The sequence below is a fragment of the Apus apus genome, chromosome 4 (genome assembly GCF_020740795.1).
Source record: "Apus apus isolate bApuApu2 chromosome 4, bApuApu2.pri.cur, whole genome shotgun sequence".
Taxonomy (NCBI): domain Eukaryota; kingdom Metazoa; phylum Chordata; class Aves; order Apodiformes; family Apodidae; genus Apus; species Apus apus.
Window position 1 is genome coordinate 20,356,980 of NC_067285.1, and position 244,804 is coordinate 20,601,783.

A 244,804-nucleotide genomic window follows, 5' to 3' on the forward strand; every position below is an offset into this window, starting at 1 on the left:
AGTTGTCAAATGATCCTGGCATCTTTGAATTAAATAAACTCTGCAAGTGTTACTTTTGATTATGCATTCATTAAAGAAGTTTTTTCCCTTGCTGTCCGCAAGGATTTTAAGACATACTCATCTGTGTTTGTGGGAATTTCTAATTCTCTGCCCTTGGCATCAAAAAATGTACTATATTTTGTGATGAGTTACACCAATTTTCACTTGCTGTAACCTGGTATGGCCAAATGTTTGCAGGCAAGGCCACTCCCCAGATTTTGTTCCATCATTGTTGAATTTAGAACAACAAAGCCTTCAGCTCTTTACTGCAGTAACTGCCAGAAATAGCTGTCCTCATAAAAACAGTGGGCTTTTTCCCCATGAAAGCTTAAGGATTACCCACAGAACACTTATCAGTAGCATGAAATCAAATTTATAATAAGAGGGAAACAAAGACAGTAGTACTATGAAAGGAGACAGAAAGGAGAGAGCACTACAATACTACATTTTGTTTATCCCTCTGATACAGAAGGATATGAATATCACAATGCACCAAGTACTACACATCTGCAGTAAAAGATAAGCTGAAGATGTTTGAATATGGGTGGGTTTCCAGCCTCTGGATCTAAACCCCGAAGCCCATGCAGGCTGCACAAAAAGCCTAATTAAGACAAGAGCAGCTCAGCAACCCAGGCCATGACTCACCAACTAGAAAAAGACACTGTGCTAGGAAAGTCTAAGTTAGACAAAACAGAAAAGAGAAAAAAATTGTTGTCTTCCTCACTTTTCATTTGGATAATGCAAAGACAGAGTATGTTTTCTCATTATCAAAATGCACATTGGTAACAGAACCAGAAACAAAAGCTACATTGCTCAACTATCACCCCACAAACTTAATTAAAAAAAAAAGTTAAAAATCTTGTCATAAAGAAAGCAGGACAAGGTAAAAAAAGCCTGCTTTTTAGACGTAATGGATATATTGACACTATTTCAACCCACAAATGTTATCTATTCCATCTCTTTAGAGCATCACGACTGCAACAAAATACTTTTCCACTGAAAAACCACATCTTCCACCTCTTCTGGAACATTTTGCCTGGAAAAATGGAAGCTGGGCAGAATCCACAAAGCAGTATGGTGGCTCCTATGAGGCTAGCAGCTAGAAAAGACTGAGCAAAAGATGGGTCAGAGCACACCAACCAGTGGGCAGCAGAAGTTGTGTATAGCAGTAGCATTCAAATAGGAATTGTCTGAAAACACACACCACTGACATTTTAAACTTCTTTCCCAGCATGAAGACTGCAACATGACATGATCCAAATGTAACCTCGATAGGCTCTATGCTGCCCCAGCTGGGATGCTCCCACTACCCAAGGCAGCTAATGTAGGCTTTGCTGAATTGATTTATTTCTTGGCACCAGTCAGAAGCCCAAAGAACCTTTTTCTTCTCAGTCTAATGCACAATTCCTGTCATATGGGGGCATAGGTTGTTATATTACTGTAGTATTGAGATACTTAAGTCAAGATGAGGACCTTGTCCCTTGCTGGAAGCACACATGGGAAGAAACACTTCTTACTCAAGAAGGTTGTGATATGAGTGGACTAACCAGGAAAAGTCTAGACAAACAAAGAGATTAAATGAGTTCACAGTCACTGGACAGGACAATATTAGATCTTAAGTAGGACTTAGTTGTCTGGTGCTTCTTCTTTATTAAGGTGCCCCCTGGGATGGAGAAGCTTGGTGCACCACAAACTATGCACTCCCTCAAAGATCTTTTTCCTAGTAATGGATCTACTGCAGGATAGCACAGCACAGTCATTCCCCCCATGCACATGGCACAGACTCCAGGATTAGCACATAATAACCACTGCAGCATCACAGTATATTATTGCTATACTATGCCAGGTAAGAAATTCACTTAGGCACTGGCAGCTTCCTTAAGGCATGTTCAGTAAAAAGACACTAAAAATCTCCTACTGCCATCTCCCAGGTCACTACTCTTCACCATGAGCACTTTTTTTTCCCCTCAAGTGCTTTTCCACTTTACATCCCCAGTCACAGAATATGAAGAAGGGAAGGCAAGCTTAACAGCTGAACCAAAATGAGTGTTCTTTCTATGAGCTGTCAGCTACCCTGACACTTGCTAAGTCTACAGGTATCTGATTTTTGTGCTCTGCTTTCACCAGGGCTCTGAATGTGTCCCAGCAGGTATTAGTCTTAGGTTTAGAGATACTGTCCCAATCATGTAAGAATTTTGGGGCACTGTGTATCCCAACTTCCCTTTTTCTTTTATACAAAGATGGAATACACTCTCTTCCTTTTTTTTCCCCCCTCCCCTCTCATTCAGCAATGCCCAAAAAACAAGTGTAGGACCAATCAGCATGAATCCTTCTATATTAGACTGTTCAATGCATTCATCTTCCCTGAAGATTAAAAATTATGTCTCATCCCAAAACTGGCTGAAGTGAGAAGATGCTCAGTTCAGTGGAGCATCTCCTGGCTGGTGGGAAGTGACGTGCATTCTCTGTACCCAGAACTACATGAGGATGAACTTTTGACTTCAACCCCTGCCAGGACTGAAGAACTTGAAACGTCTTTGTCTTCTCTCCTGGTAAAACAATCCCTTTTTACTGTGATGTCTGTGTGAAGGTGGCAACTAAAGCTCAGCCTTCTGTCATGGCCCATATCATTCCCGATTTAGCCTGACATCATCAAAGCTCATGCTGAACTGCCAACTTCTCTCCTTGTTTTCATCAATTTGATGCTTTTTTTCTAAACATATCCATATGTCACAACTCTGATGGCATGCCTTTCCTAGCTGTCTTTTCCTTCTCCACTGTCACTATTTCATTTACGTATACAAAGATTCCTAGATCAAATACAGATCACTCAACATCCTGACATTCTCAAGAGCTGGCTATGAACTCCGATTATCATGGAAAATTTCTCTGAAAACAAGCATCACAGAGTCTATTTTCTCTTTTCAGTGAGACCTCAGCCAGCATAATCCTGACATGCAGAACTTCTACATGCTCAGCCACTGGACAACACTATAGCATAAGGAGACAGTGAGTCATCGCTCAGAGCTGCAAGTTTCTGCAGGTGTTCTGCAATGGCAGAGAAAGTTGAAATCATAGCTGAGAGAATGGTAAGCTACCAAAAGCATACCGGGTATGATAGAAGGCATTGATGAAGCATTACAAAACCCAGCACACTAGTAAAATGCAAAGTAATGGTATATCCTCACTCCCCAAAAGCAATTTAGGGGAGGCTCAGAATTCATCAGAGGACAGGACATCCCAACAGCACAGCCCTTCAGGTACAGAACTGGTGGCAACTGCACAACCAATAAACAACAGTGGTTGGATAATGAAACACTTGCCTTTATTCAATCAGCTAATATCAAGGTAGAGGGGGATGCTTTGAATTTTAGCCCAATTCAGACAGGTTCTCACAACATTTGGTTAGTTATTAAATTCTACTGGACAAGAGGAAAAAATACCACTAACAATATCTGTCACCAGTGATAGTGTAAGAAGAAATAAGGCTGCCATGAGGTGGCACTGAAAGAAGGCATCAGCACTGCAACTAGGAAAGGGTAGGGAGAGGATTCTTGCAGAAATATCATTATGAGGGATCAGGAAGAAAAGGCCATCTACTTGATGCTTGTTCTGAATGTTGCAATGTTGTCAAGGAAGAAAGCAGAGAAGGAAACAAAGAAATAAATCAATATGAAGTTCTTTCAGGAATGCAATGAACACAGGGGGTGCCTCTGTTTGGCAGCCCCAGGACACTTGCAGCCCTGGCTCAGATTGTGTGGATATGTTTTTGACTTGTCCCGGTCAGCAGATTAATGGCATTAACGAAGTTTCCATTAGCATCGGAGATTGGGGAGGAGGGTGAAGAGACAGAGGCGTCCAAGCGGAAAGCCACATGACTGCAGAATTGATAAGGCTAAAGATGAAACGGAGCTTCATTGGCAGAAGAGAGGCCAGGAAATGCCACTACAAATTAGCCCCAGGCCTCATTTCTTTTCCCTTCATTATCCAAACCCCTTCAGGAGAAGAATGGAGGAGGTTATGACCCTCTCCCAACACACACACACACACGCAGATATTGAGTGAGGCTCTCTCAATGAACATAGACATGGGTGTATCTGTGTGTGTCTAAGGGTCTGTGTGTGTGGTATATTTGTGTCTAGGCAAATTTGGATTAATACATTAAGTAAAAAAACATGTATTTGCATCAATACATACATACACATCTGTAAATGTCAGGTCACGTTTTCTCATATCTAGAATCTTTGCAGCTAAACCATGTGATGTTTTTTCATATTAGTGAGCTTTTACTCAAAGCAGTGCCACTGAATGCAAAGACCTTGCACAATTCAGTGAAAGTTCCAGCACCAAAACATGCTGTATGTGCATAGTGTGTATATGCTCAACTTCTATATGACTTAGAGTTACTGGGTATATGGAAGCTTCTACATACATGTTTTTTTCTATATACATGTTTTACTAAAGACTTATCCTTGTAGATGCTTCTGGAGGTCTACATACAGGGACTTCTCCACGGGCACCTACACTCTTCCACATGTATTTTTCTTCTGTGTAACGTTCATGTTTGCTTCTGTATTCCAACAGTTATGTGGTTGTTTGTCTCTGTGTCCCAGCTGTGTCTCTTCTGTGCATGAGTGTTTTTTCTAAAAGTCTGCATACCCCAAAGAAGTTATAGTCTGTCTATGTGCTCCTGTGTGTCTTTCTGTTTGTATTGCCGTACACATATATGCAAAGATACACAAGCATCTGTATTTGTGAATATTTTTCTGTAAGTTACATCCAAACTATTCTGTGTAAAGCTGTGGACAAGTTTTGCTGCCTGCCCCTGTGCTTATCATTCTTGAGTATAATAAAATCTTTTGTTCCTCATGACTACTTATTGCACCTGAAAATTAAAGAGTACAGGTAAACAACAGAATACTGAGAAGTACTTGTAAGAAACACAAAAATTCCATTATACAAGTTATGTGAACTAGCTAAGGAGAACAGAGCAGAAGGTGAGGTCCATTTTAACTAGTCATTCATAACCAGCAAATTTAGGGAGAGGAAGATGATTTCCTGTGTAGATTAAAGAATAACATTTCTCAGAGTCTAGTGGCATCTATGTGTTGTTAGTAAGAAAGGTTGGTTCTCTTCAAAGAGACGGTTAGCCATAGGCTACTAACATGAGAGACAACTTTGCCTAGGGGTAAACAAGAAAACAACCTCCTTCTGCGTTTGGAAAACAAAAAGAAGAGAAGAAAAAAGCCAGGGAAGGATGTGTAAATGGAGCTTTGTGCAATGGTGCTCTGTTATGTGAGCTGTATGTGACAATAGCCCTGAAACCCTATGCGAGCAAACTCATAAAAGAGGTCACTGTCTCTTTAATTAAAGCTCCCTGGTTTGAGGTTAAAAACAAACCCAGTGTTTTATGACCAGGTGTGCGTGTGAAAGAGATGGGAACCCGATCTCCAGCCCAGTGACACAGCAGCAGAGAGGAGATAAGAGAGGAAAGCTTTTTATTAAGGTGTCGCTTGAATGCTGCACCAGGCTAGGCAAACGCTGGAGGGGTAGCACACACAAGCCCTCAGGGACCAAAGCTGCAACAGGGCAGCACCAGGCCAGGGGTATGCTGGCAAGGCAGGAAAAGCCTCCAGGACCAAGCTTTCAAAACCATCAAGATCGGGACAGGAGGATGTAGGATTATCGGCTGAGGAGGGAACACAAAGCAACAGGAAGCTGCAGGGAAAACAGCAACAGTTCTCAATCTGTAAGACCTACAGAGGCAAAGACGACAGTGAATGTGTGTGTGGTGTCTCTTGGTTGGCAAATAACAGGAGAAAGAGCAACTACAGAGCCCTTGTTGGTAGCCTTTTACTAAGGGCTAACCCTTAGTAAAGCAATCTGCAGGCAAGAGCCTCGTATTGCTTGTGGAAACAATAGGAACTAAATTGATCCTTGTATCTAATAAAACACCAAACCAAGACAAGAAGCAGAGACATTGCTCCCTCTTTCTGAGGCTTTCCTGTCAGTGATGTATATATTGTTCAAGACATTCATGCCCAAGACACCATTACTGACAGCAAATAACAAAAAAAAAAAAAGCCTGGGCTTCCATTTGCCATATAATCTAATCTTTGTATCTCATTTCTAAGGTACCTGTCACTATAATATTGAACTCTAATGAAGTGTCTATATCCCATGGGTCCATTTGGTTACGGGTCCTTTCTTTACTGAGCCTCCAGCTGTCAGTCCCTATCCCTAAAACTTATCAACAAGGAAAACATCAGTCAGTTCTCTTTTATACTGGCACCGAGAGCGACAAGTGCCCAACCGGAAACAGAAGACAATCCAGAATCAAATCCCTGGGTTGCAGGCCACAGGCTGTCCCAGGTAGAAGCATAACACAAGTCCTACATACCACTCTGCGCACTTGAAACCATGTGAAACACAAAATCTGAAATCCAACTTCAGCAATGCCATGATTATCCAAAAAGTTGAAGTGACACAGCTATGCAATCCTCAGCAGACAGATTTGCTACAGTAATTACTAAAATAAAGCTGAAATATAACATGGAACAAAAAAAACCTTGTGAACCTGCCATCTCATTACACAGCTACATAAACAACAGCAACAAAACGTTCTTGAAGTGCTGTATTACAAACAAATGAAAGGCTAACTTGGTATTTTCTCTATTAGCATGTGTTTTTTTCTAAACTTGTTTTAATTTGTATTTTTCTTTAAGAAAAAGTGGATAGAATTTTAGGAGATACAATCAGAAGCCTGTAGAAGGTCAGCACATCATCTACGGTCTTCAATGAAAATATCAGAGACCTATGGGCAGGAAAAGCAAAGGGAGACACAGAGGAGGAAAAAAAAGGATACAGCAGAAAGCTGACTACAATCACAGAGTCGTGTTTTCTTGACATTTATCAGTCTTCTGCTGTGGATTTGAAGTTTACTTCCAGGTGAGATTATGTATCATATCTCCAAGTTGTAAGGAGGAAAATTAAGGCACAGAGAGGAGTTTCAACTGCCACAGAATTAGAAACAGAACCAAAGTGTCAGCCTTGTTAAAGATTGATCACTGGAGCAAGCTTCCAACACTTCCTCCATTTCTTGAGACTTCAGTACAGAAAGATGCCATTTTTTCCAAAACATACCAGTTACTAGATTTTATTCTTAATAACTGGGTGAAATTCTACAGCCTGTGGTGTGCAGCAGGCCAGAGTATACAAGCTAATAGTTCATCTGAGCTTGAAAACTATGAAAAATGAAGAAAAATTTGGGTCTGGTATAAATTCATTGGAATCAATTGAATTTTACTAGGAATGGGTTTAAACTAGTTAACCTGTTTTCTAACAGAAAACAGACAAGACCCTGAACTACAGTTCTATGATTTTTGTTCCCTTGTAATGCACACAGTTCTCCCATACAAAGCTCACACAGTCATGACTGCCCCACTTCTTTTTACACCCGCTATTAAATCTGATTTCTAATTTTCAGAGCAGCAAGGCAAATTCTTTGGTGGTATAACTCTTTTACTACCAGTTCCAGGTTCACAATCCATCTTTATTCAACAGTCTGAACATAATTGCCCAAGGCGACATCTATTTTGTATACAAAACAGTTCAGAAATAAAACACAGGAGATGTAGAACAAAGAATTTTTTGTCTAAAATGGAATTATCAAGCAAGCACTTAAAATACCAATTTACATTGACTGCAAAATTCTTTCAAAAATATTTCAACCTAGAATAATTTTCTGAAAAAAATTATTCCATTTGATATTCTGAATATGAAAAGTATACCCCTTTAAAACTAAAAGCTGTAATGCTTTATTAAAATTTAGCTTAATTTTACTTTTTGTTTAAATGACGCTAAAGTATAAGCCCTTCAGGCCAAAGGAAAAAAAAAAATAGAGTGCTTGTTCTAAACTAAAAGAATTCTCCTCCCACTTACTCCATATAGTCCACTTTGGTGCTGCAAGCAAACCAACAGATCAGTTATCAGAAATATCCTATCTTGATATCCAATAATCCATCTGCTTTTCCTTGGGCTAAGTTTTCTAAGCTTTACTCACTCCTGCCCTTCTGCCCCTGACACAAAAGCAAAGCAAGTGGAACCCATGTACCGATGAGTGCAAGTTAACTGGGATAACCACTTCCATTTACTCTGTGCTTGTGTAAATAGTCACATCAAGTGTGGGACTCTGGACATCTGTTTATAGTCTCCTGCTGAGCAGGAGCACAGACAGCATCTGCTTTGTGACTGATGTCAGGTCTCCTAAACCAATATTTCAGTGGCAAGAGCAAGTTACTTCTTTTTTTGGATTTGGGGTGGGTTTGGTGGGGATTTTTTGGGCACATGTTCCAGCTTTGCTTCTTGCCTCTTCCACCTTAATTTCCAGGTTTAAAGAAAATACTGTCTCCTGTCAGCACATGATTTACTGTGTTATTCATGTTTTAGGGGGAAAAAAAAAAAAAAGCACAAGCAGCTTGGTGCCACAGTTACGAGGAGCTGATTGTCAGCCAGACCTCACTGACCTCAGTGTGGTGATGCTGATTTACACCAACAGATTATTAAACTCTGAAAAGCTAGATAAAAGTCATCTTTTTTCCCCCCTACATTATTAAAGTGATTAAAGCAGTAACACAGGCTACAAAAGACCTAGCTGCAAAAGCTGTGGCTTCCTCAGACCTTCCTTTTTCAGGAACTATAGCTCCTTAGATTTTTTACATTTTCCAGGCTGAAAATGTAAATTCAGCGCAACAACAATTTTTTTAGATCACACCAACTTTTACAAACTACACTCATTTAAAAATTTGTATGAAGTAATATTTTAAAATTTGTATGAAAAATTCCAGTTTTCACATTCAAAATTATTCCCAATGCTAAGGTATTTTTTTTCTAAACTTTTGACAATTCAAGATCATAAACAAGTTCTCTTCACAGCCCCAATGTCTTAAGTTTTCTCTCACTGTAGTTCATTAAAGGTGTTCACAATTTTAATTTCTCATCCTTGCTCAAGGAATGATTTATGAGAACTTCAAGTTTTACATAGAATAAGAAAAGCATTTCGCATCCAGATTTACCATAATTTTGTTGTATCACACCACAAATACCATTGTAGATGCTACCATAAAGCAAGTAAGAGTAGTAATAGCATTTAGAAAAGTGTACATACACATCTTCCTAACCCAGAAGGAGCTATAAACTGGTACAGTTGGGATGGGAGGGGAAACATAAAAACAGAAAGAGAGCAGAAACAGTGATAAAACATAACATGAAAAAAAAAAAACCAAACAGGAAGAGGATGGGCTGAATGCACCACATAAGAGCAAAAAAGCTTAGACCTCCTAGAAAATACTCTTAGTCAAGCAGAGCTTAAGTAAAGCTCTGCTGGTTGAGATGACACACCAAGGGAGATTCAGTGGAAGAATACCTCTAGGGAACTCCACATAGTCTATAGAGGAGAGCTAGAACAGAAGACTGACTGCATTTACTCTAAGCAAGAGGTCCTTGCTGCAATGCTGCCAGGCTCCCCATCCTCCTGTCAGCCAGCTCAGGGACCAAACTAGTGTATCCCACCGCTCCCTCCCTGCCAGTGTGCCTCCCTGCCTCCGCAGAGAAAGCAGGGGGAACTGGTGTGTAAACTGGGGCCACACCCCTTCCTTCACATATGGGACTAAGACACATTTGGACTCTGAAGCATTTCTAGGTTCTCCAGCTTGCACATATCCATAGCAACCACAACTGAGATGCAACAGAGAGTGGCTCAAATACAGTTGTTGGAGAGACCGTGAAAGAAACCAACTTATTCTTAAAATCTCATGGGAAAGACCAAAACATCAGCATCACTTTGCTCCTAGAAAAGACACTGTGGGTTAACTTCAGCCACTATCAGTTCCATGTTCACCAAGTTCCCTCTTTGCAGCTTTTTGTGACAAAAGAAAATAAAATCCCCTGCACTCTTCTTGTAAAAGCCTGACACACCATCCCTTTCTCCCACAAACCTTTTGCCTTATAAATGGGATTACAAAAGTTCCCTTCTACATTTTATCCAAATAAGTGAAATAAGCTTAAAGTAAAAGCAGGACAGTGCTATGAAAAGATAGGCACTCACCTACTCCGTGCTACAGCTAGTGCACAACACTAATACCCTGAAACTCTCCAGAGCTGAAGACGGCACTGTAGAGATAACCCTACACTGCTTCCCTCAAGGGAAAGAATGGCTGATCTAATACCTGTTTTAAATCTCACATTCTCCAATCCTAACCTCATCCTATTTTTGCTCTGTTCTTTAAATTATTTGATTTCATAAACTGTATGAGACAGAGTGAAGCCATCACAAATAGAATTTAAAGATAATGTTGCCAGAGATTTCAAGAGAGACAGGCTTTCACTCCCAGTGCCTTCCACTGGCTTTTTTGATAGTACTTGGAAAAACCGAGTAGAGGCCAACAGTTTTTAGCCACGCTAGTACATCCCCTAACAAGCCAGTCCTCTTCATAACCCAGTTCCCCTTCCTCTATTCCCACCTCTTTTTTTTCCACTGCTGTTCTCCACCCTGGCTTTTGCCCATTTCTTCCCCTGTCTTTCCTTCACTTCTGTTTCCCCTCTCCCCCATTTCCGTTCCAAAAGTTCTCAGTTAAAAGCATTGCCTGAAGCAAGATCACATCTCCAATAAGAGAGGCAACTTCATTACAGTTTAACATAAAAAGATCAGCTGATATTGATCCATAATTTGGACAAGTGCCATGATATTGACAGGAAGACAAAATAAGTTAGAATGGCCATGTTTCAAAAATTCTGTATGTACACTCAATCACTAGAACAGAAATTGCAGCTGGGTATATAATAATACAGCCATGTTCTCTATTTCCCCTGTAGATCAATGCTAATATGAGGAGGGCCACAGAAGATGGATGTTGCCGACAGAAAACCTTGAAGTTCCAGGTTAGGACTTGGGTGGCTTTACGGATAAAAGAGTGTGCTGTGCAGTGGTAGTGTAATTTAAATGGGAAAGATCAAATTCCTTCCGTAATAGCTAAGAATGCTCTACTTCAAAGTAGTCACTTCTGCCTTTAGATTTGTTAGGGAAAACAGAAACTGACCCTATATCCTGCCTTAGACAAGCACCCAGGCTTTAGTTCACACACCTAGAAGATGCCAGTACTTAGTGGGCTAGACAGCCATAGGACAGTAAACCCTCACATACTCATAGATGCATAGACAAATACGTATGAGCTTTCTGTACGTTACTGAACAACCACTCTGCTAGAAGGTAATTTTTCCAGAGGGTAGGCAGTGGCAGGAGAGACAGAATATTTCTTTCTGTTACTTCTTACTAAAAACGATTTTGCCAGACTACTGAAGTGCCACAAAAATTCTATCCCATGCTGGCTATGTTTCACTAGGAAGGCTTATAACCCCCACATAACAGATAGTTTAAATTGGCAGGCAAGAAGCAAGCACTGGAATTTTTGCACCAAAAATACAATCCTCTACCATTTGAGTTAATTCAAACAGATATTTACTGTAACAGATATTTGGTCTTTGTACAGACCATAAAACAGCCAGACAAGGTATTATATGTGCACTTTGCCAAGAGCAATTATTTTTTCAGTACTTAACTCTGTTAAGGTCAAATTTCCCACACACACCTCTACCATAACAAGGCTGGATCCAGTCATGGTTCACATGGGAGGACTGCACAAGACTACAGGCCACCAAAATAATACTTAGTGTTCCCAGCAAGCTAGCACCCAAAAAATGTCAGCTGTGAGACATAGACCCCTACCATTCCTGCCTGAAAAATGCCTGTAGCCAATAGCAGCAAAGATCTTATTTTCACTGTAAGCCAGCTATTTGAGACCAACATAACTCACTCAGCAATGCATTGCACACTATTCCTGATTATGCAGGAATACCAAGTAATTGAAGAGAAATAATACACATCAAGGACTAGGATTTTGACTAGGACTTATCCCTTCCTGTTTCCTCAAGACCGACATGTATTCATCTTCAAGGCTGAGGACTAAAAGCCACACAGTTAACTCAAAACTCTGATGTTGCATTGCTAAGTCCTTAAATATAAAAGGAGGTGTATATATATATATATATATATATATAAAACCACCTGTATCTTCCTCTGCTTTCACTACCCCTATTCAGGAAGCTTCCCTCTCAAAACTTCAGTGCACATTTCAGCCTTGATCTGAATCCAAACTCCACAACTAGCCTTTATCCTGACAACAAGCCAAACCTTTATTCAGATACTCCTGCATTTTCTGAGCTGCACAAAACTCATGCTGAGGTTTGTGACTAATGCCCATGATTAGTTTGGTTAGATTACAGACAGTTTTGATGTCTGGGTTCTCAGTACCATGCTGCAATGCTCAGGACATGTATAGGAATGGTGAAGGAGGGGACTGTTAACCGCATTTCTATTGATTACAGATTATTATAGACCTACCTGCAGAGGGACTGTACCAGAAGAAATGGTCTAAGAGCCACAGGTCTTCAGAGCACCCTTAAACCTCTCATGAAATCCCATCCAGCAAGCTCTAACTGCCCTTTCACCTTGCTCTTCCTCCTTCCTTTTGAGCCCATCTGGCTAATGGTCAGAAGTGAGGACACCTGTGCACAAAGCCACTGAAGCTGGGAGATTATTTACTAACTTTGGAGGTTTAATTCCCATCCGAAGCACCTGCTGTTGGCCCTGACACACGTGAATCCACTACCGGTGGCCCCTGGTTCACCTTTTTCGCTGTTTGTTCTGTTAGCCCCACTGGCCGCGGCACTAAGGCTCCTAAGCCTTCCCTGGGATGCTGCAAAGCTCCTACTGCGGCCTCAGAGTGGCACCTAGTGCTGAGCTGCTGCTCTGCTCCTCACCAGAACCTCTCGGCAGCTCCTCACACTGATTAGTCCACCTGCTACCCAAAAATCAGGATGAAGAACTTGGTCTGGGACAACAAGCAAAAGAACTGGGCTACCTCAAGGAAATTAGTGAATTTCTCATAACCTGAAGGACTAATTAATTCCACAGAAGGCAATCAGCAGTATAGTAAAATTAAAAAGGGAGTAAATTTGCCCTCCTGATTAACCACTGTGCTGTATGAAGAGGATAATTTCTAGGCAGCCCAAAGCAGATGGCAAGTTCTATTTATCAGCTTTCACCCTCCACTGTACACTTGTTACACTGGTTTTACCAAGCATTTCCTTGATACCCATGAATGTTCTCAGACAACTGTAACTTTTGTTCACTGCTGCTCAAAATGAATTTGTCTCCTAACCCTAATTTTTCAAACTCATTTTCCCTCTTCTTCTGTGTGCCAGCCAAATCTAAAAAGCAGAACCCTCCAAGAGCAGGGCATCAAAAGAAGAAAAGAAACTGAATGCACATCCAGGGAATGTTATCCAGACATCAGAAATAACAGCCATCAGAATCCAAAAGACACAAATTGCCTGGAGCTCTTGAGGGAACTCCTGAAGACAGCATCCTTGTTTATTTATTTATTATTACAGGTTTTACTCAAGCATAATTTTATGGTATATAATTTAATCAGGATGCTCTGCAGGCAGGTATCTTATCCCAGCTGAGTATGTTTCCCTTTTTCAGTCTGCCTGAGATGAAGTGGTTGGATATGTTAATGAAAAGCTACATAATTTCATAAGGGTGCAGTTTTTTAATACAGTTTTTAATAGCAGATCTCAAAGTTTTAAGAAAAGAAAGGTCAAATGTTGCTTGCCTTACTTTGTCCATCTGCAAAATGAGGATACTATCTAAAGACAGAGGGAGGCGAGGATTAGAACCCAAGTGTCCTGAGCTCTTTCCAGTATAGAAATAGTTAGATTTTTTCCATTGCATCCAAACAAAAGAAATACATCTGACCAAAAGAAATCAGAGATAGCAGTAAGACAGAGTGCTTAAACCATGTTCTGATCCTCTCCGTTTTATAGTTCTGCCAACTACAGAAGTCACGTATTTATTATGTAAATACAGAGGCATGTCCAAGTATAGCTAGATATGTAGCATAATTTTACACTTCTCAAAATTCCTCAAAATTAGGGAAAGCCTTCACTCAAGAATTCTGGCTGAGTTAGCTGCTACAAAAAATAGAAGATAAAAAATTACTTTCACATATGAATGCAACAGAACAGATCCTGTCAGATTTTATTGATAATATACATGACAAACTAACAAGCTCCTAATAAATTAAATTCAAAACAATTTGGCCTTGGCCTGGCAAACTGTCCAAGCTCTACATGGGCACATGGCTGAGAAATATTCAAGAGTCAGGAAGTTTTTCTTGGTAGGAGAGCCTGCATTCACAGACAAAATGCAAAAAAATCACAACAATATTAATGCTGCAAATGTCTATTGCTTCAGAACAACACAACATCATTTGTAGCAGACTGTTGTCCAAGGCTGGCCCTGTATCACACTTGCCAAAAAAAGTGTGTTGTGACAGTCACACACAATGACTAAGAGCCAGTCTGTTACTGAACTCTCCCTAGCTACACCTACCAGAAGCTCAGAAAAGCTGTCCAATATCGAGCACACAACACTTACAAGATCTGCACCCAGGACACCATGTCCACATACGAAGCAGTCTAAAAGCTCCTCCTAGCTGTGAGATCATCTGACATTGGCAGCTGGGAAGTTATTTTGCTATGGCAATCACCAGGTTTAGAACTCCTTTTTCCACTGGCTTAAGTACATCACCATCCTATTTAACTGCCTCAAGGGCCTTCTGCAGAACAAAAGCCTCTTCGGGGCTCTGCAGTATCATCTTCTTACTGCACCTCTGCAGTTGAACAAGTCAAAGTAGCAGCTCCAGATAGATTTATAGACTATATGTAGACTACCTTTTCTTAACATGTTGTCAAAAGAGACTGAAAAAACCCCTTTGTTCCCCGATAATTTTGCTTTTTAACATCCTGAAAAATGCTCCTAAGTAACCCACTTCCAACTGTAGGATGAGTCAAGGAACACAAATTCCTGACTTCTTTTTCTGGCTCTGCCAAACTCATCTGAGACTTTTGGAAATACATGTCAACTTTCTGGGGTCCAGCCTACTGTATATAAAATTATAAGACACAAATGTAAAACACAGTTAATTCCCTGACAGAAAGGTGACAAATTATTCACTTACTTATTATTCAAACAACTCACTATTTATTTTCAGATAAATTGCTCATTTCTCTGTCACCAAAAAAAAATAATCAAAAATCAAAAGGCTTTATACCTGTGGACACTAGAAAGCTACGAAAGTCACATGTGGTACAGGAATTAAACAGGTTAATTTGTCCCAGACAACCTCAGAATTTTCTGTTATTTGAATACAAGACCTTTGTAATGGTGATAAGATGTACATGTAACAGTAAATAAGAGGAGGCAAAGAATGAAAAAGAGAACCAAGGAAATATTCACACAGCTTTCCTGTTACCAAGGAAGAGTTAAAGACAAAAAGGTTCAAACAAACCTCATTGTCATTTCGAGATGCAGATTAATTTACCCATAAGACTCTGAAATTGAGTCTGAGATTTCCTAGGAGCAACAGAAAGAAACATCTTTTGAATTTCAAATTGAGCACATTTGTAATCAACTGCGCAAGAAATACAAGGGTACGCAACAGCATTTTCAGAGTTCAATGACGTGTCCCGTTGTCTGCCTTCTGTAACACACCCAGCAGAGGGCTCTAGGACTCCAGGCTTGCTTGTTTTTTTCCGGAAAAGTAGAACTTCGACGTTCCTACAAAACTGGAACCGAGAGAGCTGGAACTGAGCAGAAAATCTGCTAGAGGTGAGAACTTTCGAAGGGGTTACAGAAGTTCTTTACATTTCTGTTAGGCTTTGGGATTGAGTACTCATCGCTGTTGCAAACAAACAAACAAACAAACAAACAAACATTTTTTTTTTAAAGGGTCTCTGTAGAGGACTGGAGGCAAATCACATTAAAATGCAGTTTGGTTTAGGAAGAATAAAAGCAGTAGACAAAAATTACAGCTACGCCCTGATATTCTAGGCTTTGCAACAAGGAAGAGAAAATATTTTGAACAATCTCAAGGACACATATGAACATGTGATAGGAGAAACTAAAAAAAATTTGGAAATAAAGCCAGAATATATATATATATAAAAATCTCAGTAATGAGCTCCTTTCTGCAGATGAAGCCCCATCACTGCAGCCTTCCAAAGCTAGAGTAGAAAAAAATTGCAGAATACTCATTGTAGAGAACATGCCTGCATTAACCAGGGGGCAAAAGCAGGAGGAAAAGACAGTTTTTTCTTTTTCTAATTTAAAGTAAAATATAAAAAAGAAGCATATGTAACAGTTAAAATTACTTACATACAAATATAATTGAACCCCCATATTAAAATACCACAGAACAAACGTATTTCAAGTACATTATACAACAAGGAGTTAAGAATAATAAGCTGGAGAAGGAACGATTTTCCTCTGGCTTGATTCAACACACTTGCATTATTAATCACGTTTGTGAAAGAATATGAAACCCATCAAATAATTAGATGTCGTGCTAACCTCCCTGGTTTGCAGCAGCCTGTAACTGACAGGTAGAAGGGTTCTGCAAAAACAATTTCCTGCCCTGTTGCTCCCTCACGCCTGGACCCTCAGCAAAGGGTGTGTTTTGTATGTTTGTACAGGGAATCCCTGTGGAGCTTTTGTTGAGCTTCAGGTCAAAACCCTCTGAACTTAAACTGGGAAGCTATTATTAGATGCCATATTTCTCCCCATATCTATTACCAGTACTACAATAGTGGCCATCTTCCATTTGTGTAAATGAAAAATAAAATTAAAAAAAAGAGGAACAACCCTCTTAGATAATTTTGGATTAGAGTGAGGGAGGAAGGTGAAATATCAAATTGCAGCAAAGTATACTAGAAGAGAGAAGTCTAAGTAGTTATAGGAGAATTTCAGTGGCATTTTAACTTCCTTAGATTTTCTCAGACCTCTGCTTTGAACCGTGATGTGGTTTTTTCCTCCCTTCATTGCCCTCAGGACAGACTGCCCTAAACATCAGTCAGGGTGAGGTTCAACTGCAAAGTATTCGTAGTAGGAAAAATAAACAGAGGTCCTGTCTGTTGTTCTGAAACCTACGATTTACCAGTCATAGGATTTGTAAGGATTTACAGTTTTTCTGAACTGATGGCATCCAGGTTTCCAAGCAAGTCAGGGAAACTACATAGCAGACTGAGGCAAAACAAGTAAGTCCTTAAACTCTGCTGATGAATAGGGTGCTATGAACCACCTATGGAAAAAGCTGGTAAGAGTCAGTTCAGTCAAAAATTGACCAGGGAAGTTAGGTCAGACAAGGTAACTGCAATTGTTTCTCTTAGCTTTAAAGGTTGTTAATTTCTGGGGGCTTCACATGTGCTGCTTCATTTTCTTACAAAATTCCCCTTTCACTTCACTGTGATGGAATCCAATATCCACAGTGTACCTGCCCCAGAAGCTGCTGCATTGTCAGCATGTCCTTTATGCAGTGGGGTCACACAAGTTGAAACTTATCTTAGACATCAGAGGCTTAGTGGGGGATTTTCAAAATATTTCCTATAAGTAAAGCCACAGATCAGAGGACAGATAATGCAGCATAGCTGATTTGTTTCAGTTAATGTATTGGTAAGTGCAGCAAAATAGTCACAAGCAGAATTCAAAGACAGCGATCACTCCTACAATTAAGTATGTTCATGTGTCAAGGGAGGAATGTATATACATTTAAATGGAAATAAAAAAGGGAAAAAGGCTCCACTCCTAATGACACCAGCGTGAGTGGGGGGTGATGCTGCTTACCCAGCCGGTGTTACTCTGGATTTTTCCTGGTACTGCCAAAGGCAGCATCAGGGTCATTTGTCTGGAATGTAGCAACACACTACTGAAGCGCGTGAGTCAGTGACGCTGCCTCGCTGCTTTGGGACTTTATGAAGAAGCACCTGGCGTGCCAGAAATACTTCTCCAAAGCTGCTCCAGGAAGTAAAGTAGTTCAGAAACTAGTAAATCCACGAGCTGCTCACCTGGCCGGGGAAGGGGGCAGCAGCAAGCGGGCCAAAAGCCGCAGCACTGTCCCGCAGCACTGTCCCGCAGCACTGTCCCGCAGCACTGCAACCGCGCCCGGGGCCCGAGGGACACCCCGCGGCGCAGCAGCCCCGCCAACCGCCAGAGTGAAGGAACAGACGGCGGCTTAAGCGCGGGGCGGAGCAGGGAGACGTGCCACAGGAGGGAGCTGAGGCAGGAGGCCCCGCAGCTCCCGCAGCTCCCGCAGCGCGGGGCACAGCCCCGGCACGCGCTTCCCGCGCAACAGCTTCGGCTGCGGGAGGCGCCGCAACCAGCAGGGCCGGCTTCCCCGAGCGCGGGGAAGATGCGATGTTTTCCGTCAGGGAGCACGTCGGGTACGCTTGGCGGGGAGGACGATTCGCTCAAGGTGGCCAGGCAGGCGCCGCCGCCTCCCGGGCCTCACACGGACACTCCTGCCCCGGCAGGGCCGGGTGCGCCGGCGGCTGCGCCCCCCGCCATGTTTCCCTTCCGCTGCCCTCCCTCCCTCCCTCCCGCTCGCTGCGGGGCCCGGCCCGGCCCGGCCCGGCGCGGCCTCCCGCACCTCCCGCCACCGCCAAGATGGCGGCACCGGCGCCGGGCCCGCCCGCGCGCGCCGCTCCGCCCTCCCGCGCGCCCCTCGGTGCCCGGCGGCGCGCGCGGCCACGTGACGCTTTCAACCGCGCCGCGCGGGACCTGCGCCGCGAGGGAGCGGGGCCGCCGCCCGGGCGCGCGGGCGATCAGGTGACCCCTGGCCCGCGGCGGCGCGTGCCCGGCGCCTCCCTCGGCCCGGCGGGGGGGGGGGGGCAGCGGGACCCCGGGACCCCGGCCCGGCCCGGCCCGGCCCGGCCCTGGCGCGGCGTGTGTGGCTGAGCCCCGGGGCCCGCGCCGCGGGGAGAGGGGCCGGGAGGCGAGGAGGGGCTGCCCGCCTGCGGGCCGGGCCGGGCGGCAGCGCCGCCGGGGGGCAGGGCGGGGGCCGGGCTGCCCCGCGGCGCCGCCGGGGCTGCTTCGGGCCGGGCTGTCTCGGGCGCTCGGCGGCGCGGCCCGTGCTGCGGGGCGGGTCTCGTCCTGCCGTGGGGGCACAGCTGCAGGGGGAATAAATCGCGTCCCCACCTTGCTCCGCCCGTAGCTCGGTGCCACCCGCGCTGCACTGCAGCCCGCGGGCTGGGGCTGCTCCGGCCCCGGCAGCAGCAGGAGCAGCAGGGACACCCGCTGCTCACCCTCCCGTCTGCCCTCTCGAAGCCGCAAGAGGCCTGTTCTGTTCAGGGGCGCTGCTGGGGCACCCCGGTGGTGTTCAGAGAGCACGGGAGGCCCTGCTACAGAAATTGTTAATGTTGAAAAACAGCCCAGTGTGGCAGTGGATTTGAAGGCTGACAAGCACACTGCTCTCACGTCCCAGTTAGGCTTAGACACCTGACATTTTATTCCAAAGGATGCAGCTGTACCCTTGGCAACAGGGGAGGCACCACCAGGACATAAAGCATAAAGACACCAGTATGCAGAACGACTCTTGTGATCCCTGTCCACCTAATGCGGCTTTCCCTCCCCATAAAGGGCTTCCTCATTCTTGGCTTGGGCCAAGCAGCCACAGCATGGACTGCCGGCTCTCCTGCAGGCACTGAAGTGGCTCGGAAGCACCGCCCATGAGCCGAGGCACCAGCTCAGGTAAGGGCCCCAGCCCACACGGCACCAGCAAGTGCTGCTGTCCAGCACAGCTCTTCAGGGGGAGGAAAAAGTCTGGCCACTGAGGTTACTATCTTGTATTACCGTCATTTAGCGGGACAAAGTTACTAACAAAAGCCTAGAGATGACCTCCAGAATTAGCTGCTCCATCGTTTTTCTAGGGATGGAGGTGTCGTTGCCTGGATCATCCTTCTTGCCCCTTTTGAAGACGAGGTCCTTTCAGGGACTTCTTCAACAACCAAGCAAAAAAAATGGAAGCACTGACATTACATCTGTAAGGTATTACTCAGCCTGGAAAGTTTATTTTAAGCTAGAAAAGTTTCAGGAGGTAAAGTAGTTCAGTGGAATACAGCCCCAGCTCACTCTGTCCTGCAGGTCTGGCTTTTAAGAGAGCACTGAGGCTGTATGTCACAGGCTGCACCGAGAGCTCCTTATATCCCAGGGACACACACATAGAGCTGCATGAGATGTGCCCAGAGCTTTCTCATAACAAGCTTTCAGAGCACTGTGAACCATTCCTGTCCCATTACTTACTTAAAAACAATTACTGAAACTTAGTTCAAGGAACCTCAAGGTGTTTTAGTCAATCCATCAGTCAGATCATATTTACCTAAACTGTATGTAGCCTGTCCTGAGGAATGTCTGAGGTGTACAACACCCACCTCCCTCCACTTGCAGAAACCTCAACTCACTGGTAGTCAAATTTATGATCTTATGAGTTTCCAAGGGTTGAAGGTCTCTTGTTCTGACACTGCAAAACTGTGAAGCCGTAGCTGAGGACAGAGCAGTAAGAATACCATTTATTGACCATATGTTTAAAAAAACTAGATTCTGTGCAACATGTTAAGCAGAGCTCACATTATAATGACAAGAAATGGCAGAAGAACTTGCATAGATAAAGTTTGAATCGGCTGACAACTGCCAAAGTGATCTTAAAGTCCACACTGCGATTATGGCTGGAAGTTTAAAACGATGGTAACACCTTTTCAGTAAAAGTGAGCTCTCAGGAGAGTGATTTCTTCTGTCTTGGGTTTTAGATTGTTCCATGCATTATAAATCACTCCTCCACAAGACTGTGCACATAGGATTAAGCCCTTTGAGTAAATCTCCCTCTTAACTACTGCAGGTAAGCATTAGAAAAAATGTGGCATTTGCAGGTAAAATGTAGAAGGTGTTTTGGTGTCTACAGTTGGATGGGTGGGGAGGAATATGCAGCAAGATAAATTTATTCCTTGACTAATCAATTTATAAATGTTTGTATGTAGGTTTTTAATCAGCTCCCTCTACTTCAAGAAAATACCCACCGAATCTGACAGGCCGGAGGACCTTCAGGACTTGCCCTTCACAAACCTCATTAAGTCAGGACTGTTGTGCACTACAGATCCCCCAGATGTTAAGTTTTGTAAGGACTGTTTACCTGGGAATAAAAATCTCTCTCCCATGGCAATAAATAATCAAATGCAAGTGCATTTGTCTCTCTTGGTGCTTCTGGTTTTATAGTAACAAAGATGGGTTCTTCAGGCAAAAGGGCGATGGCTGACTCTTTGAAGAAATGCTTGATCACCTAGCTGCTTTCTCTCCCTCAGTGTAAGACTGTGATTTTGTCATGTAAAAGGTTTCCTTTCTCAAAGTCAGGCTAAAGGTGGCAGCTTGCCTTCTCTGGTTGTAAACCTTAAATCCGAGTGTGCTGGTGGATGGATTTGTCTGAGATGCCAGAGAGAATTTATACCCAGTGGTTAAAACCTGCTGCCTTCTTTCCTCTCAGAGACAAGAAAATAGCTTTTGTTCAGGTACAGCATGGTAACTCTACAGCAAAATACCTGAATATTTTCAGACACTTCATACCAGCATTTCTTGTGTTGTCAGAGGTCAAGACCAGTTAGTGGCTGGCCGTAGCTATGGTACTTCTGTCGCTGAATTTTTTTTGCTGTGTTTTTCTTGTCTCAGCCTGACACTTGCCTGCAAATGCCTTTGATTAAGGAGATGAGTGATTTTGCCTGTTCTATTGATCAGAATAAATTACCAGCAGCTAATTTATGGGCCTCACAAAGGTGCCTTTTACATGGTGAATTGTGCTGTGTTGTTCAGGTAATTGGGTTGGCAGGAAATGTTATTGGTTTTTATACAGTTATCTCTTATAGAATATTGGCCTTTTTCATGAAAATGGACAAAATCTTTTACACTTCCAGTTCCCAGGATGTCATGAAGACTCTGAGTAAGAAGGAAATAAGCATTCCTCTTGATAGCAGTGACTGTAGTAAGAGCATACTGACTACTCTATGTTCATCTCCCATCCCTGATTTCTGTAAAAAAGATAATTACTTTGCTCGCAATCGCGAGTTCAGGGTTCTTGGTGGTTGCCAGCATTTGCAGATTCTGCTTAAAATGGAGGGAAAACGTGCTGCTTAGGACATTATTCATGCCAACAGTGAGATTCAGAATCTTGTAATTGCCATTTTGATGTCTGAGAAGGTAAAAAGGCTGCCTACCAAAAGGGTGAATTGAAAAAATCTAGGTATGTTTTAAAGGTGACAAAGATAAACTTGGTTCTCTTACACCCCTAGAGAACACACAAAACACACAGAAACAACAAATGGGCAGCAGGAAGGTGTTTTTACATGAGGTTGTTTTTGCAGCCAGCTTCCATGTTTGCAGGCCATGACATCTGCAAAAGTGAGAACAATGCAAATCGAGGATCCTTGTGAGGCTGGAAAATAAAAGCAGCTCAGGAGCTCACTTTGGTGTTTGCGTGAAGAGCTCCTTCCTGAAAAAGCTTGGACTCCTGTTCTCCTCTAATGCTGTGAAATGGGAATTTTCTAATTGGAATTACAAGAGGCAAGGAGGTTTTTTAGCTTAAAGATCAAGCAGAAAGATCAAACAAATAGTCCTTTATGATGGTGCCTTCCTCTGGCTGTTTCTGCACGTGCTGTGTTTGAGTATGTGTGTTGGTCATACCGTGGTACGGCATTTTTAACTTGTTCATTTCCCCCAGTGAGAGGCACGTGTAAAGAAGAGGTCAGTGGAAGGGTTGTTACTAATAGTAGCTTCAGGAAAGTTCAGGTGGTCAGATGGCTTTTATGTGTAGGTTTGAACACAGTGAAAATAGGGGCAGTTCTTCTATAAGAGTATGTCTCACTGTTCATGTCCTGCTGCTGTGAGGTTCTTTCCATATTTGTCTCCCTACTGCCCCAAGGGAATGTCACGGACACAGGGATTCAATAAGAGGTGGTCCTTCAGATTGAAAAACCTGTGTTTGTTCAAAGCCCTGAAAAGCAGAAGATCAAAGATTAGGAATATTTGATGAGGAATCACCAGAGGGGGATGCCATATACCCAGCAGAAACTTTTGCATAAGCCTATGTCACAGCTTTCTCCCTTGATATTGAGTCAAATCCCTAGAGCCTCAACATAATCACAATCAGAGGCAGGTCTGGCTGGCTTGAGTGTGCTTCTTTGGCCAGCCACAAGCAGATGAAGGAGTCTATGTGTGCTCTTGGCACCTGCAATGGCGGCCAAGTGCTTTGCAGAGCTTAATGGGTCCCAATACTGCAGATGGACCTGCCAACAGACTGCTGGGCTTTGGTTCTCACTCAGGGCTGAATGCTGTGAGGTGATTTTGTTTATAGCCTGCTAGCTTTGGAAGTCTCATCTTGGGAAATGCCAAGCTTTTTGGATTCCCATGGGAAGATGAGAATTGTCTCTTTGCAATGCACATGACTGCTCCATGAGTTCTGTGTTAAACAGACCTGGTCAGGTCCTGGTGTGGTTGGAATGAGGGAGCTGCACTGGTGGGATGATAACGACCACATCAGTTTCTCTGTATGTAAGGCTGGTCTCCCTCCTCAGAAGAACTCGGTGCTTACACCAGGAGTTTGTCCACCCAGCAGCTTTGTAGACCCCAGAGAGATGGAATGGTTAAGGAACAGCTTTTCTCTTCCTCATTCAGTCCAGGCCCAGTACTGATGGCTGATGGAGGACTGTGGGCCGTCTCCCTGTCCCATTGCTTCTGTAGGAGCTCTGTGATTTTTAGAACTCCCCTGAGTTTTGGGTTATCAAGCACCCCTTGTTGCAGCTGCATAAACTGCAGAATGGCCCATTTACCAAGCACAACAACAGGCTCCTGTTTGGGCAGGATTCCACTGGCAGTCCATGACTGACCTGGAGACCTTTGATATTTTGGCTGGCGGACTAGTTGTCTGTGCCCTGCTTGGTATTTCTCTGTAAAATATGCTCTAGGTTGTCCTTTCTTTAGGAGACATTACCCTTCCTCCCACTCATTCCTGAATCCCTGCCAATGCTCTTAGCTGTGAGGTCCACCCCTTTCTGCACCAAGTGTGCAGACCCACTACTGCTGTTTCCACCGGACAGCACAGTATTCCAGCCCAGGAGGAGTCTCCGAGGTCCTGCAGCTGGACACGTCTACATTTCCAGATTTGCTTCTTGAAGTGAACACTTTAAAAGTACAGTACAGCTGCATAGTGCCAGCATCAACATGAGCAGGAGAGGCCCCGGGCTGCTTTGGGCTGTTATTTGCAGTGGACCCTTATACTGCTGCTTTTTGTGGATATCTTTGCCTGCTGTTACCCAGGGATGGCAAGACACATTGGAGGAGTTTTAATTGTTCTGGTGGGAAGAGGACACTTGGCTATACCGTGCCTGCCTCCTGATCTTGTTGATATTTTGATCTACTTCTTGCCTTTGAAATTACATGGAGGTTTTTTTTTTCCTCCTCTTTTTTAGAGAAAAAGGTTTAGAGATATGGAGCTTGAAAGAATAATTCAAGACACACTGACGCACTTCATCCAGTCCCACATCCCTGCAGCAGACCTCAGGTATGTTGAGATAGGAAGATCCAATATCCTTGTTTTATCTTGAACTCTGCGTTAATTGTCCCTCTACACACTATACTGAACTCTGTAGCTTTCCTGTTATTTGTGTTGCTTTTCCTCAAGGCAGATGCAGGATGCAGGTAATTTGCACAGGCTCTGATGTGGCTGCTTGAACAACCACCATTTAGCATTACAATCTAGCAACATCATTTATTTGACGAACAAGATGATTAATTTCCTGTCCAGTAATACACATTAGAATTTGGGATTCCCTTCATTCACAGTGCTCCCAAAGAGCTTTCTGAGCAGCATAATATTAAGTCAGGGCTCTCCCTGTTTTGAACTCTGCTTGCATGCAGAGATACAGCCACCTTGAGGCTGAAACACAGCAGCTGGTTTTGCAACCAGCAGCAGCAGTGACACAATGTGGAGAGCAGCAGAGTACACTGCATCTCACAGAAATTGCAACTTGACAGAAAATTACTACCTCTCCTCAAACAACAGTCAACATAGAAAAGTCAGGGTTTGAGCTCATAGAATATTTTTGTTTGCTCAGCTGAAGTTCTTACAGAAGCACAGCCTGTGGGCACACGCTGGCGCTTTCATGCAGTGCTGCCCAGGAAAGAGGATGGCATATAGTATTTTATCTGTAAATGCTTCCCACTCCACCATTGACCACCTGCTACCTGGCTTTACTGATGAGATCTGCCCATAAGATAAGATACAGTCCATATAGGTCCTTCTGCTGCTCTATTAGAAAGACAGAAGGTTACAGGGAATGGGGATAGAGAGAAAGGAAAAAAATAAATGGGCCTGTTGACCCTGCTTCCATGTCCTCTGTCTCCAGTGGGATGGATGATGTTTTCTTCTCTTATATCACGGGTGTCCTGGAAGAGCTAGGCTCACCAGAGCCTTCTGAGGAGACCCTTGACATGGACACCTTTGTAGAAATGATGGAGGCATATATTCCTGGTTTTGCAGAAATCCCCAGGTATGTGAACTTTACTGCTTTGTATCTACATGCCTTGCACTGGGAGCCCAGACACAAGCCCCTCAGTACCATAAATTCTTTTGTTATACCTAATTGAGGATGTATCAGTATCACACCTGTGCTATTATGATTAAGTCAGGCTTTGCCTGAAGACACAAATGCTAATCCCAGTATAGTTTGCAGGTAGGTCCTTGGTGATCTGAAATACCAGTTTATTTTATTGGGCATCCCTTCAAGCCTCATCTTTCTGTAAAGAGGTAGCCAAGTAGGATAGGCATATGCTTTTAATAATACAGCTTCTGTCTCTTGCAGCGGGGATGTTTGTGAAATGATGTTCTCCCTCTCAGAAAGGCTTGGTGAAGCTCGCAACAAAGGTGAGTTGCACAGACAGTTTCAGCACAAGAGGGTGTATTCTGCTCATACTTTCAGTCTTCGTGTTTGAGTTGAGCAATGGCACAGGATAAAATACGATCTTGTTTGCCACAGTTAGGAGTTCACAGGATAGCCTGAACTGGTTGACAGTTTTGGTTTGTTGTTTTGGTTTGTTTTTTTTATGTTAGTCAGGTTTTTGATATCAACACATGGGAGGCTTGAGTCATAAGGAATACTTTCCAAGACATCCTGGGTGAAAAACACTTGGTCAGATCTACTAACACCTCTGTTGAAATCAAGTCCAGAGTAATAAGGAGGAAGTAGCAGGTACAGGGCTGCTTGTTGAAATTCTGCTGTAGGTTATTTCTGAAAGTGGGAACTTCTGCCTGCTTCTCATAGCCATCTGCCTAAGGGACAGTATCTCTAGGTAATCTGTGTCAGATGCAGTGTCAGAGAATCCAACTGACTAGGTGTATCACTTCTAGACACCAAGCATTCTCAGTGCTCACTTCCCATTCACCTATGAACTCTACCACAAGTGCAAAATCAGCAATTATGTGCTCTGGCCTGCACTGTGCAGGACTGCAGAAGACTACACTATCCCAATAGGCCTTTCTCACCTCAGCATTCCCAGATCAGCTGTGTTGCTTTATTAATCAGCCCCAAAAATATTTTCCACTGAAGAACAGATGGGTGAAGGGCCTGAATATTAAATCTTTCAAGACACACCAATCTGGGCTTTGCTTCTCTACCAATGTCACTGCTGTCTTGCCAGAAGGCTACACAGACAGTCCTTTCTTGTATTTTACCTGCTGCTTTCTTGAACTTGACTGCTCTCCTCTGGTCCTCTGCATCCTACTCTTTGAGGATCCTGATGTAGCCAGAGCATCAAAGGACATCACCGTCCTAGTTTGAGAGAGGACAGAAGAGAGGTGAAATGGTTCTTCTTATAGTGACACAGAAGGAGCCTGTAAATGAGAGATGTGTCAAAGTAACCTGGTCACAGGATGTGCTGGCTCACACACAGCCTGGGAACTACCAGTGTGTATCCCCAAATTTAAAACCACACCTTAGTTCAAACTTAGAGCAAACACCAGGGAGTTCTTAGAAACGTAACCAAAATACTGTAAATATCCACAGCCTAAGTGCTAGAGGACTGAGAACTACAATTATAATTGAATTTGCAAGCAGCCCACACCCAGTAAGGCAGCATTTGGGCACTGCAGCACGTGCTAGCATGGCCTTCCTGCAGGTCAGTGTGAACAGAGCTGCAGCTGTCCCTGCTGAGAGCAGGAGGAACAGTAGGACTTCCCATTGTCACTGAAGGGATTTGCTTTGGTACATGATGCACTAGCAATCTAATGCCAGCATAAAGCACAGAGCTCTAGTTTTTGTGGGGCTGTTCCTCAGGAGATATCCCTGTGTCTTTAAGAAAAATGTGGCCAAAAGGCTGTGGAAAGCGGGAGTGAAGCACCTTCTGAAGACCTGCTCAAGGGCCAGGAGACTGGAGCCGGAGCCTGCAATGGGGAGAGGCTGTGCTCTCCAACAGACGGAGCCAGGGCCCAGGTATGAGCACCCTGCAGAGAAGCAGGAGCACTGGGGACAGTCATGCAGCTACCAGCACCACCTGAGGTTACTTTCTGTCTCTAGAGGCAACCACAGCGTAGACTGTGACACAGCATCACTGGTGTCTGTGATCTCCATTGTATGCCCTGAGCAAGACTGTGTCAGTAAGTGGAAAAAGAACTATGTGCTGACAGAAGAGTGTGAGCCATCGCTCTGGCTCATCCTTTCCAGAGCTGTGGCTGAGAGTGCCTGTCCCAGTGCCCTTGGAGATCCCACAGCATCACCATAGGGATGCCTCTGCAGCACTCACCAGGTTCCACCCCGCTTCATGCTGTTCCCCTAGTCTCACGCCACAGTTTGAACTGGATCACCATTTATCTCCCCAGGTCTCACTCAGTATCTGCACAGGTAGCAGTCACACCTGGGTGTCAGTACCAAAGACACTGGTCCCACCCTCAATGACCCATGCTGTGCATCTAGTGAGCGATGCAGCACTGAGTCATTGGCCCAGCGATCCTGATCCTGCATCATCATCCAGCATGACCCATGCTACAGGCATCGCAGCACCTGCCAGATCCCACCCTCCTTCCTTTCCCCACTCACTGCTAGCTGTTTCTCCAGTACCGATCTCTTCCTGCTCTGGATCTCAATCATTCTGTGACCACGGCCTTCTTGGAAATGCTGCTGCTGTTCTTCCTTCTGATGTAGGCACAGGTCACTGTTTAGCAGTGCCTTCCCTATCTGATCAAAGCACACATAACTTCACAAGGTGACCAGGAGTTCAAGCATTTGCACCACAACATCCAGAAAGCTTGCTCCTAAGGAGACACATCACATGGCCACAAAGATGAGCCAGCTCACAGCAGCCCTACCAAAAAGAAAGTTGAAATACAGGGGGGAAGAGATTAAAGGAGAGTGGTGCTTTGTCCTCACAAAGATACAATCCTGTTAGCTTCAGGAATGGGATTTGATCATGCTTGCAAGGAGAGTGAGCCTCCAGCTAAGGGCAAGCTGAATTTCCTGACTTAATGCAAAACCAGAGAGGTTTTTCAAAACCCTTTTCAGTAGCCCCCTCCTTACTACATCCCCAATTTAACCTCTTTCTCTTGCTCCAACTAGGAGAATGATGACTTGAAGGATGGGGTAGAGCTGCTACTGGAGATGTTCCCAGCCTGTACTGTGAGCCAGGCAGAGAAGGCACTTGGCATGGCATTGGGGAACTTGGAGGAGGCAGTGCAGTTAATTGTGGAGGAGAAAGTGGAAATTGGTCCAGCAGGTGTGAGTGTGAAGGTACTGTACTCTGAGCTGGGTGGCAGTGGGCTGAGAAACAGAGCTCAGGGACACACAGGTGTCCTGGCTATCTGCTGCAAGCAGAAGCTTTGAGCACAGGAACTTTCTGTGCATGAGCCAGGGGGATCACCCAGAGCAACACCCCTCTCTCTCCCTTGGCTGAGCACAGGCTGTGTCCACAGCCAGGTCAGCACCCCTGCAAGGGTGTTGCTGGCACCCTGCTTCCCACAGGGGCTGGAACATTGCACCAGCAGCTGGGCTCACCGAGCTAGCAGGGGGGGAAGCTGTACCCACCATGTCTTGTGCTACTCACCTGTCTGCCTTGTTTCCTTCCAGGAACTGGCACGGCCCCGCAGAGCACCCAACCACGAGGAACTAAAACAGGTTATCCTACAAAAGTAAGTACCCAGCAGCAAAGAGCCCCTTATTCTGCTCCCAGTAAAGGTGGAGGTGGCAGTTTGGGGAAGATCTGCATGACAGTGTGGTCTATAAAGAACCTGGGATGTACAATGCTTAGAAAGAATGCCAGGAATCTGAATGGGGAATAGCAGAGGACATCTAAGCACAAAGACAGTCATTGGGAGGGAAAAAACAGGTCTGGGTTTCTTTCAGAGCTCTGGCACTGCTCTAGGAACAGGCTACCTGCACCAGCTGGGTCACAGCACTGGCTGTGTGAGGTTTCAGCCTCCTACTGGTATAGGTAAGTCACAATAGTGTCAGCTGAGGTCTCAGTTAAAGGTTCAAGGCACAGACATAATGCTTCAGCTCAGGTAACATACAGTGACCTGTAGAACTACAGCAACTCATTCATACCTCCATCCTTGGAGACAATCCAAACAAGACTAAAAATACCTTTAAGAGATTGCCTGTACAGCAGCACTGGGAAGATTAAATCTCAGCTGCTGAAGGTGTGAACTCACTATTTAAAGAAACCTCTCTGAAGTCCCCCTATTAACTTCTTGTGAATGAAAATGGCTTTAGATTGGCTTACCTTTATTCATTTCCAAAAGCATTTAATTCTCAATAGTACCCACACTGTGGTTTCATTGATCCGCTTTAAGATCTCAGCTTTCATGAGTGTCCTCCTGCAGGCATGCAGATTCCATGTGTTTATCCAGCCACATCTTTTCCACCACTTTATATCCTCCCCAGTGACAAAATAAACAGCCAGTGGGCTAGGGAAAATGAAGCCAGGCAGAATGGCATCCAGGCAGAATTAGCAACCCATGTCTTTGCCCATCGCCTGTGCAGGCCGGTTTCAGAGTAACATGTAAAGGAACAAAAAAGTGCCAGCTGCTAGTTATGTTTCTGGGAACTTCACTTTAATGACATTTTGGCAACATCCTGTACTTTTAACATCACTCAAATACAGGTATGGAGAGCAGATCACCATAGCTGAAGATACACGGAAGCAACTAGACTAACTACAGAGGGAGAAGTCATGGTCAGCTGTGATGTCCACCTACCAAACCAGCACCAAAGTCTCAAGAGTAGTAACTCAGCAGTATAGCAAGCAAATGCTTGGGTCCTGATGTTTTGGTCACACAGGGAATGAGGTGATGCTATTATGAAGTTGTTTCCAGCACAGACCTGTTTCATAGTCAGGTAGCAAGTGGAATGTGAAAGGAACACCATCTCTTCAGGGCACAAGCAGACAGGTTGGTCCTGTAATCTCACCTCTTTCTCCTTTGGCTGCCACCACTCAGGCTGAGAAGGAGCAAAGCTCGTCAATGGCAGAGCACACCAGACCTTGGCATCTCTCTCAGCTCTGCTTGGGCTATTAGCATTCTCAACAGCCTGAGTTTTCAATACTTTTCAGATACGGCCAAGGATACTAGTCCAGGAGAATCCTGCTGGATTTTCACCAGAAGGATGACACACTTACTGCCCTTTTCATCCAAAGGGGAATGTTAAGTACTCCTAGCTGCAGTCTAGGCAAGTAGGACACATTGCACAGCCATAAACCAGCCAGGAAGAAAGGGCATAGGCTGTGAATAGCCCCAGGCAATGCATGTTAAGGGTTCTCTGAATGCTTTTTGTGTTCCAGATACATGATGGTGGATAGTGCAGACGACCAGAAAACACATCGGCCAGCTCCACCCAAAGAGGTAAGAAAAGCAGTCCCAGCTCACCAGCAGCTTGAATGTCCTTTGGCTACAAGGTTTAACCTTGTAGTTAAAACTACAAGGTTTTACAAGTCCTAAAAGCAAAGGGCAGGCCAGAGGCAGGACCATTCACAAGACTCACTAGTCAGCAAGGAGGAAAGGTTAGCTTAGCTAAGGTGCTGCAGGATCTCTCAGTTCCTACCATTCTTGACTAGCATGGCTCCTGCTCCCCTCCATCAGACAGCTTCCTCCACAGTTTCTGCCAAGATTACCAACACAAAGAATAGGTAAAGCAGCCCACCCCAGTCTTTCTGCACCTGCCCCCCAGAGCTTGTCCCTTCCCTTTTCCTATCAGTGTGGCTGCCTGTTCACTTGGTGTTTATGCCTCTCCTCTCCAGGCTCCCAAGAAGTTGATACGCTATATTGATAACCAGGTGGTGAGTACAAAGGGAGAGAGGTACAAAGACATCAAGAAGCCTGAGAGTGAGGAGATGAAAAGAACCTACATCAGCCTCAAACCAGCCAGAAAATACAAGTTCCACTGACAGCCAGGTCATCCTGCTCTTCAGCCTTCATCTCACCATCCAGGCATAGCTGGACAAACACCTGGCACTAGGGATGAGGGGACTCCTCCACCTGCCACTAACTGGAACTAACATGGGAGCCAGCATACTGCTTCAGCTTCCTCGGCTAACCTGGTTGACAAGGAGGAGCCTGCTCTCCTTGTGTAGCTGTCCCTCTGCCCCCAGGGGCACACCACAGTGGCTCTCTGGGGCCTGGGCATTCTCCGCTATTTCTTGCATGGGACATTTTTAGATCTAAGATGTAGCTTGTGCTTTTACAGCAAGCTTTTTACAAGTCTGTGTGTACTGTTGCTCTAAATTGAGTGCAAGTGTTAATAAAGATGATGTGAGTTGGTGTGTAGTTCAGCCAGAGCATGCACATGCTTTTAGGACATTGCCTCCAATCCCTCCTGGAGCCAAAGATAGGAGCAGGGTCATCCTCTCTTCCCACAATTATTCCTTTCATCGTGTTCGCCACAAGATGTGGCTGCTATTAGCTTAATCACCTAGTAGATATAAGGACTGAAACTGAACTCCAGACTAGAGCTAGGCTCCCCATGCCAACATGACTGGCAGCACACCGTAAACTCCAGCTGACAGCATGGCCAGGGCTCCTGCCATTTCTCACCACTGTTGAGTGCCAAAGCTCCAGCCTAACGACACAGAGCAGGATACAGCAGCAGCCCTGGGAGCTACTGAAATGATATAAGCTGGAAGAAACAAATGGCAACAACCAACTGCTTTCAGTGACAGCACAGCTAAGTTTGGCCTGTTTCTGTCACTGAAACTTTAGTTAGGAGCCTGGTCCCCCTGAAAACAACTCCCACCTTGTGTCAGGCTAAACCAGTGCCCTAGGCCTGGACAGACACAGTGCCTGCAGTGGGGCCCTGCCAGCCCTCTGGTGCCAGGCTGACCAGCGGCTGCAGGCTGGAGCTGGGCTCACTGTCCTCCTCCTGGAGCCAGAGGGGCCTGCCCTCTCCCAGAAGGAGGGCTGGTGGCTTTCCTCCTTTATGCACCAGCTGGCCTGCTTCATTCCACAGCTCTGCTAGCATGCCCTGCACACCCATCCCAGGAGACAGTCCCCATCAAACACCCTCCTGCTCTCTGGACAGCTGCCGCTTAGAGATTTAAAATACAACAAATAATAAATCCTATCTATTAGCTGGCCTGGCCAAGGCCTGTTCAGCACCACGGTGTTCCTGCAAGTCACTTGCTCTCTCCACGCCACTGCAGAGGGAGTTACTTTCCCTGAAGGCACCAACGAAGCCCACTCATGAACACCCTGGGGCTGTTTAGCAGCCACTGAGGAAAGAGTGAGCCCCACTCAGGCCAACCTCAGCAAGGGGATAGGCCTCTCCCTCTGCACCTCTCCACAGCAGCCGGTTCCGGCATCCACCCGGGATCCCAGCATTGCATCAGTCCCCCCCCCCCCAGCAGCACCAGTTCTAGATCTGGAGGTTGATGAAAGGGGCGAAGCCAACCACGTCCTGCAGGAGAACAAGAGCCCTCTGCAGTGGAGGCTCCACATCCAGCTCCACCCCACGGCTTCGGAGGATGCTCAGGCTGGACTCAGCCACGTTGTGACAATGCTTCACCTTCAGTGAGCGCAGTTTGGGACAGTACTCAGCCAGGACCCTGTCAAGAAAGAGCATATGTAGGTTGCAAGCCAGGACTTCTGAGTGCACCACTCACCCTCTTCTCTACTCCCAGCAGCCCAGTGCAGCGACTGTGCCACACATGTTCCATCCTTTAAGAGCAGGACTCCAGGGTCTGAGAGAAACTCAAGGGATATGGTCAGATCCCAGACCTACCGTACATGGCATAATGCAAAATTTGCTGTTAGTAGCACATGGTGCCTTTCCTGAAGGGCCTGCTAGTGGCTGCTCCTAAAGAATGAGCTCTCTTTCAGCATGAAAAAAAATCAGACTTTTCTGTCTCGTTCTGTTCCTCTCCCCAGCACAGTTCCCCACATTGTTCAGTACCTGATGGAGTCATTCTTGACTCGCAGACATCCCGTGAGGTCCAGGTGCTCCAGCTCAGGACAGCACTTGGCAATCTCCTCAACCGCCGCGTCACCCACGTTAGCATTGACAGCCAGTGACAGAGACTTGAGCTTGCTGCACTTCTGCACCAGGTAGCAGATCGCCTCATCCTTCAGCTGGCGACAGGCTGTCAGGTCCACAGCCTCCAGCGCCTTGCAGTGGTCAGCCAGGCTGCGCAGGGACAGGCTGTCCACCCACTCGCAGTGGGCCAGGGAGAGCCGGCGCAAGTTGGGGCAGCTCAGCGAGATGGCCACCAGCGCGTGGCGGCTGAGTTGGGCACAGCCCTTCAGCTGGATCTGGTGCAGGTGGTGATTCTGCCCGATGACCGGGAGCAGCTCCCTGTCTGTCAGCCAGTCAGAGCAGTTCTGGAGTGCCAGCTGCTGCAGTACTTCATTGTCCTTCAGCAGGTTAACAAAAGCAGCTCGAGGGATGGCAGGTCCAATCTGCATGAGGAACCCAAGAAGAATGAGGAATCCCCCAGGCTTTCAGATCAGCCTGATCCTCACCAGACACTCTCCCCTCCTCTCCTCCACTGTGACAGAGGTGACCAAAACTACCCTCTCTCCTCATCCCAGGACAAACCCCACTGTGTCAGGTTCTCCACCCCTCATGCCAAGGCTACTGCCACAAGCTAAAAGATGCCCTGGTTTCTCTATGCCCCATTATCACCCCTGTATCTATATACTTGTGATGAGCTCCACACCTCTGCTCTCCAAAAACTCTGTTAGACCACTCAGTTTTCCCTATGTCCCAGGCATTGTATCCCAGGGTGGACACAAGCTTTCTCTGAAGACCGGGTACGGAGTTATCTCCTATCAGACTCACTCTACTGTACAAACTCTGTGAGGACTGACAGGCTGTGCCACTCAGGAGCTGGCTTTCGTTTCTACCAGCCAGTGCCCCATAATGGTCTGGGTGGAGCTTCAAGGCTCACTCCTGCCGAGGCCTGTTGCTAAAGACACAGGCATTGCTGGGCCCTGAATCACTGCCTCTCCTCTCTTAGCCCATCTGTCCAGTCTGACACCAGAGCCATTAACCTGAGCAGAAATTATTCTCCTTGCCAGGGAAGTCTTCTCCCTACATGGTCAGAAGTTCCCATGCTAGCTCTGAAGCAATAAGGAACCTGTCTCCCCCAGCCTCAGAACCATCCAATACCTGGCTTGAGTCAAAGCAGCGCATGTTGGCCAGGTACAGCTGGATGAGAGACTGGAATGACTTGCTGACCCTCTGCAGACTCAGGAGCTGCTGCAGTGGCAGATGACAGAGAATATGTGGAACCAAGATGTCTTCCCAGGGCAGGTCCAGGAGGCATCCCCTGGAGGGGGTCAAACTCATCATCAGATGCCAGGGAGCCAGGCTACAGTGAAAGCCAGGCTGTATCACCTCACACTTACTGCTGGGTGCCTCTAGGAGGAACAGCCAGAAAGAGAGACTCAGCAATGTCTCCCACTGACAGCCCACAGGCTAAAAACCCCCTGGCTACCCATCAGCAGGGCACGCACCTGCGTCACCTCCTCCCCAGCCTGGCACGTTCACTGCTCAGGCATCCGAGTCCACCTGCCCGCACTGCTCTCCAGGAGAGCTCGGGTGGGGCTTCCCACGAGCTGCTCAAGGAGCCGCCGTCCCTCAGCGAAGCAGCAAGCGCTGCAGCACTGCCACACCACCCGCACGGGAGCCGGGACCAGCTTTCACGTCTGAGCGCTGCTCTGCCCGGCAGCTGGGCCCCCGCGTCCAGTGCCGAGCCCCTCGGGACCTTGCGAGGGGGAGAGGGCAGGCACCTGCCCCTTCCCGAGGGGAGCAGCGAGGCTGCGGGCTCTCCCCGAGAGCTCTGCCCCCGAGCAGCGGGGCTAGGGCCTCGCTGCGGAAGGGACAGCGAGGGGAAAGGCAGGAGCCGAGGAAGGAGAAGAGGGCTCCCGGCAGCCCGCAGCCCCCCGCACTGCGGCTAGAGACCGCGGTCACCCTCGGCCACAGAACTGTCAGGTTACGGGGCAGGAGGGACCCGCCCGCGGCCATCGCCCCCCGCCGCCCCACGGGGCCCCGCTCAGCGCCAGAGCCCGCGGGCCCAGCCCCAAGGCAGCCCCGGGCCCCAGGCTCTCCTGCCGCCGCAGCCCCGCCCGGGGCCTGCGCGCTGACACCGCCTCCCGCCGGGTCCCGCGGCGAGGCAGCCGAGCGGCCCGGCCCGGCCCCCAGCTCCCCAGTGCCCGCCGCCCCCGGCCCGGTACCTGCCGCCCCACCGGGGCGTCCCGGGCCGCTCCATTCCGCCGCGCCTCGCCCCGCCCAGACGCCGCCGGTCAGCCGGGACGTCACGCCGCCGAACGGAAGTGCGCGCGCCCCACCGGCCCGGCCCCGCCCCCTCGGCGCGCCCCGGGGGCGGTGCGCGGGTTCCGGGCCGGCCGGCGGGCACCGGGAGCCCCGGGAGAACGGCAGCCCTCGGGGCACCGGGCAGAGGAGAACGGCTGCAGCGCTGTGTGCGGGCCAGCGATGCCCGGCGGTCACAGACCCCAGAGGCTCCCGCAGGCTGCTCCCGCCGGTGCAACGCTCACCCTGGCCCCGGTACCCAGCTCCCCGTACGCACCATCTCCCCCGTGCACGCCGTCTGTCCCAGTTCCCCAGTTATCCCAGTTCCCCAGCGGACTCCCGATCCCCAGTTCCCCCGGCTCCCCAGCGGACTCCCGGTCCCGGTTCCCCGGCTCCCCAGCGCACAGCGGTTGCTGCAGCCCCGCGGCTGCCCCGTTCCCCGGTGCGCACCGGCTGCCCCGTCCCGCGGGGCCGCGCACGCCCCTGCCCGGCGGGGCTCGCGCATGCGCGGCGGCGGCGGCGCTGTCCTTTCAGCACCACGCGGAGCCGGGACCCGCCGCACCCGCCGCACCCGCCGCAGCCGGTGAGCGACGGCACCAGCCCCGGCCCCGCCAGACGCCCCCGCCCGGCCCCCCAGACCTCCTGCCTGGTCTCGCCGCTCTCTCGGCGGGCTCTGCCTCCGCACCCCCTGTCCGCGTCAGCGGAGGGACCCCGGGAAAGGCCCATCCCCGGAGCTCACTGTTCTCACAGCACCCGCGACCGGCAGCCGCCGGGCTCCGCTCCTCCGCCGGTACCAGGCTGGCCCTCCCAGCGCCTGGCACGGGACGGCCCTGCCCGCCCGCGACCCCCAACCCCTATCCCCTGCCAAGCGGCTCCCCGCGCTTTGCCTCCCCGCCCGTGCCCCGCCTGCCCCGGTAGCCCCGAGCACCGAGTGGCGTCCGTCCCGTTGCCGGCAGCGCGAGTGGAAAAGAGGCCGGAGTACTGCTAGCACAGTTGCCATAACGCCTTCAGGTAGGGCTCCCGCAGAAAGAGAAGCTGCTTTTTCCCTGCTGCCGGTTTGGGGGGTAGCCCCCATGTCGGTACGGCACTCCTACTGACCCGCACCACACATCAGAGCTGGCCCTGGCAGAGCACCCCATCCCTGCCCCCGATCCGAGCCCTGCCGCCTTGTGCAGCATCAAACTCCCGAGCTCTGCTTGCAACAGGCCATCTTTTGCCACCTGGCAAAAGAGTAGGGCCCACATACAGTGGTAAGTCCCAGATCCCTAGTCCCAAATACTCTGGAAAGCAATCACCTGCCCGTGCACCTGGTCTGCTTATTCTCTGTCAATGTGGAGGCTGATCTGTCTTCTCACACAGTGCCTGTCTGCTGGGGGTAGCTACCCATATTACCCTTCTGCCCCTGGACATGTAGCAAGTGCCCCTTGAGGGTTCCAGCGGCTTCCTGAGTTAGCACAGTGTTTTTCTTGCTCACGGAAGGACAAGCAAGGCAGGGACTTTCAGTTTTCTGAAGGAGCTGAGAATGACCCCAGCCATGGCCTGGGACAGCTCCTCCTTCCCCTGCAGTGGGGGCACTGGCAGAGCTGATCCTGCTTCTGGACTGGGAGGGTTCATTTTGCCCTTATGAGATTTCAGCCCTGTGCTTACACTGCTCTTGGTTCCCTCTGTGAAATGAAGGTGTGACACCTGGCAGGGAGTCCCTTAATACTGCCACTGTAAGTGAATGACTGTGACTGAAGTTGGCTATGAGGAGGCTTTTTGAAATAGTGGTCTTGGTCTGGATTGGAGGTGAGGGAGCACCAGCAAGCAAGCAAGCCCAATGCTCAATTACATCTGGCCTTCAATGAAGGCTTTCTATGCCAAAACAGACCTGGCTGGGAGCCCCCAGCTTGCATTGAGTCCCTGCTTGAAGGAGCTGTGTTGTGGATTACTTGTTATCTGTCCTGAGCAACGTTTGTGCTGGGCTGGCTAATGGGACCTGCTCTGCTCCCACACCAACCTCTTGTTGTTTATGTTTTTCATTTCACCTCATGCATCTGGGCTGGCTGAGTCATTTCTCCAGAAGCTTGCTGGCAACGGGGTTTGGAGAAGTGCTGAGAGTCAGTCCAGGCAGATTCTGGATACCACAAGGAGGTTGGGAGGCACTGTTACAGTAGAGGCAGAAGTGAGACCCTGTTGTGTTTGTCTGGCCTCTGTTACATATCAGCCTTTTCCTAGCTTGCATCTGCACAATCTTGGTCCTGCCCATGGAGAAGGTAAAGGTTCTTCTACCTTCAATATCCAGTCTCAAGGCAGAGCATCAACAGATGTGTAGTACACATCTGGGCTGTTCCTGGGACCATTCAGGAATCATGTCTAATCCCACTCACTTCAGCCTGCTTCCAGAGTAGCAGTTGCTGTGCCAGGGCTGGAGCACTGCAGCCTCTCAGATGGTGCTTTCTCAGATGGCTCTTTTCCAGCCAAAGCTCACAGGATCAGCCTTGCTTTTTGAAACAACAAATATTTTGGATCCTGCAGCCTGAAAACAGGTTCCCTAACATCACATCACAGAAGGTGTGGTGCTTGCTCAGACAAGCCTCTTTAGCCTCTGAGCACAGTGCAGCTCTGAGTTTGCTGCCTGATCATTTAGGGGAATGCAAGCAAGGTGGGAAGGAGCAGAGTGAACGTGCCGGCCATATCAGGGCATAGCAAGGGTGACTGTTCCTCAAAGGGCAGGGGTCTCATCAGCTAGTACCCAGTGAGAGCAACCAGGGTCAGACACAGCCTTAAGACTGACAGGCAAGGCCATGGTGATGGGACAAGGCTCAGACCCAAATCTGACATCAGCCTGCAGGGGAGGGTCCAGACCAACAGAGCCCACAGACCAGCATGAAGATAGCCAAGCTAAGCTGGAGACCAGCAATCCTACAATATTGCTTCACAGAAACTAAGAGCCCCAGTCTGAGCTTAAATAGACCCCCTGGGCCTAGGCTGCAAGTGAGGCTGGTTAGGGCCACTGAGGTTTATTAATGCCTCCAGGGCCCTGTTGGTTTGTGATAGACTTAGTAGGTAGTTAGGTTTGAGGCTATGGTTATAGATACTGAGATATATGTGCTAGGTACTAAGGATCATAGACAGTTCCCAGCTGTAAAATGCTCAGACTGTTCCTTTTTTTCTCCACAGGTTTCTTGAAGATGCAGAAAGAGCACTAGGGGCTGTTACTGCATTGTAGGGGTCTATGCTGAGCCCCAGCTTTACACTGCCAGAATGCCCAGTGAAGTTAGCAACCTAGGACTGCACCAATGGTAAAAGTCCCAAACCAGTAACCTTTCTGTGCTCATGTCTGCAACGTTTTCCTGTATGCAGAGTGGCTGTGGCATGGCAGTAGCAGGGAGCTGGCATGGTGTAACCCATGGCAGCTTAGCAATGAAGGGACACCTCAAAGCAGACAAGCTTGGAAGACCAGAGCTTTGTTCTGCTCAGCTGTCTCAGTCAAGAGTTGCAGCAAGTTTCTGCCTTTCTGTTGGCATACGCTTTGCCTAAGGGGGGTCTGCATTTTTCTCAAGAGGTGTCTGTAAGTCTCCTTTTTGAGCTTCAACTAGATACACATTTCTATTTGGGCCCTAATACTGCAAACTGGTGTGCCAGAACAGCTTCCTGAGTTGGCTCTGGTGTCAGAGGGGTCCCTTCAGGCCAGGGGAATTCACCTTGCTAGTCAAACTGTAGAATTGTCTTTTAGCTTGGGCTAAAAACTTCCTGCTATAAACTTGGTTAACAGCCAGCTTCTACATTTTAAAGAGAATGTGGGAGGGATTATCATAACGGCTCCTGTAAGACAAATAAATTCTCTTAATTTATCATATAAAAGGAAATAAAAAGGGCTGTGGTCTTGTTCATATGCAAGTCTACTAGTGTCTGTAAGTGTTACGAGTTGAGTGGTAAGTCTGGTGTAGACAGGACATGAGAGATGTGGAAATGGAGCTGACAGGCACTGAAGTGAACCCAGCTGGCCTGGCTTCAACGTATGTCCTGTTAGCTCCATGGCACAGTCATTCAAACAGCCCCAGCTCCTGGCTTGAAGAGGGTATCCCTTGCAAGATCAATGAGCTTGGGGGTGCTTCCCTTTTAAGGTGGAACTGCATCTGCCATGACTCAGCAGGTATGTGCCCACCACATTGCTTTGTCCTCTCATAAGACTTTGTTTTGGACAAAGTGTCTGAAGCCGCATGTTCCTAGAAGCAGTGCTGGGCTGTGACACCTGCAGTGCTTGCCCGGCAGCTGGGTAAGTGTATTGCACAGTTACCTTCCATGAGCAGAGAGTATTGGTCAGTCCCGTGGCTCTCCTGACCTGTGAAGGAAAACAAGGGTCCTGCGTCAGGCCTTGAGCTGATCTGTAGTGGTAAGACCAAGCTGAGCGCTGGGGGAAGGAAGCAGATTAGCTCACAACTGCTGCAGCAGCTTTCTTATATCTTCCTCAGAAACATATGGTGCAGGCTGCCCTCAGAGCCAGGGCATGGCCTCAGGTCTGATCCTGCTGGGATCTCCATCCTCATCCCCCCCTTGAAATGAGCAGAGACTTCAGCCATCTCCACTGCTGCAAGGCAGTGCTGGTGCCTATCTGTACTTTTGAAAGCTCTAGACAGGAGCAGTTTGTTCTTGACCTCATCCTTTGAGAAGCAAGGGGAGGTTTAGGAACTGGGGCCTGAAGAGAAGGAACCTTGTGGTTAGAAGAGCTGACCTTGAGTCAGGAATCCAGGCTTTAGTTCCCAGAGATGTTCCTGATTTGCTGGCTCGTCTTGGGCAAGTCTTCCCCACCCATGCTCCTTGACTTTTCCCTTGCATTAAAAAAGCAGTTATTTCCATGTCAAAGGTTTATTAAGAGTTTGGCTGTGTTCCCTCAAGCCTGCTGGAGTCCCCAGAGGCTGGTGCTGTGGGAGAATACAATTTGTTTGTAGGGCATTGGTATGGTGCCAGGCCAAAACTAACCTGCTGTCCTAAGATGTATCACCTTGTGTGATGGCTTGACACCTTGCTGGATAAACACTTTTAGCCTTGCAAAGAGTTTGGGGGCATTTCCCTCCCAGTTTTCTGCTAGTCCCAAGTGGGGCCGGAGGCAAAGTCATTTCAAGGACATGAGTAGTTCTGCAATCTTCACTCCTGAAGATGAGAGATGGGAGCATGCAACATCCCAAAAATTGGATAAAGTCTCTCAGCACTGTTTTTCCTTTGGGTCCCACCAGGGTCTTTCAAAGGATCTGATTCCATATTCTCTCTGGCTTCAGGATAGGTCTCTGTTGCTCTCAGGGTTGGAGTGGATCACAGCTGGACTTCTTGGTTGCATAGGACAAGGTGTTGAGCTCACAGGACAAGTTCTGCTCTCAGCAGCTGCTGAGAGGTACAGTGCCACCAGGAGCCAGCCACTCGTAAGCTGGTGAAACAGGAACCTATGATGCTCTCAGTTCAGCTCTTCTCTGTACATGTCAGGTTCCCATTTCTCTTTTTGAAAAGATACAGTCAGGACTAAAAAATAAATAGAAGTAAAGCAAGACCAGGCTGTGCAAGTCAGGATTGGAAAAGAAACATCGATGAGGAGCTCCTAGCTACACACCAATTCAGAGCCACTCTGCAGCAGCCTCCTCATGAATCCACTGCTTACAAGCTTTCCACATCTTTTGCATTTGTGTCCACACATGTCTATGTTGCTGGGTGTTGCTTAGTTTCCTTGCTATGCTTGTAATTACTCTTCCTTAACTGACCGTATAGGGGTTTCTATACCTTTTACACAATTCTGTGTCACCACTTAATCCCTGTGCTGGGTCAGGCCATGTGCCTGAGGCTTGCTGTTTCTCTTCCACATAAGGTACTCCCTGCATTCATTGCTCTTACTCTTCCTTTCACCTTTTGCCATGTGAATTTTGAGGCTGAAGATGGTGGTAGGGATCACATTTTACCTTTGGAGAGATTAGCTAAGAGCAGCTCCAAAAGTCTGTGCTGCAGCACAAGCCATGCCCATGGAGGCTACATCAGTGATTTGGGTTGTTTAAGACCAAATTAATCTCTTCAATGTAGAGATACACCACAGCAAGGAGGGTCTGAGTGACCTGCTGGCACCCAGGAAAGCTGTCCTCAGTGGAGAGCATACCTCACCATCCAGAAATCTCCTGTTTTCTTTCAAGACTGTCCTTCTCCCTGAGCATCTTTTTACCAAGAGGTACTCCCACATAATTGTTCCTCTAACGGCTGTGTAGGGAGATTATTTATGGCTCAAGCTGTGCTGGGGCCACACCTCCTACGTTCCCAGGACAAGTTTTACCACACTGCTGTTTTTGCCTTCATCCTAACTGAGCAGTGCTGGTGCAGGGGGAAGCCTGGGCTGTGCTGGTGCTGCCCAGGGGTGGGACAGCCTCAGGGGATTTTTGTAACAGCAGGTGTTCCCAGGGCATTACAGAAATATTTTGTAAGGGCTCACTCTGAGGCCCAGCATCTAGCTTGCGCTACCTCCTCTCTGCTTACCTCTGCTCTTGCAAGCCTGTGTCCCTCCTGTGGGAGGGGGCAATGCCAGGTAGGAACTGGGATGCTGGGAAGAACACTGGCAGTTGGGCAGGCAGCTGCAACCCCCGGCATGCACTGTAGCCTACTGTGACTCTTCTCTCTGGTAAGACATTCTGCAATCTGTGTCAGAGTGCCTTTCACCCTCAGCAATCCTGCTGTGGTCCCTCTTGCCTGCCCTGCACAGGGGAGCTGCAAGAGGCACAGGACAGTGTGGGCATGCTCTCCTTTGATCCAGATCTGGGCAGGAGACTGAGGTTTGGCTGGGGGTCAGGCAGGATCTTCAGCATTGCCTTTTTGTCCTGAGTAAGCTGTAAAGCATCATTTGTGTAAGTCAGTCAAAGAAGGATATTTTCACCATTTATCCTTAACCACTGGCCTGGTGGGATAACAGATAAGTGCATCAGCCCATTAAAGACTTGGCTTATACTGCAGTGGCTTTTTAAACACACATCTTGGATGTGGTTTGGTTATGGTGCCCGAGGCAGAAGGCATTAATTAGAGGCATGTAGCTAAGCACAGGTCCTGGAGGGCCTCAACCTCATCGGCTGCGCTATAACTCTCAATGAGGCAAGGAGGGGAGTTCAGCTTCCCTTGCCCTCACTGAGACTCAGCTCCTGCGGGGCTGGGCTTGCTATTTCAATGGTGACTCCAGTGAGCTGATTGAGGAGCACCCACCTGCTGACAGAGTGACTGTCCAGACTCACAGGGCTATGCTGTACCCTGAGGCCAAAGCACAGCCCCACTGATTTGGGCAGCAGTAACTCAGAACATGGCCCTTATGCACTTGGTAGTGCCTTAGGCACAGGCTGTGCCAAAGGAAATGGCTCTGACAGCCCCTCTGCTCCCAGGGGAGCAGCCCAGAGATGCACCAGCGTGTTCACTCCACGTGGAGCCACAGCTGCAGGTGAAGTTGTCAGGCCATGAGTGGTTGGGCCAAGAGAAGGAAAGCAGTGTCTGTGTGTCTGCAAAAGCCAATAGCCAAAGGGGCTTGGGAACTGCTCAGGTGGGAAGAGCTGGCACAGCGAAAGTGGGGATGCCACTGCCCTTGTCCTGCATCCACTTCCTGCCACAAGAGCAAACACACTGCAAGGGCCAAGAAGTCATGCAGTTACCCACCTCAGAGCCACGCTTGGGAAACCTTGGTGCTTGCCACCAGACACTGCCCCTGCATGTCCAGCTGTGCCACATGTCTTTCTAGAGATCACCAGGAACAGTCTGTGTGCCTCAGGGCAGGCTGAGGATCAGCAGTTCGTGAGTCTCTCCTGGAGCCCTTGTCTACCACCTCCCCACCCAAATGTCATCTGCATCTGTACAGCTGCCAGGACAATATAATATCGCAGGTCGGTCTCTTCCAAGCAAGAAGTTCATCATTGTGCTGCCCTGGTAACACCCACACCTTTCTGGGCTTGGGAGGGAGAAAAGTGCTGCAGGTTTGTGAAGATGGGTGAGGGCAAGCCTGGCAATAGTTCAAAAACTGGAAAATGTCTGTGGCTGGGCTTGAGAAACTGACAAAGACCATGAAGCAGGAAGACATGACACAGAGCTGGGTGGATTCTTGTGCAAGTAGGATATGGTACCTGCCCACAAGGACTGGAGGTGCTGAAGTGTCCAAGTGACAATAAAGAGGGTTCCCAGTGCAGTGCACTCCTGGCATTTTAGCTAAGTGCATGGGGTTGGGGCTGTGAAGTAGAGCAGGGGGGATTCTCCCTGTCCCTTTGGTCATCTGCCAGAGGGATCCCCTGCTCACTCCTGCCCTGCATCATCTGGGGAGGGATTCACAGCAGGAGGGCTGGGGAAGCCAGGGCTAAATCCTGATCTAGCCAGGCTTATGTTAGTGCTCTCCCAACCCACATATGTGGGCACACATCCTTCAGGAGTTGTAGGGTTGTAGGAAGGTGAGTGGGCTATAGAGCAGAGCACTGTAGGAAGAGCAGCAGCCTCCGTGGGGAAAACATGTAGTTTGAAAAGCAATGTGTTTTCCATGGATAGCCTCAATCTCCAGCCCTCTCCCTTACCCCTTGCAGTTCTCAATAAGGCTGCCTGCAGGCTCTGGGAAGGTGCAGGCATGCCTTCTCCTGGTACGAACACATGGGGAAAGCTCTGAGCTCTTCCACTTGGATAAATTTGTCTCGCTGACTGCGGCTTAGAGAAAAGCCTTCCCCCTCCCCGCCTCCTGCCATCAAGAAGCTGCTGAAGGAATCAGGTCGTTGATCCCACAGTAGCAAGGCCCCTAATTAGCCCAGCTTCTCAGAGTCTGATGGGAAAGCTGGCTGTGCATGAGGCAGCTTGGGGACCCGCTGTCCCCAGCGTGGGGGAAAGGGGCCCCATGCAGGCAGAAGCCTTGAGAAGGAGGGAGAAAATGGCAGTGCTTCAATGAATTAAATATAAGGAGGGCCTGCCAAGCCTGCTGATTTCTCCCCACATCACCGTGCCTGGGAGGAAGAAGGGGGGACACTTTCTGAGGGATGGCAAGGGCAGGCAGCTGAGCTCACTGCAGGCAGGCAAAGCAGCAGGGAGGGGCAGCTGTCCCCAGATTCCTCTGGCAGGCACAATATTCACATGAGGCCCTTGGCTCCCCTGGGCCTCTACTCTCGCACACATTTAATAACGATTGCTGGGCTGGGTAATAAAGTGCCGTTTAATAGCGAATTGATCTGGCAGCCTGGGCAGGCAGGGACTGCTGGCTGCCAGCCCTGGCAGTGGTGGTGTGTGGACCTAGCGTGGTGGCAGCACAGTGGCCCTGCCAGGGCACCCTTTGCCTTGGCACCTGGCTGCCCCACACTGGCTCTGCTCACACCTGCATTTGGTGCCAGCAGAGCCCCAGGTCACCATGGAAGGTTTTTTTCCCTTTGTAGCATGAAGTGGTTTCCTGAGACTGGGATAGCATTTCCCATCTTTGGAGTGGCTGGTGACACAGTGGTGTCAGGTCCCTGGTGGCCTGGGACATCTTGGTACCTGTGGCTGTGGTGTGCTTGGGGTGAGACCAGCCCCTGGAGCGATGAGTCCCCAGCACGGGATTTGCTTCCCAGGGCAAGAGCGACCAGCTTGCTGGGGATAGCTGGGGGGTTCCAGGACATGGCAGCTTTTGTCTTTTTGTCCTCGAGGTCCCTGAGCAGAGGAGGGACATGGGCACAGCCTGTGGCCCAACACACAGGTCCATGTACACTCATGCATCAGGGCACATGCCCATCGTTACACAGGAACACGCATGCTGCTGAGCAGGGACATGCCGCTCATGGTGATGTGCACACTGAAGACAGAGGACGTGCACATCGGGACACGGGGACGTGTGCGTTGTTACACTGGGACACACACGGCAGCATACGGGGTTGTGCCCGCCACTGCGTGACGCCAGGTTCGCACTGGCCCATGGGGACGTGCACACCGGGACACCTGGACACGCAGACCTGCACGGTGCTCCACCGGCACAGGGCCAGCACAGCCAGCGTCAGTGCGACCGAGCTCCGAGCCCCGCGTGTTGCCGGTGCCACCGGGCGGGGCGCGGCGCCCGGCGGGGCTTTCCCATTGGCTGCCGGGACTGTCAGCGGGGCGGAGTGACAGGCCCGGGCCGGGATTAGCGCGGCGGGGAGCGGCGAGCTGGGGCCAGTGGCACCGCACCGAGCCGTACCCTGGGTTACCGCGCCCGACGGGGCGGGCTGGGCCGGCGGCAGCGCGGGGCAGCGGCGCGCAGGATGCGGCGGCGGCGGCACTGCCGGTAAGGCGCGGGGAGCGGAGCGGGGCGCGGCGGGGGCCGGAGATCGGAGCGGGGAAAGTTGCAGCAGTTGTTGCGGGGGCCGGGGCGGCTCTGCGCGCTCCCGGTAGCGGTGAGCGGCGGGCGGCGGCAGCACCTGGCTGCGGCGGCACCGGTGGATGCCCGGCGGGGCCGAGGCCAGCCCGCGCTACGGCGGAGAGGCCCCGGTGTGCCGGTGCGGGGGGACGGACGCGGAGCCCCTGCATGGGCAGGGGGATGCCGGCCGGGGCCCGGCGGGCGGCTCCGCGGCGGGAGCGGACGAGCGGGCAGCTTCGCCGGCCCTCCTGGCCGGGGGGGGCTCCCTGCTCATCCGGATGGATGTCACATCCACTCAGGGCTGATCCCGCCGAGACGGGAGGCCAGGCTGGGTGGGCCAGGGAGAGAAGGGCAGGCAAGCCCCATCTTGGAGTGTGGCACGTCTCCGCCCGCACACTCCGTCAGGAGGGGGTCCCTTCTTCGCCCCACAGCCTGGGGGCCGCCAGGGACCCCTACTCGGTCACCCATGAACCCCCGAAACTGTTCTGTGTCCCTCCAGAGCGCAGATGCACCTCCTGGGTGCCATCCTGCCCCAGCTCTGTCAGATGGCCGGGCACAGTCCGGTTTCCCCCATCCCCTGCTGCCACTGCTGACAGTGGTACCATGTCCGGCACACAGGTACAGCCCGTCCTCTGAATTCAGCCCCCAGCCCTATACCTCTTGTTTCCCTCCCATCCCTGTTGCGTTCTTTGCCCATTCCCCTTGCAACCTCCCCCAGAGCTGTCCCCACACATCCTTGGTGTGGGTGTGCTCTTCCCCCGCAGTGTAAGCAGTTCCTGCTGTCTGCTGCCTTCACCCCACGTCGCCCTGCTCAGCAAGGCAAGCATCTGCACGAGGAATAACCATCCCCTGTTGCATCAGGTACAGCTCACTGCAAGAGCTGGGAAAAATCCTTGGGCATCCCTTTTGCCGCTAAGAAGGGACAGCCAGGAGGAGCAAGTTTCTTGTATGTGTGAGATGTTTTATTGAGCAAATTAAATCCCCCATTGTCATGCAGCCCCTGGCTATCACACTGCAGCTCTCGAGTTTTTCTCTTTGAACACATGCCCTGGGCTGCCCGGTCAGCTTCCCTGTAGCTTTCCTTTTGCAGGATTTCTCCTGCCTTCAGGCAATGAGGCCAGCAAGGCTTTCTCCAGTCCACCAGTGCCTTACAGCCCAACCTATTCATCACAGTGATTTAAAGAGCATCAATTTGATTAAAAATTACAATCAGCAAGCAGGAAGTTTTAGTTCTGTCATTGATTTTTCACCTCTGTTGCATTTACGCCTTTTTACCTTTCATGATTAAAGAACAGCTCACTGTGCTGAATGTTGTAGTCGTCTGGCTTTGGTGGCTCGCAGGCGGGCATGGCCTTTGCTCTGAATTTGGTAATTCTCCTTTGATAACCAGGAGGACATGCTGTGCTTATCCCCTTTATTTTAGCAGTAACTCACAAGAATTGAGATAGGCTGAGGGTTTTTTAAATAGATTTGTTATGTTACAGTGAATGCCAACTATTTCTAGTGATAACTTTTTTCCTTGGCATGTGTGTCAGTCTGCGTTGAGATAAAAAGAGGAATTTCATTTCAAATATATAAACCCCACATCTTTATTATTTATCAGTTAACTTCAGCAACCTTGAATGTGAACACAGCCGTAACAGGGGAAAAAGCTTGTAAAACCACTAACTAACATATTAAACAGGACTATGTTTTTTTTGCAGTGGCTGAATTTCAGATTGCTGCTGCTCAGCAGGAGCCAGATTTTTCAGCAGTGTGATAGTGCAGATAGATTGGCACTTGCCCCACAGGGGTGATTTGGGCTGTTTTGTTAAGAGTTATGTCTCTACATCCCTGGATCCTAAACACTGTAAAAAATTCAGACCCACATCCTCAGGAATGTATTCCTATTTGGTTGGTACTTGGAAAAAGGGAGAAGAAATCATGCTTTCCTCCATTTGCAACTGGCATTTGGTTTCTCACTTTCAAATGATGCCATCTAAGTGAGTGACTTAGTATCTAAGCATCTGTCAGAAAGCAAAAGCAGCCAAAGCAGTCTTCTCTGCATTCCAGGAATTCGAAGAAACTCAGGGAAGGATAATAATGAATTTTAGGTCCACTTGCAGAAAGAAAGCTGTTGGCAGTCCTGCCAGTGGTACCAATGGGGGCTTGGGGTCCTGCCTTCCCCTGTAGCCGCCCACCTGCCGCTTTGGGGTGGCTAGTGTCACCTCCAGATAAACATCTCTGTGCAGAGGCAGGCAGACGAGCTGTGGAACGGCCAGGTGTGCTCTGTTCCCCCAGGGCAGGATTGTCGTGACCACTGATTTTTGGCTCTACGAGTGTTGACAGCTCTGTCTATGCCACCGATAGTGGCTGCTGCATGTGCTGGTGTGACACACTTTAAACCCAGGCTGACCTCCAAAGAGAGAGGCTTCTTGCCCAGGCTGGTTGTGTTAAACTCCTTGAGAAAGTGTAATTGGAGAATGTCCTGGTGATCCAGTATATAATTTCCTTCCCCCCTTATTGAAGTTATTTTAGTAGTCTATGGGTAGTAAATATGTTAAACCCATTTTAAGAGTACACAGTGTGCTCTTCCACGGTGTCTGGGGTGCTGGTCTGGGGGAAGTGCCTGAGCATCCTGGCACCCTAGGAAGAGAGCAAACACCCCAAGGGGCCTTGAGGCCAAGCAAAGGGCTGCCAGTTTCTCCCCAGTGCTGCTGGTGCGATACCCACCACAAACCTTGCCTTCTTCTTGCAGCAGAAGAGGCTTTGAAGGGGGCTGTCTTACCTGGAGCATCTCTTTCTCCTGCCATGAGGACAGGGCATCTTTTTGCTGTTCTCATGACCCTGGGACTCCTTGTGTCCTCCCTTCCCTAACTAGCTCTCCTCGCCCTTGTTTCAGGGCTGCCTGAGGATGTGTCACCCCTTGACCCGGCTATCATCTCAGGGGTGCCAGAAACCTGCCTCACCATCCCTGTGTCTCCTTGCTGGGCTCCGAACCTGACACCTCTGTGTCCTCCTCTGGCAGGATGGCCCAGGCGGGGGGACCTGTCCACTTCCACCCGGAGGAAGGTTGTGCTGCCTCGCCCCCGCTGTTTGCCCGTGGGGGGGACAGGAGGCCATGGCTGGTGGGAGGGAGCCCTGAGATTGGGAAACGCAGCCCCCCACGCTGCCTCACCCCCAACCTCAATGCTGGCCGCCTCCACCTCCTGCGCAAGGGTCTGGCCCCTGACATCTGCCGCTGCCCCCTCGGTCTCTACAACAGCACTGGCTCCTTGGCCCGCAAGCCGGTAGAAGCAGTTGCTTTTGGCAACGGAAGCCGCCTGGGTGCAGGTCGCCTGACGGCGCCCAGCACCCCGCAGCGGGGCAGGCCCAGCCCTGCCCTCTCCCCCGGCAGCCGCAGCCCGCTGGTGGCGGCGGCCCCGGAGGGACACAGCTCCGTTGTCACCTTCCGCTTCATTGAGAAGGCCAGTGTGCGGACCGTGGGCGGCCTGACGTCCCCCCAGCCCCACTGGGACAGCGGCCCCCGCAGCCTGAGCCGCAGCCTGGAGCTCGGTGGTGGTGTGGGGTCCCCCCAGCCCCTGCCCCAGGAGCAGCTCCTGCGCACGCTGAAGCTGGAGGCCTCCGCGTCTGACCCGCTCCTGGCTGGGGGCAGGACCCCGGAAGGGCCGTGGCCCTGCAGGAAGGAGCCCTGCGCCCTCCATGCCAACTGCCTCTGCCACTCCCTCACCAATGGGCTGCCAGAGGATTTCCCTACCTTCACCAGGAGCCCTCCAAAGCTGGAGCCCCAGTCCCAGGTAGGTGCTAGAGTGCCCTGCACCGGGCGTGGGCTCTGCCCCGAGGTCCTCTGTCCACTCACTGCTCTCTCCTCTGAAGGGCAGCGCCTGGCTGTACCCTCGCCATACCTCAGCCCATGCCCAGCGCATTGCCAGGGCCAAGTGGGAATTCTTCTATGGCTCCTCAGATGCCCCAAAGACAGGTAAGAAGTTGATGGAGTGGAAGCCCTTGGCCAGACTGACCTCTCTTTTGCAAGTCTGAAACTCTGCCAGGACTCCCTCTAGGGCTGTGTGTCTCTCAGGACTTGTCAGTGCCCACTGGACAGCTGAGGTCCCCCCAGGATCAGCCAGTCCATGTCCTCCTGGGGTCAGATCCTACACGCACCAACCTCCCCTGCAGCCACGCAATGCATTGTGCAAAGGGGGTGATGCAGAGCCCTGACCCTGGCTGCCTCTGCAGAAGGGCATTTGGGTTCAAACTGGGGCTAAGGGCTCACTAGCACTGACAGCACCCAACTCCTTCCCCTTCCTGCCTCTCCCCACTCTTTTTCCTTCCTTCTCCTCCTCTCCATTTGCTGGTTCCCATCACACACATGACCTCTCTCTTGGTGTGCGTGAAGCTGCAGAAGCAGCTCCCTTGCATTCCCCAGCTCCCTGCTGCTCTGAGTGCTTGGGGCTCCATTGCAGGCTCCTCTGTCCCTGACTCTACTCCCCTGACCAAGCCTCCCCAGAAGCCCGTCTGCCTGCTGCCTGCTGAGCCACCAAGGTCGATGCCCAACCACAGCCTGAGCCATGTGGAAGTAGAAATAGAGATGTCTCCTCCGGGCAGCCAGAAGTCCAGCTCCTGTGAGACTGGTATTATAAGGAGGACGGTGAAGTACTCTGAGACAGACCTGGACACCGTGCCCCTGAGGTGCTATCGTGAAACCAATATTGACGATATCCTGGCTGAGAAGGAGGAAGTGGATTCAGCAATTGAGAGCCAGAAAGACAGCGAGAGCAACCCAAGCTTTGGGGGTACCCCTGGTAGGAGGAACAGCACGCCAGAGGAGCCCCCTGCCCTGGGCTCCAGCTTCCCGAAGGATGGGCTGCAGGATGGAGATGCCGAAGAAGACAATGAAGTGTTTGAGGCAACAATGAAGGAGAAGAGGGAAAGGTGAGACTCCATGCATGAGGGTAAAAAGCTTCTCTTGCCCTCCTGTTGTCCTCTGCATGGCAAAAGAGGCTCTGTGAAAGAATGAGCCAAAAATCCCAGTAGCCCCATGTGAGCTATGCATGGGGGTTGGATGGGGTCCTGGATTGCCCCACTGGGGCTGGGAGGGGGCCCTCACTGCCCTATGGGAAAAGCAGGGCAGTGCAGGTGATCCAGCCCTGAGTGCTGTGCTGTGGGAATCACTCCCCTGGAGTGAGCCCTGCAGCTCAGGTCGCCCAGCTGAGCTGAGGCTTCATGGTGCGGGTTCCTCCAGGTTAATTACAGCCACCCCTAGTGCTGTGGAGTGTTGACTGCCAGTTATTGATATGATGTTGTCACAGCACCTGAGCCCAGGCCATGTCGGAAGCTGCTGTGTGCTGGCAGGCACTGCTGAGCTGTCCTCTCCTCTGGAGACAGCTGAGCTTCTGCAGCAGGAGCGATCACTTTTGCTTGGCCTCAGTAGGTATTTGCTGTGTTTGGGAAAGAGTGGGGGATGCACTGGGCTGGAAAAGCCTTTTGTTGTCTTTTGCGTTGTTTTTAATTTGTGTGGCAAAACGCCCTGTTCTGGGAGGCTGATGGAGCGGGTGACACCAAGGTTATGATTCAGTTGCCCACCCGTTGGCAGCTGATGCCATCCGAGCTCCTGTCTGCCCTGTGCCAGGCACTAGCAGATAGTGGGGCATCATCCACCTGTCCCAGGAGGAATCAGGAGGGGAAGGATCTCCAGAGCACTTTGTGGGACAGCCACCTAAAGGGGAAAGGCTCTGGCAGGGAGTAGGAAGTGCCTGTGCAGGCAGGAGCAGCCAAGGTCACCTCCTGATGTGTATTGGCGGAGTCTTGGGTGAGATGAGGTGGCGTAGCATCAGCAGCAGGTGCTTTGCAGCAGTGCAGAGAGGTCTAGCCTGGGAAGCACAAAGCCAGGGCGATGCCTGGGATGCCACGTGGCAGCACACACTCACCTAGCTGTGCAACAGGCAGGCAGGGAGCATTTATGTAGAAGAAAAGGAAAAGGGAGATTTTGATGTTGGCAGTGGGAGAAGAGAATGAAAATATAAGCCCCAGTGGTGCCTCTGTGCTGGGAAGGAGGAGCACAAATGTGCTGGGCTGATGGTAGGGATAGTGTGCTTCCCAAGGGGAGCTGGGCTCCTGCCAGCTTGTCCAGCACTTGTGTTTCTGGTGGAAGCAACAAATATATCCTTCCATGCTACATACCTTGTCTCAAAAACTTAGGGTTCTACAAAAAAGCTGAAAATAAGCCTTTTTCTTTTTTTCCCAAATGAATAGTGTGGGAAGTTTTGAGCAAGGTGTAAAAGTTATATCACTGCAAACAAATTGTTCAAGTCACTGTAACACTTATCTTGTATAGTGGTATTTTATTTTCAAATATGTAGTAAGCCACTACAAGTCCTATGAGCTGTAAGCCTAGACCTGCTTTTTTGCCCTCTGAAACACCTTACTGTAGTTCTCCAGACAGCACTGAGAAGCTTGGATGTGTCCTTAAATGCATTGTTGGTCCTAAAGATTGTGCTCCTGGTATAATTACCGATGTGTAAACAGGGAGGTCCTATTCATTTTACATGGCTCCTTTTGTATAGACCAGTGGCTCTTTTGATTTGCAGCTCCATTATTATTCCCTGGGTAGGTGCAGACCCTTCAGGCAGTGTCTTGAAAACCACAAGCCTCAATCCATGAGCTTGTTTAGTCCCTGCACCACAGCCCTGGGTTTTTGCTTACGCACAGTTTCTTGAGCTCTGCAGCTGCAGTCCTCCTGCCTGTTTACCAGTCACCAGTATTGATGTTTTCTACTTCAAGCTTTCTGCTTTGCCTGCTCACAGGAGGGGTGATGCCAAGGTGATTAAGAAGCCCCCTGGGCTCCTCAGAGCCAGCATCATTCTGCTGCTGCAGGAGCTGCTGTACCCCAGACCTGACCCTACAAAATTACTGAAGTACCTTTGGATGCTGATTTGTGGCACTTAGACATGTAAATCCCTTTGAAAATCTAGCCTTAAAGGTTTAGTACCCTCTGCAAAGGGGCATTTTGGCTTGGCACTATCTTTTTGTCCTTCATACTCTGGCCAAAAGGCACCTTCTTTGGTGATTTATCCTCCCAAAATAAGAGAGTGTGCTGACAGATGGCTGGACATTGGGCTAAAAACACCCAATGCCAAATCAAATCAGACATGGAAAGCAATGGAAGAAATGGTGTTTTCTTCCAGCAAATCCGCTCTCTGAATATATTTAGAGTCAGATCTACTGACTCTAATGACTAGTCTAAGCCTTTACTGTCTTTATTCTCATTAGTTTCAGAGAGCTGAGATGTGTCAGTGAGAGTGGGCCCAATTCCCTTCCTCCCTGAGCACTGGCAGCCGTGCTGGCTGAGCTGGAGGCAGGACCTGGCTGGGCCTGCAACACCAGTGCCTTGGGCTGATGTGAGAGAAGAGGCTTTCCTGGGGGGCGTCCTGCTTCCCTGAGAGCATGGGAGGCTGGTGGAAGGCAGAGATGACTTTTCTCCCTGTAAGCAGAGCAGGTTCACCTGGGAAAGCCCTTGTATCTGCCTACCTGAGGAGCCTTTCCAGAGTTTTTGTGCTCACTGGGAGAAAATAGGTGGCAGGACAGGCCTTGTTGGGGGTTGAAAAATGGTTATAGCCCTGGTTTGATGAAACATATAGGCTTAGCCTGCCTCAGGAGCCACAAGCCTCTGATGTGCTGTGCTGAGGCTATGCCTCTGTGCCAGAGCCCAAGGTGGCCACAGAGTTGCAGCTTGGGGTGATGCTCCTGCATTCCACAGACTCCTACTGGCAGCACTGGAGAGGGGACACTTGTGGTGATGCCAGCATGCACCTGCCAACGAGTGGGAGAAGGTGCCTGCACCTTGTGGGGGATGACTGGGAGCAGTGTGACCCCAGTGTGACAGCATGGACGTGGCAGAGGAGTGTGGGCAGCTGGTGGGGGATTGCAATGCCTGTGGTTGAACATGGGTTGGAGTTGGACACTGAGCCCTTAGAGTGGGCAGCTGTCTAGCTGGAGAAGATGTGTGAAGGAGCCTGGGGGAAGTGCAAGGAGCTGCTGGGGCTGGTCTGTACAAGAGCTTTGTTTAGAGAGAAATAAAACGAGGGGCTGCTGGGTGGTGCTGTACAGTCTCACCTTCTTTGGGTTGAGCTGGGATCTCCACACAGTGCCTGCTGTGCCTGTACGGGTAGGAGGAGCAGGGAATGGTAAGATGCAGTCAGAGGCCTGGAGCAACACAGGAGCATTTGGCAGAGAGAGAAAAATCAGAGGGCCTCTTCTCCCCCCTGCTGTGCTGGGGATGGTGCAGCTCTGCAGCACCAGGTGAGGAGAACAGGGCTCATCTTCCCTTCCATCAACCATCTGATGCAGCTGCTGAAGCCCAGTAGCTCAAACCCCCGTGATCCCCATGGGCAGACCTTCACCTCAAGTGCTGCTTGCTTTGGCACTGATGTGCAATGCAGTGTGGCTGTCAGCTCCCAAGATCTGCTTCCTCTTTTGTACACACCTGGCCCTCTCTGAAAGAAGGCTCACTGCTTTTTCCACCCCAACTCAAGGCTGGAAACTTGTTTGCTTTTCTGCTGCCCATCACAGATGCTCAATTACAGCCTCTGCGTCTCCTCCCCTCCTCTGCTCCTCCCAGCTGCATTTGTCTGGCTTGGTGGCAGTGTGGCTGGAGTGGAGTGCAGGAGGGTGGCAAGTGGAGGGCTGGACAGTGCAGGAGGGGCTGATGAAGGGACTAGGTCTGAGCAGGAGCAGTGTGTGCTGGCAGCATCGCACCCATGCTGCTGCCCCTAGATCCTTCTGGAGTTGGACAGCTTTGTGCTTGGTATTTCGGGGTGGAGAGATTGCTTCCAGAGTTCGGACAGTGTGGACAAAACCAGCTATGTTTTTTTCTGTGGCTTGGTGGCAGTATACTTGATCACATGAATGAGCCTAGCTCTGTCTCCTGGGAACAAGGTCCCTTCCGTCTGCTGGCTTTGTCCTCCCTGGCACAGCCCATTGCCCTCCTTCTGGATTCGACGTGCAAAATGAAGTCAGTGGTGTTAGCTTGGTTTAGTAGCACACAGCTGGCTGGTGAGGACAGGGAATACACATCTGCATCTGTAAAGCTCATCTGCAGATGTTAAAGAGGTCTCTTCTGCCTCAGCCTCACCAGAAAGCCACCCCAGAGGTGGCTGCTCCTGGGGCTCCTGCAGGAATGGTAAGAGTGTTAAGCAGTGCTGCACAGCCAGGGAAACACTGATGGCTGGGAGAGAGTAGCCTCCATCCTGCCTTGCTTACCTGTGTCTAGCTTCACTGCGCTCCCCTTGAAGCCAGTCAGCCCTCTGGGGGAGTCAAGCTGCCAGCTCTTGGCTTGCTGAAGTAATCAGGGTGGATTTTTGAGTGGCATGGGGAGGCTAATGAATGAATATAATTCCATGCTTATAACAGCAACACGTCTTCTGAGCCCTCTGTACAAAGCTGTTTATTCATAACAAATGTTATGACAAGCTAGAGCAGTTCCTCTCCTTTTATCAGAGGAAAGAGTGGCATGACAAGTGCTTTTCTGCAGCTTTAATAAAATGATAGCAGCTTATGAGTAAAGTAGGCTTTTAGGGCTGTGTTTATGCTTGTATGGCTGAAGCATTGATGTTCCCTGGGTTGGAAATGTCCCTTCTGTTCTCAGACGGATGAGCAGGCTGTACTTCACCTCATTTACAGAGCAAAACACTCAGGGCTTCAGGGTTTAGAAACTATTGTGTCAGGCTGGATCTAGACCTGTGTTGAAGACAGAGTTGATCCCTGATAAGAAGATCAACCAGTACCAAGCCTGGCCCCTAGGACATGGGCCAGCTCAGGTCCCTGATCCCAGAGCTGTGTGTGAGGCTCCCTCCATATTGCCTGGGGAAACCTAGGGCTCAGCATCGCCTTGTGATGGGTCCCAAATATGTCCTGAGACCAACCAACAGACTTTGCAGGTGGGGATTGGTCATGCTTTGAGGGTGGTGCTCAGCAGCCAGAGTGCTGTGTTTGTAGAGGAAAGTCACTTGTTGTCCTGAGCAGCCTCAGGAGCCTCCTGGGTGCTGGGAGCTCTGAAGGCTCATGGAAAATTCAGGCAATTCCAGATTTGGTTGAAAATTGAGCTGAACCACATCCTGCTTCTGATGCTTGAGCCCTTTATTGGATCTAAGCTCAAGTCCGGTGACTGGGAGCCGTAGCCATTTCATAAGCTTCTTATGAGGATGAGCCACTAAAGGAACAAAATTCTGTGGTGCATTAAAGGAGAAGCATATGTCTGGAGGGAGGCCAGCCCAGTCCCTCTTCCCATGATGTCTCGGGTAAGCAAGATGCTTCCCTGGAGGTCTACAGATGTTCAGAGGAGATTTCTGCCCTCCCCAGTTCCTTCTGGAGCAGTGCATGGGCTTTGTTTCCAGGCTTTGATCCCTTCCTCCTCAGTGACCAGTTCTTCTCACTTTCTTTCTCTCTAGGATCATGGACCGAGACACACAGGGTATGCTCAAGTCTCCAGTGCCCTTCCTTCTAGGGCACAGCCTCTCCAAGGATGGCATGGACTCTTTCAGCAAGCATTTTGAGAGCATCATGGAGTCCCATCGAGCCAAAGGCACATCTTACACCAGCCTGGACTCCATTGACATCCTCTCCTCCCCAGCTCGCACCCATGGGACCTTTTTCACTTTTGACCTCCCAACCCTCACCCCAGAAATACAAGGGCAGATCCGAGACAGCGCCAAGCTGATTGAGGAGAACTTTGCTCCTCTGGCTCACTTGGAGCCAGACTCTGGGACCAGTTCAGCCACAGATACCCCCTGGACAGAGAGGGAGGAGAAGCGAGGGAGACAAAAGAAGGGTGCTCGGCACAGCCCTTGCTGCTCAGAGGGCAGCTGTGGTACTCCCTTGGCCTCCAACATGAGGTGAGTGACCAAAGCTGCTTGCTGTCCAGCTGGGCTAACAAGGTTTGGTGTGGAGTCTAACCCTGTGGGGCATGTTTTGCAGCCAGAGTCTAACCTGTGTTGCTGGGGAAGAGAGGATGGGTCAGAACCAGGTGTGTTGGCTTTTCTGTGAAGTGGCTGATCAGGTCAGTGATCACCATGGTATTATGGTAGGCATGTCAGTGGGAACACATCTCCTTTTTCATCTTTGCCAACTTTGTTGGTGCTGGAGGGCTATGAGGTTTCCTCCAGCGTAGCAAGCAGGGAGTCCCAAGACTTCAATACTGTGGTAGTCCCTGTTGCACTAGAAATTCAACAGCCTTTCCCTCCTGGAGACCAAGCCTTCCTGATACTGCTGTGTCCCTCACCATCCAAGTAGCAGCCAACTGTTTCTTGAGGACAAGAGTCCTATGGTCTTTTACCTGTTGTCCTGGACTCTTCATCCTTGTGTGTTTGGAGATGGAGAGCGGAGATGAACACAGTCCACCAGAGGCTCCCTATACATTGCTCTGTGCCTGCCTGCACCCAGGCTCAGGATGGCTGCCCCATGCCTAGGGAGATCTCTGGTGGAGCAGGCTGGGAGAGCTCAGCACCATCACTTCCAACCTGTCCCTATCTGAGACCATGTCCAGGCTGAGACACTACCTTTCTGCACTTGACAACCTTCCAGCAAGGTCTTGGGCACTTCAGATGTGGCAGGTTGACAGGCTGCATCTTTTCCCTTTCCCAGGGTATGTTTGTCTGGCGTCTTGTCAGGGCTGGTCTGGATGTCAGGCCTGGATATCAGGGCTGGTCCAGTGGTTCAGCTGCAGAGTTGGCGGCTCTCAGAGAATTTGGTGTCTCAGTCATACTCATGTTGTTTGCATTGCCTCCCTGCAAGGCCTCTCTGCCCAGTGACCTTCTGTGCAATGCCAGGGCCTCCTGAATCCCTCACCCATTTTGTAAGCTTTTGTCTTTCCACAAGAAACTTTTTTTGGTTCAGTCTTTTCCAGAACAAACCTATGTCACTTATGGTTGCAACCTGTGCTACCCTTGTAGGCTCAGCTTGGGGTGGCCAAGAGGGGTTCTGAGCCCTGTGTCCTCTCTGATCCTCAGTCAAGAGAGGAGAGTGGGCTACTGTGTCTGCTCTGTTGTCCCTGCATCACTCCAAGGATATTTTGGAACAGAGGCACCAGGTTAGGCCTTCCTTTTCTCTGGGACACTGCAGGAAGGGACATGGTGGCACAGAGGCCAGGCAAGGTTTGTGCAGTAAAAGTGGTGATGTCCAAGAGGCACAAGGCAGCAAAGGGTGGCAGTATCCAGCCGTGATCACTGCTCTTTGCAGGAAGAATGGGCTTCCTATTCCTCTGCCAAGGCAAGGGGACTGAAACAGAGCACCCTGGAGAAACTGAGAGGACAGTTTCTGACTTACCATCCACAGGGTGTCATTGTACCACAGCAACACTACTGCAGGCACAGGTGTGAGGGTGCAGAGACACAGCTAGCAGCAGGAACTGCAATAACGTGGCTTAACAGAAGTTGTTCCTCACTGGTTTATGTCAGTGTATGGTCAGTGAAGAGCAGAGTGTGCCAGCAGTGCTGAGGATGCTGCAGCACTGTGCTCCCCTCCTAGCTCAGGTTTCAGACCAGCACTGGGCTATGGTACAGGCAATAGAGCAGGCAATGGGGAGGTGTTGTTTCCCTCCCCTCCAACCCCCAAACTGCCCTGGATCTTCACTGAACCCACCTTTGCTGAGCCTCTTCTCATCATCTCTTTCAGCCCTTACAAACAGGAGTACCTGTGCTGTGGTGGCAAGAGAGCATGGGGGAAAGCCAGTTGCAGCCCTCACTGCACTTCCTGGCCTGACAACCTGGGGGCTTGAGCTTTGCCCAGCACCATTAGCACTAACCTCATCCTCTGCTACACATACACAGAGTCCTGAGCAACTACTTTCCCCATTAAGAAACAATTCCCTTGGTAACTGGTAGGTCCTAGCACAGCTCTTCTCTTAGTCACATTCAGGCCCTGTTTCTTGCCCATCTCCCAGGCTGCAGGTGATATTCAGACCTGCCATGCTGCCCTGCTGCGGGCCCCTAGCAGGCAGCAGCCCAGCTCTCTACTCCCGGGCATGGAGTGAACCTCCCTTCCCAGCTCCTGTGGGTGATGGTGGACAGGGAGGCAGGTGTGGTTGGGATCCGATGTGTTGTGTGGTAAAGAGGACTGGGGATTGGCAGCACTAACTAGGCTGGGAAGAAGGGAAGGCATGAGGTACCAGGGGCTGAGATAACCTGTCATCTGCAGGGTCAGTTTTCAGGCAGCAGGGCTTTCTGGAAAGTGAGAGATGCAAGAAGTTTCCTCTTTCCCCATCACTGGTACTACCAACTTTCTAGACTTTGAATTGAGTCAACCATGAAGCTGAGGCTTTCCAAGTAGTTTGAAGTAGTGTCTGGGCTGGTTGCTCAAAGGTACCCATGAGGTGGAATCAGTGGCTTTTGGTGCCAGGAGGGCTGGCAGGCATGATCAGAACTGATCTGTTTGAGTGGGGAATATCCTGGTGACAATCACATTAAGGAGTCTTTAATGGAAGTTGCTGGGGAAAGGAGTTCAGGAACCTCTGCAGCTATTGTAATGCAACATCACCTGTGCCAGCAGAGCCAGACCAGGGGATTTGTCTACGGTCACAAGGCATACAGACTGACTGCCACCAGCTTGGGTGAGCTGGGGACCACAGGCTCTGCAGTGGAGGCTGTGCTTTATGCTGGCTGCTAGCTTCAGGGTTGGTAGAGGTGGCCTTGGGCTGCAGGCATGAGGGGTGACTGGTGACAAGTGTCAGCTGGTCTAGACCTGTGTGTGCTGCCCTGCAGTCATCCCTCTTGTACCCCAAAACCTTTGACTTTTTTTTTTTTTTTTTTTTTTGCAATGGTTGATGTCTGGATATCCCTGAAGCCTGTGACTTTCCACCTCTCTGGGTGGCAGGAGCAACCAAGCTGGTGATGCCCCCTGCATTGCCCAGGAGATGCAGTGTCCCCTACCACTGTTGGTGGCCGTGGTTCACACAGCCTTGCTGCTGGTACTAAGGCTCTGGTGTCCCTCAGTACACGATAGTCTGAAACCACCCTTTTCTCTTCACCTTGCATGGGGGGCAGTGCACATTAGTGCGGAGTTGGTGAGCCCCCCCTGGGAACTGGGATGCCTCCACGTCCTCTGCTGGCCTTGGCTAAAAGGGAGGGAGCAGGGGCTAAACAGCAAGGATCCCAGTGTGGGACTCCTCACCCCTCCACAGCAGGACAGCCCATGGTGGCACCCCGTGCGTGAATGGGTTGTCGCCCCGTTTGGGCAGGAGGTGGTATGCAGGTCTCGCTGGGCAGGGGACTGCAGCTAGCAGTCTGTCCCGGGGGCCATGAGGTGACCTGCAGGGCGGGGGGGGAGGGCGCAGAGGGTCTGGCAGGGTCCCTCTGGGGCTGGTGGGGCTGGCCAGGGACAGATGCGGTGCCGGTGGGGCGGCGGGGCGGGAGCCGGGGCAGCCCTGGGGACTGCAGGGAGGTGGCTCCTGGTGGCAGCCAGACTTCCGCAGCTGCGGAGCCGGATCCCCGGCTTGGCCGCTGCTGCTGGGGGCGAGCGGGCGCCCGGAGCGCAGCCTCGACTTGTCGCAGCCCCGTACACGGGCAGCCCGGGCTGCCTCCCCACAGGCACAACGGCATGTAAATGAGTAAACTGCATCTCCCCGGGGACGCAAGCCCCCTGAAAGACAACCCTCCGGCTTCCCTTGCCCGCCCTGCTCCTCCGGAGCCAGCCTTGGCCCCCGGCACAGCCGTGCCGGTCCCTGAGGAGTGCCAGCGGAGGGAGGGGACGTGACTTGCCCGCCCCCGTGCCACCCCCATGAGAGGTGAGCGAGGCGGGCTTTGCCGGGACGATAATCGGGGACATCGCCTGAGGCGGGACTGAAAGAAGGGCAGGCGGGAGAAGCAGCAGCAAAGGGGGGGGCGGGGGGGTACTGCAAACCGCCTAGTGAAATGGGTCCGATACCACAGCGAGGGGCAGCCGCCAAGCCTCGCTAGAGGGAGAGCTCAGCCCTGGAGCTGCGGCTGCGTGGGGGGATCTGGCAGCCGCCCCGGGCGGAGGATGCGCCGGGAGTCAAACCTTCCTCCTGGCCAGACCGCGGCGGCTGGCGGGTGCTGAGCGCCGGGCCCTGCCTGTGAGCTCCGCTGTGTTTCTTTATAAGGTCCCTTTTGTTACTGCAGCAGTCGGTGAGCGCGTGTCCCCTCCCCTTTCCGAGGCCAGCGCAGGTCTATCAGCTGGCCTGAGCTCCCAGTTGGCACTGGACAAACTGGTGAGATGATGCCCTGAGGGATGTGCCCAGTTTCGGGCCCCGTGGGCTGGAATTCGGGGTGTGATGCAGAAGGATGTGGGGAGAGGGCTGAGCAGAGGAAGGAGGGCAGTGAGGAAAGGATGGAGATAGGGGAAAGGATGGATGGGATGGGAGCACAGGAGGGTGACAAGGTTGGGGTGCAGGATGAAGAGGTCTCCCCACAAGCACTGGCACGGCAAGAAATGGGGCAGAAGCCTTGGGGAGGATTTTCCTGCAAGCATTCCCACGTCAAACCATGAAGGACAGCAAGAGCTGGGGCACAGGGTGGTGTGGCAATGCTGGAGGCTGGGGCAGGTGCTCCACAGCATGGAGGATAAGGGCAGCAGGCAGGGTTCCAGGGCTGGCAGGGCTGCCCACAGAGGCACAGACAGTGGCACATCCCTGTGGGATGCAGCCCCTCATGTCAGGCATTAATTCCAGCCCCTGAGTCTGACCCAGAGTCCCTAGGCTGGGCTTTGCCCAAGAGTCTGAGACCAGGTTTTCCTGTGCTGACCCCATGGCATCTGTGTCTCTGAAGGAGAAGACAACCCTCCACCCAGCAGGTGAGTAACTGGATTTTAAGGCTCTCACTTGGCTCCAGAAATTGTTTGGTGGGATTGCAGAGTCACCCCCTATCCTCTGCAGGAGTGGCTGTGCCCCCCATGAGAGGGGCTGGTGGGATGCAGCAATGAAGAAAAGGCAGGCATCTCCAGAGAGGGCTAGTGCTGCAGGGGAGGCTCTGAAAGTCTGCAGAAAAACAGGGCTGAGGAGGGTTACAGCTGCCCAAGGTCTGGTCTTACCTGTATCTGGCAGTAGTAATGCTGGCGGGTGCAGCTGTCACTGGGTGATATGAGGACCATGTTGGACTCCAGAGCTGCCAGAAAGCAGGACCAGCCCTGCCTGTGGTTGGAGGCCAGCCTGGCTGACCTTCAAGTGTCCTCCCAGCCCTAACTTCAATTCTGCGAGGAATGAACCAGCCTACATCTTGGCTGTCATAAATCAAAGTCGTTCCACTGAGACCGATGGAGGGAGCTGCATTTATTTAGCTCAGCCAAAGATCCGGTCTGGTACATTCTTAGTAGCAATATTAGGCAGGCTGGGCTCACTTGGCAGAGGCATCAGGCATCTAGCCATGCATGCAGGGCATCAGGAATCGAGGGCAGTGTTGCTCTGGCCTGTGCACGTGTCCCTCACAGACTTGGACCAGGCTCCTTGCTGAGTACCTTCATGGTGCAGGATGTAAACTAGTCCCCTGTGAGGATCTAGTGGCAGTTGGATTGTGGTTGGAGGTTTTGAGTTTCCTACAGCATGTGCTTCACCTGGAAGTGTGTAAGGCAGGACCTAGCTAACGCAGGAGCTCAGCTAAGCATCCCAGCTGAAACCAGTGGCCATCCAGCCCAGACTGTCCCCAGTGATATCTCTCCTTCACTGCTCCTGGGGAGCAGGACATTGGTGTAGGAAGCATCCCACCATGCAGATACCGTGCAAGGGGTTCACACCATGCAGACAGCAGGGAGCTGGAGGTCAGCCCCCTGGGACAGACTTTGCTGAGCCATCATGTTATTGCTGCTTCACATCCAGGCAAGATTTGCTTCTGGTTACTGACAGCCATGGAGAGAACATGGTACCGAGTGAGCCCAGTTTGTGGTGACAAGGTGGAGAGAACATCAAGGCTCCTGCAGTGACATGCTGCATTGCAGCCAGGGAAGGTGCTGCAGTCTCTCCTGCTGAGCTCTGAGCAGTCGGCCAGAGGAGGAGTATTGGGGTGAGATGAGGATCTGGCTCCAGAAAAGGAGCATTTGGCCCTGAGAAGGAACATTTGGGTCCTGGAGAAGCATCTGTCCCTGGAGAAGGAGTGTCTGTAGTGTGGTGGCCCTGAACATGTTCTGCAGCATCTCCCCAGGGCTGGGAGCACAACACAGTCCTTGTACTAAACTAGGGTGGTCAGTGGTCAGTGGAGAACCTCTGTTCCAGGGCGAGCCCTGAACTGGATCACATGCCATCTTTGCAGAGACCCCCAGAAGTGCCTTTCTGCTGCTGGGGACCTAGGCTCTCTAGAAAACACCTCTAAGGTGACAGGGCGACCTGTGCTCCCAGTGACATGGGGGCAACTGTAGCTATTCTAGGTGGGCAGCAGGGAGAGGGATGAGCTAGTGCTGGGTCCAGTCAGGGATGACTCATTTCAGGCACACTGAGGATATTCGCACAAAACCAAATTTGATTTTTCTTCCTTAATTGTGGGCCAGTTCTCGGGTTGAAAATGTACCTGGTGTAAAAACTACTATCTCAGTGTTTCTTCAAGCTAAACTGAAATGTCACTTCAGAAAGCACACTAAGCAAAAAAAACAACTCTGAGACATTAGCTCATTGGCAAGAAAATTAGCATCACCTCAGTTACCTCTGCCACGGATACATCTCTTTGCTCTGTTCTCTATTTGCTTGAGGATTGGGCTCTTGGTTTTCTCTCTTTAAGCTGCATGGTCTCCGAGCTGGGATGGGGCTTTGAGTGGTGACAGACAGGTGCCATGAATGGGGCACATCCAGCCTATCAAGGCTGATGGTCCATATTCAACAGAATGAGAGTGACTTGATTGTTGGAACACCCCCGAGCCTGTCAGTGCTGTGCAGGGCTCCCAAGGAACGGCAGCGCTGAGGAGCAGGGAGGCTTGTCCTTCATGGAAGAAGCAGAGCCTCAAGGAGATTGGCCTGGGTAATTGGCTCAGGAGAGCAGGCCTCTTAAAAGTCAATTAGAGACTTTTAAAAATAAATTCAGACTGGAACATTGTGAGGGCTGCCAGAAAATTTGGGCGGGGACAGAGTTGCTTAACGTTCTTTGTTGATTAGATTCAACCAACTTTTAGTTTGGGATAACTTCTGCACGGCTGAGTCAGACTGCTTCGGGGACTAAGCCAAGAGCGTCTCCTAACGTGGCCATGTAAGGCATGGTGGGCTGAGAGCTAATGGGCAGCCTGAAGAAGACAGTACACCCTGCTGTGAGCTGGGAGGCAGGGGGGAGGTGTTCCTTCATTGCCCTCTCTGCCTCAGTTTTCCTTTCTGTAAAGTGCTTTGAAGAGGTGAATGAAGGAATTATAGTAACCTTGTCTTGGGTAGAAACGGCGCTCAAAAGCAGCATGAGGAGTTTGTCCAGGTTAAAAAATGAATGTGGATCTGCAGGACAGCATGTGACACACACATGTTTCTGCTCCAAGGTTCTGCTAAGGTTGAGCTTGGCAGAGCCTGAGCCCACACATGCAGCTTCACAGGCTGAGGGTGTGGGACTTTGGAGCAGTTGTCCTGTCTCTCCACATCTAGTTTGGATGTGAGTTTGAGTGCCTTGATCCTGTCGTCAGTCACTGGAGCTATCCTGTCACCCCACTTCTCTTCCAGCATTGAGCAGCTGATCCCCAGAGCAGGGTTAGGACCCTGCATTTCCTGAGAAGCTGGATGATGAAAGAATCTGTAGGCAGGCTAACATGGAGTGTCCCTTCCCATTGCAGTGACCACCCCCTGAGCCAGCTGGTTTCAGACTCAGACTCAGAGATGGACAGTGTGGAGCAGCTGGCCCTGGGCAGCACGGACACCCTCTCCAATGGGCACAAGGCTGACCTGGAGGCTGCGAAACGCCTGGCCAAGAGGCTCTACAATCTGGATGGCTTTAAAAAAGCAGATGTGGCCCGTCACTTAGGGAAGAAGTACGTGTGGGTATTTGCAAGGAATAGCATGTTCTGCAATTGATCCACCTGCACCCGTGGTGTATCCACAGCTGCTGCCCTTGCAGGGCACAAGGCTGGCAGGGAATAGGACTGTCAGGACCCCAGAGCCCATTCCCCATGACTGCACAGGTGTACCAGGTGTTCCCTCTAATGGTCTTAAAACAGAAGAGACACCCAGATTTTGGTACTTTCCTACCATGACTGCATCTTGGATTATTCAGTAAGGTGTCAGGCAGGGGGACAGCTAGCTGACCTCTTGTGGGTCCAATTCTAGCTTCTCCAATTTCTTTTGCATGCCCAGTATTCCCATTTGTTCTGCAAGTGATTCCTCTGAGTTTTGTGGGAGTGTGGAGTGTCTTTGTTCCCTGCATGCTTCCCACAGCCCTAGGGAGCTCCCACCCTTCTGGCTTCCATGCCACCCCATGTACCTTTTGCTGTCCCCACAGTCGGGTCGATCCCACTCTCACTCCCTCCTTTTCTATTTCAGCAATGAGTTCAGCAAGATGGTGGCAGGAGAGTATCTGAAGTTCTTTGTGTTCACGGGGATGAGCCTGGACCAAGCTCTCAGGTCAGAGTTAAATGTGTGTACGTGTGGATGTGTAGTGGCCATCCAAGTGGGGTCCTGGAAGACTGTGCCCTCCACAGCTCTGCACCTGCACAGGGATCTGCAGAAGCTAGCAGATGCCCCTAGCTCCCACCTGGAGATCTCCTTACCTCTTATATGATGGGAGTTGAGTCCCAAAGTGGTCTCTCAAGCACACAACTGCAAAAGAGCATTCCTGGTCTTAACTCACCAGTCAGCACAGTTGATGACAGTCAGGTTAACCTAGGACTGGTTTTCCAGGCCTTGAGCCTCTTGGTGTCACTCTCACTTCCTTCCCAGGTGTAGTGCCCAGGGCTGGCTGTAGGTCTGTTTAATGTGACAGCAGTTTATGATGCTGTGGGCTTGGAGGAGAGCCCTGAAGTGGGTTAGGAGGGATGTGTGATGCCAGGGCTTCATCCAGCACAGCACCATTTCCAAACCAGAAAGTACAGCTCCACTCCTGTGCAAGATGGGTTGGAGAAGCTGCTGGTAGGCTTCAAATGTGATCAGTGCTGTTCCTGCTTCTTCAGGTCCTTTCTAAAGGAGCTGGCCTTGATGGGAGAGACACAAGAGCGAGAGCGAGTGCTGGCTCATTTTTCCCAGCGCTATTATGAGTGTAATCCCAATGCCATCTCTTCAGAGGGTAAGAAACTGTGCATGGCTGTGTGTGTGTGTTTCAAGCAAGTCGTTTGTCAACTTGGTGAAGGTGCTAAAACTGAAACCAGAGAGCAGGCTGAGAGCCTGTACTGATGCCTTAGGAGACAGCCTCTGTTATGGAGATGTCATTTCCCTCAAATTACAGATGCTTTAGATTATTTGAAAAAAAACCACAAACCTGCTTCAGTTGTATCATGCGTAATTAGGGCTCAATCCATCCTTAATTCTGACCTTGAGCAGATTAGCACAAGAGGCAAGAGAAGGCTCTCCTCACCAAATAGACCCCAGGTCTCACACCCTGCGGCTCAGGGAATAGCCAGGTGAGAAAACTCGGGTGCCCAGCACTCAGGGCAGCACAGCTACCCACTTTGTACTGTTTCATGTCTTTGCCCCTCTCCTGTGTGCATTTATGTGCTGGATCTGCTCTGGGCTGGCTCTGGGGCAGGTGAGGTTTGGGCTGCTGGGCTGGCAGGGGGCTGTGCCAGTCCCACCTTGCTGTGCTCAGAGCTCTGCAGGATTAGCTACAGCATCACTGCCTGGCTGAAGGAGCTGCAAGCTTGGAAGGAAGTTTGTAAGCTCAGGTTGGGAACCAGCTTTAATTCAGTGGCATCCTACCTACTCGCCGCGTGCTGCCAGCACTGCGCTGACTGCTGTGTGCCCTGCATGCTCAGGGCTGTCCTGGGGGCTCAGAGCCCCCATGCCCTGCCTGAGATGCTGAGGGGCTGGAGCACCAGCTGTGAGGCTGAGCCAGGTGCTCTAATTCCTGTCCTGTGCTTGTCTGCAGATGGAGCCCACACCCTCACCTGTGCTCTGATGCTGCTAAACACAGATCTGCATGGACATGTAAGTTCCCACTGCCATTGGCCCTGTCTGTCCCTGCACTGTCTGTCCCCACTGCAGGTACAGGACCCTGGGCCTGCCAGGGCCGGTCCCCCCTAATGTGTCTAGGGAAGAGAGAGGAGAAAGGCTGAGTGAGAGGGAGCCAGCAAAGTAGAGAGTGGGGGTTTGGAGATGTGCTGAGCTGGAAGATGTGAAGGTCAGATGAGGACAGAAGTGGAAAGTGGACAGGAACAGAGGGCGGGAGTGAGACTCCAAAACTAGCTGCCATGGGCGCAGGTAGCAGCCAACTTATGAAAAGGAGACTAAGACTCCCAGAGTCTAGGTAAAGCCAGCAACTTCCCCACACCTTCAAGCAACCTCTCTGAGACTTGGCTGGTTCCTCACCCCACTGCAGAGGCAGGTGGTCTGTTCCTGGGCTGTGGGATCTGTTCCAGCCAACATCAGGCCCCTGGCATGAAGGTAACCTTCCATTGTTTCTCTCTCCCTGGCTCCTCCAGAACATTGGAAAGAGAATGTCCTGCTCTGACTTCATTGGCAACTTGGAGGGGCTCAATGGAGGCACTGACTTTCCCAAGGAGCTGCTCAAGGTAAATTTGGTTGCTCTTCCTGGTCAGCCAAGCAGCAAGAGCAAAAGCAAGACCTTTAGGCAGGATCATATGGATGACTATGTGGGATGCAATGAATGTGTCCATCCTCTTGCAGGAATGGTGGTGGTCCCTTGGCCCACAGCTTTCCTTGTTCCTTGCTGAGGGGAACATGGATTATGGGTTACCCCATTCCCCTACGAGGTCACTGGAGCTCTGGCTAGGGCCTTGGTGCTCTGCTGGGATTGAAGGCAAGAGGGCACATGTGAGGCCATTTTAGTAGGGTTGGTTTACCCAGCTGCAGCTAGAGGCTTCATGATGTTGACTCCATGGTACTTAGCCCTTCCTGGCTCCCTGGAACACTGGAGCCCAAAGTCATGGCTAGGCCTTGGGACTGGATCCGTCTCTGATGGCAGAGAGAATGTTTCTGGTGACATAGACAAGGCATGGTGATGGGGAGGGTGGGCTGGTGGTTGACGTCCTGGAGCTGGGAACTCACTGCACTGTTATGATGGGGGGACTCCTAACTTCTCCCTGCATGTCCCAGTCTCCAGAAGGGCTTGGCTGGGGAGTGCAGTGTTCAGTGAGCACTTCTGGCCTCAGACTACTGCACTTATTTGGCATTGCCTGTTCTTTGGAGGGTCTTCTGGGCTGCCATATCCCCACCTCAAACCCTGGGAATAGGATTAGCTCCCATGGGACTTGCTGGGCAGTAACCATTGCTGTTGGTGAAATGCTACAGTTGGCAAATGCTCATGATGTGCAAGGTGGGTTGCCACAGGGTGCTGGAGCCATGACAGGAGATGGCTGATGAAAAAAAGCAATGAAGGGTGAAAATCTGAGCTCCCTTTTCAGCCTCAGTGGGTCTATTCCTGGTTGCATCACTCACCCCATCATTAAGGGGTTACCAGCAGCTCTCAATAGGGCTGTCCTCCCTCTCAGCCCACGCTTCGACAGTCAAAGGAGTTACTCAGGAAAAATTATCCTCTAATTTTAAACCCAGCTCCAGAAAAGGCTTTAAGCACCCAAAATGGAATACAAACATCCAAAATGAGGATCCTGAGCCCCTTCCCTTCGGTGCTGCTGTGCTCTGGAGCATCCAAGCACTGCAGGCCCCTTGGCACGCCCCTTTTGCATCCCCCAGTGCCCTGCGGGTGGGTACCCCCACTTCAGGCACTGCCACTTCCCTGTTAAATTTCACCCCCAGAAGTACTGGCAGTTTAAACACATGAGATCAAATTATCCCATCAGATCCTAGCCAGTGGAAAATAGGGCAGTGGGCAAGTGCCACGAAGCTACAGGCTTTCTGTCATGGGTAGAGGCCAAGTCCTTCAGCAGGTGTAAGGCAGCAGGGGGAGGCTGCAGTGCTGCAGCACAGCCCTGCACAGCTCTGCCTGCAGCCCAGCAGCAGGGAGGCTGCTCTGCTAAAAATGGCCTGTTCCCTCTGCAGCTGTGGTGCTTCCCACCACTGCCTTTCAGCCGCCTCTGTATGGGAGCCATGCTGGGAAGGGGGAGTGAAAGGTAGTGTGAGGAACCACATGTGGGGCAGACTGCAGCTCCTCACCTGAAGCACTGCTCTGCTTCAGGGAGCCCTTGCCTGTGCAAGAGAGAGTGGTGTTCCGAGTGGCTGAGACAGGGAAAGCACTGTCAGCCTGTGCTGGAGAGGGTTCTGGTAAGGAAAGGCACCTAAAGGGATTGTGCCTCTCCTGGGCAGCCTTTGGCAGGATCAGCCAGAGAAGATACCCTCTCCCTTCTGCTCGCTGCTTTTGACTGGTTGGTGGTTGGTCCCTGTGCAGGGTCAGGAGGCAGAGAAATGGGGAAAGGCTCTCCCACTGCCATCCCTGCAGCAGGCTGTGCTAGTCCCATTACCCCAGGTAGGATGCTGCCTCCTTGGCAGACCTGCCTGGCGGGCTGTGCCTGGGGACTGAGACTCCTGTGCAAGCATGCCACACAGCTGGCTGGCTAATTTTAGCCCTCCAGGAGCACATGCATTTCCTAAGGGCAGCAGGGGAGGGGAAGGGCTTGCAGGCTTCAGAGGAGTTTCCCAAAGCTCAGGGCTGGGTCTTGGGCAGCTCCAACAGCACAGAAGGATACTGGGGACTCTTCCAAACCTGCCTAGGGAGACGGCACAGGCTGCTGCCCCACAGGCTTCAGAGCTGCAGGGTTTGAGATGTCTCTCACCCACAGCACTCGCTGCCAGGGAAATGGGGACAGCACAGCAGGACCTAGGTTGCTGCAGGAGACACACAGGAAGGAATGTGGGGAGCCTGGGTGCTTCCCTTGTCTCTGGCTGCAGGGAATCCCAAACCAAACACAGAACAATGCCTGAGAGGGGGTTGAGTCAGACAATAACTTTATCTGCAACTAGATAATACATGTAAACAATCTCAGTTTTATGCAGAAGAAATGAAAACACTTTAAAGCTTGTGCTTTCACAGCTGAGCTCCACGTCCCCCTCACTGGCAGTCCTTTGCCTGCCCGGTATGGCACTGCTGCTGAGGGTCAGGCAACAATGCTTCGCCAACACTTAGCATCTACTGCTGCTGGAAACCCTTTTCTCTGGTTCTGAAAGACCCACTGGAGAATTGTACTCTGCAGGCAGGGCTAGGCAGGGCTGCCTAGCTCCCCCAGCTTTGGTGTCCTCTCTACCAGGGCAGGGAGGCATGCTGGGGATACAAGAACCTGTATAATGCTGTGCCTGAGGATGCCCACATCTGCAGGCTTGGACCCAAAGTCCTGTGGCCAAATTAAGGCAGCTTTCCATTCCACAAAGGAGGCAAAGTGGGATGTCCTAGAGCTGGTGGTATTTTGGTTAGCACTTGAGATATTGCCTTTCCCTTGTCAGTGTGATTTTAGCCCAGCTCCCCTGGGATTTCACACACTGTTGCAGTCTGTCCGTTATATTTCAGATGTGGATTTGACCTTTATACGATTGATTGCTTTGCAGAGCCTTAGGTCTTTCCTATCTTTCTTACTCTTCTAGCTTAATCTTGTGCTTTGCTGGCTGGTAGCAACACAGTAGGGTCAGATTCAGGCCCCATTTCTCCCTGTTGCTGCTTAGTGATTGCAGGAGTGAGGCAAATCTGTGCTGCCTTCCAGCCTAGGAGCTGAAACACTTCACAGATGTTAATGAATTAAAGCCTGACAACGCAGTTGGGTCCCCCGGGGAGAAAGGTAGGATGGGCCCCCACCTTCCAGCTTGGAGGCACAAAGGCAGGGCTCAGATGCTCAGAGTGCTGGATAAGTGACTAGCAACGTGGGAAGAAAGCCTGGGCTCCCACCTCTGAGCTATAATCTCAGGAACGCTTGCTCAGTCTAACCCCCCGGCTATTATTTTTTGCCTGTTTCCCCTGGGACTGACGTGCTTCCCTGCCCCTGTCTCCTGTGACAACCCCCCTCACCTCCCTCCTGTGACAACCTCCCCTGCCTCAGGGGCAGCATAGCAGGGCTGGTGTGCCAGGCACCCGTGGCCCCTTCTTCACAAGTTTTGCCCAGTGATGAATCTGCCAAGCAGTTAGGACAGAGTGGAAAATTTCCCCTTCTCCACTGGCCGTATCTCCTACTCAGTCAAGCCTAACTAAATTACTCATCAATCCTCATGCCTTCTGCAAGGATGCCCAGCCCTTTGCTTCTTCACTGGAACAGCTGCCTGGAGCATCTGTCCTGCACTTAACCAGCCCGATGGCACCAGCTCCTGATTTCTTCTGGCCTGATCTCGAATGAATGGACAGGAAGGTTAAGTGTAGGGTGAGCACTGAAGATGGAAGGTCTGAGATCTCCTACCAGCTCAGCCCTTTGTTGGTCCCTGGTACCGGCTGGGCTACAGCAGCTCTGATGTCTATGCAGCTGGTAGAGTGGAGGAGCCGCCTGCCCGATGGAGCCCAGGAAGTCCCTGAGATACCACCACAACTGCCCCCCAGCCCCATGAGGGTCCAATCACCGGCTCTCCCTGCTGGGGCGGAAAGGAGGCAGGGAGGGCCAGCTGGGAGGCAAGCTCCGGCAGCTGATGTGGCGCCAGCGCCAGGGATGATGTCCCGCCGGGCATGATGTCCCGCCGGGCAGGGTGCTCGCCGCCGTCCCAGCGGGCCCCGCTCGCCGCTCGGCCCGGCCCCGCTCGGCCCGGCCCCGCTCGGCCCGGCCGCCCGCGGGTCGCCATTGGCTGCGGCGGGCGGGGCGGGGCGGGTCCCGCCTCTGTCGGGCAGCAGCCGCCGAGCCCTGCCCGGCCCGGCCCGGCTTCAACAGGCAGCGGCGGCGGCTCGGGCCGCGGCAGGCAGGGCAGGTAGGGCCGCCGGGCATCCCGGCGCCCCCCTCCCGCCGCCGCGGGCAGGATGATCGGCGTCAACAGCATCAACAGCAGCGCTGGGCGCATGCGGTCCCGTTCCATGTGCTCGGTCCGCTACGGGCGCAACTACCGCGGCGTAGAGACCTTCTGCTACGGCTGGCCCCAGCGCTCCCGCACCCTCAAGCCGGTGCTCTACACCGACCTGGTGGTCAGCCGCATCCAGAGCCGCCGCAAGAAGAAGCCGGTAAGCGGCGGGCCGGGGAAGCGGGAGGTGCCGCGGGGCTATGCGCAGCGCCCGGCGGCGCCGCGGGCGAGCGGGAGGGCGGACGCCGACCCACCCTCCGCGAGAGCCTCAGCCCTGGCATGAAGGTGGCGAGCAGCCAGCCCCATCTCCGTCCCCGGTCTAAATTCAGCAGAGACGGGTCCCCCCATCAGCCCCTTTCCGCCCGAGGGTCCCCGTCTCCAGCCCTGCCATCCTCCCTCCATCCCACCCTGAGCACGGGGATAGCGAGAGGCACGGCAAGACCTGGGGTGACATTGTGCCGCTTGCAAGCGTTTGACAGCAACGTTTGCTCGAAAACATCACTACAAGAAGAATCCAGGACAGAGCGGTACCGCTGGGACCAACCCCTCCAGATTAGCAGAAGTGACAAGCGCTGCGGGCTCCCCGCCAAGGGCTGCGCTGAGCCGTGCCAGCCCGGCCAGGGCAGACTGGCACCCGCTGGGGAGGTGGGGAAGGTGGCGAGGCAGAGCAAAGGGGCAGCGCTGCAGCCCCAGCTCCCAGCCGAGTGGAGCTGGAGAAGGAGTGGCTGGACAAAAAGGGCTTTTTGCTGTCAAGAGCTTGCTTGCTCTGAGCTGGCATCTGTTTTGGAGGTGTTACGCTGGTGTGCATCGGTTCTAGGTGGGGAGAAGACAGGCTGTTTCTGGATGCGTCCTACCTCGGTCGGGTGCCTGCCTCCAGTGTAGCAGCAAGGGAAGAGTCCTCGCTGGCCCCCATGTTGTGGGCAGGCTGGGACACAGCAGGCAGGGGTACCCCAGCTGCCCGGTGGGGACATGAGGGCCATGCCAAGCTGCTATGCTGTCATAGCGCAGCATGGTCTGGGGGCAGCATTAAGTTGTGACGCACTCGGATGGAAACATGCAGTTGGAAGGGAGATGCTCCGTTGCTGCTTCCCGCGCTGTGAAGCTGTGCTGGGAGAGATAGAAGGGTCTGCTGTTCTGGGGCTGTGTAGTCGGCTGGGCAAGAAATGTTTTAACAGATGTTGATGCAGCTTTTCATGTTGTTGAATCAAAAGCACGGGGCAGGGACGGGTAGCCATCCCCCGCTGCCAGCTACTGCTGCCTGCAGCAGGGTGGAGGGTGACGCACAGGGCACTGTCCCCATGGCAGCCCACCAAATGGGAAAAAAGATCTGTCCCCAAGCCACTCTGTGTGCATGCTGGAGCCCTTCTGTGGTGGAGGGGAGGAGGGGACATGGGGTGTGCACAGCAGGGTTGGTGTGTGCCAGGTGATGAGTTGTTCTTGAGCATGGGTTGTGTGTGCTGGGCAGGCAGCAGGGGTGAAGGTGGGGCTGTGAAGGTGAATAAGGGACCTGACTTAGGTACAGTTCCCACTGGTATATGTCCCTGATCTGATGGTGCCATTCATTTCCACACAGCTGGAGGCTTGTGTGCCTACAGGACCTAACAGAGCTTTGTGGCTGCATGTAGAGAAAGATATTTGCTAAGGAAAAGTTGGGGAAATCCAGCAATGGAGCTTTTGCATTGAAATGTTATCAGGCAAAGAGAGAGGGAGAATGACTGCAGGGAGGGCACTTGGTGTCTATGAAGTCTGTCCTGCAGAATGTCACGCAGCCGTGGCTGGTCACTGGACTGGCAGGAGGAAGAGAAGCCTTGACCTGCACACTTGGAGTGCTCAGAGCTGAGCATTGTGTTGCTTAGTGCAGGAGCCAGCACACTGGAAAGGGGATATGTCCTTAAGAGGTATGATTCATAAAAAAGGCACCACAGAAAGGGTTAAAACCACCTGTGGGATGCCTAAATTCCTGCCTTAACCCTGCTGTTACTCAAGTGCTGGGCTACAGCCCTCAGTGTAGTCCAGTGTGCGCCAACTTGCTGCCTGGCTCCTCAAATCAGCACTGGATCTCCCCTCTGGTCTGCTCTGAGCTGGGGAGCTGAAGGAGGATGTCTTCTCCCTGCCCTGCTGTCCCCTCTGGGGGCTGGCACTAGGACTGGGCTGGAGCATCCAAACCACCTGCTTCTTGCCCAGTGCAGCCCCTCTCCCCTCCTAGAGACATTTGCTAGAGCAAGACTGTGGTAGGTTCAGCTTGCTGCTTTTGGGAGGGGAGGCACCAAAGAAACATGTTGTTGATTCAGTTAGAAATCCCGCTGGGACAGTATATTCCTGGGTCTCTTCTGTGTTGCGCATGTCTAGGGCAGAGCTGGCTGGCTGGCCCAGCATGCTGCAGCAGTGAGCTCATAACCTGGCGATGACAAAAAAAAACCCAATCACGCTTGGGGTCGGGTGGTGGTGGCATGGGGCCACTGACCTGTTTTCTCTTGGGTAGAACTTGCAAGTTCGGAGCTGCCTAGTGGTGCCGACCTTTCAGCCCAGGGAGAATGAATCCATGGAACAAAGACAGCCTGAAGAGAGGGACTTGATGAAAACTGGTGTCTCTGGTCTCAGCTGACATGGTTGTGAGTTAGGCTTCAGGAGCCCACCTGTGCTTCCCCAGCAGAAGTGGTCCGTGCACCAAAAAGCCTGGAATTCAAACAGTGGTACTGCCATGGGAGCAGAAAAGCAGGATGAGTTTTGTGGCTGAGTGCATCTTCTCCGCTAGGACTTGGGCTGAGTCCACCAGCTTTGTTTCTGAGACAGGTATTGGCTGGGGGTGGTGTTTAGCCAAACAGAGTCTTGGCAGGATTTAAGTGTAGACGGTAAGCTTTGCACTGGCCTCTCAACCCCTCAGCTCCTTCATTCATCTCTCACTGTCCCCACACACAAGAATGCTGAACAGCCCCTGCTCCCCATCTCTGAGATGGGGGTCCCTGGCAGCTCCTGCCTGCAGCAGACTTGTGGGATGCTGTCGGAGCTTGTAGTAGGGCAGCTGGAGCCTCTGGAAGCCACAAGGCAGTTCAGCCTGTGAGATGTTTGCCAACAGTCCCAGAGCCCAGGTATTTGTAGCACAGTGCTCTGCTGGGCTGTTCTCTGGCACTGTACCATCCAGAATTACTCCCTGAGCATCTTCTGACATAAGCTCCTTCACTCGGTGTTGCGCAGCAATCCTCCTGCAAGCCATGCACAGGGCTGGGGGACTGGGGACCGCAGTCCTCTCCTGTGGCATCTCACCTTGTTATCTAAAATCCCCACTCAACCAGCTCATGTCTCCCTTCCTTGAGGCACAGAGCCCACCCCTCTCTGTATCACCACTGAGCTGGGTGGAAGCCAAGTGATGCGTCCCATTCTGCCTGTTCTCTTCGTGGAGCTTTTCTGCCCTTTCCAGTCCCCACCTCTCTCTGCCACTTTTCCAGTCTCATTTTTGTTGGTTCTCAGCATCTCTCAGCTGCGTCCCCAGCAGTGAGTAAGATCCCTTTCCTTCTGTTTCCTGTGGCGATTCCTTATAATCCACATAGCTCTGAGACACCTGCTTCTCTCCCTGCTCTGCCCCAGGTTATATTCTGTGGGAGTTTGTGTTGTTTTTTTTCCCCCATGGTCTTCTCTAGATCTCCTTTCACCTTGTTCTCTTCTCACTGCGAGCAGGCAGCTGCTGCTCTCACCCCAGCATCCTGCTCCTCTGGCTCTGGGGTCTAATCTCTTGGGCACCAAGGCTGTACCCCCTCCATGAGCCTCCTGGCTTCCCAGGAGACAAGTGAGCCTGCTTTCTGCCTGCTAGTTCAGGGCAATCCCTTTCTTCCTCTGAGGAAAGAGCTGGTGCTGCGCCAGTGTTTCCCTGACAGGGAAGTGCGGGAGGAGCTGGGTCCCTACTCCATGCTGGCTGCTGTGCCTCTCGGGGGCGTGATGGATGTCCCTTCCCCACACACCGCTGGGGCCTGTCTGCTGGCTGGCTTTCCTGGGCCCCTGTACGCCTCCAGTTGTATTTTCTGAGCCACCAGCAAGATCTCTCAGCAGCAATCTCTGGCCCCGTGATGGATGTTGACAGCTGCCTGAACAGCCTGTGCAAGACTTGAGTATTTTCCTCCAAGGATGACGCCTTCCAGATACTGCTCCAAAGCTCTCTGAGCCCTGTGTTGAAACCCTTTCCAGAGCCTCCCTGGCTGCAGAGCCATACTGAGTGCCTCTGGCTTGCACCCAGACCAGACCAGACAAACACTTGGGAGCAGGGTCCTGGAGCATCCTGCTGTAGGCAGGCTTGGCTTGTTCCTGAGCTGGGGTGCAAGGCAGTGTGTCCTGCCTTGCTCAACTTGGTAGTGTTTGGGCTGGCAGGGAGGGCAGGGTGCTGGGGACTTCCATTAAGGGGGTAGAGACAGGCCACAGCCACCCCAAGCAGCAGCAGCCCAGCAGCAGGCAAACATTCATCATTCTTCAACCAGCCACAAGGTCCTCTGAGGACCTCATGCATGATAGTATGCTGATATCTTTGCAAATCCAGAGCTCGTACCCTGCTGAAGTCTCTCCTGAATCCTAAGCATGCTCTTGGGCAGCCTCCCACAGGAGCATCACGTTGCTGTGGAGTGCTGGGTGCTGCCATGAGCCTACCTCTATCAGCCCAGGACAAGCAGTGACAGCGGGGAGGTCTCTGGCTGTGCTATCTTGTGACACGGAGATGCTGTAGGTGCTGGGGCAGGCTGAAGTCCTGCTGAGCAGGATGCAGGTATGCACCATCAAAATGCAGCCTGAAAGCTTGCTCTTCTGGGGCCCAAGCCTCCTAAAGGTCATCCCTTTGGCCGGCCTGGGACACACTGGAGTGAGGGAGAAGCAGCTCTCTTAAGGACTAGGAAATGTTTGGAGTGCCTCGCCATCATGCTGCTAATGCCATGCCCCTTTCATGGGCAGATAGAGAGGAGTGAGAGGAGAGGTGAGACTGCCTGAACCATCCCCAGCACCATGCCCCAGATGTGTGGGAGGTTGCACGTCTGGTGGTGCCCAGGAGAAAGTGTCTGTAACCCTGAAACAAGGTCAGGTGGCTTGCTCAGCCAGGACCTGGGGATGCTTTACCTTCAGTACTCCCTAAGCCAGTCTGGTATGCCCCCTCTGGTCCTCAGAGCAGCTCCTCAGTCCTGGTGCCACTCTCCTGCTGACCCGTTGCTCTTCTCTTTGCAGGCACTGTATGGCTCCATCAAGAATGAGAAGCTGCAGTGGGCTATGTGAGTATTTAACCCTCTTGGGGATGCTTCTGCCTGGGGCAGGGCAGGCAATGGGGCCCACCCTGCCCCAGAGGCCCCATCAGCCATGGTGCTGCAGGGCTGTGAGGATGTGGGGTGGGATGAGGATGCCTGGAGAACATACCTCTAGCTGCCCTCAGCACCTCAATGTGGGTGGATCGGGTGGGGGCAGGCAGGCCCTGGGGGGAGCTGTGGCTGCGCTGTGGCTGCGCCGGGGCCCCGCAGGGTGCCCGCACCCTCGCCCACAGCTGCCATCTCCAGCAGCAGGAGCGGCAGCGCCCGCGCTGCGGGGATTAATCAGCCCGGCGGTACCGCCAGCGCTGAGCCATTGCGCTCGGGCTGCTGCCATGGAGACGCCGGCAGATGCTGAGGGGTTTAATTAGCAGCAAGTGGGGCCAAGGGAGGGGGGAGGCAGCAGCTCTGGGTTCCCACACCTTCCTGCCATGTGGGGGGAGCAGCACCAATGCAGCCTGCCTGCAGCAGCCATCCTGCAGCATGGGGCCATGACCTGCAGGGAGAACATGAGTGGGGGCTTGCCCCCTCCTGCTCTCTTGGCTCCCTACCTTCTCCCTACCCACATGTGCTGCTGCCCCAGGCTGGTGCTGCCCGAGGCCTCCCCGTCACAAGCTCCTCACACCCCTTTACTGGTGGCTCTGAGCCCCACAGTCTGGCTGCTGCCCTGAAGGCATGGAGACCACAGCCTGTTGTCTCTTTGGGGGGGGGGGGTTAACTTCTAGATCCTCTCTCCTGCCAGCTGGGGACCTGTGAGACCACAGGCTGGGGGACTGTGATAGTGCCAAGTCCCTGGGTGCTACTCCTCCATGGCCTCTGTCATCAGTCCTGCCCTGTCCAAAAATGCTCTTCCCTCCCTGAGGCAGGGCCCCCACCCTGAACTGGCAGCAGACACCCCCATGCCTTTTCTTTTGAGGGGCCAGGAAGCACCACAGCTGCCTAGAGGGGCAGGGGCACAGAGGCATGCCTAGATTTATGCTGCTCTCCAGTGGCTCTGGGAGACTGCTCAGCCTCTGCTGCTGCTCCTGGCTTCCCAGAAGCCAGGCCTAAAAGTAGCCCTGGCAAGCGGGCAGCTTGGTGTTTGCTGTCCCCAGCAAGGTAACAAACCCTTTTCCCACCCAAATCTGTGCCTGGCAGAGATGAGGAGGAGCTGAGAAAGTCCCTCTCAGAGCTGGCAGACCCCAACCCGAAGTCCATCAAGCGCATCAGCAGCTGCAGCAACCCCTTTCTGGACTTCTCCCAAGACGCCAGCATCGCCACTTACAAGCATGGACTGTTAGTGCGCAAGATCCATGCTGATCCTGACTGCAAGAAAAGTAGGTGCCTGGGGAATCCATGGGAGGGACTTGGGGCGAGAAGGCATCAGGGAGCTGCAGAAACCTAATAGAGAACAGAGCAGGAGTTACTATGTGATGTCTGACTGTCGCATCCTGCCAGATGCTAGCATCAGCCCCCTGTTCTCTGTTGATCCAGCTGTGCCAGGCATAATTCAGCCCCCAGCCTGGGGAGCCTGAAAACCCTCTCCCTGCCTGTCTTTCCCCACCACCAGGGCTGGGCGGAGGCTGAGATGGCAGCAGGCCAGCGCAGCCCCTGCACATGGGAAGAGAGTAAGCAGGGAGGTGGGGTGAGCTCCCCGGGGGATAACCATTGCCACAGGGTGGCAGGGACAAAGGAACGTCGTGTCCTGTGGTGTGGCAAACAAGCTGCACAGGGGGCTGCCTCTGGTTGGGCGCTGCCAGGCACGTTCACCATTTCCACCGTTAAATCCCCACTAAGCCCTGGCCATCTAATGCTGCCTTGATCTGATTAGTTGCAGCCGCGCTCCAAAGCCAGCATTACCTGGCAGGCAGCGCTGCCTTGTCCTCGTCCCTGTCCCTGAGCAGGGAGGCAACTGAACACCGACGGCAAGGCGGGCAGTGAGGTGGGGAGGGCAGCGGTGCTGGCCCTGGGAGGCAGCGTGCGGTCCCCCTGTCAGCAGCACCATCTGCCAGCCACGCGGCCGGCGTGGGCTCAGGTGCGCAGGGACAGTCCTGGCATTCTGCCCATCCCCAGGGTGGGGTGACGTGTGCAGTGGCAGGGCTGGCTGGCTGGAGGAGGATGGGGGGGATGCCTTTCACCCACTCGGTGCTGGGGCTGATGTCTGGGCTGCTCTCTTCTCCCTGGCAGCGCCTCGAGGGAAGCGCGGCTGGAAACCCTTCCACGCCATCCTGAAGGGGATGATTCTCTACCTGCAGAAGGTAGGTGGCACTGGGGCCATTCACATCTGTGGCAGGGAGAAGAATTGTCCCCACCCCAGGGAGGGAGGTCGCATCAGTGCCCACGGCAGCAAGAGAGGGGTGCCAGGGCATGGCATCCCAAAGCCTGTCCTAACAAGACTTGGCACCATACCTGCTTGAAACACTGCTTGGGGACCTGATGATATCTCTGTTCCCAGCATACTTGGGCTTGGACTGGCTGTTGAAAGTGCCAGCCAGCTGAGGGCTCTGGTGACTTGGCTGAGAGAGAGGAGGCACCAGGGCCTCTGCCCTGGGGATGGTTTGGGCTACAAATCCAGTCTCCTGCAGGCACACATGCTGCCTAGCTGTGGGGCAGCAAGGAACAGCCACTGTGCTGTTGCCAAGCCCATGCACCCACGTTGTGCAACCTCTCCCCATGGGTATAGCATGAGCTGGAGGCAGAGCCTGCAGCAGCCAGATGTAAGGAGAGATCCAAGTGCCACCACTGCAAGCACTCACCTGCAGGCTCCATGACTTCATAGAGCTGACTCGTGGGGTGCATCCCTAAGCTGGGTCTGAAATGCCCCATGATTTGCAGGAGGAGTATAAGCCAGGGAAGGCACTGGCAGAAGAGGAGCTGAAGAATGCTATTAGCATCCACCATTCTCTTGCCACGCGGGCGTCTGACTACAGCAAGCGACCTAATGTCTTCTACCTCAGGACAGCTGACTGGAGGGTCTTCCTCTTCCAAGCACAGTGAGTTTCACAGAATCACTGGTTGATCACTGCCCACACTGGGCTCAGGGGCTCATCTGACTGGGGTGGAGGGTGAAATGGGGCTTACAGCCACATTGCTCTTCCCTGTCACGGCCCTCTCTGGAAGGAAAGGGACCCAGTGTCAGCAGTGTGCTTTCCCAGCTCCTCTTCTTCCCCTCCCAATGGGCTCTTGATGGCCCAAGTCACTTGGGGCAGAGCCCTAGGGGCTGTAGCTGGCCAGAGCCAGGCCTGGGGGACCTAGATCTCATCTGCAGGGGAGATCACTCTGCCTGTGACATAGATAGTGCCACTTTGAGTCCATCTGTGTTTTGGCTTTTCTCCCCAGGAACCCTGAACAGATGCACTCGTGGATCACGCGCATCAATGTGGTGGCAGCCATGTTCTCCGCGCCACCCTTCCCTGCGGCCATCGGCTCCCAGAAGAAGTTCAGCCGCCCGCTACTGCCCAGCTCCTGCACCAGGCTGTCCCAGGTGGGCCAGGGTGTTGGGGTAACCTGGACCATAGCACAGAGCCAGTGGGTCTGCTGGTGTCACTGTCCCCTGTGGAGAGACTCCTGTAGCGCCATGTGCCCAGCTGCCTCCCAGTGGGGTACAGGGCCAAGGGAGCATGGCTGGGGAGACACAGAGCAAGGGAGTGCTGACGCTGGGAGCAGACAGTGAGATCTTGCTCCTGGCAGTGGGAACAGGAGACAGGTGATTGTAGTCAGACAGTGGAGGAGAACATAGACCCACACCATGGCTTGCACAGTCCTGCCAGGGCCAGGACCTTGAAAGGCAAGTGGTCAGGGGGATTAGCTGGCACTTGCATGTGCCAGGGCAGTTATTCGTAGAGTGAAAGGATTAAAAAAAAACCCACCAGCCTAGTTTTAGAGGGGATTAATTTCTTCTGCTTTAAGACTGAAGCCAGCCCCTCATGAGGCTAGAGCAGATTGCCCCCAAGAGCCTGTGCTTTTGCCTGCTGTTTGAAAAAAAAACAACAAACCAGAAGCAGAAGCTGACATCCTGTCTCAGCCTAGGAGGAGAAAAAGCTATTCTGGCCCTGGTCCTGGCCAGCTCATAGTGCTGGGGAGGGGGACAGAGCAGAGTGCAGAGCAGGGGACTGACATGGTGCCACCTTTCCCCAGGAGGAGCAGGTGAAGAGTCACGAGACCAAGTTCAAGACGATGTCAGCAGAGCTGTTGGAGCATCGTTCCTCACTGCCTGAGAAGAAGGTGAAGGGCAAGGAGTATGAGGAGCTGAAGCAGAAAGAGGAGTACCTGGAGTTCGAGGTGAGCTGGGAGAATACCCCACCCCTGCCCCAACCCTGCCCACTTGGCCATCCTGAGTGATATGATCCCCCACTGTCCCCCATCATCCGAATTGCACAATGCCATTGCCATGCTCTGGGACGATGGGCATCCCCCCTTGTCCTAAGGTCTGCTGGCTGAGGGGCAGTGCCCAGCTTGCTGACCCCTATCTCTGCTGCACTGTGCCCCCCAGAAATCCCGCTATGGCACCTACGCCATGCTGCTGCGGGCCAAGCTGAAGGCCGGCTCTGAGGATCTGGCAGCATTCGAGTCCACCCTCTTTGACTCATCGGGCGGGGAGGATGATGGCCTGAAAAAATCACACTCCAGCCCCTCGCTCAATGCAGAGCCCTCCAGCACAGCCACTAAGGTGAAGCGCAACGTCTCAGAGCGTGCTGGCCGCCAGTCCCCTGGCCACCCCCAGAAGTCGTAAGCAAGGGGCATCAGCCACCTGCACTGCAGCTCCTTTCCTGCCCCCCCAGTGCCCGGATGGAGGCCACATGCCTGCTGAGACCCTGCATGAGTCCGTTTGTGGCACGAGCTGGGGGGTGACAGCCCTTCCCCAGCTGCCAGCACCAGCCAGGCAGGGCCATGGCCCCTCCATCGGAGACAGGGGGAGGGCAGCACGGTCCCTGGTCCTTGCTCACAGGAGCTGCCTGCACTGTTGGCCCCAGCAGACTTGTTCCAGCCCCTCTTTGTCCTGTGCTTGGCTGCAGGATGCTGTGCTCCTGCCCTGGGGAGCGGGAACAACTTCAACCCACCCACGGGGCTCCATTCTTCAGTGGTTAAAAAAAAAAAAAAAAAAAGACAAAACTGAAGCAAAACAAAGCCAGCGGCTGCTTCTCCTCCAGCTCTGCTGTGCCATGGGGAGGCACGTGAGAGAGGGAAGGGGCCAGTTCTGGCCTGTCCCCTCTCCTGGGACTACTGGCCGGGGGAGTCAGGGCCATGGCACCTGGTCCTGTCCCTGCCACCCTAGCCATCTCTGCACCCTCCCCGCTTTCTTACAACTTTTGAACAGTTTTTGTGATACAGTTTTGCACTTTTTAGTACCAGATCGAGCTGACCACCAGGAAGGGTGTTTTGTTTCTTTTTTTTTTTTTTGGGGGTGGGGGGGCTAATTTTGAGGGGTTTTTTGGGAACTGTTTAAAAAACAAAACCACAAACCCAGCCATGTCCTGTAGGCGCTGCACTCGGGGGGGGGTGGAAGTTCTTAAGTGGACTCAGGGGGAAACCCAGCTCCCTGCCTTCCCCCCACACCCTGCAGCAAGCTGAACATGGGCTCCTGTGTGTGCTCCTGCCTGCACCTCAGCTCTACTCTGGTAGCAGCAACCTTCTGGTGAGAAAGCCCTGCAGCCACTGGCACCAGGGAGGCACCCTTGGGATGGTTGCATGGGGGGGGTGGGCTGATGTGTTGGTGCTTCATGACACCCACCCCCCACTGGCAGTCTGGACTAGCCCCATTTGCACCTCCTGGGTGTGAGGGTTGTACCCAGGGCACACTGGGCCAGTGGGGAGGTGACCCCTGAAGCCAGAGCTAACCTGGGGTTCTTCACTGCCCTATGGGGCTGGCACAGGCCAGAGGCAGCTTTCTTTCCCATGCTGCTTCTCCAGTGTATGGCTGGGGTCTGGGAGGCTGCCAGCAAAGCCCAGTCCACAGCCCTGCAAGGTCCTCATGATTCAGCAGCAGTGGTGCAGTCCCTTCCTCTGCCATGGGCACCCTTCTTGCCAATGTGAGGGGCAGCCCCCACCACTCCAGGGTGAGCTGGAGGATGCTCTTCTGGAGCTAGGTGCCAGTGGTGAAGCATGGCTGCAGGAGTGCCCAGGGTGTGCAGGGAGGGATCTGGGGACAGCAGAAGGGCTGCAGGTGGGGGGTGTTGTACATGCTGTTCTCAGCTGCCTGGGACTCATCTAGTTTCAGCACTGACTTTGCGAATGTGTCAAACTTTTTATTCTGCTCTTTTGAGACTACTGCAAAAAAAACAAAAAAAAAAACAGGAAAAAAAAGAGAAAAATAAAAGAAAAAAAAAAAACAAAAAACACAACAACCCACCTTTGCCCCAGGCGGCTTGTGGGGGGAGAAAAACATTTGTACAGCTTCGTCTCGGTTACTGAAGTAAAACTCGCTCTTCATTTCCACGTGCACTGTGTTTTCTCCCCCACAGTTGGGGTCAGCCTCAGCATAGAGGGATGCTGAGGGGCTGGAACTGCCTCCTTGCTGCTGGACTCCCAGCCCCAGGCAGGGCTCCAGGAGGTTAGTGCCTGCTGGCTCAGGGCTGGGGTTGGAGACAGGAGGGCAAAGGCTAAGGGAAACTCTCCCTTTATTCAGAAGGGGAACCATTAAATAAGAGCAGAGAGCCGGCTGCATTCTGTCCCCCCAAGTCCAGGCAGCCAGGCCCTAAGTCTGGAAGGCACTTGTGTGGGCAGGGCAGGGTGGGGGGCAATGTGCTCCACACCCCAGGGTAGGTGCAAGGGCTACCAGCCCCTCAGTGCACCTGTGGCTGCTGGCTGTGGGGCAGCTCGCTTCCTGGCCCTGGCTTCAGGGCCAACGTGGGTCCCTGCTCCTCTTCCACAGACTCGCTGCCATAGGCACTGTCTTCCTTCAGCTCTGCAAAGCAAACCCCGGGTGCTGTCAGCAATGGGGGCATCAGGGAGCAGCAGGGACGTGACCCTCCCCATCCCCTTGCTCTCTGTACCTGTACTTTGCAGCTTCTCCAGTGCCTCGGTTTTGTGGAGCATCCTGACAGCCTTGCGGAGCCCCATGGAGTCCAGTGCCTCCAGCAGCCCCCCCAGGCTGCCCCCTGCCAGCTGTGGAGAGAGGGCACTGAGCGGGGCCAGCAGCCAGCCAGGCATGGGGGAGGAGGATGCCCCAGCTGGCCACTGACCTCATAACTGCGCAGGAGGCTGACACTGGGTGAGGGGGTGTCCTTGTAGGTCTCCACTAGGCTGCAGAGCCCCAGGCGCTTGGCCAACTCCATCCAGTCTGACCCACTGCAGTCCTGGTTCAGCAGCTGCTCCAGCCCCTGCAGTGCCTCACTGTCCAGCGACAAGACCTTCCCTGTACGGGAGAGATGCCTTCATCATGTGCTGCCCATCCCCATTGCTGGGAGGGTCCTGCCGTGCCTGGGCATGGTGCTTTTTTTGGGGGGAAGAGGGAGTGCTCACCTGGCTGTGAGGCAGTGGGCAGTTCTGCCTCAGGGTCCTGCTGAGAGGCCTGCAGCAGGATCTCCCGCACCTGTGGACAGATGCAGAGATAATCCACCCTGCCTCCCCACACCACAGCTCTCCCCGGCACATGGAGGGGCACAGGCATCCTCACAGGAGCATATCCTGGACCTCTGTCCTATCCTTGCCCCTGCAGAAAGGTTCCCAGGGATCTGATTCCCGCACACACCTTCTGGCTCTGAGTCAGGTCCAGAGGCGTGTGGCAGCGGCGCTGTCTGTGCCCCGCCTGCCCATGCCCCTGTGCAGGGGGCTGGGGGTCGCTGCCTTGCTCCAAGGCTGGGGCCAGCTCCCCCAACTCCATAGCCAGCTCCTGCTCCTCGGGGTCGGCATCTGTATCGCTGCTGGCTTCTGACGAGGATGGGCTGACAGGCTCGTCGTTCTCACACAGCATGTCTGCCCCTGTCAGGGAAGGGTGGACTGAGACCCCCAGAAGGGCAGGTCGGCCTGGGAAGCCAGAGTCTGCTCTGGGTGGGCAGTTGGGGCTTCATGGAGGGGAGGGAGGGCAGCACCTTACCAGCTTTGAGAAGCAGTTTGGTGAGGGTAGGGGAGCCCAGGCCAGCAGCCAGGTGCAGGGGGGTGTTCCCAGCAAAGGTCCGGCTGTTGACATCTGCTCCCAGCTATCGAGAAAAGCACAAGGCTGTGAGGATGGGCTTTCTGGGTGCTGCTCCCCTCCCTGTTCCCCGTCATCACAGGGGACTCCCACCTGGCCCAGGGGGAGACTGCACCCCATCCCACAGCCACCAACCCACCTCCCCCCTGTACCTTCTTCACCAGATGGGTGACCATGTTGAGGTTCTCCATCTCCACAGCCAGGTGCAGCGGGGTCCTCCCACCCTGCCTCTCCACTGCGTTCACATCCGCTCCTTTCCTAACCAGCAGGTCCAGGCATGACAAACTCTTTGCCTTCACGGCCAAGTGTACAGGCAGGAGGCCTGCAACAGGGGGAGAGGCTCAGCAGCTCTCCAGCCAAGCCCACAACTGCACCACTGGGTTCCTGCCCATCATCTCCCAGCCCCACTCACCGTGGAAACTGGGCAGGCGGAGCAGGTAAGGGGCAGATGAGCCCAGGTGGGCCAGCAGTGTCTTCAGCATCTCATCGTCGCCAGCCTGGAGTGCCAGGTGCAGCAGGGAATTGCCGTAGCGGTCCAACAAGGTGGGGTCGGCACGGGCTTGCAGCAGGAGCTGGACTACTTGGGGCTGCTTGGTGATGACTGCCAGATGCAGTGGTGTCTGTGGGACAGAAGAACTCCCTCAGCCTAATCCACAGAAGGAGCTGAGTCCTGCGCCACTCTCCTTGCCAGCATGGCTGCATCATGCTCTGCCTCCCTGCAGCAGGAGCAGCAATGGGAGGTCCTGGGATTGGGAAACTGGAGCAAGCCCCAGGCAGAGGAGAACCGGCTGTCCCAGGAAACTGTGTACCTGCTGCAGGTTGTTGGAGATGTTGATGATCTGCTGGTTGGGGATGCTAACGATGACCTCGATCAGCTGCTTGATCACAGCCGTCTGCTCATGGATAATAGCAAGGTGCAAAGGCCTGTAGAGAAAGCGGGGATGGCCCTTGGCTCAGCTCCACACCTCTCTGCATCCTGTCACCTTCCACTCCCCAGTGCTCCATAACGGGGGAGCAAGATGGCCAGCAAGACTTCCGCACTGTCCCACCCCCAAACCACTTGTGCACTCACGTGTCTCCGTTCTCATCCTGTGATGCAGCCAGGTGCCTCTGGACTGCCAGCAGCATGCGGGGGTCAGCAGTGACTGAGTAGTCCAGCAGGGCATGGGCATTGCGACGGGCCAGCGCCAGCATCCACAGCTGACAGAGATGGGCTGGGGGGCAAAGCAGGACATCACCTCTGGGAGCGGCAGGTGCATCCACCCTCCTGCCTCCCCCTAGGTGCAGAGGAGAGTGGCACCTGGCCCCCAAAGGTCCCAGACCCATGCCCCCTCTCCGGAGTTATGTCCCTCAGCACCCACTCCAGCCCAGCTTACCATGCTGCTGCAGCTCCTTGCAGTATGTGCTCTCCACAGGTGCCTGCCTGTCACTCCTATCCCCCTCTGCCTCGAGGCCCTTCATCTGTACACCCCCTTGGTAACCCCCCACAGGGTGGGGGCCAGTTGAGTAGATGCTGTTGTAGGCCAGCCCAGGAGAGTAGGGGAAGCTGAGGTTCCCGCCTGGGGAGCAAGGGGGACAGGTTAGGCTGGAGGGCAGCAGGGAGCCCCCAGGGCTGCAGCCACCCAAGCAGGGAGGGTTAAGAGGTTTCTCCACTCACCTCCTCCAGAGCCAAAGCCTCCAGCTCCCCCACCAGCACCTCCCATGTGCGAACCCCCACCAAAGTGCTGGGGAAACTGAGGCAGGACTTTCTTGCGCTTCCTCTCCACTTCTTCCTTATCTGTGGGGGGAGAGTGGCAGCGGGGTGAGAGGCAGCCCTAGCGGCAGAGGGCATGCCAGCCTGCCTGGGGGTGCTCACCTTCCACCACGGGGTAGTAGGTGAACTGCTTGGAGTCGCTCACATCACCCCCCCGCTTCCGCTTCAGCTGCAGGAAAACGGTGACGGGACGGTCGATCTTGGGCTTGTGGTAGGGGGGCGTGCGGAAGACGATGGCATACTGTGGGCAGGACATACAGATGTGGGGTTCTGCTCCTCCCCAGAGCTGGGGACAGGTGACCTCACTCCATAGGACACCCAACTGCTTCAGGGCATAGCAGAACACCCTCCCACCTTCCCTGTACCTGCTTGTGTACATCAGTGGGAGAGAAGTCCCCAAAGGCCTGCCAGCCATTCTCATCGTCCTCATAGAAACGCACCTCGATGTCATCTGGGGAGAGAGGGGGCACCTGGCACTGCCTGTATCTCAACCCTGGCCAGGCTCACAAGACAAAGACCTCTGGCCAACCAGGGGCCCTGGATCTCTCCTGCCACAGCCCCTCTGGAAGGAATTGGTTACAGGAAAAGGCTTTTACCTTTCTGAACTTTATCACACAGTAAGTAGACCTCATCCCCTCCTCGCACAGAGCCTGCCGTCTTATCCATCCGTGAAATCTTCAGATTGGAAGCTCCTGGGGATTCTGTAGAGAGAGGAGGAATTCAGAACTGCTGTGGCAGACAGAGCATCCCTCATCTCCTTACCCTGCCCCGCCCCATCCCCTCCCTGGCCTCGCCCCATGCTCACTGCTGTCATGGATAGGGTCTGAGATGACAGGCTGGAGGGCCAGCGTGAAGTTCCCGCTGCTGTCACGGAGGTAGGCGGTGAAGCGCAACCGCACAATGCTCAGGTCCATCACCTTCTTCAGCTCCTTCGCCTCCAGCTCAATCTCACGCAGCTCCGCTTCTGCCAGGGCAGGGGAAGACAACATCAGGCTAGGCAAAGGGTTGGAGTTGCAGGTCCCCCCGCCCATTCCTCTCAGTCTCATGCTAAGACCAGCCCCCCATTGTCACCCCACAGCAGGTCCCTGCTCCCTCTGGAGTGCTCAGTGCCAGCAAGCTGCCCGGCAGTCCTCACCTGTCAGCAGATGGCTCCTGTTGCGCATCTTCTGCTGCTTCAGCTTTTCCTTCATTATCTCCATCATGTTCTTCTTGGTGACATGGAGCACACCCAGGTTGCTGAACCTGGAGAAGAGGGATCCAGCTGGGATCTGGGAGGACTGGGGCTGGGAGCAGCTGTCCCAGGAGGCACATGGACTGCTGTGGCCAAGAAGAAGCTGTGCAAAGCATAGAGTGGTGTTGCTCAGGCAGCAAGGGGGTCCACATATGTGGGGCATAAGAGAAGCACCCGCAGAGGAGCAGAACAGAACCCAGAAAAGTGGTGGCTGGGACAGTCCAGGCTCCCACAGGTGAAAAATCCAAAGGGGAAGACCAGGAGGGCTGGAAGCCAGAGGGATGTAAATGGGACCAGGCTGAGTCAGCAGCCAGGGCTAGATTTGTAAGAGCAACTGCAGCAGTAAAGTGCATGCAGCTCCAGCCCCTCCTGTCCCACTCCAGCAGAAGACCTAGGGAAAACAACCTCTTCTCCAAATGGAGCTTCTGGGCCAGTAGTGTCAGTGCACATGGGTACCCAAGCAGCCAGAAGCCTGCCTGCTCCTGCCTCAGCAGCTGCATGTGCAGGGAGCTGCCCGCCAGCGCTTACCAAATAACCTGGCAACTCAGCCTGGCTACAGAAGTCACCTGTGAAGCTGGAGAGCTGCAACCCCAAGGACAGAAGCACAAAACAAGCTGCACATGCCAGATACAGAGCTAAGCAAAATGTTCAGGGGACAGATGTACTGATGACTTTGTCTAAACCCACTCCTGGCCCCACCCAGAAAACCCAGCTCCTGCCCAGACTGTAAGCTGCAGCCAGCCCCCCAGCCATCCCACATAGGCAAAAGGCCACCCCAGGTCTCGCCTGCACATACTGAGCCGTCATGTCCTTGGGTCCCACAATCGCAATGCAGTTGCCAGCCTCATTGCACTGCTTCCCCACCAGGCTGTGGGCATGCACACGGGGAGGATCACTGTGCGTCACCAGGTCTACCTCGATCCGGGCCATCCCATTGTAGTTGCAGATCTGCAGGGAGAAATGAGGTGGGAGTCAGGTACAATACCTTGGGAGCCTGCAGGACTCCTCACAGCCCCTGCTATTCCTCCCCCAAACCCCTGCAATTCCTCTCCACAGTCACCACCCCTCCTGCTGCAGCCTTCCCAACCCTCCAGTGTGGGAGATGTGCAAAGCTTAATATACACGTCATGTTCTTCCTTCGATGTACCCTCCTGGTGCCGTCCACACGGGCTGAAAATGCTGTCCTATCCCCTCCCCAGGTTAGTGCTCACCTTGACAGTGGGATAGGTCTTGCGCCCCTTCTCGCTGGATGCTCCTGGCAGCCCCCCATGTGAAGGGCCCTCGCAGCCATACCGAAACCGGAACCCCCGCTGTGAAGGCAAAGAGAAGGTCGGCCAAGGGTAGCCCAAAACTGATGCCACGAGAGCAGAGGGTGACAGCTACACCTGCCCTTACCTGGGTGACATCCTTACCTGCTTAGGCTGCTCAATAATGACAAGGTAGGGACCTTCCACTGGAGAAAAGAGAGGAGAGAAATGCAGGATAACCAAAGTAGCATGAGAAACACAGGATAACCAAAGTGGTTGTTCCTAGTAAGGATGCTGGAGGTACTGGGAGGGTGCTGAAGGCGAGGTGACCCCTGTCTGTCCCATGGGGGTGCTCAGGACCCCCAGCCTCTGTGCTGCCAATCCCAGCCAGGAGCAGCAGAGTTGGCAAGGAGAGGAGGGAAGGACCAGAGGATACTCTGGCACCTGGGGAGCAGGGAACCCCTGGGTAACCATCACAGCCCAGCCTCTGGTCCCTGACAGACAGAGCAGCAGTTCCAGACTGAGCAGCTCCCATCCTGGTGGCATGAGGCAGGGATTCCCAGTCAGCCCACAATGGGGCCAGCAAGGACACAGCCCATAGTGCTGCTGGGAACTATAAGGCGTGAGTCAGCCTGATGGGAAACCCTGCTGCAGCCAGGGACCCCTGGAAGGGCACAGCCAGAGGGGCCCTTACCTGTCTCCATCACAGGCTCCTTCTGCTCCATCATGTGAGGGCCAAAACTGAAGTCATCATAGTCAAGCCCATCCAGGCACTGGATGATATGAGGGAATATGAGCGTGGTAAGTGTGTTGGGGCTGGAACCCAAAATTGCCCTGGGTGGCAGACACAGTCCCCATCTCCCACCCTGGGACAGGGGGCAGTTTGGCACAGAGCTCCATTGCCCACCTTGGTGCGGGGAGGGGGCAGAGGGCAGGCACAGATCCCTCACCCCTTCCAGGAAAGAGGGGCAGGCAGGTGCGGACCCCTCATTGCCCACCCCTGGGGCACCAGCATGTCCCTTTTCCCACCCTAGGGGCAGACACAGACCTCCCATGTCCTATCCTGGAGGGAGGCAGAGACCCCCCATTTCCCATACTTGGGGCAGACACAGATGCCCCATTTCCCACACCAGTGCCACCTGCAGACCTCTAATTGCTCACCACGGGGGTGGACACAGGCCACCACCAACCACCCCAGTGACACCCGCAGACCCCCACCTCCCACCCCGCCATGGGTCAGGAGCCGCCGAACGCCCAGCCGCGGGGCCGGGGCCAGGCGGAGCCTCCCCACGCCCCCCGGGCCGATCCGATACGACCCCTGCCGCACTCACGGGCTGGAACTGCTCGTCCATGTCTGTGCGGGGCCGGCCGCCGGCCTGCGGGGAGAGCGCGGGGATGAGCGGGGACCGGCGGCGGCAGGAAGGCACCGCAGCTCCGGAAAGTCCCTAGAAACCCCGCCGAGCCGGGAAATGACGGGACCGCGCGTCACCGCCCCGCCCCGCCCGGGGCACGGCTCGGCCCGGCTCGGAGCTCGGCCCGGCCCGGCCCGGGGCACGGCAGGGCACGGCTCGGCTCGGCGCTGGGCACGGCTCGGCTCGGCGCTCGGCACGGCCCGGCCCGGGGCACGGCTGCCTGTGCGCCCGCCGGCGGGTCCCCCGGCGCGGCCGGGGGCGGTGGGATGGGCCATCTCCTCACCGCCTGGGAGTTTTGGGCTTCGAGCGGCGGGCGGGCTGGAAATCCCGGCGGCTGCCTGCCCGCCTCCCCCGGCTGCTCTCGCTTGGCCCCTGCTTGGCACCCCGGCAGCGCCTGAAGGTCCCGAGTTTCCCTCCAGGAGCACAGAGGGGTTTGCCCCCGCGTGCCCCGCTGTCCCCAGCCACCTGCCCTGCTTCTGGCACTGGTCCCCGTTGACCCGCCATCATGTCCTTTCCGGACAAGGCTTGCAGAGCAGCAGAGCTGAAACCACCCGGATCGTGCCAAAAACCCCCAGCGACAGCCTCTGGGGCCCTCCCACGTCCCCACCCTGCATCATCTCACCTTAATGATGCAACTCCACAGCGGGATGTCTCCTCCAAGCCCCCGTGGACCCAAACAGAAGCAGCTGACCCAAAGCCCAGTGTCTCCCCATTGGTCAGGGGAAGCTCTGCAGCACACCGCAGACCAAGGCAGGCACGTGGCACCCCTGCACTACTCCCCCACTGCCCCAATTTCCACTTATGTGGCAACCCCTGCATACTTCCTGCATAGGTGGCCTGAGAGAGACATTCGCTATCCATGTTCCATTCCCTCTTTCCCACTAGGAAGTATCTGCTTTCAAAGTGGGAGCAGCAGCTCCCCGTGGGAGCATCTCTGGAAGCCCTGGTTACCAGTGCCGCCCTCACAAGGTACCACCAGCAGCAGGGTCCCTTCCCCACCACCCACAGTGCTCACACCCTCCTACTCACCAGGGAGGAAGAGGTTGGTCTCAGCAACCCATCCAACCCCAGCATCGCCGCAGGAACTGTCGGTTACCGCAGCCGTGGGTACCGCTTGGGGTGAAGGTTTGCCTGATCACAGGAAACCACTGGAGAGTTCTAGCAAAGGGTCAGGATCAGAGCAGAGCCTCTGGGCACACTGTCTTGCTCCACATTTCTTCTCCTCACTATGGAAAGATAAAAAAAACCAACAACCACCACACCACAGTATCTGAGTCCACAGAGCTCTCATACCATGAATTTCTGAATCAGTGATTGTTGCAGGTCCCTGCACAGGGGATTTTGGGTGTGTGGGAGAAGAGGGGAAGGAAGGGGATTGTTCAACCTGTGTGTGACTCATATTCTTCAGAAGATGAAAAGAGCCTTTTCAGGGAGATTTTCCAGCCACTCATGTCCTCCAGAGGGGCTGCCCTGGGGCCCCAGGCCTGAGGTTTTCCCCAGCTGGCTTGCCCCTGAGCCCAGCTGAGCTCTGGCAGCCCCAGCCCAGCCTGCCTGTGGGATTTTAGCCTAGGATGTGAGGTCCAAGGGACCTGCAGGTGCAGCAGGGTGGCAAGGATGGTGAAAGTGGAGATCCAGCACTGTGAAGTGGGACCTTCCTCCTGCCATTCTGCATGGGCTTCCAAAAGTCTGGAAGCATGGACACAAGCCCCCACTGGCCTTTGGGAAGCAGCACACGCCGTCTGCCGTCAGGATCTTGGCAGACATCACACCTGGGTAGCCTCAGCCTGCCACAACCAGCCAAGCACCTCATCTGCTGGCACAGGCTTCCCAGAGAGGTGAAGGAGGGGATAAACATCCTTTCTCACTGTGCTGGGAATAACCCTCTCAAGCCCTACCCGCTAAGCCTGGCTAGGGGGGCCCAGGCCCAAAGACACAGGAGGACAGACTGTGTCCCTTATGTCCCTTGAACAGAACAGCTCCCCTTCCCCAGTGCCATCAGCCCCTTCCCTTCTACAGAGGTTTTCACAGCTCACTCAATACTGCCCAGAACACTTCCACTTGTTGCAGCAAACAGCATGACTAAGGAACATCATGGGGTTGTGCCTGTGTCTCCCCAGCCTGCGCAGCTCTGGCTCCCTCGGGAGGTTGCTGGCCAAATGCCTGCACACTCGTGCAGTGCACGTTGGAGGAAGCCCACCCTGCTCACTGAGCAGAGCTGGGGTGACACTGCCTGCTTCTTGTTCTTTTAAGAGCAACCTCAGGCAACCTCAGACCTGCTTTTGAGGTAAATTCTGCCCTCCTGTTCAGAGCAGCTGTGCCCTTCAGGCCCCCAGGACCTCGGGTTTCCCCTAGGAATACAGCACACTTGGCTTTTATCCCCCGCACATCCCATCCTCCCCTTCTGCCACTAGTAGCATCCTCTGCTCTGTGGTACACAGTGCATCTGGCCTGGACTTGGGGCTTGTGTGGCCCCACTATGTTGAGCTAATTCTTCCCTATCTTCAGAACTTCTAGGGCTCAAAAAGATTCTCCAGGCATTGACTGGAATGTAGCAACCAGACTGCAATGCACTGCCCAGAGCAGCACCAGCTCCCTGCTCTGGAGTGCAGCACTGCCACAGCACCCCTGCTGGGTGGGCCAGCTTCCCTCTGCAAGCCAGACTGCTTTAATTAAGGGCCAGGCGCTGGCAAGCAGTGCCAGTTAAAGCCATTCTTCCCTGCCTGCAGCTCCTTGAACGTGACCTAGTAATGCAGGTGCTATTTTCTTTCCACCCATGACAGCCAGCTGACTTGCAGAGCTAATGCCCTGGGGGTGAGAGGGAAACTTAAGTCTGTCTGTCTGTGGTGGGAGTGTTTAACAGCCATAGGAAAGGGTGCTCCAGAAATGCAACTGGAGGCATGAGCACAACTCTGCTCCAAACTGCCCTGGTGTACAGCTGACATGTTCCAGCCACCCAGTTGGCTGCTTATTCCCTGCGTGTTTTGATTCCCCTGGGGTCTGATAATGCCTGGAAAAGAGGGCCCTAAATACCTGACCTTGCTTTCTGCACAAATCTTGTGCTCTGCTCCATCCCAGGAGTCCCAAGAGCTACTGACAAGGATCTGGCAAGAGGCTGCTGAGTCCCCCTTACCCAGTGTTCACATGGTCTTAATTCTAAGGCCCTGGAAACAGAGTCCTTGACCTGCAAAAGTGGCAGAGAGAAATCCCCTCTCCCTAAAAGCTGTCCAAGCCTTTCCCTTCCTGACAGCCTGCCCTCTCGCACCAAAGTAACTCGTATCTCTCCGCATAAAATGCCTTTACTCCTATTGAGGCTATCTAGCTGGTTTTGGCAAACCTCAACCATCCACTAATCTTCTGGTTTTCTCCTCTAGGGCCTATTAATCAGCTGCTTTGCTGTTGTGTTATGAACCGTTGGCTCCAAATACCTATCTGTGCACCCTCAGAAAAACCCTCTCAATGCCAACCGGGAGTTTGCTGTCTCCCACTCTCCCTGGCTTCCACTCTGCCTGCCTTATCACTACGATGTTGGCTTTCATAGCTCCTTTTGGGATAAAGCAAGCTGAGCCTAAGGGCCAGCCCTAATCACTGCCGAGGCAGGGATCAGCACATGGAGGGAGAGCTGCAGGATGGGGCAGTATTCACCAGCAACACGGAAACAGGAAAATAAGCAGCTTCCCTGCTGGCAGTGAAATGGGTGTCAGCACCAGTGCTAGGGCATGCTTTCTTCTCCCCATGCCAAGACAGAAAATCTCTCTCCAGCCTGCATGTCCCAAACATTTTCCTCAGCCAGCTGAGAGGCAGCCAGGGACCGCTGGCCACGGTGAGCAGGAGGCCAGGAGCTGCCGAGGCCTGGCCACTGCAGACCCTTCAGAGGGATGGCCAGCTCTGGCACTGAAATCTCTCGACCAGCTAGCTCAGCTCCCTTTTAACTGGGAATCCGGATTCACCTGCACCCATCACCCCGGTGTGCACAGGGTGAGCCGAGGAGCTGAGCCCAGGCAGAGCGCAGGAGGCTGCTCTGCACGATGGACTGCCAGGCTCTGCACCGGGGCTCAGCAACCCAGGGCTCAGCAACCCAGGGCCCATCCCCTGGGGCTGGGCACACACAGGTGCTTTCGGCTGAGACGCTCTCCCCACTGATGCAGGCAGCCCAGCCCGCTGCCCAGCAGGCTCGGACGTGCTCACTCCGCGCTCGGGGGACCGGCACCCCCGGGCAGCGCCCCACCCCCGGGATGCCCCCCTGCCCCGCCGCCTGCCCCGGCCGGCCCGGACCCGCAGAGCCAGAGACCATCCCAGACCGCACCGTCCCGGCCACTTACCTTCAGCTCCAGCGCAGTCGCCTCGTCCCGGCCGCGGCCCCAGGAAAGTCCCGTCCGGGCTCCGCCTCCCGGGGCTTCCCGGGCCCGGCTCCGCCCCGACGGGGACAGCGGCGGGACTGGGGGCCGGGGACACCCTCTCCAGGCTGCTGCAACCCGGGTGAAATCGCTCGTCTTCCGTCAGCCTAACACTGGGACAGGGAATCGAGCCTCGGGCTCACCGCTATCCCCTGAGACCAGCAGGACCCTTCGACCCCCATCTCTTTGGACCCGGTCACCACCCCAGTCCAGCACCGTGGGAAGGACGGTTTGCCTCACCCTTGGCTGATTTGCACATTTATTATTGTAAATTCACTGTTCTCTCCTTATATATTTTTTAAACATATATTAGATATAAAAGTCAGAAATGCTCCTTTTTTAACTACATATAATGGTGGATTTATAGGCTGATTTTGAAAAGGTGGGCAAATCAGGGAGCCCAACCTGATCAACATGTACAGCAGCAGCAGCAAATGCCCCTCTCCAGGGACAAGGGAAAATTTATATATATACATATATATATATATGTAAACCTATATATACATATACACACACTCACCACCCTCTACACTCCCCCTCAGACACCCCGGCCCCTGCCCAGGCCATCCAAGGCTGGGCTCAGCCTGAGGAGGCTGGAATTGAGTGGGACAGGCTTTTGGCAGGCACTGGCTGGGCTGAGTGCTGTGATTCTGCGAAGGCACCAGAGGACGGATTTGGGAGTCCCAGCAAAACGGGGAGACAGAGGCTGGGGCATGGAGGCCCTGTAGCAGGACAGCTGAGGTTGGCAGTGCTATGGCAGGGAAATCTGCTGCTCTGAAGGCACTGTGCTTGCAGGACATCCCCAGCATGAAAGTAAATGCAGAGAACCATTTCCTAACCCAGCTGGCTGCCAGGGAATGCTGTGGCCCAGAGGCCAAAATCTGCCTAAGCAATTCTCCCCAGACTCAGAGGCATGGAAGGCCGTGAGCAGTGAGAGCCCTGGCTGGGAGGGCCAGAGTGGTCCCACTGAGGCTGCTGTGGTCATCCTGCAGCAGAGCAAGGCACACGGGCAGGGAAAGACCCGGCTGCCATCCTCACTGGGGATGCAGACTGGCACTGCCATTACCTGCCAAGGAAGGGAAAAGCACTCTGGGTTTTTGGCTCTTCGGGCATAGTCTCAGTGGCTGGCTGGAAGGCCTGCCCTGCCTAATTCTGCCCCATGGCCATGGAAGAGGAACATCCCCAGCACACAAAGTCTGCGTGGTGAGGGGAAGGTGAGACCCCTGGTCCCCACATCCCTTACAGATGGGGCGTCTCTACTGCCCCAGACTCAGACAGGGCAACCCTGGAGGCTTGGGGGCAGATCCTGGCTCTGCCAATAGCAGCACTGGGCTGGCATCCCTGCTCCTCAGCAGTGACCCCAAACACAGCAGGTAGGGAACGGGCAGCTCCTGCAGGGGACACTGGCTGCTGAAGAAGCCCCAGACACAGGTCCCACCAGGAGGAGAGAGAGGGCACTGCACACCCACACATGCACACATACGTACACATGCACCCAGAGGCAGCCAGGATCTCAGAGTCATTCAGAATGGGGGAAGTCACTGGCAAAACCTGATCTGGGGGTCCCAGATCTTTGAGTCTTTGAGGCTGTCCCCTAGAGGATCAGGCCATGGCCAGGCCCTCAGCAAGGCTGTGGATGTGGGCTGTGCTGGACACACTGCTCTCGCCTTTGTAACTTTTGGGAGCCCGACTGGCTTTCAGCAGGACCAGAAAGGTGTCTGTGGAGATGGCCCCAAACTCAAAGGTGAAGGTGCCATAGAAGACCAGGACATCAATGATGAACATCCACTCACATAAGGCGGCCACATGCTGCAGCACAAAGCTCTCCTGGATGAAGAACACACCACCTGAGGGCATCACTGTCAAGGAAAGAACAGCTGGACCCCAACCACCCCATGAAGGACCATGTCCCACTGTCACTGCACACTGCGGTGGCCATGAGCAGCCCCTGTCCACAGGAAACACACCACCACCCCTAAAACCAAGAAACCCTGCATGCTTCCCCGAGCACCAGGAGGGCTTTGGCACAGAGGAGGCAGTGGCACATGTTCCCAAACCAGCCAGTAAATCATGGGACTGATGTCAGGTGGGGATTTACTGAAGAGGCCGGGGCAGGGGGAACTCAGGCTGCAGCCCTCAGGGCAAGTCAGGTGCCCAGCTGCCTCACCGTCCCCACACCCCTTGCTTCTTCCTCAAACCAAGCTGGTGCTCCTCATCCTCCTGTGGGATGCAGTTGAAGTTGCTAAAACTCATCATCCCTCCATCCCGTCGGTGGAAGAGCTTGGGCTGCTCCATCCCATCCCTGCAGCACGCCCTGTTCCTCTGTGCAGCCAGCTGGCTCAGCCCGGAGAGGGGTGCTGCTCCCTCTCCTCCTGGTCCTATTGCTGACAGAGCTTCTTTATGCTTCCCTCATCACCACTGGGGATGTCTAGGGAAACTTACTGCCAGAGCCATCACAGGTGAGGGGAGAAGGCAGGTACATCACCCAGTCCTCCAGGTGAAGCCTCCAGCAGTATCCTGTTTTTTGTCAGTGAGATCAAGCTCTAGGAGAGCTGGAGAGACAGGGACCTGACCTGTGCAGGGCAGAGCCCGCTGCTCACTCCCTCCATCCCACTAGGAGAGGTCCCAGCCCTTTTCCCACACCATCCCCACCACAGCTCACTGCTTTCCCACTTCCAGTCCCCAGTGCTTCCAAAGGTGCATGGACATGGCAGGCAGCCACCAGTCCTGTCTCCCTTGTCCTTGCATGCCCTGCCTGTCCCTCCCAGCTGGCATAGCCCTGCAGCACTCCTGCCCTTCCCAGCTCCCTGCCTGCTTCCTGGCGTGTCTGCCTGCTGTGGAACCCTCTGGCACACCCCAGGCTCACCAGCACTCCCAGACTCCTCCTGCACTGCTCAACCTGGTCAGACTCTAGCAAGTGCCTCTGGGATCTGTGGACACAACATGCTTTCTTCCCTTCCTGCCCATGTTGTTTCACAAGTTATCCCTAACCTCCCAATTGAGCCGCTGGCTCCCTGGCCACACACTCTGGACCATTATTCCAGCCCCACTCTGCCTGCTGCCATGCCCTCCTTCCCTGGTGTGGTGTTTGCAGAGCCCAGTGCCTGCTCACTGAGCCCTCCTTTGTTCCACGGGCAGGTGGGCACTGGTGAGCTCCAGCTGGTAGAGGTGCTGCCAGGCACCCACCTGGCACCCACACAGAGTGCATTGGCCACATAGGTAACTTGGAACCTGCATTGCCAAGGGCTCAACACACCTTTGTCTCATTAAAAAACCCCAACAATTAACTGGCTCTTCCACTCTACAAGGTATAGGGCTGGAGCCCACACTGCGGCTGGGCTGGGCTGCGGCAGACAGGGCAGGGCTGGTTTGGGGCACCCCAGTGCCCAGAAAGATGCCCACCAGTATCCCTGCCCCAGCTCAGCCCCCACACCTCTGGCTGTCCAGCATGGTTGTGGTATGGCTGCTCCCCCAGCCCACTCCTGCAGTGAGCTGCCTGGCCTCAGCCCCCTGCCCAGCCCCTCTCCCAGCCCAGTGCCATGCTGCCAGACCAAAGGATGGAAGATGTGGGCAGCATACTCCCTGTGATGACCATCTTTTGCCAGCCCATTCCAGATCTCCTCCCCACACCCTTCCGAAGGATACTGAAGACAAGGGTGACGAAGGCCACAGTGGTGAGGATGCTACGTAAGTGGCCAGTCCAGTACTGCCCACGTGTTTTGGCCATGCGGTAGGTGAGGATGGACTGCAGGAGCAGGAACAGCATGCTGGTGGGAAAGGCCACCCCCGCCCCAATGTAGTGCAGCACCTTGGCATGATCCACCTGCAGAGGAGAGACCATCAGCACCTTGGAAGGCTCCCCCAGCAGGGCTCTGCTCCAGCAGGTCAGGCTTGAGCCGAGGCAGAGGGGCAGGCAGTGCCAGGCGTGAGTCCAGGCAGCTCACCCCATGCCCAAGTCCTGGCTGAAGAGCAGATTTTGACCCACTGGCTGCTGCCAGGATCTCAAAGTGCTTCTGTTTCCCTGATCTATGGGGTGGTAGCTCCCAAGCCCTGCTGTGCTCGAGGACACGGGTTGGTGACTGCCCTCTACCCCCAGGCATCACTGGGGCTACTCACACCCCCTCCTGGGGATCACAGCCCTGCCCTCAGCAGAGTTGCTGGAGCACAGGCAGGATCGGGGCCAGCAAAGCTCTTCTTTGGGGGGATGGAGCCAGCAGCAGCCTCCTGCCAAGCAGAAGGGACCGGCCGCTGTGGCAGGCAGAGGGCAGGTGGCTGCTGGTGGCTTGTGCCTGCTGCCAAGCCCTGGGCTGCTGGGGACCCTGCGAGCACAGGCTCTGCCCAGCCACGTTTCCTCGCATCACTCCCCAAGAAGCAGACACCCACGGTGGGACCCCGGCAGCCCTGCCCCCGGGGGATCCCCTGAGGAGATTGCCTTACCTGGAAGTTGCCCACCATGGTGAGGCCGGCGGCGCAGACCCAGCCGGTGGCCAGTCCCAGAGTGTTGAGGAGGGACGGACCAAGGCGTTCCAGGAGGTGGGCGTAGCGCAGCAGCCCCACCAGGATGACTGTGGGAGAGTGACACAGCCCTGTCACACGCTGCCACCTGCAGACCCCCCACCCGACCCTGCCATTCCCCAGCTGGGGGTTGAGCTCCACAGGGCACCCCACAGTGGACACTTACCCATGAAGGAGCCCAGGCTGCAGATGAGGCTGAAGAAGCAGCTCTCAGGAGGCAGGGTGCCACACTTGCTGTGGGGACAAGGCAAGACCCGGGGAGCCATCAGCCGGGGGGCGCTGGGGTGCGGTGCTTGCCCCCTGCCCAGGACGCACTCCTGGGTTGCCCCGGGGGAGGGCTCAGAGCGGCTCAGATCCCCCGTTGGCCCCGCGCTCCCAGCCTGTGGCTGCTCACCTGACAAGGGGGATGTGGTCCAGCGTGCAGCAGGAGCCGGGGCCATCGCCACCACACGACTGGTTGTAATTCCTGCGGGAAGCAAAGAGATGGGCTGGGAGAGCCGCACTCCTGTCCTCTGTCCACAGACTTTGCAAGGGCAGCAGACCTGCTCCCCAGTGAATGCAGCTTAATCCTGGGAATGTGCCCATGTCCTGGGGCCAAGTGCATCCAGGGAGTGAGCCAAGGCCCTCCAGGATCCCCCAAGAGCATCATGCCCTGGGCTTCCACAGCTTGTCCCCTGCCTGCTGGTTCTGCTGCCCACCCTGAGTCCCTGCCTATCAGGGAGAGGGTACACCAGGGTTGAGGACTGCAGGCACCCACTGGATGTGTGGGCTGGGGTGCTGGGCTCAGGGTCCCTTGCAGCCCCATGGCCCAGGCAGGAGCACCCACATGCCAGCCCTGGCACACACACCCTGGGGTGGGAGAGCGCGGGTGGAACTGGGCATAAAGCCACTGACAGCTCTGGGCTTGCACAGGACTGGCAGGAATCAGGTGGGAATGCCAAACTGAGCGGGAAACAGCCCCCACAGCCACAAACACCCCAGGGCAGTGCCACCCCACCTGGAGGGGAAGGCAGGCACACAACAAGAGTGAGCCCACAGGCTGCCCTGAGAAGCTTGGCATACCCTGGCATGCCAGCAGCTCACCCCCCCCGGACCCTGTTAGCAGCCCCCAGCGCTGCTGGGCTGGGGCAGGGTGCTGCTGCCCTCAGCCACCGCAGAGCCCTGGAAGTGCCTCCTGTGGCCACAGGCTCAGTGAGCCTGCAGACCCAGAGGTCTTATCAGCCTCAGACACCTTCCTGTACCACAGCTGCTGCCTGCAACCGTCACCGAATGCCACCCCGCGAGGTTATGTGTCCCCTCACCCTCCCAGCAGCTGGCACACGCTTGCAGTGGGTTTTTGGTCACCCCTTTGCTGCAGCATCAACCAGGCACCCAGCATCTCCATCTAGAATGGCTCAGGATGGCCCTTACCCACGCCCCTCAGGCAGGGATCCCAAAGCACTGTGCCCCAAAGACCTTCTCAGACACCCCAGCCCCATGGTAGGAACAGGAGCGGTGGCGTCAGCAGCACCCTGCCCCTGGCTGAGGCGGAGCATTGGCCGCCTCCAGCCACTCAGCAACCACATGGTTAAAAAGCCTTTTTGGAAAGGGCTGGGCTGGGCTCTGGTGTTTTTTCTGTCTCCTCATTTACTAGTGGCTTTGTTTTCCAACCACGAAACCCCAGTGAGGCGTGGAGCCCCACGGCCTCCTCAAGGGCTGCTCTTGGGGCTGTGTTTGGTTTGGGAGGGGTTTTTTATTATTATTTTGTTTAAAGCAAGCAGCTTGAGGCTGGGAAGCATTATTCATCATTAAGGGCTGGCTGTGTGGCAGAGACAACCGACACACACATTCTTCTCAGAGCAGAATCAGCCATCAGGCAGGAAATGGCAGCTGGGATTTTTTTCCCCCTTCTTCTTCAAACACTCCAGCAAGAATTAAACTAACATGGATTTTTCTGGGCAGATTTTTAAGGAGACACAACAAGCCAAAAACCCTGCAGAAGATAATGCCAAGAGAGCAAACAGGGTTGTTTTTTTTTCCCAGCCTTCGCCTCTCCTGTGCCTCGTCCCTCATCCCAGGGTGCTGCAGGCAGCTCTGCCTGTGAGGTGGCCGGGTGCCATGGGGCCATCCCATCCTCCTGGCACTGCCAGATTTAGCCTCAAGCAAGCAAGCTTTAACCTTTTCCATGGAGACACAAGGTCCTCTGTAATTGCCTGACCACTTATTTTCATACTTTCACCATGCTGTGTTTTTTCAATGGCCTCCTTCTCCCCCCCCTGGGGTTTGCAGCAGGGCTGGATCATTCACTGCAGCAGTAACCACAGGCAGGCCTGGGCAGGGGAGGAAGGGGGGCTTTCAATACCCTGCTCAGCCCCGGCCTCTAATCCCCAAGCAGCTCTACTCCCAAAAGCCATAAGAGACATGCCCTGGGATGACTGCACCCCATTACTGTCACTACCATTTCTCCTGGGAAAGAAAGTGACTCTGTGACCCATTCCCACCTCTCCCACCATCTCAGCCCCCTTCCCCTGGCCAGCCTGGCCCTCACTCCCTTTTCAGCAGGGTGATGGTGCAGGGGGTCCTTAGCTTCCCAGTGTTCTGGCAAAGCACTGCATGGTTGAAGTGCAGCAGGTCTGGAGGGGCACCCAGCATTACCAGGGTCTTTAACTAAGAAAGGGTCCCTGTTGCCTCCCTTCAGGCCTTACCAGTTGTGGACGGGGCAGATGTGGTTGTTGGATAGTGCCATGGCGTACCTGGGGGAGAGACGACAACAGGGATTACCACAGCTGCCCATCTCCCTGCATCCCTGCTCCTCGCTGCCACCCAGGGCTAGCCCCAGAGACCAGTCACAGGAGCAGAGGGTACAAGCCCTCACTGCCCGCCAGGGGCCAGCGCTCACCCTGGTGCATCTCTCAGCTTTGCAAAGCACGAAACAGAAAAGCAAGTGCATAAGCACACGCTGTGGAAAACTCCTGCTGCCAGAACCCCGTCCCCCTGCCCAGCTCTCTCATCCCTGCTGCTCCAGTTCAGCAGGTCTGCTCCTGTAGGGCATCATCCCCATTATGCTCCTGTGCTCCTCCGGCCCTGGGGGAAGTGCTCTGCCGCAGAGCCCCACCCCTGGCATCAGGACTGTCCACCAGCCTACAGCAGGGCAGGGTGGCACCCAGTGCCCGCTGGGCTCTGCCCTGCTCCCCCCGGGCCCTGGCTGGTGGCACACGGAGCTAAGAGAAGTCTGGGAAAGCAGCCGGTGAGTTGGCAAGGCATTTTGGGCAGATCAGCTCCATTGAGCATTTTACTGTAGAGTCACACCTGCACCTGGGTCAGTGTAACAAGGGGTTAATGACATGCATCCCACTCCGCTTCAGGGGGTCTCGGCCCCACGGCCCCCCCAGCCGGCGAGCAGCGCTCCCACCCAGCAGCAGGCGGCCCCGTGCTGTTCAAATTGCTGCCGCCAGTGGCCGTAAACAGGTCAGGTTAAAAATAGGACCCAACACCGGTAAGAAAACACCTCTCCCGCCCAACATGGTCACGTAACAGCAGGGCTGCGAAAAAGGATGATCCCAGCAGAAAGGCGCCAGAGTAGAGAATGGGACAGCTAGGGAGAACCAAGGGGCAGTGCTGCCCACCACAAGGGCTGCCCACCAAGAGCATCATCCCCTGCCGACCCCTGGCCCAGCCACTTCCCAGAACAGGTCTCCCTCAAGCAACCAGTCCCCATCCCAACCCTTTCATTTCCTCCTGGGAGGGGAAACAATCCAAGAGAGGCACAAATGGTACTGCTTTCCCACAATGGGATCTGCTTCCACTCACCTGGCTCCCCCTCATGACTCTGCATCCCAGGCAGGGGCAGCAGGGCCCCACATGGAACACACACTCTGTATCGATGAGCAACATATTGTCCCCCAAGCAGCTGCAGGACATGTTTGGGGCCAGAAAAAGGCCCCAGCTGCCCCTCACAGAGCAGCTCAGGCTGTGAGGACCACGAGCAGCACCTCCCACCTGTGCTGCTTTGGGCTGGAGAAGAACCTGCTCCCCAGGAGATGGCCAGGGCTTTGTGGGCTGTTTAGGGGAAAAACTTGGGCCATGAGTTTCCTGTGCAAGGGTCAGCATTCAGCTTTGTTGTGAAGGAGGATGGGATGCTCCATCCCACACCCCAGAAAGTCCAACATTATCTACGTTTGGGCTACCTATGCCTTTAGGAAAAAACCCTCATCCAGTGCCTGGCCATCCCTGCTGTAGCAGCAAAATGGGGCTGATGGACTAGGGTAGGACAACCTTACGTGACCAGCCAAGGCCCGGGGAAGTCACTGACAGGGTGGGTTGGTGCTGCTCACCCAGGTGACACAGCCTCTGCTTCCAGCACAAGGGACAAACGTTCCCTGGCACTCTGATCCATCCCATTGGAGTCCGAATGGGTCCTCATGTGCTGCACTTCTGGCAGCGACCACGCAGGGTGGCTGAGAGGGAAAAGGAGGATGTGGGAGCAACCGAATGTGCAGAATCGCCCCAACACAACACGGGCTCAGCCATGCCCCACAACCCCCCGCCCCACAGCATCCTCCAGCCCCCGGCCCCGCAGCATCGCACCCCGCAACCCCCCTCCCCCCGCAGCGCGGGGCAGAGGGGCTGGCAGCCGTTCCGGGCTGTCTCGCGGTACTCACACGATCCACATGCCGGTGATGGTGAAGGCGGGCAAGGTGACGGGCAGGATCCCCCAGGCCGGCATCCTGGGTCCGGGCATGCCCTGCCGGGCTACGGGCGAGCGGGGCCGCCGGGAGAGCCTCCCCGCTCCCTCCTGCTGCCGGGCGGCCGCCGGGCCGCGCTCCCCATGGACGGCCGGGCCGGGGCCGGGGCCGGGCGGAGCTGAACCGAGCTGAGCCGGGACGGGACAGCCCAGCCCAGGCCGGCCCCGCCCCGCGGGCAGCGCAGGTCCCGCTCGGCGGGGCAGGGCCCACCCCGTCCGGCGGCGAGCGGGGGCGGCCGGCGGGGCCCCGGGCGCCACGTGGCGGCCGCGCTGCCTGCCCGGGGGGAGCGCCCTTACCCGGGAGCGTGAGGCTGGGGACGGGCAGGCCGGGAGCGGGGATCGCACGGAGCCGCTGACGCCGGCGTCCGCAGGGCAGGCAGAAGCAGCCCCGAGAGGGCGGTCGGCCTTGTCCTTTGCGGGACACAGCCGGAGCACAGAGACTGGCTCCTGCTCGGCAGGGCACTGTCCAGCAGCAAGCAGCCCTTCCCTGGAGCTGCAGCAGTCTTTGCCGAGGCTGAATGGGATAGCAGCAGCTGCCTGCAGGGCGTGGGGGCCTCGCCCCCAGCCCCAGGTGATGCTCTATCTGCCCCTACACCGTCTCTATGCTTCTAAGTGTGGCCCAGAGGGCGCTATCTCAGTGCAGGGGTGTAGCAGGAGGTACAAAAGACCTTTATCAGTCCCCTCTTCTTCCTCGTGAGAAAAGGGTTAACGCGGGCTCAGCCCTCCCTCCTGAGGGCAAGGCTCAGTTTGCACCCGTGTTGACTAATATTCGATCTCACTAAACTCCTCAAACAGCTAATGACACTTCAAACAGCTAGTGACATCTCGGCTGCTTCACATCCACTTCACACCCTCCCCACACCCATCCCAACTTGCTTAGCCTGACCACACCTTTCCCAGATAGATACTTGGTACAAATGGCTCACCTAGAGGTAAGTTTAGCAGCCACCCACCAACTCTGCTGCCCAGAGAAATTTCCATTTTTCTTTTGTGGAAAACTTTAACTACTTTCTCTGGCAGAGCAGCCAGCCTGTGGCAAGCCCACCACAGCCCTATTTCCCTATCAGTAACTGGGCAATAACCCACACCCTCCCACTGCATGGCTGCTTTGAAGGCCTTTGTTTTCAAGTCCCAAATATGCAGCATATCCAAAGGGTGGGTGCACCCCTGGGGTCCCAGAGCGGCCGGTGCTCATAAAGCTTGCAGCTTCCTCGTGCCTTCTGCAGCAAGGAGCTGCCTGGGAACAGCAGCTGCCCTGGCCTGCACCAGAGCCAGGCTCCAGCCAACTCACCAGGGCATAGGTTATGCAACTGGAGCAGCAGTATTGCACACTGGGACTTGTAGTCTCAGGGATCTCATCTTCCTCAGCCTTGACTAGCACTCCAGGCAGCCTCCTCACAGGCCCAGGGGTCTCTCCTTGCTGCTCAGCCTGTCAGTTCCCTGACATCTCACTGCAGGAGTTGCACTCCAGAGCTTTGCTTCCAAGCCTGTCATGCTCCCAAAGCTGCCCTCTCAATTTCTGTCCACTGTCAGACAGCAGGCCTGGCCCTCCCTCTCCCGGCAGCCCCCACGGCCGCACGGACAGAGGGTGGTGGGAACAATGTTGGCCAGGGCAGCGGGCGCTGGGCCAGGGTGCAGCTGCTGCCCCTTCCAGCAGCTGTGGCAGGGCTCAGAGTGCTCCTGGGCCATGGGGAGAGCAGCAAATGCCACCAGGCTGCCTGCCATCTGGGGGGACAAGAAGGAGCAGGGCACAGGACATTTGAGGCTGCCTAACAGGCACAGGCTTTTCCAGAAAACATAGCTGGCATTTCAAGGAGAGATGGTAACTTCTAAAAAAGCCAGCTCACTGTTGGAAGAAGCTTCATGGAAATATTTCCTACAGACCAGGTCTCCTAAGTATGCTCAGATTCAATTTAAAAATTGAATCCAAAAGCAGCTTTGCTTTGGTTTCACAAGTTTCAGTGCCAACATTATGTTTTGCAGCCAGGGCTTATCTTTCAGTAGGGCTTTCTCCCACAAGGAAGCTTCACACCAATGAGCAAAACACCAAGTCCACTTTTCCTACTGACACACACTAAATCCCACTACTTACTTCTATTTGGTCTCAGTGGTGAAAGTTCTTAATGTAAATGGGAAGAGAAGAGGTACATAAGCCAAACTATGGGGATGTCTGTCCAGCCTCCTCTGGAAAACAGTGAGTCAGACCTATAAACATGAGAAAGAAGCCCAAGACTAGAAAAACTACATGCAGGGATAAACATGAAGGCTAGTGTTGTGAACTGTCATTTATGTAATTTAAGTTACAAATAGAGTTAAGGGATTTCTTGATAAAAATAGGTATCACAGCACATGCTACCTGTCAGTTGATTCTGATCTCCTTTCCCTGTTATTTTTTCTCTTTAACACATGAAACCTTGTTATTGCAAAATCCAAACAATGTTCAAAGACATTCTTTCTGGTTTTCCAGCCCATTCCTATTTACAGTCTAGTGAAAACTGTTTAAATTGCAATTCTGTCTCTCCAGTCAACATTCTTTCCATTCCAGTCCAGCTTCCTGCGGTTTTCCTTGGTGGCTTTTGCTTTGCACCACAATTGTCTGAATTAAAATGCAATGCTCTCAGTAGAAACTGGGTTTGCAAACACAGTTTAAAACACAGAACCCCCCAACAACTACTGAAGGCAGCAGGAAATCTAGGCTTTGCCATTAGCTGACACCACTCCAGGAAGTGAAAGGACTGTCTGGGGATCAGAGGGCAGTAGTGCTGACATCAGGGCACTTGACAATTGAGCAATCATTCACAAAGAGTTAACAATCTAAAGGTTTCAGCAAGCATTTTGGAGACAGCTCAGAAAAACAGAGCTGTAAATAGAAGTGAAGGCTTGGAAATACAAGACAGAGATACAGAAGAGCCATGGGCAGCAACATGGATTCAAACACATGAATGAACACATCTAAGGGCTGGAAGGACACAATCTGGAAGCAGAAGAAGGTGAGGAATAGAAGGCTGCAGCAGTGAAAACATTCCAGGAATGGTGGAAGGGATAAGGGAAACAGGATTTACTAACAAGACATTCCTAATATGTGCATTACTTCTCCATTACGCAATATTTAGACCTTCGGCCATGCAATTCAAACTAAGTTTTTAAACCCCTTACCAATCCTGTAGGAGCCTCTTGGAGTCCTTGTGATAGGGGAGGCACTGGTGCCCCACGCAGCTCTAAGGACACTGTGGCACCACATGGATCTTGCCACAAGACAAAGCAGAAAATACCAGGAAGGAATTATGTGTGGTTGTCCATATCCATGGCAGGCATTAGCCCTGCAGGAGCCCAGGATCTCTCATGCCCCCTCCAAGTCTGAATCCTGTCAGTGGAAACAAGGATTTCTTCTTCATCAGACAGAAAATGTTCCTTTCTCCAAAGTCAGGGAGCCTGCCACTGATGTCTGTGTCCTGGCTGTGTGCCAAGTTGCTGCAGGGCACCTGCTCCTCAGCCCTAGTCTCTGCCCTCAGTCCTGGCGGTGCCTGAGCACACACCAACATCACACTAGAAATTTTACAGCCAACACTAAGCTGTTGTCAGAAGCAAGAGCAATCTAGCTGTTACAGCTCTGCTTTGCCCATGACGGGAAAAATTTCAGCTTAGCCTCTTGGCAGCTGACCTCCACTGAGCCTCCCCACAAGCTGACCATTTCTCAGGGCAAGTCCCTCTGTGCTCCCTGCAGACAGAACCAACTGTTGGAGGATCCTGGTATATGGAGCCAGGGGGCTGGCAGATGGGCACAGCACCTTGACAAGTAAACTCCATTCTTCCCAAAGCTCTGAGCCACAGAACCACGACAGAAAAGGAGTGCAACACTGAAGCATTCATTTACAGGATGTATTTATTACACTGTAAAAAGTCCATTGGATTTTTAGCCATTTACTCTATATGTACACTGGTTGTGCTCCCACCACAGCCATAGGTTCCTCTCAGTACCAGTATACACTGGGTTGGAGTCATGCCCACGTCCCTCCCAGTCACCACTGGGATTTCCAAGATCGATATTATTAAGAATGTAGCCAACTAACCGAGAGGAAGAACAGAGATGCAGTGCTTGCCAGGCAGCCAGCTCTGCTCCAGGCATGAGGGGGTGGAAGCACAGGACATCCTTGCTGCAAGGCAGAAGCACAAGAATGACTACCAGGTCCTCAGCTGTAGGTGCATTTTAGGTGGAAGAGGTGGGCTTCCAACAATTAAAAGATGCAGAAGGGTGCAATTTCTGCAGTTGCCAAAAGAAAGCCCAGCAGACTTGCTGGGCATTTGTCAGCAGATGCCACAGATCCCCACATCTCTAGCTGAAGAGGATGTTTTTATAAGGAATGGGGCTCGACACTAAGAGGCCAATGTAGGGAGTGGTGGACAACACAGCACTGTTGTGCATGCCAGGGGAGTGGGTCCCCAAGCCCTGTTTGAGACATGGCCATAGGGCTCTGCTCTCAGCTCACAGGACTCTGAATTTCCTTCTCATCTGCTCATCTAGGCAGAGCCTTCTGAATTTGATCCATCCAACCAGAAAGCCTTATTTCATTTACAGGAAGGAGGAAAGCAGTGCTGGCCCCTACCAGGCTTCCCTGCTCCCAACTCCTGATCTGGCACGGGAATTGCTGTGACCCATGTTGAAGAAGGAAAGCATGTAGCTACAGCAGACAAGAAGCCCTACATAGCAAGCTGGGAGCTGCATGGTAAGCAATCCATATTTCTACAGAAAATTCTCAATCTGCTGAACCCAAACAAAACTGTGCAACCAGAAGCATGGGCAGGAAAGCTAGGGAATGGCTGGGGAATCATCCAGGGACTGAACTGAATAATCTGAGAGGCAGTCCTGTACTACAGCCCCTCTCTAGTGTGACATCCAAGAGTTTTCCCCCTTCACCAGATGAACTGGTGGCAGCTTGGTCCCAGGCTGCTGGGTGTGGGCATTGCCTGGCCCCTGAGATTGTGAAGGCAGGAAGGAGACTGGTCAGTGGAACCAGGCACCCCTCCAAGAAGACAGGGATTTCTAGGCAGATTTCTAGGTGGTTGCCCCAGGCAGGGAGCAGAATGTGATATGCTCCAGGGGAATTGTGGCAGCAGCCTTTCTGCTCAGGTTAGCATCATCTTTTAAAAAAAACATGCCCACTACCAGAGAACATTTGGCCAGCATCCTCCACCCACAGAGCTTCCTCAGCAGACATTCTCAGACACCCCCAAACTAATTGACTTCAGACGTTGTCATGGGGTCAGTGGGCCGTGGAGTAGCTAAGAGGGGAACAGGAGAGGTGGCTTCAATTAGGGCTGGGTTGAGAATGATTGGCAGAGTCATAGGTGGCACCCCAACCTGCAGGGGAGAGGCAAGTGGCTGCAGGATGAGTGGCGGCTGCGCTGTTGTAGGAGGCATGTCTGTAACGGGGCTTGTCTTTGTTGGAGCTGATGCTGGGAAAGAAGGAGAGGCAGAGGTGCTGATGGTGGGTGAGGCAGGTACAGTGGCTCTCTCCAACTCTGGAAGAAGGAAGAAACAAAATACATCCTTACACAGGCCCTGACAAAGTCACCTTTCTGATCAAAGTTAGGTAGGGCTGAAGGTCAACTCAGGGGCCTTTTCAGGCTTGCCCCTTCCACATACCTTCATATGAGGCCCTGAGGAGCAGGTGCTATCACAAGCATTCTACCCCACCCTCTGCCAACCCCAATAACCTCAGCAAAAAGGTCAGAACCTATCCATTTGGAAGTACAACAGTTCCACAACACCAGAGGCCTGGCCACTGGAGTTGATACTAAACCCAAGAAAAGCAGATCCACACCACCATGCCAGGAAGCCGATTCCAGAAAGCAGAAAATGGGACTCACCACTGGCAGCTAGTTCACAGGGCTTCTCCAAAGGAGCCAGGTGGGTGGCTGGTCTCACATCCCCTGCAGGAGAAGGGGGCAAGGCAGACACTATTGATTTCTGATGCTGCTGCTCCATTGGTATGCTGGGGACAGGATCTAGGAAAACAAAACCATCAGTGAGCCCACACACCAGTTTGCTCAGTCCTTTCACCCATCCTCAGTTTGCTCTCCTTGCACCAAGCTCCACAGCATCCTGCATCTATCATGTCATCAACATCCAGGCACTATGGCAGCTGGGTACTGGACAAAGCGCAAGCACTGGGTCCAAGACCTGTTTCTTTGAGGTTTCTCAGCCCCCTGTACCTTGGATGACTGTCTGTTTGAAGAGCTCATCCCGCAGCCTAGGTAAGAAACAGTCAATCCGCTCCCAGGTGATCTCCCAGAGATCTGAGTATCCCGTCCGTGAGTCAGCACTGTGGAATATCCCAGCTGTATCCATTACAAGCAGCATATTCTTCAGAGACTCTGGGATGGCCTCCAGCTGTAATCAGAGACACTCCTCAGGATACAGAGAATGGACATACGGCAATGAACAAAAGCTCAAAACAGCTGATGGGCTACCTTGGAAACAGACATCAAGGGGAGAGACCATGGGACGAAGTGGTTTTGGAAGGATTAAAAGGTTAAAACAACAAAACAAAGCACCTTTCAAGTTTAGAAGGTGAAAACTGATGAATGCTTGTTAAAAGCATTGTGGCAGCACTCTCACCACCCTACCAGTAAGTCGCTGGAGCCAGCATGCATGTATTTGTCCATAAAGTCCAGGATTGTGAGCCACAGGGCAGCAAAGGTGGTCAGTGAGAGCAGTGGGGAGAGATGCTGTAGGAACACCTAGAAAAAAAACCACAACTGCGGTCAACAAATAGTATTAGGGCTGCTGCTTAGTTTGACAAGCCAGTCATGACAATCTGGAATTCCCCCTCCTTGTGGCTGACTGGGAGCATGCACACACCCAGCCTGAGGATGACAGAGGCCTCCACTCTTCTGAGCTGCCTGTGTAGAGAAGTGGATCTTGCCTCCTTTGCATGAGGCCACTGCAGTCTGCATCACCACGTCTTCCAGCCCTTCCATATGCTCTGCTTTAAGCCAGTACTATCAGCTTGTGACATGCATCACCACTAGAACAGACTGTCTTCAACTAATGTTGGGTGTAATATTTGTCTCTCCATCCTTCCTAGTCAAAAACTCCTTCCTGACAACTTTTCCAAAGCCCAGGATCACAGAGACAGTTCTGGAAAGAAGGCACATCTAAACAGCAGAAGGTGGTGGAGAAGCTCAGCACTGGAAATAGTCAAACTAGCAAACTGACACCCATCCAGATCAGAGATGCTGAGAAGCTAATGCAGCAAACACTTTGGTCTTCTTGAGGTACATGGTTTACCCTGAGCTTTCAGGCAGCAGATGCATGAATACCTTGGAGAGTAGTGTTGAGGCTCTCATCCTGGTTTCTTCCATTCCACCAACATCAGCGGGGCTGATGTTCTCAAGTAGCTTGGTTAGCAGAGGGAATAGCACCTGTTGGATCAGATACATTGATATTTCAGAGCTGAAAAATGACTGATCATGACTGAGATTTGCACAGCCTTACAGGAAGCAGCTGGCTTTTGGGACTGGTGGCTTCAAGGCACAGACTACAGAAGAAGCAATGGGAAGTGAATATAATTTTGATATTCCAAGAGGCTCAGTCAGAAGCCTAAGCAGAGAAGAACTTTTCAGAGGATCAGAGTAGGGAACGCCTTGTTTGTTCTGGTAAACAAGCTGCTCAAGAAGACTGCTGCCACTCCCACAGGGCTTTGCTCTTCATCACAATGCTGTCCTGCCTACATGCCCAACCCAGCCCAGCCTGAAGGTTACCTTGTTGAAGCAGGACTCCCATTCCAGGGCATCCAGGGCCTGCAGGTCATGTACCAGGAGGGCCCGCTGCAAGTAAGTGAGTGCCTGCATCCGTACCGGGCGTCGGGCATCACAGCACAGCCAGGCAATACCTGCAAGACAGGAATTCAGAACAAATCCCACAGGGAAAGTGTCACATCCCTACTTCCCCAGTCTAGTGTGAAAAGTAGAATGAAGATCAAAAGCTCTCTGAGGGAAATAAATAAATAAATAATGCTTTTTCCATGCCACAGACTGGGAATCTACTCTCAGGTCTATAAGCAAGCTGGCAGCTAACACACGACAAAGATACCTTTCTGGATTTGATCCAAGTTCTTTTTCAATTACAACAGACCCTAAAAATCAACCTCTGCCTGCTTTCTGCAGTTAGTTCTTGGCTCCTCAACTTCCTGAGTGCTGCCATTATTCTAGAAGTGTCTCTTCTCTCTCTTATCACAAGGGGATGTCTTTACCCTGTAGCAAAGGACACCAGCAGTTGGACCAGAGTGTTCGGGAATCAGCTTCTATCTTCCTCCCTGCTGTCTCCAGATGGCGTTGCTCCTCTGCCCAGGAGTTGTAGATGGTGGCTGCTCGTGTGTGCAAGGTGTGCATGAGGTCCAGGAGCTGCAAGTCAAGCATCGCGTTAAGCAACACACAGGATCTAAATTTTTGAAGCAGCCCTGGTCTCTGCTCTTCCCCAAACCAATGCTAAAAAGCTGCTCAAGCCTGCTTCCTGTGTGTACATAACCATGTATATACATACATGGTGTCAGGCCTTGCTCTCTGTGCCTTCCCTAAGTGGTGAAGTGCCAGGCATCTTCAGCAAGATTCGTCAGTTCAGTAGCCATGTCAACCCCACCTCTGAGGAACAGCATCTCAATCGTGCCAGGAGCAAGAATGGAGCTTTTGCTGGCACAGAGCACTGACTCTCCCAGGCAGAGAGAGAAACCCAGTGATTCAGCTATGATGTCCAGGGATAACTCTCTGCAATCTTTTTCTTCCCCCCCCCCCCCCCCAAGCAAAAGGCATGAAGCACATACAAAGCTACCTCAGAAGACAGCATTCAAGTCACTTTACTATTGAATTGAAGTCCAACAACCTGGCAGCCAGCAGGGCTGTGCCTTCGCACCTTTGCAGTACCAGCTGGAGAGAGAAATGATTCCCTCGTCCCAGTCCTCTGTACTTGAAGCCCACAGGACTTTTCCCTCCCCACAAGCTCAGATGCCCTGTTGGATTCCACACTAATCCTACATGAACCTCATGTCTCCAAATGCCCTTGATCCACATCCATCTTACTATAGTGACTCACAGCTTCAGATTCCACCCTCCTTCTTTTCAGAGGACTTCTCTCTCCACTCCTATTCTGCTTTTGCCTGTCCAAATTGCAGTCTTCCTGGTTCACTGCAGAACCACATACTGCTGCCAGAGCCACCCTCGGCCATCCAGTGCCTACTGACCCAGGATGCAACCTCCTCTCAGCCTATGAAAAATCCCAGTGATTCCCTAGCATGGCGTTGAGAATGGGAAAGGAGAGGAGGAAATCCTTGCTATACTTACGTCCTGACTAACCTGTAAAGACACAGTGTGGTAGCTGGCAGGGATGCTCTCATCCTCGTCCTCATCACTATGTGTGTGTGCCTGGTGCTGGCTCAAGGCCCGTGATCGCCGTGTGGAGCTCTCCTTTGGCTTTTTTTTTAACCGACTGGATTTACTGTCATACCTGTGGCTCTTCCCCCTCTTCTCCTGGGACTTGTAGCCTAGAAAGTGAAAGGCAGCAACATATTATATACACACTCCATCACAACATTTTCTGCCTTTCAACACGTCCATCAGCCACCTTTTGATATCACCAGCAGAGGGCCCTGTCCTGTGAAATGACAACTACTTGCTTAAAAAAGTACCCAGCACCCCTCAGAAACAGCCTTCAGCAATAGCTGATACTGCTGCCTCCACATCAGCTCCAGACCTCCCCTTCATCTCAGAGAAAGGACTAAGAATAAGGTTCCTGCTGCCAGCAGGATCCAGGGCACTTTTCTCACAGCAGATAATTTTCTGGGGGCTGGGGACTTGTTCCCTGACAGTACACTGCACTTCTTGCTGACAGACCACCCCAAGCCCAATCCTGATTGTCAAACCAAGGGCCATCTTACCCCCATTCAAGCTCGCCTCCACAAAGATGCGGATGGTTTTGACACAAAGCTCAAAGTTCTCAGGTGTAACATGGGCAGCATCTCGCACGATGAAGGACAGGGACTCCACACACTTCATGAGAGACTTTGTGTCATGCGGGCCCAAATCCAGCCCCACGGTCAGGCTGTACTGGTTGACGAGAGGAGATGGCCCCAGCCTGCTGAGACCAGCAGTGGATCTGGAGGTGTCAATGTCATCTTTCCCCACCTGCAGAGTACAGCAAGAGGGTAGCATCAGAGGGTAGCATAACAAGTGGCACCTCATGCACATCCTGAAAGGGTCTTTCTTTTGAAGACAGCAGGTAACATGTCTGTAGGATCCAGTTCCCTTTCTTCCTAATTTGCCTCCAAGCTTTGTCCTTTCCACCTGCATCTCTTCCCTGTCCTTTTTACACTGTCAGCTTTTCCTGCTGTCTTAGTGTTCTCCCTATCACACCCTCTGCCCACAACCATGCTAGGAGTAGTCTTCTTCAGGCACGGGAAGTCCATTGCTACTCACCACTAGCCAGCCACTGTTCATGACATCCACATCTGTCACCGAGCGATGCATCTTGCCTGGCTTCCCATGGTCTGTGTATACCTCTGAATCAGAGGTGTAGCCACGGTCCAGGCTCATGTCACTTGGATGATAGGAGGAGGAGACCTCACTGTCTGACTGAGCACCTTCAAGACAAAAGTCATGGGTTTTTTAAATCAAAGCCAAACTAAGAACTTTGAAGAGTAGCTGTGAATAAGGGAGAAGCAATCCAGGTTAGTCATATCAGCATCAGCTAGGAATCACCAGTGGGCTCTGGAAGAAACTGGGCCTAGGCCTCTCTGCCTGTGAGAGGAAGAAGAGCTATGACAGAAGCATGCACAGGAGACAGTAGGAAACACAGAGTTTCGACACAGTTTCTCCCCTGTAGGTATGTTTGGTTTTCCCCCTCAGAGGGAAGGAGCTTTCCATCCCCTGCTATGGCATCTGTCAGGCTGACCGTAGATTAAAAAGGGGCAGGAAGTCCAGCACTTTGACCCTGGGGGAGGAATCAGAGGTACTATACACTTTAAGAACTACTGGAGGTGGTAGGTTCAGCCAAGACCATGCCAAAAGCACAACATGGAATGACAGGACTTGTGTAGGGCCTCTGGAGTCACTCTGTTCCACGCCAATACTGGTAAAGTCTTTCTCATTAACAGCAACCCACAGTAGCATGTTCCACTCCTGTCACGTCTACCTTGCTTGACCTTTTGAATAACCTTAAATTTCACACATCTCAAGCACAGAAATCTTTGCAAGGGCCAAACTTAAGCCACTGATATGTTATTTAGAAGCAAAAATCATTTTTTTTCAATAATTCAACAACATCCAGAAACTCACTAGCAGAGACAGACTTGATGTGAACACAGTGCACTGAACATTTTCAGGAGGTAAAGAGAACTAATGTTCTGATATGCAAGGTGCCACAGTCAAGTAGTTTCTTCAATCAGCCAAGACAGAAGCAGGGAAGGAAAAATAAAAGAGAAGACAGCCCAGCATTAACCCAGAAGGCTAAGGCCATAAGGGTTTTGAAAAATGAGGTTTTTCCAATCTGTCTACCACAAAGCATCAGGATCTAGCAAGGAAGTTATAGAAAAGCAAAGAGGAAAATTAAGGCCTCTGGAAAAGTCTTTCCTTGCTGTTTGCTTCAAAACTCTGAAGCTGTCAGCCTCAAATACATTGCCAGCTGGCTAAAACAAAGCAGGAAGCATTTGCTGAAAAGACCATCTTTCTAACACAGTTAAGAGAAGTAGAAAATAGTGGGTTGGACTTGTGGGAATGGTTTGGGCACTCTGAACACAAATGGATTTAGACACAGAATTTGAAAGAACAACTTTACGAGATCCTTAAAATGGGAACAGAAAGAATTCAATCCCACAAAAGGAGTAAGTATGACAGGACCAACAGCTGAGTTTATATTACAAACCCAGATGAAAGATTAAGGCTATATTACCCAAGGCACCAGAACCACAACCAGCAGAAAATGTTCCTTGGGTAGAGCAAAGACCTTCTACAGCTGCTACAACAGATATCAGTTTTCCTCCCACTGCTCCCTCAGGGACTAGCACCTGGACTGCTGCTCACAGAGCAGGATGAGATGGCAGAGTAGAGACAGGGAAAGACCATGGGGTAGGAGTGAACAGCAGGTGCTGGTCTTTAATCTTGCTAATGTAGTTTAATATCAGCTCTGTTTTCTTGCAGTCCCCTTTGCTAATTGAAAAGCTTGAGGAAGCAGCTGCTTATCTGGCAGGCAGGCATCAGATTTCCTAGCAAAAGCTGGCCTGTCTTACCTGTGTCGTTATCTGTCCTTGCTGTAACCTGCAGGGCTGCAGGTGGCTTCACCCCCGACCCAATACACTCCAAGAGGGTGAAGAGTGTGTACCAGTCATCCCCAGAGTGAATGTTGGCAGCATTGGTTTTCAGGAGTTCATGGAGGCCATAGGCAACCTCATGGCTAACTCTGGACAGCACATGTGGCTTCATCATGAGCAGGATACGTAATGAGAGGAGAACCTGGTCAGAGAATGAGACGGACATTCAAACCCTATTATTAATGCTGCATTCTCCAGCAAAGTCCCCGTTTGTTGATTTAAAGCCACTTAAAACTGCTGTTTGTTGTTACCCACAGTAGACAGGTTAAATGTGGGCCCATCCAACAGCAATTGGTTCCCTGTGTTGACAGGTGTCACAGAGCCCCAGGAATCCCTTACCTGCGCGCTGATTTCTTCCCGACGAAGGAGCCGAATCGCTAATCTCAGCAGCCCCACCACTGCCCTCTCCACCAAGAAGCAGAACTCCATGGCGTGGACACAGAGATGGTAGAGATGGTCTCGGACAGTTTGCCAGACACAGGTGACACGGTCCCTAGCCACAACAAGGAGGAAGGAAAGGGTAGGATGAAAGGAGATGAGACAAGAGGGATCCAGCTATCTCTCCCAGAATTCCTGACAACCTAGTATTTCTTCATTTCAGTGCAAAACTCCAGGCAGGAGATGTAAGAACAGACACATAGACACAACAAAACCATCACATTTCTTATTTACTTCATTACTTGCGAATCAATCAGGTGGGAGAATTTTCCCTCCAGAGTTTTGCTTATGTTCTCCAAATCTCAGGATATCAAGCAATAATTCATGGGAGAATACCCCCTCTGTTTGCACATGCTAGAGTGGAATTGCTAAGCCCTGAAATTAACAGCTACATGCTATTTCAGCTGGCAAGCACATAAGGAACTCATTCTCTGGACCCAGGCATCAGCTGCAGTAAAGCAGGAATGTAGTTCAAGGTCATACCTATTCTCTAGCACAATCCTCAGAAGCATCTCTAAGCAGAATGCAGCATCCTCTTCATCGTATGTCTCCTCATCAGGAGTCACGGAGATTAGAGCCTAAAAATACCAGGAAATGTTTGTGAATCACAAGCCCCCCAAACTGGGGGACCAACAAGTGAGGATCAACAGAATGCTTTGGATCTGGGTAAAACCGCACACCACTGTCTGGTGAGGTCATGCATAGTCCATCAAAAATGCGCTGGATGGAGGTCAAGCTAAATATTTGGGAAATTCTAATTTTTTTTTTTATTATGCAGGATGCAACACAAACTTAAAAGATGTTAAATACTGACAAAGTCTCTCAGATGGAGAGGAATTCTGAAAGCCAGCAGCTTCTTGCTAAGAATATGCAAAGCACAGAAAAGGCAAACATACCCTAGGCAGACTATAAATACTAGAACTATTCCTCTCAAGCCATCAGCTTGCATATGAAGGGAGAACTTCTGATGTACTAGGGATAAGAGCAAAATGCTCCCCCAGAGCTGAGAAGCCACACAAAAACCGAGTCACCAGTTCTCCATGTGGGCCTGCAACGTAGTGGTCCTTCTGTGATCCAAACAGCAGGTTCTGCTGTGGCTGTTTCAAGTATTGTTCTTTGGGGTTCACTCACTTACCATCCTTATTTTGAAACTCGATACCTATTCTTCCAAAACCTTCACAGCAAGCCTTGATAAATAAACCTTTCCTTTGTTTTAGCACAAGTCTCAATAGTGTCATGTGCCCTATTGATGAAGCCAGTCAATGGCAATTATAGCAGCCTGAAGAGAAAGGCACTTGCACTTTAAGAAGCCATGAAATTAGGCAGCACACACTGCCAGTCCACACAGCACCCCTGCAAGGGTCACACTGCACTGTTTGCTTTTGGAAGTGGTGAGCAGCAGCCAGATCCTTTCCACACCCTGGAGTGGTCTCAAACTCCACGCTAACCTGAGAAGCCTCTACCAGAACCAGGGAAGTATTTCTGTACAGCTCCTGCCTCTAAAGTAGCCTTTTAGAATGTCCTCATTATGCACACAGTACACCAGAAAATATGAAAAAGCATAATTTTAAGCTCCTACACAGAACGATGCATATTTTCAAGCACTTATCATGATCTCCTCTAGGATTTTAGAATGTATTCCACAATTTAATGTCTTCCTCAAGTACTAAAGCAATTGTGGCTGCCAGCATAGAAGTCACATGTAACAGTTGAACTAATGATTGGTTTCATAACCCATATAGGTCCAAGACCTCCTGTGGAGACAGAGAAGCTAGATGAGTAGACAGCTCATATTTATGATCATGCATAGCACACTTGCTCCATTACCAGTTCAACCCCTTGCCCAGTATCTCTCTTACCTTCATGAGCTCCTGGAGGGATTCAAGTTGGAGGAATTTGCTTTCTGTGATCAACTTCTCAGGATCACATTGCTGCAAAAAAACAGAAAAGAGGACTTGTGTATCTGGCGGATGGGGAAAGCATACAAACAGATCCTCCAGAAACACAGATTGTTCCCAGGAAAGATACAGATAGTGGCTTTGCACAACTACCTGGAGGAAAACTCCTGCTGGCTAGTTCACATCTGTTACCTTTAACAGACCTGATGTGTGCTAGACAGATTTTAACAGATAAGTCCTCTGTCCACATCCTGCTCAAACCCCAAGTTCAGATTTTGTTGGCACCATACACCTTAACACTGTATTGGAAAGGAGTAGTCATTTGTGAATTTATTAATTTGTCTTCAATTATAGGACTGTGATGCCAAGGGCAGATCCCAGCCTCTTGTGAATAATCCTTTCTGGTTTCCTGTGTTACTACATTTGTGCATGATGACACATAGGACCCTTTAGCTCTCAATGCAGGTATGTTCCTCTGTAGTTTCTTTTCATTCCCAAGTCCTCTGGATGCATCATTTTAAGCTTCTGTTGCTGTTACCCACATAGTACTGTCACAAAGAACAAAAGCAGGTTCCTTTACAGCCTGCATGTTACCTTTATGCACTCCAGAGCCACCCGCTTTGCTTCCTGTGTCTCTGTAGATGGCCCTCTCATACCAGATTGCTCTGTCCCACTGAGGGTTAGCCAGCTAACAAAACTCAGCACTGTGGATTCACCACTGCAAATCAGAAGACACCAAAATCAGTGAGAAAACAAGAAACATATTATTCTCCGGCTTTGGCATAAAAAGCTGGAGAACCACTTTAGCACCACTCACCGGTTAGATGGTGTCTCCTCACGTTGCAAATAGATTTTGCCATTAGGATCAACAAAGTCTTCAACCTGGAAGACAGACCACAACATGTATACGATGATCAGTTGTCTAGTCCTTTGTAGCCTTCCCATTTGACACCGTAAAGTTTCACATAGTGATGAAACACCACACCAATCACTTGTGGGTAGGCAGTCAAGCCCAGCTCTTTGCCCCCTCACCCTTTCAGTAAAGTGTCACGCTCATCTGGCACTACCAATGCTGTGCTCTAATATTTCATGCCTATAAGCATGTCCCTCTTCTGCACAATAGTAAAAATCTGTTCAAGTAAAATGAATGCTGGAATTTTTCAAGTCCAACAAAAAATAAAACAAGAAAAATGAAACCCTATGAAAGAAGGTAGAGCCTGCAGATAACTTAAACATTACACCCTTTGCAGGCTTTCTAGCTCTGTACATGCTTTACCAAAGCCAGGCCTTTGCAAGAGAGGTCTCCTTGTCTTTGAACTGGTTCTGTGGAAAGCCGTGTTCCCACTCCCATACTCTTCAATTACCCACAGACTGGCTATTTTTACCTCCACCATGGCCTTGGGCAGCAGCTCTGCTCGGAAAAGCTGTAGCATGGCCTCCATGATGTTTTTCCAGCCTTCTCGCAGAATGTCACCATGGCGATGGGCCAAGTGAAACACAGTCTTTGCTGCAATATGGGCCTTGGGATTACTTCCAAAAACAGTGGGCAGGTTCTCAATAGACTGTAGGAAAGAAAAGGGGGTGGCAATCAGTCAGCAAGAGATGTTTTCTTTTCAAAACAAATTAGGGCAGACTGTTCAGAACCGGTTACGGGAAAGACAACAATTCTGTGTATGATGCTTGGATAACTCCTCAGCTCATATTCACTTTGCAGAAAAACAAGGACAAGGCTTACCTGATACAAGCTGAGTCACTGAACCACCTAGCCATAAGGTCTCCAAGAACAACAACAATACAGAACATTTTGAAACTGCTTGCTGAAAACTCACTAACACTAGTTTATTCTACAATGGAAACACATTACAGGATCAAATCCTTCCACAAAAAGCACCGTATCTCCTCTGGAAGGACCAATTACCCTGCTCTACTGTTAGAGAAGAAAACTATGGCCAAAAGCATTATTGACTTACTCCTACTGCTATTTAACAACAAGATTCAAAGTAAGAGTGATGAACCCTGACATACAGTCTCTGCCAACAACTGTTGGCTCACAACACACACATAGCTTTTCAAAATATAAAAAGTGTGCTAAGCCATTTAAACCAACCAAGTACATGCGGCCAAACCAAGAAAACACCCAGTGAACATGTAAGATAGTATCAGACATTGTAACATGCTCCATGTTTCTGCAGTTAATTAAGCTCACTGCAATGGTCCTTTTGATAAGGGATGGGTCTTGCCATTCTCTTGCTTATGTGGACAAAACCCATACTTACTCCTTTATCAAGAAAGGAGACAGAAGATGGGAGATAGGATGCACTGAAGATGTGGTTCTTCCAACCTCAGATCTTAGGTTCAGAAAAACTAGCTATAGCTTCAGCCAGACTGCTGGCAAAACTATTATCAAAATGGGTCTTTGATCTAGAGTTGAACTCCATTAGAATTGCCAGTCTAGAACTCTAGCAGAAATGTGACAACTGATTGGTTTTTTTCTGTTGTTTCTCTGGGGAAGCCACGTGAATACATACATCACTGAAGTCTCAGAGTGCAAACAGCAATATGCCTGGTTTTACACTGTGGCAATAAGCCACAACCACCAAATTAAAACACACAGGGGTTTTGCTAATACTTATACATGGAGTATGAGTCTCAATTATGGATCAAGAAGTGTGGCACTTGCTCTTCTAAAATCACTTTATCCCCCTTCATGTTCTTTTCCATTCCTCTTTCAAACAAAGTGGCCATGCACAGCAATTGCAATGCCTGAAGGGGATGCCTGATCACCAGGATGATCTGACCTGGGAAATAACTATCAGCTAAGTGACATTTTTATATTCTTCCTTTGCTTTTTAACAGTTGCTTTGTCTCCTTACCCCCTAAAGACAGCCCCTCCTCCCCTTCCACCAGACTGTCTCTCAAATATTTGTTCAGTTGTCATACTCCCCTACTGTCTCCAAGCCTTACAAGAATTTAGGACAGCAGAAAATAATTGGTATACTTGGAATCTGGCCAAAGATAAAAACTCACAGACTTCTTCAAATCCAGAAGTCCCTGGTTCTAAGTCATCATAAAAAGACATGCTTGATTAATTTACACAGACCTTGGACTGCTCCAGATTCCAGTCTCACAACTAGATGGGATGCAGCTGGCAACAGCTGGTACCTCTGAGGGCTTAGTCTAGTTACTTCTACAATGTAAATCTGTGTCAAACAGTTGTTTCATGGCAGACATTCCTCTGTGTTATCTATTGGTAGTCTCAAGGTCTAGTATGTCTGGAGAGGATCAAGTATTTAATATTTACTATTGTAAGCTGTGGAGGAAGAATCTAAAGTAACCTTAATGCTTGGGATTTCTTTGCCTTTTAATAGCCAACCTGGTACTTTTTCACTGCTACCAATGCCCGAAGGCAAGTGATACAAAACACCCAGACCAAATTAATTTCCCTGCAGCCTAAACCCATTAACTGGATTAATGTACAGGACTGCACCCTTTCTGCTATCCCTTCACAGGATTTAAAAAAAATCACCTATCTCAGCCCTTTTACTCCCAAGCTTTCAGACCTGAATGTTCTTGTTTCCCTTTCTGGTATATGTGGCAGTTCTACTCTCCTCACTGTGGGTCTCACACTGGTTCTCCAAGCAATGCTGTGAGATTCTTTGCAAGTTCTGATCCTTCAAAGCCATTGCTGTCATCTTCCCCTTAGCACAAAGAATGGTCTATCAAACAAATTGGGGAAAAACAGGCTGATACTGTAAACACACATATCTGGGCATAAAAAGCTCACACCACTCACTGTACCTTGAATTTATTCTCACAGTACAATCCATGAAAAAAGTCTTTAAGGCTTGCCAAAAGCAGGGCTAATAGCTGATCTTATTACCAGACTTGACACACCAACTGACAACTCAAAGCATCTGTTCTTCTAAGCCTTTATGCTAGGTTTCTAACCCTTTATGCTACACATTGGAAGAACAGCTCACAAAACAGTCTCTCTTGGCACCAGATAAGCCCTATAGCTAAATATTCCATAGCTGAAAGGCATAAACTTGCTTGGGATCATTGATGATCACTGTCTTGATCACAGGGAGATCTATGTCTCCTTGGATCAAGTAGCTGGAATAAAAACTTGTACATCATGGCACTCTGCTCTGCACAAACTGCCACTTGTGAGTGAGCAGAGGGAAATTTGTGTATTTGAACCTGTCCTGTGGAAGTCCTACTCCATTACACTCTTTCCATCATCTCCTCCACAAAACTTTGGGCACAATATCTACAGACACTGTGATAACTAAAATAAGCAAATATTACTGCTTAACAGAGGAAGAGAGCTCTGATATATTAAAAGCCATGCTGCCTTCCACTCCTTGCAAACTTACCTCACTGCTGAGAGCTGTAAACTTGCAGAGAGAAATTATGAGATTGTCAAATACATCACTAAGGCCATAGTGAGCAGAAATCATTGCACATTTTCTGGGGAAAGACGAAAACAGAAAATAATGTAGTAAGTCAACACAGACAAGTCTGTATACAGGACAGCAAATCAGAGAGCTTTTCTGTTGACATTTTAGATGTTCCTCTCCATCCACTCATAATGAATGTTGGTGTACAGAAGTTTACTGTTATCTCAAATAATCTCAATACTCATCTATAGATCCTGATATTTGCCTGTGCTAATGCAAGGATCACTTTCAAGAAGTGAGTCTAAACAGACAGACCACTTGCACCTGAGCCAATACTCTAATCTCTCGTCTTGACATAGGAGAGTTGCTGAGATTGACAGTAGTGTTGAAGGTCTAGTTTCCAAGAGATCATGACTACAGCAGTATATTAACAGAGCTTTATTAACGGAGCTCTAAAGCTGTGCTTAAGGCACCATTTGGTCTGGATCTAAGCATGACCAAAGACTGTTCCAACATAGTTTCTCACAGATAGCAAGTGCTCTGAATACTGGTCATCTGGGAAAGAAAAAAAAAAAGAAAAGAAAAATCACTCAGTTCAGCCACAACTACGACCTCATACACACAAAGAGGTTTTGTTTATATACGGGGATTTTGCAAGCATCACCATACAAGTAAAGAGTGACTTTCTCCCCTTACTTCTAAGCAGCACAGCTACGTCAACAGGTCTTTTAAATGTAACCAGGTTGGAGTTAACAATACATATCCTTGGCATTTTGATTTATTGCAACACAGCACTCAAGCCAAACAGTGAGCAGCAACCAAGAGAGGCCAAGATGGGGTGAATCAATACAAATGACAGAACTAAACTAGAGAACTGTAGGTCAGAATAAAATGCTCTCCAATTTCTAGGAAAAGTAACACTTGACATTCACTGTGATTTCTCCAGCAGGTAAACAGGAGACAACAGCCACACTTTAACTCCTCTTCCTCCTCATGTATGCAAGAGTTACCTGAAACCAGAGATAGCCTTCTGGATGATGGTTTCTTCTAGGCTCTTGTCGAAAACGTAAGAAAGTGCTGCAATGGTTGGCCCCCATGTCATGGTGAAGAGATCATGGTCATAGCTTCCAGGAGGCACATGGAGAAATATTCCCTCATCACTGACACCACGATGTAGCAAGACATTCCAGATATAGTTCTCCTTCACCAGGCCCGTCTGTTCTTCTGGCATCACTATCTCATCATTTCTACAAGGAAGGAAGGCGGAAAGGTTGAATTTTTCATTCTGAGCCAAGCCTAACATTTACACAGTGCCTTTCATTATATAGTCTCAAAGCTAAGTGATAGCTACTCTGGAGTGATTTTGCCAGCTCCTGAAACATTCTATCTTCCTAGGCCTGCCTGCTTCCCATGCCCCTCTTTGATAACCTGGATATAAAATCTGGAGGCTCTCAGCAGCACCCAGCAGCAATTGTGTAAGGACAGTACTGAAGCAGCAGCTACCTAACACTACAATTGCAAAATGCAAGACATACTGCAGTTATATAATGGGAAATTTTGGACAGCACACTGGGATAGCTTCCCTCCTGCAGCCCAGCTCTCAGCCCATTAGAGTGCTCTGCATATCTCATTACTCCCAGAAAAAAAAAAATAAAACTGTTATACTTTAGACAACAGTAAGCATAAGTATCTTTAATAAGAATAATGCAAATATTAATATATGCCAAAATCAAGTATCAGAAAGGCAAGTAGTAGAAAATTTAAGATAAAACAAGAAACCAAATGTATGATGTGTGATCCATAACCAGGACACCACAGCTCCTTACTCTAACTGGATTAAAACCATACAATAAGAAAACAACTGTGATTAATGCCAAGCAGTACTAGCAAACCCAGGTTAAAACATATCAAGTTCCAATACTCCCTAGACATGGGTAACACTGCACAAGAGATAATCGTCTGCAGATGAACAACTAATTGAACAAGAGTCTTAAATCTACTAAGACTAGCAGATTTTAACCAATCTGAAAAGTACAGGTCTTTATAAAAAAACCCCTCCTGATTTATGCATAAGAAATAAGCTCTTCTCAGTTTCAGGTGCCTGCATATTTTGACAATAATTTCTGAGGTTATATAGAAAATACTTTTGCAATCAATAGCCTATTTTTCTAAGAACCCATATTTGACTAATATTAACAAAAGCAAATGAATGGGTTTACTTGGAAAGTCTCAGGAAACTGTGGTCAAAAGTGAAATGCTGAGATCCTGAAAAGATCGTGCAGTATTATGTACAGATTAGAGTCTAATGTTTTTATCTCCTAATTATATAAAGAAAACAAACAGGTCCTCAATCTCAACTCTAACACTGGGGCAATGTGAGATGGAGCAATACGGAAATAATACAGCAATTGTTTTAGCCATAGAACATACTGAAAAAGCTGAAGTATCTGGTGAAGGGAGGATAAAGGGGAATAGACAGAAGCAGTAGATAACTGAAAGAAAGATATGAGGATGTCCTCAGGGTACTACTCAATAACAGCAAAAGCACCCTCAGGGGAGAGATGCCTCTCAAAACCAGAGTTCTATTTGAAAGCTACAGCTACCTCCTGAAGAATTTATATTCAGTACAGGCAGCATCTCCACCTCCCTGGAGAAGGCTCAAAAGGGAGGGTCAGCCTAATCAAGCTGCCCTGCTTCCAGCCTGAGCCACTGCAGATTGAAACCAGCTGAGTTTGAGTCGCATCCTGTCTCCTCAGAAATGTAATCCTCTCAGCTTCAAATTGGCTGGGCCTGGATTTACTGATAGGATAGATTTCTGAGTTCTGTGCCCAGAGCTAGTCAGTGCACAAAATAGCCTCAGCAATCAGGAATTCTCCTCAAACACTGGTCAGTCTGTCAGGAGCTTTAGGGGTGGCAGAAGAGATTGCTGGACACAGTGGACTTGTATAAAGAGCTCAAAAGCAGACCATAAGAAACTGAGACCTGAACATATTATGTCAGGGCACCAGTGCTGTCCTGGGAATAAGATACTATCTCTAGCACTACATAGAAAGTTCTAAATAAGTCTAAAGGCCTGGTTTGGAGAACACAGCCTTCTTAGATACAGCACTTCACATGTGCTGGTCTTGCTCAGCCATTCTTTCGCACTTTGATAGAAGTAATGTATTTTTACATTTTAGCTTCAGCTCTGTGGATTAAAATACCATAGCAAGAATCCAAATATATAAATCCAGTGCAATCACTGTGACAGCCTCGTTAACCACAGCTCCACATGGAGCTGAAGGTTGGTCTGAGGTAAACAGGTACATGATTAGCGAGTCTCTCTCAGTACTCAGACCAAACAACTCTAGTTTGCTCTCTGCATACAAGGAGATGACAGGCTGATTCTTACTTGATGGCATGGTACATGTCTTCCAGTATGTCCTGTTCAAAGTCTTTGCCTCCGTTCACACCTTTCAGGTTCTTCCGAAACTCCTGAAAAAAGTTACACCAGTGTTGATTACTAGTATCTCCAGCTTTAACTGCTTGGTGAGGATCGGTTCTCCACTTGTTTTCCATGGGAACAGAAGATTTTCCTGCACTCTTCAACAAGTGGCCTCAAAGTTCAAAGACTAAATGTTATTCTTAGTGGCAGTGGAGTGCAGCAACCTCTGTCTCTGCTCACAAGAAAAGAACAGAGACACAACATAACGTGGGCTTAGCTAAGGCTGGACATCAGAACAACAGCTCTGTACCACTGCACTGACACTCACAGGACTTGGACTCCCTAGAAGCCCAGAGCAGTTGAACAATCTTCTCATTCCTACTATGCCTTAGGATACAGTTTGCTCAAACACACACAAGCCTCTTGATGAGTTTGGCAAGTTGTCTGCTAATCTCATACTTCTTCAGACTGCCCCTTGCCCACAGCCCCCCTCTCCAATGGTATTCACTGCTGCACACCAGCTTATTGTGTACATGAGTGATGAATGCCAGGGAAAAAAAATAAGAGAATGCCACTGAGATAAAAGCAGGTACTACATTGCTATCAAAACCAGAGAAGAGAGGTGCCTACAATAGTAAAACCCACCTCCAGAGTCATTGGGACGTTCTGCTTGCGGACATTATGGTTGTGCTGGTCAGTGTTCAGCATAATAACCGCGTAGGCCAGGGCAAAGCAGGCATCACTATTAGCAAATGGGGACCCATTTGATTTCTGAAAGGCAAATGCACATACAAATTAGTCCTACAGGAACTGCAATACCAGTGACCAAAGACAGCCATTTTCTTACTCACAGTACTGAATCATCTCTGGGACAAACAAAAACCCCAGGCTTTGGCTCAAACTTCCAAAAAGCAACCCAGAAATCTATGTGCCATTGCCATCTCCTCTAAAACAACAGCTGCTGCCTGCAGGACACAGTAAGCTTATACAGGCAGTCTGATCTGACATGTCCATCACAGCAAGCAGATGCACAAGAAAGAACATAGTTTTGAGCTTTCTGTCCATGAAGTACATACTCTCCAATGTTCTGTGAAGGCCTCCAACAGTCTCTGTATTACAGGTGCTTCTCCTGGCAACCTGAAGGCCTCTAGATAAAGTCGTAAAGCTTCATCCAGCCTCAAACCTTGGAAGTTGAAAGTCCTGCAAGAAAAACAGAATGCAATGAGAAACTGAAACAGGATGGGAAAGGTAGGATAAACTTACTGACTACAGTCTTGTTTGTTTTACCATAAAAATACCAGATTTCACAGAGAACAGACAGTAAAGAGGGGAGGGTGAGAAGAAATACACCACGAATAAGCAAAAAAACAATACAAGACAGGCAACAGTCCTACAGGTCATTATATATGTAATCATCTCTCCAGTCTTCACAGAGACTGGCCCTACTGAAAGGAACTCAAGTATCATACTATTATGTCTATCTACTGTTATATCTCCCTAAGATGTTACCACAGGCAAGAGATCCACAGAATTAAAGCATGGGGGTACACAGAGAATCAAGCGATACAAATCCAATGCCTCCAGGAACTACTGTTCTACTGCTTTTTTTTTTTTTTATCACTGAACTCTTATCTTTCACCCCTTTTTGATTAAAAAGATACAGAAAGATACTCACCCAACAAAGCTTTCCAGCAAGTCTATGTTCTTACGGTCACTCACAAATTCCCCAATCATCTTTTTGTCCAGGCGAGGATTTTCCCGTAGCCACCTGGCCACCTCATTGTTGTCAATGGGGGTAGCAAGAAGGTTCTTCTCCTGCAGAAACTGTATCCCTTTTTTTGGCTTTTGGTTGAACTGCTCTGTGCCAGTTATCAGGAGCTGAGGGAGATATTCTGATCATTACAAGCTTGAAGTGCATTTCTTATTTAAATTGTTCTTGGCGTTTAAACCAAAAGCAAGGTAAAAATAGATCAACCTCAGCATGATCAAGTTTACTGTACTGTGTAATCCAGTGAGAAGCCTAATAAGGCCAGAAAAACCTGCATTCATCACAAGGATTCACTAACAAACACTACTGGATACAGCCAGCATGAGCTGCTGTCTTTGAAAAGCTTTGACATTTCACTCAGCAATTAGCTCTGCTACCCCAAATGCTTCACCTGCTCTAGTATGCCAACAGAGCAAAGGAAGGTTCTTGAAGAACTCCAGACATGTGGCAAGATCAACTCTACCCAGTTACAAAAGCAGCACTGCTCCATGCCCTCTTCTGTTCCCTTCAGAACAGACTCTACCTCACTGACAGGAGACATGCAGCAAGAATCCTTGGCACTTATTCAGCAAGTGCAAGGAAGAAGTGCTGCAAAAGCTTAAACTAAGAATCAGAAAACATTCTGCTACTGAGACATGGTCCCAGGAATATCTGGCATTCCAGCATGACAAGGCTCTCTGCAGGCTGTGAAAAGCAGGTGGATTTTTGGTTTTGAAGGGAAGTCAACTACTCTGGCCTGCTTGATTCTTACTTTAGGAAACTAGACAGTACCATTCTAGTTATCTAAGAAAGGGTTAACTGCATGTTCTTGGTGGTGTTCTGAAAAACCAAAAGCACAAACAATTGTATGAACTTTACTAAGGCATCAGAATAAATGTCAGTTCCCTGTTAGCTCCTATCACGATCAAACTGCTAGCAATGACCTAGTGAACTAAATTCGTGACCACCATGATTACTAGCTCCCCTGGGTTTCTCAGTACCTCAGAAGTCTCCAGCTCTCTGTTTTCTGCTTCCCCTGCCTGCGTCAACATCCTCAAATTGCAGTGAAACACAGACCCTGGAAAGGCATGGAGTGCACAAGGACCCAGTGAGGGCATAAAAAAAATAACCATGTGCTGCCCCAGCATAACAGGCCTGAAGGGACTCCACGACACTAACAGCACTTCTGTTCAGCTGTAAATTCTGCAACCCAAGTCCTAGGGTATTCTACAGACTGGTTATACTTAAGATGTCCTGAAAGGAGACCAGACTGCTGGCAGTTTGGAGTGCATTTATAACAATGCCAGTCTTAGCTTCTTCTGAGCTTCTGGTCATTGCCTTTGGAAGCATCAAATAAAACTTTCCACTTTATGCATTATTTGTTTTACGTTTTTAATTAGGTTTCTTCTCCTTCCAGCTGTGGTAATCTTTAATACTTCAGAGGTTAAAGGAAGAAGAACATACTGGTGTCATGTCAGCATCAACATTACTTAAGCTGAATGTTTTGTGTGCCCTGTTTACATGCTCAGAATGAAATAATTGGCAGATTTAGGGTCAGGAAAGGATTTTCCTCGGGCATACTGACTGAGTTTTATTAACAGCTTTCTGCTGTCTGCTGCAGTGTAAAGCACTGCCCTTTTTCTAGGGCCACCTGGAACTTCCCTTCATAAACTCTCAGCCACTGGCAATGCTCTTGATTTTTTCTAACCTTGTTTTCCAGCACAATAAAGCTGGAGTATCATCAGAGGTTTCTAGTTAAAACAGCTGAAGCACTATGCAAGCTCCCTCTCAACAATGGACTTTCACAAAAAGGCCATCAGCAAAGCTGCCATGAAAGACAGATTTAATGCAAAGCAAAGGATTACAAAAGAAACAGTAACTAAATCAATATTCATTTCTTAGAAATTAGCTAATGCACAAACTTGGTGGTTCCTTTGAAGACTGTGCTGACAACTGCTTCCCCTCTCTGTCCCTGTGCCTCAGGAAGCCAGTTAGCATTATCCCACTGCAGCACTGTGTTTTAAGTAAAGAATAAAGTTCCCAAGTACTACAGCAGACTTCCTAAAGAGAAACCAATGCCTCAAACTACATTCAGACCCAGAGACTACCAGAATGGATCCACTATACTTTCTTCATTATTTTTGTTTAAGTAAGCTTAAACAAATATGACCACCACTTCCTTATATGTATGTAAAATGTAAAATAAAAACACCTAAGCTGGACACAAGTCAGAAATCTTTTAGTCAAGTACAAATTAAAAATCCTCTTTACTACCAATAAGTCATTCAAAGGCATTAATTTCTTTTTCCACTAAATCATCTGGCTCCTTACCCACACAATTACAATGGCCAGTCATGTTTCATCCGGAATATGTGTCATTTTCATACTAAAAGTTAGTAATCTCCCACTTCCTAAATAACCAAACTACCTTGTGTATGTTTTGCAAAGAGGACGAAATTTGTACAAAGAGTATCTGTGAATGAAAAGAAAACCAACACAAAACAAGCCCCCCCCCCAAAAAAAAACAAACAACCCCAAAACAGTCTCATACAACCCACAGGGAAATTTTATATCATATTAATCCACTGTCTCTGGAGATGAAAAACCAGGCCAGTACTTGATGTCTGACACAAGACAGCAGATAATATAAAGCCATCTGCATGAAGCACCTGTGTAAACACTAGAACTAGACTGGAACCACTCAGGGAATGGAGAAGCTGTACAAGGTTTAGATTATAACTCGGATGAATGAGGTTCAAAGAAATAGACATCTAGACAAAGACCAGCTTTGCCACAATCAACACAATATTTTCAGTTATCCTTATGATAAAGCAAATGTGGCAACAAACAAATCAGCATAGCAGGCTAAACTGGTGATTTTTACTACTGGCCTCTTGGTACACTCCCCATTTACAACTTTGAGTAGGGAATTTGACCTTTTTAATGAAAGTACCTGGTTATCTCCATATAATGCAAACTAGATCCAGCAACATTCCCAGTGAGAAATCAGATTGATCTAACTCACAAATTTTGTACCACAAAATTTCCGCAGTGCTTCTTGCAAGCTTTAGCACAACTAATCCAGAACAGATAATAATCCCTTGCTGTCTCTGCAGAGTAGCAGGATTTTCTGAGACTGACTACTTAATTCTTATAAGCAGAGACTAGAATTCAAAATTTCAGAGATATGACCAATCATGAAAAGCCTACACGGGATGGGTAAACAAAAAACACGGGAAAATCCATTTTTAGTATATTCTAAATCATACCTTCTTTTTGTTCTTAATCTGCATAAGTTCCTGAGGGCTTGGAAGAATACAAGAAAATCGAGTAGGCTTCCTGGGGATACTCTTCTCAGCTAGAAGGACAAAACATCATTAGAGTCAAACCTATCCCCAGAGTAGCACTCAGCCCACTATCTTGTCCCACCATAACTTTCAGTCATGGAGTCTTGCTGCAATGTGGTACCCTGGAAATGGCAGTCACATCCTACTATTCAATTAGTACACTCCTCCCACCCACGTTTTCTTCAGCATAATTACATAGTGGCTTCTTGTCCTAGACAATTTCACAAAATCACAAGATTTAATCTTCTGGCAATTCTGACTACCCTCATTACTGATCCCCTGGGGAGCCCTTGACTACCTTAAAAATACAAAGCACTGGTATGAATTTCACACACTTTTGCCCAAAAGTAACCCACCAGATCTAACCACCTCCAGAAGAAATCCAAGAGCTGCTAGGCATATATCACACATGTATAATAAACAAATATTCACCATATAGCTTTTTCTAACTTTGAACACACAATAGCTACAGTAGTCTATAGTACGGCAGAATCAGTCAGCAATGTCAACACCATTCCCAGCATATATACTGAGTGTCAGGGTACCATGGAGACTATTACCTCCCTCACTTCCTCCTTCCAATTCCATGCAGCCCTCCTTCATCTGGTCAGCCATAAGGCACCCACTGGTGGGAGGACATGCCCCAGCTGGCTCTGAGACTGCACTGGAAGATCTTCCCTCACTGAGTGCTCTATCATTATCTGTGGAAGTTAAAAAAAACAACAAACAACAACAAAACAAAAAACATCCCACAGATATACCAACGAAACCAAGGAAAAAGCTAGCAACAGAGAAATAAAGAACTGATCACTCTGAACTGAACATGTGCTTATTCAAAGGAGTTGCCCCCAGTAACAGTGATTCCTCAGTATTTTGTCTACATGAATTCCACAGCATAACCTCTTTATGTTGTAACTGCCAGTCTTGACATAGCCTTTATGTAGAGCTTCACATGAGGACCACATTTTGATATCTGTAAATGTTACAAATACCAAGGCTATTAACATCAGTGTGAAGTTATAAAACACATAACAAGAAGACTAAACATATTTTTAAGTAGCTTACTATGTCAGCTACTAAAATGAGATCTGCAAGTCTAGCACAAGACTAAGCTTAATATCAAAATATCAAAGAAAGGGATCTCACTACTGCTTGTTTCTTTGGTGCTGTTCACGGTTTCTGGGCTGGATTTGACAATTTCCTTCTCTTGTTGATGTATGTTACTCAGCACTTTGGCCTGGCAATGTGCCTCAGTGCTATCAATCACTGTCAGCAGTGCTTCCAGAGATAGCAGATGGACAGTATACAGCTGTCCAGAAACTGGGAAGGCATTCTGGAAAATAAAATAGAAGTGTTAGTAAGCTTTCATGCCTCTCTCGCCATAATGAGGGAAGGAAGTTTCCTGCAGAGCTTGGGGAAGCGTAAGATATACAAGAGAACCCCCAAAACTTTTCACACAAAGCTCTCTAACATACAAGCGATGGTTTATCCGCTCTGACATTCTAAAAGCAACATGACTATTCTTTTCTCTTCTGCTTCCAAATGTTAAATGGCCTTCTTCATCTCGATAGATTACTCACCCCGAATCTTTCGACACTCCCATTAAGTTCTGCCCCAGCGCTCACCCTGCTCCCCGGAGCCGAGATCTCGGCCCCCCGCTGCCCGCCCGCCCTTCAGCACCTTGGAGAGCAGCTTGGTGAGCTCCTCGAAGAGGTTGGCGCAGTAATAGTCACAGTCGTAGTTAATGTAGAGCTCGGTCACAAAACTGGGAATCCTCCACAGCTGAACAATGGCTTCCAAAGCCATCTCCTTCATCTCGTAGGGCATCTTGGGATTTTCCACAGTGATTATTTCCATCAGCTTCTTGACATACATCTGGCAGAAACACAGGGCAGCTCAGTTTAAGGAAAGAAAAAAGAAAGCTGGACAGTGAATAGCTTTGAGGACTACTGAAACAGATTTAAGCTTCATCTTCTCACAGGACACTCCATATTTAATGAGGGCTTATTCTGAAGGAGGCTGTGGAAAGGTTTTAAATAGTTCTACTATTCAGTGCACCTGGATGTACCATTTTAAAAAAACAGTATGAAGGCAGGCAGTACGGAACACCACAGACATTTTATTATCCAACAAGAAAAGGCCAACAGAACCCACTGAGTCACTTATACAAAGGTAAATTGATATTTAGACTGTATCTTACTGCCTAGCTATATGCATTTAAGTGAAGTCCAAGGAACTATTAATAGCCACTCAGTGATACTCAAAAAACTCACCTCCAGCTGGAATTTCAGATGCTCTCTCATACTCTCAAAGAGAAGAAAGCACACCCTGAGGGAGGTCGCATACAGATTGAGGCGTTCAACACTCAGTAGCTGAACAAGAAACAAAAAAGCCTTTAAGAATTACAAAGGCTAGCAACTATTTGCTGTAAGTAGCAGGACTGTGGCACTGCAGGCATCACTTAGAGCAACCTTGACCCTCTCATAGCAACGGCATTTCACAAAACAGTCAACCCCGACCTCCCTGTTTGCTAGTAAGGATAAATACACTTTATTCCCTTTCACGTGTGGTAGCACTTTTCCTAATACAACTTTGTTCTTTTGCCAAAGGTTTTTTCCAAAGATTCTGCCTAGTAATAAGCTGGTAACTTGCATCCACAATTACCTCAAAACTCAATTATATCAAAACGCAATGTTTTCCCACAGTAACAGTTCACTTGGATCACCTTCATCTTTCTTGGCTCTGGTCTGAAGACAATAACACACAACGACCTCTCCAGCTTTGCAACAGCACTGGTTCACTGGTGCAATTCAAAACTCACACTGCAATGCAGCAAGAGAGTTTACTTCAAGAATGAGACCTGTGAATACTAAATTCTAATAGACTCTTTGATGCAAATTAGTATCTGATTCCCCAGTGCCATGTGCCATGGCAGCATAATGCAGACTCACTTGAAACAGGTGCCGGCACAACTCCTTCTTCACAAGGCCCAACAGGGACTGGCAGTTTGCGATGGGTGCTGACTCCAGGGCAACAGTCAGCAGCTGCAGCCCCATGTGGATCATCACCTCAGAGTTGTGGCGGTCATGAGGGTTGGTGAGTGAGATAAGAAAGCGGAACAGTTCTCTAATACATGGTAGTCCATATGGGACCAGAGCTGCTCCTAAAGGAAAGAGATTAGCACTCTTAATTTTGATTTTGCTTTTTGCAGATACCTAGTAAGTGTTACAAATGAAATGGTTACAGACCAGCTGAGGAACAGGAGCTAATAACCCTCTTAGCAGAAAGTGAAACAGAACAGTGGAAAGGAGAAAGGACTTCAGCAACATTGCCCACCTCTCACCTTCTTTTTGGGAAGACTGAGTAAAACGTACTCCTCGGGGATTTACATAGTCCATGTCATGAACTGAGGCAGAGTCAGAATGTTCTGCTACAGATGTACACTCCTCTAGGACCTCAGGGATAGACTCGATGGATGCTGACTGGATCTTCTCCTCCCTCAGACTTGTATTCTTCATTCATACCAGTCATTTGAGAATGCAGGAAGCAAAACAAGAGTTAACAAGCACTAGACAAGCTAAAAGAAAGGCTTATTTGTTCATGGTTCGTTCACAACTATTAAAACTATACAAGTCACTTATGGTACACAAAGAGGAAAACAAAATTTAAGTGAAAAGAGTGCCTCTAAATCATCTGCAGTCCTCTTTGCCCTTTCACTTCCATCTAGTTCTTATCTATTTTGCATAACTCCAGGATATGAGACTGAGGACTTTATTTTGCCAATACTCCTAAAACCCATAAGTTCTTCCTGCTCATTTTTTGCCTTTATATGCTACATAATTTCAGTGACTGTTTCTATCTATGCCTTCGTGGCATTTTTACCATTCAAAATATCTGCAGCTTTGAAAGGCTCCTTGTAGCTCTAATCCATCTTCTCAACAGGATTACTGTTGCAGGTGAAGAGGAGACAACGCAGAAGAAAACTTACTAACAAGGGCCTTAGTTCAGGTTAGTTACATTTCACAGCAACAGCAATGCACATGAAAAAACACCAACAGCTTAATTTCTACAAACTCAAGAAGAATTGTTCACTAGAGGAAATCTGCAGAAGAACTCATTTTACTGTGTTTCCCTCTAACAGTTTCTCCTTTAATTAAGGTTGATGATATTGGCAGGAGTACAAGTAGATATGTAGGTGCATTGTTGGGCTGCACAGTTAAAATTTCTGACCCAAGAGAAGGCAAATAATGAATGTTAGTGAATTTACAAATCACAGTGAAGGATGTTTGATTCTGACCCTAAGCCTTGAAATAGAATATAAACACTACAACCAAAAAGAGAGATAGAAAGGTACTAAATGTGCTAAATCCACAACTGACGATGCTGGGAGCTGTAACTTCTCTTTATAAATTATATTAATGTACCTGGAGTTCAGGCTGATTTTGATTTTCAGTGATTTTGGCCTCATTTGAAGGCATTCCTGCATTAAGTCCCAAAGAAGTGACTTGGTCCAAGTCTGTCAAGTCTTCCTTGGAGGTATTCTGTGACAACAACTCCAAACCACTGTCTGTTGCAGGGCTGACAGCAGATGAAACATTTTCTGAGCTCCCAGAGGAGCTGGGAGAAGGAGCATCTATGAAACTAACTCCACTTGCTGATGAGAAAGAGAAGCAAAAAGATCAGTATTATTCTGTCCCTCAACCACAAGCTCATGAATTGAATACAGCAACAAGGAATTACTTTCATTACTACTTCACATAATAAATTAGCTCAGATAGCTACACATTAATGTAGAGAATGTAAATAAATGAAGTTCTCTTTTGCCAGTTATTAATTAATCAAATAGATGAATGGGAGAGACGTTAGTAGTTCTCAAAATTAAAATACAGTGTTTCGAATCTAACAGACTCAGCAAATAAGATAATTCACAGTTAGATAAAGGGTGCAGAGGATTTCTATAGTTAAGAAATCAGATCCAAAAGGTATAGTTTACTCTTTGAGACAATGGCACAACCACTTCAAAGACTTGCATCAAGGATTAGTCATCCCTTCAAAATGGGAATTTTAAACTTGATTGGAAGGTAAGATGCCTTTCTTTAATTCTCCTTAAACAAATTGAATTGCAATAGAATACACACGGGTCTGAAAAGGAGCAGTGAAGTATTTTTACTTTTTCTATATGTGAGACATCCGAGTTTCCTTTTAAAAAAACCCACTTATTTGCAGCTCTTAGGGTTCTGTGGAGTTATTTTTTACAATCTCTTCCATGCAGCTGCTGCACCCTCCAACTCCTCTGCACCACGCCAGCTGCCCATAACTTCAGTCACCTCTCCACATCCCTATTCCCTTTTGTACAAACTACCCCTGCAAGACATGCTGAAGGCTGAAAAATGCTGTCAAGTTAGCCATAGGGCCATGCTTTTCTCCATTAATATGTAGTCCATGTCCTTCAAACTCTTTTTCCTGGATCTGAAAAGCTGAAATGTTTTATTGCTATAGTCACTGAGAATGAATATTAAAAAAATCTAATGCAGAACAACATGTTAAGAGAAATTAGGTAAAGACAGATTCCAAAAATAACTCTAGAACAGCTGCTGTCTGGTCTCTGGAAACAGATTTCAACTTACCTGTGATGTCACTAGCATTGGTTGCTGGCTGTTCTGTTGCAGAAGAGACCTTAGTTACATGGCGAGGAGGCCTTGGTGATCTCTTCTGCTTTTTCCATTTAGATGACTCACTCATTCCTCCAGCTCTCATTTTCAACTGAAAACCATAAATCATTAAGAATATCAGTATAGCAAAACCACATAGATTACAATGGATTACATAAGCCAACACACAAAAGCTGTTTCAAAACTCTCAAAGTCAGGCAACAGCACTTAAATATAAAACACAGATTAATCAGCAACTCAAAAATCATGCAAACCAGCCCCTGACTTCCCACTACCCACATATCAGCCAACACTCCAGGCCTGAATAAAGGGATAATTTTCTGCAGCTACTCTACTATAACATATACTTAACAGTTCAACTACCTCAGCACTTTCTTTCCTATCAGTACCTCCTAGTTTTGCATTAGGATAAAGAATTCTCTTAGACCTGCAGGCACACGTCAAATCTCTTTGTTTTTGCCAACATTTCTAGACTTCTAAAGGACATCAATTAAAGTACATAAGCAAGTACTAGCTAGGTTTGATGTTCAATTAAAATATCAGCATCTACACAAGAAGGCTGAGAATGAAGCCTGAGTACCCAGTCCCACGCTGCACAGTCTGCAGCTCTGTCACTTATCTCTTGCCTCAATTCACTCTTTACCTTTGTAGCAATGCCATGTTCACTTTCCTCCACGTATACTTTACTATTTAAAAGTGTTTCTCTAACACTCCACTCATTCCTGGTGCATGACACATTGTGAATACCACCCTAGTGGCTCTCACCTGCCTTCATCATCTCTTCAGATCTAGATGTAACCTAACCCTTAACATCCTTCTTGACCAGGATCCTACTTTTAGTTCTTGTACAGATCTTTGGGCAAACAAGAACCACAGTAGGAGGAATGGAAATCACTTGCTGCAGTGCACTGTTATTGCAGCCAGGCACAGACTCTTCAGAACTTCCTAAACGCAATATTTAGTCATATTGACAATGGCAACAGCACATCTGAAAACAGCTTCCTTCAAAAGTAAGTTCCTCTAACTCCAAGATCAAACTTACCCTTATGTTTGGTAGCCTCAGGCAACTTTTCTGATGCTATCAAGACCTCTTCAATTTGAGGTGGAAGTTTAACCACTGAACAGGTACCTTGCATGTAGTGGAAATCATTCACCAAGTTTCAGTACCAGCCTCCACTTTGTATTCTTCTTTGCAAACGTATCACAGTTAAGTTATACTTTAGGCTACAATATTCCCTATTTCTTCTATCCCTAGCATCAGATTTAAATTCCCCAGAAGACAGCTACATCCTTCAGTCTTTTTCTGCAGCTTGCCTCCTTCCAGCTACTACTCTTCTTAAATGCCAATAAATCTTCTAGGTTTCACTACCGTTTTTCTGTCTCTTTCTATTTTCCAGTTAGAATTCTAAGTCACTGTACATGGTCTGTAATTTTTCTACTTTAAACAAAGCTTGTGAAAATGTTATGTCCCAGTGCAGTAAACCATTTGTGTAACTTTTCTTTGCATCACAAATTCTATTTGTTTGACAACTAATCCCCAAGTTTTAGCTATGCTACAGTTTCCTTGAGCTCATTAATTAAAAACAAACCCAGAATTACTTTGCTCCTTGTTATTTCTTCCAAATTTTGCAGCAATAATCTCATTCTAAATCAAAGCTTCTGATAAACATTTGTGACAAGCACACAGCTAAAACAAAAATTTCATAGATTTAAAATTATTGTAAAAATGTTTACAGACCACAATCCTTTCATGTAGAAGTTCTCAGCTCTCACCTTTCCTATTCACTGCTTCACAGGGCCATATAAAATACATGTTATATTTCATTCTCGTCAATTCCTAATGTTTCACCTCCATTAGTTTCCCTTTCCATTTAAAAATCTTTCTGAACCTTACATATTACCAATAGTTTTATTCATTAAATGTTTAAGCTTCTAATTAGACCAGGTAGTTTTACTTTACCTAGCAACTAGAAACAGCTGTAGTTATTTTTCTCCCTTTTCAGTAACTTACAAAATAACACCTGAAGACTTATGGTTCGTTGTACTGAACTATTTCAAGTAGGAAGAAAGCTTGGAACTATTATGTGTTAAACCCAGGAAAGTCTGTTTCACTTAATTTCAAAATAACAGACTTAGCTACTATATCCTTTTGCCATGATTTGCCAGGTAAAATGTTACTAGCTCATAAAAGGGGGGGAGGAATGTGGAATTGAATCAGCAAAATAGAGCATCTCTATACATAGGAGACAACAAACTACAACAACAGTTATGTAGCTTAAACAAAATGCAGAAGCAAACAAAAATGCGTAACAGAAATATTTCACCAGTGTCAAGGGCCTATATGTTGTTTTAACAAACTGAGTTTGGCAATTCTAAAACAATACATGTATCAAAGGACAGCACAGCAACAGCTTTAATTCTGTATTCTGTACAGAATTAAAACTTTACAATCAGATTATTTCTTGCTTTTATATTTGATAAAAATGTTAAAAAAGATCTACAGTATGTCGCACTAAATGAACTATTTCTAATGCTTGTCTTTACCTTCAATATCAGGGCATTTCCTGATTTCACTAGAAAGCTGGGTTGCACGTTAACAGGCTGAAATTTTAAATCTACAGTTGCCTTCTTGATTAAATGCTGCAGGTAAAATAGCATTTAATAGATCATTAAAATACCCTGATTTTTAAACATAGTCTAAAACTATCTTTCCCTCTCCAATTCTTAAGTGATATTATAGTTGCATTAGTTTTCTAATTATCAATGTCCTTCATATTAGATTAAGGTTGTACTTCCACAGCAAAAAAACAACTACAGTTAGTATTTAAAAAACATTCTTTAGGAAATCTGTGTGGAGAGGGAACTAGGAGCTACTGCTTACTGATTTTGGAACTCGGTACAGATTCCATTACATTTATCTGAACTACCTTTGCATAAAGAAGTGTGTACACAAAACTGTAGAAAATAAAAATACAGGACTCCAAATGCTTCCTTTGATAGATGAGGGTTTTTAACAATAAAACTCCAACTAAGGTCTAGGAAGGTGAACAAAAACGTAACTCTACAAAACTCTTTTTAAAGGGTCCGTGAGATCTCATTTTTCTACAAGCCACCTTACCTGCACTCGTTTGTTTTTCCATAAGATACTGTAAGCCTCAAGAGAAAAGGGCAGGGGCCAACAATTAGTAACTAAAGTGATTATACTAAAACATGAGCTCATTCTAGATGCAGCATGGAACTGGTCAGCACATCAAGTAGCGTTCAAGACAAAAAAGCATGCAGAGAAAACACAGTCCACGATCCAAATCCTGGAGACAAGAATGCACTCCAGTCATCCCACTTACCTATCTGCCTGCACTGCAACAACTAACAAAGCTTATCTGGCGAAATGTATTTATGCATCTTAAGAAACTACGAACATAATCCATCCCCACAACACGTGAAAACTCAGATTTGGATTCTTCCTGACTCCTACCGAAGAACCCAATTTTTAGCTACAACACTTTCCACTACAAAGGGAAACTACTTTTCTTCTGCGTAACTCTGAGTCTCCAGCCAGTCTTTCAAAACCACCCTGACCATTGACACAGGATAACAGAATGGCAAATGCATCTCTAAATATTCTGTTCAGCTCTTCTTTCTCCGAATAGCATTAAGGGCAGACAAGAACTAAAACTGCATTATGTTTATGAACCAACATGGGAAACTGAGCTATTTTCTCAGGGCTTCTATGATTGGTCTAGAAACAACAATCTGCAGGTCTTTCCTTATATTTCTTTAGGAGTATTTTCTAGGGGAACTAGCAGGGACTAACACATTTCATTATTGAGTTTGGCCCCACTCATCCCACATTAGCAAACACAGTGCTGGGAACTGTATTTAATTTCAGAAGAAACATGGCCAAAGATACTGAAAACGTACAGCAGTGTCCTTCAAAAAAGCTTTAGAATGCATTGAACTCCACTGTCTTGTATCAAGTAACAAAGCTCAGAGATTCAGCTTGAGTAAAAAATGCCTGAGGTATGCTGAGTCAAAGGACTACTCAGGTATGCTGCAACATCTATAAGCAAGATAACAGTTGGGACACACAACACTTGAGTCTTCAGAAATAAATCTAAATTTTTTATATTTCTTCAGTTTTTTCACTGTCACAGAGGGCTCAAATCTTAACCATGGCCTCCCACTCCCTTCCTTCAGAAGATGCCATGATGGTGTCTCAGGTGGCACTTACCAAGTCACTGAATGCTGCAGTAAAACAAGGGTCTGTCCCTCCCAAGCCTATCCCAGCTGCAGCCACAACACTGCAAAGCAACACTGCATGCACTGTCCCCCAAAGCCATGCTGCGTCAAATGAGTGGAGAGAGATTTGCTGCACACAACAAAACTATCTCTCAGGTGGTGTTTACAAGAGAAGGAAGAGAGGAGTAAGGTAAGAAGAGAGAAGGGAGAGAGAGACCTTCAGGTTCTTAAAGAGCAATACCCTCTCTAATTGGCTCAGGGCTTTGGGCTGTTCCCCACTACTTAGCTCCAGTTTGTTGAGGAGACATGAAGAGATCTGTGAAAGATAGGCAAATGCATGGTTTAAACAAAGCAAAATAAACCCAAAGAGAAGAATAATCTGGCAGAGTGCAAGGCTGCAGGGCAGACTCCTGGCATGCACAGCAAAGAGACAATACAAGGTCATTGCACAGATCAAGACACAAGACAGAGCACCATTTAACCGAGCCGAGAGCAGCCACCTCTTCATAAGGGTAGCCCTGCTAAATTCAAATTCACCTTCACAGTACACCTTCCCTACACAGACCTTGACAAATTCTGATACCTGCAGTATGTTAGCCTGATCTCTCTTAGCTTTCCTTAGGCCTACCTATCATCATTGCAAATCTTGCCACTTATCTCCCACAGCAAAGGAAACAAGCCATCACTAGGTCACTACACAAGAAGTAAAGCACCAAGCTAGGTTCAGATTCCTACAAGTAAGCATTCAGTCTCTCAAGACACTGCTATTCTGGCTCTGAAAGTACATTTACCCAATGTGGCCACTTTTCTCAAGTAATTAAAAATAAAAACAGAGTGGATGTTATACTGTTATAAACTGTATTTAGCCCAAGTTCAAAGGTGGTTACTTTTTCTCTAGCACTTCTCATCCTGTTGCTTGCAACAGTAGAATCCTGTATTTTTATTGACATTCTTTATATGGAGAATGGAAGTATGTATGAAGTTCCTCAAGGGCACTTCCCTTCACCTAACAAACTATTGCATTAGTAATCACATATGGTCACATATATGGTATCAGCCATACTGAATCCAGCTGCTAAAAAACTCACTGTATAGAGGCACAGGGTGGTATTGAATAAACCTGCATCTTCCATGCTCAGAAAATTATGCATTTAAGGAAGGAGAGAAAAAGAAGAATCTACTTTGATTTGGCAGCTAATGTGAACTAAGGTTGTCGCTACAGAATGCTGCACCTTCTAGAAGCTACCAATACAATAGCCCAATTTCATAATGCTTTCATGCTGTTCTACCAGCCTCAAAAAGTTTCCTTTCTTATAGGGAGAACTGGACAAATACATCCTGAGAGCTAAGTATTAGACCTGTAGTGAATAGAGAAAGAAAGAAGCTGGAGAGACAGCAGAAGGCAGCAAATGATCAGAAGATGTGACCACCAGTTCCTGCAACTTGCTGGGATTTTCCAGCCCACAGCAGCTGGTGGCTGTTCCCAGAATCCAGATGGACTCATTTAGGCAGCAGTATCATCAACAAGATTCACTACTGGACCATGTGGGCTCGATCCCACAGAACCAAGGAAGCTATGCCCATTTATGCGGTTAAACACGCTCTTTCAGAGAACTAGGGACTTGCAGGAACAGAGACACAAGTGTGAAAACCATCAACACAGAGATGAGCGCAAGCCCAAGACAAGAGCAGAACAGACAGAGTGCTGAGTCTTTACCTTCTTCATGTTTGTTCCCATGTAGCTTTTAGGCTCTTCTTTAAACTGAGGCAACCTGAAAGAGAGAACAAGCCAAAATACATTAACTTTCTTGGATTAACAAAAAGGGGGGGAAAAAAATAGACTGGTCTTTCTAATCATGATGCAGATACAAGAAAACCAAAATTAGGTTTTCTCCACAAAAAGACAGCTTTAGCTTCTTTTCCTGACAAGATCTGCTGAAGGAAAAAAAGACAAGTATAGATGGGAGGTGCTTTGCATGCTATTACTGCTAATGGCAGTTTTCATAGAATCACAGAATATAGCAGCTTTGCTATACTGATTTTCATTGTTAATGCTGTACTGATATAAGTAAAGTTTATTTTCCTTCAGTGTATGTTTTCAGCAGTAGACTAATTAGATTGGTTCAAAACAAGTTTCTCTGATGTTGCTAAAAACAGCTAGAGTGTTTCCATACCAGGACTCTTTCAGTATACGTGTTATTACTAACCATGGCAACCCTTGGAATTAACTTTGTAGAAACCCCACTAGTTATCCTCTATTCTGCATTATATAAACACAATTACAGTGCACAGTGGATCTAAGTTTAATCTCAGTGCTTTGAACTAAGTAGTTCCTGTCTCACAATTAAAGGAGGTAGACAGCTCTCACCTGTGCTACCACATGTGCAATGCTTACAGCTCTGCCACTCCACACACCCTGCTCTCCCTTCAGTTTCCTTTCTACACTTCTATTTTTTGCTTGCTGAAGGGATAAAAGCCTTGCAACATAGCTTTGGCTATTTCTTTTTCTGGAAAGCAAGATGGACAAACCATCCCTGCAGTTGCTGTCTTTGCTTTGCTTCTATATCCCAGTGTACATAGGCACAGATGGTGGTGGTGTCTCCAAGCCTTACCAAGAAGGACAGAGGAGAGGATACACAGTAAGTAATGAACTCAAAACTAAGTAAAATTCACATATGCATTTGGAGAAGTAGTAATGTGGTCTCCCCTTTTCAGAGAGATTGATTCTTTCTCTGCCCCATATTGATCAAGTGCACTGCATGACACAGGGTGCACAGAGGGGAAAAAAATCCTGAGAATCCACTGGAACTGAGTGTGACAATGGGAAAAAAATATTATGAGAGCTGTGTTTCACAAGCTGTCAGTTTTACTACATCCCTTTCCTATTAAAAGTATTTATCTATCTGCACTTTTCCTTTTTGCAAAAAACAGAGAAAGTCTGTAATTTCTTCACTATTTTAAGAAATGGTTTCAAAGTTAACTTACTTGAGTTTAATAAAAGTAATCTTAATTACCTGAAGGGTGCTGAAAAGGGCAGAACACTTGTCCAAGACATATGATCTCAAGAGTTTAAAATTCTCTTTTATATGTGAGATCAAAGCTCTCAGCTTGAAATCAACATGTGACTATTCAACACCATTTCTATTCTCTCTCCTGAAGAGAGCTATTTTTTTAGAGTACTTTCCTTTTCTTGTTCTTTAAGTGAAGTTTGCATTATCTGTCCTCAAACTGGTTCCTAAAGCTCTTCATTACTTGGCTGTCCATCTCTCTTCAAAGGACACTTTAAACCTGGCAACCTTCCCTACCACTGTCTCCCTGCAGTTTGACAGGTCAGCCCAAGAGAAAAGTACTAAATCCTTCATCCCCTTCCACCTCTAAATAATGACCATTTTGGATGATTTTTCTGAGGGCCCTTAAGTGGAAATGTGGAATCTTCCTGTCCTTAGAGGGCCATCTCAGCAATGCTGAGGCAAACACAAGCAGGTTTACCTTGTGAAGAGCAGCTGCACCATGTCGACCAGAGTGTGCTCTGCAGATTTTCTCAATAACTCTGCGAAGACAAAAACAAATAACACAGGTGTCATTACTCAGTGTGATATTATCAAGAGGCTTCTTCAAGCAGACTCCCCTCCAAGCCTTGTTTACAGAGATTACAGCAAATTTATTAAAACCAGCTCCAACACCGCATTACTGCAGATGGACATAAAATCACAAGGTGGCGCCACAGAGCTGGGGAAAATGAGAGTCAAAAAGTTGTACCATCAACTCCTAACAGATTTTCCATGAAGTTGTAGAAAGATATAATAACATAAAGCTTAGCAGCTTTGCAGGGCTGCGTGTTCTACAGCAGAACTAGTTAATGCTGAGGAAACCCGAACATTTCTTAACCACAGAAGCATGAACAAACCTACCACTGAGTCTCATCTCAAAACATATGCGGAAACAGGACTGCATGATCTCACACACAGATTCATTGGTGAGGTGGGCTCCCACTGGAGTGAGCAGCAAGGTCCTCAAAACCTGTAAAGAACAGCACATTTGTCTCCCAGAGTACAATGACACCTGCATGCACTTCCAAGAGAAGGCTGGCTTCCTCAAGTAGGACAGCCATGAGTAGAAAACCTAAGGGTTTTCCAGGAGCCAGTTAAAATTGAATGTTATGTCCAAGAAACAGATTAGGAGACAAGAATGATCCCTCGACTCACTGTTGCATGCTACCCAATATTTACGCTCAGTCACCAGCTATCTGCTCAAAAGTACATAGGCCGAAGAGGTATATAGTTCATAGGTTTGTCTCTACAGATTTTTTTCTCAAAAATAAATCTAAGAGCTCCGTATGCTTAATTTACCCCTCACTAACATGGATTATTCACAAGATAGGATTACCAACACTAAAACATTACCAAGTCCCTAATTTAAAATTAATTTAATTTAAGCTTTTAATTATTTTCATTTGGAAAAGCTTTTACCACAGGTATATGAGCCATCTGTGTAAAAATAAAGTCTGTCACTAAGCTCCTGCAGAGTCAAAACATTGCTCCCTCTTCTTCATCTCCATGTAACAGGATATGTTCCACAACAGGCAGTGACCATTATGGTAATTACCATTTCTCTCCACTTACCTGTAGGATTTTCATCAAGACAACCTCATCACTCGCATGATCCGTGCCAACAAACCGGGCATGAGTGACAGCATCGGCCATGTTCTCCATCCCTTCTGCTGTGCCTTCATGGCTGGGATCTGAGTAACAGAATAAAAATGTATGACCAGGAAAGGCCACCTACAGCCCACCACCTCTGCGGGGAGACATCTACACAAAGATACTTTGTTGCCGTCTGCTTCCTTAATTTGTGTGACTCCAGTGAGCTGATTCTACAGGAGCAAAACTCAGCAGTAACATAAAAGTGGGAGCTTTCAGAAAGACTTTATCAAGAATATATCTACATTTGTGAAAAAGATGTAACGTAACAAAGAAAAGAAGTGCAATTCAGTTGTTATTGGCTTTGTATTATTTTAGATGTTAACTTATAAGTCTAGGTCCTTTTCCCTGCAATATGGCACAATGAACTCTTAAATGCTTTCAGTTACTGCTTGGGAATGAAAACAGCTCTTAAACATAGCTAACCTCAAATTTAATCCCACAAGGAGAAAATGCCAAACAAGTTCCACTAGATTGAGAAGGTAAAACTGTGTCTTGTTCTACACCCCTCTCAAAGAATAGTAGCTGTGGAAGGAATGGACCAGTAGCTTTCCCCAGAGACAACAGTAGACAGACACGATCACAGTTTAGATATCAGAGTTGCAAGCCTCCCACTTCAATCATTCATCAAGGCTCCTTCTCTCCATTTCAGTCTTCTATAGCTACAAACAATGGTGCAGCTGAGAGAATGTTTAGGCCAAAATTGTTGCTAGTAACTGTATCTTGTGCCACATTACAGTGGCTTCAGAAAAGCTGCATCCGGCTTTGCTTTCATTCTCACTTAAACAATATGGCACTGGGCAAGAATCTTGTTACCCTCCTACCTAAACAGTCACTAGAAAAGAAAGGAGACAACATAAACACTAGTTAATACCTCATTAATTGGCAATGAGACCCCTTGAACTCCAGCAAGAAGGAAGATGACAAAGAAACCAAGACCCTGTATACTTTACAGCAGAGCTTTGCAGACTCCCTCTTTGACTCCAGCTGTGTTCACATCAAGCAGGGGCTAAGCTCTAGGCATTAAAGAAAGCTGCCCTTACTGTGGTCCAAGGAGAGCTGCCTCTGCCACACTGTGGGGATTCTGGGGGTCTGTGGGATAAGAAACTTCTCATAGTCGAACAAAACTGAAATGGTAATAGTGTACTTCAGAATGCCATAAATCTGTATGGGGACACCACTTCTTTGCTGAGCTTGCCTACTTTTAACACAGTTGTGTCACACACACACAAAAATATTGCATAGTTGATAGCAAGTTCCTCTCCTGGTTTGCTAGACAAACCTCACTGAGCTATCAATCAGTATGTTCTAAGCACAATCAGCAGCAGCACTCAACAGGATACTAAATTTTAATACTGGTAGCATTAGATAAGAGGCCTGGCTGTCAAAGGCAGTTAGTTCTCTGTGTATCTTTGATAATGGTTACCACTCTTCTACCAGAGGCAATACAATCAGCCATACGTTGGTGCTCCATGCACACATATTCACAAATGGTGATGTAGGATAATTCTAAATTACCTCAATTAAATCAGGCAAAGATCGGTGGTGTTACAATGCCAGCAGCTAGGCTAGCCAACTGTAACCAACCTCAACAACTACAGCAGAAAGCAGCTAAAGCAGGCATCAAGATGAAAAATCCAGCTGCTGCAGAAAAGGCTGCCACAGGCCAATTCACTTCACTGTCACTTCTTCCAATAGGTATGAGTGGCTCTAAGGCTAGGGATACATTTAGTCATAGTTATGTATAGTCTGTGTGAAAGGGAAATGGAAGCAAGTTATACATATGCTTCTCTAACAGATCTGTGACTACTGCTTCACTGTTCTAGCTCCTATCATTAACACTAATAAACATACCTCTCTCCCAATACACATCACGCCTGACTACTTCAGTCCTAGCTTCCTGGAACAGCTCTACAAATTCAGGTCAATTTATAAAGCCTCCTGAGCTCAATTAAAAGCAAAAATACTTCTACTTTGCAGAAACAAGACACAGAAAAGATCAACTGCTTCTTTGTTCCCTTGTGAGAAAATAGTACAGAAAGACGTGTCAATGCCTGCTCAGAATCACTAACAAAAATAAGTTTCTTTGAAGCAAAATATTGGTTTGAAAATTGCCACCTACAATGTAAAGATTTGGAGACCCCATCTAGATGTGCACATTTCATATGGGGTGTACTCTCACAACAGGTGGGCAAAAAACCAAGGAAAAAGCAGAAAATTCAAGTTCTCAGCCACCAGGAAAATCCAGGAAAGCCAGAAGCCTACTCAGTAACACCTTTAATAAAACTAAAAATAAATCACCAAGGATACAGAGAAGGCAGAGGGCAGAACAAGCTTTAAACTCCCCAAACAGTAAGTCCTCTCACTGGAAATTGAGCAACAGGTAGTCACTTACAGATAATTTTCAGGAACATCAGGGAAAGCTAACTTTAAAAATGAAGCCAGAAGCTGCTGTGATAATAAGGAGTACATATCTCTTCTGAGGAAAATATGAAAAATACAAATACAATTCAGCCACTAGTCTTCTATAGCTAAAGTCTGAACTCATCAAAAAGCCTGGCTAGCTAGCTAGTGCAAAACTGCTGAGTAAGAAAATAACTAATCTGACAGATAAAAATCAATGGGAGTTTAGTATTATCACACAGTCTTCTTGTACTTTAAAAAAAACTATGTAATTTATTGACTATAACTCTTGAAACAGTAGCACTTCTTTCAGAGCAGAGGATAATCTCCATATGGCTAATTATTCCTACTAAAACATACTCAAGGTAGATGTCAAGTCATTTTATTGAGCTGAGCTGTGACTGCACACCATCAGTGAACTGCTGTGTCCAGCAATCTCAGAACATATCTCTGCAATTCAGACTACTAGAGATCAGAACTCTCAAAGGCTAGAATGACTCTTTTCTAACTGATTTTTATAACATACCCCTCAGTAATACTGGCCTGAAAAGTAGAAAGCTAACCACCTGCTGACATGTGACAGAGTAAGAAAAACAGTGAGAGAGCGTGAAGATCAGCAATGAATTGCTTTGGAAATAGGAAAAGAAATCTGTTTTAAACAAAGATAGTTATCAGAGGAGTTTGGCCCACTGGTCTTTGACCCAGCTGTACAGCAAACACCACCCACTCACAGAACAGACACAGCTAATGATGCTTTTGAAAAAAGTGCTGGTTTCACCTGTCAATTATGCAGTCCCAAAGTGCACCACAAATACCAGTCACACTGAAATTTCCCCACTGTTGTTATGCTGGAGTTCTTCCTACATTTTTCTTTACAGTTTGAAACAGATTGATATATTAAGGACAGCTTTAAGCTTTTCCTATCCTTAGGCAAACAGCATTTAGACTACCCTTAGTCTTACATCACAAAATATAAGACCAAAAAACTTTAATTTAACAACACAACCCTAGCCAGATGTTCAGTCAGCACCACTAATCCCAGCCTCACTGGCATCTACAGCAGCACAAAGTACAAGGCTGCTGTGAATGTCATCTGAAACAGCAACAGCAGTCTTAGTTTACAGGTGCTGCTCCACAACAAGAGCCAGAGGGTCTTTTCCACTGTCTACTACAGAGACACACACTCACCAACAGTTACACCGATGTGCCCCTGCTGGACTGACCTAATTAACAGGCTAAACAGCAAGTAGTTAGAGAAAGCCTACAAATTCTTAACTGTACTTTTTTTTCCTGTTTCTGTCTCAAATGAAATATTTGTCAGTTGTCTGTGCAGACATTTGCCTGGACATGCGATACCAGCCTGATGTTCTGATTGCATCCAGACCATAAAAGCCCAGAAGAGTCATCCATTCCTCATGCTGAGTTTAAACTAATATATTTGCATTATCACTTAGTCCTTCAGAGGGACATACAGGCTTATTTATTAAGATTTCTTTATTGTCCTTCTAAGTGACATCAATATTGCATCATTTTAGTTTTTTGCCACTTAATTAAACCAAATACTGCCAACTAATTGATGTCTTGATACACTAAATTTCCATTGAACTCTTAATTTCCCCCCCCCCTCTTTTAAGTTTCCATTTTTCTCATTTTAATTTGGGCTCTTTCTCATAAAAGTGGTCTGCATCTACATCTAGCCCTTTCTTTCCTATCTTCCCTCATGCTAACTCCACAGAACAAAATTTATACTGACAGTGTAAAAAATTCAGCAGTGTTCACTTACATCCTAAGGGAGGCAAGAATTGAGAAATCTGAACTTAGTGGGGGGAGGAAGACAGGTAAAATTATTTACTTCAATGAGACTATGTATAAAAAATAAACATAGATAAGTTTTGTAATTCACACAGGTATAATTAGAAGGTACTAACAGAATTTACACAGAAAAATCAACAACAGGATTACACACTGAAGGCAGACAGAAAGCTAGCTAATGAGTTACTACAAGCCAGCTGAGCCACGGGAACTCACCACATGCGCATTATTAGCTTTTCACAAAGATAAAGGAGAATGCACACATTTCAAAGTCTGGGCAGCAGCAAAACTGTCTCTGCCATGACAACTGTGACAAGTGAAGAGTACTGGCACATCACTGGACAGGGCAAAAAAACACACCCTTATTCTAGAGCAGAAATACTAGTCCACAAAACTAAATAAATTTTACTGTGTTTTTATTTATTACATTGTAATCCAAGCTGATATTCTCTCCTCCCTGGCCCTTTTGCTCCAATTGCTTTAAAAAGCAGTTGGGACCACCACAGTCCAGGAGTGGGCCACAAGCACATGTAGCACTCAGGGCAGACTACAAGTTCTGGCTCGGTTTCCAGCCAGTGCAGTAGTGCCATGAAAGACCAGTGGGTATGATATTAAGAAACTGCAGATGCCTATTTCCCCAGCATTAATGACAATGTTCTTACCCCAATCTCTTCACTAAGACTGCAAGCATGTATCCTGGCCAAAGACACATCTCAAGGAGATGCATTTGGCTGGCATTCTGGTAAATTTCAGGAAGCCACATAACGTACCTATTAGTGCGTATGAGAGGAACTTATTCACAGAGGTGAGGGCCAATCCAGTTATGGGGCCTGTAGTGTCTTCAGAACGAATTACTTCCAGGAAAGGCCGAAGAAAGACATTGGGTTCAATTTCAGATAGCTCTGTTAAAAAAAAAATAAAAAAAATAAAGAGACATTAAATTAGACTTGATTCATTAGGATTCATTCTCTCTTTAAGAATCTACAGCAAGCCTAATCTCAGAGGAAAGAAGCCAGCAAAGTCGTAGTTTCAGATTGCTGATGGGAAGGTCAGGTTTGCTTTTAATTACATGTATTTAATTTACACACACGTGTATGTTTGTATTTTTAAAAGCAATGGTTTGTTAAGTACACCTTCTTACAATCTTCCTTATGGAGCCTTCCAAAACAAATCTTATTGTAAGAACACTCCATAAACATCACAGAGTCATTGCTGCCTAAATTTATGCTTTAATTAATTGGCAGATACGGTTGAATTTCCTAGTACTCTTGGAATTGTGTGATTACACGAACTATATAGACCCTGCCTCACCTTCCACCACTTCTGTAACATCCTACTGCACACACAGCCTCATACTAATCACACGCATAGTACAACTCTACAACCAGGGGAGTTGGATCTTTTGCAGCTCTTGCCTGAACACAAATTGCATTTCTGCAACACAAGGAAGTTTGCTTGGCAAAGACAGGAAAACCCACAAGATAAACATATTTTAAAACTCTTCTGACTTTTTCTCAGAATACCTGAATAAGTCTCTCAACCAAAGAAGTAAAAAGAGTAGTCTTTTCGATTTGCTGTTTTGGACAGCAAGTATTCTCTCTAAAGTTGCAACACAAGAAGGCAGATGCACTGAGCTGTTGAGCAGGAGAAAGAACAAATAATGAGATTCCTAAACTTTTCAAAATGATCAATGGAAGCTTTGGGAATGGAAAAGGATACAGAAAAGAACAGCCAGAACTAGGAAAAGTGACAAAAAAAACCAACCCTAAAACCCAAAAAACCCACAAGCAATCAAGGCAAGAGGAGTCCTAAGGAGGTTTTAAGAGAAAAAGCATTGAAAAGCAAATGAAGGGGACAACAATAGAGCCAGTACATAGACAAAGAAGAGAGTGTTATAAATAAATTGCATAATCCTGAGACAAGAAATACTTAAGTACAAACAGTTGATTCAACTTGCTGAAACCTACATTTTATTCCTAATAGAAGTTAACAAGTCTAATGGCTAATACTGCCACAGGAACACTGGCATTTATATTATTGGTGATCCAGTATTGCACTTATCTGTCATGTGAGCTTCTTTGAGGCGGGGAAGAAAAAAGTCTGTAATTCCTGAACCCTTAGACAAGCTGCTGCTTTTCTGCCTACCAACCTAACTCAATTATTTTACTTTTAAAAACAACCCAAAGACTCCTTAGAATCCAAAGATTCTAAGATAAGTGAAATTCCATTTTATCATAATTCCTATTGAAAAACTTTAAGTTTTAAAGTAAAAAGCCTATGAGAAGGCATGGTAACTGTGACAAATTATGCTGAGGAATCAAAGAAGGAAGAAGAATACAGGAATTTTTGTTTTAAATAGTTAAGACAACAGAGAGAAATATCAAGTGCAATAGTCTTGTTTTTAACTAAAGGAAAATTGCAACTAAAAAGTGAAATTTTGGGAATCATGGTACAGTCTTCTACCTTTCAGCCACCAGTTCAAATCAGGCCAACACCACTAACTTGAGAGAGGTTAAAAGAAACATGATGATTCAATCTTTTTGGCTCAAGCACAACTCCCCCAGCTTGTCAGATAATATCCTGGTGTGATATTACAATTGTGTCACCTCTCAATAGCTCATGGAAATACAGAGGACTATAAGACATGTTTTCATCAATGTTTATTTAAGTATGCCTTATAGGACACTTGTCTCTTACATGCACTTGGATAACAAATACAGTAACATTACTAGGGATTATCACTAAAACTCTTCTTCCCCAAAACTGATCCTTTCTACAGAAGTCAGCACTATCATAATCCTGTCAATTCCTGCAGCCTCCTTCAATCCAGCAAGTCCCAGAATGGAAAAGATGCACCTCGATTAGTAAGAAAATGGGACTCCAGTCAACATAAATAGCTGCACAGGTAGAATGAGATGATGATGACAAACTTGCTGGCAGAGAATACACAGGTCACTGCACTCTCCAACAATCCCTTTTTGAGACAAGAAATGCATATTTTCTTTACAAGAGTGGAGGGATTTTATTTTTTCTTTCTTTCTTTCAATTAAAGCTGTGAATCTTAATGTGGTTAAAGATTAGATTTCCCCACAGTCTACCTAAAATTCCCAACTTAGATGAAGATCACGAAATGGCTTGTCATAATTAGGATTTAACTTAGGCACATACTGTTGATTACACAGCAACTCTGGCCAGCTTGCCTGATATTCAGGGACTCCAGCTTTTGTGGTAACACAGCATTTTACATTAAGCTCTCTGAAATTGACTGTGTATGCTGTAAAACAGTTTCAGACTGGGTAGTTAGTGCTGTGTTGTTGAAAAAAGAAATTAAAATATACTCAACAAGAAGAGAGCATTTTAGGTGCAAGATCTTGCCACTGAAGGACTACTGTCTGAAAGATCTAAATTCCAGTGAAACACCCATCACGCTGTTACTTATTTGCACCTGAGAAGTATTGACTTGTTTAATACAATGAGTTCCTACCATAGGCATTTACAGGCATTGAGGAATTACAGGAGTCACCTGCTTCCCTTTCCAAGCAGAACTCAATTTTCATAGCACGCTTGCTTCAATAGGAAGATTGGAAGCACAGAAAAACACTCATACTGAAGCTATTCTTTCTACATCCTGTCTAGAAGCAGATTACTCTCATTGGTTGAAGTTATCAGTTCAAAATCTGAAAGTGACACGGAAACTATGTGGAAGCTTTCAATCAAATAAAATTTTTGCAAATAAGTCAGTAAATCAAAGATCAGTCTTGTTCTTTTAACTCAATCCCACTGAGCTTAAAGAAGTTAATTCAGAAGTTCTCTCCCCAGATTATTTTCACAGCTTTTAATACTGAATGTGGCAGTGTCTAGAACCAACCTGCCAGCCCTTTAAGATCAGTAACTACAACTGCAAGGAGCACTCCCTGCTAGCTTTTACTACCAGAGCTCAAGTTTAATCTACAGCACAGAACATTAGGAACCAAATAATGCTCTTTTCACAAAACTTTGGTAAGACAGGACCATAGTCTTTAAAGGGAGTTGTTCTGCTCAGCATGTTAAAACTTCATGAAAGAGACACTACATAAAATCTTGATCTTTTTCGGCACTTAACAATAAAAACAATGCTGTGCTCTCTTGAAAATATCTAAGAATCTCAGAAAGGGCAGTAAAATCAGTTACAGCTTTAATAATTCCTCTGCCAAAGCAAAGGCTACATAAATATATATTGAATGTTTGGAAGTACATACTTGAACTTTTATGAAAGCTTTCCAAAAAAAAAAAAGCAGCTCTGATTTTTCAAGTCTTTGGTTCTTGCTGTGCCAGATTCAGTTCAGGCGTTACCAGCAAAGAAACAATAATAAACAAGAGACTTCAGAATTGCTGATAAAAGATATCTCTCCAAGTATATTTCCTAGCAAGAGACATTTCTGTGTTTGAGCTAGAAAACACCAAATGGTTCTCTGCTTAAGTAACTACCTTCAACTCTGGGAAGAGGAGAGGAGAGGACTCCAAAACCCACCAGCCCTGCAAGCATTACCTCAACCTATGGTAGTAAAAGAGGAAAAACTGAAAAAGTGTCCACCGAGAGATCACAATTTCACTAGGGTTTCCTACAAGCAGCCTTTATTTTCAATTTATTCAGAAGTATGGAAGATATATATAGATATAGATATACACACATATATATACATACACACTATTTAGTCTTACATGAAGAGCCTGGGCTGCTTTGGGGACCAGTTGAAAAGCATTTCCCATTCTTTTCATCACAGGTCTCTTAAATGAAATTTCAGGGATGCAGACAGAGATGAGCACCAGCACTACCCCAAAATGCTCATCTAGCCCTAAGCAGCACATGAGACTGAGAAGAAAGGAAAGAATTTCTTCAGTAGTGTATCAGAACAAGCTGGCAATTTTAATATGAGGAGGGACTCCTTTGAGACCACAGTGCTTTCCTTCACTCATCCTATGGTTTATTTGCACTTACACACATGTCTATAAAGATATTTAAACAACTAATTCATGTTTAAGCACCTAACTCCCATTTCAGCAATCCCATCCAGCCGTTCTGGCACTTCAGCAAACAAGCTGCATCAGACCTCTGGCGTCCCCCTTCTCCTGAAGTACAGGAGCAGGTTCCCCTCAGAAGAGGTTTCTTATTGTTAGCACACTGTTGGCACATTCCTGATCTAAAACGCTCACATAAGCTGCTTTCTCTGGCAGTTCAACTCTTCACTCCTGAATGACTCTTATCAGGATCGGCTGTGCATTCCGAATCAAAGTAAATGAACGAGAAAAAATGGTTTATGACAAGTTATTTCAACATCATTTGTCCCCAGGACAGGCAACTGCAGCCCAAACCACATGACCTGGACTCCTCTTATGCAGCAGCTGTTGGCCTTTGACGCATAGCCTTCAGAAAGGCTGTCTCAACTGTATCCCACGCACCTCTCAAATGCAGACGAGCTCAGACAAGAGCAACGCTTCCAGCATGTGCTATTACCTTCCCTGCTTACACACCAAAATGCACAATGAACAGGCATCCTCTTTTCTTCTTAAGGTGAGAAAAAAGACAAAAACAACATGGTAACAGAGCAGAAACCCAGCTCTTTGGGACTCCTGCCTATGAGCTAAATGAGTTTATGCCACAGAAAACTGAGGTAACAGCAAGTACCCCCTTACTCACCATCAAAACCACCTTCTGTAAACACTCGCTTTCTGGCCTACATGATTTTATATGTGCTTTAGTCTCAGCTCATTCGCCAAACACCAAAACATTCTGTCTTTTCACCCAGAGGTGAGAAGCCCCTGCAGTCTCTCTCAGCAAGTTAGAGGAAGAAAAGTTACAAGGAGAAAGGACAAAATTGTACTTGCCTTCTAAAACCACCTAAAATTATTGAGTATCCATACTCTTCAAATTTCAAAAATATTTCTGAAGTTTTAACTGCTGGAATAAATACTGGCTTAATCTCACACATCAAAATGCAGAATCCCAGGGAAAGGAGAAATCCTTTGAGTTGCTCTTGTGATTATCTTTTGGTTAGTTTAGAGATTAACAAATCTAGCAAACAGAACTACAGTAACTTGTTCCTCTCTAAAAATTCTGAGAGCTCAAATTTTCTTCACATAGATTCGGTTAGGTAATATACACAGAACAGCACACGCATCTTGGTTCTAGGTCCCTGGGCAGAACTCCAATTTCAGCAGCTCTATGGCTGATGAGCAGAGAAGGCACATCTTTGACCACTCTGAAAAAAATTCTGCAGACTGCCTGGAATACACGCCACCCTGCACTGCAAAGAAAGACATGCCCTAACTTCTTCTAACTAGGAAGTTTAGCCCAACATGTAATTCCAGTTTACTGATGGCCAATTAATGTAGAGTAACAAGTCTAAAAAACTAAGCTAGATTATCCACCTTCATTTGTTCCTGAACATATGTTACCCTTCACACAGTCCTGGTACAGTCAAGGTTTCAAGTGAAAAGAATCCTCTGCCATCTCTCTCCCCAAGGAGTCTTTGTAGTTTTGCTCTTGCTTTTCTTCCAAGGTCTAGATCAGCCCTTGCGATACGGTGCAATGTGTAACATGTTTCTAGAGATTTTCTTAACTGAAATAAGAACGGATTGCTACCTATAAAGTCTGACCTAGCAGCACACTAACGTGGTTAGAGAAATCTCTAGTCCTACTTCCTGAAAAGAAAGATGGCAATGTCCACTAACCTTGATAAATAAGAGGTCATCAAAAAGAGCAACCACTTGACACTCCCTAGTGGTTCCCCAAAACACCATTGTTTTATCCCAATATAAGCTCTTAACAGATTAAGCTAACTGGATTCTGACAGCTAGGGAGAAGCCGAGGAGCCAGAAGGTTATATCCTAGTTTAAAGAACACATAAATACTGCAAACTATTTTTAAAGGCTGCTGGGATTGCACAACACAGCATACAAACTCACTGTGGTAATGTGTGGAAGCAAGCTTTGTGCATCGTTGAAATCAACACTTGTCTGTAATAAGCATTACCAAAAAGTTTTACATATGATAGAAGTAAACATTGGCCCAAAATTAAGGCTACTGAACCCAATGATGGAGAGGTAAGAATCAGCTGCAATCCTTTTTAGTATGCTTGTAAAACATACTCCTCAAAGCTAATTCCTGTGAATTAAAGTGGTCATTCAGGGGCCCAGGCCCACCACATCAGGAGGGAAACAGTGCCATTCACAGCCACACATGAATGCAAGGCTAGAATTACAAATGCAGTTTGACAGGGGGAACCCAGAGCTGTCAAGCCTGTTCTGTTTGCCTAATTTAATTACAATGGCACAAATGCTTTCATTTGTCACACTCCAGCTTCATGTGTTTATCTCGCTTTCATTAAACATGACTTTAACAAATGACTGTTCCACGGTGCCAAGATCTCAAACACCCCTCAGAACCGAGATTTTTATTTTGGGGAAGGATGACAGAATGCATACTAAGCGTTTGACTCCTGATATCCTCTGGTCAGGGCAGCATAAACTCAACTGAAAAATTTTCTGCTATAACAATTATTTACATCCACCAGCAAAACAGGAGCACAGACAGTCCCACCAGTGTTAGCCATTTGTTATCAGGGTTTTCACTTGATGCCATACTTCAAATTCAGCTGTTCTGACTGCCCATTAAAAATCCCTGGGCATTTTTTCATAAGCAGGTACTTGCTACACCTTCAGTCAAAATTACACTGAAAACTCCAGCTTTCAGTGTCTCCACTGCTACTCGAAGTGCTTTTCACCCAGCCATAGTATTATGTTCCAGAGGGAGTGATATAAGTAGAAGATTCTCACTTCATTCACAAGGAAAACAAACGTCATCAACAGGAAGTATGGAGCAACACCAAATACAGCCTTTCATGGTTTATGTCCAGATGGAACAGACATAACTATGCACTTATTGAGTTTTTAATGCCAGTCATAGACATTTGCTGAATGCAGAAAACATTTAAGTTGTTGATAGCAGCTTATATCAAAAGTTAAAGTTGTTTGATTCTGATTATTTGTTAGCACTGAGGAGGCAGCAGAGATAGCAATAACTGCATCTTGACAGACATTTGTCTGAGCTCTGGCTGACACGAATTAGTCAGAGGTTATATTCAAAAAGCTCTTAAGGTGAACTGAGGGGTAATTTGGCATACCAAGGTTGAAGGTCACCAGAAGACCTTGCTACCGATCCTAGAGCATTTCCTCCCACCCTGTGACCTGAAAGAACCATGACTATTCCGATGAAAAGCAACAAATCAATGCTACATCATAAAAGCCTACTGTTTCCAAATTGGTCTCCCATGACTGTGTTTATTGCTAGTGTGAACAGTAATACACATCTACCTTTAAGTGTAATTTCAATGCTAATCCATACTTGTTTTCTAGAAACCCCTCCACCTATTTCATACTAGAAGATGAGCACTAAAGCAACACCTGATTACGCTAGCACATTCCAGAGAAAGATTAGATCAAGACCCATGATTTGTAAAGCCACATATGCCAATTCAGTATTGCTTAAATAAATTTTTATCTCCATTACAGAGAGGCTGATTTCTTTCAGTGAAAGGAGATGGGGGAATACAGCTGACCTGAGTCTCTGATAGGTTCTGAAATATACAATTGCTTTTGTGGCTTTTTCAGACAGATGCAAGCCCCAAACTCTTAGTGCCAATTGTCACGGCACTTAATCCTACTCCAGAAAACTGAACTCTTCAACAGCTCTACAAAAACTGATTTGAGATCTTATCCCTTTCTGAATATTTTGTGGCTGTTTTAGTTGGGTTTTTTTCCCCATGGGTAGAAGTTACTTAACACTAAGCTCTGAACAACTTCCAGGGAAGGGAAATCAGCCTTCCCACATACCTAATAGGAAAAAGTAAACTAAATCACGAGTTCCACAGGTAACTGGAAGTTTCACATCTATTCTTTACATTCTACCGCTCCCCCTCTGCTCTAATGAGACCCCACCTCAAGGACTGTGTCCAGTTCTGGAGCTCCCAACACAAGAAGGACATGGAGCTGTTGAAATACATAGCCAACAAAGCTAATACCAGAGGCAATATAGGCCCACTGCTGAATGAGGTGGGTGCCCTGGTGACAGAGGATATGAAGAAGGCAGAGGTGCTGAATGCCTTCTTTGCCTCTGTCTTTACTCCTGCAGGCTTTTCCCATGAGCCCCAGATTCATATAACCCCAGAAGTAGTCAAGATAGGTGAGGACATAGTAGATGAGGATTGGGTTAGGGATCAGTTGCATAATCTGGACATCCATAAATCGATGGGTCCGGATGAAATGCATCCAAGGGTGCTGAGGGAGCTGGCGGAGGTCATTGCTAGTCCACTCTCCATCATCTTCGGTAAGTCATGGGTAACTGGAGAGGTGCCTGAGGACTGGAGGATAGCAAACGTCACTCCAGTCTACAAGAAGGGCAAGAAGGAGGACCCGGGTAACTATAGACCGGTCAGCCTCACCTCCATCCCTGGAAAGGTAATGGAACAACTTGTCCTTGGCACTATCTCTAGACATATCAAGGAGATGGGGGTCATCAAGAGCAGTCAACATGGTTTTACCAAGGGTAAGTCATGTTTGACTAACCTCATAGCCTTCTATGAGGAAATTACTAGGTGGATAGATGATGGTAGAGCGGTTGATGTGGTCTATCTTGATTTCAGTAAAGCATTTGACACCGTCTCCCACAGCATCCTTGTAGATAAGTTGATCAAGTATGGGTTTGATGATCAGGCAGTGAGGTGGATCAAGAACTGGTTGAAAGGAAGAAGTCAGAGAGTTGTAGTCAATGGGGCAGAATCTAGTTGGAGGCCTGTGACTAGTGGAGTCCCTCAGGGGTCGGTACTGGGACCGGTGTTGTTCAATATCTTCATCAACGACCTGGATGAGGGCACAGAATGTACCCTCAGCAAGTTTGCTGATGACACCAAGCTGGGAGGAGTGGCTGACACACCAGAAGGCTGTGCTGCCATTCAGAGAGACTTAGACAGGCTGGAGACTTGGGCGGGGAAAAACCTGATGAAGTTTAACAAGAGCAAGTGTAGAGTTTTGCATTTGGGGAAGAAAAACGCCATGCACCAGTACAGGTTGGGGGCTGACCTGCTGGAGAGCAGTGTAGGTGAAAGGGACCTGGGGGTCATGGTAGACAGGAGGATGACCATGAGTCAGCAGTGTGCCCTTGTGGCTAAGAAGGCCAATGGCATCCTGGGGTGTATTAGAAAGGGTGTGGTTAGTAGGTCAAGAGAGGTTCTCCTCCCCCTCTATTCTGCATTGGTGAGGCCACATCTGGAATATTGTGTCCAGTTCTGGGCCCCTCAGTTCAAGAAGGACAGGGAAGTGCTTGAAAGAGTCCAGCGCAGAGCCACAAGGATGATTAAGGGAGTGGAACATCTCCCTTATGAGGAAACGCTGAGGGAGCTGGGTCTCTTTAGTTTGGAGAAAAGGAGACTGAGGGGGGACCTCATCAATGTTTACAAATATGTAAAGGGTGAGTGTCAAGATGATGGAGTTAAGCTTTTTTCAGTGAAGACCAGTGATAGGAGAAGGAGTAATGGATACAAGTTGGAGCATAGGAGGTTTAAGATGAATATCAGGAAAAATTTTTTTACTGTAAGAGTGACAGAGCACTGGAACAGGCTGCCCAGAGAGGTTGTGGAGTCTCCTTCGCTGGAGACATTCAAAACCCGCCTGGACGCCTTCCTGTGTGATGTACTCTAGGTGACCCTGCTCTGGCAGGGGGGTTGGACTAGATGATCTTTCGAGGTCCCTTCCAACCCCTAGGATTCTATGATTCTATGATTCTATGAAGCGACTCCAGAGGAGGGCTATGAAGATCATCAAGGGGCTGTAGCACCTCACCTATGAAGACAGGCTGAGAGAGTTGGGGTTGCCCAGCCTGGTGAACAGAAGGCTCCAGGAAGACCTTATAGCCTTCCAGTACCTGAAGGGGGCCTACAGGAAAGCTGGGGAGGGGCTTTTTATAAAATGCATGTAGCAATAGAACAAGGGGGAATGGCTTTACCCTGGAAGAGGGTAAATTTATGTCAGACATTAGGACAAAATTACTTGGTGTCAGGGTGAGACACTGGAACAGCTTACTCAGGGAGGTTGTGGATGCCCCATCCCTGGAACTGTTAAAGGCCAGGCTGGATGGGACTTTGAGCAATCTGGTGTAGTGGAAGGTGTCCCTGCCCATGCAGGGGGGTTGGAACTAGATGATCTTTAAGGTCCCTTCAAACCCAAAACATTCCATGATTCTTTAAAAAAAAAAAAAAAATCAAACAGCAAAACCCACAACCAAATATCCCATAGCCACAGGGTGAGTGAAATGCAGATAAGCAGGAAGGACTAGACCTTTTTTCTTTGTTTAGAATGAGCTGCAATTGTTTTGAAAGATTTCTTTCATAAAATCACCACACACGGGACAACAGCCAGTTCTTATGATGAACCTGCACTAGCTCTGAACTTCAGAACCCACAGGCACTCCTCTGATCCAATGGCATCCAACTCTAAATGAAATTACTAACCCAAACTAAACCAAAGCAAAAAGCAGTCATCCCGTGACAAATTCATCTGCCCTTGACCAAACGCTGATAGTTATTGATCTTGCTGCTATTGTGAATTAGAGCCAGGTTTCCCAAGGTTCCCTCCTAATACGAGAAAGAGAGCATGGCCACTCTAACAAGGCCGACTAGGCTAAATGAAACCTCCTGGGAATTGCTTTGCACACTGCCAAGTCCAGAGGATGGACTGATCCATCCATCTTAATGACAGCACAAGTTTGATGTATGTCAAGTTTAAGCACTCTTTTTCCTCTGTAAAAGAAATTGGCACATGTCGAAGGAAGAGCAATTAGATTGTGACACTCTACAGAACTCTATTCAGAATAATCACTGGACTTGCTTCACTGTGATATTTTATATGTCTTGCACAGTACCAGGTCCAAACCAAGTAGGCAATTTAAAAGCCCAGGAGAAATTAAAACTTCTTCCCTGGTATTTTAAAGTGCAGTAATTCTCCACAGCTTTGTGTGTCTACCATGCTATGAATAGAGCTCTCATTGCAAATTCACCATGTTGTGGAAAGGAAAGCTTCTCTATTTCTAAGAGGCTGGGAAAAAAGATTAAAGTTTTATCATCAATTAGCTGTCTGGATGTTACCCTGTTCTGTTTACCCCTTCCTCAAGGGAAGCCCATGAGTGCCAAGGGGAAAAATTAAAAGGAAATTGAAGAACAACAAAGCTCAAATAAGCCAAGACATTTCTTGTGTTGCCAGAGAATCTAAAAAGCAGCAATGAGACAGACAAAATCTGAAGAATGAAAGGGCCTGATGGTCCAAGAGGAAAGAGAATCTTTCAATGGCAAAAATCTCTCAAAGGTTTAACGTACCTTGCTGTTGTAATTTACACAAATTCTTCTATCCAACCTGAAACAATCTAGGAGACACTGTGCTCCACCGTGTTATTAGCACAAAGCAGAATTCCCAAGTGCTAATGGCAAAATACAACTGCCCAGAGCTAAAGAAACAACACGCTAAAGTTATCACAGACAGAAAACAGAAGCTTTAGGGAAAACAGGGTGTGAAACATCATGGAAATACTAGTTTCAAACCTACAAGAGTGGAAAGAGAACAGAAGGAAATGGGAGAAAAGACTAGCCGTAATTGGCATTCTTAAACCAAAGCTAGGATTGTTTTGGTCAAGAAAACTTGCCAATAACACCTTTTTCTCAGAACCTATAAGGTTAAATACTATTGATTTTATTCCACTTGCACTGTCTGAAAAAGCTATTGTGACAAATTAAAGATTTTTAGGATTTTCAGACTTCACTTTGTGCTCTTCTCAGTTCTATTAACTTATCGAGGGTTTTTATGTTTCCATCAGGAGGTCTAAACAATGCTACAACTCTTACTTACACAATATTTCAGAACACACACAAGAACAGGTAGCCTATGAATGCAACTATTTTCAAGACACAACATGAAGCACCAGACTGAGTCAAAGCTCTCTCTGCAACACCTTTGGCCAATGATCAGTTTTGATCCCATGGTCCTGCTCCCTCTTACATCAGCTTCTCTGAAGCCAGCATTTAACAGATGAGAGATAACCAGTATCCCAAGCAGCAGGCTTATATAAGGAGTATAAGTAAATCCTTGGTAGATAGGCCACTAGCAACACACCTCAGTAAGAGAGTACTGGTTACAGTCTCTAATAAAGTGTCAAATAATCTATTTTAGTTTACTGCTAATGTCCATGCCCACGACAGAAGAAACCACCAGAGTCCACAAAGTGATCCTGTCCTAACTTTATAGAGGCTTTCACTGACTGCATGCTGTCCAGCAGGAGTGATCTAAAAGCAACAGCACAGCACAAAATTCAACTCACACAGAAAAACAGGACTGTTTGTTCAAGCCAGCCCCCAGTTCACACACTTTTGTAGGCTTCTTCAATGCCTCTCTTCTTCCCTTAGGGCACAACATAGCCCAGCTACAAATCAAATATTCAACACACACTGAACAGGTCAGTGGACAGAACTCTGCTTTAACCTCTCACCCCTAGCATTTCTGCTACTATGACCTCTGGGATAGAACCATTGCACTTCAACAGTGTTTGTTCCCAAGACTTGGTAAAAAGTCAAAGACAGACGTTTTCAAGATTAATTCTATACAATTTGCTCTAACAGGATATATGCACATATGCAAATATACTGAGCATCAGATGGTAGCAAGGTCCTTGATCACAGTCTGCTCTCAGCTTCCATCACCCACCTCCCCTTCACACTCTTGGGCAAGTCACTTCATCTCTACTTCAATTCCTTAAATGAAAAGGGGATACATTTGGTCTTTAAGTACTGTGCCATTAGATTACCTGAAAATAATAAAAAAAATGCAGCTCACAGTAATAGCAATTCAATAGCTCTCTGCTCTATCATCCCATGTTCCCCCAAAACCAAAAGTTAACTAAGACTCTTGGTGAAATAAGCTATTTTCAAACAAACAGTTAGAGAAATATATCAAGCACTGTATAACACAAGTTAAGATTAAAATACCACACAGAAAACCAGTAGTTCCATTTGTGAAGTATCAAGGGAATAAACTGGTACATCCTGGAGTCACACCTACAAACAACTTGGCAGCATTTTGCCACTCACTTTGGGGTGCCAGTGTTAAGGAACATAATTTTTAAAAAGGCAACCTAATGTAACAAAGGGAAGAAAAAGTACATAATTTTCTAAAATGTAACAGTTAAACAGCCAGTAAACTCTCACAGCCTTGTCAGAATGAAACCATTTAACACAGAGCAGCATTTTGTTCAGCTTTGAGGCCAGAAAAGTGATTCTAGGTAACAGAAGGACTTGGAGGGCCCTTCCAAAAACTTGGGATGAAATCCCAAAGCTCTAGGAGAGCAAGGCGAGCACCTGTTTTCCTGAACAGTGAAATTTTTTTATGCTGCATACTTTACACAGAAGCTGCATTATTCTGGAGAAGCTGCATTCCAGCCAAGTGCACAGTTAATGTTTTTTGCAGCCCCCAGCCTTCAGTGATGGATGACCATTTTATAATGAAATACTTTATGCTCAATCAACTTACAAATAACGGATGTTTTATCACAGTGCATTAAAAAGAATGTTTTTAACACACACAGAAAAAAAGGCAACAGACAAGAGAATCAGTGATGAGTAGAAGCAAAAGTTATTCCTGCTAAGGGTAGTTTAAAAAAGTCCAAGTGATGTTTCACTTTAACTCTTTCACTGCTCTCCAATAACAAGTGCATGAGTTAGTATTTGCTGTGAGAACACCTACACACTGAGTCCTGGTCTAGCCTATTGAGACATGAGGATATCAGGCTTCCACAAAAAGGTTTTGGTTCATAACATTTCAATTGGGTTTCCAAAAAGCAAAGGCTAATAACTAAGCACTGTCTGAAGATAAACTTTTCAAAATACTTTAAGCTCTCATGTCCATTCAGCATTACAAAAATCACTCCTCAGACACCCCTTAATCAGCTGTGTGGTTTTCTCCTCCTAGCACTGCTTCCACCCGTCAATGCTGAGCAATAAACCAGAGAAATGAATGCTCTGCACCCAAAGACTACTGTGCTTTCTAGACCAAGGTTTGGAACCAAACATCCAAATTAAATCAATAATCTTGTTCAAAACTCCATGCTTGCTGTTATACCACAACTGTTACTGTTGCTGCACACTACATGTCAAGAAACCCTAGAAATTACAGGGCTATATTTGAGCCAACACTAGGTCCTGAAAGAACCCACAGCTGAAGCACTGATTGTGCCTTTTCTCCCAAATAGCACATGAACTCTCTAACCTAGTTCAAATATGCAGTGAACACAAGCTACACCAAGGAAAATGTCAATTAGATACTGTGAAAGACTTTTTCTAAAGAAGGGTGGTCAAACACCAGAACAGTCTACTCAGAGAAGCTGTGGGAGCTCCATCCCTGAAGATAATCAGAATTCAGCTGGCTCTAACCCTGAACACAATCTCACTTTCAAGCTAGTCTTGCTTTCAGCTGGGGATTGGAGCAGATGACCTCCAGGTCTCTTCCTACCTAAATTATTCCAACTCTGACTTGTGGTTACCAGAAATAAAAAAAGCCTCTGACGCTGTACAACACAAATGCAGTCACCACTCTTAACGTTCACAAAGTGAACAGTTTCCCTTCGCACATCTTCTACCAGTTAGCATCAGCAATAACTAAAGACAAAGCAGGAGCTCATTCCAGAACTAACCCTAGAAAACATTCATGACTTTCTAAACCAGTCTTCTAAAGAAAAGCTGCAAACTCAGGCTGTGACTGAACTGAAAAAAAAAACATCACACCACATTTTACCAATTTGGGGGACTTCTAGAAAACTAGCAGAACTAGAGCATATTGCTCCTCTCTTCCCTTAAAATGATATGACATCTGCTGCAGATACTAAGGTCAACAAACAAACAGTAACTTGGTTCTGAGCCACAACTTCAGATCTAGATTAGTTATCCCAGTTGCACAGCACCACCTCAAGCTCCACAAAGTTCAGAGTTAATTTATAGAGCCTTCACAGTACTGTTTGAAGCACTGCAAATATTAATCAGTCCAAGATTCTTAATCACAAAATCAATTCTCCTCCCCGTTCCTCAGCTGAAAGCTGGCACTCAATGAATCAGACCAAAGGGAGAATAGAGTTTCCAGCACCTGCTTCAGCTTTTAAATGTCCAGTTGAAACTGCTGTGATCTGGCAGCAGGCAATCTTTTCCTGCTCTGTGAAGGACTGAATCACAGTACAAAAAGAATCCAAATAGAGAAATGAGTGAAAAGAGCAGCAGCAGGCAAAGGAAGCCACAACTTAACTTAATATGCCCAAAGAGAAAGAGCAGCTGAAGATAGTGTGCTTCAAAGTACAACATTCCCTCTGCAACTGAACATCTTACTCATCCTCTGCCTTAAGCTGGTAACTACGGGCAGTGCTGAGTATGCATTATTTGCCACATTTGTGACAACACTGTTTCAAAGAATGGTGTAAAATGTAACTCATGCTGTTGTGTGCTTTGGAATAACTTTCTTACCAGAACATTGTAAGACTAGGATTGTCTACCACAGTAAAATTAGGACTTTAAAATCCAGAAGTACAAAATGTATTCCTTCTTGAGAGGGAAGTCAGGAAACAGCCAACATGCTCATTTTATAAAATGCAGCACTATGATTGGAGGCATCCTTCTTCTACATAAGGATGCACTAATAACTAATATATTACAACACATGCTTTTCTCATACAGAGAAATAAACTCAAACACATTTATTCTTCTTTATAATAAATCTCTTAACAAGTGATTGCAAAGCTGAAACAAGAATATACCTACCAGTAGATTCCTTCCACAAACAGGAAAGGAAACCTAACTTAGCACTACCATCTGCTACAAGACCAAAAAAAAAGCACATCCTTTAGCCCTGGTCAACACAGAGCATCAGTACAATTTCCCTTAAGAATTTAATTTAAGCCTAGGAGTTAGAATGGCAAAACAACTTAAGATGAATGCAGCTTTACTGGGATAAGAGCCTTTGCAACAGTATGGCAGCACTCAAAATAGGTAGGCTGCACCTGCAGACCACAGTCAGTGGTTTTAAATCCTATTTTAATTTGCCTCTAGCACAGACGGGAGTGGTACAGGGACTGTATAACAAACTTACAAAAATACAAATGTCTCAATTGTTTTAAAGAAGTTATTTTAAAAATTCCTACATACATCACAACAACACCCAACCTTACTTAATCTTACTCCCTTTTCCAATATGACCCATTGAGATCTAATTCTTCTTCCAGCTCTCAAGGCTTCCTTAGTCACAGAAAATGCTTACTGACATTTCCCAAAATGCTGGAGAGGCAGAAAGTAGAGTGGAGAAAGGGTTAACCTACAGCTGGGAGAACGTTTCCCTGGAAAATTGGAACACATGCTGTGGCTGTGACTAAATTTCACACTGGTTCTGTTGAGTACAAACATCCACAACTGCTTGCATTTGAGAGTCAGAGAAAAAGAAATGCTCCTTATATATCAGCTTCACCTGCTAGGTTCCTTCAAATGGATAATGACATGCTCTAGGGAACAGCAGAATCCTTCAGATTCACTTCACATTTCAAGCAGAGATGAGGTGCCAAAGGAAGAAAAAAAAAAAACCACAAAAAAAACCAAAAAACCCACACAAACAAAGATGGAAGGAAGTAGTCCTTCCCTGCTCCCACATTTTTTTGAAAATACTGGAAATGAAGGCTGTAGTCTGGGACAATTGATTCTGCTGTGTCATGCTGAGTAGATGCGTCAGCAAAGAAGTCACCTGAGCTAACAGTGAGGACACCTGTACCATCCAAGTATATAAAGAGAAATTGTACAGAGCGAACAGGGAAGACCATGCACGTGCACACACATGCACACGGATTTTAAAGATCAAGTGATTGTGTTTTAAACAAACAGGCAGTACTTTGCTGGTCAGAAATAATTACAAAGTAGAGATTAAGAATTACCAAGATCAACCAGCACAGAACCACAGAAAGGTTCGTACTAGATGTCGTCTCTGGAGGTCACCCAGTCCAACCTCCTGCTCATGCAAAGGACTGCTCTGGAGGTGTACCAGGTTGCCCAAGACCTCATTCAGTCAAACTTTAGAAGTCCCCATAGATGGAGATTTCACTCTCTCTTCCCATATCTTAATATTTAGCTCTCTCTAGAAATAATTTTCCCCTAAGTTCAACTGAAATTTCTCCTGTTAAAAATTCATTACTCTGTATTTCTTGATCTGTCTGAGAAGTGACTCTGTCTTTCTGTGATCCTCCTTTACGTAGTGGAAGGTTGCAATTAGACTCCCTTCAGCTTTTCCCAGACTAAATAAACCTATGTATTTTTAGGAGACTACTGCCATGGGGATGTGCGATGAAGAACATGTTTGAAAGCACTGAACTGCGAAAGGAACAAGCAAAGCAGACTAAAATCCTGTACAGTCAGCAAAGAATATGATATTTCATTATGTGGATGATTCTCACAGAGGTTTTAATTCGTTAAGCACACTAAAGTTGGAAAACCACTTCTTAAGCTTCAGAAATTATAGGCTATGATCCATTCTGCTTGTTCATAAAGAAAGATGGGGGTGGAGGGGGACGGGAAAAGACATACTGTTTTCATCCACATTAGTATGAAGACTACGTAATTGAGAACTATTCTGTTGTAGAGCAAGAGCAGTGTTTGGGGAAATATTTCAATGTCTAGAGAAACTCTGGCAGACTGCATGGACAAAAATCAACATTTGTACCTGTAATAGGGGTTTTTATCATAACCGAAGACTCTTCTGTTACAGAATGGCAGGAAAGTATTTTAAAAAGGAAAAGGGAGAAACATGTTTCTTCACTGAAAGGAGAGATCTCAAGAGAGATTATCAATGCCAGAAGACGGGCACAGAGGGGCTAGCAATTATACTTATCTTCCCTATAATCTCTAACTAACAGTGTATTACACATACAGTAACTCTTCCTTCTCCTCAAAGCACTTTTCACCAAACTACACACGGAGCAGCAGAAAGCTGGCAGACAAAATATCTGAAGTAGACATAATTACTGTCATCTCCAGGATGCCCAAGACTGTGTCTGATAGGAACAGAGAACTTCTCCTCTGCCCTTTTCGAAAGGGGATTATTATGTGTCCACATTTGAAGAGAAGACAGGTGGGAAAGACCCTGATAAACCATACCAGTCTTTATCTGTTTTATTAACTCTAATTTCCAAATGCCCACAAAGTTTTGTTCAAGTACATAAGAACCATGACTCCTTAACTTAAAAGCTTACAAAAGATGCTCAAAACAAGATATTAATCACTTGCTCACACCGTGGCTACATAAAAACTTTGCAGCTGACCTGAAGTGCCTACTTACACGCTCCAAATTCTTCATTAATGGACATACAAACTTCTTTAAAAAAAACAGAAACAAAACCAACAACAACAAAAAACAAGTAAAAACATCTCTTCTTCCTCAGTGTCCTCTATCAACTAAACTAAACAAGACTCCAAGTGAAACAGACATGATTGATTCCTAAGTCTTATCACATGAAAGTGAAAGGAACTAATGAGTTTATTTTCGCTGAATTCAATCAAATGTTTATATTTTTTTCATATACTGACAGTGACCTGTACTTCCTGTCCCAACTACCTGCCACAGTGCTCACAAAAGCAGTATGTACTTGCATCTTTGATTTTCAAAGATTACAGAACTGTAGATGGCTACAGACCCTAATGCCTTACATTCCTATCTGTCTCAGAGAGAACAGTCATCTAGAACCTGGCATTGTTCTGTACTGAATGTTGTTAGATACTGGTTCAGAAACTCATACAAAAATTTCTTAAAAAATAAAAAATTAAAATCGTTTCCACACACCATGAAAAATCAACCCCTTAAACGACCAGTAAGTGCCAATCACAGAAGTTCCTCAAATTCAGGAGTGTTGGTGGATAACTTCCAATAATTCCAAGTATGTTGTTGTGCAGTCCCCATCCCTGGTGATACTAAAACACTTCCTGGACATGGTCCTGAGCAACCAGCCCTGGGTGGCCCTGCTTTTGCAGGGCAGTTGGACTAGATGACCTCCACAGGTCCCTTCCAACCTCAGCCATTCTGCAATTCTTACAATTCTACCTTGAAAGCCATGCTACTGACAATGTTTCATAAGGGCTCAGCTCCAAAGAGAATCATCTGATTACCAGGGCCTTCATTTTCTTATAAGGACTTTTATCCTTTAGATTTACAGAGGATGGCTTGAAAAAATGAAACCTCAATGATGCAAAGCTGAAACTATTTTAAAGAATGCTAAAATTAATTATCAAAGAACTCATTACTTAAAGGTTTTACTCATGGCTTCCAATGCCTGAGGCAGTCAAAACCACAAAAAGACTGGAGAGCTTGTTCAACTGTTGTTTGTTGTGGTTTTTTTTAAGGTACCTCATAGAATAGGCAAGGCAGAGGGGGCAAATTACTCTGCATATCAGACTCTGCAGTCTTTCACTTGATGAATGATAATTGCCTAGCAAGACAGACTTCAGAAGAGATTAGAAATTGATCTAAAATTCAAGATATCAATATTTATTATTAACTAGGCCATCTGGGAAAGCTCCTAGCATGTGTTTTCTTCGGGGTGTGGTTCTTTTTAAATTCAGGAATTTTGGGCACTGAAGGTAACTCTTAGTAAGGAGAAGATGAAATTGATCTTAACTTTGAAATTAGCTTTTGTACCATCTTAACATTTTTCTCCTTCAATAACTATTATCTTGTGGGAAGCAGTCCTTTGTATTTTCCAGTTCTCCTTGAAAGTGTAAGTATCTGCTTATAAAGAAGTCAAGTCCTTCAGACTAAGAAAACAAAAATTTGTGTAGACTTTGCAAAATTCTAAAGATTTTTATTTGAAATGCAACACACTTTATTGCCTGAATTTACAGGTGTTCATTTACCTTAGAAAGTAACTGGTGGGGAGGATTTAAGAAATACTACATCCTCACATTATAATTGCTACTATACAAATTCATGACATTCAAACATATGCCCTAATTGTACCAACAGGTGATCATCAGACACTAATTCACACTGTTACCCATTGTGTAGACAATGCTGCATTTCACAAAAAAACCCAAAACAACCCACAAACACCAACAACAAAACCAAACCAAACAAAAAACCAAAACCACTTCTGCTTCACTGTACTACAAGTAGCTCCTGCAACCACTGAAAAAACATCAGCATATACAAATACCCACTATTTGGACAGCAAGCAACCGGGACAAAACAAAGCACTTTTCACAGACTAACAGAAATCACAACTGCAGCCTATTTAAAATATTTTTTTCTGAGTTAAACAACTATCTCAGAAATAATTTGACTAATGTATGAACAGTCACCAGGTAAGCTAACAAAAAAAATAATTAAAATCTCCCTGTCTCCTTATTCTTAGGCTTTCCAGAAGAAGCCATTCTATTTCTTGCTCTGTTTTACATGAAAATTTTTATTTCCTGGAATAAGTCTTAGCAGTTTCTTAGCTTTCTAGATGTTTTCAGAGTAACAATCACTGCAGCAATCCAGAAGACAACACTTCAGAGAATACATGGATAAATACTGGAACTTCACTGTCTTCCAAAATCTTTTGCACTACCCTGTTAGCCACTGAAGAGCTGTAGCAGCATTAGGGAAGGGGCTTGGGATGGGGCTGGGGAGAAGATACTTCAAAATCAGAGAGGAAAAAACAGTAATGTCAGGGATCTATTGCTATTACTCTGTAAAACCGAAAATCAACATTAAACAGAACAACATAAATTGATTTGATCAATCATTACCAGGGCAGCAATTATTTTTATAATCTTGTATCAGACAATCTTATTTCAATCCAAGACAAAATACAACAAAAAACAAATATGTAATACCAAAACATACATTTCAGCAAGCTTCATATTTAGCATACTTTGAATTTCCTTAGCTACAACCAGATTTATTCTATCAGAAACTGTATATGGTCTCTGAAGACCTAGTGCATGACCTTGCATCTCTTATGAGAAGTCACAGCTGTATTCCCACATTGACTGATGAAGACAACTGAACAGTTAAGCAAAGTCCCATCCTCTCTTTGAAAGAGGTCAGACATTTTAACTCATCTCACTGGAAAATTATTTGCTGCCATCATAATTAAACATTTCTGGCTTTCCATTCTATGGTTTAAAACACACAGATCACATTTAAGAAAATTTAAGAAAAATACATACACCTCATACATCCCGTTTTAAAGGCTAGTGTCCTAGCAACACAGAGACACAGATTTCAGTATGGTCAAAATTGGGTTAAGTATCAAAGAAGATTCAGTCCAAAACGAGAAGTCTTTGAAGTTGGGAAGAAACGGCAGGTACAGAAAAACAAGAACAAAAAAAGGTATGAAGATACAGGAGTTGTGAAAGCAGGGCAGCTGGTTAGAAAAAGGTTGGTTAAAAAAGCTTGGAAGCAGCAAGCAAGAAAGAAAAAATAATCTTGTTGGAAGAATTTATGGTTAACATGACCAATGTACCAGACTGAGCAACAGATTGGCCCAGAGATAGTAAGCGGTCAGTAATATCAACTACTATTTCCTACTTCAGTGGGAGCATTGGACTAGATGATCTCTAGAGGTCCCTTTCAACTCCAGCAATTCTGTGATCCATCCCACTCTACAGGAAGACTAATCTGTTAAACACAAGTGTGATACTAAACAGACATCTTCTGTTTAGTAAGATGAGTAGGTAAGCATTTGAACTTTAAATGCAACTTTCTGTTCTTATTAATATTAAAGAAGCCAGTAAGACAAACTGCAAGTCCTCCCTCCACAGCGATAATACCTCTTCAGCTCAAGTACTCTTTAGATAAAAGACTCCATTTCCTTTTCTGAAAATTTAAGTGAAAAATAAATTTTACTAATAAATAATTTATGAATTTGTGTCAGGTACAGCTCAGTACGCTCTGTCCCTCACATTCGGCTCTGCCTCTCCAGCCTGCAGCTCTAGTTTAATAAATCTGCCCCTTCACACCACATTTTGGGAAGGATTCATCTGGCCACAACCCAGTTTACTTCCAACTCTGTTAAATGCTATTGGTCCAGCCGTGTTGTGACTGTACTTTCATCTTTTCTCTGTGAGTGATCTACTACAAGCATCTCAAGAAAAGCTTCACATTTCGTATTTTTATCTAAAAAGATTTAAAATGCAAAAAGCAAATGTTAGGTATAGAAGCTTAAAATCTTTGCATACAGATCTTATTATTTTCTTGCCAGCTTTTGCATGGCCTCTTCAGCTCATGCTGAAGTTTCCTCTAGGATAAGCAAGGAAGCCTGGACTGCTCACAATGAAGCATTTTGCAGCCTGTCAGCTTTAACAATCACTGATTAGATTGAATTTAGATAATTTCCTAAACTCTCACAATCTTCTGACTCGAGCATCTACAAACTGATCAACTTTATCTTTGATTTCTCCTCCCTACCATCTCAAAATGGGCATGTCATCAGGGCTGAAGTCAGGAAGCCTTCTCTTCAGAGCTAGATACACAGACACTCCTTGCCCAGACCACAGTTTTCTGCTCAGTTTCTTTAAACAAGCCTTCCTTCCAGTAAATAACCTATCAAAAAAACACTCCACAGAGACCTCTATCATGCAGATAAGGAAAAAAGCCAGCTATTTTTCCAAACTGTTAAAACAGGAGCCTCTGTTATTTTTAAATGCTCATTAGCTTAGTATGAATTAACTGTCTTCCTATTCTACAGCTTGGATGTTTGCAGACGGGATATTAATTGGCACACCACATTGGGAGGATCAGAGCAGATAAGAAAGGATCTGCTGTCTCCTCACAGTACAGCAAGGAAGTCGAAAAGATTTCTGTCATTGAGTGCAGCATATAAATGTATCCATGCTTCCCCCAATCTCTTAGTTCTATTTTTTAAGCTGCATTTAGGTTGTGGTTACCGCTTGGCACATGCTGTATCCAGCTAAAAAAATCATTACTACTAACCCAAAAAAGGTAAACTCCATTGAACCATGTGGTAAGTATCCCTTGCACTCCTGTTTCTTCCTAGCCTGTCCTGCAATTGTGTCCCAATCTGCCAGCATTAACACAGATACACAGCGGTATTTATTTGATGCCTATTCCACCAAGCTGTATTCACACTAAATCCTCCATGTGTATTTAATAAATCACACTAGTTAGGTGGGCAGGATTAGTTCCAAGTCACCTAATGACTATATCATGAGCTGCAGTATTAAAGGGATTAATATTAATCTTAGCCATTTCAATTCACTGCGAGAGGCCAGTCCCCGCTCCAACAGGAGCCACAGCAGGCAGCACAAGAAATTCTAAACAACAGCATGAAGATTAATGAGGGCTTCCTCATTCTGCCTGTGAGTTTGCTCTACCAGGATACAGGGCAGCGAATCCCCAGTAAAGACAGGCTCATAAATAAACACACAACACCACAAACACTTTGAGCAGCTGAGCCCAGCATAGAGTTGTTTTCACTCTCTATCTGCTTCTCCTGTAACTCACACCTCCAAGCACATTCTGGAATTTGAATGGCTTGCACAGCAGCCAATTTGTCGTCTTTCCCATAAAAGCATACACCTTATTACTCATATTAAATTACTCATTTTATTCAAATGAGTTTGTGGAACTAACTGCTAAAATGAGCTGTACTTAGAGAGGATGAGAACAGCAGGGGAATCTGAAAGGGTAACTCATTGCACTGAGGTTAAAAAGGATGTCAGACTCCAAAGGATTGGACCTACTTTATTCTTGGCATGAATGATCATTACAAGGAGGAGTAGCTCTTAAAAGTGGAGATAAAGCCCCTTCTACAGTGTTTCACAGTATCACAGAATATTGGGGGTTGGAAGGGACCTCTGAAGATCATCAAGTCCAAACCCCCTGTCAGAGCAGGACCAAAAAAAAACCAACTACAGCAGATCACTCAGAAAGGCATCCACACAGGTCTTGAAAGTCTCCAGAGAAGGAGACTCCACAACCTCTCTGGGGAGCCTGTTCCAGTGCCCTGTAACCCTCACAGAAAGCAGTTGTTCCTCATGTTGAGGTGGAACTTCCTGTGCCCAAGTTTAAATCCATTGCCCCTCATCCTATCACAGGGCACAAGTGAAAAGAGCTTGTTCCTGCCTTCTTTATGTCCAGCCCTCATGTATTTATAGACACTAACTAGATCCCCCCTCAGTCCTCTCCTCTCTAGACTGAAAAGTCCCAGGTGTCTTAGCATTTCCTCATAAGGCAGGTGTTCCAGCCCCTTAATCATCCTCATAGCCCAACTGATGTATCTCAACCAACTGATTTTCTGACCAAGTGCTGCGTTTCATCATAGCACTGGCAAAAATCAGGGTCCTCACCTTACCTTCACTGACACATAAGAATATGGACCATAATCATTAGCACAATAATTCCAGAAGCCAATCTTGGTCTACTGCAAATTTAGATGTAGTGAACTGCTGAAAAAGGAGTAGCCTTTTACATCTCACAGTTAATTCAGAGTGCTACAGAAGCTACCTGAGTCAAACAGCTGCATCCTAGAGACTAGCTGGAAAAAATTAGATGAAACTGGAAGAGCTGAATCAGTAGTATTCCCTGCCTTCATTGAAAAACTCTAGAGCCTCAAAAAAAGGTCAGATCACATTAAACTGGAGTATAGGCCTGTCACAAGCTATTAACAGCCCAGCAGATCCTGTGGGTGCAACAGTAGCTTCAGAAATTCAGTGTTGATACACTGCAGAGCTGAAAACGGTACACCCACCTGCAAGCAAGTAGCAATACTACTGTATTAAATATGACAGAAAAAAAGTCCTGAATATGTGTTACACTAACATGAAAGTGATGTGAGGGAATGGTGCCAGTTTATCCAAATTTATAAACTAAACTCCAGCAGTCTTAACATGGAACCCTATCACATGCAGCTGTGCAGATGGGAAGAGATCCATTAAGTGCACTGTCCAACCCTTCCAGAGGCAGAATGGAGCAAAGGTGGAGTTCACATATTCTGTTGTTGTAAAAACTCTGCTGTTCTTTCACATGAGAAATATCACATAGCAAATATAGCCACATAAACGTTTAACCATTTTTAACTCTAAGAATAGCTTATTTAAAAACTGACATATATTGAGTTTGATACCTAAAACCCCACAAAACGGAACTCTCAATCTCATTATTCAAAATTATTATTTAAAAAACAACAACAACACAAAAAAAACCCTGAGAAATATTTAGTATCTGCTACCAGGTTTGAAGGTTTTAAATTATTATTAAGCTATCCTGAAACACCATTGTGGTTAGTCCAACAGCAAACCAACATCTGCCAAACTTATACAACTGCAAGAGGCCAAAATACTTGCCATCGTTTACATCTACCCACAGCCTTGATACTGAATGTGAAGACTCTAAGGTAGAGTACCAGTCAAAAGAAACAAAGGAACAAACCTTATATTCTTGTGACCAAAGGGGAGTCATTAGTCATTACCTGCCTTTTCACATTTACATTAGTCCAATCTGAAATACATATTTAAAACTGTAGCTCACTTAAAAATTCTGAGTTCTCTAAAACAAGGCAGTCTTCATCAAATCTACTTTTAGGAGATGGGTTTCAGTGAAACATAGTCATCCAGCTTGCAGTTTGCTCTTTGAGTTGTGAAACCTGTAACTCTGGTAACTTAGCTGACAAAATTATCAGCAATAAACTTGTTTTTTTCTACCTAGCAAGTTTCATTTCTAGAAGTGTTTGGTCTCTATAAACCAAAGAACCTAAAATACTATTACTCATTAAACAACCTTTTAAGTTGTTTGTTTTCCGGTTTTTAGAATTTGCGAGGAGTTTCTTTTAAATGCAGAAAGCCCTGCACATGCTACCTCCCCTACTGCTACCAAGAACACAATCTGAAAATTTCATCTTATTTTACAAAACCAATAAAAGCAGACTCTGCTTGCAGCCTCAGAAGGGGGGCAGATAGTAGGGCATTTTTAGCACTTTGGCAGGGACAGAGGCAGTCCCAGCCCCAGACATTCTTGTAGCGCTAGCAGGCACAAAACCCTTATACGAAAGATGCTATTCAGACCTGTGGACACTGTATAAATATAGGCATATGTGAGAACTATTTCTGTGCACGATAGCAAATTTTTCCTCCCCATGAAGTCCTCTATAGATGAAACCATTCTGCCTGCTGCTGTGTCCACAGTCCATCCTGCACACAAGGTCAGGCCCATCCAGTGGAGCTGCATCAGTCTCCTGGAATGCTGAAGTCCACATATTTGCCATTCAACATGAAAACTGCTTTTCAAGTTCAATCAGCTATAAATGTTGCTTTGTTTTAATTTTCCACTGAACTTCCTGGAACCTATTATCAGACTGTCAGGGATGTATATTTAGCAATGGCAACACGGCCTCTTTGCCGCTGCCCCACTGCTCATGTCACCTCCAATAAACAGAAAAACAATCCTGTAGCAAATGAGATTTTTTGCAGGCTATTTACTGCCAGCTCGAGGTGGTGGATGAAACTGGAAGTGCATGGGGAAGACTTCATCAATTAAAAAATAAAATTAAAAAAAAAATAAAATCAAGTGATCCCTAAAGAGAGGGACAAAGGGAACATTAATTTACCACTTACACATTTTAGTTCCATCTCCTTTCTCAAGCTGATATCCAGGAAGGTCTTTCTTTAACTGAAAAATGTTTGTAGAGAAAAGCTGACTCAGTGAAAATACTTGCCTCTTATACCTCTAATTCTCTCAATTTCAGGGTCCTTTAAATTGTCATGTATGAAAAGACTGCATTTGCATAAATGATTATTCTTACACAGTATTGCTCAAGAACTCAAGCTTAGAAAAAACAAACACCCAAGAAAACAGTTATGAAGTCTGGTCCACTTCCCTGCTGAAACATTACATCATACAAAAGGGCTCTCAATCCTGATTTTGCAAAATAAACAAAAATAAATAACTGCATCAACTTATTTGAAAAGAAAAAAAAGACATCACTAACTGGAGAAGACATCACTAACTGGAGAAGACATCACTAACTGGAGAAGACATCACTAACTGGGAAAGGGACATAGATACAAAACTCCAACAGTTAAGGGAGTGCAATATATTGTTAGCACTCTTTGTGATGGATGGTAAAGTTACATGTGGAACTAAGAAAAAAAACTCAGTAATTCAAAGGATTTCATATGGATAAGGAAGTTTGCTTCAATAAATCAGTCATCAGGTCAAAGTATTGAAAACCCTTTATACAGCTAACATCTGCATAAAACTAACTCTAGATTGTGAACAATTAGTCCAGTCTTCCATTCTTCTATTTATGGCAATCTTCACTTGAAGCTTGAAAACATACCCTGCTTTAAATTTGTAGATCTGAGATTTTACCTCTCTGTAGATGGAATCATTAGGTTCTGCACAGGAAAAATCTAAAGGGAATACAAGTGTTGGACATTTCTCATTTCAAGTTTGTCTGAATAACTAAAAGTTCAGGTAACCAGTAACTGAAACTAATCAAATGAAATATTCTAATCTTTCACAACAACTTGGAGTACTCTGAATACCACATGAATCAGACAGTGCATCAAACATCACTGTAAAATTTGGTACATCAGCACCCAAATTACAATCGTTGCAGCTTGAAATATGCCAAATTTTATATTAGTTCATTAACAGACTCTTTCTGAAATAAATCTGCACCAGCACAATGAGTGCAGATATATCAAACACTGAGGAATAGCATACAGCGAGGAAATACCACCTGTGGACTGGAAGCACAAACAGCCACCTTTCCTTTCTCTCCTACTCAGTTGCTCCAGGAGACTTCTCCTTGAGAATCCTCCCTCACTCAAACCAATGGGCATCTTTCATAATGCACACACCAAATTAAATAAATATGACAAAGAGCAAGAAAAAGTACAATAGAAAAAAAGTTGCAACAAAAGACAACACTGTACGAGAAAACCAGCTGTCTAGCCGTGCCAAAAACTTTGTGTGCAAAGTAGTTGGCAGCTGTAGCACAGTGACCATCATAACTTTTCCCTTTGCAGGTGCAAAACCTTTGCAACAGAAAAGGCCAGCCAGCAAAGCTTGTTGAGAGGTACATTGAACACCTTCTCCTAAGGTTACTTAAACAGGAATTGTGGCTGAACAATGAAGACACAATTGACAAAGTAGCCGAACAAAACAGCTTAGAGCAAAACTTGTATGACATTTTAATACACCAAACCATGCAGCAGCTTCCTACCACAAAGAGCAATAGGTAGAAATGAATTAACAAAACCCCTTTTTTTATTACAGCTAATAGTTATTTTATATTTACTGCCTATTCCTCAGGGACTGGAATTTCCTCCCTCTATTTTCTGCCAGAGCTAGTCATAGACAAATAAACAAAATTCAAAAAGCAATACCAGCAAACTTTATTGACTGCCGTCACTGAAATGAATAACACATAATCCATTAGACAAGAAGAAAAAAAAGAAAACCTACACTTGTGAATTGTGTAAAGGTGAATTAAGAGGCAGAAGTCTATTTATGACCTGAAAAAGAAAGTTGTTGTCATCTAGGGATTGTGACAAACATCTCCCTAAAGGACAACTCTTGTGACACCTACAAGACATTAGCTCTGTTATGCTTGCTTTAAATACCTTCATCTTAAAAGAACAGATTGTGACTTACTTTTCTGAGGAAGGAGGCTAAGTACTAGGAATAAAAAATCCTAAAACAGACTGAGGACTGCTGAGGCTGGCAGTTGGAGTAACTGATAAAACGTGACTCAGTGCTGAGAATTTCATACAAGCAGGTATCTAACAGCTGAGAGGCCTACACAGAACCAATGGCCACCCATCTTCTCAACAGAAAGCTGAGCAAGGTAGACTGTTTTCCACTTCTGGAAAGAACCTAAGAATTACTGTAGTAAATGTGTGGGTGCAAGTACCTTGATGACAGAAGAATTACATGAAAAAGCCATTAAATTATCAATAATGGAAACTGGACCACCTTCAACACAAATACTCCTCAACCTATTTTTAAGCAAGTACCTGACTGATTTCAGAAGAAGGGTAATATAAGATTCTCAGGGCTTGAATTCATGGCTTTACACAGCACCTGGGATAACCAGGCATAACTTCTAACTGTGTTATTTGAATGGTGTTAACAAATTAAGTACTAAGAACATCTACCAAAAAACATATACAACATGGTACAGGAAGACCTTTGTAAACACTCAGACCCAGTGCAACCAGATTAGTAAATGGAAATTCTACATGAACTCTGAGTGGAATCTCTTTCCACCTTTCAGATAATTTATAGCTTAATGTCAGCTAAACATAGTAACTAATCCCATTTGTCCACTGAAAGTAAATTCTTGGCTGCTCTTCCAACGTCATTGCAGACATTGCTGTCAATCCCCAAACTGTGGCCTGTCCAATCGAAGTGTCAGCACTTACCTGCTGCTCAACACTTCAGACACATGGGCTGTCACATCAGTCAGTGACTGATCAGGCGCAGAAATCAGACTGAGCTTTCTCTTGACAACCAGATATGATTAAGAGTCCACGCTATGCATCACTCTCTGAACCCTAACAAATGCATGCCCACAGTAGCAGAAGGCAGCTTTACTGTTTATGACAAAGCTGCTATCATCTTTGCAAAAACTTGGTAAGAACAGGCCAGTTAGAACTGCAATAGTTACACAAATAAAAGAATAATAATAATAAAGAAATCAACCCCTCCTCCTCCTTTTCTGTGTGTAAGTGATTAAGGTAAAAAATGCTAAGCAACCAGTCCAAGGATTAAAAGTCCTTCACAGACTCACAGAGGAAGTAAAAAAAAAAAAAAAAAAACAGAGAAAGAATTACCACCTTGAGCCAGAATTCCCACTACAAATTGTAAATCCAGAGATTAAGAAAGGAGTCATTCTTTAAATAAGACTGGTTTGTCTCCAATTGCACTTTTTACATCAAGTGCAATATATCAACTAAAAAAACATAGCAGAAATAAAATATAGAGGCTACTAAGTATCTTAAAAAGATTTTTTATTTATACCTGTGATGTTGGGGGTTCAGAAGGTAGTCCTCAAATTTAAGTCTTGCATGTGCATATATTTTTATATATATATTTTAGTCACCTCTTGCCTGACCTGGTCTGTATATGAACCAATGAAAAGTAATTTAGAATGTATCTAGCATGCTCACCTAATGGGAAGAAAACCCAGCCATCTTGTCAAGACAGCGTTCCCTCAGTGAGCCCACAGCCTCAGTGCAGCACTGAGCAAACACAGGCAAGGAAGCATTACTCTGCTATTTCCAGCTCACACCAATCAGTTCAAAACAAGCAACATGGCCCAAATAAAACTGGACCAGCCATTCCAGTACTAAGTTTATCAGTAATAGTGTCAAAGCTCCACAAAATTTTTCTTCCCACCACATGTGCAAAAAGCCTATGCCAGGATGACCTTAGATTTTTTTAGCTCATGAGTCAAGTTTGCCCAGTGCTGTCATATTCTAATACAGAGCACAAGCCAGACAGCAGGAAATTACTCCAGAAGTCACAGCTGTTGCAGAGTCCAGTCTTCATCTTCCAGCCATGAGAACTACTTCATTTCCTCCTTTAATCAACAGGCCCAATGACTAAAAAAAAAAAGAGATGGTGCCCCAAACCTGCTGATAAAAAAAGAAATTTCCATCATTCACATCTCCACTTCAAAGGCAGAAAAAAAGTCTACAAAAGAACTCTTACTTCTCTATCCCTCGGCTTAGGAGCTCAAGTCCTTAGAGATTTGCTTCTCTAGCATCAGGGATTCACAGAGTTGTACCAATAAATCACGTTCAACAGTTCAAAAGGCTCAGAAAAATTCAATACAGCCCACCACAATATAGTACATAGTAATGATCATTCTTTACAACATAAATATATTAGGATGTAAGTGACTGACTGCAAATCCACACTGCCATGAAGACCTGATGCCACCAAGAGTAATAAGATTAATAAAGGCTTTCTAGCCAATATTAAAACAAAAGTTACTAAATTCCTCTGTTCACAACTGTCTTTTCTCTACAAGAAGCCAACTCCAGTCTCAGGGAAAGAAGGGAGTGGAGAAGCACGTATGTCTGAAACTAATTTTCATCTCCTATTCTTAGCTCTCTATTTGGCTAACCTAAAATCTAAAATTAATGAAAAAAAGCAAAAACTGCCAATAAAGAAATCCCTTCTCATTTCAGTTTACTTTAGCATGCCACATACAAAAAGTCAGCTTTGCAGTTTGACACCAGATTAGATCCACCAGAAACACTGGTAAAATTCTTCCGGCTGTGTACAACAGACTTCCTAAGGAAGCCAGTAAGGTTTATTCTATGCTTCAATTCCCCAACTGTGAAGTGGCAGTAACGCTTCCTCTCTCCTTCTCTGTGCAACTTTTAACTGAAACATTTACGCACACTCATTGCTTAAAAACAACTGGTCTAACCATACGTGGAGTTTCTGAGATCTACCAAGTACAAATAATATTATTGAAACAAATACATTAAAGCAGTAACTCACACTTTGATTTAACCACTAGAGTTCAATTAGCCACCAGATTCTTGTGAACTGTTTTCACTGGAATGACTATTGAATACTGTTCTGCATCCAATGCAAGCCAGTAACTGTGGCCTTGCAGATTCCCAATGTATGATCAGTATTTTGAGAAAAAACAGACTCCACTAGATTGGAGACTGATCACAACTCCATACCTTAAGTAGTATATGAGGACTTTTTCCCAGGATATGAACTCCTTTACTGTATAGTCCCTTCCTCCAAGAGCATATAAGAAGGAATAACTGTTTTATTAAGGAAAACAACTGCCTGACGGTTTAAGTAATTGCTTAAATTGTTTAAAACAAAAAACACTGAAAAAAACCCCACCAAACCAAACCAAACAAACCACAACCCTATCCATTCCATGTGCATTACTTTTATACAAGTATATCCCCCAATAACAGAAAATGGGGACTGCCAAATTTCTCACCAATTAATCTGCTCCTATTAGCCTAGGAAAATCTGCAGCTGAAATGTGGTATGAACAATCACTAGTCATAAACACCAGAGCAATAAAACTTAATGATTCAGAAGCAGAACTGTTTGGATGTATGGGGAAAAAGTAGAAGAATATCTGTTTCCCAGTTGTAGTTAAATCCTTCAATGCATTCAAGAGAAGGAGACATTCAGTCCTCTTCACAATGTGGACATCAGAGGAAAGCAATAATGTACAATTTGGTGACCCACCAATACCTACTCCATCATCTCTTCTCTGAAGAAGAGATAAATCCTAACAAACAAGAACTAAACATTCATTAGGGTTTTGTTTACACATTATTGGCTTAATTACTATTAACTTTCAAAATGGACTAACAGGACAAAGGTAATCTACACATCGTATTATGCAGAAAAGCTGCCGTGCTTTAAATTCACCTTGTCCTTTAAAACAAATTAACATTTAAAGTATAGATAAATTTTACTGGGGAGTAAAGTGTTTGCTTACAGAAGGGGTTTGGGATGAAGGGAATTACTTGCACACAATACAACAATAGTGCAAAGACAACAGAAAACTGGGTATTTTCATGCATAAATAAACACATTATTGTACTACAGTCTGCATGACTTGCATTTGAATATCTAATTTACCAATAATCTTTAAAAACTCAAGGAAGAGTGGAAAAAACACCCATAGAACTCTAATTTGGGGCAAAAGTAAATAATAATCCTTACTTTTATATATTGTCCTTCAGCTCACACTTTACCCTTCATTTACATAAGTCTGCCTACCAATTCACTGCCTACATATTCAGTGCTAGAAAACAAATTAGCAACACTACAAATTGAATTATGTTGCTTGCAGGCTGCACACAGGCAAACCACGGATTCTGTCTAGCAAAAAAATAAGAAATTAGAAAGGTATCCTTAATCAGTACCAGGACTGCTGGCCTCACCCTCCCCTGTCTCTCCTCCACTGCATAATGCCTATTATCTAACTGAAAAGGAAAACTTTGATCCTAATGGCTTCTGACACCTGATGAGAATAAAGAAACACAAAGGGACCTGGTGATGTGTTATTTAACGCATGACTGTTTTAATAGGGCTGTCTAATTTTTGGAGGCACAGGGCCCATATCCAATGCCCCTCACAGCAACCCATCAGCTATTTGCCACATTCCATTCACAAGATCACATGACTGCATTATTGGCAGTTCCTGAAGGTTAGTTTAATCAACTTTTGTATACTACGATAACTTCCTGGGTTAGAAAAGGTTAATTAGAGGCAGAGCTAAGAGCACAACAATTTGCTATACTGCAGTACTACAAAACTTTTACTGTTCACAAAAATCTCATAAATAAGTATGAGTTACAACCAGTTACACAATACTACTGTATTTTTCAAACTTTTATCTCTTAGTGTGTTACACCTCGATGTCTTTAGCTGAATTTTCTAAAATGTGAATTTAAGACAGCCTGGCATGGTGATTGCTCCAGTTCCCACTCATCTAAGTATCTTGTTGGTAGGTATATCCAAAGTCCTTTACACCAACTTGAAACTTCTGCATGGAAGTCAGCTGCCCAGGAAGAGTAATGGTTGCCCCTGTGTTATATCAGATTATCTCCACTGTTGTAATCATCCACAACTCAGGCTGCAGAAGTTTCAGGTCGCTGAAGGACAACATCTTTATTAAAACCTCTTTTGCCATTTGTGCCTAGGCTAGCTAGGTTCCTAATCTCAAATCTGAAAAGTCATCTTCTGTTAAAACTCAGTGCAGCTCAAGATAAAATTCCTACATCTCCATTTTTAATTAATTTAAGCGTAAACAGACTTACTGACAAATTCTCAGAAATTCATTCTATACTCACTACCTTACACATTCACAGAGGACATAGTGAATTTCTTATCACAGAGGAAACCAACTAAAATTCTAGCCTTCTGCTAAAAACTTAAGAAGTAAACCAAAGGCACTATTTGCCCAGATAAAGGTGAAATGCTACAATTATTTGGGGTTGAAGGGGAAGGCAGCACCAATAGATCAGACAAAATTCTATTTGCAATGGTCAGGCAGTAAAGTAAGTACTTTTCTGACACAAACTGGTCCTATATTTCCATCTTTAAACTGGACTTTCCTATAAAGAAAAGAAAGTCCCTACCCAATGTGGCTCATACACAAGCTTCAAAAATTTAAATGCTAAATTTAAAAAAGGGAACTGCCCCTGTTCTGTCAAAAAGGTAACTCTCCAGGTTGCTGGTTGAGTGCTTCTCCTTAACACTAAGTCTAACTCCATTGTATCAAGGTAAAGAACAAAACCCATTACCAAGTAACCTGCCTGGTAGGATTCCATGCTTGCTATTCCAAACACTGGCTGCTCAAACAGATACCACCAACCATTCTAAACCAAAGAGATTAAACTAAAAATTGTGAGAAAAGACTCTCAACATTAACAAAGAATGATAAAGCCAGAATTCATTAGACTCCACAAATGTTGGATTTTTTGCCTTCTACAACTAACAGCAGATGAAATACAAGTGCCATCCAAAACCAGGGGATGCACAACCCCGTGAACAGCAACAACTCTTTTCTAATAGAGGGGAGTAGCCAGCTAAGGTTAAAACATGCTACAGAAGAACAGAGACCTTGTTTCACCACTGCACTACTGCTTCATCAACCTCAATCAGAAGTACTACCATTCTGATTTCTAGTACCATCAAAAACCCCATGCAGCAGATAAACTGCCAGGCAAATGTCATTCAGCCTCTTGCAAACCCTACTAGTCAAAGTTAATCCATCAATACAGCAGCTTACAGCTCAGAAGCTGGTTTTGTATCCTACACAATGCTTCTGTCAACACTTCAAAGACCCCAAACCTGATTAATCACATTTGCCTGGGACCCTCCATCCACCCAGCATATTGTTGAAAGCTGTTGAAACAGAACAACAGTTGCACCCTTCTTCACACTAGGCAGAAGCCAAACTTGTCATTCCCTGTTTAAAGTGCTGTTAACTGGTCAGATTTGCAGCTCCTAACCAGCCACTCCAAGGCAGCTCGTTGTAGTGTTTTCTATTTAATCACTACAATTTGCTCCAAGTCACATGGAAACTTGCAGACCAGTCTGGGTTACACAGATAACATTTCATCCCAAAAGACAATCAACACTGCCTCAAGCCCACAGAGGCATCAGAACTGCACATTCTTCTCTGTTTCTGGTAACATGAGCAGCAGCAGGAATTATGCTATCATTCCAATCATTTATGTACAGAAATTAAATCTTCATATATTAAAAAACCTAAACTAAAAAAAAAACACCCAAAAAAACCCAAACAAAAACAACCTACACCCAAAAGCCAAACCTTTAAAAATGTGATCTTCAGTGGTACATGGGTGGCTTAAAAGAAAATAAAATTATCTACTATCCTTTCTACGCCTGGCCATTCACCAATCCATTAATCCTGGAAGATCCTTTAAGCAGCAACATGGACAGTGACTGCACGCTACATTCTTCTTTACAGACATGCATTACTAATAACCAAAGTGGTGCAACAATGATTGAAATTTCAGCCAGAAAGAGAAAATTACAAGATGTCCTTCAAATGCCTTCAATACATGTAAGTCATCTCCAAACAGGTAAGATAAGTGACCAGGATGAAGTTGGAGATGAGTTAGGTCAGACAGTTGTCATCAGCCTCTGTCACTATTTAAATACCAAGGAAACCTTCCCATCAGTCTTTCAAGGGGCAATGGGTGGGAGTGTCATCTCAAACACTTCCCAAAAAAAAAACCAGGAAAAAATTACTCAGAAGAGATAAATTAAGTATGCATCTCACTGAAATAAATTGCATCCCACTTTCTAACAAATTAACAGATTAATACTTTAAACTGCCTTGGAAGTATATTATCCATCTAGACATCTCTTTCTGTCTTTCATGGCTTATTTCAAGTCACATCTGGCCTACATTATCAGCGCAATCATGACTCTGATGGCCAGGTTATCTACACAAAAGGCAACCTCTTGTTTTGTTTTAATTTTATTCATGCCTTTTTAGTTAGCTGTTACCTTAATGACCCACCAGTTTTCTGAGGCTCCAGAAAGTTGAGTGGAATACATTTAAACTGATCACTGGAAAGAAAAAAAGAAAAGCCTCTGAGATACCAAAGTCTCTTTATGCAGTCACTAAGAAGGAAAAGCTTTATGCACTTTATTTCCCTGCCCTCTTGTTCTGACTGATTAAGAATGACCTTATGTTTAAAATTGCTATGCAGGTCAAATCCTTCTGAAGGCCTGGCTTGTCTATAAAGCACCAAGGTTAATCTTCAACAGATTCCATTACAGTCCATTCAGCTATTCTAGCAATGCTGTTAGAACTCTTCCTCCACAGAGCAGGTCTTTTTCCAAGGTGGTGTTAGCTGTCTTGTTATTTTGAGAAAGCAGACTATGTCCTTTTCTTCAGCCCCCATACCCAACCCCTCTCATCCTGGATAATCTGGAACCCAGCACAGGCTTTACTCAATGCAAAAATGAGGGGCATAATAAACACAGCAGTACAGTCACTAAGCACAGCGACAAGCATGCTTCCTTTTGCCAGTGTCAAGCTCAAGTCATCCTTGCCGTCCACATTTTTTCACTTAGCAGCCAAAAGCTATTTGCACAGGAGAGGTGATGAGTTAAGACATTATTGTAAGTGGTTGCCAAAATAGTTCTTCAATAGCCAGCCTTTAAGTGGACCTCACTTGGCTACCAGCCAGCATAATAAAATACTTTATCACCTTCCTGCTTCAGAACACCAAGCTCAAAAATGAAATGGTATTCTAGCACTGAGTTCAGTCAGAATCAAGACCTTCTCCTTTCTAAACTGAATCAAGCAGGCACTGCCTCAGAGGTCAGTCCCTAGGGCTTCAAAACAACTGCTCACCACTCTGATCATGAGGCTGAGGACTTTGCAAGAAGCAACCCACTAAATCTGTACCTACTTAGCTAATTCATATGTAAAGCAGTGCAGGAACCCTTGGCTAGCTGCAGAACATCTCCATGAGTGTCTTTGCAATAGCTAAAAAAACCCCAACCAATATTAATCACAGAATCATGGAATTGTCAGAGTTGGAAGGGACCTCTGGAGATCATCTAGTCCAACTCCCCTGCTAAAGCAGGATCACCTAGAGCACATTACTCAGGACTGCATCCAGGTGGGTTTTTAATATCTCCAGAGAAGAGGACTCCACAACCTCCCTGGGCAGCCTGTTCCAGTGCTCTATCACTCTCATAGCAAAAAAGTTTTTTCACATATTTAAATGGAACTTCCTGTGTTCCAGCTTGTGCCCGTTGCCCCTCATCCTGTCACAGGGAACTACTGAAAACTTGTTCCAGCCTCCTTGCACCCACCCTTTAGATACATGTAGGCATTAATAAGGTTTCCCCTCAGCCTTCTCTTCTCCAGGCTAAAGAGTCCCAGCTCTCTCAGCCTTTCCTCATAAGAGAGATGCTCCAATCCCCCAGTCACCTTTGTTGCCCTCCACAACTAAAGAAAGCTGACAGTGATCTGTACTAAAATATTTTATATTTTTCTTTATTTTTTCTAACATCAGATCACAGTCTAAACATTTCTGGTATCTTAGGTGTGTTAAATCCAGTAAACATGCTAAGTCATGAAAATGCCTCTGATACTCCTACTTCCTGTCTCATACTTTTGCATTAATAGACAAAAAGTCCACAGGAAAAACACCCTTGAAGTTATCTACATTGTGTTGCCAGCTGTGATGGAAAGGAAGTGTAAAATCCAGGTTCTGAATAGTCTACATATCTGCAATGTCTGAGAATGTGTATTACACTAGCAAAATTTAGCATGACTACAGCTAACAAAACTGCTTGGTACATAACTCCACACAAAACATGATAAGTAAGCAGAATGACTTCTGCACATCTAACAATCTGTATCATAAATGTATATAAACACAGTTATAGTGGTTATGGAACACAGTTCTTATTCATACCTAGCAAGATCGGCGGATAGAACAGCTAAGCTTGAGGTGCAGATAGACTAGCTCTGAAGAAGCATGCTGTGATGAAATAAGCACTCAAGATTCTGCCCAGCCCATTATTTGCAGCTGTCTGCTTCAGTTCCCTCTGAAGTTATCAACCCATACAGCAGACTTAAACAAAGGAAACATATGGCCACTCCACAGTCACCTCAGTATGAAGTCCAGCAGATGTTAAAAAGACACAACCTCTGACCATTATCCCCATGTTGATACCACTTTTTTAAATGGATAATTACACAACAAAAACTCCTCCCTGCCACCACAGCATTTTAATCAACAGAATGGTTTACAATATTGTATACAACACCACAGCATGACTTGCCAGATCTCATCTGTCAACTGCCTTAGTCAACAGAAGCTATTCTGGGTAAGAAAAGGAACCTCCCTCAACTAAACCTTTTCCCCTCACCCACACTGAAGAAAGGCAAGGATGAGGACTTCATAGCTACTGAATGATGCCTCTGACCAGCTCTCCAGGGAGCAAATCACTGCCAGTCATCCCTAAAGAAAGGGGATACTAGTTTTCATTCACATCCCAAAGATCAGCAGCACACCACATAGCTTTTTCAAACCTGAGTTGTATAGAACTATATAAAATTAAATTAAAAATAGTTTTAAGAAGATTTAACACTGGGGACTCCATTACTCCATTGACTGAATCTGAACAGGAAAGGCTCAAAATTAATTAGCTAGCTGTCTCACCAGAAAGCACTAATGCTAGATGAGTAAACACAGCATGCAAAGACATGACAGCTCTTCAGCCTTGAGCCCTATGCCCAGGAAGCACCCAGGACAAGATTCAGGACATGGCTTCACAGCTATGAGGACACCAGCCACCCTTTGAAGCCAGCCCACTCAATGACACAAAGAAATGCAATTTCTACCATACATCCCCTGTGCAGTGCCAAGACTTCATATTCAGATAGCAGGTTCAATCCTGAAGAGGTGCATCTCCACATGAATTTAGGTTCAGAGGGCTCGTACTGAGCTTTATGCGCTCCTGAATCCTGCGGTGGCTCCTGCTCACTACATCGGTATTTGTATGAATAAAAATGAAGGGATTTAACAAATCATGTTCCTGCACACAGTTGTCAAAAAATCTGACCTTTAGAACAGGAAAAAGAAGGGGGATTTAAAGGTTTAAAGAGAAGGCAGTGGCTGCCTTACGTATAACAAACCTTTGAAAATTATGAAGCACTGAAAATCCCCTACAGGTCCCAACAAAATGTGTCCAATTTGCATTCCTGCAAACCTTCCATACACATCATTCTGCTCCTGTGTGTACACAGGCAAATAAATCCCTAGGAATAATACAACTGGGACCTGAATCTGATCTCTGATATATTATTGCTCCAGAGCTCGATTCCAACCTTCACAAATGGCTTTTTTTGTTCCAGATAACTAAATCAAAGCAGTTCTGATAAGCTTTCAAGCAGGGAATGTGAGGAATGGTTTAATGAATGTTACAACTGAACCTATTACAGACTACAGAGCATTACAGAAGAAGATGGGAGGGGGGAAGCACATATGACACTCCATGTCTGAAAGTCTCATAAATTCAAACCCAGAAGCACCTGCCTTTCTAAGCCCCTTTATATTAAGCCCAACAAAAAACTCAGTGCTGACTGTGCAAAGGGACATAAAGGACAGGAAGTGAGAAGAACTGTGTCAGACAAATACAGGGGTTTTCCTATTGAAAAGTTACACTAGCTGTAAGATTGACACAGAAAGATTACTATCTTAACTGGCTTACATGGGAACAGATGGGGAAAAAAAAAAAGCATAAACAGAAAGTAACAGTAAAAGATAAAAAGGAAACATGAGCCATAGAAGACAGAGGTAAAAAAAAAAAAAAATTTGGAAAAGCCTGCTCCTTTTGCAAAGCAGCTTCTGTGGCATTTACATTTGGCCCTAAGTGGTGTTTGTGCACTAAAAGAAACTCAGGCAGCTTCCGCAGGTATAAAAGTTCAGCTATGCATGCATAGGATATGCTTGAAAGGTCTGTCTTGGTCCCAAGTTTTGCCTTGCTTTCACTGCTTTTTCTATCTCAGCGTAAGTGATTCTTCTCTCAAAACAAAAAAAATAAGGTTACAATATAAGTATTTTATGACAGCCTCCTGTAGCTAATAAAGTTCTGTGTAGTTTAAGTTTGTGGGCTCAGACTGAATTATTAAATTCAGCTAATACTTCAAGTCATGTTCATAAAGTGGAATTTCAGCTCAGAAAATACCACAGATGAAGGCATCTCACAAAGGCAATTATCATCTCCATTCCCATAGAGTTTACCACCTAAGTGGTGTTCAAGAGGAGGTCAAGAATAAATAACTATGCTCCCACTTAGATTCTATATACCTACATGTTTCTGTTTGCTCCTCTCATCACCCTTATTATGTGCATTCTTGCCCCAGAATATGCTGGTAAAACACTACAACAGCTTCAAAGTTTCAAACAACTGCTTTCCTCATACAATTAAACAGCTGAGATTATCAAGAGGTTAACAATCCAGCATTTACTGCCAGTTAATATGGCTTAAATACCATAAGTTTTAGTATTACCTAGACAGTTGTAACTGACTCTTGCAGAATGTGAAGAAGATACAGAGACTAAAATGCTTCCTGCTTACAAGGCAACACCTAGCAAGACAACTAGATCAGAGTTACATGTAATTCTTCAGCCATCCTGAATAAAACATTATATAGACACATCCAGAGAAAAGCCATTGTTATTGTGGAACCATAGTCCCAGACGAAAACTCTTGCAGAAAATGGTCCTGTAGAAGAGTTTTAACTATTCTAGTCACTTCTCACAGTCACAGGTCAAAAAACTTCTATAATTGTTCCAGAATTGCAGCCTCTAAGAATTTTTCTGATTTTCACTTACTACCAAAGCTTGCTCTCCTTTCCTTCCAATTTAATCAGGCACAAATTATCTACTATTATTCTTCCTACTCCAACTTCTAATCCACATTTGGTTCCCTTACAACGTTGCAGAGCACGCCATGCAAGAGGTATATCATGCATATACAAACAAGCAACAGAAATCTGTACATCTTCTACTGCTTTAAAGACATTTAGTCATCTTATTCATCAACAAGTTAAAGAAAACCAACTGCATTTCACAGACTACTAATACTTGGATTTTCTGTTCACATCTCTTCATGTTCAGAAACATTTAAGTGTTTGTAGGAAATTTAAACTCTGCTAATACAGTGATACCTCATTTAATATGCTTATTTAAACACCCCTCTTGTATGCATCCCAAACTACTCCATATTTCATTGCATTTAACACTTTACAATTTCAAAGTCCTTTACAAATAATCTCTTTGTGCTTTGGTCCTTCCAGATTTCTTTAAAATTGAAGTAAGTGCAATTCTTTTTAATATCACAGTCTGAAGTTTTAATACACTTTTAATCCACTGTGGACAATCTCAGCTTCTTGCCTTTAGTTCACAGTAGAACTCTGCCATTCTATAAAGAAAATATAAATGTTGGGGAAAGGAACAACATCCTATTATTAAATGCTGGTAGACACATAAGCAAAGGTAATATATTTTGAATACATATTATCCTTTATTTCATTTCTGTTGCTAGATATATTACTAGAAAATAGGCTTTTTGTCATACATACTGGCAGTTGATGCATTAAAAAAAACAAAAAACAGTTCATTCACCAGTACAAAATGATCAGACAACACGTGTCCTTTGATGTGAAATTTCACCTGCAACACAAAGTTCAGCCCTTTCAGTTTTACTCCAGGGCAAACCAAGCAAAGGAAAAATAAAATGGTATAAAGAACTAGATTAAAAGGGCTTTGAGAAACAGTGTCTGTCTGGGCAGTCTGAGGAGAAACAAAGACTTCAAATCACTATTGCTGGAAGCTGGAACACCTGGAATGAGATGCATGCATGTAGACAAGAGTGGAAAATTAAGATAAGCAAACATTATGCTTTTTTAAGGTACTGTGCCTTTTGCTGAGGTTTACATTGCAAAAGGCCTAGGCAAGTCAGGTGTGTTATGTGACACAGCTAGTAAATGAAGCAACCAAGTCTTGAGTCAGCTCTGCAGATGAGAAATGGTGAGGTTTTATCTCTGTGTAAGTCATGACAAACAGCACAGTATTTGGACTTGCTGCAATCATAAGAAATAATGAAATAATCCCAAGAGCTTACAAATATTTTTTAAGAACATTGCACATCGACAAAAGTTTGCTCTACTAAGTCATGCAGGTTTTACTCAACACACAGTGAATCCCACATCTTATCCTACTGCTTGTAACTTTATAAAGTTTTTGACAGCCTCTAGCCTGAATCAGCTGCATCCCCCAACAAACTACCAGTTTTTTCCTGTATGCCAAAAAAATTCCAAAGTTAGTTTAGCTCTTTAGACTTCTAAGGATAAAAACTGAAGCTTAATATATGGAAGTTTTTTAAGCAAATTTTAGAACAGACTCATTGCTAACTGAAAATGTCAGCATTCACATAACACTTTTTACAACTACAGCTATTTACCCCCAATGCCCTTGGACACAAATTCGCTGCCTCTACATTCGTGTGGTATGCTGTGCACCTGTTGGTTGCTAACCCCACCCCAGACACAGCCACATCACAGGGCAGCAGACGGAGAGCTCACTACAGTGTGAAGCAGCGTGCAACCTCCCAGGACAAGCTAGAGTCAGTAACCAACCACAGACAGCTCCTGTGCACGAAATTGTCAAGGGTTCCATCTTCCATCAACTCTTGAACAAGCAGGCGGAACAAACAGTGCACTGAATCAAGCAACTGGTATAGATTATGTTATTCAGTGCTTTATGGACAGGGAGAAAGCATAGTCAGCTATAAGTGATGTTTAAGCAGGGTTTGGGTGGCTTTTTTTCCACCTTTCCTATCTGTAGTCATCTCCAACTTCCCCTGGTAAAGCTCAGAAAATCTGTAATTTACTGTTCCATTTTCTACTGCTTTCATCCGTTAAGATTTTAATTGTCATTTGCCATAATTATGTCTTTCTGTATAAAATACAGCCTACATCCTCGTATGCTTGCACAAATTTCTGTAGGCCACTCTCTAATACTGCTGATTCAATTTTCTCCACAAACAGTATAATCTGTGTTGAGACTTGAACCACTATCACAATGGTTCATGAAGCTTTATGCCTTTGCCGATCTGCTTTTGCTGGAGAAAAGCCTTGAAACTGGCTTTTTCCATCCCTGCTCGTCTTACACATATCAACAGCCAACAAAAGAAAAGAATTTTAGAATACAAGCTTTCAGCCTCATTTTCAAGTGGGGGTTGTTTGTTTTCTGGAACCACGTGAGCTATAAACAATTTTGCACTTAAGAAAACGTCAGGACTCCTCAGTGTTACCATGTCCTGCAACCCTGCAAGTTAATTTTCATGTTTGATGTCCCTGATTTCAGCAAGAGTTTAAACTAGAACAAAGTGTATGCCACTGCTATTTAAACAACACAGGATATATTGATATTGGTTCTCTACAGCTTATCTTACTGATTTTACCATTTCTAGTAATACTCCCACCATAAGAACATACAACAACAGAACACAATAAATGTCAGATGCTGTTGGTAACTTAGCTACACTGAAAGAAAAAGGTAAGTCTCAGAAATATATAAAATTGTTATTCAGACAACAGACAGCACTTCCTCTCCCAGAACAATCTGTCTCCTGCCCTGACAGCCCATTCCTGCTATATTTACCCTACCAAATTTTGCCAGTGATGTATTTCCAGATGCACTTGAGCCACATGTCCCTGTCAGTCACAGCCCAAGCACAGAGGAATCTGAGCAGAGAACAGCTCCTAGAAATCACTGTATTTTAATCCATGCTTCCTCTCCTGCTTGCCTTTTAGAGTTAAAGCAGACAAAATGTGTAAAGCATTATTCTCAGTTTATTTTGGATCAGTTGTGGGGATAAGAGGTACTTCACTTGATACAGCTATTTACTTCAGCTTCTTTCTTTACGGCTGACAGAGACACCTGAACAATTAAAAAAAAAAAAATCTGAAACATGCTGTTAAAAATAACTGGCTGTTTCAACCAATTAGTACTGGGTGTCTAGAAATAAATTGTAAGGCTGTCTGAAAAAAGGCTAGGTGCTGAACAAGGAGCTTACAGCCCTAATCTGCCACGGGAGAGCCAATTACTGCTCTAGAAAGAAGATGAAAAAAAGTGCCATCTTTGCTGGAGAGAAGCAACACGTATCAAAAGCAAGGAAAATCAGTTATAGATTTCAAGTAGTTCAGTTTAACAATGCTGACCTGGTAAAATGAGTTGAGTTGTGGAGCAGTAAGAATAGAATCTAATGAAAAGCTAGCTTGCGTTCTGCAGAGCTAAGCCACCTGACTATTTTAAGTTATATTCTTCATATATTCTACCATATACTTCTGATCTCGTGCTACTTCTTGCAACCCTAAGTGCACAGCTAGGTTCTTTTATTTTCATAGTTGTTGTGAGCAAATATCGGCTACTTAACATCCAACTTCTGATAATTATCTTGGCTCTTGCTGAGTTTCTAAGTTCCCTGAGATCCTTTCAGCAAAGGGCCAAACAAACTCTATTCCCCACCTCCGTCTTTTAAAAAGATGCTTTTCACAGCTCCTACCTCAAAATGGCTTGATTCCAAAGTGCATTTTTTGAGACTACAGCAATAGGAAAAAAACCCAACAGCCAAACAAACAAAAAAACACACAACACTGAGGTCACCTTTCAGGATCTTATTAGCAAGAAGACTTTGTCATCTTATGGGTGGCTGGTCAGTAGAACCAAAGTATTTCTCAGTTCTAAGTCCTATGAGTCTTTCAGAGAAGGAGATGGGAACTAAATCAGTGATGCAGAAGAAAAAGGTGAACAGAGGAGCTGAAAGGGCTTAAAATTGTAAATATCCTTCCTTTGGCTCCCTCCTCCCTTTTTCTGGAGAGCGCAGATAGGCAGTTTCAACCTTTCCACCGTTTATTTAACTGGCTTAACAGAGGGTCCTAACAGGTCACAAATAAGCTTTTTAAATAAAAAGCACAAGTTGAAATCAACTGTGGATATATCAAAACTCATGGCCAGGCCAATTTTATTATTCAAGGCAGAATTAAAAACCTGCAGCCTTCTTTTAATAGCAAATTCACATAACAAGACCTCTTCGCCTATCTGAATGCAGGTAGAGGTTTCTCAGAATTAAAGGACTTTTGACCCATTCTTCTAAAACAAATGAAAAAACACCTAAGTTTGCATTCAAAACTACTATTGCTTAAGGCCAAGTACATCCTTTAGAATAGTCTAGATCATTTGCACTATAGCATTAAAACTGTAAATCTTTAAAATGTTTTTGCTAGAGAGATTATTCCTGCTTATTTAAACCTTGTACATTTGAACTTTTTCTGGTACCCTTTCCATTTCAAATCTATAACACTGGAACACTGTTGAAGCATCTAACTGGCACATAACACAATAGCAGCAGAGACCAGCACGACAAGAAAGCAAATGAGCATCTTATGGGTGGCATTGAAAGATGTTAAAAAAACACTGGCTAGGGCAGAGTCGGATCAAGTGAAATGTGGGCAAAATATGAACTGCGTTACATGTTACTTTATTAGCAGCCTCATACAGCTGCTCAAATTCAGGCATCTAATACGGGGATGTGAACAGCTGGTACCATCACCTGCTGTTCCTGCAGAGTGAAAGGGAGTGTGTGACCTTCCGCTGCAGCACATGCGTCTTGTGCATGTGAACAACTAGCAGTACGGGTTATGAAACTCAATAGCATGAAGAACTGCCATCCAAAAAGAAACTACAATTTAAAGGCAGCTGAATGAGAACAAACTTCACTTTCAGATTTTTAATAGATTATTAATAAAAGTGGAAGAGAGAAAACAGTTTTAAAAATTTATTATGATGTTGCCTCTGACACAAAATTTTAACAGTCAATTATCAAACAGTCATTACATAGTTTGTTGCCTCTTTGCCAAACCAAAATCTGTAGTTTTTCTACAATATCACAGTACTCCTGTTTCAACTGAAAAAGCCTCTTCCCATGAACTGTATTTTAATAGACTGGTAAATATCTGAGCAAACTTATGTCTTACACCTTTGTGTTCATCAACAACAATGTCACCATAGTAAATATTCCCAGGACTGTGTTTTCCTGTTCCCTGTACCAGCCTCATTATTTCACATCTGAAGTGCTAACTTCATACTGAGGCAGAAAGTATTTAAGAGAAGTACAGAAGTAAATCTTATGTTCTTAAATCTGACTGAATATATCTGCACTTCAGACACTGAAAAACCAAACGTTTTAACTAAGAGCTCAGTATGCAAAGATAAACATAGTATTTCTGAACAACAAATGTGCAAACCTCAGACTGAAGTGAAAACCAGCTCATGATGTCTCCTCCCATGCTGCCATAGTTATTACAGAATTACAGGCCACTATAAAATGTCTAATCTCACTTTGAAGAACATCCAAGTTCCTAAGAGCAGTTACTAAAGATGCTTACATAAGCAACCTTATTTTAACGCTGTCATTCATTTCATTTCTAGAAAAAAGCCCCTTTGCTAGGCTGTAACCAGAACTAATTGATCATTCTTCTTCAATACCCCATGATCAAGGTAACCACTGTATTTATTTCAACAATCCCTCATATTTGCCATTTGCCACCTAAATTATTTAAGCAGTTAATCAAGGTAAGTGGTATCTAATTCAACAGCCACTTGCAGACTTTGCCACTGTATCAAGAAAAACGACAATTTCTTGAAAGGTAACAGGCAGAAAGACACATTTTAATAAAAAACTTCCTCCTAGAATTAAGTTAAACATAATGAAAAGTAAACAGCATCTCATTTAATTAGCACACACATCAAGAATTATTTAGTCAAGCAAGCATTGACACTCTTACACCAAGCAAAGGCTGCATACGCTTTCCGAAAGACTACTCTGTTTATAACTTACTGTTTCAATATGGCTAGGACTAAGTTTTAGTTTACTGCTCCAAGGACAGAAATGCAAATTAGAACTTCTAAAGTGCTTATGTTAGAGAGTACAGACAGATTGGTCAACCAATCACAGTACCACAATCAGTGAAGAATTTAAGTTATTCAGCTAACAAACATTAATTGAGTGCATCCCTTGAGTATTAAAATTGTTATCAAATTTATTTGATGATAATAATTTTGATTATCAAATTAAAATTTTAATTACAGTGCAAAATGCATTCATGTAAGTTATCATGGAAACAGTGTATCAATCTATTCATTTTAACAGGATACCTAAAGCCAGTATCACTCCCAACGTTAGTTCCATGGTACGTATGTGCAAGCTCTTATTTTACTTTCGCATTTCTACTCATCTCACATTGTCACATTCATTCAAAAAGTTCAAGTGATGAAGAGTCTATGTCTATCCATGTTCTTAAACTAATCAAGAAATGTTTAAATATAATTAGGAGCTCCTCCAACACTTCCAGTGGCATTTCCAAGTCAAATGAATACAGATCATCATACGATTCTTACGTAGATCTATTTGTTTTCTACAATAACTATGACTAGTTGATGTATCATAAATGTTCCCTCTCAAGATAGGCATTATTTCCTGTAGCTTTATGATAACATGTACTGATTTGCTGTCCCTAGAAGATTTACATATATTTAACTCACTCACGATCTAGCCTTCCTCACTCGACTAACGAATTCACAGATTTCCATCCACTCACAAAGTTTTTCCCTAGCACGTATGTGTTGATACCACTAACACTGAAATGAACATGCTTCTAACACCCATAAGATGACATTTTCATCTCTTTCACCTCAGAATCAATCATATCACAAGACCTCAGATCCTACCTTTAAACCACTGCATTACAGGCAACACATACCATACTGCATTTTCTTCATAGCTTTTAAAAATGCTGTAAAGCAAACTGAAATCACATAATCTACAAGATCACAGGAGCTTTTACAGGACTGCATACAGATGTAAGTTTTACAGCTCTTCCCCAGACAATTTGCTGTCTTGTGTCATTTTCTAAAGGCAAAGGACAAAAGTAAGATCGTGACAATCCATCTGAAATTTTTTAAAGAACTTAAGGAAGTCTGTATCATGTTGGAAGAAATGTTGTTTTCCTGATTGTAAAAAAAGACAAACACCTTCAGCAATAATCTGTTTCACAATACTCAGACAGCAGACAAGCTACACCCAATTACCTTAAAAACAAAAACCAAACTCTTGCAAGTTTACCTCAAATGAACAAGCCACCAATTGCACATCCCTCACTATTAACACTCCCTAACCAATCAACTTGCTATTTGAATAACAATGTTCTTTATTACTCTACTACTTTTATACTTACCTTCAAATCCCTCCCTTTCTGCTGGCTTTTATCTTGCACACTTATTACTGAGAGAAAAAGCACTTTATCACACTTTATCATACATCCCTGCACTATTCCTGAAAAACAGACATTTTGCCCAACTGAATCTTCTTTCAAACCACTCCTTCAAACTCACATCTTGCTATAAACCATATCTGGGATCAGTCAGCGACAGTGTGCTTAAAGGACAAACAGAGGCAGCAATTAAGAAAAACCCCTATGTGTTCAACAATTTTGCATATTTAGTGACTTCTCTCAGCTTCTACTCTCTAAAGCTACAAAATCTTTGAGGATAGGAATGCTTCAGTATGCTTGCTGTGTATGGATGACCAATGCTTCTTGGCTGTCCTGTTATGTTATGGAGCTATCCACCTGCACTTTCTCACACAAGTTATTGCATCTTTGAAGTAAATCTCCTTTGAGAGACTGTTTTTAACAAGTTAGATGGCAGCAGTTTAGCAAAGCTGATGGAAGAGCTATATATTTAATAAACTGGAATTCAGCAATTTCACGTACACCCCTACTTCCAAAGGCTTTTTATTATAATGCAAGTGGCCACAATTCCTTTTAATGAGTCTTGACCAAAACAAAGACATCATCATAAAATAAACCAAAAAAATCAACAACAAAAACCCACAACAGGAATAAAACCTCCATGGATGACTTAAGAGGAACCTTAACTTCAATGGAGCATCTGGTACTGCCTTTCTACCAAATCAAACTGCGATTTATTGCCCTCTAATATATGTACATTAGGCCATTTCCTTTATGGCTCCACTTCACACAGAAGCAGCAACTGAAGGAAATAATGGAGTGCCCAGCAAGTGGGAAAGTAATTGCTCAACAGGCGTGGAACAAGAGAGAGTCAGTTGCACACTGTGCACATGTGGTAACTCTTCAGAGCCCAGCCTTCCAGTGGTAACAGAAGGCTGGTGTTACAGAACAAACCCACTGTGGGAACTCTGCCAAGCTGCACCCAGGAGCGCTTGTCCATCTAAATCCTTGGGTCCTTAAGGATTAGGGGTCAGGAAACAACTCCTTCCAACAGCACCACCTCCTGCCTGTACCTGCCAGCCATTAGCCATACACAGATGGAAGACTGGTAGGCACCAGGCTCTAGTCTTAAATCGCACACAAATAACTGTATTAAAAGGATGCTTCTGTGGTATTGCAAGGTGGTGGTGCTGGACTGCAGAAGGGACAGTTCAGATGTCCTGTCTTTAAAAGAAATGCAGAAATATCTTGTAAGGTTGGTTAGGTTTTTTTGCTCTAGATATTCCCAGACTCGCTCCTTTTGAAGTAAATTTCAGTAACTTTCTTACTACTCCAGTGCACAAAATAGAAGATATACACAAGAGCTAAGAAGTTACCAAAATAAGGATGATACACAAACAAAATTTAGCCCTTCCTACCTGTTCAGTCTTAGTTACACAGACTCTCAAATTACAAGTTTCCTCTTCTCAGGAGTCCCAATTTCATTCAGTAACTTATGTTAAAGAGCTCAGTGAACCATGACCCCCATCCATACCTGACTTTTCACACTCTGCATAAATGCTGCCCCGCACACAACAGAAAAGCCCGGGAAAAGGTTATGGTGCTTGTCTTGGTGCATCTATAAGCTTCACAAATACTAATGGTTATTTTTCATCCAGCACATCCCTGCTCTTTTTTTCTTTTATATAGAAAATAAACTAAATCTTAAGTAAAATTATTACAACTTTATTGCTAGTTCTGGGCTTGAGAAGTTCACATCCCAGGCTTCCCAATGCAGCTACCATTCTCAGGGTACATCAGTGTTAATCCAGGAAAACAACTTAAGAAGTAAAGCACAAAATTAACAACCACCTAGGAAAAAGTCTGATTTATTATTTCTCCAGTAACACCAAGAAAATCCATGACAAAATATCAATAGAAACCTATTATCTGAGGGAAATTCAAAGGCCTCAGCCATAAGACAGTCATTGATTAATCTTACGCCACTGAGATTAAAAAGAAGATAAACCTCTTTCAATAAGAGTATTTGGAACTACCTGCATATTCAAACCCAAAATACTGTGTTGGTTTACATTCTCTGTGCATTTGGAAGAATGCCTGCATTCCTGAAGACTAGGAACTTGCTTTTAAAATGACAATTTCACTGCATCATCTGAAGACAGTTTGCAAAAATTAAGGCTGGATTCAGCCTGCAAGCAAAGCATCAAATTAAGGTTGTCACCTTAATCTTCATATTTCTTATAACATTAACACTAAGATAATTAATTACCACTTCAGTACACTGTATCAGGTCATTCAGTATGGCCTGCAATTGCACTTCCACCCACTGATTAGAGTGAGGCTGAGTTAAAGTTATGGAAGAAACCTTACTCTATCATTTCCTAGACTTCACCCGTTTCATTCTTAAAAATTTGACAGAGAATGCAACAGAACCTAAATGTTGCAACCTGAGTTGCTTGGTTTTCCAAAATACCAAGTTAACATGTATGGATATCTGTTACTTAAAAATATATATATTTTTGTTGTTGTTGTTATCACAGGAACAGACAATCTAGGAAATCAGTGAATGTTCCAGATCTTTTATGTGAAGCTGATATGCAACAGAAAAAAGCTTATGTGATTTGTTTCAATGTCTGCTCTAGGTAACAGTGCAATTCTTCAATGAAAACAAAGGGAGAAGTATCACAGCTTACAGTTCATAAGTATTTGTTATCTGCTAGTAAGTCCAGGCCCTTCCTGCAGAAACTTAAGATATAAATAATAAATAAAATACAGTAGTCCTCTTAAGTGCAAAGTAACAAGCATTGCAGAACTATACATATCACATTTTCATATAATCTAACTCCTACACTTCTCTTAAAAAAAAAAAAAATAATTTATTTTTTAATTTGAATAGACCACAATGAGTACCTCAGACCCTATTCAACTGCACTGAGGACAAGCCACATGTCTATATGCACACTACTGATTTACAACTTCTTAAAAGCAGATCTTTCAAAGTTCAGAAACTAACCCCAAATCAGAATAAAATTCATTTACTATTTTATACGAATGTCAAATTTTCCCTAAAAACTCAGTTTCCAGAGCTCAGACATGAGAAAATGAGTGTGCAATCAAATCTACATACCAGAAAACTGATGGCTACAATAACAAGTATATTAAACCAGTACACTGGGCAAAGGTTCTTTTACGGTTACAATCATTTGACCTTTAGCCAGCTCTTAATGCCCCAGCCAACCCTCTCAAGATGGGAGATTTGCAGTAGCTTCTTGTCTGAAATAAGCCATGAAAAGATTCTTCTGAACCCACTGTACAAGCATTTGTTTAAAATGTCATGAATGTGCATGAAATCAGAGTGCTTCTAACAGCTTACTTTGCAGCCTCTGTTTAAATGCACTAGCTCTGAACCACCAGAGGATAAAAGGACTCAAACCTTCCAGTCTGGCACTCATGGACCTAAAATATACACAAGCACCTCTTCACAGGTGTGTTTACCTAGTTTAAACCTTATTTGAATAGGCTCTCGATGCACACACTTTGCACAAACACCTGCTTCTCCCACTGCTGTGCTGACTTGTACAAGGCAGTTGCATTCAGTCATTTTCTGTCCTATAGCCACCCTACACACCAGTAAGCTGTACTTCAGTCATGAAAATCCTGGGTACTGATTCATGGCCCCAGTCAGAGAAAAGCACAAATTATGCACTGAGGAGAATGACTACAGAAGTACCTGCTCTTACCTTTACATCATACTGGAATGGTCTGAAGACTTCAACAGCCACAGCAAGATTTAAGGAAACAAAATCCTACTCAGAGCATGAAAAAAGCAGGGTTATAATTCATTCATATTTCCAGCCATTTGTGGTTATAAAAGCTCTCCCTAGGGAGGTCAAGAGCATCCTAAGTTGGAAACATTTATGAAACAGAGGATGTTCAGTTATCACTGGATGTCAAAAAGAAGCTTCCTTGTGTTGACCTAAATCCATAATAAAACTCACAAAATTGACCAACATTTCAACAACATCCAAACATTTTCTACATACACAGTTTACTTTAAAAAGCAGGCAAATGAAAGTTGTGGCGACAGTGAACGTAGATCCAAGCTTGTATCAATACTAATGCTTCCACCAGTTGTAATATAACCTTTGAGGATGTAGTTATACTTCAGTTTTGCATGCATGGACAAAGCTGGACAGTCATTACTTCCATATTGTCATAACTCAGGACAAAGATTTTTTGCTTTTCTAAGCACTGGAAATACAAGACACCACATTAAACTTAGGGCTAGGGTGCTTATCTTACTACAGCAAGGATTCAGCTATTAAATTTACTTTGGAGTAACTCATGCATCACCCAAGATGACTGAACCTCAATTTTCCCTTTCTGTTTTTCAGGCAACTACTATGCAACTATGCAGCTCATAGAAGTGTAAAAATAGCATACAATAAATTAAATCATAGTGGATCAGAGCAGATATGTTGCTGCTGTTTCACTTTCATGTCCTGTTTTTATAAATTTACATGAAATGTAGAAATTAAGTTTATCTGTCAGAATTTTAAGGAGCAACCTTGTTCCACATAATTCAGGTCCAAGGCCCTTAGCTAGGCATGCTGAACTGTAGCAGTGAAGTTACTGTTGCCATTATCACAGGATAGTTTCTGATGAGCAACAGCATCTTCTCTAGTTGCTTCCTTTGAGACCCCATTTAGACATTACACAGGACGGGATACCACTACTTAGTTGCAGGCAAGCTTTTACTATTTTGCTAACACAATAAAACACATTATGTAATATGGTTATTCTTGAGGAGCAATACTTTAAAATGGGAATCTTTAGTTGCTGGAGGCATAGGGTGCATCTTTATACCATTGACCAGGGTATTTCAGCATCACAGTCATGACACAGTTAATACCCACTAGCTCAGAGGAGAACAAAAGGTACTCCACTGCAACATGCCTAACATTTACATTGCCTCTCTTTGCTCATTAAACAGGTTTTGGTTAAATAATGAACAAACTGTATTACAGACTCCGATGAGAATTCCAAAATTATAAATCAACTGGTAAAGCCCAGAGGAGAATGAAGGGAGTGGGAGGGAAGGAAGGATAATATTGACTAATATAAAGGGCGCAGCTTGACAGTGGATATTCCTGCCACACCTGATCAAACATGCTCCATGGGGGAGGGGAAGAGAGGGCGAGAGCAAGAGAGGAGATGGGACAAGACAGCCTGAAATTTGCATCCGGAACAGATTAAATGGGTTCTTGGGGGATTGAGAAAATACATAATATATATTACTATAAATGCAAAATTGTACTAAAAGCTAACTCAAATGTCAAAGATTACAGCTTGAATAAATTTAAATATAAAAGCAACGCATTTCCATGAGCTAATGAAAGAGACATGAAAGGAAGGTCTAGACAAAAAAACAAAACAAAACAAAACAAAAAAACCCCACACCACCCACAAACCCCCTGAGCTTGGACTTCTTCTTGCCTGGAAGATGAGGCAGGAGACTCTATATTGTTCCAAATATGGCTTGGGAACCAGTCCATGTCTAAAAATGAAAAAAATTTTGCACAGCAATGATGTCCTATCTCAAGACACTAGTGGTAAATAGCAGCCACTAAAGCTGAAATTACCTGTTTAAAAGAACCCCATGTAGTCAAACCAACATGCTATCATCACTACAAAAAAGCAATTATTATCTCAGCGTGAACCACAATTACATGATGACTAATGCTTGCAGGGAATCTCTGAATCTCCCAGTACATGCACTTTGCTTTCTCTGACACATGTAGATAGTGAGTTTGCATCTTTTCCCCAACAAGTCAACAGCACATTGCATCTAGCTGCTCTAGATAAATAGCTAGTCCCTGACATTTACTCATACTGCATCTTCTTGAGCATTGTGATATTCCCTGCTCTTGTTGATGAAAAGAGATATTTGTAACAATGGCAAAGAACTTAATGAGTCTAATTTTAAAGAAAATTTGATCTCATAGAAGGAAGAGCAGGAAAATTTCCTCCCAAAACACTTTTGGAAACTGTATGCATATCCTACAGATGAGTGAGCTTACAAAGAAAAAACAAATCCAGACTGTCATGTAGTCTGGGCATGAGCATAAAATCCAGAATAAAGATACTATCCAGAAACATAAGGTGTGCCTAAGATGTCATGACCTGACAGAAGAGCCCTGCTCACAGCCAAGGGAAGTTCACCTGGCAAAGTGAAGCATTACACCTACAGGCAGCCACAAAAGAGGAAGTAATACTGACTTAGAACTGGCATACGTCCTCAGCAACTCTCATCAGCACCTGGAAGCAGCACTACTATACTTCTAGGGAACACACTTTTTATGGGATTCCATGTTCAGCACTGACACAAGAATGGGCATGTTTTGCAATCAGAAATGCAAAAGGTCCATCTCAGACTTAGGTTGTATGGAGTTCTGAACACTCACGGTAATATAGGGACTGAAAATAAAGCTTACTTTCAAATATTACAATAACTAAGACAAATCCTGGGAAGAACCAGCAGAATGCTACACATTGCTAAGGATTAGCCTCACTGTCAGACTCTCAACATATACTTAGGCCATATACTTAGGCTACACTTAAACAATCACTCCTGAAACTACAAAAAGAAAAAATGTGGAGGCAAAGGAGAGAAAGATGGGTTGGGAGAAAAAACCTGGTGAGAATGCACATCAGAGCCTTTTTTTCTACTTCTGGAATCAACATAGATTTCCAGTTCCTTTCAATGCAACTGGTCACAAAGTAAGCCTTTAACTTCAAAATTTAAGAGACCCAAATGGAAAGTGAAATCTGTGCTTCACTGATTACTCATAACAGATGATGAAAACCAACAAACCAAAGAATGTGCGAAGAAAACAGATAATGAAAGACTACTTTCTAAGCAGATCTTTCCCATCATTCACAGATCAGAAAGCATATACAAAGCACAGAAAGACTATGCATAACAATACACCAGATTTCATACTTTACAACAAGGTTCAATATATTGAAGAAACATGTATTCTTTTATATAAAAATATGTGTATATTGTCACACTGTGTGTGTGTGTATATATATATATTTACGTGTGTGTGTATCTCCCGATAGTGGCAGCCATGGCAACCATTTGTCCAAAAGTACACATATATTTGCTCTTCTCTTGTTATTTAATATATGACCTCTGGATAGTAAATAAGACAAGTACACTTGCACATTTATTTGCATAAAACTTAGCAGGTACACATACCTGCTGATTTCTGCATAAGCTTACCTGTGATGTTATTCAGCACTTCTTTTAGGAGGCTAAAGCTATGCAGCAGGGGATCCCTTTCTTCATCCTATAGGTTATATACAGGAAGGAAGTAATTAGCAAGGCAAACATATTTCTGAAGACAAATCTTAATAACAGATCTGTAAATATGTTACCTCTATATTCACAGAAGTACTGTGGGTTGAGTTTACCACTGTCAGCGTGTTTACTCCATCAAAATCAAGGGAAGCATTTTTATTTTCCTGCCAGTGTTCCCCTATGCCATACAGCTCGACTGTCAAAGCACGGGTTCAAGACTGAGCATTCTGGTTTGGCTTATTGTCCTTCGAATATTTCTGATTAGCTTTGCACTGTTCAATACATTTCAGAGCAGACCTACCTCACACCATATTGAAATGGCTCATCTGGATTTGCTATAATGCTAATCTACACAGACTGCAATGGGGAAAGAAATACAATGACATTCGGTGCCATTACAGTAACTTGAAGAAAGAATCACAATACAAAATTCCTATTCATAGCTGCATCCTTTAGCCTAAGTCTATCTTTACGATGTAAATTTAGGGAGGAGCAGCAGTTTCTTCAAGCTGTGTACATCTGCAGCCACACCTTCTGCTGGATGGCAGTCAGCCCTAATCAAGAAATGCTTGTTAGAAAAAGAGCCCTGCCCTTTGACAAACTGAAACCACTTGTGTTGGATGACAGCCATCTGCTATTCATGTGACACCCTGAAATGCACCACAGACAGAGTAGGCCACATGCACACACGTACATTATGGAAGCCATAAACTGGCCAGTGCATCATTAGATTTTGGAGACACTTTATCAATAGCTTTTAATAAAACAGGCTTGAAACTATTAACAGGTTTCAGACAAGTATATAGCTGGCAGTCACAAAACAGAAAAAGATACTCAGCCACATGAAAAAAAATAAATAGCCTATATATGACTTCCCCAATTTTTATTTAATAGTTTTCACAATGAAAACTGTCTTTTCTAAGAAGGAACAGAAGATAGACAAAAACACTGTGCTAAATAACACCATATATTCAAAATCGCTGACATACCAGGTGATAGAAGTCCAAATGAGATTATTCCCACATGGAATACAATGTGGGGTTTTTGTTTGTTTACAAAGTATATAGGTAGAGGATTTCCAGTACCTCTTACAGTCACTAGCACACAAGAAGCCAAAACCAATCACCATGAAACAACACAGAATGCTATTCCAACTTTACTTACAAAAGAACTATAATGAGTGCTAAAAAATACAGGGGTACTTTTCTAAAACCAGGTGGCTTCTGCCATAGTGTGAACAGGTAGCAACAATTCAAGGTAACTTACGAGATGTGTGTGAGTGCTCCATCGGGCATTACGCTTTATGGCTCCCACCACTGCATTGATTTCACCTTGTACAATGTAAATATTCTTATCCACCATCCTGACAATCCTGAAAAGAAAGGTAATTCAAATTAATTTCCAGTGCCTCAATCAACTTGGCCCTAGTCAAGTAGAAGGCCCAAAAGAAATAGTCACATCTTTGCTCTGTGCATGCAAATACAGTTATTTTGTCAGAAGGAAGACAAAAGGAAGATGCTGTTCCACAGAGTGCATTTTCAAGAACACGAAAGCAGACAGTTAGTTGTAAGAGAGGATCTGTGAAGTAAGAGACAACTTTGCCAAGACATATTCCTCATTTTTTTCAATTCAATGTAGGGTCGCAGAAAGATAAAATGTTAGGGTACCAGGACAGACATCCATGACAATATAATAACATATGCATCTCCAGCACTTATGCAAAATCCTGCAGCTCTACACAGAGCAGAAAGCTAATCTTGTTAATCTTATATAACTCTGTTAAATAAGCATCAGTGGCTGAAATAAGCTGGCCAGAGCAAAACTCTTTGGGAATGTAAACTTTGACAAAATAATTTACAACAGACTTGGTGCATGAAAAAAGGTCTCAAGAAAGCAGGTAACTAAAAAAGTCATGGGTAATACCCCACAAAGAAATGAGCAAAACTAGAGACAAAACAGGATGTAACACAGGGAGAAAAAGTGAGAAAGCTAAAGGCAGATGTTTACTCTCACACAGCCTGAGGTCTTAAAGGGAAAAACGTAAACAGTTATACCCACAGAGACAGCCTGAAGACAGGGGAACAAAATTTACAAGCAAGAACTATCTGTCATGGTCTGAGAAAAAGAAACAAAGAGTGGAGTACTATAGGAATGTTCTCTATGTGTAACCCAGATACAATTAACCATAAAGAAATAAGAATAGAGGGGAATGAACAAACACAACTGTTTATAAAGAATAAACAGGACTTATAAAAGGGTCAGAGAATCAGATGATACTGTGACTGCAAATGAGAAGAATTCAGTGAAAAGGTAGCCAAATAATGAGACTTTTTCAGAAGATAAGGAAGGAAAATGAAAAATCCAACTTGAAATCACAATAGGCCATCCACAGGGAAGGAAAAGACTAAAAAAAGATGAAACATTATAACACTTCAAATCAGACAGGTGAATTTAAAGGACGTGGGGGTTGGGCAGGGCGGAGGGGTAATAAAACAGACAATATGAGAAGGATTTTTGTCCATGTAGCAAAAGCAAAGCTGGAAGGAACTTTCAGACTTCAGAAACATCACCACAGAAATTTCAGAACATACATGCTGGATCTGCCAGGCATCACACTCAGTTAGCATGTTTGAGATCTCAACAACACTTCAAATATACAAATATCCTCTGAACAAGATTAATTCACTTCAGGATTCTATAAATAACAGAAAGAAAGCACAACATGATAAAAAACTACCTAACCAAGGGTTAAATAACAAATAACATTGTTATTTTTTTGTTTCAGTGGTACCCCTAAGTGTTACGGAAAAATAAACAAGTAGTTCTGCCAGGTAGTTTGCTTGCTATATACAGCTGTGTATAACAACCACAGACATTTTTCCTACTAATGTGTCTAGTGCTTGAGAGATGTCCCTGTCCTCAGTAGTCACTTATTCCATATATTATTTATATGAGTGTATGAAAAATACTGCATAAAAATACCCTTGATCAAAATTTTTTCTACTTCAGTATGTTGTCTTTGTTTTATTACAAGGCATTAATGGGAAACTTTTTGCCCCATGTAAAATTCCTCACTTTTTTATTTCTTCTTTCAGTAATTCCAATATTTTCCATATTTCTACATAGGCAGTTTCAGGGATCAAAACTCTGGTCCACAGAAGTACTTCTGGGGAAATACTTTACACACTCAAATTTGTACAAACTCAAGTTCTTCCAGTCTTCACTGTTACAAAACAATACTGAGCATGTAAACTTTGTAGTGTCATTCCAGGCATTTAGTAAACTGACATGGAAACAAAAGCTCCCCCAGCCTGATTTGGGAAAGCATGGAAAGAAATACCAGAACGCGCCTTGCATATATACAGATACTCAGTAGTTCTGCTAATATTTGAAGTGATGCTGCAGCTTAACTGCTACTCTGCATACTACAGAATCTGCCCATATGACTTCTATTTCTTCTCCTCTACTTTTAACCTAAAAGGATCAAGTCAGAAAAGTTTGTTAAACTCAATCCTTCCTGAATGTAGGAGGACTTATAATGCTTAGTTGTTCCCAAACCTGAAGCTATCTCCAAGAAGCAAAACATGAAGAAGATAGACACAAACCTCCAACACACACCTTTTCCTTTCAACCTGATGGGAAACTGAATGTGCTGATCCTTTCAACCAAGGGTGCAAAAAATTCATGTCGCTTGGCAGAGCTAGCCTGACATATTAAAATCCTGCAGAATTTAAGTGTTGGTTTGGGGTTTTCTTTGCAATTATATCCTTTCACTGCTAAACATTTGAGAAGACTTGATGACAATGAACTTGTTTCCTCACTGCAGATACCATTAAATTAAGCTTTATCCATAAGTACAAAAAAACCCTTTACACATGCCAAAAAAACTTACCAGCCCAATGCAACTGAGATAATCTCTCATGCTGGAGACACAAATTCACTCTCAGATCTCTGAACATCACACATCCACTTCATCACAAACACGGTACAAATGGGGGAAAGCCCTGATTTACACTTAAGCTTGCAGTTAACCAATAAACAGCACATACACATTCCAAAGTTATCCTGAACCAACTATCTTCAGTCATGCAAAGGATCTTTGCAACTGTATGCTGGAGAAAGAAATAGAAAATAATTATGGGGGGAAAGCCAGACAAATATTTTCAGAGAGGGGCACCTTGTAAGCTAAACCCACCAAAAGCACCATTCATCCCTGTAAAAGTTTAAAAGTTCATTTTAAGAAATGGAAAAGGCTTCTCTAAACCCAGCACTTCCCAAAGCCTACCCTTTTAAACTATCTGATAATTTCACTATCCATTTCTTCAACTACAGCTTGATCACACATGACAAGTGCTCTCACTTTAGAGCTCAGTATAGATGTACATATCTTGAAAGAAGCTCAAAGATTTAAATGAAGGCTCTGAAGCTGCAGAGAGAAGGTTACAAAATTTACCAGAGCAGCACTGGATGATAAGTTGGGTATATGAGAGAGCATGACAGTAGCCAGGCAAAACCACTAAATGTTTGTTCAACATACAAAAAAATTGCTAACATAAATTCACGCTTAATGTTACAAAGGTATGGTCTGAAGAGTTGGTTGGATAGGTTAACAGAACTACTAGTGCTGAAGATCACTAAAACAGTTGAAACAACCTCCCTGCCAAAGCCATGGTTCCAACACCTCTTGATGTCTTCAGATCAAGACTGGATGCATTTCTTGAAAGCGATCTCTCATCAAACACAAGACACTGGACGCAGTACAGAAATAAATAGATTAAGTTCACTGGTCTTGAGTTATGCAAAAAAAAAAAAAAAAAAGGAAAGGAACCTATTAAATATAAAATGCTTTTTAGCTCTTTATCTCTTCAGTTAGTCCCACATAAACTCCTGTTTCTGCCTTATGATGAGTTCATACATCTGCTCAAACTTGCAGACTAGTCTCACAGTTTCGCTTCTGTACAGAACTGTGACAAGCAGTACAGTGAAAATGACAGCTTCAAAGCAAGGAAGGCAACAGAGCTGCCCAGCCAGCACAAGAAACAGGGAACTTGTTGGCATTCACAGCCTCACTCATGAGAAGGTTAGAAACACTACAAGTGGCAAAATTTAGATGGCCATAGAAGAACAAAAATCTAACATTCATATGCTTCTCAAAGCCTTCAGCAATGTTCTTTGGACAGTCACTGCCTGTGGTAGTTCAGGGACACCTGAAACAGTATTATATGTGAAATCTTCATATAAAAACAGACAGGATTTATATCTGCAAATATTATCTCACACATGCACTTAACACTCCACTGCTCAGCCTTGGAACACACTACCTCAAAACATGCCAGTGCATGGGAATCCAAATTTTTCCTGGGTATTCCTGTCTACCTGGTAGACAAGAAGTTTCAGGTACACTTTTAGGAAACACTCCCTACCCTGCAGGGAAATGTCTGCAGCTCTTCTGGAAACAATAAAAAGTCAGCATCAGAAGTGACAAAGTCTGGCAAACTTCCATCAAGTCATTTATTTCTATCACTAACTTTAGCCTTCAGCTATGGTAACTGACTCAAACCTGGTGAAACTACTCCAATAATTAGTGATAATAAAAAAGAACATAATCACTATATATGCAGGAAAGGTAATATTTCAAAGTGAGCTTCCACTGATCTAAATTTGCACTGTTTATTATAATGCATGAATAATCTACATAGTGTATCACATAGATTTGGCCACTCAAGTCCTGATACAATACAGTGCTACCAAAACAAAACACACAACAATCCTCAGTCTATGAATCACAAACAATTCCTGACTAATTCAAAGCTAGCAAGGTGACTACTCCAAAGCCCAACTGACCGTGATAAAGGTCCTTCACAAATCTCTACCAGGAAATTTAACTTGCTTGGGTTTTTCATGTCTTAACTACTCTGCAATAAACACTGCAGGCAGTAAAAGTTCAGAGAATTCAGGATGTTTTTCCAAAGGCTAGCTCTTAATGCCAGGGCAAAAATAATAGTAAAGTACTAATTTAGAAATATGGCAAAGAACTATACAGTCCTGTGAAAACAAAATTCTGGGCAATTAATAACACCCTTTAACAAGTAAGCATCAGTAACATGCCAGTGGTGGCACATCAGAAAGGAAGGTGGGACAGGCTTCTCTGAGAGTCTGACTCCACATCTCATCCCAGGAGTGAGACAGTGCCTGGGAACCAAGAAGGCAGCTGACACTTATCTGTTAAAACAGCAGAGTGAAAATGAAACCTAAGGTAAATATGGAGACGGGCATTTTCTTTATTCCTATTACTTCCTACTGTTGAAACTAAGGAACACGGTGCCACGGTGCTCACAACATACACCCTCAGTTAGGGCTCAGCCTCCCTCCAGCAACGGCGAAGCAGCTGCCCATAGGCTGGGAACAGTTTCTCTTCCCACCGGTTTTCAAGCGGCCCACCCTGGCGCACGGCGAGCGGTGCCCGTGCGGGTGCGGTGCCCGTGCGGGTGCGGTGCCCGTGCGGGTGCGCTGCACACCCAGCACGTCCCTCCCTCCCGGCCCCGAGGCGCTGCCCCGCCTGCCCCGCTCTCAAGGCTCCAGCCCCGCGGCCGAGCAGCCCCCGAGCAGGCCAGGCCGCCCCCCGCCCCACGGGGCGCCCCGGGCCGGACGTCGCGCGTGTCACGTCACGCCCCGGGGCGGAGGGAGCAGCTGTCACCCGCACCGCAGCCCAGCCTCCCCGCGCCGCTGCAGCCCCGCCGCGGCCTGCCCGGCCCCCCCGCCACCAGGGCTTCTTCGGCCCCGCCCACGCCCCCCGCCGGCACCGCACGGCTCCCCCGCCCAAGCCCCCCTCCCTCTCGCCCCCGTGTCGCGACAGCAGCGTGACAGGCACTCGCCGCCCGGCACTGACCCCCGCATCCAAAATGGCGGCGTCTGCTCCCCGCGGCAGCGGCCGCTTCAAACATCGGTCGGTCAGGCAGGCGGCGCCGCGAGCGGGAGGGCTCGGCCCTCCCTCTGTCCGCCCCTCCCTCCCTCCCTCCCTCCCGGCGGTCGCGGCGAGGCCGCCGAGCGCGGGTCCTGCGGGGCACGGGCGGGAGAAGCCGGCTCCGCACCGCTCTCTGACGTGGAAACCGGCGCACCCTACCCCGCTGCCTGGTTACGGCGGCGACGGACAGCCCCGAGAGCCAATCCGCGGGCACAGCGGCGCGCTGCGCCCCCGAGCGCCCAATGGGATCACGGTCTGGAGCAGAAGAGGCGGGCTCTCCAGTGACAAGCACGAATAAGCCAATGGGCGGAGAGAGGGTAGAACTAACAGAACCGCTGACCAATGGCGAACGAGTCCGGGAGGCCGGGGGGCGTGGCCTCGCCGGAGCGGGCGCAGCAAGGGTGGTTGAGCAGAAGGCGAAGGAAGGGCTCCCCTCGCAAAGCATTGTGGGCTGGGCCGCCCGCCCGCGCCCCGGGGCTTGTGGGGCCTGCGGGGGCGGGGCCTGGAGGGGGCGGGGCCGGGGCGGGGCCGGGGCGGGGGGCGGGGCCAGCGTTGGGGGCTGGTGCGGCCGGAGCGCAGCCGGGCGGGGGGCAGGGCCGTGGGGCTGTAAGGCAAGGCTGGGACCTGCCCCTCCCGTTGGCGAGGGGAAGAAGGGGCCGCCGCAGGGCCTCTCCTCCCTCCTTTGCCAGGTTTTCCCAATGGCTCCCACATCCTCTCCTAGCTCCTCTGCTCTGGAGCCAGCTGGGAGGTGATGCCCAGCGAGTGGCTTGTTTCCTCCTGGACTCTTCCTTGGGTCACAGTTTTGCTGCTGCCATAGACCAGCCCCAGAGTGGGCAGGTGGGAAGGCTGAAGTGGATGAGACGTGGCAGGCAGCTATTGCAAGAATCCACACAACAGCACCCCGAGGGGCACAGGCAGCTTCTCCTGGCATGGTCATGTTCACCTGGTGACTTGCCTCAAACACAACTTAACCAAGTTGAGCTACCAGCTGTGCACTGCAGCTTTGGTTCGTCCAGCCCAGCTGGCCTGGCAGCTAGGGACCATGGTTTAGTTTACTCTTTGAAGCCTCTTTATTGGCCAGCTCTGCAGCAAGAGCAATCACAGCTTTGCAACTGTACAGCACCTAGCACAGTTAATTCTTGGTGCTGGTCCAACCTTCTCGGCTGCTTTCTGTGTCTGTGTCTCAGTGCCAATGCAATGTACTTTCATAGCAGTAACTTGCAGGGGTCGCAAATTGCTTGTTTAAGCCTCTGCCCATTGAACTTGGGGCAGATCAGCAGATCCTTGCAGTTAACCTAGCGGTTTAATAGCACTAACCTGTGCAGCCAGGTCAGACGGGGGATCTGTTCTGGCAGGTGCTAGAGTGGTCAAGGCAGCTACCCCAGAATCTGTCTGCAGGGAAAAAACAAATCAAACTAAAGGTGAAAGGGAGGAAAATTGTTCGTTCACTGTCCTGATCACAAATTCGTCTGCTGCAGCATGGCTGAAGGAGCGAAGTTCTCAGACAAATGCCCAAGGGAGTGTGAAACAAGACTCTTCCCTGACCAGCCAAACCCAAATCTGAGGCTAACTCCAATACCACCCTAAAAGATGCCCAGAAGTCATTGTGTCCCTCCCTTAAGGGCAGAATGTCCAGAGAGGGTGTTGTCCCATTAAAGTGTGGGTTGGGACACTCTGGAAATGGTGGTCACCAAATCATTCCCTATTCACATAAAGAGCCACCTCACCAATGAGGGAACGTTTGCAGAACAAGAACATTAGTGGCTAGTGCTTTCTTCTTCCCCTTTGCCCTGCTCCAGGAGCTGCTAAAGCCACTGTGGTATCTGCCAGCCATTTGGAAACCCTCAGGACTTTGTTATTACCACTCTGTCCATCTGTTCCTTGCTCAGGGATGGAGTTTTGAATGCTGGCTTGCATACAGCCCAGTTCAGCCCAGCTCACCCGAGCCTGCCTGGCCTCTCAGGGAAGGGACTGGAGCCCTCACCGTGCCTTCTTGCCCCTTCCAGTGCCAGCTGCGCAGCTTGTGCTCCCACCTGACCATGCAAAGGTGTTATTTATGGAAGCTTGTCACAGAGCTCAAAACTGAGCCAGCCAGGAGCCTTCTGCTTCACTCAAATGCATCTTAGTGCATTAATAAAAAGCAAACATTGCAATGTGCTTTGCATTTTTACTCACAATCCAGAACTGCATTTTCTGGAGAGAAAAACAATACAGTATGGCTCTGCACTACATGGGGAGAAAAGAGTTCACTCTCACACACTACAGCACTGCATCAGTCAGCCCTGGGACAGCCCAGCACCACCCTGGCCCCACAGAAAATCCTGCTGGTGTGACAGTGCAGCACCAACAGCCTCAGATCAGCAGCAGCGGGGAAACCTGGGCTGCCTGGACTGCCTGGCCCAGCAGCACTTTGCCAGAGCTGTGCACAGCTGTATAGAGATCACATGTGGACAAGTTGGAGCCCTCTGTTTGCACCAAAGGATCTAGGTGTAGGACCAGGACACAGGGCTATGCCATGTCCCTTTATTCCCCAGATAATTCACTAGTTCTTACACACAGCGTGGTACCATGAAACCAAAGATCAGATGAGCATGATCTGTGCAAATCCTTCAGGTTCCTGCTGTCTGGTCTGGAAAGCTGGGCTTTATCTTCACTGCAAAGATGCAGCTTTTCAGCAGAGTTTCTGTCTTGAGCATTCCTCCTCAGCCCACAAGGAGCATCTGAAGGAGCTACAAACTCACTGACATCCATCCCCTCAGGCCTTGCCCAGGTACCTAGTCAGCACACCTGCTTTAATCCAAAACACCCAAGCAGCCTCCTCCTTCCAAAGAGCAGTGTTTCCATGGGGCACACCATCTGCCTTCATTTGTGTCCAGCCTGTCAGTGTAATAGCTTGCTCCCCACAAGCCTTTGATGAGACTGTCACAAATCCATATTGCCAGCCACCTCCACCTCTGTAATCTGCACCAATTGGATTGACTTTGCATGGTCCATTACTCTTGCTCAGCCCCTGCCAGTTCACTGTCATTTACAGAGCCCAGACTCATGGGCACGTGCAACACAGAGATTTTCCAGCAGGTTAAATAGGCTGAGAGGGTTTGAACTTCCATCCCCTACTCTTGGAGGCTTTTTCTATTTCTCAGAGGCTTAGGAAGGCCTGCAGCAAAAGGAGAAAGAAAGAGTTGACCCAGAAGGTATGAGCAGTTGTTACAGCTGCAGACTTCCTGCAGCCACCCTCCCCAGAGCTGAGCATCCTCAAAACACTACTGATTGCTTTAGAAAGTGGTTCTAAGCAGCTGCTCCTTTCCAGAGCAAGCTCAGGTAAAGCCTAGTCCAAAGCCAGCTGAAGGCTCTCCAAAGGAAATCTGATGTGCTACATCTGGTACAATCTGCTCTTGGGCCAGGACCTACAACTAAAGCAACAGAACTAAACTACAAGACTAAAAAGTATTAAAACCCTTCTCTGGAAACTATGCAAAGTGCAATATTGAAGCTGCAGAGCCCCATTCTCAGGCTAAAATACCCTCCCAGCTGTTCTACTTAGCCCATGTCTCAGGAACACTTGTGCCCTTCCAGATGACGTGAAACTCTCCTGATGAACATCCCGGTGTAATGTTTTCCATTGTCTCTTCTTGGCAGGAGCAATCTGGGCTCAGTTAGTCATATCTTTGTCACCTCTTGGCCAGACCACAGCTACATGATACACCTGGGCATGAAGCCCACAGCACTTGGCTAACGCCAACCGAAGAGCATACTGCAGTAGGCCTCTGCTCCCTAGGCCACCTTTTAGTTTAAAGGCTAAGCCAAATTCAGACTAGAGTCCTGATCTTCGAGGCATTTGATGGCAGGGACCCAGAGTGGCTAAATGATCTGTTAAGATCCAAAGATAGAAACCATGATCAATAATCAATAACTCTGCTGCTTTTACCTATGAGAGAGACAGAGTTTTCTCTAAGAGCGAACTCCTTCAGGCTGGTCAAAAATGCAGTGTGTCTAAGATGCTGAGTAATTCCCTCCTTTTGCATATCCCATCTCTCTGCCAAGATGTGAGTCAGGTTCACTCTGAGTTTAGTTTGCTTCTGGTTTGTATGTTTTCATTTTTATTTTATATAAAATAGTAATATCTGTCTCCTGAACCCAGGCAAAATTCTTGATCTCTTCCCCAACAGCAGATTCTCCAGCTGTCAAGACAAGGTGCACTACAACTAGGAAATACTGGCACTAGCCAACAAGATGTGCTCCTACATCTCAACAGCAAATGCTAGAGCACTCCCTTCCTTCAGGGGTCACTCCAGCAGTTGCACCAAGCTTATTCTAGTGAAAGACTCCTAGTACAGGTCCCTCGATGGTCTAATCCAAAAGTCTTCACATTGCACTCCACAGGGAGCAAGCTCGTGACATAGCACCAGTTCATATTTCCAGTCGCTCAAGGGAAATAGCTAAAAATACCTTTTTTTCATTATTACTTGAAAGTGTAAGCACTAATTGTATTTGCTGCAGGCTGCAGGTTTGGAGGGAGAAGGAGGCAAATCATTCCTTCATTGTTGCAGACCTTGAGTGGGCTTTTCAGTTTCCCTGTAGTATGTGGTGGTATAGACCGACTGCCCCGTGGAAAGTGCTAGTGCTGCTATACTGTGTCTGCTTCTCTTGATGGAGACAAGCCCGTGCTGGGATGGATTAAAGTCTGGGCTGGAAAAAGATGTGATCTAGCTCGCTGTTATTTTTGGCAGGCAAAAAAAGCAGTAAGGCAAACACAAACCTCAGGTTACTACCGTTAAAAAACACAGTAATTTCTCATGAGCGTGCCAACATTGTGACTGTTTTACAGTTTAAAAAAGCTCTTAGCATTTCTGCTGAATTAAGGTGTTTGTCCATGTTTTTGAACTGTAATCCATAATGCCCAGGTCTATTTAAACTCCCCCTCCATCCTGTGCTTCTTCGTGTGCATTTGTCTTCTCATACACATCTATATGCTGTTCTACATTTACCAATCTCCCTAAATAGGGCTTGTAAATCACCCAGGGTTAAATCCACTTCTATTCTCACAACATTATTTCCTAATCTTTACAATATGTCAGTGGAAGAGTTTGAGGGTGACCTTTGGTATCATAAATCGAAAAGGAGGTTGACATGGAAATGACCTCAAGAAAATCAGACCATGGAATCCACGCATCGAGCTCCGTAAGAGTCCGGCAGGGACAAACCTCTGTCCTGGGCTCCGGCATCCTGGGGCAGGATGGAGACCGTGAGCCCAAGCCCTGCAAACCTCTCAGGGATCGAGGGGACCTGTCTGCTTGGAGCAAAACGCGTGTGCTAACACGGCCAAAGCTTGCTGTACCGGGGCGGAGCACCTGGGGACATTTCAGAGAGGGATTGCGCCCTGCACCACTGCGCCGGGATTTCGCCATTAGCTTCGGTGGGAGCGGAAGGCTTAGGCTGGAGCCTGAGCTACAAGCTGTGTTTGGGTTCTCCGACAGCCATCAGCGGGCGGGAGCGCGGTGTTTCCCGCACAGCCGACAGCCCCCGTGATGTCCCGGGAGAAGCGGCACGATATTGCCAGAGAAGCCCTTCTCGGTACCGCCGAGAGCCGGAACAGTCCGCACGTTAATTAGCCGTAATTAGCATCCTTTGCAACTGCTGCTTCATCGTGCAGGGGACCGCTTCCAGTAGCCGACTTACTGACTTGGCTCCTCAAAGAAAACTCCGCCTGGCTGGTGGCTCTAGCGGTAAAGTCCGAACAGGGTGGCCGCGCCAGTACTGAGCGGAGCGGATGCTCAGCACGGGCCCGAGGGTACTGGGTCGCCAAGCAGTGAACAACACACGCAGACAACGGCAGCGATAACAGCAGCGGTAACAAGCCATAAGTGTACAAATATATACACAGACACCCTCTGTGTGCCCTCGGGGCCTGCAGAGCAAGGGAGATGCCCCTCGCCTGCCCGCCGCTCGCCTTCCCCGGCGCGGCCCGGGCGGCGGCCCCGCTGCGGCGGGACGGGAGCAGCGCCTCGGGGGCGGGGCCAGCGCGGCGGGGGCGGGGCCTGCCTCCCTCCTCGGCGAATCCCGGGGCCGGGGTGCGGCGGAATGCAAATGAGGCGCGCAGCGATTGGTCGTTGCAGGCACGGGGCGGGGCCAGGGCGGGCGGTGCTGGACGGGGCGGGCGGCGGCGGGCGCGCAGCTGGAATGGGGCGGGCGGGAGCGGGGCGCCCGGTGCAGCTGGCGGGGGGCGCCGGCCGCCGCCATAAAGTGAATGGCCAGGGTGAATGGGAGGCAGTCGGCCGGCGCCCTCCGCCTCCGCCCTCCCCGTCAGCCCCAGGCCAGCAGCGAGGCGCAGAGTGCCCGGGGAGCCGGGGGGATTTACTTTCTGACAGTGGCCGAGCAGCCCGGGCCGCGGGCCGGGGGCCAGCTTTGCCCCTCTCGCAGGATTAAGGCAGCCCAGCCGAGCCCGCATCTGGAGGCGCTGTAAGTCCCCTTTCGTCCCCGGTCCTCCGGGTGGGGTTTTCCCCTCCTTTTCTCATGAGCCCTTCGGCGCCAGCCCGGGCATGCGGCGCCGACAGCCCGAAGCCGTTCCGGCGCTGGCGCGGGGCAAGAGCATCCCTGGCGAGGCGGGTCCGCGCGGGGGCAATCCCGCTGCTGCCCGGGGCCCCCGCTCCGCCGCCTCTCTCGAGGCAAGGGGCCACAGCCAGGGACAGGAGGAGAGCGGACAGATCGGGCCATGCCGTCCAGAAGGGGTCCGGGGACCGCTGCTGGGATCTCAGCCCTCTCGGCGGCGGGGTGCGGCGCATTCCCCACTTTGCCCTCGCAGGGCCCGACGGCCCCTGCCCGTCGTCGCAGGGGCGCCGCAGCCCCGGCCGCCCCCTCGGGGCCGCTGCGGGCCCCTCCCGGCCAGCGCTGCCTGAGTCTCTCACAGTTGCTAAACTTAGTCATTTTCCACTCTGACGAGCGGGGAAGGGGCTGTTTAAATTACTCGGGGCTTGCTGTAAATAACGGCGCTGCGGGCTGCGGCTCAGCTGTCTACAGGGTCCGGGGGAGAAGGGCGCAGGGAACAGAGGCGGAGAGACATCGCTGGGGAAGAGGAAGGCAGCCCGACGGCTTTTGGACAGTTGGATAAATGATATTTATGTAACGGGCTGGCTCCTGTTTACAGCAGAGCCGACCTCCCTGCAGCGCCCGGGAGAGGCCGAGCCGATCCCCGCGGACGGGGCGAACCAGTCCCGGGACGCTGCTGCGCCTCGGCGGCCGGGGTTCCCGGGGACCCGACCGGGAATAACACACCTAGCGGAGGTGCGGGGGGAGCGGCGACCCTCGCGGTGGCTGTGTCGTGAGCTCCGAGCCGCCGCGGCGAAGCGGGGCCGCCCGGCGCCGGGAGGCTGCGGGCAGAGCCAGCTGTTCGGCCTCCGGGCACTTGCACGGTCCCCGCCGCCTCCCCGGCGCCGAGGGCACGGTACAAATCGGCCCCACTCCGTCCCGCCGGGTGCCTGGGAAATCCGGCCAACGGAGTGGGGCACCCGACGGAGCCTGGTACCTCCCGCTTCCCCGGCTATTCCCCGCTCAACGAGTGCGGCCCCGGGGGAAGGGCTAGCCCGCCAGCGCGGCACCCCCTTGTCCTTCTCCCCGTCCCCCTTCTCGGAGCTGGGGACGGGGACATGTTCGCCACGGCTCTGGCGAGGGAGGGCGGCCGCGGCGGGAGCTGACGCCCGCGCTCAGCCGCAGCTGCTGGAGCGGGCTGGGGAGGGGGGGCGGCGGGCTCGGTGCCGCCGAACGGGGCACACCTGTCGGCCCCTCTCCCGGCGCCCCCGCGGCTGGACAGCTGAGGGGTTTGGCGGGGAGGGGGTTGGCCGACCCCCAGCAGCACCGAGGCCCTGCAGAGGCACTGTCGGGGGTCGGTGCAGCCCTCCTCCCCGCCGACGCTGGGCAGTCCGGAGCAGCAGTCCCCCGGCTGGAGCTTCCGGAGTTCCGCACACCTTTTCCGCCTGGCCTGCCAAATTATGGGATAGAGAGCTCGTCTCTGCACTGGCAGCCTTAGAGGGACATGCTGCTGCAGGACCGGGGGGCCTGGCAGGGCCCGGGTGTGAGCCCCCAGCCACCGCACCCAGCTGATGCTTTGAGCTGGCTATGCAGGAATAAAAACCAGTCCCTCGCCTGCCTCTCTGTTCCCTCGCCTTAGCAGGAGGCTGCCTCGCAACCCATGGGTTCTAAATCCATGCACTTCCTAAGTGGAGATTAGTGCTGAAGGCAAAGAGAGGGATTTGGTATCTCCCAGACAAGTAGGTCGTCCATGCCTGGCCCATGGCCTGGAGGATGCTAGGGACGAAATGGCTTCATCTGCTCTGCAATTTTGGGAGATGCTAAAAGCAACAGCTTAGGAGGGTGCCTTTCAGGAGAGTTACTCCTGTTCCATCTTTCAAAGGCAGGGAAAGGATCACCATTTTGGTCATGGAATCAGTGTCTCCCTGGCTTCCTCAACTCTCTCCAGCCCCTTGGCCTGTTGCTGATCTGGAGGGATGGGTGTTTGTACAGGCTTCAATGGTGTCTTGCTGTGAGGGACAAAGGGCTGCCTGCTGGCTCCTGAGGGACCAGCAGAGCATGGTGGCTGCTTTCAGTCTCCACAAATGTCTCCAGAAGTGGAGCAGGGTTTGATTTTCATTAGCAAACGGTCATACCATGCCTGGTACTCCTTACAGGGAGCTGTCATGGGGAGATGTCTTTCTGCGGCAGCCTGGAGAGGAGTCTGGGCGAGGACAGTGTTTTTCCTGCTGTTACTGGGATTGCGCAAGTGGCCTCAGACCTGCAACTCAGGCTCCCCTCATGAAAGCCCACCTATATTTCCATAATTGAGTTGTCTCCTATCCAAGGCATTGGTTTAAAACCCAATATTTTTCTTTCTGGCAGAGAGACCATTGCAAGCTTCACTTAGTATCTATTACATTTCTATAAGGGCTTAATTCAGGCAATTAATAGATCTGCAAATTTTGACAGGATTGCAAAAGTGTTGGTTAATGTAACTTATGGGGGAGTCAGCAAAAAAAGAGTGGCATCTTCTCTCTCTGACAGATGCTACCCAAAACCTTGAGATTGAGAGGTGAGGCTGACTTTGGAGTCTGCCAAAAAGAAAAAGCCAGAAACCTGATACGGGAGACTGCTCCAAAAGGAAGATGAGATGAGCGGAGGCCATGAGGTCTGTCTCGTGACCTGGCACACGTGTCCCAGCTCTGGGGACAGGGGACGTACCTGGGCTGGGAATGAAGTCCCAGATGGAGAGAACTGGTGGTTTCACACTGTGCACCCTGTGTCAGGAAGGCAGTGGGATGAGACCACAGGGCTTCGGAGGGGGTGGGCTCAGAAACAGGAGGCTGTGGTGCCTCCGAGCAGGCTCAGTGATTATCTGGCTGTTTGAAAATGGGAGATTGCTATTTACTTAGGGCCTGATGCCAGACGGGGCAAAGCTCCCCCTCTTGCTGGGGGCATCAGGCTGTGCCAAGCCCAGGCATTTGCTGTTGGCAGGGGACAGCCTCCACCAACTGGCATCAAACTTAGTGCTGAGGCTGTAGGAAAAACCCTCTCTTGTCAACACCCGTCTGAAATGGGCTGGGGTTTCAGACGGCTGGAGAAAGAGGATTTCTGAGGCCAGCCCGCCTTGCCGCACTTTCCTTCCTCCTCTTTGTGTGCTGCTTCCCCTCGCTAGCACCCCTGCCCTCCTCCCACCTCACCTCTGAATATTAATGCTTCTGGCAGATTGGATAATAATGTGACTGGGAATTGAATGAAGCTGGTTATTAGCTCTGGGCTTCCTTGGGGCATTTAAGGGAGTCTAAAGGCTTTTCCTGGAGGCTCGGCAGCGTAAGGGACCAGGGCTGGACTAGATGATCTTTCGAGGTCCCTTCCAACCCCTAAGATTCTGTGATTTAGTGCAGAGGAGGTTGCTTCTGTGGGAAAGGATTTGCTTGAAATCCTCGTCTGCCTCTGACCCTGGAGGAGGGCAGGTACAGCAGCCTGACCAGAGCTGCAAATTCCTGCGGGATGGTTAGTGATGGTTCTGCTGGTTTTCAGCAACCATTTAATATTAAAAGTTGTTTTCAGGAAGGAACTAGGAGATCTAGCTGGACAGAAGCTGAGAAGTGTTTCTGTTATTATCAGGCTTTAAAAAGAGATGGTGAGTGAGCAAGGGAGGTCCACTTCTTCTCTTCCCACTGTTGGAGTTATTGCCCAGCAGATTTGGGAAGAGGGCCAATCCTCTGCACACTGAACAGGAAATTTCCTGCTGATTTGCAGGGTTCAAGATTAGAGCTCTCATTTCTGATGAGCAGCACCTTAATGATGTCTCTCCTTGGGATCTGCTAGCCTTTCTATAGGCAGATCTCTAGATGCTTTAGCACAAAGGGAAATATCCCTGTTGCGCAGAGGAGAAACTGAGCTCTGGCACAATTACTTGGTCTCAGCCAGAAAGACAGCGTCTGTCCCTTGACCCTCCTCAATCTTGACGCTATCTCCCAAACCACAGCTCCACCAGGAAATACAGATTTACACCCTGTTAACTAATGCAAAAGAGGAGGAAAACCAGAGCTGAATTTGCAGAAGCTGTTAATAATTTTGTCCATCTGATTTTTCAACTGTTTGAAGTGTTCAGAGATGCATTAATGGGGCTATAGCAGCTGGGTATCTTAGCTGATGTGGGGAGCTGAGTCCAGCCTACATTAAATTAACCACTCAAAATCACCATCAGACCTACGGTGAATGAGGTGCCTGTTTGTAAACCCCATCAAACAAGTTCCACAATCTCAAATCTGAGATCTTAAACATTTTTGTTTGCAGGATGTAGCATATATGCCACTCTACCTATAGCCCTCATCATGCAGACTACTCTATAATTTATTTGCTACTTGGGGAGCTTTAGTGGGATGGCATGGGATGGAAGGCTCAGTGCCTGCAGAGCTGCCTGGAAAAACTGAAAAGTACCAAGATTAAATAAAACAAATGACCAGAGTATTCACTAATTTTGCTTCTCTTACTCTTTGTTCCTTCTTCCCCCCAGCCTCATTTCAAGCAGAAGCATCCCCCCATTATCACCCTTTCTCTCCCTTCCAGTGCTGCCATTTATGCAAGTCTGATTTTCTTTAAAAAGCTTATTATAAATGACCAGCAAGAAGCATGAGGATTTAACTCTAAATCAAATTGACTTGTCTGTGTGTAGACATTTTTATTTACTCTTTTTTTTCTGAAAAACAAATAAACAGAGAATCCCTCCCAAATAAAGCAGCTCCCCGCTCAGATTTGAACACACTTTAAAAGAAATCTCTTTTGTTTTAGCCATTTTTATTTCCTGTTTGTTTCTGAGCTTAGACTTGACAATGAAAACCACATGAAATTCCCTTTTTGTTCCAATGGTTTTATTTTTGGTGCCACAATATCCCAACTCCCAGTTCTACAAGTTGGAATTTGTTGGGGTTTTTATGTGCACTTATTGCAGGGTTATTTTTTAAAGTAAATTCATGGAAGATTTCCTCCAAACATAATTAAGACTTTCCAGAAGACTGCATGTACCAGGATGATTAAAAAATAAAATCTAAATATTTATGCTAAATTAATTGAGCCATAAAGCCAGTTTGGTTGCAAATCCATACCTAACCAGGGAAAAATTCTGAAGTTATTAATGATACACGTCCTATTTAAAAGAGTTTTGCAGCTTAATTTGTGTTGGGTGGGTTTTAAAAATGACGTTTAAAAACCTCAGTGCTTGAGTTGAGATCTGCCCCTAATCCCAGGCCACAGTGGGAGCCCAGGGAGGCTGTTTCTGCTGCCCTGGAGCTGCAAGCGGGGTTTGCTGGCAGGTTGTCACAGGGGCTTGGGGGAGGTAGAGGTGTTTCTGGGTCTAAAGGTCTCTGTCCCTAGAGCAGGCAGGCTGGCCGGGCCGTGGAAGGGAGGTGGTGTGACCCACGCGGCAGCGTTTTGAGCCAGCTCACTTTCTTCTCTGAGCCTTTTTCTCTCTGAACCGCTTTGATGGGATTGCCCGAGGGCCAGGCTGGATGAGTAATTAGGGCTCTGCAGCTTGCTTTCCTACCCACCCAAAATGCGTACCTCCCAGGGCTACCACGGGATGCAGCCTTTAGCAGATGGAAAAACTAAGGACCTAGGGAGAGGGGGGGGAAAAAAAAAAAAAAAAAAAAAAAAGCGCCTTTCTATGCGGTCCTTAGGCAGCACAGCGCCTTGCAGGATCCTGAAATTCAAACCTCTTGTTCTGCTTGCAGCATCTGTTGTGCTCACAAATTTAGGCACATGAGGCAGCTTGTCGCAGCCCGAGGGGGGCACCTGGGCAAGAGGCTGCAGGGACGGAGGGCTGCCAGCCTCCCCCGCCCACCCACCCACCGTTCCTCCTCGTTGTCCTTTCATGCACAATTTAACCGCTCGCTATGGGCAAGTGTGATAACCCAGCGATCTGTGGGCCTGATCCTGCCAGCACAGGCTGCTTGCAAAATGTTTCAGGATAGGACCCAGCAGTGTTTGCTGTGAGGAGGACTAATCACTACCCTCGGTCTCCTTCAAACAATGTCTGGGTAAACAGGCTGACCTTCAGGGCATGTTGCAAGGTCCATAAAGGTGGAGAAGGGGAAGCAAGCTCCAGCATCTCTCCTGGAGCCAAGCCTCCCCCTGCCCCAGCCCTACCAGCCACAGTATCCCGAGAAAGAGGGGAGGGATACTGCCGGCTGAGATCATCTGCTTGCTTTATTCACAGCAGCCGGTGTCCTGCAAGGGTTTTTCTGCCAGAGAGCTTTAAAAAATGATTTAAATATAAATTGCTTAGGGAAAAAAAAAAAATACAAATAATCAGGAAACTTTACAGCCAAGGGCAGCAGACATCAGCTCCCCTGGCATTATGGGTTTGCACTGGGAGACAACGATCCCCTGGAGCGAGCCAGCACTTCTGGGCTCTCATTGCCTTAATCAGCAAAGATGTTCGTTGGTTATGGTGGCTTGTGGGGCCATCACAACACCTTTATCAGTCCCTGCTTTTCCCTTTGCAGTCCTCTGAGCTCCATGGGGTTGTTTTAAAACAATGACTCAGCACTACTCCCCTCCTCCCCCCAAAAAGAAAACCGTCTTTCTCGCTGATGGGTTTGCCAGCTTTTGTCACAGAACAAATGTTTATGATCAAGTTGTACTTCTCCAGAAGGGCTTTCTAGCAGAAGTGCTGACGGATGGTGGACATAGCTACCTCTACAGTGCACTGAGGCTGGCCATCCGTAAGGGTGTGACGTGCCGATGGCATGGCAGGAGCCTTCCTAACCTTCACCCCCCTGCATCACCTGCTTGATTAGGGGCTTTCTTGAGCTTGTTTACTAGTTGTAAGAATCATTTACATGTTCAGTAATGTCTGAGTCATCCGCTGTCCTCCATCTGCATACAAAACTCACCACAGCAGCTGGAGCTGTATAGCTCCAGTCCTTGATCTTGCTATCTGAGCCTCCCTAAAATGTGCCAACTTTGTGGCCACAGAGATACACAAATGACCCCATCACGCTGCTGTGAGTGCAGCCCCCACAGTAATCAGGCCAGTTTCCTTTGACTGCTGGAATAATTAGTCAAATTCATACAATTGCCCAAATAAATACAGCCATGCGTACTGATCTGCTGATGCCAGACCCTGTTGCCCTCTGCTGCTATGTGAGCAGCGCGTGCCCAGACCCAAGCTGCAGGCAGGCTGCCTGCACTCCTTCCCAGGATCCTGGGGTGCAGCTGTCTCCCCTCACCGCTTGCTCCACTTCTGCTCAGCTTGCGTTGCAACGGGAGAGCACAGCCTCTTGTGCGATAGGGCTGTGCAGCTATTTCTCACTCCTGCAGTACTGGCACAAGTCACTTTGAAGCCAGCCTGCCTGGGCTGCAGGAGCAGGCAGGGATGGTATGTCCAGGCCAGGATAATTCCAGCACTACTCTTTTTTGTTTGTTTGTTTTGGCTGCAAGATTCTCCAAGGCAGAGTTTCTTACTGAAATTGGTCTCTTTTCTCCCTTCCCTTAAGCGAAGGGATTAACTTATCTGAAGGACTTTTCTTTCCCCTTACTGACACTCTCAGCACTCCTGCATCGTGGAGCCTCAACCGTGCCAGCAACTTTGCGTAATCACAATTTGTTCAGGCAAAATTGAGCTTTTGCTGATTTATTTTGTTCCAGATGCCTAACAAACAAAATAAGCCATAACAAAGCACAGCTTTATTAATATAACTGCATAGCCTGTCAGAAAATCCCATTCATGACTGATGGAGACAAGGTGCCGAAGCCCCACTGAGACAGGGCGTTTAAGGGATACCAGAAACCCAGCCGGACACAGCAAGACCTGCCTGCAATGCTACAGGAGCACAGGAAGCACAAACATTTAGTTTAGGAGGAAAAAAACAAACAACTTTGCAGAACCTCTGGGAGGGCTTTCCTTCTGTTAGGGTTAGCAGTTTGTTTCCAAGTTTTGAGCACCATTTCAAAAATCAACAAGGTAGGCTAGGGGCAGCACAGGAGTCCAAAGATACTAATGCAAATAGCTTATTTTAAGCCAAGCCTAAGCATGTTTCCCTGTCTCTGCAGATCCCCAGACTTCAGCTCAGTGGGGCCTGCACTAGTCCAGGGGCCACCAACACACCTGCCAGGGAGGACAATGTGTTATGTGCAGGGCATAGTTAAATCAGGGCACTTCCCCAGCACGGTGCAGCCCATCAAATAAGCGAACAGGACACATTCCATTGTGGGCTTTTTTTTTTTTGCTGTGGACATGGGTATGGAGCTGTTAATCCTTGGGACATTTCCATTGTGATAATACTCTGCAATACAGGCAATATATTAACCCTCTGTTGCCCAGAGCAGACATTTTCACCACCACCCTCTTCCACAGCTGGAGGCTCCTGTAGAAGCGGAGGGAAGGAGCAGCTTGCTCTCACCTTGCAGGCTGCTGCCAGGCCCCAGGGAATACATTAGGCAGCGTTCAATAAGGCTGGGCATTTCTGTAGCACCTCTTATCTGAGGATCCAGAAGCACTTAGAGGAATTTTACTTCATTGCCTCTACCAGCTCAGATAGGGTTATTAATATAATTTCCAAGATGAAGGATGGAGTCCCAGAGCAGCCCAGTGAATTTACCTACATCCTAAGCCAAGTCAGCAACAGCACCTTATTTCCCCATCCTCTCCCCACCCCACATTTCTGGGAATGTCTCTATGGAGCCACACACAAAAAGAGAAGAGGGTGGAAAGAGCTTGGAAACCCTCCTTCAGAAAGGTGGCCTGTGCCACCGGCTGCAGGCAGGAACCTGGCAGCAAGGGTCCAGGCTGCTGCAGTTAGAATGGCACTATGCATTGTTGGCAATGCTCTTGCAGCCCACCCGGCATGCAGGGAAGTGCCAGCCAACCAAGACAACTTGCTCTGACAGCAATAAGATACCAAGTGCCCCAGTGAGCTTTGGCAATTCTTACTGATGGGAGGAAACAAACCCCAAACCACATTCCAGGCTTCAAAGCGGCATGGACCACTACAAAATCACCCAGTGCTGGAACTCAGGGGTTAGTGCCCAACTGCAAGGTTTAAATCAATAAAAAAGTTTATTATAACCTGTGACTCAGCCCTTGCTGGAGGTCAAAGATCCATTTGTGAGTGTGCACCTGGAAGTGCTGGTCAGGCAGCCCATGGCTGTGCACAGCCCAAAGTTTTTGGAGGCAGGCAACTTGCTCTCCTGCCCAGTAATAGCTCTGTGCTCTGGGTCACCAGTTGGCTGCTGCTGTTTATCTTCCAGTGATTAATGGTTGCTCTAGGTTCCTGCTGCAATTCCATTAAGATTAGAGACTTAAAGCTGCATGGAGATGTTTAGCAGTGGGTGATCCTGATCTCTCCATAGTTGTATTTCTATAGTCTTAAGGGAACAAAGATTAACTCTTGTCTTGCATCTGTCTTTTTTGCTTTCTAGCTGCAGGGAAGAGCCCTTTGCAGGCAGCACTCAGCCAGCCTGACTTTCAGATTGCCATGTGATTCATGAGCCATGCAGGCTGAGGTACCTGAAATCCCAGCCTGCAGGCACTCTGATGGCACCATACCCCAAAAAAAGGCATGGATGCAGAGAAAAAAAAATACACTCTTCCAGGAGGGGATAGGCACAGCCTCAGCTTCCCCTTTGACATGGGACAGAGGAAGAGGCAGGGGCCACTCCACCTTGGCTCCTGGGGATTGAGATACAGAGGCATATCACCTTCCTGAAAATGTAGTCAAATAGAGTCCCAAATGTTTATCTCTGCTAAAGTAAGTCAGCATACAGGGAACGCAAGCATGAGAGGAATGAAGCAATCAGCCAGACTCCATTGAGAATCTAGTTACTCCTATATGTTTGACTTCCGGGATCAATGAAGCAGGAGGAGACAGCTCTGACCCCAAGACATATAGTGTAACATATGTTCACCTCAGGGGATGGAAAAAAGACACAACCCTGTCATCTCATTGCAGAGCACCTTTCAGCCTGAGGTATAATCCTGAACCAGAGGCTGTAGCTACTGTGGCCCTGGCTGGAGGCACAGGTCTGTGGGGTTCTGCTGATCTGCTTGAGAGGGCCCAGCTAGCTGGGCTTCCCTGCAACCACCTGTGGGTTGTCATTGGTCCATGTGCAGCTATCTAGGGACCCCAAGTATCAGGTCCCTGCTGAAGCAACCCTTCATGCCCATGGGAAGCCAAGTGACATCAAAACAGCCCAAGAAACAGCTTTTTCCTCTGCAGATCAATCTGCCAAAGTGGGTCCAGCAGGTAGCCTGCTCCCTGACTAGCACTGGGAGTTGAGCAGCACACACAGTTGTCAATCTGAAGGCAGCTCTCAGCAGGCAACACCCACATCACAAAAGCCATCACTATAATTAGCCTGACTTGGCTTACAGTCAGCCTTTATGTTTCCTTCCCACCCCTCCAAAAAAAACAAGCAGAGGCATCTTTGCTCCCTGGGTGATGGAGCAGTGTGTTACTGAGAACCAGGAGAGAGGTCATTGGGACCCTTGCTTGCTCTTTTTGGATAAACAAAGTTGCCCTCCCTGTGTAGAAGTCTCCTCCTCTTTCTGCCCCAATGGCCCTGACACAGAAATAAAAAAGGGGTGAATTTGAAAGGAGAAAAAAGCTGGACTTAGAGCTGCTCTCTTCCTTCTGCCCTCCACAGCCTCTGTGGGGCCAGGACAGCAGCTCCTTGTCTGGCTGGAGGGACCTGCAGAGGCAGCTGCTGGCACTGTCACACAGAAGCCAGGGAGAGAAGGCACACAGGTAGTGACTGGAAGAAGGGTGTGTTTGTTACAGATTTGGGAACATTTCTCTTGGGAGCAATTACATACATCAATAGAAGGAGTTACAGGTGCTGGAGCAAGCAAGGAGCTGGGGCTAGTTTTACAAAAAGGAATCCTCTGAACAAGCCTGACTGCATGGTGCTAGTGCAGGAGCTGTCCCTAAAGAAACTGTGCTTTTATGTTAAAAGAAAGATTGAAGACTCAGATGAAAGTGATAAATTTGATTTTGTCTAAAGACATTTTTGAGGTGCCAATTTCAGTAACTCCCTGAGATCAGGCAAACAACTTAGTAGAAATGCCATGAAGGTTTAACGTTGACTTTCTTAATGTCTCTGCCTACAGTGAAATCTAGCAAACATAGAAGAAAGCTCCTTTAATTAAATCCAAAAGGGCTATATAATCTAGAATAATACCTACAGCCTTTTGTGTCAGTGGTGTGGGGTTGCTTTTGGGTAAATATATTTGGGACAGCACATGAGCTCAGTACCACTGCAGACTTTTCCTGTGGTCCTCCATAACTGTGCTGAGTGGGTCTCCCTCCCTTTGCTTTTGTTTCTTTGTGACCTGTGAGCAGCCTACCTTGATGCCACTACATAGGGCACATAACATAGGTATGTAATTACATATATACATACAAAATCTCCTCTCTGAAATCCTCCTAGTTTTACATTCAGTTCAAAAAATCAAACTTGTTCTGAGCCACAAGTCCCATTTTCAACTCGAATACGGGCCACACTTTAAACCTAGTTTTAATGTCAGTGCCAACTGCATCTCTGAGGCAGGCCAAGCATGCTAAGTTGTGCCCAGCAGCTTGGATCAACCTCGTGACCACTGCTCTTGTGTGGTTCAGGATGGGGCATGAATTTTTCAATACTAAGTTCCCCTGAGATTTGTATCTTGTGTTGTCATTTACACCTATGGAACCAGCTGTAAAATCTTACCATCCTGATTTTACCATCTCTGCCCTAGTTTACATAGATTAAAGCAATACAAGATGTGCAAAAAGAGTCTCAAAGCAAACAGGACCCTGCACAGAGGGACACTGTCCTTCAGTTACAGCAAGGCAGGAGTACGAATTCCTCCTTAAATCTGGTCCAGTAGAGTCAAGCCCTAGAAGAGAGGAAATTGTGCTTGACAGATGCAATCATATGCAAATGGCTGTAGAAGAGGGGAAATTATCATCTACAAACATTGGGCAGAAATTCCATCTGCCACCTCCTCAAGAAGGGCTCTTAATAAATTCTGAGACAGCAAAGTGACACACATCTTAATCAAGACTTAATCCATGGAATTAATTCACTGCGCGTTTCTGCATAATTCTGAGAGTAATGCTAAAAGCCATGGCAATATCAGCAGCAGATGGACTCCCCCTACTCCATGCAAAGGTATTAAAGATAACACAGCCCCTGTCACATCACTTCATGTACATACACATGGCAAAAAAGCAACAGGGCTGTGCCCTGCTGCTGCCAGGAGCTTATGCAGTCTGCGGACATCAAAGGTCAGGCTTGCCTTGAGGGAGAAATGGAAACCAGCCTCATGGCAAAGATGGAGTCCCTGTCACTTCTCTCCCACAGGAGAGGAGAAACCCAGAGCAAGGCAAAGGTCAGGGAAACCAGCACCAGGTCTCTTTGTTAGACGCTGCTTTCAGCAAGCACTGACTGAGGCCAGTGTTGAGGCAGATCTGTCAGCTCCCAGGAAAGACTGGGGATGGAGGTTAGGCAAAGGAGAGAGCTGAAGGAGGACTAGAGAGCAAGGAAAGCTGCTGGGGGTTTTGTGAGCAAGATCTGCTACAGAAATCAGGCATATAACCTTTTGAAGTGGCTCCCTGCACTCTCACCACAGCCTGGGAAGCATGCTGCAGGTATGGGGCCGAGCCTTGCCAGGGGCCCTGGTGGCAGCCCTGCTGAAATTGACAGGAGGTTTTAGACAGCTCTGAAAATACATTCTTAGTCACTGTCATCCACCTCCAAAGGAGGTGCAACAGCTATGTGATTAATCGCTTGTTTACATGTCTAAATGCTAGCACAGTCCAGACAAAATACTGCATTCAGCAGGCCCTGTCCCTGGCACTCACAAATTTGAGGGGCTGGGCAATCCTTAACTCGCTAGAATCCAGTCTTCCCAGCTGTCCCCCATCTGCAGTCTGGAAATCCAAACACTGGGTCCAAACCCCCCCTAAACCCCGCGGTCCCAGATCCCAGCCTGCTGCATCAGCTGCTGTTATGTTTTTAGAGTGACAGGCTCCCTAGTTGGGCAGGTGAGAGATTAGCTGGGGTGACCGGAGTGTCAGGAGTTGCTATGGTCCACTTGAAGCAGTCCAGCCCTCAGAAACCATTACACCTGCACCAGTTACAATACATTGTACTGCCTGTAGCAGGATCAGGAGCCAAAACTGGAGATTTAAGAGCTAATAGAGGGCCAACTTGCCTTTCCAAGGTGATGTGGCTGGGCTTGTAGCACCTACTGTTTCACAGCTGACTCTTCATGACCTTCCGAAATGGTCCACAACAGAGCAGTACTTTCAGCTGGGCTCTTCTGGGAGATACAGGAGGGCACAGGGGTCCTGAGTAAAAGCATAATGAGAATATTTGATCCTGGGACAGACAAGCATGGAAAAAAGTGGTCAAGGATTCCCAGTGGTGCCTGCACATGCAGGGAGCAGCACCACCAGCTTCCCGGCTGGGATTCTTTCAGCATTCATCTTCCAGAATAGTTGCTTGAGGGGACACAATCAGCCGTTGGCCAAGATGACCTAAGGCTAGAAGCGAGTTGCTCCTGCAGGCAGGCACTCAAGGGTGTGTAATGCGATTCCCATGTTAATTCAGGCCAAAGAGGTCCTTGTGTACCCGAAAGAAATCTGTGTGCACTGCCCTGCCCCAAGGTCTGGGCAGAAGCACCTTCCTATCAGTGCCGTGGACAGGAGTTCTCTTCTTTTGGAGTGTGTATGCATGTATGTCTGCATTAGCCATCCCTGGACTGCCTTCCTGCATTGAGGTTTATTTGTGCTTGACTGGTTTGTGGAGAAGTGAGGGAGAAAGAGGAGGAAAGCTGGACAAGGAGGATAGGAGAGGCGGGATGTCTGGGGAAGGTGCTAACAGCCCTTGGCTGCCCCAGAACCACTTCCTCAGATCTCCGTTACACAGCATACTCCTAGCGTTGCTATTTCAGTCTGAATGTCACCTATAAATTGGAGGCTCTTTCTCTGAAGGCTGCAAATAGAAGTGTCACTAGATGATCTTTGATTTATGGGGAAGCTCAGCATAAAGTCTGGCATGTCCATTTTCCAGCCAGGAAACTCAAAGGGGTCCAAGGATCACGCAGGGATCCTTTGTTTTTCCTAGACCTTTCCTCAAGGGTTGGCAAGCCCTTCCTGGAGCGGGTGGGAGAGGTCACAAGCACAAATTCATCTCCCTAAATCACCCTGTGCCTGCTGCTTTTTCAGATTCCTCCTCCTCTGCCATCCATTCCTGCCTCATGGATTTCAACCTGCTGGCAGATGCAGAGGCTCGCAGCCCAGCCTTGTCTCTCTCAGACTCTGGGACCCCTCAACACGAGCACAGCTGCAAAGGGCAGGACCACAGCGGTGAGTGCAAAGCTCAGTATGTGACAGAAGTCTCCACCCATCCTTGCAAGTGAATCCAGGTGGCCAGTGGCTTGCAGGAGCTGACTGTGGTGCTCCTGGGGACACACTGAGCACTCACACTGCAAGCCAGCACAGCCATCCAAGTGAGCAGGAGGAAGGAACAGGGGCACATATTGCAGTGACAACACTGTCCTGGCTATAGGGGGGTGCCTGGCCCAGCTGCAGAAAGCCACCTCTGGCAGAAGGCATAGCCCACAGCAAGCAGGAATCAGGCAAGCCAGGTCATCTCTCAACTGAGATTTTATTGTATTCACCTAGACTGGATCCCAGAGCAGGAGAGCTCTGTGACACAAGAAATCCCATCCAAGGCACAGAAGGGTACACCTAGTAATAAACTGCTCTTGTTTAGAAACAAAACAAACCACAAACACAACAATCCAAAACCAAACAAAAAACCCAACTCTATTTAAATTGCTTAGCTTACAACTGCCCATGCAACAGGTTAACCTTGGGCTGGACTTTTCAAGTTCATGCAATAAGAAGTTGTGTCTTGCCTCAACTTTAGTTGAATGAGGCTGTTCACCTGTGCCTCTGGAAGGCTCTGTGGTGGGCAGCAGGTTGCTCCTGTCCCAGGGACGTGCCTCTGACTATTCACTCCCATAACAACCACATTCTTTATCAGGCTCTGAAGAAACATCACCATGCACACCTGCTCAGAAACCGGCTACCAAATGCTCAGGTTTCCCCTGGATTTTGCATCTGCCCTGTGACCACCTCATTCCTCATTGCTTTGGATGTGGCAGACCAGTGCAAAGCTGTCCTTGCTGGTGCCAGCATGAGGGAAGGCAAGGGCTGGGGACAAGCCTCCTGCTGCCCATGTAAAGCCTCCAGGCTCACCTGCATGCAAAAGCTAATAAGCAGAATGATGCAGATTAAAATCCCCTGAAGTGTCATGAAGGGAGTTAAACTAGGACAACTATGGTCAGAGAATCCAGCCGCTGAATTCCCATTGCACACGTACCTTAGTTGGGTGCATCCCCAAGCTCCGTGGCTCCTCGTCAGGAGGCCTTCCCATTTGAGCCCACCCTGGCACGTTGCAGAACTGCCAATTTAGGAGCTGAATTTTTTTTCCATTAGGCATGAGCTGCTAATTCCAGCTATGACTGCAGTCATTTCATTGAGTGGGCGAACGTGCATGAGATATATTCCACAACCTATTTTGGGTTGACAATAAATGCTGGGTGCCTGGCTGCATCGCTCCTCACTGTCTTACATGATCTAGAAATAAAATGTTTCTGGGAGGTGGGTGTTTTCCAGTGCTACCTGTATGCCGAGGCTGGCAGCTCATGACTTCACTCCAGAGAGACCAATGGCAGTCACATGTCACCTGTGCCAGGTGGAGCAGAGTGCACTACCAAGGGCTGCCCAGGAGGGGCACGTCTTGCTTGTTCTCAAGAGAGCACTCTCCCTCCTCCCTTATTGACTCTGCAGCCTTCATTCAGAGAGTAAGAAATCCTGAGGAAGAGAGTGCAAACTTTGCTTGTCTGGGCGTGGCTTTCAGAGATCCCAAGTGTTCTCTGGTGGTTTGGAGTGGTTTGTGACATACCCTCCTGTTAGGTTTGATCAGACAGCACAGGAAAACAAGGTAGCAGGCAAGGGACTGCCTTGCATCTCCCCAAATTCTGTTCCTCAGTGTGGGCTTGGGGGATCCACATGTTCTTCCTGTAGGGTTCCTTGTTTCCCTGTACTGCTGAACTTCTGGTCCTTGCTGCAATGCCCAAACTCTGCCGTTTCCAGAGGGCACTTTTCCCCTGCCTGGGGAAGAAGCAGAAACAGAGATAACAGTTCCTGTAAGTAATGATCAGGAAGAACCACCAGTAGCAGGTGTGGAAACAGAGAGAACAATAAGAGGAACCTGTAGCTGCAGAGATTTTTCTAGTCTCAGAGTCAGAATTCCCACATCTCCTAAGATTTCATAAGGTTCATGGAAAGTTCTACACCAGAAGGTATGGAGAAGATATGTACCAAAGCAAGATGCTTGGAGAGCTCTTCCAGCCAGATGCAGCCCATCAAGTAGTGGTGCCTTTGGTGCATTTTCCTTCCCTCTTGGTATAGTTTCTTCCCATGTGAAGAAGGGCAGTCCTGAGCAGGAGCTCCTGATTAGGGCACAGCCTCCTGCTTGACAGCCGCCCCTTAGGAAGTCCACATTTGTCAGGGGCTCCTGTGTGAACATATCCCCTGTGTGCTTCAGGCTCTTTATTAACCCAGACTTATCAGATGATCAAACAAACCAAATGTTTTCCCTTCATCTGTACTGAGCCATTCCTAATAACAAGCTCAGACATGGTGGTATCACTCCCCTTTTAATCTGTTTTAGAGATGGATAATACAGGAAACTCCTTCTTCCAACACTGTCTTAGAGCACTGAGCTAGAGAAATGTGATTTATCCCTTTGAAAAGAACCACTATAAAAAAAATTCCACATTAAGAACATGATCCCAAGAGTTCTGCTGAACATGGGATCCCCACGTGAGGATGTTCATGGGATCAAGGAGAGTACCAGGTCCTACCGCTCCACTGTCCAGGTCCTATGGCTTCTTCTGTTTCAGGAGTGCGCTGCAAAAGTTCTCGTGCTGGTACAACCTGGATGGAAAAATGAGCTGGTCCTGGTGTTGGTACCTTCCTGGTCAGCACAACCAGCTTGTGTCCTGCTGTTGAGAGCCAATGCACAGTGGAGACCTCTCCCTCAACAGCCAGATAGCTCTCCTTGTGTTAGCTTTCCTGCTGGTGGATAGCACTAAACTTGTCCCAGAAAGAGAGGCAGCAGGAAGGGAGTCTGTGGGAACTCTGTGTTGCTTCAGGCAACAACCCATACGAACAAACCTTTTCTGACCACACCCAGGCTTCCCTCTGTGAAGAGGGAGCATCTCTCCTGCAAATGCTCTCCACAGCTCCAGCATCACTCCTCCAGAGGAAGACATCTGCAAAGAGGATTTTCTCAGGAATAACAGGGAGAGGTTTCTGAGCTAACGTGCTGCCAAGGAAATGGGGTAGTGGCACCAGGTTCTTGGCACAGGGCTTGCCTCCCAGGATCAGGCTCCATTAAAGCACCTGCTGGTGGGTACAGCACTGCCCTGCAGCAGTCCTTTCTCTGTCAGAGCACAGATGCTTTTCAGCCTCTGTCTAGGCTCTCTTTTTTGATTTAGCTTGTATGGGACTTATTTTTTTCGGAGTAGACCCACCTGACTGGAAGAACACTTCTCTCTCAGCTATATTCAGGTTACTGTTTTCTTGCCTCCCTGCTTTTTAAAGTGCTGTACAAGATACTGTCCATGTTGGGATTTTCCTGGACTTGGAAGCTTTTTAAGATAGCTTCCACCTAAATAACTAAAACCAAACAAAAAATCCTCTTAATCTGAATCTCAGTACAGTGATGCCAGGATATTTTAAAGGTTCTTCTCCCAAATGCAACAGTTTAGCTATTGTTCGCAGTAATTTCTACTTAGCTCAGCTGAGTATTTCCCACTGTGTAAGAACATCTCCCCTCCCTGCTGAAAACCTGATTTTCAGTTGGAACTGCTTCATCTTGCTTCTAGATCAGCCGAAGAGGGAAACATCAGAGATTATTTTCACTGGAATAATTTTCTTCTGTGGTGACTTGTCTTAGTCCCCAGCAGATTTTTATTTTTTTTTAAACACAAGTTTTAGTTTTCTTCCCCGTGGTTGGGCTCTCTAGACTGCCCGAGTGACTCAAACGCGACATGTTCTTTTTATGATGGAATATACTTATATTTGCATTCTACCCATGTTTGCAGAGTATCAAAAACCCCTGTGGCACAGGGATAGTTATTTAGATACCAGAGTGAACACTGGAAAGCTTCAAGATGTTCACTTAAGGGGCAACAAAATTAAAGATGCTGACTCTAGGCAAGGGGTTTTTGAGTGAGGAGGAAGGTGAGGGCACAAGGACAGAGAGATGCTGGACTACTTCATGGTGAGTTCTAAGAGAGGTCTTTTACTACTTCAAAAAAAAAAAAAATCTGTGCACTTAAGAAGGTAGAGGAGTAAGAAGGGAAGAAGTAGAAGGATAAATTAACTAAACCCGACAACACAAATTTTGAAGAGTCTGAACTTGCTCTCATTGACAATTTGCCTTTCCCTATCACTTTGCTACAAAAAAAGCTACTGGATCTTTTGCTGTGTCATAAATAACAATTCTCATTCAGTTTTTCCAGTGGACGCCTTATGCAGAGAAATTTAAGCAGAGTAGGAAATTGCTGCCCTGGGTAAATTCTGCCACTATCATCCATCTTAAGTGTGACACATGAAAATCAAAGATTGGAAGCTTGGAAAATCAAAATGCAGTCACTTGGAAGTTGACATCCATTACAGCAGTTAAACAAGGACAAGCTGTGCTGTACTAATGGGATACTGGTTTCAGTGCAAGGTGGATGCCCTGTTGGCAAGGGTGAGGGAGGGAGATGGAACCACTCCTGTGGATGCAGCTGAAACTGGTGGTCACCACAGCAGAGTGGGACCACCAAGCACAAATTCCCCAAATGCATCCAAGCCCCCCCAAGTTAACTCAGAGGCTCTTTCCCATCTTTTTGTTTCTCACACAGACACCGAGAAGTCCCAGCAAAACCAGACAGATGACTCCAACCCTGAGGACGGCTCACTTAAGAAGAAGCAGCGGAGGCAGAGGACACATTTCACCAGCCAACAGCTCCAGGAGCTGGAAGCCACTTTCCAGAGAAACCGCTACCCAGACATGAGCACCAGGGAGGAGATTGCAGTCTGGACCAACCTGACAGAGGCACGAGTCCGGGTAGGACTGCAGCCCTCCCACCTTCTTCAATCTGAGCTTGTGGGGAGAAAACAGGCTGTGATACAAGCTATCAAGCTGTCCCCAAACCAGGGAAGGAATTAGAGGCTCTAGAAAATTTCCCTGTCTTGAAAACACCACAAGCACATATGCAGTGCTGGTGGTGCCTGCCTTATCCAGTGCCATATTGCAGTAACACTGGGGGATGCAAAGTCCAGGCTCTGCCCTGCACAGCCCCACCAGCCAGCTGCCCCAGCCTGGCACACCCAAGCGCCATTGTCCCCCAGCCTTAGATTTGCTGAAGGGCACACTCTGGGGCTCCCAAACCGCTGTTCAGTCACAGGCATAGCATGGCAGGACTCCAGCTGGAATGAGAGCTTCTTTCCACTGCTAGAAATACGAGTTAGCAGCATGATGAATAGCCTTCTAGCAGCTTCTATGCTCTAGGAAGTTATGTTATTTGAGTTTCTCCAACAGTAACAGATTTTCCTGTTAGAAGACAGACCTCTAACATCCCACCCCAAGCCGGTCCTGAGGTGAAGTCAAAACAAGAGTTTATTTCCTCCACTCAGCAACTCTCAACCACATGCCTCCAATACTTTGCTCCTAAGTCACACAATTCCAACCCCTCCTCCTGTGCTGTCATAATTTGGAAATACAGCAAGTATTTTCCTTACTTTTCCCCATGTAAAGGGCATCCATTTGTTGAGTGAGGTTGGTTATTCTGCGTATTGTAAAGTGGTAGTGGTTAGGTTTTGGTCTAGGTGGCAATTCTTGCTGGGAGATGACCCTACAGCCTAGACATCTTTCTGCAACTCATTCCTGATGCTCAGCCTCCCTGGGAGCATCCCCAGCCCTTCAACAGCTCTTACTTTGCTGGGCAAAGAGGGAGGGGCAAGGCCCATTCCAGGGACAGCCCAGAGCAACTCCCATCCCCTCCCTTCTCTCTCACTCTCTCACAGGTCTGGTTCAAAAACCGCAGAGCTAAATGGAGGAAACGGGAGAGGAACCAACAGGCTGAACTGTGCAAGAACAGCTTTGGAGCCCAGTTCAATGGACTGATGCAACCTTATGATGACATGTATTCCAGCTATTCCTACAACAACTGGGCCACCAAGGGGCTTGCCACCAGCCCACTCTCGGCTAAGAGTTTCCCTTTCTTCAACTCTATGAATGTCAGTCCCCTCTCCTCCCAGCCCATGTTCTCCCCACCCAGCTCCATTGCCTCAATGACCATGCCTTCATCCATGGTCCCTTCTGCAGTGACCGGAGTACCAGCCTCCAGCCTTAACAACCTGGGAAACATCAACAACCTGAACAGCCCAAGCCTCAACTCCGCTGTCTCATCCAGTGCCTGTCCTTACGCCTCAACAGCCAGCCCCTACATGTACAGGGACACATGCAACTCCAGCCTGGCCAGCCTGCGGCTGAAGGCCAAGCAGCACACCAACTTCACCTACCCAGCGGTGCAGACGGCAGCTTCCAATCTGAGCCCTTGCCAGTACGCCGTGGACAGGCCTGTATGAAGGGCTGCCCTCTGCCAACCAGGGACTTGACCTTAGCCTGACAAAAGGAGATCTTTAGCCCTACAACAGCGTACGTCCTGCAGAGAATGAGTAAACGTGAGAGGAAGCAAGAGAGTGAGAGAGAGCAAACAGCTAGCAGGCAGACGGACCTCTATGAAGATTTGTCTAACTATCGTATGGTGAATTTTGACTGTCTTTCCCCTCCCAAATCCCTCCCCCTCTCGCCCACCAAACCTCCTCCCTCTTGGTAAAGAAACCAAAACAGTCTACTGGAAGCCCCATGGGAAAACAGGAGCTCCAGCACATGGGGTGCCAGACCCATGGACAGCAGAACCAAGTGTGTTTCAGTCTGCCCCTCCAAGTCCCCCAGGAGGGAGCTCCCCAAATCCCCAGGACAGCACTGGCAGCTGGATGCCACCTCTGCAGGGAACAGCCAGGGACAGGGCAATGCAGGGCCACTGTTTGGTGCTTGGCTGACCCCTTCTCTCTGCACACTTGCAAGATTTCAGTTAAAGACATCTTGCCCACTTATTTACCACACAGCCAGGAAGGAAAGCCTTGTCTCAGTTAACTGGCATCTCTTTTTGTAATGTATATGCACGGATGGCCCTTGAGACTTGAAGCCTTTAGGAACAGAGATGTAAGGATACAAAATGTGTGTGTATACAAATACATATATAGACACTAAAATACACTTTTTTCATTTGTACCTAAAATAAACTACAAAGCAGACCGTAAAACCTAAAATCCCATAAAGCAAGCACGTCCACTGAGGCAGCATCCTGTTTATCATGCTTTAGTGCTCCAGTCATTTCCAGTCAGACAAGAATATCTTTACCAGTATACATCCAAAGCATCCCCTTTTGCAACAATCAGCTCTCCCTTGCACATCTCCTTCCCTTCCCCAAATCCCATTAAAAAAAACAAAGCAAACAAACAGATAATAAAATAAAAGTTGGCACAATCCCTTCAAGGCTTCTGACTGTCTGGTTATTGAGAGCATGAGCCTGCATCTGAAAACCCAGAAATCAAGCATCAGCAGCCTGGGTGACAGCAAGCATCCCTGGGAGTGCCAGTGCAAGACAGTCTGAGTCAGAACAGGGGCCTGACATTTGGAGGAGCCATCTCCATTCCTCACTTAAAAACCAAACACCTGACACTTGACGACAGCAAAGACCAGTATGAAAGAGAGTACAGTACAGTATGAAAGAGAAAAGCTCCCTTCCTGCACCCTCTGCATCAGGAAAGTTGATACTCTCCTGGCTGAGGCTTCCTCACCATACTGCATGGGGCCGGTGTCTTTGTGGTCCTGGCAGGCTGGGGCAGGGGAACCCCTCCAGGCACTCCCACTCAGAACAGCATTCTCCAGGATAGAGACAAACTGCAGCAAGCTGCCCTGCTAGCCAGCCTCTGGGCAGTTTCTGTTGAGAAAGCTGTAAAGCAGAGCTGGCTCTCCTGGGGTGTGTGTACACCAGGGGGAGCTGCTGCTTCAGCCAATGCAGAGCGATGCAGCAGGTTTCTCCAAGGGCCCAAGGAAACTCCACATGCAGCAGGGTAGCAGGACATCCCTGTCTAGTGCAGCCTCCTTTCCCTTCATCAGACATGTGCTCAAAGGGAAAAGTACAACTCTGATATTTTACTTTCTCTTAGAAAAGAAAACTCATCACCACAACAACCTATTTTACTTGGACAAAAGGGACAGGCAAAACTGGCATAAAACAGTCTCTGTAATGCTGTTAGCATGCAGAGAGGGAGTAAGTTCTTTGCTAAGAAGGGATCCTCACTAGGACAGAGTAAAAGATCCCTCACAAGCCAAGTATATGAGCCACTCAGTCTTTGCCAAAGCCTGTTCCACAGGGAGCAGCTGCTGCTGAAGATATTGGTGAGCAGATACTGAAAGCAGTCACAGATGTCAAACCAGCTTCACTGTAACAAAATTGTGCTTTACTCTGAGCTAATCCAAAATGAGGGAGCCAAGTCACCCTGCACTGAAACAGCTGCCACTGGAAGCACAACCCAATCTGCAATGTGCCTTCAAAGATCAAGCACAAACACCTAAAACACACACGCAGGACATTCAACACAGGACCACTCATTGTAACCTGGACCCTACCTTGCCACTTGCTGCTGAGGTAGCTTCAGTAGTTAGTTTCTGTTCTGTGCTGCAACCTTCATCCATCAGCCTTCCCACCAAACACACATTTCATCTTGTTGCTGTTATGCTTAACTCCCTTCTCTGCTAAGACTCTTCCCTCTAAAGGAAAAGGGAAGGGCTTCTAATTTACTTCTCTCTACTGAGCCTGACTCAGCTGAGTCCAATTCATCTTCTGCCAAGCCAGGTGGTGCCACAATCCTCCCTTACTCCCCGATGAAGGAGCTGAGCTTTTTACACACTTGTTCCTTCTCCTGCACCCCACACTGATCTTGAGCACAGATGGGAACACAGCAAAGCCAGAACAAACGTGTCACAAAGATGCAGCTTTGCCTGGAAATGAAATTGAACAGGGAACCCAGCTTCCCTTTCAATTGGGTAATGTGTCTATAGGGGGAAATAAAATGCTCCCTTCTCTTTTTCCCAACTGAAGCCAGGAGCAACATG

The 244,804-nt window shown here is 47.4% G+C and overlaps 7 protein-coding genes across 19 annotated transcripts; 3 read left to right on the forward strand and 4 right to left on the reverse strand.

The window, feature by feature from the left end:
• Positions 1 to 18,252: 18,252 nt before the first annotated feature.
• On the forward strand, positions 18,253 to 31,840 carry CUEDC2 (CUE domain containing 2). Of its 4 annotated transcripts, none has more exons than XM_051618357.1 (11): positions 18,253 to 18,435; positions 19,631 to 19,741; positions 19,921 to 20,038; positions 24,499 to 24,590; positions 25,435 to 25,578; positions 25,891 to 25,952; positions 27,383 to 27,516; positions 28,636 to 28,806; positions 29,143 to 29,204; positions 30,854 to 30,914; positions 31,310 to 31,840. In XM_051618357.1, the coding sequence occupies exons 4-11, from the start codon at positions 24,517 to 24,519 to the stop codon at positions 31,454 to 31,456; spliced, it is 855 nt and encodes a 284-aa protein (XP_051474317.1). In that variant the 5' UTR covers positions 18,253 to 18,435; positions 19,631 to 19,741; positions 19,921 to 20,038; positions 24,499 to 24,516; the 3' UTR covers positions 31,457 to 31,840. The 4 variants fall into 4 exon arrangements, with proteins under 4 accessions (XP_051474317.1, XP_051474320.1, XP_051474319.1 ...); XM_051618358.1 differs by lacking the exon at positions 18,253 to 18,435 and adding an exon at positions 18,739 to 18,820; XM_051618360.1 differs by lacking the exon at positions 25,435 to 25,578.
• Positions 30,107 to 35,821, reverse strand: FBXL15 (F-box and leucine rich repeat protein 15). Of its 2 annotated transcripts, none has more exons than XM_051618356.1 (4): positions 35,739 to 35,821; positions 34,672 to 34,922; positions 33,457 to 33,959; positions 30,107 to 33,109 (listed from the first exon to the last, which is right to left on the reverse strand). In XM_051618356.1, exons 2-4 carry the CDS (start codon positions 34,852 to 34,854, stop codon positions 32,920 to 32,922), a joined length of 876 nt encoding a protein of 291 aa, XP_051474316.1. In that variant the 5' UTR covers positions 34,855 to 34,922; positions 35,739 to 35,821; the 3' UTR covers positions 30,107 to 32,919. The 2 variants fall into 2 exon arrangements, with proteins under 2 accessions (XP_051474316.1, XP_051474315.1); XM_051618355.1 differs by having other exon boundaries at positions 34,672 to 34,831; positions 35,739 to 35,819.
• A 10,208-nt stretch (positions 35,822 to 46,029) lies between these two features.
• Positions 46,030 to 83,620, forward strand: PSD (pleckstrin and Sec7 domain containing). Of its 2 annotated transcripts, XM_051618417.1 has the most exons (16): positions 49,141 to 49,908; positions 49,988 to 50,090; positions 50,575 to 51,043; positions 56,557 to 57,000; positions 64,844 to 65,038; positions 65,547 to 65,627; positions 66,173 to 66,285; positions 67,084 to 67,142; positions 67,637 to 67,726; positions 77,286 to 77,329; positions 78,497 to 78,675; positions 79,526 to 79,596; positions 80,174 to 80,331; positions 80,678 to 80,822; positions 81,476 to 81,619; positions 81,831 to 83,620. In XM_051618417.1, exons 1-16 carry the CDS (start codon positions 49,141 to 49,143, stop codon positions 82,068 to 82,070), a joined length of 3,303 nt encoding a protein of 1,100 aa, XP_051474377.1. In that variant the 3' UTR covers positions 82,071 to 83,620. The 2 variants fall into 2 exon arrangements, with proteins under 2 accessions (XP_051474376.1, XP_051474377.1); XM_051618416.1 differs by lacking the exons at positions 49,141 to 49,908; positions 49,988 to 50,090; positions 50,575 to 51,043 and adding an exon at positions 46,030 to 46,060 and having other exon boundaries at positions 81,831 to 83,612.
• On the reverse strand, positions 83,563 to 95,483 carry NFKB2 (nuclear factor kappa B subunit 2). Of its 4 annotated transcripts, XM_051618411.1 has the most exons (24): positions 95,432 to 95,483; positions 92,142 to 92,338; positions 91,032 to 91,145; positions 90,395 to 90,473; positions 89,866 to 89,906; positions 89,665 to 89,763; positions 89,250 to 89,401; positions 88,358 to 88,464; positions 88,028 to 88,186; positions 87,819 to 87,923; positions 87,588 to 87,673; positions 87,325 to 87,463; positions 87,127 to 87,246; positions 86,846 to 87,028; positions 86,542 to 86,683; positions 86,279 to 86,393; positions 85,882 to 86,089; positions 85,622 to 85,791; positions 85,374 to 85,476; positions 85,029 to 85,258; positions 84,800 to 84,869; positions 84,520 to 84,692; positions 84,331 to 84,442; positions 83,563 to 84,242 (listed from the first exon to the last, which is right to left on the reverse strand). In XM_051618411.1, the coding sequence occupies exons 2-24, from the start codon at positions 92,184 to 92,186 to the stop codon at positions 84,121 to 84,123; spliced, it is 2,874 nt and encodes a 957-aa protein (XP_051474371.1). In that variant the 5' UTR covers positions 92,187 to 92,338; positions 95,432 to 95,483; the 3' UTR covers positions 83,563 to 84,120. The 4 variants fall into 4 exon arrangements, with proteins under 4 accessions (XP_051474371.1, XP_051474372.1, XP_051474375.1 ...); XM_051618412.1 differs by lacking the exon at positions 95,432 to 95,483 and having other exon boundaries at positions 91,032 to 91,076; positions 92,142 to 92,610; XM_051618415.1 differs by lacking the exons at positions 92,142 to 92,338; positions 95,432 to 95,483 and adding an exon at positions 91,735 to 91,873 and having other exon boundaries at positions 91,032 to 91,076.
• Positions 95,484 to 95,765: 282 nt separating this feature from the next.
• On the reverse strand, positions 95,766 to 104,868 carry TMEM150A (transmembrane protein 150A). The gene is made up of 7 exons (XM_051619838.1): positions 104,662 to 104,868; positions 102,706 to 102,753; positions 100,416 to 100,487; positions 100,188 to 100,255; positions 99,944 to 100,071; positions 99,152 to 99,329; positions 95,766 to 97,353 (listed from the first exon to the last, which is right to left on the reverse strand). Exons 1-7 carry the CDS (start codon positions 104,739 to 104,741, stop codon positions 97,109 to 97,111), a joined length of 819 nt encoding a protein of 272 aa, XP_051475798.1. The 5' UTR covers positions 104,742 to 104,868; the 3' UTR covers positions 95,766 to 97,108.
• A 3,741-nt stretch (positions 104,869 to 108,609) lies between these two features.
• On the reverse strand, positions 108,610 to 215,014 carry GBF1 (golgi brefeldin A resistant guanine nucleotide exchange factor 1). 5 transcript variants are annotated; one of them, XM_051617560.1, is made up of 42 exons: positions 214,916 to 215,014; positions 209,293 to 209,398; positions 207,949 to 208,015; positions 151,954 to 152,085; positions 146,891 to 147,009; positions 146,180 to 146,288; positions 145,758 to 145,818; positions 143,986 to 144,040; positions 142,510 to 142,584; positions 141,148 to 141,183; positions 137,985 to 138,120; positions 136,782 to 137,011; positions 135,701 to 135,869; positions 135,309 to 135,520; positions 134,631 to 134,729; positions 134,038 to 134,232; positions 133,504 to 133,690; positions 132,918 to 133,058; positions 132,280 to 132,368; positions 128,939 to 129,141; positions 128,340 to 128,463; positions 127,909 to 128,034; positions 127,231 to 127,313; positions 124,850 to 125,086; positions 123,816 to 123,909; positions 120,825 to 121,001; positions 120,257 to 120,321; positions 120,034 to 120,157; positions 119,401 to 119,472; positions 118,025 to 118,119; positions 117,443 to 117,596; positions 117,023 to 117,245; positions 115,215 to 115,378; positions 114,677 to 114,923; positions 114,096 to 114,283; positions 113,000 to 113,150; positions 112,509 to 112,639; positions 112,068 to 112,169; positions 111,372 to 111,485; positions 110,958 to 111,135; positions 110,613 to 110,750; positions 108,610 to 110,264 (listed from the first exon to the last, which is right to left on the reverse strand). In XM_051617560.1, the coding sequence occupies exons 1-42, from the start codon at positions 214,921 to 214,923 to the stop codon at positions 109,978 to 109,980; spliced, it is 5,703 nt and encodes a 1,900-aa protein (XP_051473520.1). In that variant the 5' UTR covers positions 214,924 to 215,014; the 3' UTR covers positions 108,610 to 109,977. The 5 variants fall into 5 exon arrangements, with proteins under 5 accessions (XP_051473520.1, XP_051473518.1, XP_051473521.1 ...); XM_051617558.1 differs by having other exon boundaries at positions 114,084 to 114,283; XM_051617561.1 differs by lacking the exon at positions 142,510 to 142,584 and having other exon boundaries at positions 114,084 to 114,283.
• Positions 215,015 to 221,251: 6,237 nt separating this feature from the next.
• PITX3 (paired like homeodomain 3) lies at positions 221,252 to 243,159 on the forward strand. The gene is made up of 4 exons (XM_051617828.1): positions 221,252 to 221,449; positions 235,714 to 235,854; positions 240,477 to 240,682; positions 241,642 to 243,159. Exons 2-4 carry the CDS (start codon positions 235,746 to 235,748, stop codon positions 242,203 to 242,205), a joined length of 879 nt encoding a protein of 292 aa, XP_051473788.1. The 5' UTR covers positions 221,252 to 221,449; positions 235,714 to 235,745; the 3' UTR covers positions 242,206 to 243,159.
• Positions 243,160 to 244,804: the final 1,645 nt, after the last annotated feature.

Coding starts and splice junctions, on each gene's coding strand:
- CUEDC2 (XM_051618357.1), top strand. CDS start 24,517: ATGGAGCTTGAAAGAATAATTCAAGACACACTGACGCACTTCATCCAG. Junction 24,591..25,434: donor ATCCCTGCAGCAGACCTCAG/GTATGTTGAGAT, acceptor CTCTGTCTCCAG/TGGGATGGATGATGTTTTCT. Junction 28,807..29,142: donor CAGCAGGTGTGAGTGTGAAG/GTACTGTACTCT, acceptor GTTTCCTTCCAG/GAACTGGCACGGCCCCGCAG.
- FBXL15 (XM_051618355.1), bottom strand. CDS start 35,773: ATGGAGCGGCCCGGGACGCCCCGGTGGGGCGGCAG. Junction 34,832..35,738: donor ACGCCCCGGTGGGGCGGCAG/GTACCGGGCCGG, acceptor GACCCCCTCCAG/GGGATGCCTCCTGGACCTGC. Junction 33,960..34,671: donor GCTGCTTTGACTCAAGCCAG/GTATTGGATGGT, acceptor TTCCTCATGCAG/ATTGGACCTGCCATCCCTCG.
- PSD (XM_051618417.1), top strand. CDS start 49,141: ATGGCCCAGGCGGGGGGACCTGTCCACTTCCACCCGGAGGAAGGTTGT. Junction 65,039..65,546: donor GCCCGTCACTTAGGGAAGAA/GTACGTGTGGGT, acceptor TTTCTATTTCAG/CAATGAGTTCAGCAAGATGG. Junction 66,286..67,083: donor CAATGCCATCTCTTCAGAGG/GTAAGAAACTGT, acceptor GCTTGTCTGCAG/ATGGAGCCCACACCCTCACC.
- NFKB2 (XM_051618411.1), bottom strand. CDS start 92,186: ATGCTGGGGTTGGATGGGTTGCTGAGACCAACCTCTTCCTCCCTG. Junction 89,402..89,664: donor AGACCTATCCCACTGTCAAG/GTGAGCACTAAC, acceptor TTCTCCCTGCAG/ATCTGCAACTACAATGGGAT. Junction 84,693..84,799: donor GCCCACTGCCTCACAGCCAG/GTGAGCACTCCC, acceptor TCTCCCGTACAG/GGAAGGTCTTGTCGCTGGAC.
- TMEM150A (XM_051619838.1), bottom strand. CDS start 104,741: ATGCCCGGACCCAGGATGCCGGCCTGGGGGATCCTGCCCGTCACCTTG. Junction 100,488..102,705: donor ATCTGCCCCGTCCACAACTG/GTAAGGCCTGAA, acceptor TGCTTCCCGCAG/GAATTACAACCAGTCGTGTG. Junction 99,330..99,943: donor CCATGGTGGGCAACTTCCAG/GTAAGGCAATCT, acceptor TCTCCTCTGCAG/GTGGATCATGCCAAGGTGCT.
- GBF1 (XM_051617558.1), bottom strand. Junction 144,041..145,757: donor GTGCAGCTGCTCTTCACAAG/GTAAACCTGCTT, acceptor TCTCTCTTTCAG/GTTGCCTCAGTTTAAAGAAG. Junction 112,170..112,508: donor GGGAGTCCTGCTTCAACAAG/GTAACCTTCAGG, acceptor CTGATCCAACAG/GTGCTATTCCCTCTGCTAAC.
- PITX3 (XM_051617828.1), top strand. CDS start 235,746: ATGGATTTCAACCTGCTGGCAGATGCAGAGGCTCGCAGCCCAGCCTTG. Junction 235,855..240,476: donor CAAAGGGCAGGACCACAGCG/GTGAGTGCAAAG, acceptor TTTCTCACACAG/ACACCGAGAAGTCCCAGCAA. Junction 240,683..241,641: donor TGACAGAGGCACGAGTCCGG/GTAGGACTGCAG, acceptor ACTCTCTCACAG/GTCTGGTTCAAAAACCGCAG.